Source organism: Tenebrio molitor, chromosome 1 (assembly GCF_963966145.1).
Source record: "Tenebrio molitor chromosome 1, icTenMoli1.1, whole genome shotgun sequence".
Taxonomy (NCBI): domain Eukaryota; kingdom Metazoa; phylum Arthropoda; class Insecta; order Coleoptera; family Tenebrionidae; genus Tenebrio; species Tenebrio molitor.
The window spans coordinates 33,932,253-34,212,307 of NC_091046.1; the positions used below are offsets into that span (position 1 = coordinate 33,932,253).

At 33.7% G+C, this 280,055-nt stretch overlaps 8 protein-coding genes and 3 long non-coding RNA genes across 17 annotated transcripts; 4 read left to right on the forward strand and 7 right to left on the reverse strand.

The window, feature by feature from the left end:
• Nucleotides 1-229: 229 nt before the first annotated feature.
• LOC138126073 (medium-chain specific acyl-CoA dehydrogenase, mitochondrial-like) lies at nt 230-3,433 on the reverse strand. The gene is made up of 8 exons (XM_069041744.1): nt 3,132-3,433; nt 2,995-3,076; nt 2,774-2,941; nt 2,602-2,702; nt 1,355-1,435; nt 1,153-1,283; nt 993-1,101; nt 230-921 (listed from the first exon to the last, which is right to left on the reverse strand). The coding sequence occupies exons 1-8, from the start codon at nt 3,147-3,149 to the stop codon at nt 358-360; spliced, it is 1,254 nt and encodes a 417-aa protein (XP_068897845.1). The 5' UTR covers nt 3,150-3,433; the 3' UTR covers nt 230-357.
• Nucleotides 3,434-3,847: 414 nt separating this feature from the next.
• On the forward strand, nt 3,848-4,727 carry LOC138126092 (transmembrane protein 208). Its single transcript, XM_069041774.1, has 4 exons — nt 3,848-4,007; nt 4,064-4,213; nt 4,265-4,401; nt 4,453-4,727. The coding sequence occupies exons 1-4, from the start codon at nt 4,002-4,004 to the stop codon at nt 4,676-4,678; spliced, it is 519 nt and encodes a 172-aa protein (XP_068897875.1). The 5' UTR covers nt 3,848-4,001; the 3' UTR covers nt 4,679-4,727.
• Nucleotides 4,728-10,908: 6,181 nt separating this feature from the next.
• On the reverse strand, nt 10,909-11,642 carry LOC138126102 (uncharacterized). Its single transcript, XR_011157629.1, has 3 exons — nt 11,422-11,642; nt 11,218-11,358; nt 10,909-11,157 (listed from the first exon to the last, which is right to left on the reverse strand). It is a non-coding gene; the product is annotated as an uncharacterized lncRNA (long non-coding RNA).
• A 5,255-nt stretch (nt 11,643-16,897) lies between these two features.
• On the forward strand, nt 16,898-21,706 carry Cralbp (Cellular retinaldehyde binding protein). Of its 2 annotated transcripts, none has more exons than XM_069041752.1 (6): nt 16,898-17,057; nt 19,929-20,146; nt 20,565-20,715; nt 20,769-21,024; nt 21,078-21,197; nt 21,258-21,706. In XM_069041752.1, the coding sequence occupies exons 2-6, from the start codon at nt 19,930-19,932 to the stop codon at nt 21,516-21,518; spliced, it is 1,005 nt and encodes a 334-aa protein (XP_068897853.1). In that variant the 5' UTR covers nt 16,898-17,057; nt 19,929; the 3' UTR covers nt 21,519-21,706. The 2 variants fall into 2 exon arrangements, with proteins under 2 accessions (XP_068897853.1, XP_068897861.1); XM_069041760.1 differs by having other exon boundaries at nt 16,958-17,057; nt 19,917-20,146.
• A 15,801-nt stretch (nt 21,707-37,507) lies between these two features.
• LOC138125941 (probable 3',5'-cyclic phosphodiesterase pde-5) lies at nt 37,508-216,655 on the reverse strand. Of its 3 annotated transcripts, XM_069041517.1 has the most exons (11): nt 107,405-107,545; nt 107,090-107,201; nt 93,500-93,643; nt 56,134-56,208; nt 51,081-51,390; nt 50,200-50,401; nt 46,022-46,248; nt 45,617-45,960; nt 41,685-42,226; nt 39,474-39,632; nt 37,508-38,642 (listed from the first exon to the last, which is right to left on the reverse strand). In XM_069041517.1, exons 1-11 carry the CDS (start codon nt 107,504-107,506, stop codon nt 38,127-38,129), a joined length of 2,733 nt encoding a protein of 910 aa, XP_068897618.1. In that variant the 5' UTR covers nt 107,507-107,545; the 3' UTR covers nt 37,508-38,126. The 3 variants fall into 3 exon arrangements, with proteins under 3 accessions (XP_068897618.1, XP_068897628.1, XP_068897637.1); XM_069041527.1 differs by lacking the exons at nt 107,090-107,201; nt 107,405-107,545 and adding an exon at nt 216,489-216,655; XM_069041536.1 differs by lacking the exons at nt 93,500-93,643; nt 107,090-107,201; nt 107,405-107,545 and adding an exon at nt 65,788-65,960.
• On the forward strand, nt 133,271-230,060 carry Mgat4a (alpha-1,3-mannosyl-glycoprotein 4-beta-N-acetylglucosaminyltransferase a). 2 transcript variants are annotated; one of them, XM_069041663.1, is made up of 11 exons: nt 133,271-133,556; nt 179,952-180,439; nt 188,021-188,067; nt 199,975-200,147; nt 200,202-200,339; nt 200,565-200,695; nt 204,378-204,482; nt 204,766-204,959; nt 205,022-205,155; nt 219,154-219,269; nt 220,658-220,817. In XM_069041663.1, exons 1-11 carry the CDS (start codon nt 133,445-133,447, stop codon nt 220,739-220,741), a joined length of 1,722 nt encoding a protein of 573 aa, XP_068897764.1. In that variant the 5' UTR covers nt 133,271-133,444; the 3' UTR covers nt 220,742-220,817. The 2 variants fall into 2 exon arrangements, with proteins under 2 accessions (XP_068897764.1, XP_068897773.1); XM_069041672.1 differs by lacking the exon at nt 220,658-220,817 and adding an exon at nt 228,758-230,060 and having other exon boundaries at nt 133,273-133,556.
• Nucleotides 174,423-175,214, forward strand: LOC138126097 (uncharacterized). Its single transcript, XR_011157619.1, has 2 exons — nt 174,423-174,710; nt 174,776-175,214. It is a non-coding gene; the product is annotated as an uncharacterized lncRNA (long non-coding RNA).
• Nucleotides 230,061-230,671: 611 nt separating the features above from the next.
• On the reverse strand, nt 230,672-234,218 carry Cyp303a1 (Probable cytochrome P450 303a1). 2 transcript variants are annotated; one of them, XM_069041717.1, is made up of 6 exons: nt 234,111-234,129; nt 233,331-233,490; nt 232,201-232,540; nt 231,436-232,144; nt 231,263-231,380; nt 230,672-231,208 (listed from the first exon to the last, which is right to left on the reverse strand). In XM_069041717.1, the coding sequence occupies exons 3-6, from the start codon at nt 232,535-232,537 to the stop codon at nt 230,888-230,890; spliced, it is 1,485 nt and encodes a 494-aa protein (XP_068897818.1). In that variant the 5' UTR covers nt 232,538-232,540; nt 233,331-233,490; nt 234,111-234,129; the 3' UTR covers nt 230,672-230,887. The 2 variants fall into 2 exon arrangements, with proteins under 2 accessions (XP_068897818.1, XP_068897808.1); XM_069041707.1 differs by lacking the exon at nt 233,331-233,490 and having other exon boundaries at nt 234,111-234,218.
• A 9,291-nt stretch (nt 234,219-243,509) lies between these two features.
• On the reverse strand, nt 243,510-246,004 carry HDAC1 (histone deacetylase 1). The gene is made up of 4 exons (XM_069041100.1): nt 245,786-246,004; nt 245,333-245,445; nt 244,005-245,247; nt 243,510-243,952 (listed from the first exon to the last, which is right to left on the reverse strand). Exons 1-4 carry the CDS (start codon nt 245,832-245,834, stop codon nt 243,885-243,887), a joined length of 1,473 nt encoding a protein of 490 aa, XP_068897201.1. The 5' UTR covers nt 245,835-246,004; the 3' UTR covers nt 243,510-243,884.
• A 5,116-nt stretch (nt 246,005-251,120) lies between these two features.
• On the reverse strand, nt 251,121-255,136 carry ncd (non-claret disjunctional). Of its 2 annotated transcripts, none has more exons than XM_069041091.1 (4): nt 254,907-255,136; nt 254,059-254,525; nt 253,234-253,962; nt 251,121-251,932 (listed from the first exon to the last, which is right to left on the reverse strand). In XM_069041091.1, the coding sequence occupies exons 2-4, from the start codon at nt 254,510-254,512 to the stop codon at nt 251,211-251,213; spliced, it is 1,905 nt and encodes a 634-aa protein (XP_068897192.1). In that variant the 5' UTR covers nt 254,513-254,525; nt 254,907-255,136; the 3' UTR covers nt 251,121-251,210. The 2 variants fall into 2 exon arrangements, with proteins under 2 accessions (XP_068897192.1, XP_068897185.1); XM_069041084.1 differs by lacking the exon at nt 254,907-255,136 and adding an exon at nt 254,595-254,734.
• Nucleotides 255,137-259,340: 4,204 nt separating this feature from the next.
• On the reverse strand, nt 259,341-259,946 carry LOC138128997 (uncharacterized). Its single transcript, XR_011158998.1, has 2 exons — nt 259,609-259,946; nt 259,341-259,547 (listed from the first exon to the last, which is right to left on the reverse strand). It is a non-coding gene; the product is annotated as an uncharacterized lncRNA (long non-coding RNA).
• Nucleotides 259,947-280,055: the final 20,109 nt, after the last annotated feature.

Genomic DNA, 280,055 nt, shown 5'->3' on the forward strand with positions numbered 1-280,055 from the left:
TATTGAATATAACCCAACTTTTGACTCGATAATGCCATTTCCCTGCTTTTTTGATGTCAGGCGAAAAACTTCAGTGACTTTTAATAATTGTCACTTAAATGAATGACACTAAGGATTGGTTTACATCATTTTTTTTAGAAATGTCTAAAAAATGTTGGCCAAGATTCCGTGTCCGGAATAGTACACACATATTTGGGACAAAAATAATTACATCCACAAATATCCCTCATAGGTAGTAAATATATATAATTTATTGATTTTTGTATAAAATGATTTCTTTACAATTAATAACATATTAGATAACAATAATGTAAATCCATCATATAAGAGAAGTGAATGCAAAAGCTTCCTGTAGATCTAACTGAGTTGCTTTGATCTGTCAATAACATCTCTCGAGATCACAATTCTCTGAATTTGAGAAGTGCCTTCATAAATCTGATAAATCTTGGCATCTCTCATGAGTTTCTCCACAGGATATTCAGTATTAAATCCGTTACCTCCAAATATTTGTACAGCATCAGTAGCGCACTTATTTGCAACGTCAGCAGCGTAACATTTAGCAATTGACGCAGCGTAACTATTACGTTCGCCCCTATCAACTTGCCACGCAGATTTCATCCAAGCCAGTCGAGATGTTTCCACTCCTATTGCCATATCCGCCAACATAAAAGCTACAGCTTGGTGGTGTGAAATGGGAACACCGAACGTTTTTCTTTCATTGGCATATTTCGATGCTTCATCAAGACACCTCTGTGCAAGACCTACTGAGCCAGCAGCGACGGGTGGCCTAGTTTTGTCAAAAGTTCCCATCGCAATCTTGAAACCGGCGCCTTCGCCTAATAAAACGTTTTCTTTGGGAACTCGGACGTCTTCGAAAGTGATGCCCCGGGTGTCTGAGGCTCTCTGTCCCATGTTGAGTTCCTGCACAATACATTAAAATGAAATTTTATTTTCATAAAATCAATAAACTGTCGTTATTAAAATGCACTGACCTTTCTTCCAGGAGTAAGACCTGGGGTTTCTCTTTCTACAATAAATCCAGTAAAAGCCTTACCAGCCGGACATTTTGGATCTAGGTTAGTGCGAGCCAATACAAAGTACCTATTACAATTACCTTTATTAATTTTAAAATTACCCATCAGATTAACATACCAATTAGCGACGCCTCCATTTGTTATCCACATTTTTTGACCATTAAGAATCCATTCATCGCCTTTCTTTTCTGCTTTAGTTTTAATGCCACTAACATCAGACCCAGCTCCAGGTTCAGTGACACCATATGCCTTAATTTCAAAAATAATTGTTTTTACTTATACATAAATACATACAAGTTTACACATTAAAAAATACTTACAGCTACTAAAGGTTCTTCCAATAAACGTCCTAAGTACTTTTTCTGTTGCTCCTTATTGCCTGCTATTAAAACGGGCGTTTGCTAAATCAAAAGAAAATTGTTATAAACAAAAATATTTTAGTAAAAAAAAAAAACGGAGAAAAAGTAACCAATATTTTATTTTACATGTATTTTATAACAATAAATAATATTGGTAACTGGATCATTTTCACCATCAGAAACATTGCACTTATCCATGCAATTTAATCATTCCAAAAAATTTAACATTTTATGTGCTTTTTATTTTAAATCAAACCTAAGTAATATAATTTTATTTTATTGCTTATCTACGATAAAGGCGTTGTTATATCTTTAACTTACGATACGAACATCGTACAACGTTTTATCTACTCTCACTTACTTATTCTCGTAACGAATAACACGTAAGTAAGAAATAACGTATTTAATCGAAAATTTTAAGGTGGAGACATTTTTATTTATTTTGTCACGATTCTGTTAACATTGCAAAAATAGGTGATACAGAAAAAGAAATGTATCCTCTTGACATCGAGAATGCAACAATGCAGCTACTGCAATTTTGGTACCAGGAAATCATGATATAAGTACAATACAAAAATTATATTGGCAGTTCTTTTTATTACGTTAGTGCAGTAAAGTCATGTCATGTCATTATGATTATCATATTTACATTAAACAAATCTCCCACATAATTATACAACCTATAATAATCACTGAGAAACTGAGTTATTTGAGTACACTTTTTCTGTTATTTATGTAGATGCCTAAATTATTGAATTTTATTTTGTGTAAGATTTAGTCAGTCAAGGAAACATAAACCTATTTCAGTTGAAAGAAGTTATAATTAAGAAATTTATTTCATTAATTCTAAACAAATGTAGTGATAAACTTTTCTTTAATGATTAGTCTTTACCAAAGAGGTAACCAGTAAAAAACATGTATTGCAAATTATTACACTGTAATTACAAAGAAAGTTTACAAGTGTCATCATAATTATTTTAAGTTATTATGGGCCGGTTTCACCAACATGAGTTAAATTTAACTACAGACTAAAATATGTAGATGAAAACATTGCTACAAAAATAGGTAACTAAAGTAACGAAGCATTTTAACCTACAGTTAACGTTAACTGGTGTTGGTGAAATCAGCCCATAATATTAATCTGATTTTCTAATTTCACTAATAAATAACCCCTAAATAAGTAAAAGGCAATAGTGATAAGTGCTTACCCCTAGTCCACTTGCTTCTAAAGCAGTCATAATACCAGTACAACCATATGCAAGTTCTTCAGCTATAAGGCAACCATCAAAAACACTATTTCCCATGCCACCTGAAAATATTATTAATATTTTAACAATTACATAATCAAAACAACATATTACAAAAAAGTAAAATGTTTACCAAGGTCTTCAGGAATGTGACCATTCATAAGTCCAAGTGACCAGGCCTTTTTAATAATGTCCCACGGATATTTTCCTGATTTGTCATATTCTCCAGCTACAGGAATAATTTCCTCTCGAGCAAATTTTCTCGCAAGTTCTTGAAATTCCCTTTGGGTATCGGTTAAGGCTGAAATTTAAAATGGTAGCTAATACAACATATGATAACTATGTTTTATTTACCAAAATTATAGCCATTTGGTGACGATGATGAACTGCAAGCTTGAACTGCCCTATAAGCAGGTCGTAAAAGTGTCCTCTGGATCTACAATACAGTACATCATTTTTGTTACTTAACTAAAATAAAAAAATACTTTTACCTTTTGTAGACAGGCCATTATGATATATTTCTTTAAAATATGTTATGATCTATGAGAAGTGTGTAAATTCCAATTTGATGTGAACCTTGGAACCTCAGTGGTTAGTTAACCTTGTAATTTGGACTGTACTAACTTAAATTATGTGTGATACTTAAAGTTATAAAAGGTGTAAAAACGAAAACTTTATCAGTGCTTATCAATCATATAAACATAAATAAAATGGAAATAAACACTAATGACAAATCAAGCCACATGTAATGATTTGCACCAACCACGACCTTGCACATTTGCAGGTATCTGGAATCTGACAACACGGTCTGACAATCTGTGTCGTGATCTGTGTGAATAACTTTATATTTTAGGTTTAAAACTAATAGATGGCGCTAAAAATTATCAAAATAAAAGAGAACTGTAACTAACTAGACGTTTTTTAAGTGATATTTTTTTACTTTTTAATGATAATAACAGAAAATAAGAACTTAATTCAATTAAAAATTACGAATTTTGCCATGTTCTTTTTTGCCAATCAACTAAAAATAATTTATTTATAACTTAAGCCTATGAGATATTTATAAAAACGAAACTTTTTTGATGTGTAATATGTACAATTTTTCTAAATATCTCTTAAAATAAAGCGGAATGCTGTTTTATTTCTTTTTATTCGACTGTTTGGTTACCTATAAAATTGTAAATTGATGAAATATGATTGGATAATGAAATGTCAAAATACTCAATAACTATTGGATAAAGTTAGTAGGTTACAAAGTGTTCCAACGTGTATAGTTTTGCTCATCCGATTTTGTGCCAGATAATGAATTAAAACTTTTTTTAACTCGCTTAATTTTATAGCTGCTTTTATAACCCCAAAACATGGCTGTGAGTATATTAAAAATGTATAATTAAATATACAACTTTACAAAATCACATTTTAGCCTCAACAGAAAGGTAAACAAGGTACTAAAGGGGCTAAACAGATTATTGAAGAAAATGTATCCACGTTAAATTTTTACAGAAATATGGCAATTGGTTCTAATGCTTTGTCATTGATTATTTTGGTATTTTACAATTCTACAATTAGCATTGTATGGTAATAAGAAATTATTTAAATATTTAATATATCACACTTATTTTAGATCTTATACTTATTTTCATGTGCTGTATACATAGGAACTTATCAATTTATGGTTTACATGGCTAAACCTAAATATAATGAATCAGGTCAGTTGTTAGACAGTGGTGTTGATTTAAACATGGAGGGAGGAATAGCTGAGTAAATAATTTTGTGTGTACAATACAGTTTCCTTAAACTAAACATTTTCAGACATGTGAAAGATGTAATTATTCTTACAGCTGGTTGTCAGATATTGTCGTCAATAATTTCTAATTACTTTTGGTTGTTATGGTTGTTAGCACCAGCAAGAGGGGGTTGGATTTTATGGAAGAACATTCTAGCTCCATATTTCTTCCCAGATGTTCCATTTGAACCAGAAGTTGATGAAAAGAAACAAAAAAAAATGGAAAGAAAAATGAAACGAATGCAACGTTAATAAAACATTGTGACTCAGTTATTGTAAATAAATTGTAATTGTTTTATAATTGATTTATACTTTATTTAACATATGGCTATCATTATCTATCAATCTGTTTTAGATATATTACCAACTAGATGAACAAAGTAGTTACAACTTGCTATAGTATGTATATTAATGTTAATCGTTAATCTTAAAGGAAAAAAAAGATAAATGTTTGCCTTAAGTAATTATTTTCTTTAGTGAAAATAGTTATTTATTTAACGAGTTCGTGTGTAAATTGGGCTTTTTTTGGTATCAGTGGGCCAGATTAAAACGCGAGTGAAACGAGCGTTTTAAAGGCCCACGAGTGCCAAAAAAGGCCCGATATACACAAGAACGAGTTGAATACAACGTTTTTTGTTCGACGACCCTCTTAAAGGCTCCAAATCTTTAAAGTTAACTTGACGTTTCGTTTTGACAAGTTGTCACATTTATCAAAATCCGTTCACATAGGAGAAAATTCTCAAATTCTGACAGTGTCGAACAAAAAAAATATTAAATTGTTCCTTAATCTCTAATTACTTTGAATAAGTAAAAAAAAGACAAAAGTAGGGAATTTCACATTTGTTATGCTAATATGTATATTATTTTTATTTTCTAAAACATAACGGTTGATAAAATAACAAGGAATGTTAAATTTAATTCAACGATTTTGACAAAATGGGAATAACTAGTTAGTACATACAATTCGAGACACGGAATTTCGAGCATCACTGTCAATATTCTTCTTCTAATTGGGCGTCAAGCCTGTTAGCCGTCAACAATAATAATAATAATATACCGTTAAAAAATGTAAAATAGGCTTTACATTATTAACCTCAATTTTACCGTTTGCGACGATTTTGATCGACATGCGACTGACGTGTACAGAAAATAAATTTCAAAATTTGACTTGAATGTCACGTTGACAATAAAGAGTGATTTACATGGCAATTTTTTGAAGTGACAGAAAAATGATGCCCGAAATTCCGTGTCCCTAACTGTACATGTACAGTCATGTTCAAATAAATTTGGGACAACTCATTTTTGGGTTTTAAATATGACTTCCAAGTACAGTTGGTTGCAAAAAAAAACGGGAAATGAAGATCTTCCTAATGTAATTTTGGTTTGTCCATTTGTCAATTAATTGTCTAAATAATTTTTTAAAATGTCACTGAATTTTGACAATAATTTAGTGATGGATAAATGACCGGTCATTTATTTTTGGTCAAAGTTGACCAGTCCTTGATCGGTCAATTACCAGTCATTATTGGTCAAAAAGTAGGAACTAGTTAAACATCACAAAATGATTCTTTCAATGTCAAGGATTGATTTAATACCAAATAATGGTTCTTAATTCCATTTTTTATAAGATTTATTGATCGATAAATTATTGTTCTAAAATTGTGTAAGTGAGGTTAAGTTTGAATTGTTTGAAGTTATACTTTGTTTTTTCTTTAACATATTTGCTTGAATTTGAACTTTTTGTTAATTTAAAACCCTTTAAAACTTTCAACACAACTGTGTGTGTGTATTTTCAGTTTTTTTGTTTCTTTTAAAATACTTAAACATTCGTTTAGAATTTAAAAAAGTAGATAACTATTTTATGAAAATATTGTAAACGATTGTAAAACAAAAACCACTTCTTCCTAATAGATAAAAAGCTTAACAATCGTTTTCCACAATGATCTTTATTAAAGTTTTAGATGTTTCATTGTCATAATTTACTTATTTATTGTTATAATCGATTTCTTCATTGTCAGCAGCTACGTAAATGAAATCAGACAACCCAACATAACCTCATTTCATCAGTCAAACAGTCATCATAATCCTATAATCTTCAACATTATAAGCGGGAAATTTAAATTTTAAAAATGACTGGTCAAATTCGTCAAGTCATTGACAATTATTGACTGGTCAAATGGGTCATTGACTAAGTCAATTACCAGACCTCACAACACTACAATAATTCTAACTTATCTCTCTTAAGAAGGTTTCACACTAAGTATGTAAAAATTGTAAAAATGTGTCAATTTTATTCTGACAGTTCCCGTTTTTTTTTTGCAACCAACTGTTGTTAATTAATTAACATTTTATAAAAAAAAATATTTTGGTAAAAATTAACAATTCAATAGCTATTACATATTTTTATCATTAGGCATTTTGCGGTAAATAAAATTGCTTTGAAAAGTATAATCATATGTCAACTTTGACAAATAAATGAAATCTGCTATTTTTTCTGGCAGCAAAAAATCCATGGAAATATTGTTCAATGTTCAGCCCCCATTACCTTCGAAAAATAAAATTGTCGCAGATCTATCTGAACATGACTGTTGCGGACTCGGAATTTTAGACGTCAAATTTATGTCAATTGAAAAAATGTCAATGTACTAGTAGTAGTAAGCCATGCTTTATTGTCATTATGACTAACGTTTGAAACTACATATTTGACATTTGAAAGTTTATTTTTGGCATGTCAGTATGATAAAAATTACAAAAATCGAAAGTGTGGTTAGTTGAACCCGTAGAGGGTTGCACCTAAAGCCAGTTTTACATTTTTATGTCAATCGAATGACAAATCGTCCAAGATTCCGTGTCCGCAACGGTGCACACGAGTTCCCGTCAGCATAATATTTTATACCTGGGCTTGGACATAGGCCCTTTAATCCTGCACACGAATTCCCGTCAAGGTAAAAATACACCCCAAATTCTAGACTCGAATTCCCGTCAGAAAAAAAATCTTGGTCATTGAAAGCACTGTTACGAAAGTAAGATTCAATAATGAATCTTCTATGTTCTAAAGTAAAAACCATTTTTGCCTTAAAATTTGGTTAATAGTGACAGTTGTTTGACGTTTATTAGCTATTAGATACGAAAAATCTGACACTATCACAGTCACAGCCGCCCCTTATCTAAGTATTTAATTGTTGATTACACGGTATTTGTAACTTTTTAAAATTTTAAACATTTTTTTTGGTCCATGTAATGGTAAACAACAATGGTACCTGGCAACGGCTAGAGGGGTAGGTAAGTAAGGGATTGAAGCGCTCTTCTACCCTTGACGGGAACTCGAGTTATGGATTATATCAGTTGATAATTACCTGACGGGAATTCTTGCATTACTTTATGACAAGAAATAAGTCAGACGGGAATTCGAGTGCGCCCGTCCGCGGGCGAATAGTAGGTAGTAAAAGGCCTAATAAATTCACGTACTATTCCGGACACGGAATCTTGGCCAACATTTTTTTGACATTTCTAAAAAAAAATGATGTAAACCAATCATTAGTGTCATTAATAAATGACAATTATTAAAAATCATATTGAAGTTTTTCTTGTGACATCAAAAAAGCATGGAAATGGCATTATCGAGTCAAAAGTTGGGTTATATTCAATAAAGACCAGTTTACACATATTTGTCACTTAAATGTCAGTTGTGGCCAAGATTCCATGTCCGGAATAGTACTATGGCGGACAAAAAATTTTGAACGACTTGTTATTCCTTTGACATATAAATGTAAAACTGGCTTTATGGTCAACTAACCTCATTTTTTATTTTTGCCTTTTTTGTCATGTCACCAGTGACAGATTAGTCAATCATAGATTAACACAAAAATTTTGGTGTGCCTATGTCGGCTCACGAATGGTGAACGTGGATGAATCATAATCGTTTCGTCTTTGCCGTCGAAATTGCGAAAGTCGCTGCAGCCCCTAGGCTATCGAGTGGTGTAGAATGTAGATACGTACCTATCTACGAGTAGTTCTTAGAGGTTTAGCATCAACACAAAATCAGGAATGTCTTCATCATAGATGAAACCAAATTTAGTTCTATTTACGTCAAGACAGAAAGACCCAACAGGTTGTATTTTGGTACGCAAATATCAAAAAATTCAAAGTACAGATCAATCCACAATACTAACAAATTATAACATGTATTTATTAAACATAAAATTAAAAGTTTAAAATAAAAAAATTTTACAACTAAAATCTATTCCTCATGGACAGGCACAGATTTCGATGATAGTTCGGGGGTGCCGCGTTCTCTTCCACGGAAGACACCCGCCGTCTTCCAGAACCTGGACGCCGAACCACCGTCCCAGTGTGTTCCCACTTCCGCATAATGGCATGGATAGTGCCCTTCGATAATCCTAAATTCGTCGAAATTTGCCCATACGACATACCCCTTTGGTGAAGGGTTACTATTTTGGCTTTAGTAAATTCAGATACGGCTGGCATTGTATCACTAAATTATTATTATAAACTTGAGAGACGTTTACTTCAAACTGTCAATTTTTCGACTTAATTTATAAACGTCATAATAACAGTAAAGGGCAGCTTACATTGACATTTTTTGATATGCCAAAATTTGATCGTTCAAAATTTTTTGTCCGCCATAGTACCTAAAAATCCGCAAGGGAACTGTATGACGAACCGTCAATAAGTATTGTAGCAAGGGTGCAAAGGATGAGGTGGTTAGGTCATGTTGCAAGATTAAACGATCACATACCTACGGATCAAACAAGCTTTAATGAGGGGAATTAATTAATGGAAGGAGAAAAAGAGGCAGAACCAGATCACAGTGGATACAAATGGTGGAAGGAGACCTGAATGAAGTGGGAATGGTGAATTGGAGAGGACAAACAGGAAATAGAGCAGAGTGGAGAAGAAAATGCAACCAAGCCATGAGCCTACTTGGCTCGCAGAGCTAAATATATATACAGAGTGATTCACGTAGCCCGTTCGTTAGAAACTTTCTGATTTCCCAAAATCATATTAATATGAAAATTGGTAGCCGACTATAATCGACTGCTCCAAGTTCAAATAAAATATTTTCAAAATGGTGACACTTCCGGAAATACCGGAAATCGACGCCATCTTTGTTTTTTTTTTTAAATAGAAAGGCCCTATTTTGATTTCAAATTTCGATTCTACGTTAAATTTTAAGCTTAGAAGGTCTTTTGTCAACACTTATCTGTCATCGTTTTTGCGGGGTTGCAGGGCTTCTATATAAGATCTATAACTTATGAACCATTGGAAACAAATAGGTAATTGATTTTTTTTGTTGAATTCGTAAAGGTTTCGCCGATGTTTTAAGCTGCTAGTGACATTTTTGTCATGTTTCATACGCCTACTGCAATTTTTCAAAATTGATAATAAAAAAATGTCAAAAATTTCACTGACACTAGATATAAATGTAAAATTTAATTTTAAGGCCACTTTTATTAACATTGTGTATGCCTATTTCTAGCCGTTTTGACGTAATTTCAATTTTTTGAATAAAATATTCTTTTTCCTTTTTGAGAGGATTTCCCTTGCCATTCAACGAGGAAACGCTGCAAGCATTCGGGGTACTTTTTCAGATTCCGCATTATTATTGGAAATTTTTGCATTGTAAATCAAAAATATTATGTAATTATGTTATCAATACAATTTATCCGTCTTTTTCCTTATCCAGCAATTGTTTTATTTAAATTTTTATTCAAAAATCGCATTGCAACAATTAGTAGATATGTAACAACAAAATAATAAAAAATAAGCAAATTAGCAAAAAATATTTTAACGAAAATGCTCAATGTATTTTTTTGTTCTTTTACTTGTTTTTTATTATTTTTTTGTTACATTTATCGCAATGTGATTTTTGAATAAAAATTAAAACGGCCTACACACGATACGATCTGTCGTACTACAGATCGTTCAACAACGTTTGAAGCTACGGTTGGAACGATGGTTGGATCGTGTGTAGGCCTGTCGTACGACCTGTAGAACGACGGGGTTGGATTGGATGGTAGTTTGGCTTGCAATAAAATCTGTCGTACTACAGGTTGGACGACTGACAAGTTGGAACGTGTGTAGGCGGGCTTCAAACGCGTCGTACGATGTTCAAGACGATAATACAAAAAAGTCAGTGAATTAATCGGTAAAACTCGTCTGTAATGGATTGTAAGAGGTTTTTAGAAGAATTTATCGAAATCTATCGCGAGCAGCTGTCTTTGTGATAAGTCAAATTCAAAGATTATGCAAACAAACACAAAAGACCCGCGAGCTAGGAATTATTGTTAAACAAATTACGCGAAATTCAACCAGAAGTACTCAAATAGTTATTTATGTAACAAGTGAGTAAAGTAATACTTTTTTTACGAGAACGAAATTGCCATTCGAGCGAAGCGACTGCGCAAATCCGCTGAGTAAAAAAAAAAGAAACTTTACTAACGAGTTGCATACAAATTTTTTTTTTGCGCGATTGTACTCTGTTTGGTTGTTTACCACGTCTGTTTCCAAGATGGTAAGCTCTGTTTACTCGTTGCTAACGATAAACTCGATGGTAAGTAATTTTTGGTGTTCTAGAACGGTAAGTAAAGTTTATTCAAAATTAATCGATTATTATAATAATTTTTATGTAGACGGAAGTTGAAGACAAGATGTGGGGGGGGGCACTTTCTAGAAACTCATAAAGCTCTTGTAGTCGGCTTTCCTTGGCGCTGCAATGAAATAGCATTAGCAAACTTGCCGCGAAATTGGCATTGTCAAAATTTTCATACCCCGCATTTTCCTTGTCTTCTTGATTACACACTGAGATCGTTGGTTTCGAAAATTCTGCATTTATGTAGACGGAAGTTGAAGACAAGATGTTAGCACTTTCTGGAAACTCACACGGCTCTTGTAGTCGGCCTACCTTGCCGCTGCAATGAAACAATTTTAGTAACAGACTTGCCGCTACATTAGAATTGTCAAAATGTTCATACCCCGGATTTTCCTTGTCTTCTTGATTTCATATTGAGTTCGCTGGTTTCGAAAATTCTTGATTTATGTAGACAGAAGTTGAAGACAAGATGTTAGCACTTTCTGGAAACTCACACGGCTCTTGTGGTCGGCATTCCTTGCCGCTGCAATGAAATAATATTAGCGAACTTGCCGCGACATTAGTATTATCAAAATTTTCATACCACACATTTTTCTTGTCTTCTTAATTACACGTTGAGGTCGTTAGATTCAAAAATTCTTTATTTGTGACGCACCCCACATTCAAAGTTTCTTCTACAATATCCACTTCGTTTTCGGAATCACTAATATCACTCATTTTACTGCTTGTTTTTCAACACAACTGGCGATATTTGCGCACAAAAACTGCAATGGCGGTAGTTGTTTGCAGATTGCCTTAGAAACGCGATACAAAAATCGACATTGTGGCAACACGATGTGAAGGGCGTCGTATCGCATTGCATTCTAGTTAGGAATGTTTTGTAATAAATATTCAATCGCGCAAAAAATCTCATAAGCATGACGAACGTTAATGACAATGTACGGATCTCAGACAATATTGGAGTCGTCGCAAGCTCCTCCTCCAAACAATTGTCTTCGATCCGTCCATTGTCATTACCGTTCTTTATACTTAATATACTATTGGCGCCCGTAAGTTTAAATAACTTTTTTTTTTGACACTGTCAAAATTTGAGAATTTTCTCCTGTGTGAACTCGTGGGCCTTTAAACTGGCCCACTCATAAGCTTAACTTATTAAAAAAATAAATAAATTGGGATTTATACAGGGTGTCCCAGCCAAGATTTTCGAGACTAATATCTTGGTTATTTTCCAACGGATTTTTGTGAAATTTAAAATGCAGATATTTTAGACGGTGAAGAGTAAAATCCCATTAATGCAATAACCCAAGTCTTAAGAACGTAATTTTTACAAGCCTTTTTAAAACGTTGAATCACTTAAGATTTATATCAAAAAATTGATCGTCAATTAAAAATCCTGTAAGGAGAAACTCGTTCTTGAAAGACGTCCTTGAAAGATCTTTCAAGCACTCAATTTCAAATTCGTGCTTGAAAAGATGCCTTCTGCAACTTATATGTATTTTAATATACTATTTTGCACCGTTTTTTCTTCTTTACGTTTTCCTGTTTTTCCTTATTGCCTAATATTAATAAGGCCACAAGTGAGGCAACAATCTTCTTCGGAGGTGTCATGTTCTTCGTAAAATGCTGGATGGTAAACTAAAATCTGAACGATTTCACCGGCACGTGTGGAGACAAAACAGCCAGACGACTGTTGGAACGATAATCTGACAGATGTGTCGTACGATCTGTAGTACGACAGATCGTAACGTGTGTAGGCCGTTTAAAATGAGTTTCTCTGGTAACCAGATATCCATACTTTTGGCACAGCATAACGGTGACGGATGTCAATTTGAAAAATAGTTTTTATGTTATCTCCTAGGAGATGATTTTTCAGGTGATTTAATATTTAATTCCGATTTACAATAGAAAAAATTGCTGCCCAGTTTTATTTGGCCGCAACTGTACTGTCGCGAGCAAAAAATTCTGGTCGTCAATGTCATTTCAAAATTTGGTTAGATTGTCACAAATTTAAAAAATTTCTCTGCCTGATTATGCCCATGTCAACAAAGTGTCAAACAAATTTTAGTTTTAGTTTAACCTTGAAGTCCATGGGGCTATACGTGATTTTATTAGGCCACTTTGTAGCCTATTCACAACCATTTAATTTGGTGTATAGACAATTAAATCCTTCGTTAAATAAGGGTGCTATGGACTCGTCTTTTTTTTTTGGGGACGCCAGTCACTTCGTGAAGAGACATGAGGTAGGGATGTGTAGCAACGCTATTTCGTTCGACCTGGTCCATTATTAGTAAATAAAAGTGGTTGCTATTGGTTGGATATTTGGACCGCGCAAGTTTCCCCCACCAAATGTCCCTTCAGCCGCTAGAACTCTACATGTGTTCGCTATAGACTCAAAAACTAATCGACTGATTTTGTTGACAATTTAATTCATACACTAAAAATTCCATAAGCAGCGGTGTTTTTGTCATTATGACAGCGAAAAAAAGTTTGCCCTAACTTTTCTAGCGACAAAACGCGGTGCACACGAGTTCCCGTCAGCATAAAATTTTATACCTGTGCTTCAATATAGGCCCTTTAATCCTGCACACGAATTCCCGTCAAGGTAAAAATGCACCCGAAACTCTACTCGAATTCTCGTCAGAAAAAAACCTTGGTTATTGAAAGCACTGTTACGAAAGTAAGATTCAATGATGAATCTTCTGTTCTGAAATAAAAACCATTTTTGCGTTAAAATTCGGTTAATAGTGACAGTTGTTTGACGTTTATTAGCTGACTTAGCAAAGATACGAAAAATCTGACACTGTCAAAGTCACAGCTCCCCCTTATCTAAGTATATAATTGTTGATCACATGGTATTTGTAACTGTTTAAAATTTTAAACATTTTTTTTTGTCCACGTAATGGTAAATAAACAACAATGGTACCTCGCAACGGCTAGAGGGGTAGGTAAGTAAGGGATTGAAGCGCTCTTTTACCCTTGACGGGAACTCGAGTTATGGATTATATCAGTTGATAATTACCTGACGGGAATTCTTGCATTACTTTATGACAAGAAATAAGTCAGACGGGAATTCGAGTGCGCCCACAAAACGGAACCTAACTTTTGAAAGCGTCTGATTCTAGTAGGTCTGCATCATAGTGATTTAGGTATTCATTAAATTGTCTTACCGAATTACACTCAAGCTTTTTTTTTGGGTCGAAGTAAACTTGACATTTATAATTCGAGTTTTATTGTCTGGCAATTAAACTCAAAAAACTGCCAGAAAAAATTACTTGTCCTACGGACTCGTAATTTTTTCAGAGGTCAAGTTTACTTCGACAAAAAAAAGCCCTCGTGTAATTATAAGTGATAATTTAATTCATGTATAAAAAATCCCATAATCCGCGATGTATTTGTCACTTTGACATCGGATAAAGTTAGCCCTAACTTTGCATCTGGATACCTAAATGTGTTTAATTAAACTTCCATGGCAAACTTTTTCGAACCTGATTATTGTTTGTTGTTATGATAACGAATCAACAATCTTAAACATTGACACAGCTTATAATAAATTGAAGTGCAAAATGGCCAATTCAATTTTTCATAATTACCTACCTATTATTTTTTATTATTCATTAAATTATCTCATCGAATTACGCTCGAGGTTTTTTTCGTCCAGGATGAAATTTCATTTTTTAAACTCTGGTTTGGTTTCTTTTTGGTAAATTGACTCTACAAACCACCAGATAAAAAAACTCGTCCTTCGGACTCGTTTTTTTATCGTAGGTGGTTTGTGTCGTCAATTTACCAAACAACCAAATTATCGTAAAAAAAATCAATTTTATCCGGACAAAAAAAAGACTTTTTTTGTTCGACACTGTCAGAATTTGAGAATTTTCTCCTATGTGAACGGATTTTGATAAATTTGACAACTTGTCAAAACGAAACGTCAAGCTAATTTTAAAGATTTTCAGCGATTTCGAGCCTTTGGGGGACTCGTCGAACAAAAAAACGTTGTATTCAACTCGTTCTTGTGTAATTTGGGCCTTTTTTGGCACTCGTGGACCTTTAAAACTCTCGTTTCACTCGAGTTTTAAACTGGCCCACTCATGCCAAAAAAAGCCCAAATTACACGCGAACTCGTTAAATAAACTACTATTCCTCTCAAGGTCAAATAATTAAATTTTTTGGCTCTGTAACTATGTTTTGTAAATAGTGACATGCAGGTAAACACCGTACAGGTTGGATTGAGCATTGCTAAATCGCATTATGTTGGTTAGCTTCATGTCACTATTTACAAAACATAATTACAGGGCCAAAAAATTAAATTATTTGACCTTGAGAGGAAAATCCAACGTGAATGGACTTTACTAGTACTTGAAGTGAAAAACTGAAACAAAATTGAGGAATTTTTGCGGTGATGTTACTCATGTCAACGGCACTTCCGAATTCGACTCGTGCTAACGCACTCGTCAAGTTCATATCCCAGCGCCGCGCCGTTGGCATTCGTAACACCACCACAAAAATAATCGGCATAACATTGACTAATCGTCCTATTACAACCGATAATTTACTAAATATTCTGATTTACATATCTTATTGATATAAAATTTACATACTTGTTGATCAAGTCAATGAACTTTTTATCATAATTCTGTTAGAAAAAGTAGATTAATTTTCAAACAGTTTGTAAATTGTTGATTCATTGGTTGTGCATTACTAAAATAAAAAAGGAGATATTCTTTTACCATGCAAGCAAATCACCTTTTCGTAACCTCATTTTCTCTTAATATTATTTTCATTATTTTTTTTAGAGATGCTCATTTTTGTTTGAAGGTTTGAATTCAGAGTTATATCCTTGTAATTTTTTATACTACAGTTAATTATTTCCACGCATTAGAATTTTATGTTCGGCCCTGTATTGGAAGTAGAGGGCATAGTGCCTACGCATTTTACCTTGGTATTTTCTAGAATGACCAAAGAAATAAATAATAATATATGCTAATAAATTAGGTCACTACGACCATTATGAAATACAGTTAATCCGATGTACTTTTTTAATTCACTCTACCATATAAGTATCGTACGCAATTTCGCAAAATGTGTTTGAATGATTGTGTTTTACCGGAAGATGTTTTAAATGAAGCAGAACAAGCTTCAAATAGCTTAATACCGGAAAAATAAAAAGGCAGGTATCTGAAATCAAACGAGACACTCAAACAATAGGAAGATCTAAATAAGGTTACAACTGAAAATAAAAGTGTTATGTTGGCGTATTTTCATGAATTGGTAAGTGATCATAGTGTTAGTTTCTTATCGTATTGATCTTTTTAGTCTTTAGTAGTCTACAGTAAAGTTTTAATTATTCTTCGTAAAAAGACAAACTTCATATTGAAATTACTGCGTTTACATATACATGAAAGTAGAAACATAATTTTAAAACATTCTGAAATTTGCGGGCAAAGCCGCGGGTAAAAGCTAGTTTTTAATAAAATAAATTAATTTTAATAAAATAATAAATAAATAGGTTATGAGGTTTTGTCTGTTTTTGTTTTGTTTCTTTATGAATATAATACACAGTGTCCATTTGGGGTTAAAAAGTTGTTAAAGAATATTGTTAGGTACACCATAGCAGTGAAGACAATTTTGTCTTCATTTAATCACAAATAATATTTTGTAACAGAACACAGCTATATTTACAATAGAGTGAGTAATAATGTTTTATAAATAGTTTTTAAAGTTTTAACAATAAGTATGTCACACATCGAAAAATATAACTAGTGCATTAAGGAAGTTAATTAAACGAATACAATGACATATAAACTGTTGTAGATATTGCAAAATTACATAAACACTTTTCTACGGTAGTACTTCCTATTTCACGACCTTGAGTTGGTCACCTCCTCCGGAAAAAGTAACTTACCCCACTCAGTTTTTCATATTCAGTTCTGTTCTTAACCAACAGTTTTACTTGTCTTTGAAGGCAAGTTGTGGTTCCGCTTTAGTCAAGTTTCCACACTACAATACAATTTTATTAAAGTAAGTAATTTACCACTTGGCTTTGATTAAGTAGACTTAACATATTTTGCACGTATTATTGCTCTGATGATAATATTTCTTACATTATTTAATTTATTAATTATGGTAAGATGTTAATCAGTTAATTATAACTTTCTATTTATCTATGCAGATTAAGTCTAATATGATTTTTCCTTTTGTTTAGGTAGCCTTTTTAAAATTACTTTAGATACATTTTAAAATTTAAAAATATGTAATATTATTTTAAATAAATACGAAGTTGTAAGGACATGTAAAAATTGATGTTTTTTTTGTAATAAAAATTAATCGACAAATAAGTGTATAATATTCAAATTGAAAAATATTGGTTCAAAGTACTTTTTCAGATTTTTCGTTACATCTGAATATTTTTATATAAATTTAGAATTTAAATTTATTTTTAAAAAATGCATGGTGCTTTTACAGTCCTAAAAATTCTTGACTACGGTTATAAATTAAGACAAAAGAGTGATTTGTTTGTTAACTAAAAAAACATTTTAAAACTTTCGTGCTTTTATTGTTTTCTGCAATTTGATAAAACAAAATTCTTGGCAGATAAATGGTTGTATATGAGATTAACTTAGGCGATTGTCATTTTTTTTGTTTAAATTATATTTTAAATGAAAATAGGAAGTTATTGTATGTAATTTGAAATTCATTTTCCCGTTTTCTTCTGCAAATATTTATACTCTAATGAGAATCTATACTAGTTTAAAGTTTAAGGTTAAAGTAACAACAAAACGTGCCATTAACATATTTTTGGTAGGCATAAAATCATAATTTTGCGCCATCAATAAACAGGGTGTATTAAAAATGGCGCATAATTATGTCACGCGAATCTACGTTGAATACCAACCAAAAAATTCGAATTCGAATTTGGTCTTAGACGAATATGTTTTAAATTAGGATTATTATCAAAAATGACATTAATGATAATCCTTGTTACTTTCTGACTTTACTCAAGTTCGAAAAATTACTCTAGCTTAGTTGCGATGTTGCAATAGATTCAAAGCGTCTTTAAAAATTAAATTATAAATAAACCAATAATCAAAATTGTAAAATTAGTGCTTGAATATTTATTTTACTTGTTGAGTTATGTGTTATTGATACTATTTTGGAGGGTTGACAGTAAATTGGTACTAGAGTTTTTTGCTTCTATTTCATCATAAAATCATGTGATGTAAATATTATGCGCCATTTTTAATACACCTTGTATATTAAAAATTGGATAAAAGCTGCTTTAATAAATATATTATTGTGGTATGTATTTTGCTACATAAATTATTTTTTTCAAGACATATTTATTTTGAATTTCAAAGATATGTTACATTAAAAGTTTCAGTGAACCTTTGGTTAGTTTGTAGAGTAAAGTTTGTTGTGTATTAATTTGTAATATATGTCTCTTTGTTCACAAAGACATTGAATATATAACATAATAAAAATCGACTTGAACTTGACAATTAATAATAACTTTGTTTAGGTTTCACTTTCGCTTGTTGATAATTGCATCACACTACGAGACATGCATAACATTGTTTAATCGTGAGAAAGTATATAACGTACTTTTTATTTAAACAATATTATCATTAAACACTTATTTCCATAATGGGTATTAACACGATATGTAAATATGACCTTTTATCAGAGGTACTACCTACTACGGTGTGAATCTGTTGGTAACAATGAAATTTGGCAAATTTGAAATTTACCATCAAAGGTTCATTTTTGTGATAGCATAAACATAACCGGCATAACCAAAAATGTTTTTAATATCGTCTCAAGTTAAAAAATCCGGTCAGTGCCAATTACAAGATAAAAAACACCAGTACTTTTCAGTTGTTTCATTGCCAAAAGACAGTCATTGTTGATTACGCTGTAGGTTATTATATTTGAATTTTTCCCATTCGAGCGTCGATTCTGACTAAACTCACAAACTGAAAAATATGTTTTATTTTATTGCAAAGAAGTATTACTTTAATTGCAGATTAAAAACAGACAGACAGTTTGATTCAAATTTTCGTTTTTAGTCTATTCTTGCATATAAGAATGTACGTAACAGCTTTGTTTTACTTATCAATCTTCTGATTTGTTGAGTCAGTTCCGAAATTAATTTTCTTAGATGGTTGGCTTTTTGTTACGGAGAATGAAATAAAATTCTTAGCAAATGAGGACATTAGTATTTTATAACAATCTTTGTAAAGTAACTGTTCTTACAGTTGAGTAAGTTGAAGTAGTCTTTTATTTGAAGCAAATTGTTTTTAATATAGTACAAATTAAAAATTAACAGAACTTATTAACTAATAACTTGAATTTTCAGATAGGGTAACAATAAATTAAAGAAATCTGAGATCGAACCTATTTTTTTTTAATTGACTATACCTAAGTTGTCAACAGTAACTGCTGCTCTTTCTACTATAAATAAATAAAAAGATTTGCAGTGATCGCGGTACTTATTACTAGGAACAAATAGCATTAAGATAAGTTGACTAAACGCTAGGTATATTATTTTCGATTAGGTAACATCTTAACCATCATTCGATTTAAAGACATGTAATTTGAAATTTACCGTGATCAAGGAAAAACAATTTCACTGCGTAATTTTATTTGTTATTGTTTTAATGAGAATAATTTCGCAAACTTACCAGAAGTACATAAACATATTAGACAATTACTGTAACGGACTAACGGAAATTTGTGGGAAAGTGTCCCATTTTTATTGACTTCATTGCTAGTTTACGTTCTTCTACAGAGTTTTTTCGTGTACCTAAGTATAAACTATTATTCTTGAGCATTAGCTTTATGTAATGATAAGTACATTAATTAATTTAAAGAACATGCTAGTAATTTTTTTAGAATGTCAAGTACTCATCTTTTAATATCAAATCCTTGGAGAGACAATAATAATACATTGATCGACAAAAAATTAATATGTAAAGAACAGGACATTTCCGACAAACTTGCTAAAGTTGCAAAAAATGAACTTCGAGAAGATGAAAGAACCCGGCAACAGTGTCTACAACAGTTCAGAGACTGGATAAAGAAAAACCAAGACATTGAAAATTGTTTTATGGGTGAGTTTTTCTAATTTTTAATAAATGATCATTAGATGGAAAAAATTGTTGTGTATTTATATTTGAGTATAATTTATTACTCTAAGGCCCGGTTTATTCATCTTCAAATAACTTGATTTGAACGGTAATTACCATGGATCTATCAATAGCAGATTCTAAATCATAGCAACTACTGGCCAGATAAATGTATGTACTTGAAGGTGAATAAACCGGGTCTAAACGTCTTTATAACAAATAGGTACTGTTTCCGTATATTAGTTATTTAGTACGTAAAAAACGTAATTGTAAGTGACAACCATTATTATATCATACTTTTGCAATAATTGCGCTCAAGCAACGAACCCACGGTAGTTCTTCCGGTTAGTGTTGCACATGTTCGTATGTGATATAATTTTTTAACGTGTGTTTTCTATTTTAGATGACAATTTCCTTTTACGATTTTTGCGGGTTAAAAAATTTAGCATACCAATGGCTGAGCAAACTCTTCTAAAATATTTAAATTTTAGAAAGAGATTTAAAGATTTCATGTATGGCTTGGATTATCTTCAGAGTTCTCTGATCCAGAACGGGTAAATCAAAATGAATTGCTTGTAATGCATTTTGTCAAAATTTTGTTTTTTAGTTATATATTTGCAAGTCCATTCAGGGATTCCCATGGCAGACGAGTAATTATTTACAACCTTAGAAGAGTCAATCCTCATGAATACACTGGCAGAGACATATGTCTGGCTCACGCAATTACTTATGAGACCCTTTTAGCAGACGAGGAAAATCAGATTCTCGGCATTAACCACATTGCTGATTTAGATGGCCTAAGTGCTGCCTTCCTTACTCTGTGGTCTATCAGTGAATTTGCAACAATTATCCGTTGGGGAGAAGTAAATACTTATTTGAAATCCAAATTTGAAATAATTTTGGTTTGGGGTTTCAGCAATCCATCCCTATGAGGCACAAAGAAATAAATATTATGAATTTTCCAGCAGGTCTTAAATATGTTTACGATTTCGTTCAATCTAATATTAAAAGTGAAAAATTGAAAAACAGAATTTTGGTAAGTGATAGGGGATTATTTTCTAATGGTAGATTAGCTACATTTACTATTTTTTTTAAGATCCATAAGTCTTGGACGGAACTGCAAAATAAAGTAAATAAAAAATGTCTTCCTCTAGAGTTCGGAGGTATCATGCCTATGAGAGATATGATAGAGCTCTGGAAAAAAGAACTGGCTTCTAAACGGGAGCTTTTGTTATCCTACGACATTATGAATTTGCTCAGTGATAGAGGCATAATATGCAGACGGAACGCACCTGCCCAGGACGACACAGGAGTAGGAAGTTTGCCGGGCAGCTTTCGAAAGCTTGAAGTCGATTAATCATTACTTTGTAATTAGTAAGTTCCTTAGATTGTATCATGTAAGTTACCATTAATGTTAAACTTTGTATGCGACCACTAGCAGTCATCACAAAAGTGTAGATCATTAGAAATACTTATTATTACTTCTAAGTATGTACTTATTTTTTTATATTAAATAAACGAAAAAAATTGATATGAAGTAAAAAATCCAGTTATAAATCTATAAAATGTAGTAGGAGTGCTGTGCAAATGTAGCTGATTACATAGTCTTAGAAGCTTTGTCTCTAACTGTATTCCACTGATAAGACTATAGATTAATTTAGTGTCTTTTTTTAAGATTGTTCAATAAACATGTAGTACATTATATAATGTTTAACTTGAAGTTTCCAACACTCCAGTATACATACATACAGGGTGAAATTGAAATTCATCATAATATGTAAACCACAGTATTTTCAATAAGTGAATAAACCGAAAATGTTGTTAAACATAAGTCCAATTTAATTTAACGCTTCTGCAAGCTTTAAAATAAATCGAAACATGAATAGTTACAAAAATTCCATTGCTCACTGTAAATTTTAAAAAATTATCTTATCTAAGATGAGTTTTGGAGAAACTCTGTCGTAGTGTCAAATATCAAAAACGTCAAATGAGATCTCTCCATACAGGTTAGTGTTACATTGAAAAAATAATCTTAATTTTACAATTTTACAATTATTATGTAGATACCTATTGTTCGCTTAATTGTTAAAGAATGTAAGTGTATAATAATCATTCGCAACAAGATTAGTTGTAGAAGTTTATTAATTATTTTTACTGAGTTACAGAAATAGCTAAGACAAGCGAAAGTAATTACAAAACAGCACGATGATCAAAACTTGAGTTGAAAACAAAATAATTCTTGTCGGCAATAAAATATTAAGTTACTCCCCTGCAATCTGACAAATTCTCTTGAATATTTCGGGCGATATCAATAAAACCTCGATTTTCTCGCCCAACGAAGATGTTAAAACAGTGTTCCAGCTTTTCTTCCTTAATAGCCGTATCGACAAATATTTTAGCTGATTCAACTTGCTGAAGATTCGGGGAATTTATATCAAACTTCCCTGCAAATAGCTTAGTAATGAACTAAATACTAAACCAAATAATAGTTAATTACCCACAAAAGCTAAGGTGATCGAATTATTGAAGGAATAGTCAGGAAAGGAGCTCTGAAAATTCCAACCCCGACCCTCGAATATACTACCATCACCGCTAACTACAAAATTATAAAAAATGTCGGGTTCATTCCATTTAAACATATGCTTTAACTGAAGTTCTTGTAGAAGATGGACGCATTGGAATTTGTTGCTACAAGTACTGCTGTCCGTATGAAAAAATACAATTTTTCTTGCAGGAAGTTTTAATTTCCGCATTGTTGATGAAGGTACATGCGCTTGCCATAATTCTCGGGAAGTAAGATTGTACACAATGGGTGTTTTCCATTCATGTCCTGTAAGTGATTAATACAAAAATTGTCTCTCCTAATCTTTTGTATTAATATATGTATTGACGAATAGAGTAAGTGCTTATTCACAATGGACATAAGACATAAGAAATACATAAGTGCTTATTCACAATGGACATAAGACATAAGAAATACATAAGAGATACCTAAGAATAATTTGTAAATTTGGGCAATTGGAAAATAATTTATGTGTCCATATAACTCGAATATGATTCTTCATGCCTTTTTGTACACAACAATAATGTTCACTGAGGTCACTTCTCATAAGTTACGTAAAAATTAATAGTATATCCACTGCATGTATCATGAATTTCTTATGCCTTATGTTAAGCTTATGTCCATTGTGAATAAGCACTTAGGTGCACTATTTTAAATTAAACAATTTTTTTGTCCGACATTGTCAGAATTTGAGAATTTTCATCTGTGTTAAAGATTTTAAGGGATTTGGAGCCTTTAAGGGGCTCGTCGAACAAAAAAACGTCGTATTCAACTCGTTCTTGTGTAAATTGGGCTCGTGGAAACTGGCCCACTCACGCCAAAACAAAAACCAATTTATACACGAACTCGTTAAATACACTACTATTTTATTAGGTAGGTATACCTGAATCATAATCTGTGTTTTTGACACTAAAATGCGTGCAAAATCGGCCCTTTAAAGCACTGAAAGCTTTTAAAGTCGCTTAGGTAACAATAAATTCACCTACATTTTGAACAATGATAAATATACATTTATGCACAATTTATAATAAATATACATGGCAACGAAACAACAACAATTGACCATTTCTGTATCAACGATTAATGATGCAGATTACAAATTGTTATAATTTTCAGATTGTAGTGCAGGTATAATAAAAAATAGTGTGTGATACATGATTGTGTATAAGGACCTTTAAAGCACTTGCTACGTTAAAAGCACTCCGCTACGGGTCGTGCTATTAAACTCGTGGCGCGTGCTTTAATAAAGGCTTCTTTATAAATTTGTATCATAATATAGGTAGTATTAATTAATGTATTAAAATATTTTAAATATTTTTGCCTACCTTCAGTTGCTAGTAAATATAATCCAATTATTACTCCACACAGGAGTATCAAAAATAAAACCGTTAAGAAAATTTTATCATGAGTTTGAAGTAATGCTCTTCGGCCAAGTACTGGTAGAATAGCCAATTCTTCATCATCTTGAATAAATTAAGTGTTATTTTCACGTATAATGAAAACATTGTGTTAAATTAATTCTCAGTTAAAATAATAAACTTACTAACTGGTCTTTGATACTCGTTGTCAGACATTCTAACGTGACCTTTGCGGTTGTTACATTATGATTATCTTTTTGGTAGTTTATTCATTAGTAAATATACAGAGGCAACGCTGCTGATAACAAGACCACTGATAAGATGCTAAATACTCATTATTCAATTCTATGTTGTACATTTAGTACTTTGTTTATACGTTTTCTAATACCTATTGGTTCTATAGCAGTGGCGGTGCGTGGAATTTTGACATCACGGTTCTGTAGGGGGAGGTTATGGACCGAAGCGAGTATTTTTCAGTACCTACATAAAGTACACTTGTGACTTGAAAGCATATTTAGAGAATTAAAAAAAAATTCACAACAGTAATCAATACTATTTTAACAAATTTTTAATATTTTCATCTATCGAAGATTTTTTTATTGGTAAAATTGTTTGTCACTTTTTCCTGCAAATTTGTAATCATATCAGCAAATTCATTTTCAACGAATAAATGTATAGCAATAGCTGTGGGACGTATTTTGCAGAAATGTTTTGGGTCTTTTCAATGTAGAAAATATATTGAAGAACGGCTCACCAATCTAATATATCTTTTGGTTTTAGAAGAGGTAATGATACCGTCTGTACGTGAAGTTTCTCCTGCAAACGATTTCGTTTTTCAACAAAACAATTGTTCTGTTCATACCGCTCGTATGGTAACAGAATGGTTCCAAAATCAGAACATACATTTTCTCGACTGGCCTAGCTTGAGTCCTGATCTTAACTCAATAGAGAACATGTGGGGGTTCATGGTAAAGACAATGATGAAGCGCTATAGTGGATTTCAGAATAAGAACGATCTTTTACCTGGCATACCTACATGCTGTTTGGAATGAACTTTCACGAGAATACTTTTCTAAATTATGTGTTCTTATGCCCAGTCGTTTACGTAAAGTTATTGAGGTTAATGGAGAGATGATGAAATATTAAAAATACATTAAAGCAAGGTACAGCTACATTCGCTGAAATATAAATAAACTAATTCTCTACTAGTCATTATACAGGGTTATTCTAAATGATTGTAGTCGAAGTAGGCCATGCCCATGTTATTACATTTTTGCCGCTTTCATGTGAACTGTCAGTTTTGTCGCTGTCACTGTCATTTTTAGATGAAAAGTGCGGTGATGAGGTTTTTATTTATTTTTGTTAAATTAACAATTAAATGCAGAAATATTGAGTTGTTTTGCACCCAATTTAACTCTCGTGTGTAGGTAGGGTTGCCAGGTTCATTATGAGTTAATATAGGGTAGCCTGTACTAAAATATATGAAATTCAGTGAAAAATATGATTTTCTTATTTATTAAAATTCACGTAAAAATAAAACATAACATAAAAAATAAATGAAATTCATAAACAGACAAATGAAAACAACATACTCAAGGATACTATTATATAAATAAAGAAAAAACAATTTAAATAAAAATCTACACTTAACGCTAAAGGTATTTTTTTTCGTTTTGCGATTCAGACAACAGTTTCTGATCACCTAAGGCATAATTATAAAATTCTAAGCATGACATATCAAAATTAAGACTAATGCATAGTTCACTTTTAATCAATTCTGTAGACGCCCTGTTCCTAGTGTCAGTCCATTTATTTGTCATTATAGAAAATATGCGTTCAACATAAGCTGTAGTGCATGGTATACTCAGGATAAAACTAATCAAATTTGTTATATTGGGAAGCTCTTTTGTCTGAGCTAATATATAAAGCCACTTTTTACTTTCTGCTAAGGACGTAAAATTTTCATCTTTTCCACATAAATTATATATTTTATGTAATGTAAGTACTCATTTCGTCAAACATTGCATCCATGTTAATATTAAGGATTTTAGGCAACTTTTCCACTAATGCTGATAAATCATGAAAGGAGATTTCATGATCTAACTTTAATTTTGAGAAAAGGAACAGTAAGCTGTTTTCATTAAAGTCAAACCATTTTACAAGATACTGTTTAGCTAACTTGTATGCATTTAAAAAATCATTTTTTAAAACATCTGCTTTATAGTTATCCAAGTTTTTTAATTTTTGCATTACAAGAAATCCAAAAAAAACCTGTTCAATTCGTTTATTAATTTTGTCCAGTAAACCATTTAGAATTGAATAAATCTCCAAAACGCTAACATTATTGCACTCAAGGGAAAAAATAGCATCTTCAAAAATTTTTAAAAACCCGTTTAAAAACATTAAATAAATCTCAGGAATTTCATTATCAGGAGTATCTTGGTATTCGTCATCTTTAATGTACATTAACTTTTGTATCTGCTTGGGGCAGTCTTTTAAACTGCGAAAGTATGATAACAATGGTTTCCATAATTTCAAAATTTTTTCAATACTGGGATTTAAAGATAGCCATCTTGTGACAACATGACGTGATAACTCAGAATACTCGACGTTGTTAAATTCCGAAAACTCCTGTAAAGATTCACGCCTTTTAGCAGAAAGAGAAAAATGAGCATAAATTTTAAGAACCAAGTTTTCTGCGTCAAATTCGAGTCGTTCAACCATGTGTCGGACAGTATTATGTATAACATGAGCATGACAATTAGCTTTGATGATATTGGAATTTTTTTCCAATAATTCAGTGAAAAGAGAATGGTTTCTTCCAAAATTCGCGTTACAATTATCTGCGCTTAAACAACTGACATTTTCAAAAGATAAATTTAAATTGAGTAAAGTTTTTTCAATAGACTTAAACATACCAGTCGGTGTCTCATCTGGGTTTTCAATAAAATTAATAATTTTATTCAGTATCCCTTTTGCTGTATCAAAATATTGCACAGTGATTGGAAAAAAATTTCGATTTTTTACGTTGGATGCATCAATTTGAATACCAAAAAAAATATTTCCGTTTTTTAATTGTTCTTTGACTTTTTGCACAGCCTGAACACCCAACACATTTCTAACCAACGCTTCTGCTTTCGTTCTACCCAGACTCATCGTTTTTGTCGCATCAGGCAGCATATACTTGAGGAGTTTAACATTACAGTCTAAACTATTATACGATAAATTGTGTTTAACGTTGTGGTAAACCATGGCGACTTCTTGGGCTGTTACTTTATTACCCTCTGTAGATGATTTAGGTTTTTTGCAGAATGCTTCAATTAAAGTGTTATTATATTATTTAGCATGTGTTGTCGCTTTAATTTTATGACAATCAGCAGTGGCGGCTCGTCAGGGTAGGCAAGGTAGGCACCGCCTACCCAGACTTTGCCAAAGATAAATTTATTCAAGTTAAAATTTATTAATAAATATAATTTAATAACTCTGAAATGTAATTTTTAATTTTTTTTTGTCTACATTGTCGAATGTTTTATCCATTAGCAGCGCGCAATGAATCTCCGCCAATAACTTTGCACTGTCTACCAATACTTTGGCTTGAATCATGTGTGCTACGCTATCGTTAGCGAGGGCAGGCGACTGCACGCCTAAGCTAAATTTCATCTGAATTTTGCGAACGTGAGAGATTACCCTCTCTCTCTCTTTTCTCTTTACACTGTGTTAGAGTGAAATTGACGTGAGGGCAAAATATGTCAATATAGCGTTTAGAAGGCAACTGGATCGGTTGCCTTTGCGGCTTTCCCACCGATTCGTTTTCTACCTAGTCTGGGGCACATGAGTTGTTGCTTCATTTTCTTCAAAATTCAGATGATTTTACAGATGTTATAATAAGTACATTTTCATTTATAAAGGATAGACATTTACAAAAAGTAGGTAACTTGGTATTGTTAACTTGTATAAACCTCGTGACAAATTAATCAAGGAAAGAAATAAAATCAACTTACTTTTCATTAATAAGCAAACTTGTAACTTGTAACTATTAGTATTATTATAAGTTACTGAATAGTAGTTTTGTAAACATATAATTTTTGTGACCAAAAACATTAATTAATATATCTACTGGTGTCAAATTATGTACATAGCCCGGTCGTTAGAAACTTTCTGATTTCCCAAAATCGTATTAATATGAAAATTGGTGGCCGACTATAATCGACTGCTCCAAGTTCAAATAAAATATTTTCAAAATGGCGACACTTCCGGAAATACCGGAAATCGACGTCATCTTTGTTTTTTTAAATAGAAAGGCCCCATTTTAATTATAAATTTGGATTCTACGTTAAATTTTGAGTTTAGAACGTCCTTTTGTTAACACTTATCTGTCATCGTTTTTGACCCACGTCATCTTCTTCTCTAAAAAGCAGGGTTACATGGCTTCATTAAAAAAATATATCTCCTGAACCATTGCAAATAAATATTTGTTTTTTTGTTTATCGAATTCCTGAAGGTTTGGTCGATCTTTTGCGCTATTAGTGACGTTTTTTTAATGTTTCATTCGCCGACTGCAATTTTCAAATGTATGTATTGCCGCCTACCCACACGAAGAGGGTACAAGCCGCCACTGACAATCAGTCCCCCGCATGTTGTTTGACCTAATAAATAGAAAAGCATAATTAAAGGACCGACGCACGCTATTAACACATGCTCGTTCTAACCTACCTGATGTACGCCTTGATTTGCAACAGAAAAGTCTTTCTTACAAAATTTGCATCTTGCTTTTTGCGACTCGTTTACTACCGCTTGAAGCCATGGATAATTACTTTCCCATTCGGTTTTGTACACACAACTGTACCGCATTTGTTTTGCTTTGGCACTCATTGCAGAATATTGCACTTACACAAGGTTTACGTTAAAATGGACCAGTGAATAAACAGAAAAAGAAGGAAAACTCTTCGCAGTGGTTTCGCGTGCACGTGCACTGTGCTCTGCCCTCTGCTATTGTGTAGATTTTATTTAAGTTCTGCGAATTTTCAACTAGCATTAGCATTTAGCTGAAACTGAAAACGAGTCGTCTAGTCTAGTCAACCGTTCTCGTCTCATTATGACATACCATAAAATATATTTTTCCCAGAAATCTTCTAATATTTGAAATATATGAGATTTGATCTCATATTGGATACCTTAATATGAAATAGGAGATCATATCCAAATATATGAAACTCATATTAAATATAGAACACCTGGCAACCCTATGTGTAGGTACTCACGTATTCATATCATTTTGATGTTTTTTTTTTTATGTGGAGCGGCAACCATAAATTTTACAATCAGTTTCACGCCTACTTCGACTACAATCATTTAGATATTTAGAATAACCCTGTATTACTTACCTTCAGTGTTGCCATACCTGAGTTAAAAAACTTGTCTCCTGCTGTATAGTTGTCCGTTTTCTCTAAGGTTATATTGGGGCCGTAAAATTATCCCATTGTGTAAAAGTTGATTTGTCTACAATAGGAAACATTTTGTGGTTGTGAACATCAAACAAACCCGGCTGGTTGTTTCGTTTAGAGTTTTTTGATTTATTGCAGGGGCGCGTAGCTTCTGAAACCCACACAAAAGGGCAGCTTATTAGGAGGTAACTACAAAGGGCATAGCAAAGGGGGGGCCCACCCCAGAATCCTTCTGTCCCACCCCAGAATAAAAGTAAAACACATTAAAAACAAGATACATCTGCAATATCTACCTATCATCTGTCTCTGGTTTAAAATCTGGCCCACCCCAGCAAAAAATCATTGTTACGCCCTTGGTTTTTAACTACTTTTACGGCCCCAATATAACCTTAGAGAAAACGAACAACTATACAATCTATCTTCTCTCAAATTTTCGAACGAACCATTACCATATTATGATCCGCGCCAGGATAACAGTTTAACAGTTTAATAGCATCATGAGCCTTTATTAATGAGCCTGACATCGCCGCGCCAATGTCACAATTAACGTCAAATTAATAATGCAAAGGTTAAGATCGATTTACAATTGAGTATTTCAAAGTTTGTCAAAAAATGACATTGACGACCAAAATATTTTGCATTTGACTGTACTTGCTTCTTTTAAATTTCTTATTTACGAGTACCTACGTGTACCATGCCGGCCAAAAAATGTTTGCCGTCATTGGGGCGTATTCTGTAATTTTTAAAGGGGCGTTAAAATTTTAGCGTCTTTTAAAATTTAAAATTTCAAGCCCTGATTGGTCATTGCTATGACAACTTAATTTAACTGCTTTTAAAATTTAGCGGAGCAGTTACAGAATACACCCGAAAATTTGTAATCCATACTTTATTCTCATTATGATTAATGATTACCGTCTTGATTATGATTGGTATTTTTTAGGTGGTAAATTTCAAAGTCGAAATTATTTTGTCATTTTCTACTACACAGAACGTTTACCTCAAGTTATCTATGTACTATTGGGAGCACGGAATTTCGGGCAGACTTGAAATTTGATTTATATAAGATGTGAAATAGGCTTTAGGTTCTAGACGTATTAATAACCTCATTTTATTATCTACTATTATCACATATCATTTTGACAAATTGCATTCATCAATCCTGAAAAGTTGCGCAAGTGCTTTGATGTGATTTTCCGAAAACTAAACAGTCTTCGATTAAACTTTGGAAATCAATAACTAAAATGTAAAATAATTGTGACAGTTTATTTTGAAGTTCAGTCAAAATTATTATGACATTTATGACAATAAAGCTTAGACTACAACAGGTTTTTTTAAATGACAAATAAATTGCTGCCCGAAATTCCATGCTCCCAATAGTACTATCGCGGCCACGGAATTTTGGCCGTCACTTTCATGTCAATTCAAAAAAAAATGGATGTAGTCCATGCTTTATTGTCATTATGATTGACTTTTTGAATTGACATCCAAAAATTTGTCACTGTCATACTTCATTCAAATAGTTGCGAACATGGCACCAATACCCTATTTTAATAAAGTGCAGATAATATCCCTGTTCCAAGATGGTCTATCACATTCTAAAATTTCGGAAAGTTTGGGTATAGGAAGAAGCACGATAAGTGCAATTATTAAAAAATGGAGGCAAGATCAAACAGTGCAACGACGTCCAGGTTCCGGGGGACGTCGAATTTCTACACGTAATGAAAACGAACAACTTTTAACTGTGATACGAAACAGTCCTTTTACTACTGCTACTGCAGCAGTGAATGTCAGTAATTTCCCGGGTTCCGTCAGAACCTCACGTCGTCGTCTGAGGAATAGTGAACTATGAAACCACGCAGCTGCTAGAAAAATACGTCTTACCCCTCAGCATAAGGAGGCAAGAGTTGGATTTGCTTTAGAGCACTTAGCAAGAGATAATGCTTTTTGGAGCCGAGTTGTGTTCTCAGACGAAAAGGTCTTCCAGTCGTCGCACAATGGTCGTGTTAGGGTGTATAGACCACGAAACAGCCGATATGATGAACGCTACGTTGAACCGACCGAACGATCCGGTCGCTTTTCTGTTAACGTATGGGGGTGGATTTCTGCTGTTAGTCCTGGGGTAATGCTCCATGTGGAAGAGCGGCTGAACTCTGGCGTTTATATTAGGATCCTGGAAAATGTGATGCGCCCTTCAGTGACTAGGGTTTATCCCAATCAAAACTTTATCTTTCAGCAGGACAACTGCTCCGTGCATACGTCTCATAGGGTAGCAACATGGTTCCAGGATCAAAATATAAACGTCCTCGACTGGCCCAGTCGTAGTCCAGATGTGAACCCGAAAGTGAATATGTGGGGTTTTTTGGTAAGGCATTTGCAAAAAGAGGGACAAATTTATCGTAATAGACAGGAACTCCTTACTGCGATCACTGATGCATGGCACGCGTTACCTCAGGACTACATCAGAAATCTATGCCTTTCCATGCCGAATAGACTAAGAAAAGTTTTAGACGCAAATGGGGCAGTTACAAAATACTAGTTTCTTTGCATGTTTCTAATACCTACCTATTTATTATGTTTTTATTTTATTTTTATATTTATCATCCCTACCTACTTATTTATGCTTTCTTTCTCTTTGTCAACATTAGGATAATAAAATATCATTGTTTGATCGTCACTTAAAGTAGCTTTACAAGATATCGCATTATGTGCAGGAAGGCATGTTTGTGATTATTTAATGAAAGGCGTTATGCAGCACATGCGCACCTGCGCTAGGGTGCACAGATCTTACCGAGACTACCGAGAGCTAAGATTCAAGAAGATCCAAGAAAGTCTTGTTGGGATTTTCTAAGAAGGCCGACTGTTTTGATTTAAAAGCTAAAACTGTTTATTCAAACGTGAACGTGTTTTACAATCTACAAGTTTCAAGTTAGTGTCTATGGCGTATACCAGGTTTTTCCTTAGTTACATCTACTCGTTGGTTTTAGTACCAACCTAAACAAAATAAACGTACTGTTATTAAATAATTATAAAATGAGAAATACATCAACACTCTCCCTTATTTAATAACTTACAGATTCCCATGTCGTTACACAAATCTCTAAATCGGGTTGAAAACAATGGTTTTGTTAATATGTCCGCGAGCTGTTTTTCAGAATCTACTTTTGAAACCATAATCTCTCCAGCAGTTACTAATTCGCGAACAAAAAAATGTCTGATACGAATATGCTTCGTTCTTCGATGGAACTCGGGATTCTGGGCAAGTCGAATAGCAGCTTCATTGTCGATTTGTAATGTAGGTGTTGCTTTCAATTGGTCCAGTTCAGTTAAAATCCTCTTGATCCAGATGATCTCCCTGGCAGCTTCGCTGGCAGCTACAACTTCAGCTTCAGTTGTGGATATGGCAACGGAAGATTGTCTTTGGCTCATCCAGGAAATAGGGGCCCCAGAGTGGAGGCACAGTACACCAGAGGTCGAGCGCCCCGTGCTAAGGTCACCACCATGATCTGCATCGCTGTAGCATTCAAAAACCCCCTTTGCTTGGTTGTTCTTGTAAAGAAGCCCACAGTTCGTTGTACCTCTCAGGTACCGCAAAATCCTCTTGACCCTAACTACGTCTCGATCTGTTGGATTCTCAAGATTTCTGGATACCACGCTGAGTGCGTACGCAATATCCGGACGTGTCCCACACATGAGGAACATCAATGCTCCCACGGCTTGTCTGTATGGAAACTCGGAGTTTCGAGAGCTTTCTTCTGTGTCGTTGTCCTTGACGATTGGAGTAGTCACTGCCTTGCAGTTACTCATGTTGAATCGTTCTAACAGTTTTTCGGTGTAGTGGGTTTGACTCACCCTCACCGAGCCGTCTTCTTCTCGATTGATTTCCAGTCCCAGGAAAAACGACGCAGGTTTAGCAGTTATTTTGAACTTTCGTCCTAAGTCATCGATAAATTGTTGAAGTTCCTGTTCGTCATTGGCTGCAATTAAACCATCATCAACATAAAGGACGAAGAACATTTTTGTGGAGCCTGTTTGCCTAACAAAAAGACAAGGATCCGCTTCGCTCCTTCGAAAACCCAATTTAATGATGTAATTGCTAAACTTCTCATTCCAGCAACGAGGGGCTTGTTTCAGCCCATACAAGCTTTTCTTTAGTCGACATACTCTCCCAGATCCATCACAGTGTCCTTCAGGTTGTTGCATGTATATGGTTTCCTTCAAGTCACCATAGAGAAAAGCCGTTGAAACGTCAATCTGTGCAAGTTTCATACCTTCATTTGCGGCAACACTGAGTAACGTTCGAATAGTAGACTTCCTGGCTACTGGACTGAAAGTTTCGTCATAGTCAATTCCTCTTTGCTGTGAATAGCCCTTGATGACCAGTCTCGCCTTGAACTTATCGATTGATCCATCGGCGTTGGTTTTCACTTTGTAGACCCATTTGTTTGAAATAGCCCTTTTTCCTTGAGGTAAGTCCACTAGCTCCCAAGTCTCGTTTTCTTGAAGAGCCTTCATTTCACGGTCCATGGCTTCTTTCCAGTAATCCTTTTGATCCGACTTCATGGCCTCGCCGTAAGTTTCTGGTTCCTCAAGTGACGTTGCAAGATGCATCACGTAGTCTTGCAGTTTCTCTGGCGCTTTCAGAGTCGATCTGTTCCGTAGACATCGTGTGGTCCTGTCGGCGTTGTGCTCGCAATCTGACTCGGAAGTTCCAGAAATTGACGTATCTTCGGTTTCCTGCTCCTCTTCATCGTCATCGGTGAGTTCATCATCGCGATCAGCTTGAATTTCCTGTTTAGACGTTGAATCATCTTCTGGAATAATCACACTTTTCGTGTGCTCAAGCGTTTTCTCTTCAAATACGACATCTCGTGATCTAATGAGTTTGCATTCCTCTTTGTCGAAGATCCTGTATCCGTCATCATGATCGTAGCCAATGAGAATACCTTTAGTGGCTTTTGGGTCCATCTTTTTTCTGGTTTGCTTCGGAACATGAACATAGCAAGTGGAGCCTATTACACGTAAGTGTTTCAGTCCCGGTTTCTTACCGTACCACAGTTCATATGGAGATGTTCCTGGCACGTTTGAAGGTCCCGTGCGATTCAAGATGTAGTTCGCTGAACGAACTATTTCAGCCCAGAGTGTCTGCGGAATGTTTCCGTGGGCATGCATAATTGCCCTTGCTGTTTCGACGATTGTGCGATTCTCTCTTTCGCTACAGCCGTTTTGTTGTGGGGTGTATGGCATCGTTAGACGTTGAATAATACCTTCCTTTTGAAGCATACTTCTAACGTCCTTGTTGTCAAACTCCTTCCCATTGTCACTCAGAAGTTCTTTGATCACATGTCCAACAGTTTTTGTTTCAGCTAAAAACTGACTCAGCTTCTCTGCAACTTCTGATTTTTCTTTCAAGAAATAAATCGTCCTGAATTTTGTGTAATCGTCCTTGAAGAGCACAAAATATTTAAATCCGGACATCGATTCCTGAAATGGTCCGCATACATCTGTGTGAACTCGCTCTCCTGCTTTTGTTGTCTTCGTTCTAGTGCCAAATGGTAGGCGATGAGCTTTTCCGTACATACAGCCTTCACACAGTTCACTGTCCATTTCCACTTTGATGTTCAGCTCCTTGCTCAGTAGCGACTTCACATGGCGCTTATTCTGATGTCCGAATCTCTCATGATATAGCTGCAAGAGATTATTTGTACCTGTGACATTGACTTCATCGAGTGAGCTGGTTTTCGTACTTCTCACGGCCAACTTATAAAGTCCTCCAAATCGATCACGAACTCCTATCAGCTGGACTAATCCGTCGACTTTGAAATTGCAAGTTTCTGTGGTTGAGATGAACTCGCTATTTTGACGTTTATCTTGTGCTGCAAGAACGGAGAACAAATTCTTCTGAATACTTGGAACGCACCAAACATCTGTCAGAGTGATTTTGTTCCATCTTCCTCCAACTGCTGCTTCAATCTCCACTGTACCTTTTCCAATGGCTTCAATTTTCTCACCATTCGCTGTGGTTACTGAATGTGTTGTTGAAAATGGTTCAAGTGTTCTGAACGAATTTTTGTCATTTGTGATATGACTTGTCGCGCCATTATCTACATACCAGTCTTTATTACTGCTTTCAGAATTCATCACAGTTGATGTAATAGAAACGAGTGTCATGTTCGTACCTGGTTCCGGATTGCTCGATTTCGGTGGCCTGCCATCAGCTATCCACTTTCTACACACCTTCACGGTGTGATTTGGCTTCTTACAATAATGACAAATCAGCTTCTTTTTCTTCTTGGAATCGACTACATTCGCTTGCTGCGATGCCTGCTTCGACGAGTTTACAACCAGAGCTTTCTGATCAGAAGATTCGTCCTCCTTGGTCCCTAAGGCTCGTTCATATGCACACAATTGATTTGTCAGATTATCGACTGTTCTGTCACTTTTTGACATTAACATCCAGCTAGACTTGAATGAAAAATAGTCATCTGGTAGTGTTCCCAGAATTTTACAGATCAGAAATAAGTCTGGTAGTTCCAGGTTCGCTTCATCTTTCATCATCTCCTGCTTCAACTCGCTCCATAGTGTTTTCAATTTTGAAATATGTGATGCGATGTCAACTTCAGGATTCCTCTTAAATCCAAAGAATTGTAAGCAGAGGTTGTAGACTTTGTCCTCAGAAACGCCGTCAAACAACTTGTGAAGTTCCAGCCATACTTCTCGCGACGTCGTGAATCGCATTATCTTCTGCAACGTTTCATCTGACATGTTCGTGGTTAAGATAATCAAGGCATTGCTGTCTGCTTTATTGAATACTTCTAATGCACTTTTGTACGTCGCTGTTTGGGCAGCGGTAGCATCTTCTTGTAGTGTATTAGGTGCCACTAACCTGCCTTGGACAACATCCATTGCTCCGGAGACTCCTCGTAGACAGACGGAAATTTTGTATTTCCACGTAGTCCAATTTGCTTTCCCTTCCAATAGTCCAACGTTAATTATTCTTGACGAATCCATTGTTTCTTCTTTGGTTCACCTCGTGGATTCCTTAACCTCAAAATTGGACTTGCGGAGATTACTTCAACCAGTACGCCAAATTATATTTTCCCGTTAGTGCACTTTCTTTTTAATACGCACTGTAGCCCATAACCTGTTGGGATTTTCTAATAAGGCCGACTGTTTTGATTTAAAAGCTAAAACTGTTTATTCAAACGTGAACGTGTTGTTTTACAATCTACAAGTTTCAAGTTAGTGTCTATGGCGTATACCAGGTTTTTCCTTAGTTACATCTACTCGTTGGTTTTAGTACCAACCTAAACAAAATAAAAGTACTGTTATTAAATAATTATAAAATGAGAAATACATCAACAAGTCTTGTCTTGAATCCGAGGGGAATGAATCTCTTTGCGTTATTCCTGCATATACATGTATAATATGTGTGTGGTTGACTTGTTGCAGGCAATGAGGAAGCGCGTTTTCATGCAAGTCAGTCAGCGTCAAAATGACAAATAGCAGAAAGTGAGGTTACGAATACGTAAGGGCCGCTTTACACCTCATGTCAATGGAATGACAAGTGACGGCCAAAATTCCGTGGCCGCAATTGTACCTCAACTTATCTATGTACCTCAAGTTATCTATGTACCTACGACTGCTCTAATTTTGTTCATTCATGTCGGATTTTTGAAATATCTGAGCTTTAAACAGTTTAAATTGATTGGCAGAATAACAATATGTAGGTACCTATGTCAAAATGACAAGAATCGAAAGTGGGGTTACGGATCCTAAAGGTTTATTTAGACTTTACGTGAATGTTAAGCTAGTGACGGCTAAGATTTTTTGGCCGCCATAGTAACGTGCGATCAATTAAAAAAAAACGAGTTACCTGGATTATGCTATTCTGATGCTTTGATTGATTCAAACCACCATTTTCGCCTACTCTGATTTTTTTTTATTTGATCGCATGGTACTTACACTACATGTATAGTCAACAGATCTTTTACTTTTTATTAACTTTATTAATAGGATAAAACATACATTTTTTTTCAAAATAAATATAGCGATTTACATTACGAATTAATCTCTATTTTATAAGAAAAAAAAATATTTCGTATACCAATCTGCACATAATTAAAACAGTTAATAATTAAAAGTTACAGCACATGTAAGGACTAGAAAAGATATTAATAAATAAATGTTGACTATTGGTATGTTATACAGATTCATCTAGTTTTACCTTATATATATAAAATAGACAGTTATTTGATGAGCTCTTATAGGTATGCGAAGACACTTTTAAGAGTACAAACTCGATTAAAAATTATATACAATATTGGTCAGCGATAACTGTTTGTTACTTTTTCTTACGAAAACAGAAAAGTGTTAAATACTGCAACGGTCGTGCATATTCGAAGGAATTGATTACACTACATCTAGGTAAAGGTGAGTGTACAAAAATATAATTATTTTAAAAAGTGAAAAACGGTAATAGGATTAAGTAATCAGTATGGAAACCCTCACAGCTATAACAGCAGAGACGGAAAACAGATAGTTATACTAAATATGAATACAATAAACAACGTGGTACGCTGAGACATTATTGATTGAAACTTTTAGTTCCGCTTTTGCTTTTCTTTTATTTCATCGTCGATTTTGCGCCAACGCTCCAAGTTCTTCTGGCACATGTCTAGTAAAGGTTTGGTTTCGGGAATAAGAGTATACAGCAAAGTGTAACACGGAACACAAATCCCAGTCAAGAAACCGACTTGGGAAGCCGCCTGTTGATCGGGCTGATTCCTGTCCATCATCGGAATCGGCATCCGACCGGAAGATCTTTCGGCGTCACCTTGCTCATAAAACTCCTCGAATATGACTTTTACAGTTTCCACTTGGATATCCCATGGTTTAGCACTCGCACTTAGGTCACTTCCGGTCATCGATATTGCTTGCAAAAGGAGCCTGTGTTCTGGGTTGCTCCACGAGAATGATTTGTCTTGGACCAATTGGCTTAGTTTGGCCCTATTGGGGAAGAACAATGCTAAATCGGTGGCGAGAATGCAGTGTTTAAGTAAACTTAGGACTTGTTTGTATTCGGCACTTGAGAGTTTGGCGAAGATATTATGGCCCTCCTGCAAAGTTTAAGGGGTGATTTAGACAGTCTTATTTAGCGAAATGATTGTTTTCGTAAATATTCAAGCCTTGTTACAAGTTTAGATGTCTGTATAATATCTTCGATATTAAAAATATAAATGCGAAACGTCTTTAGTTAAAATACAAAACTAATGGTCTTTGTTGACTAACTTAGCATTTTAAGTTGATCTTATTTTAAGAGTGTAAGAGTGTAAGGCAGTCAAAACTGTTAAAACACTTTTTGTAAGTTCTCTTCTACATTAAGAGCCATATGAATTATTTGTTATTTAAACATATGTATTTGGAATTTAGATTTTAGTGTTCTTTAAAAATTAAAACTTACAAACTTTATATTTTTTTGTTCGTGTCTGCAACCAATGATACACAAAAGTGTAAGCGTTCTTTTCGAGATCCAATTTTTTATTACTATAATACGTAAAGTGTACTGCAGATACAAAAATTAACATAATGAACAAGTTTAGTACATTCCATTACTAGCATAGTGTTTATACTAAAAATATTTAGTGGGCGGATGTCTTTATTTTTGTTGATCTTCCTTATTTGCGATGTAATTTATTTAAATCCTTAAAGCGAATAAAAAATTCTGAATTATTTATGAAGCTGTTGATGTAAGTGAGCCATTAAATTTTCATTGCCATAGCGAGGAAGTTTATTAAATGTTAATTTATCGTAACTCGGCAATTACTTTGTTGGAAAAGCAGTTTAAATATTTTCTTACGAAATTCTTCAGAAGTTTGTTAGTTTGTATTACTTTTGGCATTTATAATTCTCAGGCAAAATAAGGAAATATAAATTATTCAAAAATTAACCTGTTGCAAGATGGTGACTGTTTGATTAAAGTGATGATGTTCCATAGTGGAGGTGGAGTAGATAGCGGCCAAAGGAGATTCTGTGTCCAACATGAACTTGTTGTTTTTCCCGCGATGGTCGAGATCGTGACACAGTGCCCCTATGTACAATGCCAAGCACTGCAATACAATAGAACTGTTAGATAAAGTAAACAAACCGACATGACTGTACAGGAAGTCATTAAAGTGGACGAATAAGGAAGATGGAAAAAATCGATAGCAACATTCGCCATCATGACTGATTACGACGATCATTAAGAAAATTATGTTTTGGATTAATGTTCTTCAACATTTAATGGACAATAATTTCATTGTTTGTACAAGTTATTGATTTCTAAGGGGTTAAAAAGAGAAAATTAATCTAGATTTCCTTACAGTGTAGAAGCATCACCGACTAATTACCTTTGTGTAACATTCAATTAGTTTTAATGGAAATTCTCCTATGTTTTATTCAGGATTTACTTTATAAACTTCGAACACACACATAGTGGAAAATTAAATGCCTAAATGCACTATTTATAAAAACGCATTTACTTTAGTTATTTATAGAAAAAGATAAGTTCACTTAAATGCGAAATTCTAAATATAGCTTATTTATGCTGCATATTTTATCGAACACAAACCTGAATGGAAGTTTATAGGAATTTCGTATGTAAATGTAAATTTTTATGGGTGTAATTGAATGTTGAGAAAAAAATGCTGGGACAGTCGTATAAAAGCTTTTTATAAATTTCACGTCGGAAGCTCCTAATTCCTGATCGGTAGTAACTGGATAAAAGCATCAAAATTTTAGATATCAATTAGCAAATCCATTTCTAACGCGTTATTCTTTTTCTTCTAAGTAGGTATATTTAAATCTTGTTGCTTGTTGCTCTGTTTTCGAAAAATGTTACATTGTAAAGTAAATATGTAATCAACAAAACCTGATGACAAGCACACGATAAACGATAAGACTTTATGTCACTTTAATCAACAACATTTTATGAATTCTTAATAAATTGAAATCATCGCGGTATCGTGTCATTAACGTTACAAATAAGACCCTCATATCTTAAATTAAAATGTATTTTTGTAGATTGGCAACAAAATAAAATTTACTGTTTTTATATTACAGAAACATGTTGGAAAGTTGAATCATCTTAAATATTAAATGTCTCAGGGTACATAAAATAAAGTAATACTGGTTTTTTGTTTTTTCATAATTTGCAATCTGGAATTTGTATTTTGTAGGCGGTGAAAAATTTTACGTCGCCTCAATTAAAAAATATTAGTGTTTACCGTTACGTTAAATATCTTTTTGGGTTGTGTGAAAGCTCTTCGTGCGAATTTAGTCAATTGATTTATTCGATTTATTGATCACAACTTTTTTGTGAATTGATATATTCTATAACATTAATAAACAAACTTTTACACATAGCCATATAAGAGAAAAAAAAAATTCTTCAAGAACTAAATTATGACATCTTTGGTATTTGTAAACCACAGAAAAATGTAATACAAAGTCATATAACATCGGAGGTTCTTCTACCAGATAGGATTTAATTGCTCAAATATACAGAAAAAAGAGCTGAAACAGGTTATTTCGACTGACTCAAGATATAACATATATTGCACATTTTATGGTTTATTTTTAACAAATATTATTATTTATTAGTTAAAAATACATAACTGTAACGTGTTTGTAACTTTAAGAATTAGAATTCAATCAAAAGCTGAGAAATACTTAAATATTAATACTTTTAGTTTTTATAGTGTTTAACAAATACATTTTATGTATGTGTTTTTTTTTTTGTAAATAAAAATGTGGAAAGTAAATTAGATGTGTTAGCGTGATTACATTTTTAGAGACCATCGTACAGCAATGTTTAATTTAATTATAGAAAATAATACCTTCAAAAAGATATAATCAAATTTTGATTCACGCAAGCTAATTGGCAAAGAACCCAATTAACTCAAATTTACCAACTCGGATACATTTTCATCAAGACACGATTGTATAGCAATATTTCGTAATAAATAGATTAATGTCTACAAATAGGCTTAAAGGAAATTGAGATCAATTCAATAGGACGAATTTCTATATTATGTACTTGCTTTATGTTTTTATACACATCAAAGTCGGAGTTTACATTAAATTAGCTTTTGGTAGAACTGCTAAAAAGAAATACTTACTTCGTTAGGACGAAAAACGTTCCCTGAATGCTTTATGAGGCTATACATCGAGTTGGCAACAGAAAAGCCGTGGGTCCAATTATGATAAGGAACTCTTCTGTAATTTTTCTTAATGGTTAATGAGAACTTCATTAAACAGTTTTTATCAAATCTGCCAAGTCCAAACAGGTCAATAAACATGTACATTGCATACATCGATTTGTGGAAATCTTCGATCGCGAATGGATTGAAGTAATAGTCGTCCACTCCGATCAAATTTGACGGTATTCCTTCGCCCAGTGCAACGTGATATTCTTCCTCAGTGCAGCTGTTGTGATAACTCAATACTTCCAGAGCTACTCTATATTTTTGTTCGGATTTCCGAATTTTATCGTACAGTTTAGCGTGATGTAAGGCTAATCCACAATAAACAGCAAACATTTCGAATGCTTCTTCGTCTTCGCTGGTAAACAGTCCGGAGTGTTTGTTGACCATCTGAACTACTCCAATGACGAAGCCTCTTATAAAGATCGGCATGCAGAGAATAGTGTTGGTGCGATAACCTAAAGTAAATTCCTCCTTATTTAAATTACTTCATGTTAAAATGTGCTGATGGAATTTGATTTATCATCCTATAGTGTACCGCAGAAGATAAAAATATTTAATAATTGAAAAGATAATTTTGACATGAGTTTAAAAGAATATCTGCAACATATTTTGCTATTAGTAAACAAATAACATAAATAAAGTGAAAAAGAGAATCATTGGTATAAAAAAAAGATGTCCAGTATAATTAGGGCAACAAATCAAAGAAACTGACAAATAAAATAAAAATGCTCAGAGTAAAGAGAAACAGTTCTACAAAGAAGCCCAGTTGTCAGGGAGGTTTAAGGCAGTTTATTCTTCAAAGTGCGGTGGAGAAATGATATTTAAACATTTAAATATCATTTCTCCGCCGCAGTTAACATAGCTTAACATAAACATATCCATTTTACATACTTATTCCAGTTGGGTCGGTGAAAGAAGAGTATTCTTGACAAGAATACATTTAAAATTGTTCCTACGGTAAAAACTGTTCAAACCGATTTTGTAGCTTATTAAATCTCTTCCATAAAAATTTATCTATGATCAATAATTTCAGAGATTCGGTCGTAAATATGCCGGTCTGTTTACGACGTAAGGCGTAAATTCACCAATTATTTACCAATTTTTAATTGTTTGATTGATTTTGCTAAAAGATTTTCCTGCACGTCCAAAAATAACATGTTATATGCAGGGTATTTCAAGAGTGATAATGAGCCCGGCGGAACTGAAACTGCAACCCACAACACATTTCCAAAGTTAACGTGGTTATTTTAAATATCGTAGATATTGTTTTAACATGAAATTATGAATCCACTATGGCTTTGCTTCCAATAATTTTATTTGTCACGACTGCCATTTACGAAAAAGTTAAAATACGACAATTAAAATGTATTCGAAAGATGAGAAAAGAGACATGATCTTGATCTATGGTGAATGTAAATTCTTGTGCCGTTACATGTTTATGCAGACTAAACATTTTCCCAAAAACTCTTCCTTTGTTCACAATTTCATTTAACCAAGCGAATAACGTTTATGTTAAAATTTACAAAACTGCACAGCTAACTACATAATATGTTTATCTACGATCGTGTAAAAAGTAGCCACTTTTTGCATTGAAAATCGTTGTCAAAGTTGCCGTTTAGTAAATTGACTGAATAATCGTAGATAAAATGTTGTAAGACATATGTGTAGAAAGTTCCTTTATTGCACTCATATCCTTTAAAATACCCGCTCATACCTCGCTCGTATTTTAAACCGGTTCGTGCAATAAAGGATAACTTTTTACACTTATATCTTAATAGTAGATATATTATTATACGAGTTTTATAAGATGTTTGATTGCCCAACACGAGTTGGTTGGGGCACGACGAACGCAGTGAGGAGTGACGAGTGACGAGTGTCACAGTGCGTCTTATAAAACGAGTGTAATATACTATTTTTTCTACTTTGGTGGCATTAATTTGATAAAAACTCAAAAATCTAATTATGAAATAATCTCGGAACTTTTGTGTTGCATGAGTTATGGTGGCATTTCTGAGAAATTTATCTTAAATTTCAAATGTTTTAATTGTTAACAGGAGCTCACTAGAGATGCCGAACCCGGTCAGCGTTCTATTACAGCAATACCAACGTAAGATCTACGTATAAAAAAATCCAAAGAGAGTTTCACAAAAACTTTCTTTGTGACACTACTTTTAATTTCACAAAAACTAACTTATGATAGGAGAAAAATAACAAAGTACATATACAGGTCTCCCAGAACTGGCGGACCAAAATAATACGGTGAATTCATCATCTTCTGGGAATAATAGGAAAAATGTTCAAAAAAATCTTTAATAGTGATTAGGAAAGAAGCAATTTAAACTGACCAATGCTGTTGTTGATGTTAAGTTACTTATTAATTAGTTTTCCTGCTTTATTTGTAACTATGGATACATTTCAAATGATGCATATTCATTGTTGGGTATCCGCATTGTTTGTGCAATGACGGACGTTTTTAGGTTATAGTATTTTTCAGGTTATAGTATTTCTGCTAGGATGTTCCCTATTGGGAAAACGAACTGCGTACTCCTGAGGAGCAACTGTGGCACTCTCATCACACTGCCCATATAAGACAAGCATATCAAAATATTCTGAAGCGGTAAACATTACGCGTTTTTAATAACTTGTCAGAATTGTCAGAAATAATTTATTATGACATAATATTCAACTATAATGTCTTTGCAACAATCAAATTTGTTTCGATAGTTACCAATATAATTTTTTAAGGTAATTTTATATCTACACGCGATTGGTCAATTAAAAACGTTCTTATTTTAAAATCCAATGAGGATGGATTTTTTAAAATATTTTTCCTATTATTGCCAGAAGATAATGATTTCACTGTGTTATTTTGGTCCGCCAGTTCTGGGAGACCCTGTATATGTTATTTAAATAAAAAACAAATATCCACGTTAACTTTGCAAATGTATTGTGGGTTGCAATTCCGTCGGACTCATTATTACTCGTGAAATACTCTGTATTTGCTCTGAGAGATTTATGTTTAGTTACTGATATCGCGGGAAATAGTTGAGACAGACCAAATGTGAATGTACACCTTACCTCGTAAACAGACCAGCATATTAACGGCTATCTCAGAATCACAGAAACTATCTACCATGCCGAAACTTTACTAGAAAAAAAATAGTATATTATGATACAAGTTTATAAGGAAGCCTTTAAAGCACGCGAGACGAGTTTAAGAGCACGACGCGTAGCGGAGTGCTTTTAACGTCGCAAGTGCTTTAAAGGCCCTTATAAACGTGTATCATACGCTATTTTTTATTATACCTGCACTACAATCTGAAAATTATAACAAAAAAATTAAATTGAAATACCTTTTCCGAAGTTTTAAGGGCCCTTTTTCGCACGCATTTTAGTGTCAAAAACCGGGATTATCATTCAGGTATAATAAAAAAGATGTTCTTCAAACTTCAATAATCTACAAAGTTAGTCTAAACACTTTTTACCGCAGGAACAATCGTAAATGTGTCATTGTCAAAAATACTTCTCTTTGCACCTTGCATGAAATCGTCGGCGCAACCGGGATAGGTGCTCAAAATGGATGTGCTTGTGGACACAATGTGAAAATTTACGCAAAATAAGTATAAGTATAATTAGTGCTGTTAATTTTAGTTAACTTTTGTTATGGTATTTACGTGAAATATTTTCAATGATTTTTAGCAATGTAGGATACTTCTTGCGGCAAATTAATTGACCTCATTAGATATTTGTTTTTGATGAAATCAATTTCCCCTACCACGAGCTGATCTATTAGCATGTTCAGCCGCATGCTAATGACGTTAATACATATATTCAATAAAACTTACCCGTCAGTTGATCGACCGTGCGGTTGAACCTCGAATCAGAATAAGCATCTTTGATGTTGAGAACTTCCCCGGTCATAGCTACCTGTCCTGCGATTCCCGTCCCCAGAGGAAAACGAATCTCCTTTGACGTGTCAACCTTTACGAACTCCTCGTTGTCACCGCTTCCGTTCGAACACTCGTCCGGGTTCTTCTCAACTCCCACGTCGAATATAGTGGCGTACAGTTCTTTACTCTTATTGTCAACCAAAAACAACGAAGCTCTGTCTGCATCTACCAGCCTCTGGGCGAAATTCATTATCTTCATTACGAGCATGTCCATGCTGACCATGTCTTGGAAAATCGATCTGAAGAATTTAATAAATACTTAAATCTCCGTCGCGTGTGGAAATGGACGACGTCACATACTTGACGACCGCTAGAAGAAAGTCGTTCAATTTTTTTTGTTTGTTCATGTTGAGGTAGAGATGGGCGTAGTGAAGGGCTATCCCTCCCCAGACTAGATAACTGGATGCAATTTCCTCATCTTCCTCGTAAAATGGACCCTCACACTCGCGCCTCCATAGTTCCAGGACCGCTGCTAATTGCCCGTCGGGTTGCATTAACGCCTGACATAATACGTGAGCGATGTCTCCCTGAACAAAAAAATACATTTCACAGATAACGAGTGTAAAATAATCAAGTTTGTTTGCTTCTAGATTAGTTAGGTAGGTGTGAGGCTCAAAATCATTTGCTGAAAATCGCTACGTAACCCACTGCTATTACGTTCAAATTTAAAAGTCTTAGGGCCGGTTGCACCAACGTGAGTTAAACTTAACTACAGATTAAAATATACGAAAACATTGTTATAACAATAAGTAACTAAAGTAACGAAGCATTTTAACTTACACTACCTACACTCCTACAGTTAACTTTAACTGGCGTTGGTGCAACCGTCCCTTAATGTGTTTAAATTAGCATTTTTTCCCTAACAAGACCGTAATATGGCTAATGCAACACTTATGTTTCCAGAGATTTAGCGAGACCTAGTCAGGCTAATGAGTTTACTAACTTTAATGTGTTAAAAATCGTTGATTTTTAAAATTAAAATTAAATTTTTTAAAAATTTGTCAGTTAGTGAACTTTGTGAAATCATTGATTAAATGGCCTCACAGCATTTAGTGACGCAATAATTATACATATACCTTACTACTTTTTCAATAATGAACCACAGGAAATACAAGTATTATCAAGATTTATTTTTGATGTTGTTGATTTAACGTACTAAGGAAGTTTCTTCATGTTTTAACCGAAACTTTTTGCTTGTAAAAGAAATTCTTATTGGATTAATAGTTTATTCGATAATTGAAAGAACGAATTTACTTGAAAAAAATCTGTCTGGTCTTGTCTTGTAACTCATTTAAGAATTTAAATTAAAACTTAGTTTGCAGGAATCGATGCGCGCTGCAAGAATTTTTGTCTTGAGGTGTCAGATTGGTGAAGTCTATTCAGTAATTTACAGAGACATTAAAATCAGCAGAGACTAATCATTTATAAAATATTTGAACAGACAAGGATTTGTGGTAGTAACGACATTTATTTTTATTAATATAGGTACACTGCAAATGGGTTTTGCTAATGAAAAAAATTAAAAAATTGACAATTGGTTTCAAAACAATTTATTTCAAAACCTTCAAATTCTGTATCTACCTGATAAACATTAACATTGTTACTTTACCAATGTTAATACCCTTAAAATTGGTTTGTTGTCTCTATAAATTATTTAATTCAAATTAGCTACCGATTAAAACGGTCGTAAATTAAAACGTCACCGTAGGCTTTATATTTATTAGTTATAGTCGAGCAATAAATTTTAATTATGTTGTTAATTGGACATAATTTAATTTGTGGTGCGTCTGAAAATTCATAAAACAATTTTTTATATTGATTAGGATGCTATTAAAAATTTAGCTTCCATCATTCAAGGTAATTACCATTGCCAACAAAACAAGCTGTACCCTTGGGATTACCTCAATAAAATTTATTGTTTCTGGATACGTAAGTACCTACTAAACTCGATGCACAATTTAATAAAGCATATAAAGAAGAATGTGATTCAATTATGAATAGTGAATACATATCATATAACATTTTATCGTTTAGAAGAAATAATATAAAATAAATAATTGGGTTAGTTTAGTCGCTACGTAGATCTGGAAACTAAAAAAATGCCAAGTTTTTGTTTTTTTAACTTTTGAAACTTAACTTGGTTTTTTAGACATCTACTGTTGGCATACATTTATGGCTAAACTTTAATTTTTTTATTTTTGAAAAGAACACTGGTCTGGAAATTTTGAATATGTATGTATTGCTTTATGATACACATAACAGGCCTTCAAATAAATTTATATTTAGAGCAACCTATGAAAATTGCTTGCAACATTTCTCCAGCGTAGAAAATGACACAAGAAACGTCTGACATTTTAGCGAAATAAAATTAGGTTAGAAAATATTTTTAATTTTTTAGTGCATTCTCTCTATTCCCCCTCCACGAAATATGACACTATAAAATTGGGAAAAAGCTTACTATGTAACCTGTGTAACTCCGGAGAATAATTGATTACCTACAAAAATTACTTTACACTGCTAACAGAATTAGAATGTCGCCTACGTCTACTCTAAATATACATATACATATTTATTTGAAGGCTCGATAGATGTCTCACTTATACAGAAAAATAAATTTTCCATAAAACTTTACTTAATCTACTTACTTATTGTTGTTAAATTTGGACGACAATTTTCTTTTTGTGTTTTAATTTTGAGGTTTTTTTTTTAAACTAATTATTAACTTTGTGTAATATTAGTCGTAATTTAGTGTATATTTTCATTGTGAAGACCGAATAGATTTAGTTTGTTTGATTTATTCACTATTATATGTTCACTGTTGTATGTTCCAATAAATGTTGATAATTTTGTTTCCTTGCTTTAATTCAATTGAATTCAATTTAATGCATTTGATAATTAATTGTAAGGTATTAAAAATTTTAGACTTTTGTTCTGAAATTACTGTACAAAAATGAATTCGCTATTTAATGTAGCTATCATTGTAATCTAAGATTTTTTGTTACTCGTGAAAATTTTCGGTTTAAATAAAAGCTGAAGATTGATGTTCATCATTGAAAACGAATGAATAATTACTAGGTATTGTTAAAAGGAATATTTTTTGTTGTGTTAAAAGAGGATTTATATAGACGCCTACTAAATAAATTTATTTAAGTAAATAAGTATGTTTAATCATAAAAAAATAAATCCTATTATTATCTTTCGTATCCCACCTCCACCCGGCGGCATGGCAATTTTGCCGGAGTATATACACTATTACGGATAATACTATCAAGTAATAGTGCAGTGCTTATCAACATAATTACCGGCGTCTCGCCTCCACATTTTGACTTTTTTGTGTTTTATGTTCTATGTCAATGTTAAGGAATTTCCTCACGATGTGATATGAGTACTATTCGGTACTATTCCTGTTGCTGAAATTATAAATGGTAAAATCGAAATTTTTTCTAAACACCAAAGATTTCTCATAGCAACGGAGAGTTCTAAATATTTATTAATTTTTGTATTAAATGTCTGTGTTATATTGTGTGAATTTGGAACAGCTAATAATGATTATTATTATTATTATTTATTATCTATATATACCTAATCAAATTTTGCTTTTGTGTTCATAAATCATATGGTTTGACACACTATTATTTTTTGCATTTATCATATCAGGGTAATCAACAACAAATGAAATAAAATACATTCTATTGTTAACGATAAAAGGTTTATTATGCTTATAAATGCTTTTAATTTTTGGAAAGAAATTGAAAATAGCAGGAAAATTCTTGGAAGAAAAAATATATGTATTGAAAATGTACTTCACCAACTTTGAAATAGGTTTTAATACGGTGTGATCAAGAATGATTGAATCTGTTGGTAATACATAATGGAATTTGGTAAATTTGAAATTTACCATGAAAGGTTCATTTTGTAATCGCATAAAAATATAACCAACATAACCAAAAATGTTTTTAATGTCCTCTCAAGTTAAAAAAAATCCTGTCAGTGCCAATTACGAAACAAAAAACACCAGTACTTTTCAATTGTTTCATTGCCAACAGACTCAGTCATTGTTGATTACGCTGTACTTATATCCTGTAAGAACGTGTGTTTAAAAAATTTGTGGTGAATTACCCTAGTAGTTGTTTTGTTTCTGTTAAGGTATGGCCTAGTTTCATCAGTTGCCGAGTATTTCGAGAAATAGAAGTGTACAACGAAAGAGTGAAAGTGGACGACCACCATTAATACCAATTTCAGAAACCGTCGAAAGAGTTAGGGAAATAATATCAAATGAATCTAAAACTTCAAACCTTTATCCTTAATCACAACAAATGAAGCTATGATCAAAATGAGATTATGCATCTTAAGGATTTATAAAAAAAAAAGACTATCTACGTTTAGAAAGGATTTACTGACGTGAAATATTTATTTTTGCTATGTAATAATTTTACTATGGGGAGCTGTTATAATACTTGAAAGTTAAGGTCACTTACTTCGTTTGGTATTCCATCCGGAAAACGAGGATCAATGTCGCCCCTAGAAAGTCTAATAGGTTCAAGAGTTTTAGCTACGTACGAAGGTACGCTGACCCCGCTTTTTATTTTCTGCAACTTCGGCTCTCCATTTTCATTCTTGCAATCCATCCCTAGCAATAGTGCTAGATTCTGAGGATCCTCTTTGTCCATCATATATAATCTTTAAAAAATAGTCTTGTATAAAAAATGCTACTACATATTACATTATATATATAAAAAATTAAACTAATTTTGTAAATTTTCATTTGTTCAAATAAAATATTCCAAAATTTGTTTGGTCAAATCTTTAGTTGCAATAATAACAGTAATAGCTACTAACGGTGTTTCAGTGTACTCTAACAATAAGATATTTAAATTCTACTACAGTCACAGTTAAGATGAGACTTGGCTGTGCTGTCGTACTACATTAGATTTAACTGACAAAATTGTCATATAATTGCTTTTGAAGTTAATATTCTCTACCAAGGAAATTCCTAGTTGAAATAATGTATGGGGTGTATTTGATTGCGAGCGTTACATGTAATTAATAATTATGTTTTTTTTTTATTAATTCGACATTTCTGTGTGATGTGAGTGTAGAGTGAGTTGTAGACCTTTCATAAAAAAAAAAATAATTTTCAAACTTCAATATACCCTTAGGTACAATATTCATATAATACATAATATGTAATTGAAAAACTATGGAGTCCTCCTAATTTTACAGTAAATTGAAAATTTTACGTAACATTATTTAATTATTCTATGGCTAAACTAACCTTCTATTTTAAAATGGACGAAAACTAATGAAACAGTTACGACAGTACGGGCACACAGAAAGGGTTTAATAGAAACTATTTTACCTAAAACCATCTGCACTAACAGCAGAACAAATGCAGTTGGCCAATTCCCACAACACATGATCTTTGGTTGGTCTAAGTTGTAAACTGTGGGTGAGATCCTGGAGCATTTGACGTTTGTCGGCGTGGACACAAAACTTCCATCTGGAAAGACTGGTTTTCCTACCGTTTCTAGAAGCTGTTTCCGGCTTCTTTTTTAAACGTTGAGATTTACGTATGATCCACCTTTCCAACTGCTCCACTTCAACCTCTTCCATAATGTAGCGCTCCAGGAAATCCGGGTGGCTGATGAGGTAATCAGAAATTTGATCGCCTGTAAAAGGTAAAATTCGTATTTCTTTTCTTTCAGTTTTCCGAAGAAAACCGCAGTGTTACTGTTAATTATCGGCCGACGTTAGTCAACAAATTGCTGTAGTAACTTGCAACGTCGGTTTGCCAATAACGTATTAGCTCGTTCAAGTTTTTCGTTGTTGAAAAATTCTTTTCTGAATAAAGCAGACTTCAATAGTGAAGTTCCTTTTAAAAGCAATCTATTTTTTTAAATAAATTATTTTTGATTTTTCTTTCCTCAACTAACTAAGTTTCTAACGTAAGCACAAGCCGTATTCTAGTTAAACTAAATTATTCAATCACACATCACATTACGTTTTAATACATTCTTCGGCGACCTTTTATATATTTATTTATTGCCTGTATCTTGGGATCAATAAAATGTACTTTTTTATTACCGAAAGTCGTTAATGTCGCAATAACTACGCACAGTGATTATAAAAAAATAATAAATTTAAAACTTTAGTTACGATAAATTATGGAAAACTAACTGTCACAACTGAAGTTTATTTAAGACAAATAATAAATATGAATATAACATAAACCGATAGTATTAAATATTGAAACGTGATGAGAAAGGAAGAAAGGAGGCGAAGGGATAACGCCTTCCTCTGAGGACCACAAACATGTCGGACTATTGCAATGAATAACTGAGGATCTAACTAAGATAAATTGTTTTTATAGCAGCACTTGCCTTGTTTAAGACCGATGTGTTAGACAAGTACAAGTAAAATTAAGTATTATTCATAATTTGATTTGTTTGTCTCAAGTATTGTTAATATCTCTCCTATTTGCAAATTAATTGTCATTAAATTTGAATAGTGCATTAAAGTAAGACGGTAGTTTCGTAAAGTTTTATACTTTTTAAAATTTGAAAGGGTATATAACGGTAATAAATTATTATTATACGTAGAGGTGGTCGAACTAAAAGTATCCACGTGTTTTTCTTGAAATTCTGTAGTTTTCCAGACCCTGTGCATACAAACTTTAGTTTAAACCAGAATATTGCTACGCATACAGTGTGTCCACAAAGTCTGGAAACATCCAAATGAAAACGTAACGCATAATTTTTGAAAAAAAATTTAAAGTCGGGTCATTTAGTGTTTTAAAAAAAGCTTTCTGTCTGTTCGGTCTCTTCGATGACCTTGAAAAAGTTATTATGCCATAAAAAAAATTAAGTTTTTTTTTCAGGAAATTTCTTATGTAAATTGGAAATTTTTTTTAACCGTCGGGTAGACAATTAAAAGATCTATTAAAAACGGTAGCAAAAATGCGACGTTGCCATTTAAAAAAACTTTTGATGACATCATAACTCTTTCAAGGTCATCAAAAACAGCAAACAGTTACCATCAACAGAAAGCTTTTTGAAAATGCTAGTTCACCTATTTTTGCGTTTTTCTCGAAAATCAGTCGTTTCTATTTTATTCGGGTGTTTCCAGACTTTTTGGACAATATCCCAAATTGTCGAAAATGTTATGAAAAACATTTTTTTTGTAAAAGTGTTTTCTTGCCACTATCATTTTTAGCAGGCTGAAATGTTAGTTGACTTTTGTCACTTTCATTTAAAAAATAAATAGCAAAACCCCATCGAGGTTATTATTAAAATAAATAATAAATTAAATTACATATAAAACCTAATGTTTGTTCCCATTTCGCCTACTACATTTTTTGTCAAATTATTTACGTTCATTAATTTCAACTTTCAAGAGTAAATTAGTCAAATAAAACTGCTTGTCTTTGTTCAAACAGCATGCATTACGTAGTCTTATTAATGGTTTATTAATAAAATAAAAATTAGCACCGAATCTGCAGTGGATCATAAGTTAACAGGGGGTATAATTTTTACCATGCAATTAAAAAAAAAACGCGCTATATATTCATCAACTTCGTTGTCTTAATGCATTGTTGAAAATATAAATTTATCTTTAAGCGGTCGAAAATCGCGCCGTTCTGTTGAAACGGTTGAGGTGGTTTTTTTTTTTGTAACCGGAATTGAAATAATCCGAATCCTAGGAGTTGAAATGTCCACATGCGGCTCCACGGAGTCAAATGTAAGGTCATTTGAAGTATGTATTTATCACGATGTATTTATCAATAATTATATGAAATATTTCATAATTAAGTCAGTCCTATTAAAAAAAAGCTTCTAGAAAAGAGAAATGACGAAATTATTACCCAATATTTAACCGGTGCCACTGTGGTGTAACACGAGTCGCCTATTTGGATGGACGACAGATGTCAAAATTAAAAATAGCAAAGCAAGATGGCCGTTCAACGTAAAAAGTAAAGTTTAGACTTTAGTAGACTTTACTAATATTGTTGAACCTTCAAGTACTAAAAATATTGCAACAAGAGAACTAGTAATTACTGGTGCCTTAAAATTTGAAAATAGTCACTTTACTGTAACTGCAGCAAAAGAAAATAAATGAGCTCATGTCCGATTCTTTTTTTTGTGATCCGCTGGAAGATAAAATCGTAGATATTAGTACGTACTCGTATGTCATTCCGAGTAGGTTTTTTGTGCTTCGCCCAGTTGCCGACCTCGACTTCGTCTAGGTTTTCAATCTCTCGGCTTAGCACAAAAAGACTCACTTCTATGATAATGATATAATCTACAATTATTTTAAACCTAGAAATTAATTTAAATTTTCACGCTTCATAAAAGCTCATGTTTAACGTGCAGTAACCTAGTTATTATTCTGTCAATGAAAGTAATCAGTAAAATACTATAGCACAATAAATTAACTAATGGATCAATAAATTCATTTTAATACATTCTTCTACTTTGCGTCTGTATGAAAGCTATTACAAAGCCCATTTTGAGTGCTGATATGAAATTAGCGTTTTGAAACAAACTAGTGCAATTTACTTTTGCAAGGTTCTTGAAACTAAAATGTCATAATAAACGCCAAAACAAAACGAATTTTAATTTAAGCTGTTTCTATAGAATATAAATTGTTGTAAATATTAATCGTTACATTAGACGTGTTTTGGGCAGTTAGACTAATCTTAATCTCGTATTTCTGGCAGGGTACACACAAAATTGTTTTCGCTCATTTTTAATTCGTTAATAACAATACAGGGTTATTCACGAGAGGGGTATTTCTGAATTTCTTTTTACCGCAACCCATTATACACATTGCAACAATATCTTGATTTCAAATTTTGAAAATAATTATAACTGAATCCACGATGGCTCTTAGTTCTGTCTCTTGACGTTAAAGCAAAAAAATTTTGTTAATTCGAAAAATGTGTTTTTACAATAACGACGAAAAGACTGACATGCTCCTCATTTATGAAGAGTGTGGAAAGAATTCTGTCGCCGCTGCGGATATTTAGAAGCCGATGGTGTAGACACTTCGAACACCTTTTACATTAACTTAATTTGTTAATTTATATTGTTGAATTTTGATTAAATACAGGTTATCTGCCAATCTGACATTTCTCACAAATCTATCCAGCTTACTTTGATTTCTAATTTAAAAGAAATAACACATTTGATTTAGTAGTTACTGCCATTGGTATTGTTGGTTGCGCCAAAATAAAAATTCAGAAGTACCCCTCTCGTGAATAACCCTGTATTAATTTATTAATCTTCCAAACCGTTTGACATTTTTTGTTGCCAACCACGACAAAATTCCCCGAATTTGAAAATTGTTATTTTTTTATAAATAAATTTAATAATAAGGAGAAAACAGACGTCTTCTCTTATAAAAAAAGAAACGTTTACTTGTTAAGCTGATACATTTTCTCCTTGATCGCCGTCATTGGACATTTGACAATATTTAAAAAATATATATGTATGTAATTTCGATTTGAAAACATCAGCGAATTGAAATACACGTTTTATGAGTTTCGATCGATTTTTAAAAACAATTTATATACGTTCTTGCAAGTTGTTTTTCTGAGTATGCAAATGTAATTGCGAGTTTATGTGGTCTAATTTTATAAAACAAGGTGGTTTTATTGTTTATTCAAAAACGAAAATGATATTTAATATGCAATGAAAGACCCACGCTAGTCATTTGAAATGTTTGTTCTGTAATTCTGTTCCAGATTCGTTTTTCAATATTTCCAACTAAGTATAACAAACTCGCTGTTCACTAAAAAATTGTGCAGGATTTTTTAATAAATATGTAAAAAGATCAAACGGCGCAAATTATAATTATAACAATATTTTACCTCATTTGTGATAACATCTCGAGTGATCATTGTGACAAAACCCATTACACGAGCAGGTTGTTATCGATGGTGGATGCCTGCTTATTCACGTAACATAATACATTAATTTATATTGTTGACGGAAATTTCGCACACATTATCAGTCTGTCGTGCTTTATTGTTTATTGAAAACTACGTCGGTGTTAGTGGATAAAAATAAACTGTTAATTAACCCGAAAATCTATACCGGATAATTTCTTTGACATCAACTAGTGCAAGCTTTCCGTCAACATATGCAAACATAAAAAAATAAATCTTGTACTAGTCTTACAGAATCAAGACATTCTTGCATCAATATAGTTTGCATACCAAATTGAAACCCTGCTCACCGTACATATATCACGACAGTAACGATATCATCCGGTTTCATAAATAACTCGTAAATTAAGTCAAAACTGAATAAAGGTATGTAAGTAAGATAAATGAGATTTTATGTCAAAAGCTAACTTATAAAGCAACTTTCGTAAGTGAAATTTATTATTGATAAATAATGCCGATCTCTCACCTGTAACTTGAGCTGGCGGCATGGTTTGAAGAGATGTCGGAGAGTTCGTAGCGTCATTCTTCAATATTGGAGATCCTGCAATAAAAACGGCATTTTTAAAATACCAATAAAGCCGTGAGGGGGCGATCGCCGGAATTCAATTAAACACCTGTTGAAAATAATTGAGTCTTTACCCTTTTAATAAACTGTGTTTACCTTGTACCGTTATAATGATTAGCCTGTTAAAGATATAGGGTCCTTGTTTGCATCATCTGTTTGGTTGCAATATCGGCTGTTTACCTAAATGCGCTACCGGAAAGTGTCAACATAAACATAAATTCATAATCGAAATTCTCTTGGAAGCTTCCACATACTCCTTAGAGACCAATTAACACAAATGTGGCATTTTGCAATCACTTTCACATCTTACTGTACAATCACAAAGCAAAAATTACAAATTTAGCTATATTTTTTTTATTCTAAGGTTATCCAAAAGTGAAAAAGTTCCAGAGAATTCATAAGATTAAAAACTACATATTTATGGTCATTATTTAACACAAGCACGTACTCTTATGAATTCTTTGACACACTTACACGTGTATTTTAATACATATTTATATATTCTAATAAGTAGATGCTTTAGAGCTATTCAATACTCCTACAATGCTCCTACAAACAACATTAATTAATTATTAAGGATATTTGACTAACGATTTTATGATAATTCCTTTAACTATTAACTAATTATCTAACTATTAATTTTATCTGATATCATTTTAGTTATTCATTAAGTGGCCAAACATTAGAATTTTTACATAGCTGTACATTATTTATCCTTTGCTTTCTAATATTTTGAAAATTATCTGTACGCCTGAATTAACCTGATTAATTTGACGCATTGTTAATTTCACTACTAAAATCTCCAGATCGAACTTCCCCGAACAAGAATCTAGAACATTGCAAATATTGAGAATATAATATAATTTTTATTGACTCAGAATAAAACGAAGTTCGCAGTAAACTCCTAAAAGCCATCAGAATTCAATTGGTTAAATTCAGCTTATTCTGTCATTTTCCCATACTTACTGGCCCAGTCGTTCGCCAATAAAATTCATTTCTCGTGTTCAGTCAACCCGAAAATAATTTCGCTAATGTTTCTATGTGTGCAAAAAAAGGATCAGAAAACCCGTGATGACAAGGTTTGACCAACTTACGGAATAATCGGACACGATTTTTCCTGAATTTTTGCTACGTCTGACAAAGTTTTATGATTTGATTATTCTACTAAGACGTTAGTATTCTTTTTTATTTTTTATGCTATGTTAGTTCATAATCATTAAATCGTTCACAAACAAGTTTAAGTCAAGCATGGATTAAATAGAACTATCTAAGTCTAAAATGGTTTTGTTAAGCGCCTAATATTGTACTCGTAGCATCTTTAGTGCATTAAATAGAATAAAAGCCCCATTGGAATTAAACTAATTAAGGTAAAATTAGCCAGATTCGAGCAGTTATCAAAGTTAATTTATTTTTAACGAAATTGTGAGAACTGGTTCGGCTCCTTTACATATGGCCATAATTTTGGTAGATCTGCCTTCACATGCCAGACTAGGAGATTAATCAAACTAATTAGCTCTTAATGGTATGTATTGGCAAACGATATTGTATTGAAATACACTTAAACTGTGAAGATTGATTTGCATTTCTTTATGTAAATTTCAAAATTGGTCAGACATCCAGATTAGAACCAATTAAAATTCATTCATACTGAAGAATCCTGTTATTAATTTAGTAAAATTCGCTTATTCAGATTTGCTCCTTTTAAGCTCCGATGACGTTTTGCTCGAGCCCAAATTTTATTCACATTTAATAACTGTTCTAACGTAGGAGACAAAGTATTATAATTATTTACATACAACAAGCTACTTCTAATTCTTTCTTTGTCGCTATTATAATTTACTGATGTTGATAAGGTAGCACATTCGTTTGTTCGTTTGCACAAGTTTCCTTTATTTGTGCTGACGTACGTACAATTATTAATATTTGCCGCTAGTAAAAACTGTTATTTTTACGTATTACGAGGCGTTGGATCAGAATATTAGCTAACAAAATAAAATCAGACAAATACCGGTTAATATCAATATGTATAATAACAACAGACATTTAGAATCTTAACGGCATCACAATAATCTTTTTATCACTAATCACACAGATATTATCAATATTTAGCTGTGCTGTACGTCACAACGCAATGTTAGCTAAAATAATGTTTTCATCTTGTTCGATAATTTCTTAAAAATTTGGAAAAAATCGATGTGTTCCTGTATTGACACAGAAGTACCTATGTACCTTAAATATTTTAACAAACACTGGGTTAGTTACTTTATGAAATGTTTTTATGCTTCAAAATAAATATCACGGGTCAATATGTATTATGAAGGTATACAATGTGTGTTTTAAAACCATTAAAGGTATACATATTACGCATAATAATAATTACAATTTATGTAAGAATTCTAGGAATCAATAAAAGCGAATAATAGTGCTATTAAGAGAATTGAGACACCTGGCGTTTAATAACAATATTTACCTTAGGTTTCTAGTTATAAATGTATAACTAACAATAGTAAATAAATAGTAAAGGATAACAAATTCATGTGGGTAAAAACATATGTTGATTAAAATAATACATATATGCTTGCTATGTTTAGATATTCACATGTTATTTTTTGTTTGTAATATCTATCATTATTAATTGTTTGCCTCATTTAAAAGTTGTTTTAAGACAATTTCTGCAACGTAATAATATTTTTGTTTTATAGATTTTTTTGTTCGACACTGTCAGAATTTGAGAATTTTCTCCTGTGTGAACGGATTTTGATAAATGTCACAACTTGTCAAAATTGATGGATTTGGACCTTTAAGGGGCTCGTCGAACAATAAAAAGGTTGTATTCAACTCGTTCGTTTGTAAATTGGGCCTTGTTTGGCACGCGTGGGCCATTTTAAAACGCGAGTGAAACGAGTGTCGCATTTAAGGGTTTGATATGCTCGTTATTCTTATGAGTAAAGATTCAATTTGTTTACACAGTCGTAGAACGTCATGATGAGGCACTATCGCGGTCAAAGAAAAGTGCGACTTCCAAAACTCAATCAAAATGTGGAGTCTTGGAAGTGTCGATAGTAACATACTGTCGTACTTTTCTTTAACCACGATGGTACCTCTTTTGAGATATTTTTAACTCAGCTGTAGGTCACACTTTAATGGATTTACAACATGATAGTTAAGTTGAGTACCTCAAAAAATGCACCCCCTGAAATTCTACGACTGTGCAAAACTTCCAATTTTTATTCTTATAAATAACAAATAGGTATATCAGGCTGACTTCATTTTAAATGCGACACATTGTATTTTTTTGTGTTCAGATATTTCGTGTTCACAATTTTGTAAATGTTGTACTGAATTTGTACTTCTTGAGGTGTTATGGATGTAATATAAACTATTTAAAATAATTAGAATTTAAAATAATTAGAAGCAACATTATATAAAACGAAATTAAGACGAAAGATTAAAATCTGAATTAGATTACCATATTCAGTTCGTGAGCTTGTGAAATAGTGTTAATGGGTGTCAATTATTAGTTAACAAATAACGTGTAAACTTTAATAGTGTTAGTACTCGCAGCGGTAGTTTGTTTAGTTGGTGTATATTTATTATTATACAGTGTGGAAACTACTTATGGAATAAATTCAATAATTTCAAAACTAATGACACTTGTCGAAAACATTGAAACAGGTCAATTTTTATTTCTCATAATGCTTATTTTAAGTAGCTTCCCTTGCTCATGACGTTATCCATTTTTGAGCTATTACGTCACACTAATTTTTTTTTAAATGACAACTCCTACTTTTTTCTTCTCTTTCTGATAGACCTTCATACTAGCTAAACGATGAATGAAAAAAGTTGGTACCTTACATTTCAATTTTTTTGAGAAAATGAAAAATTTTAATTCAAAAATTTAATTTAATTTTTAATTTAAAAATTCTTTCATAGGGGTTTATTTAAATTAGAAGATTTATTTGAATAGACCAAACAATTTAGAAGATTTACGGCAGAGAATTTGCGCTGAAATAGCACAAATCAGCCCTAACATTATTGAGCGCAGTGTCGGTGAGTGCCAAATAGTTGGCGGGGGACAAATTCAACATTTGCGTTACATTTTACTGTTAACCTTAAATGTTTGTTTGTTTTTGTTTGAGGTCAGTTAAAAGTTTTACATCAAAATTTAAATCAAATTTTTGAAGTAAAATGTCATTTTCTCAAAAAAATTGTTATGTAAGGTACCAAATTTTCTCATTCATCGTTTAGGTAGTAGGAAGGTCTATCAGAAAGAGAAGAAAAAAGTAGGGGTTTCCATTTAAAAAAATTGGGGATGAGGTCATAACTCAAAAATCGATGACGTCATGAACAAGTGACGCAACTCAAAATAAACACTATGAGAAATAAAAATTGACCTGTTTCAGCGTTTTCTACAAATATCATTTGTTTCGACATTACTGAATTTATTCCATAAGTAGTTTCCACACTGTATATATAGGGTGTTCGCGTGAAGATTTCGGATAGGTTTATTTCTGGCGTCTTTAACGTTATAAATTTGACATTTTACAATGTGAGTCAGCTTACAAAGAGACGTAACTTAATACAGTTGTCACGTCATTATCCCAGCCTCTGCCACCCCAACCACCCCAACTTTAAAAGTTTAAATAACACCCAATATTTTTAATCAAGAATTATTATTATGAAATCAATCAATTAACACTAATCGATTAAATTGTTCACTTTTTAAAACTTCAATGACCAATATCTTAAAAACTTTCCTTGGTAGTGTATCATTTTTTCAACAGAAATATATAGGGTGTTTTTTGAAGAGTCGATTGTGAATGCACCACTCGTGTAAAACGTAAGATTTAAACAGCTAATCCGTGATCCGAAACCTGTATAGTGCGTTCACAAATGCCTACTATGAGGTGAAATTTAAAAAAACACCCGATACTAAACCTTGAAGTGAGCGTGACAGTGGGTGAAGTAGTGAAGGAAACACTAAGTTACCACCCTCTAAGTGCTGACTCAGATTCTAGCATTTCAAATTTGTAACGTTAAAGACATCAGAGATAAACCTATCCACACTTTTAGCGCGGACACTCCGTATATCTAAATACAGTAAATAGTTACATATCTACCGGTTCTATATATTCACACAGAAAATTAAGTAAGTAAGATATGTAAAATCAAATTATTTGATGCTCATTTCGAACATTTTGCTTAAATATTGCTCTCGAGTTTTACGTTTTATCGTGAGAAGCAACGTACTTTAAAATTTTTGTTATACACTGATGTTCAGTTCATTCAATTACAGAACATGGGTTTGGAATGTTGCTACATTGAAATATTTAGGCGTAACATGGGGAGCTGGAATGTACCCGACCAATAATAACAGGTTGTTCAAAATATGGAAATTTCATTTGATTAGGCGTAACGGGAACCATGCGCTTGTGTGGCTACCAGGCGCCTTTATTGAAACCCCTTTATGTTATTATCCATCAATTCGCAATCTGTTAACCCGATAAAAATGTGATAAAAACCTTAACTACTCTCAGGAAATGAAATTCTTGCTATAAAATATCGATTCAAATAAATGAAGAGGTTATCAAAAATACTTCCAGATTGTGAAGTTATAAAATCTATTAAAAAGATATTTGATTGGGTTAGCTATTTTAATGTTATAACTGTGCATAATTGCGTACTATTTTTGGAATAATTACGATTAGAATAGCTCACTGGGAATAAATAAGGAATTAATTATTGATTAAAAGTCATTTCACATTTACCAATTGTCACGGATAATTTAATGGTGCGATTCTTTCTGTTCTAGTTATAAGTGAATGAAAACCATGGAAAAAAGTCAAACTAATATTTTTTACATGTCTGCAACTTGTTGTTTATAAGAAGGCTAAGCTTTATTGCCATTATGAAATACTAATACTCCATGCTCTTCATTAACTTTCCATTATACATAATCTGAAATTCTTATTAAAGCACATTCTGAATTATTTTAAAAAGTCCCATTTACGTCTAAACTAAAACACTTAATTCAGTTGATTTTGATTAATAATTAGATTGTATTTTAAACAAAAATTTGTAGAAGATCACCTACATTTAGAAAACACATAATTTTTTTGTTTTTGATGAAATACATATTAGTCAGGTGACTGTTTTAAAGTTAGCAAATGTTATCGAAACGACAGCTCTAGAAGAAACAAATTCGTTCATTATAGGTGTTCAGGGGAAATCATATTGGGGTAAAAGCTTTCAGTAATGCCTAAAATTAGATTTTCAATTTTTGTTCAGAGCTGTGCCTGGGTTTCGCATTAGTAATCATTGTATACAGAGTATTTCACGATTGATAATAAGTCCGATGGAATTTAAAATGCAACCAACCCACAATACATTTCCAAAGTTAACGTGAATATTTTTTTTATTTAAAAAATATAAAACAGGTATCTGTGCAGTTTCGTAAATTTTGACATAAACGTTATTCGCTTGATTAAATGAAATTCTGAAAAAATGAAGAGCTTTTGGGAAAACGTTTATTATCTGCATAAAGGCGCAACAGCAGAAACATTTTTTATACCTTCGCCATAAATCAGGACCTTCGAATACATTTTAATCGTCGTATTTTCACTTTGTCAGTTGTGACAAATAAAATTATAAGGAAGTCATCATGGATTCAAAATTTCTTTTTAAAACAATATGCTACTTAAAATAGCCACGTTAACTTTGGAAATGTATTGTGCGTTGCATTTTCACTTTCATTTTCATTTCATTTTCGATTCCGTCGGGCTCATTATCGCTCATGAAATACCCCGTATACCCGATAAAGATCGTCTTTCAAAAAAAATTCACGGAACTGTATCCAATTAGCAATTTGTTGGTTTTAGTTGCCAACATTTTATCTGATACAGTATACAACACATCAATTAAAGGTTATTAACAAACGTTCAGTCTAGATGAGCTTTTAATTTCCTTTGCAAACGTATTGTAAATTGTGTCACCATAGTGCTCCAAAAATACACGATTGATATTTCATCAGTAACTATAAAATATGTTTGAGAGCTTTCACTAAAACTTTAATGTTTTGGAAAATGTGATCTCACGCAACTTCTATCTTTAGAGTTCCAATTATGTAGAAGGTTCAGAATTAGAGGTCTCCCTTGCCATCTCGTCTCTTATAAATGACAGGCGGTCGCTAAAATATGGGTAATATTGTAGAATGAAATGGTTCAGGTTGTAAGACAGCGATTACTAAATTATTTCATCACATGTCAGATAATCATAAAATTAGAAGATAAATTGAAGCTTATACTTAAACTTCTAGAATCTTGATAATAATGAAACAATGAAATCTTATGTATAACTCTAAATTGAAATGGAACTTTTGAAAAAATATACCTGTCTAATTAAGATGTTGACGAATATTTTATATTTACAATTATAAATAGCAGTTTTGATCAGAGTTGTTCTAAGAATGATCAATAATTTAACTTTAATACTCTTTAACTTTCTGTCGGACTTTCTAAACCTCGCATTAATATCGCAAAGAGCTACAATAGCCTTTTGTAATTAGCATGCATTGATGTCAGTAATAAATAATTGGCAACAGCTAACAAACATCTTAATAATGTTTAAAATGACATCATTTATGATAGGTAGAGTTTAAAGTTTATGTATTTTATTCTTCAACACAACAGCCTTCAATTAGATAATGGTGAGGTACTTGCGTGCACTTCCAGGAAGCTTTTACACTGAACGAAGTGTTATTGTTATGCATTTTGGTAAATTTTCTGAAGTCAGGTCAGGTCAAAGACGCCTTATCTATTCACAAAAAATACGTAGAAACTGAAATATTATTAAATGTTTTTGCATATGAAAAACATATGTTTTAAACCAAATTTAAGACAAACGCAGATTTTTTTTGAATAAGAATTCCACATAGAGTGAGTGAAAGTCACTCTTCACTGAGCCATTGCTGCTTTATGCGTCTCAAAATCATTTACTTATCTTCAGACTTACATGGAACCTAGCCTATTCAATTATAATATACACCATCATGCTGATTATCAGTATCCTCTCCGAGTTTGGTCTGACAAGCCCCCTGACACAGAGATCAAGAAGTTGGGAGCGGCCAACTCGATAAAAATTCAGAATAATACCCACTAATGTGATGATTTGATTAGTTTTTATAATACGACACAAAACTTTTTAAGAAGCTGAAAACTTTCACAATATATTTCATTTATGGGTGAGCATTCAACAAGCGTTACTCACACTAACAGATCCTTCCTGTACACATGGCCAAGTAAAGGCATAAATTGACGTTTGTGTATCTATACAACACTAATTACTACCATAAATACTAAATATTGTTTATTGAATGTGTTATAACAAAAACGAGAACAGAATATTCTAGTACTTTTGAATGTACAGTTTGAAATATTATTTTTGGGACAGGTATAAACTTATAAGCCATGATGTAATCGGGATTATTAAGAGCTTAACCTTCATCAAAGTGTTAGGGAATTAATGGTGTTTGTCAAATCGTGACATCATTAGCACTTAAAAAGAGACATTTTCGGCAACAGTATTGATAAATGCATATATTTAAAAAAAATGTTTTCGCATTCGTATGGAAATGATGTACAGGATTAATCATTAATAATGCAGAACTGCGTTCCTATATCTTTCGCATTCCACTTGACGGAATAAATCTTACACGTTGTTGTTTGAAAATATTTTAAATCTCAAAAAATCTCCGGCTTACTAGATGTTATTAAAAATCATAAAGCCTGTTTCTTGACAATTATATACCTATTTTTTTTTTTACTGGTGGACACAACTGACAGCTTGTGAGGATTTTCATCGCACAAAAAAGTAGCTAATGATAAACCTTGTGTTCTTTATATATTGTGGCAGTAAAAACAACATTAAAAGTACAAACATTGATAGATGTTGCGACGGTTAGGATATAAATTGCTGCACGTTAAACAAAAGAAAATTTGAAAAACGAGAGATATCCGAGAGTTTGCTTTCTCTGAATGGGAGTTAAGAGTTATTATTATCCGTTGGCAAGTTTCCACGTTCTTTGATACTCGTCACTTGATAATTTCTCTACTTAAAAAAAAAATACGCAGTAATAAGCGTGCAGTTAAGTTAGGTCTTTAAAACTTCTCACTCGGAAGTCTTACAAAAAGTCCCGACGAACAAATTTCTGTTTTAGTGTGGGGTCGAGAGATGCTAGTACAGTTGAGCAACCTTTGTTCAATTCTCAGTTGGATTATTTTATGATATTTACTTGATCATAAGTAATAAATGAATATCTGATAAAAATTATTCCTATCTATGATAATACATTTAATAATGGAGTTAATTCATCCCTTCGTATGTGAGTAAACACGTGAAAGTGTATTCATATTAAATTTAAATGAAGTGTTTAATGCACAGTTTGGGATATTAGGGAATGCAACAATTACTGATACAACAAAAGCGAAATGAAATTTGTAAAGTTGTTGATGCCAGTAAGTGTACAATGGGACGAACTTTTGCGCTATAAAAACTTACGTTTTTGTTGTCGTCCTCTGCAAAGAGTAATAATAGTTCGCGAAAGAGCACTCCACATGTCATCGCGGTTTGTTTGGAGCACGACGCGTTCGGATCATGGCACTTTGAGATACTGACGTTGCCGAAAGCGTCGCCTGCTATCTTGATAAGCGGGAGATTAACTAAAACATGCGTGTGCGCTTCTGCTCTCAAAAATTTCAAATCGACGTTTTTGTTCTAACCACCTCCGTTCCTTCTCCACCAGGAAACGTAAGAAATGTCGTTTGAATCGATCATTAAGTCTCGAAGCAAAAATAGTGGGCTATTAATTAGTGACGTCAACTTGAACGTTCTGCCGTTATTATCAACAATTCCCTTTTATGAGGAAATATATGAATTTGTTTTGTTGTTTCGTCTAAGCACTCTAGATTAGTCGAAAAGCCTATAAGCGCAACATAAAATACCGAGGGTTTTAACGGTCGGTGATGTAGGGAAGTGTACCGATAGGGAATTCATTACTTGAGATATCGAAATCCTTGCCTCGCAGGGGTGTCAGCGATCGGTTGCTGCCTTAACTGTAGAAAAATGGGGAGGTTTACTTTTCATGATAAGATTGATAAGTATTTAAGAAGGGGTTATTTTAGTTACTTTTTGCGACCTTAATTTTCGATGCTAGCGACTTAAAAGATCAGCGATTCATAGTAACCATTTAAATACATATACAATATGACCAATTAAAAAAGAGATAAGAGATGGCTGTGGAAAACAAAATTTCCGAAAACGCACGACGTAACTTGATAAACTGTTACTAGTCAATTATTATGTCAATTGTTTGAAGCTTTTACCGGAATTTTATTTTAACAAAATATTTCGAGAACATCAATTATTTAATTCAGAATTTTATTTTCGAAATGGGAACGAAGAAAATGGGGGCTGAGTTTGTCACACATAATCTTGTAGTATTTGTCAACTTTTATGTTGCTTTGATTTTTTTTTAATAGATAAATGACGGCAGGGTGTATGTATATTACACATTATAACACGTACATTATAATGTTATCTTGTCTTACGACCAAATATCTTCAGACCTGAACATAGGATAATTGTTTGGAAGTCAGTTACGTAATCGTTTCTGGTTGTGTGTAAAGCAAAACAATAGACTATTTGCCAGTACATACTCGTTTATTTTCTTCCGCCTCTATGTTCACATAAAAAATACATATTTCAATGCGACACATAAACCGTTTTATGAACGATACCTACCGCTACTGGGAAACTTATAGATGCAGAGATTTTATTAACAAGTCAACAATCCGATGTTATTTTACATAAAACTTGCGAAACTTGTAATAAATCTCTTTCATATCTTGTAAAGTAAATTCTACAGGTTGCAAATGAAACGGTATGGAGATGTTTGTTCCATTTTTCACGAGTCGAGAAGTAAGTTTGAAAAATAAATGAATTAATTAATGAAGACGCCAACAAAATTTAGAACCACTCATATTTAACAATAATTAATTTTACAATTTTACAAAAAGAGAGTACCTAAAATTACGACCGCCGCGCCGTAGTTAAAGGGTAAATATAAATACATAATATTAATTTGACGATACACTGTAAATCTTTTAGAAAGAAAATAATGTTACGGATCAGAATTGACAGTGTTTTCGGAAATTATTATTTCAAGGCAGATAATTAATTCCACAACCTCATTTATCCATTTTAGTCTAAAATTTCAACCTTATTCTCTCGCCTCTTCCTTTTGGCTTTTGCTTTTCAGCATGACATAAATGCTCTATTCGTTTTAGCTTATTCCACGTAATGCGTTCATAATAGTAGATTACATACCGAGGTGGGAAGTGTTTCATTCCTGTCGAGAGCTAAGATAGTTTACCAAGGCGTAGCCGAGGTGAACTAATGTTCGAGACAGGAATGAAACACACATTCCCACCGAGGTTTGTACATTGTACACTATTTTATTCGAAATCATTACATTTTTAGCAAATAATCAATTGATTTGATCCAGTTTCATTTCTACTGTTTTCGACTTTCAGTAAGTACGCCACTGGAAAAACCTTATAAAAAGGGCGGAAAGTGGGCTATTACTGACCAATAGAGGGAAGTAAAGGTAAACAGGAATGGTTAACTTTCCGCCCTCGTATAAGGTTAGGAATGTGCATATTACAATAAGATTCCGAATAAAAACATTTTGCTTAAGTTTATCGGTATAAACTTTATGGAATAACTTTCTGAATTCTCAGATTATAAGCTGCCGTTTATAATTAATTAAATTATAATTTATAATCAAATGTTTTCTTTTGTTAAATAATTATATCACAAAAACTCATTTCAAGATGAGTTTCTACGTTTATAAAATTAATACACGTATCTTTTAATTATTAGTTCAGAAAGTTAGCCAAAAATTTGGAATAATTTAATTATGTATTTTTCTAAAAATATGCATTATGGACGTCTTTCTAATTTGTTGTTTTAATTGGGTTCATATCAAGATACTGAATATTGGAATGTCGCTGTCACCTTGTTTTTACTTTTACAATTAAGTTTCTCAGGAACCATTGGTCGAAAAGTTATATACACGTGTCCCCAAAAAAGACGAGTATATCACTCCCTTATTTATCCGACGATTTTAATGATTTATACACCAAATTAAATGGTTGCGAGTAGGCTACAAAAAGACCTAATAGATTCACGTATAGCCCTAAACGCTTCAAGGCTAAACTGTCAAAATATTTTTTTTCAAATATGTAGGTATATATGTTACGGACAAAGACGATAAATGGACATTGACGACAATGGCCGGACAATGACGTGAATGTCCATTTTTCCTGGCGATTATTGATAATGACCGGACGTTGACGTTATGGCCCGTGGTGGTTGGGCAATGTTATTAAAAATGTCATTTTTATTCTAACGCCAACACCATTGCCCGGTCATTAATGATAATGGTCAAAAACGGCTGGCTAATGCTGATATACTCGTAGGTTACATGATTATTATTCAAACTAGACAATATGTATATTGTTTTCTTTTAGTATTTTTATTTATCAAATGTATTGAAGTAGGTACTATGTGAAAAAATATTATTCACACTTATCAAATTTTACTTGGTAAACGTAAGTAAATAATAAAAAGTATGCACCACGGGCATTACTCGATGTTTATGCTCTCGGCACCTTAAAAACTCTCGGGCCTGGCGCCCCTCGACTTTTTAAACTGGTTGCCCTCGAACATAAACATCTTCATAATGCCCTTGATACATAAATAACTATTAGAACAAAGTGAAAAATACAAATTTTTCAAATAATATTGAGAGTACTCAAAATTATTCATTTTTGTTGTGGCATGAGAGTGATCCATGGTACTTCGAATTGCAAATTTTTTTATGCACCGCGCTGGTATTATTTTATGTTATGAATGAATTATCAACATTGCCCAAATTACATGGACATTAACGTTATTGGCCGGTCATTATGGTTAATGTCCAACTTGACTAGCCGTTATCGTCATTGACCGGCCAATAACGTTATTGGCCGAATGATCGTCTTTGTTCGTAACATATAGACTTTTTTTAGTAATTCTGATAGAGATTTTCATTCTGAAAACAACAATGTATCACAAGTATACACTTACATACCAAAAATACAAAAAAAAAAAAAAAATGTAAAAAACCGCTATTATCGTCTACGCTCAAACGGCGCTCCATTTTGCGGCATCTCTGTGCAATCCCATTTGTTAAGATTTGTCATTTGTTTTTCCAGTTAACTTAATTTGGTTATTACACTGTAACGCAATGCATTTTGATAGCTTCTCGCTTAGTGCTCGTTATTGAAGTTAGTGTTATTTTTTTAATGTGAGATTTTACTTGTGAATCATTGTTGTTTTCAGAATGAAAATCAGAATTAGTAAAAAAAGTATGTGTTCCCATTTGAAAAAAAATATTTTGACATTTTAGCCTTGAAGCCCTTAGGGCTATACGTTAATTTAGTGGGCCATCTTGTAGTCTATTCACAACCATTTCATTTGGTGTATAGATAATTAAAAACCTTTGGATTAATAATGGAGCTGTGGACTCGTCTTCTTTTTTTGGGGACACCTATATAATCTGTTTTTTTTTAATCAAAGAACCACCAACACCGCAATTTACACCTAAAATAGAGCTGGCAACATTGTAGACTTTTGACCTAGGATGAAAATGTCATAATATAAAAATTGAGGTTTTGTAGAAATATTACAACTAATAACAACTAATTTGAGAGTTTTAAATGTTTTTAGTATGTGTTATAATTTTCTAGTAATCATTTTTTCAATTTGAAGAACTACTGTGTGAGATCCACCGGATTTCTAAATTATAAAGGCGGCAGCTAAGGCATTTTCCTTTACAAATCTTTATTAGCTTGGTATAGTCTGTCCAGCGAGAGATTGATTGACATAAATATCACTAAATTCTACGTAGAGAAAGTAGTATGTATCTAGCGCAGGTAAAATTTAAAATATGTCCTTCAAGCAGTAACATTTTTGCCCTGAAATTATTATCTAATTTATATTCTAGCGCATTTTGTAGTGTTGGGTTAACTTAATAGAATTTAAAATCTCCCAATCTCTCGCTGGACGAAGTATACATATTAATAATTACAAACAGTAGAAACAGAGTTTAGTCCGTTTAGTTCAGCATAATAAAAAAAGCAAATTGAAAAAAATGTCAGTAAGAAAAGTTGTTCATTTAACCTAGCTATGCATCTCAGAAAAGTTTGTTACCTTAAACACCAAATACCCTGTATTGCACCAGTTAAAAAAGAAATACCTGTTGAAATATTTGTTGTGATGTGTGTTTCTAATTTTTTTATTATTATTTTATCGTAACAGAACCATGAATTTCTTTACAACTGGAAAAAATTATAATTACAAACTGACCGTCAATTAACAATTTAAATTTGAAATATTTGACGGTGTGATGAATCTTAAATTAAAATTTTTCCATTTATTTCGGATATGAATTAACAGACGGCATGCTGTTCCTTCACATCAGTAAACAAGTAAATTCTGATGCCATAAACTCGTATTTCGCGAAATTATCAAGTCGTTTTAGTTTAATTAAATTTCTTGTATGAAGATCGTCATTTAAAGAGTGCACAAAGTAATAAAGAGCATCTTATAGTAAAATGGTATTTTCCAACTACGCTCGGATCGATATAAAATAAAATACGATGAAAGCAATGTAATAAAATTTACACTAGAGGCTTGCCAGAGAAGCCTCAAAAGAATTTGATTCTTTCAATTCGAAACGCACTCGATGTTTTGTTTGTCCATTTCATGTAATAAGAACGAGAACGAACAATGGTCAAGTAAAAACAATTGTAGCAGTGGCTTTTAACTTAAAAAAAAACGGGGCGTTTGGAAACATTCAAGAAACGTAATAGATCTAGTAGGTAATCGGTAGTTAATTGAACATAATATTAATGTCATGTGATTAAAAAAAAAAAAAAACAAAAAGGTATCTAAAGAAAAAAAATCAAGAGCATGAGTCAGCTAAAATAAGTCAGTCGTATAAAACAGAAACTAACCAATAATTTCACATTTTTTGTGGTAAATTTTATGTGGGGTGCCCTCTCATTGTATGCACGTTTTTTAGGATTCTGTGATAACCCTGTTAGGAAATATTAATTAAAGCAAGACAACAAAAAGAAATTTTTTTGAACAAATTTGTACCTTTTTATATTCAGTTGAAGAAGGATTTTTTTAAATAATGTGCAAATAGTGATCCTGTTGTCTTTTGTTTTGAATAAATGAGCAACATTGCTGAAATAATTCTTGAGAATTAGGGATTGCTTTGAGCAAATTTGTTTAATTTTCACCAAAACAAATGCACTAACGTAATTAAAAGAAAATCTTTTTTTAACTGAATGTAAAAAGGTATAAATTTGCACAAAAATTTTTTTTTGACGTCTTGTTTTAATTATACCTTCTAACAGGGTTAGGATCCTAAAAAAATGTTCATACAATGCGAGTGTATTAAATTTATTTTATCTTACAGATGGGGTTTTTGAGCCACCTTAAACCATTGTTTTCGGTGACAGAAGTCAAATTTTAATCACAAGTGAGATAAAGTACTCACTAGTGAGTAAATTTGACAGCTGCCATTTAACTTGACATAAAGTACTCACAAGTGACTAAATTTGACAGCTGTCATTTTACTTGAATGAAACTTCATTTCTTGGATTTTTTGCAATAGTTGCACCTGTAAGATAAAACGTCGTATATCACACGTGATCGAAATGCCATTATGAAATTCGTGAGAAGTATCCCACTCGTGCGCAAGCGCACTCGTCGGTCAAAATTCTCACTCTTGTATAATGATGCATTTCTATCACTTATAATATAATATACTACAATGTGATCAAGAATGACTGAATCTGTTGGTAACAATGAAAATTTGAATGATTTTGGTATAGTTTTCCCATTTATAATTTGGTTTTATGGCAGTGCAATTGTAATTATTAGGGGCTGGGCTTGTGGTTTTGGCGATAGTGAAGATATTGTAACCTGGTCAGACAACAGACCTTCTTTTACAGTCCTAGGATTTATGGCGGTAGTTGCCTATTGTCGGGGTATTTAACACCCTTACAACAGGGCTGGTAGTAAAACCAAATTATAAATGGGAAAACTATACCACTGTAATCTAAACGCACTTCCGGTTGTCAGCTTTGATTGAGTTGACAGGCGAATTTGACGTTTACCATCAAAGGGTCATTTTTGTAACAGCATAAACATAACCGACATAACCTAATTTTTTTTTAATGTCGTGTCAAGTTGAAACATCCGGTCAGTGCCAATTACGAAACAAAAAACACCAATATTTTTCAGTTGTTTCATTGCCAACAGACTCAGTCATTATTGATCACGCTGTATTATTTACCGCAAAAAAATTTCAAATTATTGTTTAGTTTCTGTTTCATACGACTGACCTGTTTTAGGTAACTGAGGCATAAAAAGTGAGGTTCGCTTTAATGATTTGTAATCTGTGGTGCGTTCACAATCGACTCTTCAACGCCTACTTTGCGGTGAAATTAAAAAAAAAACACGATACAAAATACATACCGAGTGACCAAAAAGAAAATAAGTCAAGAGTCATCTTTTGTTTATCGAAATGTCTATCTTAACTTGATCGTACACCTATGTATACTTGCTATACACAGTCGTTTTATTGGTTGCCTATCTCTTGAAAATGTATTATTAGTTAATTAATTAATACCTAATAATAATTAATGATTTATCTTCAATGGTAAAACGTATTTTACCAATCATTCTGAGATAATTGTTGCTTACAATTACAGGGAACATACGTAAACTTTGCCGAATTCGAAAACGGCGTTGCTTTAAAATTAACGTTTCTTTGACATTTGGCAAAAAAGCTGGTAAATTACCCATTCTTACTTAAATTTAATAATTTAACTAGTATAATTCCAACATCTAAAATTCATGGGTATGATTTATTATAAAGGAGCGTTTGAGCATTGAACGCTTATTTGCGTAGGTCCGCTACAACATGACCGATATTAATTAATTACAACTCCTGCTCTGATTTGTTTTCTTTTCGATCAGTGATCACATATTAGTATATTACATACTTTATTTTACAATACATATTTATTTCATCACTCCTTGAAACAAATGGTGTTGCTATAGTAAATAACACATGTCAACAATGAAAAACCTGTCTCAAAATCAAAAAGTAAAAAATATGATGGACTTTTGGATGCTGATATTGACAAAATATTTTAAAAATTTCAGCACGTCCAGTTTTCAAAGAAAAAAATGTTTTGTTTGACGTTTATTTGAATCTGGTACAAGGACAGAGTAGACTTTTTGGATGTTAAAACTGAGCTAGAACAAAAATTTTGCATCTATCCTTACTACTCAAGTTTTTTGACTAAAAAATGTTTGCTGCAATTTTAAATTCATTTTTATAGTTTTATTGTCGATGGTATTTGTACAAAGAAACCTTGTCGAAATAAATACATATTTACAAAAAGTTTTTAATGTCGACAAAAGACCGTATCAATTTTATCTCAATGTTTAAGAAACAACAAAGAAATATAACGGAGTTTGTGCAAAGGTATACCTTATTCATTTTCTTACGATTATTACCGATTTTAAATCAAAATTTATTTAGGTGCATGTCGTATTTTAACATTTTTTTCCAAAATACTCTTACGTGATAAAGAAAAATTAAGTTCATGTCAGTTTGACATCGATGAAAACGTTCCTTCATTTTTGTGTATAGAGGAATAAGAAAAGGCAGGGCTTCTAATTGGGCGTCTAGCCTGTTAGCCGTCAACATTTAAAAAAAATTGCACGAGGTGATTTCACCCCTTAAATAAAAGCTTCATTTTTTGTGAGGGTTTATATTTTGGACCGGACTACCGGACTACAAAATATAAAAAATTGATCTACGTTTTGGGGGTACAGTAAAGTAACCTTCCTACTAAATAAAGTCTTTCATACGCACTGCCTTTATTGACATTAAACGTATTCATAAAAGATATTAATTTAATGCATGGCGTAGTATAATTTTTATTGTTATTACACATTATATAAGTTCCATACGATGTAATTTGAACAAATATTGCTTTATTTAGAGATTCTTCTTTATAAATAAGGTCAGTAGTTAAAGCGTCCAAAATTATTACCACAGCTAATTTTACGTTGGACATCGAATTATTATAAATACATATTTTAAGACATTTTTCTCTGTAATGTGAATTTTAATACAAATTGTTGTTAACTCTGATAGGTGATTTTTTTAGCGTTTTCATATAATAGTAGTTTATTTGACGAGTTTGTGTGTAAATTGGGCCTTTTTTGGCACGCGTGGGCCATTTTAAAACGCGAGTGAAACGAGTTGAATACAACGTTTTTTTGTTCGACGAGCCGCTTAAAGGCTCCAAATCGCTTAAAACCTTTAAAATTAGCTTGACGTTTCGTTTTGACAAGTTGTGACATTTATCAAAATCCGTTCACATAGGAGAAAATTCTCAAATTCTGACAGTGTCGAACAAAAAAAGTTATTTGCTCCTAGTTATGCCTCTGGAGTTATTAATTTTTTGTCTATTAAAGCAAAAAAATCAATATTATTATTTGATCAAATATGTATTTATTGAACTTTTTATTTCTCCATTATTGATGCATTTTCTTATTGTTACACAATACCTATTTTTTGTAATTTGCCTCCATTTTGATTCTCTAATAGACATATTAACGAACGCGACGTCATCATCTGGGATGTCCTTATAGCCATTATTTCACGGAACATTTTACGAAAATTTTTAGGTTGGCAAAGCTTGATCCGTCATACGTGTCAGTTTAAATTACAAAATGTGCAAAGAATTATTTATCAGGATTTATCAGGCAACAAATTCGCGACCGTATTTTTGGCAATTTCACGTATTTCAGCGGGCGCACATGAAAGCCATTCCATATTCGTGTTTTGTGACAGAATTTGGATAAAACAAAAGGCGACTTTGAAGACTTGATCAAATTTTCACTTTTAATATTACCAACCGCCACAAAAATCCCTAAATCGAGGAAAGTGAACATTTTTGTTTAAAAACGACTTAAAAAGGGCAAATTACAAAAAATTGTATAAAAAACTCGTTTCATAAGACCCTGAAACACTCATTCTTTAAAATAACTCGTGGCTACGCCACTCGTTTTTTAATCTTAAATTCGTGCTTCAAGACTGGTCTTATGAAACTTGTCTTTTAATATACTATAATCAAACTCGTGCATTCCGAATTTACGGAGAGGTTTTCATAAGTTTATTTATACATAGAGGTAAAGTCAAAACGAAACATGACATCACGTGGTTTGCGCAGAAGACGAATGTGGGATTTGCAGATCAGTTGAATCCAGCTTACGTACGAGTATATGATAGTGGCGGAGTCTAAAATTTTCTTTTGTTTACGTTTAGGGGAATGTTCTGAAGATAAAGATAGATTTCATTATTCTATTAGAGGTTTTATCAACAAAAGTCGATGACCTCGGTGTAGAATGTCTTTCATCAGATGAAGAAAATTGTGTTTTGGCTAATTTTTTATTTTAAAAAAATCACATTTTGTTTATAAATAAAATGTATGTAAAGTTATGCTTACTAATGTACGCAAGGTATAGTACTCCCAGAACTCTAACGTTTTATGATAGGCAATATCGTTATGAAGTTATAATCTATTCCATCTTTAAAAAAACAATAGGTTGCCATGCTTTAATTTTGTTAAATTGGCAGTACTGAGGAAAGTAGTACATATTTTAGTTATATTTCATTTTGTTTTGGTTGTAAATCTTTTTTAACTAAATTTGAAATGCTATGTTGCAAGATTCTAAAACAAAAAGTAAATAAAGTTATCAATAAATGTCATTTTGACGTTTTTCTAATTTATTTTAAATTAGACAACACAAAGTAATAATTTAAAGGGTTTATGTGTTCCCATTTCTAATTTGGTTTTACTACCAGCCCTGTTGTCAGGGAGTTAAATACCCTGACAATAGGCAACTACCGCCATAAATCCTAGGACTGTAAAAGAAGGTCTGTTGTCTGACCAGGTTACAATATCTTCACTATTGCCAAAACCACAACCCCAGCCCCTAATAATTACAATTGGACTGCCATAAAACCAAATTATAAATGGGAAAACTATACTACAAGTGCATAATGCCAAAAGTTGTGTCTTTTGAGACAAAACATAGTATGTTGAAGTGCTACACACATTTTAAACGAGATAGGCCCGATCTAAAGGCGGCCTTACATTACTAAAAAATGTTGTAAGCAACATATTGCCAATTGTTGCCTTGGTGTAAGGCCGACTTAAGAATGATGCGGTTCTTAACAGATTGATGGATATCTTCAATGTGAGAACAGTGCATTTATATTCGATTAAATCCTAAACTGTTTAATTAATTTATAGGTGGGAAGATCTGTTATACCTACATATATTGCATAATTACAAAAAAGACTCTGGAGGATACTAGGACTACAAAAAGAGGAAAATCAGAAAAGTGGAATCTTTTTTTTTAAAGAAATCGAAATTATTCGTTGCCCTAAGTAGCAAAAACGAATTTTTTACTTTAGACACTCTACTGGAAACAGCGAAGAATTTATTAGAATTTAGAGGAGGCCGAACTACTTTATACAGAATATTAAAATCAATGGGGTTTAAATACAAAATTGTTAATGATATAAAAAATCTTTGTGAACAAAAACCCGTCAAAATTTTGATTCGGAATATAATGATGAAGATGATTCTGAAGATGAAATAATGGAGGAGCTTAAAGTTTAAATGTCTTTTAAAAAAAATTGATTTCATTTTGGATAAGAACTTATCCGTTTTCTGCTTGTTAAATTAAAGAAAGCCTACTTGAAACTCATTCAACGACTAAAGGCTCCACCAGGATGTGTACTTCTTGATTTTTTGATTTGTCTTTTTTCTTCAGTTGCTATTTTTAATAAAAAAATGCTTGGTTCTCTGTTCATTCCTTTTAATACAGTTTCAATCGATTCGCAAAAAAGCGGAACATAAGTATGGCAATATTGTGAATTTAAAATTTTCAAAATTCCTAATCAAACTTTTCTTCAGAAATACAGGATGGAATCTGTCAGATTGTCATGGCCAAGCATCGTTTTTTTAAAGTTGGAATACATTTATAAACAGCTTAACAAAGAATTAGGAAATGCCCGTAAATAAACAGACCTTTAAGGGTGGGTCTTTACCCTGGAAGCTTTGGATTTAGAACGAGGGCAGACGGTACCAGGTAGTCTCTCTTGGACGAAGTGCTCCTCTTCTCACTAGGAGGTGTCAAATACTAATCCCCTCGTTATTAATATTGCCTATCATAAAAAGTTAGAGTTTTGGGAGTACTATAAATGTTTTTGCCCCTAAATTGATGATTGTATGATACGCCTCTGCCAGCGGTAAATTAGAGAGCGCGCATTCTAAGTTCCGCCCTGTCATGTTTCGTTTTGATTTTACCTTTACTTATTTTATTTACTTTAGTTTATACGGTGTCCCTAAAAAAAGACGAGTCCATAGCTCTGTTATTTATCAGATTTTAATTATCTATACACCAAATTAAATGGTTGAATAGGCTACAAAATGGCCTAATAAATCCACGTATAGCCCCAAGGGCTTCAAGGCTAAACTGTAAAAATATTTTTTTTCAAATTCGAACACATACTTTTTTTTAGTAATTCTGATAGAGATTTTTATTTTGAAAACAACAATGTATTACAAGTAGGTAGACACTTACTCGTACATACCAAAAATACAAAAAAAGTAAAAAACAAAGCGGCGGCATCTCTACGCAATCACATATTATGTTATTATTTGTCATTTATTTTTCCAGATAACTTAATTTAGTTCTGTTATTACATTGTAACGCAATGCATTTTGGTATCGTGTGTTCCACAAAAAACTCACTCGCAGCAAGCCATGACAAAAATGAAGTATGTCTTAGTACCAGATATGAAATGAACTACTAAAGTAAATTTATAGGTTATCTGTCACAACTCACAATATGATGAAAATTTATAAGTAACAAATGAACTACTTCCAATGATCCTAAAATCGACACGACCAGTCTATTTATCTCTATAGTCATGGCATACTGCGAGTGAGTTTTTATTGGAACACACGATAGCTTCTCGCTTGGTGGTCGTCATTTGTTCCAAAAGCTACTGTTATTTTTTTACACAAGGCTAAATATTGTTTTATCAAGGCGATCTGTATTTAACAGGCAATGACACTGACCAGAGATAGTGTGCTATGGAATGACCTACCACAGTCTGGCAACATTGTTTCACCGACATTTAGTGAAAAAATTCGAAATCCACTAAACCTGTTATTGTATTTGCATTTGTCAAATATCAGTGATCTAATTTTACGACAATTCAAAAATGCGTTATCGCATTGTAATAAATAATAATTTTTTATATACAGTGAGCAGCGAAAGTATGGAATAAATTCATTAAAAATTAAACAAAATTTTTTTCAAAAAAAATCTTTGGACGGGTCAATTTTAGATTATAAAAATCCATATTTTAATAACAAATAAAATTCCAAGCAGTCATTTGTTTTCGAGTGATGACGTCATCGATATTTTTTTTTTAATGGAAACCTCCCTTTTTTTAATTCTTACATAAGGAAATTTTTGAGAAAAAAATAATAAAGCTGTAAAAAATAAATTTTTTCCACTACTAGTCTCAGAAGGCTTCATTATTGACTCTCGAACCGACCCCAGAAGTAAAATTTCTCTCCATAGGTTAATAATAATTTTCATTATTCACCAAGGTCAATAATGAACAGCCGTCACTTAGCAACGAAAGATTTTCGTTGATTTCATTGGTTAACGTAGACGATAAAATAATTTGATTAATAATTATTATCAGAAATGGTTTAAAAATAGTTTAAAATTAAAAATTAAATTTTTAATTTTATCAGAAATGGTTTTAACGTATCTAGTAGTGAAAAAAACAGTATATAAACCACGGTGAAAAAGTCCCTTATCCTCCGCGCCTTGGCGCTCTGGCTATAATCTTGAACTTCTTCACCTTGGTGTATAATATACTATTTTGTAAGTACGACCTGTATATAATGAGCAACTTTACTCCCTGATTGTATGGAGTAAACCGGGTCTTTTTCCCCTTGGGCAAAAAACCATAGCCAACTCAAGCTTTTAGTCATCTTTTTTCCCCTTGGGCACGATACACTTACAACGGTATGCCAGCGCGCATCCGAACGTCCTGTCTGACGTCATATGCGAGGCAAGAGCCCATGAGTTCTTTTAACTGGTTATTGCATTGATGGAAAACACCTACTTCTAATTGATTTAAAATTCTCAAAAAATTCAGGAATGATTATGTATCGCTGTAGAACATTTTGTAAAAATTTCAAATTTTTTACTGAAACAGGTAAATATTTCGGTTTAATTCAATAACAGCTATGTAAGTACATTAATTTACACAATTTTTCACTGAAAGTCCTTTCAAACATGTAGGAAAAATTTAGTGTCATTGAGATCATGAAAACATTACCGGTTTTTGAAATAAATGGAATTTGATGTTAAAGTGCAGAATTCTGCCATGATTTATTATTAAATTGGGCGATCCACAAAAGAGGTTGATATGGACTGTTTATGGTACCATTTATGTAGTAATATATATATATATGCCCTTTATGGACTTAAGAATTACTAGAAAAGTTCCTAACTGTATTCGTAGTAAATCTCGGTAATTTTTCGCTGTTAAAATTGGAATAATTCAAAAAGTAATAATTTACTTTTAATAAAATTTAGGTAATTATATTTGTGCTTATTTTTTTTTTATAATACATAGTTAAATTGGGATATTTTCAATGATGGGGAGTGCTATGGTCACCATGGCAACCGAATTGTTTTGTTTAAATAAATTATTGAAAAGTTTGCGCTACTTCCATGTTGTGTTTTTGTCGGTTGTTTTACCTGTTAAAATTTTTAATTTGACAATACAAGATACTAATTCAAAATACTGTTAAAATTTTGACAATTTTTTATAACGTACATTTTTTTTTTCTAAAAAATAACATCATTTTTCATTAAAATCTTATTTCCTATGTTTAATGTTTTGTTTGTCGGATATTCTTTGGCAAAGAATAATTTAAATAGCACCTACCAATACAACATGATACCAAAAAAAAATTCAAAGACAAATAACAACAATAAAAAATTCAAAGTGAGTCGCGAGGTGAGTCGTTTTTTGTGCCGGTCAGTGTATTTATAATAGTACATACATACAATTTAATATGTATAAAAGTCTATTAATCTTATTTTTACTACCAATTTTCATGAAATACAATGATACCAGCCATAAGCTCCTTTATAAGTGCCTCGCACATGACGTCATGCGCAGTGCTGGCCAGTTCTCGCACAGCTACTTGTCATACCGTTGTAAGTGTATCGTGCCCTTGGGTAAAAAACCATAGCCAATTCAACCTTTTATGATACATATTTATTTCGAATTATGTAATTTGTTTTTTTGCGCGAAGTGCAGTTTGGACCCCGAAGGCGAAGCCCGAGGGTCCCACAAAGCACCGACGGTAACAATTACTATTATTTGCACGATTACGGATAGTACTATCAAGTAATAGTGCAGTGCTAATCAACATAATTACCGGCGTTTCGCCTCCACATTTTGACTTTGTTGTGTTTTTATATTATGTTCTATGTGAATGTTAAGGAACTTCCTCGCGATATGACATGAGTATAATAATATGTTCAGTTTTAAAAAACACAGGTCAATGCATGTATGTAATCACGTAACGAAGGTAACGAAAATAAGTACTTGACAGTTCAATAAAATGGTCAAGTTGTTTGAAGAAGAAATACACATAATGCAATTATTCTATGCCAATCAGAGCATTAGAAATGTGCGTGACATTTCCAATGCAACATATGATAGACCAATTTCATCAATCGGTGCAATTTTTAACATTATTTCAAAATCTCAGGTGTTCGGTATAGTTGGTTGCATAGCAACTCACAATGCATTGATCTGTGTTTTTTAAAATTGAACATAGGGAATAAGTATGGACTATGTTCAGAGTTAAAAAAATGTCCCGGTATGTATTATGTGAATTTGGAACAACTATATCTAAAAGATATGCTTGTTTTTGTTGTTTATTTAAAATAGTAATGTCTGGTCTGTTATGCTTAATATGAATTTCAGTTAAAATATTCAATTATCCCACCTCCACCCGGCGGCACGGCAATTTTGCCGGAGTAGGTACATACACTATTACGGATATTACTATCAAGTAATAGTGCAGTGCTTATCAACATAATTACCGGCGTCTCGCCTCCGCATTATGACTTTGTTGTGTATTATGTTCTGTGTCAATGTTAAGGAACTTCCTCACGATGTGACATGAGTATAATAATATACCTTTTTGAATTTCAACTAGCAATGTGTTATCTAAATCCAGAATTTTTAAATTTTTAAAAAGAGATTGCGGTACTATTCCCGTTGCTGAAATTACAAGTGGTAAAATCGAAATTTTTTCTAAACACCAAAGATTTCTCATAGCAACGGACAGCTCTAAATATTTATTAATTTTTGTGTTATATGTCTGTGTTATATTATGTGAATTTGGAACAGCTATATCTAAAAGATATGCTTGCTTTTGTTGTTTATTTAAAATTATAATGTCTGGTCTGTTATGCTTAATATGAATGTCAGTTAAAATTGTTCTATCAAAATATAACTTGTAACTGTCATTTTCCAAACAACTTTCTGGTGTATAACTATAATGTGGTTGTGTATTCTTTAATAAATTGAATTTAACAGCTAAATTCATGTGTATAATTTTAGCGAATATATCGTGTCGTTTTTTATATTCGCTTTGAGCCAAAACGGTGCAAGAAGAAATAATGTGTTCAATTGTTTCCCCTTCAGTTCCGCAAATCCTACATTTATCAATTATCGATTGTAAACCGCATATGTGTTTTTTATAATTTCTTGTATTTATAACACGATCTTGTATTGCAAATATAAAACCCTCCGTCTCAGGGTGAATATTTGATTTCTTAAGCCATGCATGAGAGGCCTGAATATTAACTTCTGGTTGTTCCAGTTCTTTAAAGTATCTCCCATGTAAAGACTTCTGTTTTATATTTGCTATTGTGTCAGGTATATTTGGCTTAACAATGTCTGAAATTATATTATCACTTAAATTTAAAGGTGTGTAGCCTTTATCGGCTGAAACCAAAGCATTGAAAAAGGTGTTATCACGAGCTCTATTGAGGAAATAATTTTTTAGTGAAGCAATTTGATTTTTTAGCAGTATTTCTAGATTTGAAAAACCCCTACCACCGTTTTCGCGTGGTAAATTAAATCTTTCAATAGCAGATTTAGGATGGTGTTTACTAAATTTAGTAAAAAGAACTCTAGTTTTAATGTTTATGTTCTGTAAATTAGTTTTGGACCATTTTATAACACCGAAAGAATAGGTCAGTAATGGAACAGCATATGTATTAACTGCTTTAATTAAATTATTACCGTTTAATTTTCATTTTAAAATAGATTTAATTCTTAAATAAAATTGCTTTTCTAAATTTTCTTTTATAATTGAGTGTTGAATATGATTTGATTGATTAATACCTAAATATTTATAAAATTCTCCTTTATTTAAATTTTTAATGATTTGTATTATTGTATTATCTTTTAAGTAAGTTTCAGTTTTCATAATAAACTTAAAGTCGACTTTATCTTAACGTGACTTTAATGGATTGTTGCAACAATATGTTTCTATGGTAAAAGGATGAACTTTAATGTTACAGTAACTTTAGGCTGATTATGAAATTGGAGGTTAATCCCATAATGCAAATGTTAACATTATTTTCGGAAATGTTTAGAAAAGAAGTAAATATCATATGCGCTGAGTATACAAAATTTTACTATACGCTTTAGGTGATTTACTTATGCACCTTATTGATTATTTTTTTCAATAATGCACTCAGTTTGAACAGTAACATTTAAATTTGTATATTGGCACTTGTCACGCAATAAAATTCGAATTGTAAATACGTTATTTAAAATACCGGGTGATCAAGAAGGACTGTTTAAGTTGGCAGTACAATTAAGAAAACTTTTTAATTCGGTTATTTATAACACTGCAACTGGATATGTTTTGTTGGTTTATTTGACAAATATCTGATATAGGTATAGCATTAACAACGACAAGCCACCAACAACCGGAAGTTACTCCTGTTATACGATTTAAAATACGATCCAGTGTTACCAACTTAAACAGTCCTTCTTGATCACCCCGTATTATCTCTAGATATTTGCTCTTATTCGTGTGGAGATTGTAATTACGTTTGTACAATCTCTCTCCCGTTTTTCTTTTGTGCTATATGTTATATTTATTGTAAATGAAATGCCACTGACCGTGACAATTTGTTCACTGCTGTTCCTGAAATGGTGTTTAGAGGTTCCCAACCACACGACTTTGTGTTGAATACAGTTGAAATTGTTTGTTCAGATATCGTAGTTGAACTGTTGAGGACAAAGAAATTCAAATCTACTTTTGTAAACGGAATACAAATATTATACAGGATGATTTTTAGAAGTCCCAAAACCCTGTAGCACCTTTATTTATTGTCCAATTTCATAAATAAAGTATTAAATAACATGGCTTCTAAAAGACTATAAATTATATACAGGGTTATTCTAAATGATTGCCTATTGATTGCCTATGTTATTACATGTTTGCCGCTTTCATGTGAACTGTCATTTTGTCGCTGTCACTGTCATTTTTTAGGTGAAAAGTGGGGTGATAAGGTTTTTATTTATTTTTGTTAAATTAACGATTGAATCCAGAAATATTGAGTTGTTTTGCAATCAATTTTAAAGATATTGAGTTGTTTTGCACCCAATTTAACTCCCGTGTGTGAACGGTGTGTAGGTACTCACTTATTCACATCATTTTGATGTATTTTTTATGTGGAGCGGCAACCATAAATTTTACATTCAGTTTTCCCGCCTACTTCGACTACAATCATTTAGAATAACCCTGTACATCAGTTGAATGACCAGAGTACCTAACAAAAATCTGCAAATAGCGTACCTATTACCTACTCTAATATATTTTTGCAATAAATGGCATTTAGAACAACACTATTTTGTCAACCTTACCCATACTAACATCGACCGTAATAGGGTACACGTTAATTGCCCTGTTTTGCAATAAGTCTCTAATATTTTTCTAAACATTGCTGTATAAAATAATTATTTACGTGACAAGTCCGGAAAGTTAGATTTTACTGGATGAGTAAGCAAATACCAGGACGAGTCGTAGACGAGTCCTGGTAGCTTACGAGGCCAGTAAAAGCACTTTCTGGACGTGGTGCGTACAACTTTTTTTTTGCAATCGTGAATTTTTCACTTTTATCTAAAGAATGTATCGTTAAAACTGCGGTGGCTTTGAAGTAATAATATTGCCCGTGTGTTACCTTAGCAACCAGTCAACAAACATTTTTCAATTTGTAAAAACGAATCTACGACATTTGAGCGCGCGACAAATGAGCGCGCGACAAAAGAGAGCCGCAATATGAGCGCAGCGACAAAAGAGTGCAGCGACAAAAGAGCGCCACGACAAAAGAGCGCCGCGACAAAATAGCGTGAGACAAATAAACACTGTGACAAGACAGGATTTTGAAAAAGCAGCAGTCAATGTATTTACGGAGGAATTTCCAAATTCGAGGTTGCAAGGTTGCTTTTTCCATTTTTCGCAGGCAATTTATCGGCATGTCCAATCTGCAGGACTCCAAGCATCTTATGCTGCAAATCCTGAATTTGCACTCATGTCACCTGCCAGCATTGACATTTGTGCCAATACAAAATGTACAGGATTATTTGGTAATTGTTCACTTTAACTACTTCTGGAATTTTCGCGTTTTTTCTGGCTAGACAGCCTCAGGGCGTCCTCCTAGATCGTGTCCCACCATTCAAACCTTGTGCAAATGCCTTTTTTTTCTCTCTTGTTGTGTTTCAAGGTCGCGTCAAGGTCGCGCCAAGTCTTAGTATAACTAAAGGGTAAGGAAAATTTTCATTTGCACAAGGTTTGACTTCTTCAAAACCTTCAATATGGAAATTAATTATTGCCTTAAGAAAGGCAAAGGCAAAGGCAACCTGTATTTACCTTCTTTTGTGGTCACGCTCTTTTGTCGCCGCGCTCTTATGTCGTCGCGCTCTTATGTCGCCGCGCTCTTATGTCGCCGCGCTCTTATGTCGCACGCTCTTTTGTCGCGCGCTCTTTTTGCGGCGCGCTTTTGTCGCGATACCTGTAAAAACAACGTTCGTGTTTGCAATTTTTCGTGAATTTCGGATTGAAAATGAGTGATGATAGTAATTTTGACTGTGAAAATAAGATTAACGAGGCCGCTAGAGCGTATTGTGACAATTTGCTACCTTCTGTGTCGCGGAAAAGGTATGAAAAAGATTTCCGGGAATTTGAAGCACGGTGTAACAGGAAAAAAGTGAAACAGATAACTGAAGAAGTAGTGCTAGTGTACATCGGAGGGTGGAAGTCTACATCAGTGGCGGAGGGATACATAGAAAATTCCATTCAGAATAAAATTAACATCGCGAAAAAAATACAGAACCAGGAAGAGAATACTACTACGTCCGGAAGCAGGAAACTCGTTCACCTAGAAGAAGCGACTCATGTAATTAATGTTGAAAATAATGTAATACCTAAATGTTCACTGATAACGGCATATAATTGTACACTTAATGTATATCATAAATAAATCTAAAACTCCAAGTTCAATTTCTTGTTCTACAGGACTAGTCCGGTAAAAACACACCCAGTGGACTAGTCCGGTAAAATGGAGCTTTCCAGGTGGAAAATTATTAAAGTAAAGTGTTCATTACAGTACGATTGCAAAAAAATATATTTTTTTGAATAGTAGAAGTAGAAGTAATAATTTTCAACATACCTAATACTTGAGGGAAACATTCTAATGAGAAAACAACTAAAATCTAAAGCTGGAGCAGTTGTTGCGCAAGTAATCTGACAAGTGGTTAGACTAAAAAATTGCATTTGTCATAACTCATAACATTGAGTAAAAATGGACATTTTTGGTTAAATGACCGACATGCTAGAAGCTTATTTTGAGAGTGGTAAGAATACACAGGCAGCTATTCGCCTTGTTGTTGTTCTGTTGTTTTTTTAATTTAATACATATATACAATAATTTTCTAAATAACTTTATTTTGGCTCTCTTTGCGAACGGTTTCTCATGGACGTTGGCCCCGCGTATACCAGTGAGGCGCTTCGTAAAAACGAAAAGCCCTAACTAGGGCTATGTGGCCCACTGTAAGCAAGCTCTCTTACAAATTCGCAAATAATTGGGCACAGTGTATATACTTTTTGCTGAAAAATAAGCACCATGCGTGAACTCAAATTTATTCAACTTTATTTGCGTACAACCTAGAGAATTATTTGTAGATTGGGACCATCCGTTATTTTATGTATTCTCGTATCGTCGCCGTCGGTGTATTCACTTAAAATCCGCTTAATTGGAATGTAGACAAAACCATTTAATAGCAATGAACAAAACTCCTTTAGTTGACAGTGACATTTGAAGCCACTTGATTTTTTGCTACAATGTATCGTTACGTTACGAATAGTCGGATTTTTTTCTAAAATTAAAAAAATTAAAGTAAAAAATAATTATTATACAGCAAGATTTAAAAAAATAATGTATGTATTTAAAAATAAATTAAAAAAAACATATCACAATTTAAAATAAGAAAATTAAACATCACCTCACTTACATTACTTCTTAAAAAAAAAAATGTATGTCATTTTACGGTCTCAGACACCCTTTCATTTGATATATCATTATTGAAATTAGACAAGAAATAAAGTTGTTAGATCATTTTGGAATTTTTAAAGATCACCTGTATATACAATTGTGGATCTGATGCCTTAAAAACCCGTGTGTAGTTAATCTAAAAGTTTGGTAGGCGTTTGGAGTAACGTTATAAATGCTAACGTTGAGTAAAAAAAAATAAAGCAGTCTCAGGCCTGATAATGTGATTGTTGCAGTAACTATCTATACAAGATGAATCAACTGAAAACGTGAATCTACGATTGAATAATGTATTTTACAATATTAAGGCCCGGTTTATTCACCTTCAAGTAAATTTATCTGGCCAGTAGTTGCTATGATTTAGAGTCTGCTATTGGTAGATCCATGGTAATTACCGTTCAAATAAAGTTACTTGAAGGTGAATAAACCGGGCCTTAGTAAATTATGAAAATATGCAAAAAGAATGTCTTGCAAGGAGTAACGGTACGTTTTTAGTTTAGTGATACATTATATTTCCTTATCTAATTTAAAAATTTACAGAATGTAAATTACGGCGCTGTTCAGCCTACGCTTGATAAACAAATAAATATTTCATTTCTAAGACTAGAACTAGTTATGGTTAGTTACCTTGCTATTATCGAGATAATTCTTGAAACTTATTATATGAATTACTGACAACGACCTATTCACATTCTAGTTCTAGTTATTTTAAATTAGAGATTAAGAGTAAGAACGAGACCACAATTTCGACATGTACATATTCCCGTATACATTCTTTGCCACTTTGATAGATTATAATAGTAGTTTATTTGACGAGTTCTTGTGTAAATTGGGGTTTTTTCTCACGAGTAGGCCAGTTTACAACGCGAGTGAAAAGAACGTTTTAAAGGCCCACGAGTGCCAAAAAAGCCCAATTGACACAAGAATGAGTTGAATACAACGTTTTTTTGTTCGACAAGCCCCTTAAAGGCTCCAAATTGCTTAAAATCTTTGAAATTAGCTTGACGTTTCATTTTGACAAGTGGTGACATTTATCAAAATCCGTTCACATAGGAGAAAATTCTCAAATTCCTGACAGTGTCGAACAAAAAAACAAATCTTCAGACGAGACTGTATAACTGCAAATCTTTTTTTCGAAATCTTTCCAAGCAAATATCATTTATTTAACAATCTACTACCTACTTATTAATATAAAAATTTAAAACACTGTTATTTGCATTAATTGAAACTCCAGATCCGGAATATTAAAAAAATAGGGGAGTAAAATAATTATAAAGAAATTTAAAATTGAGATTCATTTTCATAAGCGATGTTGGAAAAAATAGTATACACAATTCGTGATCAAAGTGCGATTTTTCAACTCGCAATACTGTCCTCACTCGCTGGCGCTCGAGGGTATATCATGTTATTTTGCTCGTTGAAAAATCAGGCACTTTCATCACTTATAGTGTAATATACTATTGTCGATTTGTATTTCTATCTTGTCTCTATTGTCATATTTTTGCATAGATGACACTGTTCCATTCCATTCATTGGCGGCGCAAAGAGAAGTAACACAAAGATTTTAAATTTCATATTTTTAAAAGGATTTTTTTAATTGTACGCTACGCATTTTTCGGGGATATGCCAGAGAAGATCACGCAATCACCTCACCATGGAAGGGCGACACCCGGTGGAGGAATCTCAAGTGGTCGGAGTCTGGGACTGACGATAACGAATCTGGAGATTAGAGAGAACTATTGACGAGAGCGTGTGTTAGCTGTATTTGTCTGATTGTCTCGTATTTACGAATACATACTTTATTTAACTGTTGTTAATTATTATCCGTACATATTCGTACAAGTCAGGAGTGGGATATTACAGTGTTTAGTGGCACTAAGTGTTGCCGAAAAAAAGTTAACAATGGTGAAAACAAAGCTTGCAGGTTCATCGAAAACAAAGAGATCACGGCATAAACCGAAACGAAGATCACGTCAACGCAGCAGTTCGTCGTCTTTTTCGACTTCAACGACGTCTGTAACTTCTTCGGCTACATCGTCTCCTTTGACGAAAGCTTGAAACGACAACTAAAGCGATTTCGTTGCACAATTCCGTAAGTCCGTTCCTTTTTCTAAATTGTTAAAAGAAGCCGCCAATTACGAGACCACAGAGGGGCAAACCCTGGTCTTTTGTCATCTTTACAGGATAGCCGAGTCTCAGAAAATTATTTTACGAGATATAATCACCGAATTATTAGATAAGTATCAAGTATTTGTTCGTCCCGGTGGATGTGTTTATGAAATTTTGTATAATTGAACCTGTTCGTAACCTCAGTACCAAGCATATTCTTAAAACTCTGCTCAATGTCGTATTCTCCCCCGTCAAGCAAACTCATAGTGCCTTAAACACTACCCACGATAAAGATATCGGTACGACACAAACTGAAGCTTTCTTGGCCCATAAGTCTAAGTCACTAGCGGAAGCTTGGCTTCTGAACACTCTTCGAATAGAAGTTGAAATCTTACGACACGGACGTACGAGGCAGCTCAGACAGTAGTCGCAGCTAACCACACCAAACGATGGATAACGATCCAAAATGACGAAAGGTAAAGCTGCCTGACATCTTATAATTTTAAGATTCCGAGACCAACGGATCTCATGACCCTAAGATTCCGAGATCAACGGATCTCATGACTTTACGATTGCGAGATCGACGGATCTCATGATTGCACGAAGTACGAGACCCACTACAATGGATAAGTAGCCCCGATACTATGATAGCTTGAAAATCTAATGTTTTGTTACCAGAAGCGAGACGCTAGGCACCGATCAAGTAGCATGCGGTTGCTGACAAGTTGACTTTCCAATTTTGTATTAACTGTTTTGTGGTTGACTTGAATAAAAAAAACTTCATTTTTCTTCGTGTGTGCTGAATTTTCTCAAAGCAATTTTGGCCCAACGTGGGGCTCCCAAGTGTTTTTCTGGATAAAAAAAAGAACCGACGCGTATCATCATGGTCGCGACTTCTCTTCAACAGGAACAGGACCTGAAAGCCTGGGCTTCGACCCTCCCCAAGAAGGATGTCGACGTGCTCAGGGCCTTCATGGCCTTCCTCGTCACCACACCGGCGGAGACGCTCCAGCTCCCAGAATTTTCCGGCCTCGACCACCCCGCGTGGTGGCGGGACAAAATCGCAACACGACTCCGAGGTTCAGCAGGAGCCATAAGTCCATAACCCACCATTCGCGCTACATACGAAGACTTGAAGAGGGCCGTAGTGAACAAGTACGGAGTCCCTAAGATCGTGATGGAGCTCCACGCGCAGTACTACGGAGCCAGGCAAGCCGTCGGTTAGTCAACCGACAGCTTTTTTTCAAGAAAAGGACGCATCGCAAAACGAATCTTCCCCAACATCACGGAGGAGAAGTTCATTGCCACGTGCCGTTTCCTGGTAATCGGTCCAAATCATCTTCAAGAACCACCGCACCACGCCACCCCGCTGACGTGGTGCCACACGTGTCGTTCGTCGGTGGACCGAACCAGGACCACCCCCAGCGACCACAACATCCACCAGATCCAGTCCCAAAAAGAGCCCAAGGACCAGCTGATCGCCAACCTCCAGGTAGCTCACCTTGACGACAAGGATGCTGCCCGTGATACGCAGCAGAGGAATTTCCTCCTCAAAAGACTGGCGACCTGCACCACTCTCAAGAACCCATCTACGACCGAGAACCCGATCTTCAAACTGTTCAAGACCACGAACACGCTGGCCAAGTTGACATCAAACCCATCGGCGACCGGGAATCTTATCAACGTGCACAACCTCCACTCGAGCGTGAACGTGGAGAAATGACAAAACTGCAGCTCCGCTACCAGGAGATGCACCTGCAGTTTCACCTGAACGATGATCTTCAACCTTCAGCCGCCGAAACGACCGCTGAGAAACACCCGCAACGGCAAGGGAAACTCACGGTTTCGGACGCTCTCCCATCAGAACCAGGTCGCGTTCCGAGCCAACTACCGAAAGTCCAACTGCGATCTCACCGAGCAGACCCGTTAACAGCAGCCTCGACCACCACAACCACAACACGATCCAGCACCTTAACGGTGTCAACCACGACTCCCAACACTCGGTACACAACACGCGCAAGAAAAGCCACCACGAGAACAAGCTCCTGATGCAGAACGTCGATATCAGCTCCGACTGCCGCTGCCACAACAGGACCCAGTCGTTCAACAACGTCAACCACGAGCCGCAGGACCTGGTGCTCATCACAACCAAAAACACCGGTCCAGCGTCAACTGTGGCGTTCGCCGCAACCACAACATGATGCAGCCCCTCAAATATGTCAACGACGACCGCGAGAACCTGGTGCTCGTCAAGCTCCAGAACACCAGGTCGTCTTCCGCGTCGGTTACGCCTACCTGGTGGAGACCGAGGACGGACGGTCGAAGCCATTACGACCGCCTGAGGTCGGATAATCACCACTGACCACCAACAACGCCTTCTGGAGGAGGATAAACCTTCAGTGGCGCCCAACAGACAAAAAAACTGTAGACAGTGCGGTTGTGAAGATTTCCAGGGCGGAGAGTGTGGGTCCCTCGCCAAAAACAATTACCGCAACCTAGCTGTCTATTCTTATAATATAGAGAGATGGCGAGCAACATTAGGTGTCTAGCGCCTTTGCGGGTAGGGGAGATTGTTACCAGTAAGCGAGACACTAGGCACCGATCAAGCAGCACGCGGTCGCTGTCAAGTTAACTTTTCAATTTTGTATTAATTTGTTGTTGACTTGGATAAAAAAACTTAATTTTTCTTCGTGTCTATAGGTTTCTTGAAGCCTGAGGACAGGCTTCCTGTTCCTATCACTCCTGTCAGGCTGGCCGTGTACGCTACGCATTTTTCGGGGGATACGCCAGAGAAGATTACGCAATCACCCAATCATCGAAAGGCGACACCCGGTGGAGCAATCTCAAGTGGTCGCTGGTCGGAGCGTGTGTTAGCTGTATTTGTCTTCTATTTAATATACAGGGTTATTCTAAATGATTGTAGTCGAAGCAGGCCGTGTCCATGTTATGAAATTTTTGCCGCTTTCAGTGAACTGGCAATTTTTGTCGCTGTCACCGTCATTTTTTAGGTGATTATTTCCTTTATATGTTTAGCAACCAATTGCGTGACAAATATTGACCAATCAAAATGAGAAAACAAAAAATAACCCGATAAAATTTCTCTAAAATGCACACTGTGCAATAATCGGATAAAAAATGTCAGTACCTGATTTTTTTTTTAAATAAATTATTTTGAATAAAAAGGATTGGAAATAATGCGTTTGTTTTCATTCTATTCAGGAAATAATCAGCTGTATACCCCTCGTGCAAAATTTTAATATCGGCAAATTTTTTGCTAATGAACTCAAACATCCATAAATTATTCGGTCAAAAGAACAATTATTATCAAATAAAAGCCCTCGACTTCGTCTCGTGCTCTTATTTGCTAATAATTGGTCTTCTGCCCTCATTTATGGATGTTTTCGTTCATCTTATTATACAGTATGAGTCAATTGTGGCTTATTTCTGAAATTTCTTAGATGCAACCAAAAATACCAATTTCACTTGACACTTGATACTGCGTTAAATTTAAATAATAAATTGAATCAAAATTGCGTTTTTGGTTACACACGTCAAAATGACAATGTTGGGAATTTAATGAGCAAAATTAGAACGTAAAAAGAAAACTAACGTAAAAATTGCCACATACCACATACGTTGCCTTGTTCATGTATTCAGATCCTACTCTTCCAACAATAAGGCCTAACTCATTTTGTAAAAAATTGAAATAAATAAAAAATAAAAATATGCCTGTGATTTGGATTGGATATGGATAGGTACCTCTGTAGATACAGATCCGCGGCGACCATGGGATTTTTACGACATAGGTACCCCATACATGAGAACCATGTCCACTTTCTCATCGTTTGAGTCAATACATGTAGTTCATAACCAAGTTTTAGCAAAACTGTCAAGACAAGGTTGACAATTCTCAGAGCAATGGAATCGTAGATTACTGTTTTAATTTTTTTAAATCACAGATCTAGTGAATGCTGGAATTAGTATTTTTAGTTGCATCAAAGATCATTTCAGAAATAAGTGACAATTGACTCAACTGTAGATACGAGTATGTTTAATGTATAGCATTTCATAATTATCACGTTTAAAACGCCTGTACTTCTGCAACCAGTAATTCAGGCATCAATCAATATTATATAGATGAAAGTTTTCTACAACCTAATAAAATAAGTCTCGCATAAAAACTTCACACTAATATATTACTTACTGTTGTCTAACTTTCGACCCACGTTGCGATAAGTGCCACATTTAGATCCTTTGTAGTCAGAAAAACGACTATTTCTTGAATCGAAATTGTTCGAGTGTTGACTAGATGGAGACTCCAGCGTATTGGTGTCTTTTCTTGTATTATCTGCAACGTATAAAGATATTTTAAATAATAATTAATACTGTTTATCTATTTATTCTAAAACCGTAATGCATTATATTCAATGATAGCGGTTTAGGTATATTTTAAGTACAGTGACCGGCAAAAAAAGTTAGCCATCATTTAAATGTCAGTGTCATTAAAGCATTAATTACACATTTGGATTTTGATATGACAGAAAAGTGATGGCTAGTTTTTATTGCCGGCCATTGTACAATATATTTTTTATCAAAAAATTTTAAGTAGTCAATAAAAATAGTAGTTAGGATTCAGAGATCACTAGAGAAGATAGTACCTACGTTTAACAGTAGTGTTCACTTTAGTTTTTAATTTCTTTTAAAATTGCATAACAAAGATTACAGAAAGGAATCTTGTTTGTCGACATTACTGGTTCAAAATTACTTATTATGTTTAGTATAATAATATACAGGTGTCCCAAAAATGACGTACAAACCACTACCTTATCGAGGATGTTTAAATGTACATGAAAAAAATATGGAAAAAATGTTTCCGACAAAAAAATCAATTATTTTTATTATTATTATCCCACCGCCACCCGGCGGCACGGCAATTTTGCCGGAGAACATACACTATTACGGATAATACTATCAAGTAATAGTGCAGTGCTTATCAACATAATTACCGGCGTCTCGCCTCCACATTTTGACTTTTTTGTGTTTTATGTTCTGTGTCAATGTTAAGGAATTTCCTCACGATGTGACATGAGTATAATAATATACCTTTTTGAATTTCAACCACCAATGTGTTCTCTAAGTCCAAAATTTTTAAATTTTTAAAAAGAGATTGCGGTACTATTCCCGTTGCTGAAATTACAAGTGGTAAAATCGAAATTTTTTCTAAACACCAAAGATTTCTCATAGCAACGGACAGCTCTAAATATTTATTAATTTTTGTGTTATATGTCTGTGTTATATTATGTGAATTTGGAACAGCTATATCTAAAAGATATGCTTGCTTTTGTTGTTTATTTAAAATAATAATGTCTGGTCTGTTATGCTTAATATGAATGTCAGTTAATACAATGTAAACAAATATATATTCATACATCATTACCTTGCAATGTTACCGTAGAGGGTTTAATAGTATATTATGTTATGAGGAGCAAAAATGAAGTTTTATGTGCTGCGGCTGGTAGATTGGCTGCCGAACGCAGGGAGGCAGACAAACCTAGCCAAAGCACATAAAACCATTTTTGCTCCGAATAACATATACTACTATTTTTTCTTCAAACCTTCATAACAAATTATTTAAGACATGTTAAAAAACCAGGTAGGAATTTCAAATGATTTAGCTAGTTTACTTTACAGCCGCTCATCAGAGGAGATAATAACTTCACGGACGCCTCAGCGGAGATAATAACTTCACGGACGCTCCTCAGCGGAGATAATAACTTCACGGACGCTGGTCAGCTCGTTAGATGCCATGACAATGAAGTGACACTTTAGCATCATCAATGCAACAGTGTAATGTCATATTTTACGGACGTTTGAAGGAAAAATTATTTTTTTTGATTTCCAAATCTTCTAAATTCTCTATTATGCAGGATTAGATATTGGTAGTGAGTGATTTTGTACTTTGTGATAATATGTACTATTGCGGGCAAAAAAGTGGGACATAAAATTTCTGTCAGTTTTGAAAAATTCGATGTAGTTCAAGCTTTATTGTCATTTTTTTTGACACTATTCCAGCTGACAGTTTAAAAATTTATTTTTTCTAATTTTGACATATAAAGTGACACTTTTCAAAATTAATTGACGTTTGGAAACGTCACACTTTTCGTAACTGGTTACGAAAAGTAAAATCTTTCCTAACTGGTTAGGAAAAATTTATTGTATCACCAGTTGACACTGTCATATTTTTTGTTTACCTACTTGATGTTTTAACACAATAATAATTTATTATTAATGAAATTCATTACTTCGTTTAACGTTTGAAGAAACTTTTTTTTTGTCAAAATTAGAAAAAATCTTGTATGTAACACGTTAGGAAATGCAATTTTGTGTAACTCGTGTGATTTTGCGGGATCTCGCTGCGCTCGTCCCGCAAATATTCCACTCGTTACACAAAATAACGCATTACCTCACTGGTTACATAAATAGCTATTATACTCCTATTTTCCTTTTCCAAATGCCCTCTTCTTTTGATAAAGGTAGATTTTGATTGGAACTTCGCATTAAATAAATATTCACTACGTGCTTACAATTATTCCCTACAACCTACAATACTTAATGACAACAACGTCAATCAATTCAAAGTAGGGTTAGAATCAGGTAAGGGTTATTTCACATTAAAAGTCAAGACAATGACGTTGATGTCCCACTTTTTTTTGCCCGCAATAGTACTACGCCGGCCAAAAATTTTGGCCGTCATTGAATGTCAATTCAAAAAAAAAAAATGTAATCCGTACTATATTGTCATCATGATTACCGTCTTGATTATGAACGTTATTTTTTGGGTGGTAAATTTCAAAACTCAAAATTATTTTGTCATTTCTACTACACAGAACGTTTACCTCAGGTTATCTATGTACGATTGCTCTAATTTTGTTTATTCATGTCGGATTTTTGGAATATCTGAGCTTCAAACAGTTTAAATTGATTGTCAAAATGACACGAATCGAAAGTGGGGTAACGATTCCTAAAGGTTTATTTACGCTTTACTTGAATGTCAAGAAGCCAAAATTTTTTGGCCGCCATAGTACGATTAGACGTCTGTCATGACAATTTCATACATATAGAATTTCAAAATAATTGACCTGCTAAGTGTCACTTTCAAGGACCGCCAAATCAGCAGATAAGTCCATTTGAATTTTTTTAACATTTTTCTGGCGTTTACGGTAATCTCTTCTACACCGTAGTGCACCGTTAGTACGCCATTTTTGGGACACCTGTATGTACCATCGTGATCATAAAAAACGACAACACTAGAAATTTGTGCTGTGTAAATTTCATAACGTCATTGTGACAATTAAAAAATCCGCAATTAACAGATTTTCCAAAAAACCATTCTGCAAATCCGAATATATGATGATGATACCATTAGAAACATTGCTGCCGAACTGGGTGTTAGCACTAGCACTGTGTTGCGGATACGATGGTACGTAGGTATTATCGGTAGACATAAAAAACTGGGACAAACATCAAATTTGTAAAAAGTCAAAAATCACTAATATAGGTACTATTCCGGACACGGAATCTTGGCCACAACTGACATTTAACTGACAAATATGTGTGAACTGGCCTTTATTGAATATAACCCAACTTTTGACTCGATATAATGCCATTTCCCTGCTTTTTTGATGTCACACGAAAAACTTCAAAGTGACTTTTAATTATTGTCACTTAGATGACACTAAGGATTGGTTTACATCATTTTTTTTTAGAAATGTCTAAAAAATGTTGGCCAAGATTCCGTGGCCGGAATAGTACATCGTGTAAATTTGACTTTTGACAAATAAGGTTATAAAAATTATGACATACCAATGACACTGTCAGAAACATCAAGTTAAAGTTCAATTCTTTAATTACGATTTGTATTTTGAGTGACAATTCAAAAGTCTAATACACAATGAGCAAATTTTGGATGTCCCAGCTTTTAATGTCCACCAATAGTACTTTTAAAATTTGTTCCTTGGTTACATATGTTGCATAAAAAAATTATGGCAAGGTATGAAACTTTTTAAATACTTAAGGTTAAAATAAGATATACAGGGTGTTGTGCAAGTCCACGTAATAAATTTAATCACCAATGGAACTCTTTAAAACAAACATTTTTTACATATTGATATTTTTTTAATCGATTTTTTTTTATTTTTTAACCTCTAATTTGACACTTCGTTCATGAAATAATCATCAATTGAAACGAAAGAATGACTAGTACATTCTTTAACGAGCGGATAATGATGGCTATTAGCCATTATACGCCAGTTGAAGACTATACTTTCTCCACGACTGTAACAAGAAAAAAACAATCTTTGAAAATTGAATTTCAATTTACAATTTACAAACGCATCCGATTGACGATCTGCCGTTGATATAATGTAAATTCGAGGGATAAATTGGCCGACAGCCGTGGGTTTAGTATTTTCTATCACTGAGTGTGGAATTGATATCATTCTTTCATTGAATATTCAACAAGAATGCCATTCATTCTTCAATAATCGTGGAGAAAACGTTTTTGTGCCGTAAAAACTTTACGGTTTTTTTTGAAGAAAGAATGACTGCTGTTCTAATACTGCTTTTATTGGAGTATTTTAATTAAGTTTTTTTTTGTGCTTCGTTATTAATGGATGTGTAAATACCAGTACATGAGCGGGTATGAATTTTACGGTTCAAATTATATTGAAGAATTGTAGAAAAATGATAAATAAAAAGAATGTGTATTTTTAGGAGTCCTATTTGTGGTCAAATTTATTATGTGGACTTCCATAACAGCATAACACCCGGTATAGTTGCTATAAAGAAGACATTTTTAATGCATATCATTTATCATTCAACCAAACATCAAATTATTGTTTAAGAATTGGATACATTAGTTTGTACATAAATGTAAGTGAACGGGAATTAACTATTATCATAAATTCGTTCATATTCGTGTTGCTGAAGATAAATTACTTCCAATACTTCCATTAACACGCAAAGGTTGCATCATATGGTATTATTCCTAAGAAGAGTAGGTGTTCTTGTGCCTACCTACAGATATACTAAAACTGTTTCAATGAGACAATTTAGATTATATCTAACATGTCAGCTACCTTAACACAATAATAATAATAATAATAAGCTTATTCGTGCGAAGATACAACGTATTTGCACACGTCAAACAACTAGACTTAGGTAACTAAAAGAAAATTCAGCTAAAAAAATTCAACTAAGCATAATATAATACAGGTGTCCCAAAATTGGCGTACAAACTACTTACTACCTTATCAAGGATGGTTAAATGTACCTACATGAAAAAAATATGGAAAAAATGTTTCCGTCAAAAAAATCAATTATTTTTATTACTATTATTAACGGTAATACAATGTAAACAAAGATATATATTCGTACATTATTATCTTGCAATGTTACCGTAATGGATTTAAAATAATTTTTTCGATTTCCAAAGCTTCTAAATTATCTGTTAAGCAGGATTAGATATTGGTGAGTGATCTTGTACTTTGTGATAATATGTACGATCAGAGGTAGCTGTCATGACAATTTCATACACGTATTTCAAAATAATTGATCTCTTAAGTGCCACTTTCAAACAACCCCAAATCAGCAAATAAGTCCAACAGAATTTTTTTAACATTTTTCTGACGTTTACGGTAATCTATTCTACACCGTAGTGCACCGTTAGTAGGCCATTTTTGGGACACCCTGTATGAACATACAAATTATAATTAATAAAGAGTAAAAGAGCAGGAAAGAAAGCAAAGAAAAATAATTGATTAATTACAAGACTTTGTGCACCCATATCATGTAAAATCAGTGAATTTATGCTCTAAAAACGAATAAAATGATTTTTCTATAAGATATGATTTGATTTTACTCAACAGCATTTTTTTATTGATGGTTTTTGTTATTTTTGTCGGAAGTTTCTTAAAAATGTTTATACAAAAATAGTTTATACCATCCTTGAATTTAGATTGTCTTATTGTTTTAAAGCTAATGGTTTCGGCTCGGGTGTGGTAGTCATGAAATGCACCAAGAGTACAGTAGGAATCAAGATTTTTTATAATATGTTCTAGACACTTGTAGATGTATAGACAGGGTAGAGTAAGAATATTGAGCTTCTGAAAATATTCGTGACAGTCGTCCTTGTACCCTAATTTTGCAATTATTCTAATGGCTCTTCTCTGCAACCTAAACAGTCTATGCCGCGAAGGTGAATGACCCCATGTCAAAATGGCATACTGTAGATGACTCTGAATTAATGCGTAATAAGCAATTTTTAAATACTATTGGGAATAGAGATCGCTCAAGTTACGTAAGAGATACAAATTTTTAGATATCTTTGTGGCCACCTCATCACCATGCTTATTCCAATTTAGCTGTTTATCTATAAATACCCCCAAAAATTTTGTAAAATTAGAAAAAGTTTCTGCAGTGGCATAGTTTTTTAAGGTGAAAATTATAGAGATCGTTTTTTCTTTATTTAGAGTTAATTTATTTGATATGAACCAGTTTTCAGCTAGTGTAAGAAGATTCTTTTGATTAGTGAACATCAGTTCGGACTGTTCGGTTAAAGATTTGGCCTTACTACTAACAGTCGTATCGTCGGCATACGTTGTGACATTTTTATTTGATAAATATCCTGGGAGGTCATTAATAAAAATTAAAAAGAGAATAGGGCCAAGTACCTATAGATCCCTGAAGTACACCGTGGATAATCTTCTTTTCAACTGAGTAAGACCCATTTATGCCAACAATTTGAGTACGATTACTTAAAAAAAATTTCCAACATCGATTATGAAAATGATACTTTCATCACTCAATTTAGTGAGGAAAATAGACGTTTGCATCACTAGTGAGGAAAATGGAGAAAGTAAACTCAGTAGTGAAGAAAATTTATTTTATTTTTCACTTTAGTATAATTGCATGATAACTCCTAGGATACGAAATACGTAAACATGTCCATAACAACCGAGGAATAATAACAGAGCGTAATAAGAATAAGCGGGCGTAATGAATTCATAACGCCCTCATCAATTCATAATAGCAAAGATGCCGATTTTTTTTTTTTTAAAGAACACGTATAGTGAAAAATAAAATCTTGTATGCACCACGCCGTCACCGAATGATTACGCCCATCGAACGATATCCATCTCTCGGGCTAATGCCCTCGAGCTGGATTCATCGTTCTCCGGGCGTAATCATCGTTGTAACGCCCTTGGTGCATAAATAGCTATTTTTCACTACTAGTAATAAAGTCTAGTGTTATCGGTTGTCATAGAACGTTGAGAAGTTTCGTTTTTCTACGTTGGCCCAGTGACAGGTAAATAATTTTTCATTATTAACCAGTGGTGAATAATGGAATAACCGTCACCTAGCAACGAAAGATTGTCGTCTATTTCATTGGTTAACGTAGACGATTTTCATACCAACTGTCAAGAAATGACAACTCGGACCCGTCGCATCCGAGAAAATAATTTGATTAATAATTATTACCAGAAAGGGTTTTAACGTATCTAGTAGTGAAAAAAATAGTATATAAACCACGGTGGAGAATTCCCTTATAGCCTTCGCGCCTTACAACCCTCGGCGCGCCTCGGGCTCTAATCTTGGCGCTCTGGCTATAATCATGAACTTCTCCACCGTGGTATATAATATACTATTATGTTTCACTGAATCATTATTTGTTTTTTATACCTTGACAACGAGATATATTAAGTAGGCTATAATGCCCTAGGGCGTATAAATCATAATGCCCGCTTATTACGCCCGCTCAAACAAGTCGTCATAGATACGAGCCACCGCAAACTAGGAAATTTAGTAAAATCAAGTTCACAATTTATAATTTTTTTAAATGTTCACAAATTCAAATGCAGTGAAACATGAAACGTTGTATACACCACGGGCATTACTCGATGTTTATGGTCGCGGCCCTCGACCTTTTAAACTGGTTGCCCTCGAACATAAACATCTTCATAATGCCCTTGATACATAAATAACTATATTAATAATCTACTACCTACTTATTAATATAAAAATTTAAAACACTGTTATTTGCATTAATTGAAACTCCAGATCCGGAAGATTCAAAAAATAGGGGAGTAAAATAATTATAAAGAAATTTAAAATTGAGACTCATTTTCATAAGTGATGTTGGAAAAAATGAAATACACAAGTCGTGATCAAAGTGCGATTTTTCAACTCGCAATACTATCCTCATTCGCTGGCGCTCGAGAGTATATCATGTATTGCTCGTTGAAAAATCACGCACTTTCATCACTTACATACTCTTGTACTTGTAGGGTGGAAATTATAGAATAAAAGTTTTTTGATTAACTAATAATTCATGCGATACACAATCAAACGCTTTGGTTAAATCAAGAAAATATGTGTGATAAAATTCATTTTGTTCGAAGCTGTTTAAAATGTTGCACGTAAGAAGAATTGCTGAAGTCGTTGAGTAGTTCTTTCTGAAACCAAACTGGTAGGGTGTAAGTAGTTTATTATTATCCAAGAACTTGATGATTTGAGATAACATAAGTCTTTCAAAAATTTTAGAAAAGATATAATTATATTTACATCCTCAGCGTCGCCTTTCTTAAAAATCGGTGCTACTGCTGCTTTTTTAAGCGGGTCGGGAAATAACCCTTGTCTAACAGCACAGTTGAATAATTTAGTTATAGGCGAGATCAAACAGTTCTGCACCGTTTTTACAAGAGACGTCGAAAATCCAAAAATGTCTTTGGTGTTATTATTTTTTAATTGTTTAATTACATCTCTGACTTCTACTTCCGAAACTTTGTGAAAATTAAAAAAAAAACCATTGCACTTGACATCAGTAACATTCGTGGAACTCATTATATTTATGGGACTATACTATCTGTGGCTGTCGGCAAACTGGAGATAATTTTATCGGCTATAGATGAGAAATAATCATTAAACTCGTTTGCTGTTATGGTACACTGAAAGTCTTTTTTAGGTTTATGTTGATTTCTGATGCTCCAAAGGGCTTTGGGATTACCTTTGTTATGTCTTACAAAACATTCATTTGTTTTCGTTTTTGCCTCCTTTATGGCGCCAAGATATCTTTAAACTTTTCGCTGATTGTTGCGATATCAATAATTATTTTTGCTGTCTAGCAACCTGTCCGATTTTTAGTAATACCTGAGGACGAGCTTCTGGGATTGGTGAAATTGTAAACTTTATAATTCGGTTATGTGAGATACAGGAAAATTTACTTTAGTCATCTTGGAGTTTCTTTTGCTCTCGGCACATGCCTGTTTTTTATGGGGAGGCAGTTCTGGGACAGGCTGAAATGTGTTGCCAGAACTCAAATACATAGCAGAATTATGACTGGTAACTGATTAAAAAAACTTCATCATATTGTTTATATTACATTAAAAAGTATCGTAATTAATCAGGTGATATAATGGTTCGGTTTACCTACCTATAAATTCGATTATAATAATGTATCACTTATTTTACCAATGTTAGGTCTGGTTGTAAAAACATTTACTTTTATAAAAGTTTCTGTTCGAGAGAAATATCGAGCGATCAAAATAACTTGTAATCGTTATCCATGAATTTGAATCCGGGATGGATGAGTCGAGATCTAACCTGTGTTTCAAGCTGTGTTTTTATTGGAGCGTGGAGTTCAAATTCATGGATAACTCGATTACAAATTAATTTGATCGCTCTTTATCTATTGCTAATGAGTAATGACACATGTATTTATAGTACTTAATGAATAGATTCCTTTTTTATGGCAAAATACAAACATATGACTCTCTCTGTATGTATGTATTTTCTCCTCCAAAGTAAATAAAAAATACTAGAATACTAAGCGCACCATAAAATAGTTTCATGAACCAGTGTTTGCAACTCTTTACCTAAAATTATTTTTGTTATATGCTTACCTTATCTTGCAGTGAATGCTAGGAAGTGAAGTGAAGTTTACAGTCGAGACATTGTAAACTAATTTAAAACTTAAAACAACAATTGTACTTACTAGATTCCGGAAAAACGTTAAAACTTTTATACGGATACAGCATTGAAATTCATAAGAACAATAGAGTTGAAATACACATACTAATAAAACGTGCAGTGCTAATACCTTTTTACACACAGAATGTGTATGAATAACAATAAAAACATTATTTGCTTTAAAAATAATGTTTTGCATTTTTATAAAATATGTATATACGAATTTTGAAAAGCCGTTTAATATGAACATTATGTTGGTATTTTATGTTGAAATTTAATAGTTATTTTTATATTAAGTGCGTGAAGTGACTGTTTTTTGTGCATGAAAATGTCTTTTTTCTATTTTGCATCTTAAATTTTTAATATTGGTAGCGACTCACAGTGAGTAGTAGCCACGATACTTTAAATTCAAAACTTGCAATTGTTCGTCTAGTTACCAGTGTTACCAACCCTTTATATGTATTTGCCAAATATAATTTTCCTAGCATTGTGTCTTGAACTGTTTTTAATTTAAAATAGGGGCAAAATAGAAAAAATATTGTATTAGGTACACTCGTTTTATAAGCCAGAATAGCAGAGAATACCCAGAGTCAATTTGCTGCCGGCAATGTGTGTTACAAACTGAAAATAGTTCCTAGATTTCGGATGTGTTAATAGCTTATAAACGCATTCAAAACGAATGCGTTAACAGCTTTGTTAAAACAGCAAATTAGAAAAATTACTATTACGCCGAGACGCAGGTCGAGGCAAGCCTTTGATTGCACAAAAGACATCTTCACGCACGAAATATAAACAATATTTTTTCCATAATAGTTTTCAGAACTTTGAAGTGACCATGTTGGTAACTAATAGAAAACAGTGCGTTAAGTGAAAAACAGAAAAGCTTTTAAATCTGTGAAATCGCATTTCACGCACAGTATGGTTTCTATAGTTTCAATCTTACAACAGTGTAAAAAAAAATTATATGTAAGAAAATGACTCAATTCACGCATAGATAACTGTGTGTGAACATCAATTTTTTGAAGCAATTATAGAAAAAATCATTTTTTTTATACCTGAATCATAATCCTTGTGTTTTGTTCGACACTGTCAGAATTTGAGAATTTTCTCCTGTGTGGACGGATTTTGATAAATCTCACAACTTGTCAAAACGAAACGTCAAGCTAATTTTAAAGATTCTAAGGGATTTGGAGCCTTTAAGGGGCTCGTCGAATAAAAAAACGTTGATTCAACTCGTTCGTGTGTAAATTGGGCTTTTTTGACACTCGTAGTAGCAGCAGAAGTAGAATTTCTCTCCTACTGGTTAATAATTTTTCATTATTAACCCAGGGTTAATAATGAACAACCGTCGCCTATTTCGCTTATTTCATTGGTTAACGTAGACGATTTTCATAGCAACCGTTTAGAAATGACAACTCAGATCTGTCGCATCCGACAAAATGAGAGTAGAAATAAACGGCAAAAAGAAATCAAAGTTGGAATTCGGAATAATAATCTAAAAATTAACTAAAGGAAATTCTCGAAGTGCTCCCCATTTTGCTGTAAACATAAATTAACTCTTCTCTCGAACCATTCACCATCATGTTTAATTTAATTTGAAATGTCAAATTTGACTTATCACTGATGCGCCTGTCAGTGTGAAGCCGTCAACAACCGGAAGTTACTCCAGTTGTACCATTTAAAAATAAAATTCAGCATTACCAGCTTAAGCAGTCCTTCTTGATCACCCCGTAGTAGTGAAAAAAATAGTATATAAACCACGGTAGAGAAGTCCCTTATAGGCTTCGCGCCTTGCATCCCTCGGCGCGCCTAGGGATGTAATCTAGGCGCTCTGGCTATAATCATGAACTTCTCCACCTTGGTGACTTGGTGTATAATATACTATAATAGACTGCAAGTAGTAGGTATAAGTACAGGGTTATTCTAAATGATTGTAGTCGAAGCAAGCCATGGCCACGTTATGAAATTTTTGCCGCCTCACTGTGAACTGTCAATTTTTGTCACTGTCATTGTCATTTTTTAGGTGAAAAGTGAAAAGAATTTTATTTATTTCTTTTTAAATTAAAGATTGAATCTAACAATACTGAGTTGTTTAACTCCTATGTGTGAACGGTGTGTATTCACTTATTCACATTATTTAAAAAAAAATTATATGGAGCGGCAACCATAAATTTTACATTCAGTTTGTACGCCAACTTGTACGGTGCGATCAATTAAAAAATAAATCGAGTCGGCGTGTTAACTATGGCAACCCATGCTATAGCATAGGCTCCAAAGCAAACTCGATTTATTTTTTAAATGATCGCTCGGTACTACAATAATTTAGAATAACCCTGTAGGTATAATAAATTAACGGACATGGTTATGTCATAGTAAGTAAAATATTGTACATATTACAATAAAATATTTAGCTGATAACAAATGAAAAATTTCTTCAGATATTTTTTAACAAGTTACAATTAAATTAACGAGTGTTATCTTATCGAAAACAATTTACCCAGAAATTCGTTAATGAATAATTCTGTTTGAAGTAGAATGTGTTTGTGTTTAAGTAACCCATTGTTTAAACATAAAAATCACTAATTTGATAATTAACTTCCTCCATTTGCAGAAAGAAACATCTGTACGATAACAAAACAACATTCCTTTGACAAACCGGTACATGCATCATCTTACTTCTTATTTTCGAATTTACCAAGAGTTGGTAGGTAGTTAAAAAGAGGATAAGAAAAAAACAAACCGGTATACGCAAGAGCTTACGTAATAAAAATTACGGTATATCCACGGTATTCTTCTCACAGGCTAAAATTGAGTATTTACAAGTGACTGATTAGTGTAAAATTGTATCTATAACCGTTGAACTTAAAGTAGTGTACCTACGCATACCACAGAGAAACGATTGATTGAGCCACCTGTTGTGATTAGGTCACTTGTTGCATAAAATGTAACACCGTTTGCTACATATTTCTAGCATTCCAAATACAAAATTAAATATACAGCAATGCAGTTGTCGATTTTTTTTTTGTTATTACTTCTATCTCTAAATATGTACTATTATTTTAAACAACTCCATTGAGTTGATTGGTAACCGTGTACAGAAGAAGAAAATAATTTAATAGATTAGATATTTATTTATGTAAACAGAATTAGGATTAAATTGATTATAATTAGCATGTTCCAGAAAACATGTTAGACAAATAAAACTAAACTTACAGCAATACGATTGATTTAGGTAATGTGACCTTTCTGTAAAGCCAAGACGAAAAATTGTATTCAACTCGTTCGTGTGTAAATTGGGCTTTTTTTTGCACTCGTGGGCCTTTAAAACGCTCGTTTCACTCGCGTTTAAAAATGACCCACTTGTGAAAAAAAAGACCCAATTTACACACGAACTCATTGAACAAACTACTATTAATTTCTCATTATATTAACGGATATTTACTCACAATAGCTTCAAAAGCAATAGATTGTTCTGCAATCACATGCTAATGAACTGTGAATGTATTTACGTTAAATTAAAACAATAATAATAATAATAATGATTTATTAATCATTAAGTGTACTAAACGTAAATTGAAATAAGAGCAAAGTCAAATATATTTCGCAGTACAGCTACCTTGAGCCAACAAACTAGTTGAGAAGTAGTCTAGATATGAAATAAACTTAAAAAATGTAAATGCAAATAATACAGGATTTAATTAATCATATAATTTAGTTAGGTCAGTACTGCAATGTACAGTGTGTAATTACATAAACTGTGTGTACTTGCCGTGCGTGTGTATCGGAGGTAGCTTTCTAGTTTTGCCTCTCGGTGTGCCCCCCATGACCCGTATCTCGGCGCCCCCATCGCATCCTTGTATGGGCGTTACGATAATCTGCACCTGAACAAGGTCATTAATTATTGCATTATCTAAAAGTAAATACACTGCACAACTCGACACATCAAGATAGAAACACCTTGAGGCAATTGAAATTTGATGCTCTGTTGTGTGTGCTTGGAAAAGTCTTCAATGACACTTTGACGAATACGTCACATAATCACATAAAATATCAGTTATCGTCCGTCAGTCCAAAAATTTCTTACTTGAAATTGCGACTGTTGACTGTGGTCAGTGGTGCAGGATACAGCATCTTCGTCGTCTTCTTCTTGGACTTCTGGAAGCGCGAGCGTCCGCTTAGAACACATGATAGCACTTCGAACGTGAAGGCGAAACTGTCGTTTTTAACTTCAATTACCTATTTTACGAGAATTGTTCGTGATACTACTACTATTTACTTAAGGGTGGGACGTCAATAATCAAACATTGGTCGGATTTTGATGCACGCAAAAAATTATCTACTTGAAGTATACTGAAGTATGTATTGAATTTATTTGAAGTCACCACTGCTCCATTAAATCTAAATATGTATTTTATGGATTTGGAATAATTTTGTGATTACGTGAGTTGCTGCTCTAACCTGTTTGTTTTTTAAATTAGTGCTAGAGTAAAAACAGTTTTTTAACAACTTGTGTGACTTTGAAATCATTGCGTAAGTCAACACATTAATCCTAATACCAGTAAATTAATTAGAACTGAGTTGCATGTAAATCCGGTATCCGAAAGTCTTAATACTTTGCAACTTAATTAAGAGCACTGGGTTAACATTGATTGAATATTTAATATTATTATTGTTTTATCAGTTAATTTTATGGTGGGTTTATCAGTCGTTCTGTATTTCACTAAACAAAAAAACCGATAAACTTATGAACAGTGTTCGGTTACAAAGTTATGCGGAAGTAGAGTTTTCATTTTTATTATACAGGGTGACCAACAAGAACGAATGTTTACTTCGAAATGGTATGGCTTGATATCCCTTACCATTTAGAATTTTAAGGGTGAAGTGCACCCACATTTTCGGGTGTAAGGTGCATTAACGAAAACAGCCATATTATACGAGTATATCTCCTAAAATGTATAATTCCCCCCTAAATTGATTTATCCGTCTTTTTCGAAAAAGTGAGATTTACAGTGACATAACAGCCCTGTATGATTTTCGGTGGATCACACTGTAGGTACACGTATGAATTTCCCAAATTTAAAGATTTCTATAATTCGTGACATGATTTCCACGTGAGTTCTCAGTTCTACCATTAAAATCAGAAACAATTTTATATACAGGGTCATTATAAATGATTGTCCCATCGCAGTAGGCCTTGGTGATGTAGTTGACTGTGCAAGCCTCATAACATGAGTGAGACTAGTATTGCCGATAGGTGGCGCTACTGGGGGTAGTGGAAATCTGTCTACTAATTTCTCTAACGTTGCGAGGCTGGCGGCACATCCAAAATTTGTGTGGGTTTTCAACGCCAACTACGATGGGACAATCATTTATAATGACCCTGTATCAATTAGGTATTACCGATTTACCGATAAATTAAATTTTACCGGATATTGGGAAAACTGTTAACTTTGGCATCAATTTCACAAACACTTCACATGTATTGAACGAAGGGGGAGATATTTTGGCGTATTTGGGTTTGATGTAACTTTCACCCCCCCCTAGAGTCCGCTATCAATTTTTTCAAATAAGAACATACCATCTTTTAAAAGGTAATTTAATTAGAAATAGAGAAATTGGGTAATTTTTGAAATTTCCCCAAAAAGTAGGCTATAACTTCCAGATTTTCACTCCTCATTGTCCTCATTAACCTCTAGAATTTATGTATCTTATCAAGAATAAAACCTATTTCAGAAAATGTTTGTTATGATTCAGTTATAGCATTTATGGTTTAAATACCCTTCAGGATTAATTTAATTAAAAGTGTGGGCCAGCTAGCACGGTTATTGTTTCTAATGAATCTAATGTAAAGAACGATTATTTCGTTGTTTTCAAATTGAATGGAATAAACGTTGAGCATTTAGGTTTTAGCATAATTTCACTTTCCTTCCCTAGATATTTGGGCAATTTTTTCCAGATAACTCGCCTATTTCTTGGCAAAATTTAAAAAATGGCCCTATCTCTGTATCTCATTAAATTACCTTTCAAATGATGGCCACATGAAAGTTAGGCTAAACCTCCACAGGCCAAAATATTTTTTCTCCTTTTAAAAATATAAATAATTCACAAGTCATTTAGGGAGGCTCGATTCCGTTGGGACACCCCTATGATAACAATAATGTGCTTAAATTGTTGTGAGTAATACAGATTTAATACTTTTATTTGGTCTGACCTACAGCAAAAGATATTTCCAAATAATATGTACCTCATGTAAACCTATTTCTATAGTAGAAAATTACTTCCAGCATATTTTCCCCATTTTAAGGGTTTACTCGTCTTTATTTGTCTCTCCAACTTTTCAGATATCTTGGTTCACACTCGTGCATTATCTTACCAATTTAACACGGTTAAACACTTGTTTTATTCAAAATTTGCTTTAAGTATACAGGGTGGCTTTGAAAGTTGTACATATATTTTTTAACCTGTGATAGGACCCCACAAAAGGTAACGGTTGAGCCAATAATGCCTTATAAATAGAAATGTTGATATTTTTTGAGAAAAAGGGGCTAACAGTTTTTCAGAAAAGTTTGGGAACCCCCTGAATTTTATAAAAAAATGGGACAAAAAAATCCTGGTAGACTTTTTTTGTTGTAATTTAATTCAAAATTAAGTCACTTTAACAAGAACATCAATCTTAACCTCAATTTAAATCACAAATGTCTTTCGCCAACTTGAAGAAAACCGATATGGTTTTTGATCTACGAGTATGACGAAGCCCGTGGACATTCAGAGCTAGCACGACAAATCTACGGTGAAAGGTTGCTTCAAAGGATACTTCCAAATGTACGAACCTTTGTAAACGTTGTGCAGCATTTTCGCGATTTCGGGCGTTTCGAAAGGAATAAGATCGCATTTTAGTTGCAGAAAAAGACATTCCTCACGCTATCCAAGAGCGTCACTTCCAGCAGTCATTTTAATTAACGTGTGGGTTGGGATTGTTGAAAATCACCTCATAGGTCCCTATGTTTTACTTCGCCGTTTGAATGTAGACGATCATCTTCAATTTTTAAACAAATTTCGTCCGAATTAGTCGAGGAAATTCCTCTAGCACTTCGACGGAAAATGTGGTACTATGGCGGCCAAAAAATTTTAGCCGTCACTATCTTGACATTCGCGTAAAGTGTAAATAAACCTTTAGGAACTGTAACCCCACTTTCGATTCTTGTCATTTTGACATGCATATTGTTATTCTGCCAATCAATTTATAGATATTAATGCATTAAGGGAGATATGAAGATCATTTTTGACGTAAGTCAACCGAGGGAAAAACATGAATATCTCCCGTGGTGCATACAATATTTTATTTTTTAGTGTCTGTACTTAAAAGTTAAAACTTTCTTAAAAATATTTTGCAGGGAAGATTGCGTGAATATATCGTTGCTATAGTTTGGTTCTCATGAGTTTGTTGTAAACAATGGGGAGGGCGAAAAATTTGAAATATCCCAAGGGAGTTATGAGTTGTTTTTCATAATGTGTATCTATGATGAAAAGAAACAATATCGTGTTACTAAAAAATAAAACTGTTTAATGCTCATATATTCCAAAAATCCGACATAAATAAACACAATTAGAGCAATCGTACACGTAAACGTTCTGTGTGGTAGAAAATAATAAAATAATTTCGAGTTTTGAAATTTAACACCCAAAAAATGCAAATCATAATCAAGACGATAGTCAAAACGACAATAAAGTATGGATTACAATTTTTTTTTGAAATGAAAGAAAATGACGGCTAAAATTTTTTGGCCGGCATGGTAGCTTCAGGATGGTGAATTCAAAATGTCGCTCAGTTCGGTTTTCTTGGATACGTCGTGCTGAAACTTGCATTGCAAACGAGTGCAGATTTTTCGAGCAACTTCTTAGATGTCTAATTTTATGCTTTTACTCACAAAGTATTTTTACTTTGCTGTTTAAGCCTTTGCTTTTGTTGTTTTTTGAATAAGTTGCAGGCACTATTTTATCAAAAATTCATGATGAAACTCAAAAAACTTTAACGATAAAAGTCAAACATAACCTCAATGACATACATAAAAACTTGACTTTTTAAGTTGGTCGTACGTCAAAACTGCCCGCCAAATTTGAAAATTCTCAGCGTTTCCTAAACAAACTGATTCTATTGTAAACCATTAACATTTGTATAAGGCAAGTTGCGTTATTTTGCCTTTTTTTAACACGTACTACCTCAGGTTAAAATATCTGCGCAACTTTCAAAATCAGACTGTATCAAACATCTTTTAAAATGTTTAAATGTGAAAGTTTATTCCTAAAGGAAGATTAATTTTACTTTGGGGTGTCTTTTGTCACATTTTAGTTCTAACAATAATATAGGATGAAAAGTTTAAAACGTTATTTCGCTACGGGTATGTCCTTACTCCAAGACAAATTGTAAATGTTTCACTAAATAAGTTGAAGTCATCGATTTTATATTAATTCAAGGTCCTTGTGAAATTTTTCATTGATCTAAATTTACCTCGTTAAATAGTAATTTGTTCATTTTCTCGATGTTTAATGTCTCATTAGGGACCAATTATGTTTTTGTTGGCAAATGTATACATATAATAAAAACTTTAATGTTCACAGACAGTTACATCTAAGAATATGTATTTCCCACAAATGGAAATTGACAGTAAGTCTGATAACTTAATTTTATGGTAAATGATTGTTTTTCTACCATGACATAATTAAAGGTTTCACGAAAAATATTTCATGTACTATTAATACATTATGGTGACATAAATGACATTCATTTATATGTCATAATTACTAATCATTTATTACGATGTTAATTAAGAGTAGATAAAACGTTGTTCTATATTCGTATCAAACTTCATATTGGGATACACGGATTACTGGGTGGGTTATTCAATTCGTATTATAATATTAAATGTTAAGATACCTACTTATCCTAAGTAACTATTTTTAAATGTAAATATGAATAAGGAAATGAAAGATTATACCGGGTGATTAGTTAGCAGATTTGATGGCTTTAAGAGTTGAATAGACTTGAATAAACTTTCAAAATACAAATCTGTTGCTAGATATATTATAATTCATATTTCAATTGTACTGGCCTAAATTTTCAAGTATATGTGGTTGTCAGATACCGTTTTATTTTGTTTTGTAGGTTATTTATTTTAATATGCCGCCGGAATATCCAGTAAGAATTAAACCTAAATAAATCGATTGAATCTCCATATATGTTACAAACGCGAAATAAGCTATTTAAATAGGAATACAACATATAATTATTTCTGCAATATTGAAGTTTGAAAGTGGGAACATTTCTAGCAGGGAATGTGGTACATATATAAAAGTTTAGTAACTCAGTCAGATCTATATCATCAATTAGATTATTAATAATTTTAAACATAAAACACAGTGCAAAATATTTTCGTCTTACACCTAGTGTGGCTAGACCGAGATAACACAGACTTAAACTACCTATACGAAATTTGTGAAGGGAGCTTCTATCTTATAAATTTAAAAAACCTGTATTGTACTTTTTCCAGTCTGTCAACATGTGTTTTATCATATTCTAAAGTAGATCTCACTAGTGACATAAATAATGTTGTTAAGGTAGATAATTTGTAAAAATATTTGGCATAACGTTTCATACAACCTAATGTTCTCTTCGCTTGGCTACTACATACTATAATTATGTAGAAATTCTTCAGAAACTGACTAGAGTTTTGGATGTTCTTATTAGATGTTCCATACACGACATAAAATAAGTCAGTTTACCTATTAACCAAAACAGCAATGTTTTGCTGAACTGTTGGAAAGTTTTAATGGTGTAGGTGTAATAGAACTTTCTAATAGTTTAAAGTTTTATGAAATTACGAGAATAAATTTCCTTTACCTGCAACGCTTGTAGTTTAAACAGCATATACCTACATCATTGTTGTTTTTAATCTGAATTACTTTTCGCTAGTTTCCTGGCAGATGATATTATTTTATTGACCACGTTAAATTTACTAATCACATTAGTTATTATCAATTTATTTTATTAATTCAATTGATTATTAATAACTTAATTTGATTTTTAGGTCCAAAATAAAGGGTGTTTTTTAAAATTTGACGTCGAAGTAGGCGTTGGAGAGTCGATTAAGATCGCACCACTCGTGTAAAAGCGTAAGATTTAAACAGCTGATCCGTGATCCGTAACCTGTATAGTGCGTTCACAATCGACACTTCAACGCCTACTTCGACGTCAAATTTAAAAAAACACCCGTTACATATAAAGTTAAAAATATCAATATATTTTGAGCTGTTCTAGCTCCTTGTAAATACCAGTTCTAACTATTGAAATTTCAATAACTTTCAAGAACTACTTATAATTGAAATTTTTTAATGAAAAATTGTTAAAACATTGTCATGTTGGTATAAACCAAACAGAGATTTTCATGATAAGCAAATGTTTGAAATTACCTCCATTCTCTCTAAGGCACATTCGACACCTTCCACTGACGCTCATTGCGGCGTTTAGTAAAAATTCTGGTGGTATTTGTTCACACACTGCTACGATTCTTTTTATTAAATCATCTGTGTTATCGGCCGGAGTCAAATAGACATTGTCTTGAATGTCCATAGCTGTCTTAGTCACTTTGCAAAATTAATAATGAAAACTTTACTGTAGGCTACTTTTTTCTTCACTATATAAACAAAAAGATCAATATGATAAGAAACTAACACTATGATCACTTACCAATTCATGAAAATACGCCAACATAACACTTTTATTTTCAGTTGTAACCTTATTTAGATCTTCTTATTGTTTGATTGTCTCGTTTGATTTCAGATACCTGCCTTTTGATTTTTCCGATATTTGAAGCTTGTTCTGCTTCATTTAAGACATCTTCCGGTAAAACACAATCATTCAAACACATTTTGCGAAATTGCTACTTTTATAAACAACCAAATTTAACTATGACACCTGAAAATATCATGCAAACGCGATTTCCAACTCGAAAAAACTTTTTTTGTGCTTAACAGGCTTAAAAATTATAATAGGGGTTGCTTTTTGTGGGTGTCAAGCGGCGAAAGTGACGATATACTCAGAGGATGAAATAGGGGTGAAGCGGCGAAGGTGAGGGTATTTCCAACTCAAAAAAACTGTCTTTTTTTCTTAACAGGGTTGAAAATGGTAGTAGTGGTTGGTTTTTGTAAAATTAAAGTAGACAGTTATTTTCTTATTGTTTTGAAGATCAAGTGTACAAAATTTCATCAAGATCTGAGTAAAACTGTAGATTTGCATACAAAATATACAAACAGAATCAGAATATTTCAGCGGAAATACCTACTTGCAGAAACTGAAAAAGCGACTTCAGGGTCATTACCGAGAAAATCGAAGGAAGCCTACGAAAATTTGCAAACTTTATAAATTGGAAAGAAGGTAAGGAGTGTAACATCAGTGATAATTGATAACCGAAGAGCTCCTATCGGCGTAATTCTTCAATGTCAATAAAAAGTATGTATGTTGTGAATAATTAGTTTCTGATTTTAAGAAGGTATTACATACATAGATTTGGTCCAAATAAAATAATATGTAGTAGTCATCGTTGCGATTTTAGAAAAAATCTTGTATGTTGCGAGCGCAAATGTACATTGTCGATTTCGAAAAAAAAGAATGAGTCAAAATGTTTTTCCCGACGACCACTATAAAATATGGCACATTTCATACTGTTTTCCCTTAGTGAAAATTTTAAATTGCAAACAATTTCAACACGAAGACGAACGAAGGGCATACCCGTGTGTAATGAAAAATTTGAGAAATCTGATTGGGCGACAGCTGTGTGTTTTTATTTTGCACACAGATCGATGATTATCGATGTCTACATTTCCGCGCAACGGCATAATTATTTTGTCCGCAGCTAGAGTGCTCTGCCGAATGACATTTTAAGTTTTAACTTGTCATTTGCACCGTTAGCAAGTGGAAGAGCGAATTGGAGAGAATTATTGGATTTTCTGTAAGTTAAAATATACAATGTAATTTATATATTGAATTACTATACCAGCAGATCCAGAAAATAATTGTGAGTCTGGTACGCATAAAATTCAAAACTTCGAATCAACTAAAGAACATAAAATGGTCAACAACCGTCTTCAAGGACAAATTTATTTTCAAAATTGCAGTAACCTTACCATAAACTTTAATTAAAAAAATAAATACTAACTGCGTTTTTTATGGTCGTCGGAAAAATATCGTGTACAACACGTGTTGAAAATTCGATTTCACACTCGTTCGCAAACTCGTGTGAAATCTTTCATATTCAACACTTATTATACAATATACTATTGTGCGATAAAAACGTTACCGTTTTTTTTAAAGAAAGGACGATCGCCATTCTAATACAGTTTTTGTTTTTCGTTCGAGTAGGTACTTTATCGAGTACATTTTTTTCGTGCTTCGTTATAAATGAATGTGTAAACACATGAGCGGGTATAAATTTGAGGCTTTAAATTATATTTAATTTTAACTCTGTTTCGAAGAATTTGCGGCAAAAATGATAAATAAAAAAGTGTTTATTTGGAATCGTATTGTAATATGCACATTCCTAACCTCATACGAGGGGGGAAAGTTAACTATTCCTTTTTATCTTTACTTCCCTCTCTTGGTCAATAATAGGCCACTTTCCGCTCTGTTATAAGGTTTTTCCAGTGGCGTACTTACTGAAAGTCGAAAAACAGTAGAAATGAAACTGCATCAAATTAATTGTTTATTTGCTAAAAATGTAATGATTTCATTCCTCACTTCCCACCTCGGTATGTAATCTACTATTATTCTAAGGAGTCCTATTGGTGGTTAAATTTATTACTTTCGTAACACCCGCTGTAGTTGAATCACAAAGAATTGCAAATAGGTATGAATATTCTAGATGAAAAGGTTTACTTAGAAATGAAGTAGAGAGTTTTATTAAATAAATGACTGGCAAAGCCAGTCCAGAGTCAAAGACGATGAATGATTATTATAGAGTATATTAATCACCTAATCAAATAAAGAAACTTCAAGTTGTAAAGAAAAAAGAATAGATCGTAATATAAGATTCGATAACAAAAATTCCTAATAAAACTGTTAAATTAAGAGAAAAACAGATTGATAAAATTAAAGTATCAGAGCTGAATATGTACATATAAAACCGATAGAATCGGTAATCGAAAGACAACTGAGTTGGTTAGGTCACATACAAAGGATGAAGGAAGAAAAACTTACCAAAGCGCAGGGAAAGAATAAAATAGGACCCTCACGACTAAGATGGGAGGACCAAGTGCGGAAATGATTTAAAAAAAAATAGTGATGACAAATTTTCTCCAACGCAGATAGGTGGATTTTTACCTGTTTTAATTTCAGCAGCAAAAGTGCTGGATATGAATAAGGTACTAAATTAGCGCAAACAGCCTGAGGAGATGGCATAAAAAAGAATTTAAAAAGACTCGCAAGACATATGGACAAGGAATAAAATTGATAGGAAAAAGGGGTTAAGTAATGTAGAAATATCTGATATAATGGAAAATAAAAAGAATTCGCTGAACTTTCGAGGTGTTTTTGCAATTGACATGTTACCAAGAAAAATTAGAAAAGATGAATCAGGTATAATTAATTTTCAACCATCTAACAGTTATGGTTCATTCACACTGAGTGTCTTACATAAATAAACCATACATATTTAAGACATATTTTATATTTTGACAGTTTTGGAATTTCTCCACTAGAAAAAAGGAAAAGTTATTTATTATATCGAGTCAGGTTAACAACAACACCGTTGCTTTAAAAGTGACGTTTCTTTGTCATTTCACCAAAAAATTAGCAAATAGCACTGGTAAGCATACCAGTGGCGTCGCGTTTGGCAATAAAGCTAGTAAATTGCCCATTCTTACGAATGTAAAATATTGCTCTTGTTTATTTTATCAATTTTCTCCATTATCAGATAGTAATAACAAAATGCACAATTATAATTCCAGTTCATGAGGTATGATTTATTATAAAGTGGCGTGGTGTGGTTTTGAGACCACAAATTGTCTACGCCTATGCATTGAACGCTTATTTGCATAGAATTCCGCTACGATATGACCGATAATTTGCAACGCCTGCTCTGATTTGTTTTCTTTTTGACCACTTTGTATACATACTGAAATCAAATATGATAATCCTATTGCTTTGCAATATCTCTAAAATTAATTTGGTGCTTGCAGGTTTCAGGAATTTCAAATCTTTAATTAAGAGATTATTAGTTTAGATTTCAATTTTTTGCTCTATAAATAATGGGTTCGAGAAAAATTAAATGTCTGGACTGGATTTACTGGCAAATTTAGAATATGGATGTTGGATGGAATAAGTCTACGTGACGACACTAATAAAATAAGCTAAGTTTATACTTATCAGAAAAAGATTCGAATTTGTCTTCAATTTGTGTTTTGGATTTGTTCAATACTATTTCGTAAGTAATTGAAAAAGATATACTTAACTTACAAAAAGGTATATTATTATACTCATGTCACATCGTGAGGAAGTTCCTTAACATTGACACAGAACATAATACACAACAAAGTCAAAATGTGGAGGCAAGACGCCGGTAATTATGTTGATAAGCACTGCACTATTACTTGATAGTAATATCCGTAATAGTGTATGTACTCCGGCAAAATTGCCGTGCCGCCGGGTGGAGGTGGGATAGAGAAACATTAAATGTCTGAAAGGACTCGAAAAATTATGTAAATTAATGTACCGGTTATTGAATTAAAACGAAATAGTTAGCTGTTTCATTAAAAAATTTGAAATTTTTACAGAATGTTCTACATACAGCAATACACAATCATTCGTGAATTTTTTGAGAATTTTAAATCGATTAGACGAGGCGGTAAAACTTACTCACCCGGTACACAGAAAAACTTACACATATTTTTATAAAATTGGAATTGGATTATCTTCAAGTAAATTATTATCTACTCCATCTGGATTATCTTCTTTAACTCCATCTCCACTGGTTTGTTCATCTCTTGGTGTTGGGGTAATAGAAATCTTTAAAAATTGAAGAATATAATTTAATGTATAAATTTTATACACAGTTATTGCATTTATTAATTATTATTAATTCATTGCCAATTTCAACTATTTGCCCAGAGAAAAATATTTACAACGAGTTCACTTATTCTGATAAATTCTAATAAATGAGATGTATTATATTTTTATTATTTCTCTATTTCTTTTTCATCGTTAACACGTCAAATCCTAAAAATGATGAATCTTCGATTCAAAATTATGTAGAACAATTTGAATACTTAGAGAGTAATGATGTATTATCAATTACAACTCGATCATCAAATCAACAGACAACGATGAAAATTGACACTTCTAAATTATTAATAAAATGGGTGCTAAGACGATTTGTAGTGAATATGAGTTATATCAGTATCAGTAGATTATGGCTAAAACAATAGGCTCCTTTTTTCAAGTTTCTTTATGAGAAAGAATGATGATCAAGTTTAGACATGTGACCATAAGGATTTAAGTTTTATACGAAAATTAGTTGAAACAGCAAAACTTCTCCTAACTTTCGGAAGGATCGTTAATTATATGAGCAATGACAAGAGACAAGACAAAATCAATAAAATTCCGAGCAGTTTGGGATTTAGTTTTTATATGGTTTCTGTGAGAAAATAAATCACATTTGAAGTTTTCCGTACAACAGTTTTCCACTATTTATCTTATTAGTGATAGCACACTTTAAAAAACCAGTAGGTAGGTATTTAATATTTATTACCAAAACTTAGATCAAATTATGTAATTTGTAATCGAGTTATCCATGAATCGGAAATCGTATGTCGTTACTTGAACTCCACGCTCAAATAAACAGCTTGAAACACAGGTTAAAAAACTTATTGTATTTAGACTTTTACCGGTAACCGAGAACGAAAACAAGTACAGGGTCATTATAAATGATTGTTCCATCGCAGTAGACGTTGGTGACGTAGTTGAATGTGCCGTAAGCCTCATAGTCATAACATGAGTGAGACTAGTATCGCCGATAGGTGGCGCTACCGGCGGTAGTCAAAATCTGTCTACTTAGTTTGTCTAACGTTGTGAGGCTAGCGGCACATCCAAAATTTGTGTGGTTTTCAACGCCAACTGCGATGGGACAATCTTTTATAATGACCCTGTATATCTAACTTTACAAGACGATCTCACAAAATTTTCCTATGCATATCCGATCAAAAATTTATTATTTAAATCATTTAAAACAACCACCAGGCAACATTTCTTAACAAACTGTGCTTTTGAAAATTGGAACACTCTTCCTAGTTTTATTGTCAATGCTGAAAATGTTAGCCAGTTTAAAAAGCGATATGATCAACGCAAGGGGAATCATGACTAAAATTTGAATATACCTAGCCTCCATCTTAGTTCAACCGACTGTATTAGGTAATTAAATTTTACAAAATTGCGTAAAATGTTTGCCTTCGCAATTTAGCTTAATTTAATAATAGTAATAATAATAATAAAAAAATCATGAAGCAGAGACTATAGGTAACGAATTTTGCACATGTATCTTGAAATTTGGTTTTCCGAAAATTATCGTAACTGATAATGGTGCCGCGTTTATGTCAAAATTACTCCAAGAAGTTAAGCGATTATATTATTATAAAATCAAACACATTGCCACTTCACCATACCACCCACAGAGTAAGGGCGCTTTAGAAAGATGACACGCAACATTCAAGGATTATCTGAAACATTTTATAAACAAATTCCAAAACAATTAGGATGAATTTATTCCAACAATAATGATCTCATACAATACTCAGATTCATTTCTCGATCCATTTCACACCTTACGAACTGAATCGCTGATTGCAGAAAGGATACACGTCATGTTTTCTAGCATTTTGTGATTATTACTTGAAAAATCAATAAGTTTTAAGCGAGTAAAGCAAATATTTTAAAATACTGCTGAAAAGGATAGTGTTTCAATATGTATTTGATTTTTGATTGAAGTTCCATCAATTTATCATTACGCAAGTCCCAAAAAAAAACAATTTTTTGCGTGTCTCTCAAAATTTCTGTTCACTGACTTGTACCCTTTCTGCAATCAGCGATTCAACTACTTTTTGGAAAAACAGCTCTCTTGCCAAACAAAGTTACACTACCAGAATTCTTATACACTTATGATGATTATCACATACAGTTGCAATTAAAATTAAATAAGTCATTTGAAATAGCAAAGAAACATATAAACACCTCGAAAAAACATTATGATAAAAAAATGAATGACCACAATTTTAAAATAGGTGATTTTGCTTACGTTATCTTTCAAAACAAGGAATTGCAAAAACATTGTCACCCAACTTCATTGGTCTTTACGAAATAATACGTGTTAATCCAAACGGTTCTATCACACTTCACACTGAAAATTAAGAACAGGGTTAAAAAAATGATTTTCATCTAGTTACCCTTGCATTACCCTTGTAAAAATACGAATTGTCGCTCTACAAAAAAAAAGAAGGCAGTACCCTAACCTCAAAATATACACCAAAATTCCAAATGTGATTTATTGTGAAGGGTGATACGAATTCAAAGTTAAGATTGAAATTGAAAAGGAAGCCAACAAAAGCATGTCACAGCAAGTGGCCACCATTTTGCTGCATACATAAAACTACACGACCTTTCATATTATTGCAATATATCCGGTGTTATCTCGTTGCATTTCAATGTGATCTCTGCCATTAGTTGTTACAAATTGTTGATCCTTTCTTTGAAGACATCAGTTTTAAGAAAACCAAAGAAGTCTAACGAGGTGAGGTCTGGTGATTTTGCTAATCAAGTTACCATGCTTACAACTCCACGAAGAAATCCCAAATTTTCCCGACTAGTATGAGCTGTTGCTCCGTCTTGCTGAAAGTCACGATTTTCAAGTTCATCGGGATGCACCTGATTAAAAATGTGGCCAAGAATTGTTCCTTATAAAATGAATAACGATTAATATAATGAATTTTTTAACAGCAGTAAAAATTTATCCTTATAAGTAGTTATTAAAAATTTATATCTTTGTGGACGAAGTTCAACACCAGGGTGTATTTTTCTGAATAAAATTATTATTATTAACGTTGACCATTGATTGTATCGTGGAAGAATATTGCCTTTATGATTCTACGGCAGGATGCAGCTAACCATATTCACAGACCATTTTCGATTCTTTTGTTTGTTGACATAACCACTTAAATGGAACCTAGATGGGTCCGTAAAGATACATAGATCGAGAACGTCGTCGTTGTTTAACAGTTTTGTTGAAAAAAGTTGCTCGGCAAGATTTCTTGGACTACAGACTCTTTCTGTGGATGCATGTGTAAACGACGGCTCAGAATCCTTCTAACGTTGGTGTGGGACACATTTGTTTGAGCAGACATATGACGTGTCGAGGAATGAGGATTTTCTACAACGAGCTCTTCCACTTGATCGACGACATTTTGATCAGTTTGCGGCCTTCCAGTGGATTTCCTCTTCATCACATTTCCCGTTGTGCGAAATCTCTCGACAATTTGGCGAATGTGGTGGTGCAATGCAGTTTCTTCAACAATTTTGTTCGGAGACTTAAGTCAAAACGGTGCTTTGCATTTGGACATAGAATATTGCCATTCCCCATTTACTACGCGTCTAGATCGGAAATACGCCTCAATAGTGAAAGTGTTTTCTTACATCGAATACATTTTAATTGTTTGTTAATTCAATTTAGTAAATTGTAACAATTTGAAAATTTGATTGATAATATTTATTCACAGAACTACATAGCTAGGTACTTTAAAAACGGGAGAGCGGTGCAGGAAAATTTACATGTGAAAATGTTGTTAAACATTTTAAATTCATCAACTCCAATTTATTTTCATTCCATCCCGAACAAGACACTTCTGAAAACTCTAAGAAATCGAGACATGAATAGCCGGAAAAACGCTTTAGAAACAGAGAGTCATAAACCCTACTATGAACGAAATAGCCCAAAAGCACTAAACGCAAAACCGCAAAAACGTGTAAGAATACACGAAGAATAATGAAAATCAAAAACTGTTTGCACCGTTTTTGCTTTGCACTCGAAAACTTTTTAATCTTACTACATATTCTTCCTAACGTGATATCAGTGGCGTACAAAACTTTTGTGCATTTCTGTCCTCATGCAGAGGTATCTAAAGGGTGGACCATCGTATAGCATATTTGCGAAAAACCCTTTTTTATTTGTCAAAAAAATTTAATTTAGAAGGCATAATCTTCAATTTCCAATGTACGAAATGGCCCAATCATTTTTTATAAAATAAAATAAATGTGAAATTTGACTTTGAGAGCGTTTTATTATCAAAGTAATAAAGCATTCCGGACTTTTTTATTACGATCTCACCCACAGGACAATGTCGATTTTGATTATACAAAAGTTGGTATTTAAATCAGGATAATAACTGAATAAATCGACATTTAACATCTATGAACAAAGTGGTAGCATATTTATGGTAGTATGTATTTTAAAATGACGGAAATTATCAAACGGTGGTAAAGTTTGGTTTACAAGGGTCTCCAATACCATACAAATCCAGAACCGTACCGCCAGTTATGATTTACAGCTGGTTGTTTGAGGTAAGGCGACTGTACAAAATAATGTAATTTTGAACGTTATTGTTAGAAAGAGGTACTGTAGCAGGTAGTCCTGCCTACTTTCTTTGTGAGAGGGGTGAAATCACCCACCCTTATTTAAGTCGAGATATAGCGGTAAAAACCAGAGTCTACCACTATCCTTGGTACTTAACACTTGTACATCAACATTTTGTCATACAATAAAGTTTTTAAGTAGTTATACAAAGACGACTATATCATTTGAACGGCTAATATCACCACCCAACAGTGATTAATCGTTCATAATTTTGGTCCTTCGAGCCGGATGATTAAATCCATATCACACGACGGTCGTCTAGTGTAATAACAAGTGTAATACAACAACAATTCAAGAAACAGTTTCGACACCCAGAGGGCAGCAACGATTTCGTCACCTTCAGCAAGGGCAAAAGGGCAGCACGAATAGTCACCGAATTGGGTAGCAGCGAAGCGATCATCACTCAAGACATCAACAAAGGTTAGTGGCTCTCAATCCTTTCAATTTCCCTTCCAAACTACATTACTACGTACGACTTTTTCTATTGTTCTTAATTTCGCAAATTTTCATCTCGACCACGTAAATCAAATCAATCATTATGCCCGAGACATCCTTATTAGATGAATCAATTGCCAAATTAGAGGCTTTAAAAAAGAAAAGAACCTCATTAAAAACAAAAATTACGCGAATTCAAAACTTTGTTGCTAACTTTCAATCAAATGATAACGATGTAAATCCACTAAAATTTAGAAAAACATTCATCGAACAGACATTCAAAGATTATGAAGAGGTACAAACTGAAATTGAATTACTTGATTCTTCAACGACAGCTGTTGAAACGCAGACTCAGGACCGCGTCGAAATTGAGTCAAAATATTTCGATGTATTATCATCAATTCAAACAAAAATTGAACAAATGACGCCTCCACCGCACACTGCGGCCACAACGAACGGTAACGGTAGTTGTTCCAGCGCTAATTCACATTGTTCTAATCGTGATCAATCAATCAAATTGAATCTGCCAACTCTAAATTTAAAATCTTTCACTGGTTGCTATAAGGAATGGTTGTCATTTCAAAATTCATTTAAATCCATTATTGAAGACGAAAACAACATGCTAAACAACTGTCAACGTTTCCAATATTTGCGATCATGTTTATCTGGTGAAGCTTTGCGAGCAGTCGAGTCATTAACGGTGTCATCAGAAAATTATAATGTAGCGTGGGATATCTTAAAGAAACGGTTCTGCAACAAACGGCTGATCGTCCACGATCACATAATAGCCATCACAAAGGCACCCCAAGTAATTAAAGCCTCGCATTCGTCACTTAGGTGTTTTTTAGACACGTTGAATTCAAATGTTGCCGCGTTAAGACAGCTAGAAGTACCGATTGATACTTGGCACGCTCTTCTAGTCGTAATAATTGTGGACAAATTAGACGACAATCTTGCAAGAGAATGGCAGGCTACATTAACCGACGAGGTTCCAACTTACGGTCAAACGATCGAATTTTTAGAAAGGAAATGTCAGTTGTTGGAATCCTTAAATCTATTGCACCCCAAATCGAACGTCAATCCGAATCACAATAATGCAAAAAACAATATGTCACAAAAACGAAGCACTACATCTTATGTTGCCACAAACAAACTACATTGTACATTTTGTAAAAATGACGATCATACAATCTTTCAGTGCAATGAATTTACAAAATTAAATGTAGAGGAAAGAAACGCTCAAGCTCGAAACCTGAAGTTATGTCTTAATTGTCTAAGAACCAATCATTTTGTTAACAACTGTCAGTCCAAATTCAAATGCCGTAAATGCAATCAAAGCCACAATACGCTGCTTCACAAAGAAAGACAAATCACGCAAACCAATGAAACACCAGCACAGGTAGAAAGTTTAAACGCTCATTCTATGAGGTCCCAATCATCAATTATTTTGTTATCAACCGCGATCGTTCTCATAGAAGATCGTAATAATAAGTCACATAAATGTAGAGCTCTCCTGGATGCAGGGTCCATGAACAGTTATATTACGTCATCATTTTCCAAAAAATTACGTCTACAGCAGAAAGCCGTAAATATAACCGTTGGCGGAATTGGTCAAATTTCGACGAACATCAAACAGGCCGTCCAGGTAAACATCAAGTCTCAGTACAATAAATTTTCGGCGAACTTAAGTTGTTTTGTTCTGGAAAAAATAACCGAAAATCTTCCCCTGGTGACCATAAACATGTCTGCAATAAATATTCCAAAGGAATTACAGCTAGCCGATCCGAAATTCTTAGAAACTGCACCAGTAGACTTACTTATCGGGGCTGATTTGTTTTGGAACCTTTTATGTCAAGACCGCAAGGAAATAACACTGAAGAACCATAACAAACTAATGCTGCAAAATACCCATTTAGGTTTCATTGCGGGTGGGTCACTAAATATGAACAATAACAATAGCTCAAGCACCTGCTCGCTTTCTCTAACGTCGGTAAGCGACATTTTAGAGAACCAGATGCAAAAATTCTTCGAACTAGAACAATGCAGCAACCCTTCCGAACAAAAATGCTTTTCAAATGAAGAGATTATGTGCGAGCAACATTTTATTCAAAATACGTGCAGACAAACAAACGGAAAGTTTCTTGTTAAACTGCCATTAAAAAATGATCCTCCAATTCTCAAGTCAAACCGCGATAGTGCTGTAAAGTTTTTTAACAATCTGGAACGAAACCTAAACAAAAGGCCTACACTAAAATCAGATTATGTGCAATTCATGCGGGATTACATCTCTTTGGGTCACATGGAGGAAGTTCCGGGTTGCGAATTAAATAAACCGAACTGTACATATTTGCCCCATCACGCGGTACTCAAGGATTCTACATCGACCAAGTTAAGAGTTGTTTTTAACGCGTCATTTCGCTCAGCTGATGCATTAAGTCTAAATGACAATCTTATGGCAGGACCTACAATCCAGCCAGAGCTTTTTGCAATTTTGTTGAGATTCAGAACTTTTAAATACGTCGTAAACGGGGACATAGCTAAAATGTACCGTATGATAGAAATACATCCCGATCACAGTGACTATCAACGAATTGTTTGGCGCGAGAACACCGAAGATCCGCTAAAAACGTATAGATTAACCACTCTAACCTACGGTACAAAACCGGCCAGTTTTCTAGCAACAAGATGTCTTAAAGAACTAGCTCTTCAAAACGTAAATCAGTACCCGGAAGCCGCTAAAGCAATTCAACAGGATTTTTACGTAGACGATCTTCTGACGGGAGGAGACTCACTTGAAAACCTAATCACTTTACGAGATCAAATAATTCAAATTTTAGCTCATGGTGGTTTCTTATTACGTAAATGGGCCGCCAATCATCCTGCATTAATTCCAGATAGTCACGAGCCTAATCTCAACGTCAGTTTCGATAAGGATGCTTACACTAAAACGTTAGGGCTTTTTTGGAATCCTAATCACGATTCGTTACGCTATCAGGTAAAACAGTGCGACATTCCGAAAAGACTAACAAAACGCGAAATCCTGTCTAAAACTGCCCAGGTATTCGATCCATTGGGTCTTGTGGCGCCAGTAGTAGTAAAAGCAAAAATAATCCTTCAACAGTGCTGGAGTTTGAAAATTGGATGGGACGATCTATTACCTGAAACTATTTATTGTGCATGGGTTAAGATCTTGCAAGAACTCGCTCACTTAAACGAAATCGAAATTCCCAGAAACATAATAAAATCAAGCCCCGTACAGGTGCAACTACATGGTTTTGGTGACGCATCACAAATCGCATATGGCGCTGCTGTCTATCTAAGAACAACTGATCATAGTGGCAATCATCAAGTTCACTTAATTTGCGCTAAATCTCGTGTGGCTCCTCTTCGCGCTGTTACGTTACCACGCTTGGAGCTGTGTGCCGCCTTAACGTTGTCGCGATTATTTAATACAGTTTTACGAACGATAAATGTCAAAATTGATCAGCAATTTCTCTGGACAGATTCCACAGTCGTTCTGGCATGGATAAACGCTACATCTTCAAACTTACAAACATTTGTAGGAAATCGAGTTTCCGAAATTCAAACGCTAACGGATGCGAAAGATTGGTATCATGTCAAAAGCGAAAGTAACCCTGCGGATGTACTAAGCCGAGGTGCTTTACCTGGTCAACTCAAAACTAATAAACTGTGGTGGAACGGTCCTGATTGGCTGTCAGAAAACAACGACACTTGGCCCGTATCTAACGTAAATCTTTCGGATATTGAAATTCCAGAACGGCGAACTGTCACTCTGACCAATATTCATTCTCGCGAAAGACAACTACCGCTTCTTACAAAATTTTCAAATTACAAAAAAACTGAACGCGTAATGTCATGGGTATTACGGTTCATCAACAATTGTAGGAAGCCAAACCAAAGGCAAATCTCTAGTTCTTTAACATGTGAAGAATTAAAAGATTCCATGAAGGCCATCATGCGTTTAATTCAAGAAGTTGCATTCAACGATGAATTAGCTTGCCTTAAACAAAACAAACCGATTAACAAGAAATCACGTTTACTGTGCTTAAATATTTTTCTCGACAAGAATGATAATTTAATTCGCGCGGGAGGTAGGTTGCAAAACTCATCCTTAACTTACGATGTCAAACATCCCATCGTGCTACCAAACGATCACCATTTGATTAAGGCATTAGTCAAACACGTGCACATTGAGCAACTGCACGCTGGTGGTCAGGGAACTTTAGCCGCGTTACGTCAAAATTTTTGGATAATTTCTCCACGCAGTGTGGTACGCAAGATTTTGCACCAGTGTTTGCAATGTTTTAAAGTCAAACCAAGCGTTATGTATCCTATTATGGGTAATTTGCCCAAATCCCGTGTCGAACCAACCAGACCATTTTCAATCAGTGGCGTAGATTATGCCGGGCCTATTTACATCAAGGAATGTCGTGGTCGCAGTAAGCGTACTGTGAAGGCATATATTTGCGTCTTTGTCTGTTTTTCAACTAAAGCCGTTCATTTAGAACTAGTTGGTGACTTAACGACTCAAACCTTTTTGAATGCGCTAAAACGCTTCATATCAAGACGTGGTCATGTGTACCATCTTTATTCGGACAATGCTACAAATTTCGTTGGCGCCAATAGAGAATTACTGGAACTAAGAACATTTCTAAAGTCAGCTTCATTTAGTCAAATTACAGAAAATCTGGCTAATAAGGGTATCTCGTGGCATTTCATTCCCCCCAGATCCCCGCACATGGGCGGTATTTGGGAAATAAACGTAAAATCCATTAAAGGTCATTTAAAGAGAACAATTGGAGAAGTCGTGCTTTCCTACGAAGAATTGTATACCCTGTTAACAAGAATTGAAGCAGTCCTAAACTCCAGACCTTTGTGTCCCTTGAGTAACGATCCTAATGACCTTAATCCCATAACCCCTGGTCACTTCCTCATCGGAGAGCCATTAACTTCTATAAGCGAAAGAGATCTTAGGACGACGAGGATCAACCGATTGACGCAATGGCAAAGAGTGGAACAGATGAGGCAGCACTTTTGGCACCGCTGGCAAAGGGAGTACCTTGTTCAAAACATCAATCGTTCCAAGCAGCTCCGTGGTTCCGGTTCCAGACCGTCCACCCCCGCCTTGGAAGTTGGTTCCATGGTGATTCTAGTTGAGGACAACACGCCGCCACTACAATGGAAATTGGGACGCATCGTAGAACTTCATCCCGGAAGTGACGGTGTTGTGCGCGTAGTGTCCGTAAAGACTGTCAATGGCATCTTCAAAAGAGCCACGCGAAAGGTGTGCGTTCTGCCAGCGAATGAATAGACTATGTTTGTATCGTGTAAATATTTGTTATAATTATGCATTAACCCTTTTTTTTACAATTGACTTCAATGTTTGTATTTTTTAATGTTTTTTGTCATGTTTATTATGTAACAATCCTTTTTCTAATAACCATGTTCGATCTTTGCTAATTCCAATATTTTTGAAGTCCGTGCCTTCAAGGGGGGCGGTATATGTACAAAATAATGTAATTTTGAACGTTATTGTTAGAAAGAGGTACTGTAGCAGGTAGTCCTGCCTACTTTCTTTGTGAGAGGGGTGAAATCACCCACCCTTATTTAAGTCGAGATATAGCGGTAAAAACCAGAGTCTACCACTATCCTTGGTACTTAACACTTGTACATCAACATTTTGTCATACAATAAAGTTTTTAAGTAGTTATACAAAGACGACTATATCATTTGAACGGCTAATATCACCACCCAACAGTGATTAATCGTTCAGCGACCTTTGTCAATCAAGAATTATGACCCATCGAGGGTCGTCGTCATAAATTACTCACATTTTGGTACCAAAAATTATTATGTCAATTAATTTGAAATCAATGACTCCTTCATAATTTTTAATATCAGAAACGAGTTCTCTGTGGTATTTTCAATCCAGGGAGTCGATAAAAAAAATAAGTAATTTTAGTTTTTTCATTTTTTAGGTTCCTGACGCCATTTGGAGCGTCTGTTTAAAAAAACAAAAAAATTAATGTGGTAGTACTTTCAGTCTAGATTTATTGACCGTAAAATTATTCAAATTTATAGATTAGAAATATGGTTTATTGAGAATATGTTATACCTGTATAGGGCAAAATTGAATGCACGTGATTTTCATAAATGGTCTGAAGATTTAATATATTGATATATATTTTATTTATACTGATGTACAGTTAATTTCAAAATTATAGAGTACACCTCAAAAATCTAGAAGTCGATTTTTTTCCACATGTAAAGATGCTTTTTTGAAATTTGAACGTCATATTTTTTATACAGGCTAGGTAAGTTTGACAACATAAAACGTCGCTGATGTTTTAGAACACCATAAGATTGTTGTTATAATACTGGGGCTACCTTGTTCTAACTTGGAAAGAATGAGCACTTTCGCATTTTCTTCAGTTAGATTAGGCATTTTGTTTGTCAAAATTGACGCTTATCATTGACAAAAAATGTAAGTGCATTTTACACTGTAGAAAATTAAATGTACATACTCTATAATTTTGAAATTAACTGTACTTACATATATCAATTTCACCCTGTATACAGGGTGGTCCAACACTTACCATTTTTGCGATTACGCGGTTTCTAATTATCGAAAAAAATTTACGCTTGGCGAGGAAGAGACACACATTATGGAGCTATAAGCCTGTCCCATTATTTTATTTATTATCAATTGGGTTTCGCGTCAAGAGGCGATAAAGTGAAATTAATCAAAATTCAAAAAAAAAATTTAAATCTAAATAGGTTCAAACTAATACAGAAAACAGAAATCTGAAAATAAAAAAAATTAAAACGCATCACATTGCCGATTTATTTGCAATTAAAGAAGGTGCCGCACAACTGACAGGAATTTATGACGCAGTTACACTAAGTGCCTAATCACAAACCAAACCAGAAGTAAGATTTACAATACCCCATCGCCAAACTGCAGGTACTTACCCTGTCAGGGCCGAACTCGACTATTTTACGCCTAGCAATTTCGGCAAACATTCTGAAGAAATTTTCAAATAAATTACGTAATGAAGTTGAAATTATTCAATATTCAGTTTTCTAAAATATCTATTTTTCATTTAAAGAAAAATCCTTTACTTGCTGCAAATCGTTTCTATCATAAACTGGAATTTCACCAGTACTGACCTGAAAAATGGTTTCGGGGGAGCCGACAGCCCTGCGTCAAAAAGATTTATTGGGGGGCCATCACATTAGGAGCTGTCCTAATCAGCTCTACCATAAACGGTCTTGGATTCCAGCTTTCTTTAACTTGATATTTGATCGCAATTTTCACTATTACCTAATTATAATTCAAAGTCGGAAGTGGATCAATCAAAAAGGTGAGGAGTTCTGTAACTAGTAGAGCAAAAAAAAGCTTTCAATATTTGGACCAATTTGATATTAAATCGCTATAAAGTTAGCTCCATCACAAAAATTTAATTGAAAAAAATTGATCATGCTCAATCATAGAATATTAATTGTAGATTGTGCCTACCGAGTTTCAGAATTTTTGGACAATTATTAAACGTGTAATCGCAAAAATGGTAAGTGTTGGACCACCTGTATTAGGCACACTAAAATTATATAATAAGGTTCACAGAATACCTACTGTGTGTCTCCAGGGCACTTATATCAACCGATTGTTGATTATAAGCCTACCTAAGCGAAGAGCTGTGTTACGGGATTCGCGATTCAATAAATTCAAAAACGACTTACCGTTGGGGCTGGACGTCTGTATTTCGCTCGTGTCTCTGTGCGCGGTGGAACTCACTTCGTGGTCGAGATGTTTGAGTTTTGCTAGTTACCGACGAACGAACTGAGACTGACTAACTTTCTTCTTTTTTGGCCTCCCCGAGAGGGAGGGTGGTTTTATGGTCATTTTCGAACAGACGAATCGTGAATCGAAAAACGCGCCAATGACACACGATGGTAGAGTGCAACCACTTTCAATGAAACTAAATGCTAAGATCTAATAGATAAAGAGCTAAACTAACTAGAATGTAATGAAACAACAAAGGAAAAAAAAGTAAAGAAGGAAAAGGAAAAAAGATTAACTATGTACAAATTCAAACACCTACAACAATTTTCAGTTGCGGAATTTACGCGCAGGAAATGTTAAATCCAATGCCGGATTGCGGGATTTGCGGTACGTAATTAATTAATTACAAAACATATCGAAATGGTTGACATGTTTAAATTTAAATGTTAATCTCTCTCTAAAAGCAGTACAGAGATGTGTACCCCGAACTTGCTATAAGTACTCAAATCGAAACGGGATATTTGTACCGCAAATTTTCTTAATGCCGTGGGATTCCCACATGCGGGATATCCCGCTTCGAATTCTAGTTAAATAGTAAATGGCTTCATTAATCATTTTAACCATCACTTGTAGGAAATATATTTTTCAACATTTTGGTTAATAGTCGTATCCCACCTCCACCCGGCGGCACGGCAATTTTGCCGGAGTACATACACTATTACGGATATTACTATCAAGTAATAGTGCAGTGCTTATCAACATTATTTTTTTTAATTTTGGTTAATTATTAAGTAAAGTCCATTCAAAAATCAAAAAACCACCACCTATTGCTTTAGGTTGGTAAAATTTAAAAAATCCTAGGTAGATATTTTTTCATACTATGTTGGTAACTATAAATTATGACATTTATTTGATTTAAAATAAAATTCACTTGCTTTGAATTTCGTTCATATTGTTTTATTAGCAGCACGTTTCATTTATTTATTGATTCTTATTATTTTTACTTAAACATGCCCAGAAAAACAAGACACTTCATAAACATTTAACCTCAAAATACAAGTCTCACCAAATTTTACACTAGACAGCGTTGCCGATAGTAATTATCGAGGAAAATACGACGTTGGTGGTTTTTTGATTTTTGAATGGACTTTACATATTATTATACGACACGTGAATTTATTAATGAGGCTTCAATTTTTACATCGAAAATAGTGACATATTGTGAAACAGTGGTATTATTCTCGCTAGGAAAACTAGAGTAGTACTCTCATTTATTAATATGTATATCGATAATAGTTATTTATGTAACCAGTTAGGAAATGCGTTATTTTGTGTAACGAGTGGAATATTTGCGGGACGAGCGCAGCGAGATCCCGCAAAATCACACGAGTTACACAAAATTGCATTTCCTAACGTGTTACATACAAGATTTTTTCTAATTTTGACAAAAAAAAGTTTTTTCAAACGTTAAACGAAGTAATGAATTTCATTAATAATAAATTATTATTGTGTTAAAATATCAAGTGGGTAAGTAGGCACGGTTATTTTGCTTAAAACCAAAAAATATGACAGTGTCAACTTGATACAATAAATTTTTCCTAACCAGTTAGGAAAGATTTTACTTTTCGTAACCAGTTACGAAAAGTGTAACGTTTCCAAACGTCAATTAATTTTGAAAAGTGTCACTTTATATGTCAAAATTAGAAAAAATAATTTTCCTGTACTGAATTTTTTTTAATGAAATAAAAGAAGAGTATACTTTCGAAGAGTCATACATTTCGAGCACTTGACCCTAATTGAAGAACAATCTGTTAGAAAATCGCCAATTAATTCATGAACCTGTGTCCGCGAGCTCGACACCATGACAGCGGCCCATCTTCGTGGTGGCAACCCCAGCAGATCAATATGTGCGCGCGACGAGAAGGCGCGGTTCGGAGTAGCTCGCCAACATTCGCGACCGCGTGTTCTTGTAGACGGCCTTACATAAGTACGATCCGCTATGCCGTATAAATTTAGTCACTGTGCAGACCGTTGTAGATGCTAAGCGGCTACCAGATCAGCCGGTGTGTCTTCACGTTGGTCCTGTTCTGCGCGATTGAAAACGATTGCTGTCGAGAGCTTCTCTGGGAATGAGAGGGCCGCTGTGTGTGTGACAGTGGGACATGGCAGTGGTTAACTTCGCCATGTCCCCCCTACGACGTCGCAACTGCTTCTTGGTGCTCGCTTTTGTCGTCTTCATACCCTTCTGCGCCTTTGTGCTCTTCTCCGTGCCAGGTATTTAACCTCATAACCCACTCTTACTGTTGCTCTCGGACACGTGATTCTGAATCCACGCATACACTCTCGCAAAGATTGTTTGTTTACTCTGATTTCCAACTATAAACAAAATGCAGACGCTATCTTCACTCATTCATTTCTCAGGTGTGGAATTGCTCCATTCAAGAAAATTGTACGTGCACCTTGTTTTTTAGACGACGACCGTTGTTTTTTTTTTTACCTGGTTTATAAATAAACAGGAATAATTGTGGGACACTCAATTGTACAAAATTACTTTGAACTAGGTGTGCGAAATTATTATTTTTAACGAGCAGAAAGAAACAAAGGATATTGTACCGACGAGTATTTTTTTCGTGTCGTGTAACACTTCTTACCCATATACACAACACATAAACAAATTGTAACACGCAGCATAAATAATTCACTAATTTTAATACAACCTAGGGTCTTTGAAGTAGGTTGTAAGATTGTTGTTAACCTTTGAAAATATACTTTGTTGCGCGTAAATATTAATGCCATGCTAATTTGAACATACCATTTCGAAGTGCTCTTGAAATCAAGATCACAAAAGACTGACATGACAATCATGTACATATGTATTTATTTATTGATATTATTATCCAAATCCAGTAATTTCTTTCAGTTTTATCGATGTTACTCCAACATTATCTTTACTTACTTTTTCCGTAAACAGTGGCAATGGCAATGACTTTCAAACATATGTATTGGATAATATGTACGTAGAAAACGGTTTTTTCGGCCGAAGAATTAAATATGGATGAGTAGAATAGAAACTTTTTTATGTATTTTAATCAAGGAAGAAATGGGGAATTTAAAATGTGTAACCATTTTATTTTCTAAAACATTAACACACAATATTCCACAGATAAACACGTTGCAAATATTTTTTTTTCAGATTTTTTTTTTAATACTGTCGTTTAGTTTAATGCAAGTACTATTTTCGTAATAATAAATAAATTAAATTCATTAACGGCCGGTTTCACCAACGCCAGTTAAAGTTAAATGTAGGTTAAAATGTTTCGTTACCTTAGTTACTTATTGTTATAACAATGTTTTCGCATATTTTATTAATCTGTAGATAGTTAAATTTAACTCACGTTGGTGAAACCGGCCCTAAATGATACTGTAATCTAGAAAACTTTTTTCAAAAACAAATCAACCGCAAAATGAACAAAAAAAGTAATGGCATAAATAGTTATTGTGTATCAAGACCAAAAAGTGCATCTTTTTCGTTCGAGTCTGAGTTTTCTGGCAGAGGCGCAGCCGAGCTTGAAAAGTACACATTACATTTTTTAGGCGACCGCAAGCAAAAGACATCATTTGAAAAATTACAAATTTATGTATACCTACCTTTTTCAAATAGATAAATTTATTAATATGTACATATGAACGATTTTTTTATAGTACATATTTGTTATTAGGTTGCCAACAAAACTAGAAATTTACTATGTATTTGCAAATAAAATTACTCATTTTACATAATTTATGGTGACAGGACAATTATCGGTTTTGTCAGTTTCATTGTTAACTTTAAACAGACCAACAGATGGCGCCACGGTCAGCGTCCGAAAAAGTGCATCCGAAAGAGTTACTTTTCGTTTGCTTGTGAGTACGTAAAATTACCGTTTTCATTAAGGGCGCCTAAAAATGTTTTTCTACTCTTAAACAACTTAAACTAATGATTTATTCAATTGTTATTTTATTCATTGGGGCTTTGCCCCTATAAAAGTTATTTTGTTTTGCTTTACACAAAAAAAAATGCATCGGAAAATAATATTACTATTTTTTTTTATTAATGTAAAAATTTGTTCAGATGTTTAATTGTGTTTTTTCAAATGTTAGAATATCTACATCTGCCATCGACAGTTTTAGTAACAAATTTTTAGTCTCACTTTATAAAGTCTACAATATTTTTCTTTTGAATTATGTATGATATTTGTACACACAAAATGCTTGTTTTAACTAAAAATATCTTCGTATGTTGTGCTTTTGATGAATGGAAGTTGTTAGAAGATTAAAGAGTAACGTCGTCCCCAACCAAAATAACAAAATCCCCACCAGCTTCCATTTACAAATTGGTTTTAGTTTTGACAAGGCCCACTGTTGGTATTTTACCTCCATTGGCCCCGTAAAATATTCACCAATGCTAAATTAATGAAAATGAGTTGTCGAAAATTGGTGATATTTTGTAATGTTATATTCAGTGCTCAACGTGTTCTGCTCCATTGATCCACGTACAAGCTGCGCCTGAAACTAACTTATTCTGTTATAAAAAAAAATATATATATTTTGCGGTTCTCATTCGCCGCAACTGTGTGCTACGAGAAAAATGAACGCAGACAATTGAAGTGAATAATGGGAAATATTTATTAGTAAAACCTTGAACACCTAGACCATGAAGCGATCGTCAGTCATTATTTAAGTTTAAAAACTACATTATGGAAAAGTGCGCTTTAATTAACTCACAGATTTGAATATTTAATTATGATAAATAAGACGAACAATATTTACTGTATCATAGAGAACCGTTATGTACTTTTCCATGAAATGAATTAGATCTATTTAAATGTATAGAGTTTTTGTCATTGGCAGTTTCCTTTTTGCATAAGTAAATCTCATAATAGTATATTAAAGAACAAGTTTTATAAGGGTTGATTTGGCCCACGAGTCCCATCAGGTGTAGAACACGAGCCGTAGGGGAGTTTTCTATGGGACGATTGCGCCAATGCCCTTATTAAACGAGTTTTTTATGTTATTTTTTCGAATTTGCACCTTTTTTTAATTTCTAAATAAAAAAATTAAATTAAACCACGACTGCTTTAATAGATAGCCATAAACGACTCCAACTTGAATACAATAATAGACAAATTCTAAAAAAAGTGTTTATTTAATACACATCAATTTCTGAATGTTCGGCGGCATTGAAGTTGAAATTTAATTCTTTTCGAAGTGAGATAATACCGTAAAAACCCAAAACTTTTTCAATATTTTAATGGAAATACAAAACCTCGTTTATTGTTAGCGGTATAATGAATTCTTTTTTATGTACGACCTCGCTCATTTTTGGTAGATTTAAAACTGTCTTACGATAAAACAAAAACAAAAATTGTGCGACTTTACGAATATCACAAGTATAAGAAGGGTTGGTAGTTACATAAATGATGATTAAAGGTCAGGGATATAGTCCTGTCCAGAGTTCTGTTAGGCTAACCCTCGGTAAACATGCCATAAAATAAATTATATACCGCAATAAATTCGAAAAGCGTCTTCTGGACTCAACTTTATTTTGTTGGTTCGTCGATTCTTTCAGCACCACGGCAAATAATCCAAATAATCATTTATAATGAAAATCTTTCAACTGTGATAACTGATAAAACATCTGGATTTTAGACCAAAGTAGAAGTTACGTTACGTTTACAAAACGCAGTCATAACCACTAATGGTGGAATAACATCAGTAAACGTGATGGCTTTTTTTTAAGTTGTGTAACAATTACTAAAATTCTCTAATTTTACTTTAATTTAAATGTATGTAGTATGTACTTTTTCCTGTATAATATACCATTACAGTGAGCGCCAAAGTTTGGGATAATGAAAATATGTATTTCTGTTCCCTTGAATTAACAGGTTAATTTTATTCTTTGAAAAAAACATGTTTTTATCATTTTCATTTTTCGTCCGCTCTCCGTTTCCGAATAAAGACTTCACCGCATTTTTTTTAATGTCACCTCCCAATTTTTTCGTATATTTGGTAAACAAGACAATAAATTCTGATCAATGCCCATCTGCCATCTATGGCCTTGGGACTAATGGTTTCTGAGAAGATGAAAACGAGATCTCTTCAAAAAATAAAATCTTTAATAAGAAAATCGACACAACATGTTAACAAAAACGTCCATGATGAACATTTTTGAAATAAAAAAACCTCCTAAATTAGTGCCTAATTAAGGATTGGAAGAAGAGGATTTGTTGAGTGGCCTACGCGATCTCCAGATCTGACTCCATTACATTTTTTGGGGTTATATTAAAAACAAGGTTTACATATTTCAATCGGCCAGCTACAACTAAACAACTGAAAGAAAAGATTCAGGATGAAATGAAGGCAACTCATCCAGAAACTTAAAAAATGTTCGTGGGGAGTTCTAAAAACGGTTAACGTACAGCCAATAAAAAAATGGTAATCAGTTTGAAAATTTACATTGACAATTTGTTTTTGTTGGAAAATGTTTTATAGTTATTTAAATAAACTAGTTTGTTAATGAAGGCGATTAATAATCGAAACTGTTTAAAGCACGAACGAGTGTAGCGAGTGAGTAGCTTTAATAGTTGAGATTATTAATCGCCCATTAACAAAAGAGTTGATTACAAAATTTTTTCGTTGATCGCAAACTTTTTTTTTTGGTGAAAATTTTTTAAATTAAAGCCAAATCAAAACCAATTTCATCTTTTTCCATAAAGATGACATCTTATAAATACCTTCATCCTTTTTTTGTCCTCAGGGTAGGCCATTTTGAAATTTTTGAACACTTTCCATTCACTTTTCCACAAAGAATGTCAGAAGACGTCAACTCCATTCACATTCAATTTCACGTAAAAATCACGGTTGCTAAGGAAAGCTAGTTACCTTTGAAAAATATGACATGCGAAATATAATCAAAAATGTCGGCTTTTGAAAAAGTGAAATCGTAATTGTGCAGTTATGGAGCTATAAAATATAGAAAACCCTGCTGCACTACCTGCTGCAGTGTTGGTAAGTGCAAAAATGCATGTTCGAGGTTGTTTATACATCAAAATACATATCATCAAAATGTCAAAATCGCAAAAATCGTTGATTAATGAAAAATAGTGTATTAATGAGGTCCATTAATACACTATAATTTAGACAAAAGAATTCATTAATATTGAAATTAACAAGCGGTCAACGGAAAATTAAATTAAAATGATTTAAATTAAAGAATTTACTTTCTGTGGAAATTCTATGCAAAACTGGAATTTCAGTACCACCTTTAAAAATAGGTATCTCAAGAACCATTTATTAGTTCATGAGTATAAATCAGAATTCAATAATTTATCCAAATTTGTCAATGCTCGGAAACGGAAAGAGATGGAAAAATGAAAATCATCAGAAAAATACAGTTAGCATTCCAGTAAAGAAACTCCCAAATAATAGTTGAACTTTCGACGACAGTTTTTTAAATACGTCTTCGTAAATGTAACATTACAAGAATAGAAATAGCATATGTGTGTACCGCATTGAAAAACTGAATTAAATCAGATGTTAAAAATAGTTTCGATGTAGGAGGAAATCTTAAATTATTATTAATGTGGCGATCAAGTTGAGTTTTGATGGTCCGATTTGTATGTACTAAATCCGGGCAATTGTAATATGATCGAGGAACTCTTTGTATCTTTACCTGTATCATGATCCGCATCAAATTTCTTGTTTTCTTTTGGTAGCAATTTGGTCGAAAGCTACAGCTTGCGTGCTTCGATGATCTTGTAATAGATGCCGGCTTTAATATAATCCACGCCTTTTATTTACGGAAGTGCGCAGCGTATTAATCTTATCTTCGTTTGCTTCACTACTGACAATTTCCAACAGCGTTTATCACCACCGCTTATACATAGCTTACAATCGAAAGCAATCGACACGTTGCCGGTCATTTTCGACAGCTGAAGGTGAAGTTTTCTTAGCAGAATATACTTGTAATTCTGCAATTTATTATTATAAAAAGACGTAAGTACATTGAAATAAATTGAAGGCTAATGTACTTCACTCATAATCACCATGATTTTCTCTCCCATGACGGGTTGTTACTTACTATACCTATATGAAATTCGAAATAACTTCCCATCTTAGCATCTAAGCCGAGAATTATTACAGAAATTACGTTTATTAATGCTAATGCCAGTGTTAAATCGTTAGCCAAGTTGGTGTATTATTATGATAAATGTGGTTCAATTTCTAATTAAAAACGAAACGGGACTTTGTTTTTTACTTCTAATTAATTCGAATCTGGTAAAGATGAGGTATGCTCGTCAGCAAGTTTTACCCTAACGAAATTAAGGTGTACTAACGTAAAATTTGGCTTTCCTCAGCTTCCAAAATTGGACTGTTCGCCAATTTTTTACCTGCATTACATTTCCGCCTCGAGCCAATTTCCGTAAATTTGTATTAAAGTTGTCTATTGAGTTTTCCAAGATCCTACTCAGACATTGCCCCGGCTTTGTCATGCCTCATGCATCACTTTGTTTCAATTATTCCTACCTCCTCAAGGTAACTTAATTCATTCACTCCTGGATTCCACGCTTGCCGCCTTCTTCCGCCGCATCGCAAAAAAGGGAAACAGCTAACTCATCTTCCACGTCATATATGCCAATAGCGTGAAATAGAATGATTACGCTGTAGCCACATAAATAATTACATTAGTTCAATTGCATGCTGAAAAACTGAAATTAGTTAGTTGTTCTGACCCCAGGCCAGTCCTCGAGTTACACAACAGTTGATTATCGTCAACACTGAGGTAGTACTTTGAAGTTTTTTTTAAGTTACAGCGGAGTGAAATTCTAACGGATAAAGTGAAATTTCAGATGCATTGCGGTCGATGGAGTGTCTCCACACTGATTTAATGTTGACGAGATCAGGTTTTCTTGTTTTCTCGGTGAAGTTATCTCGTTACAAAATTTTTGCAGTTTGATGTCACAATGCATGATATGGGGAAACCAACTGTTTGTCATAATTCCGGAATTACTTAGTTGGCCCGAATGAGTAAAATATGTGTCTTAGATTAAAACTTAAAATGTGAATAATCTTGTAAAATTAAAACACTGAATAATTTAATGAATTGTGTATCATGTTTGAATATTTTTTGGTCTTATTGAGCAACGCGACAATGAAATAAGTACGTGGTTTAAGCAATTTTTCCGGTAAAACAACAGAGTTAAGATTAAATCAACTGCTTTCAACAAATTCAGTTTTTACAGTCCCTGGATTTTTTGTCGGGCACTGAGGGCTCCCGCCATTCATAATTCACCTTTTTGCTACGTCAATAGGATCATCATTTTCGTTTTTGATTTAAAATTAGGTAGCAACGTTCCCGTGCCATAAAACTTTTTTACCACTTATCAGTTTCTTATCCCGAGCTAGAGTTGAAGTGTCACACGCCCATAGATAACTTCTTTCGCGCTTAATAAGCCATCAAATAAAAAAGGGCATCAATCTTTTTTTTCCTCGAAGGTCTTACCATTCCTGACAAAGTTTAATGTAATTTCAACTTCTCGAAGCAGACAAAAAGCTTGTTTCTACGGACGACAAAAAGCGCGGAACGTAAATGAACAGTCTTGAAGCTTTGTCGATGATGGCCATGTGTAAATTTCGTTCTTATTTAATTAAACCGGCTCCCTCCGCTGCGTCGAAACGCGGTAAATATAAGGATCTTTTGTGGAATTACGACCTTGTGTGTGTTAAATATTACCGGAAACAGAAACCAACTGCAGAAAATGGCGTATTTGAAACCGTAATATTGTAATTCGAGAGATGTTGGGATCGCTACCGCATTGAAAGTACAGTTTTGATACAAATGAAATTCATTTTGCATGACAAAAACCGATAATTAGCCGATGCTGTTTAACATCATTGACTTTCGAACAGAAATTATTAATTTAGTTTCCAGTGGCTACGGACCAGTCGATTGTCCTTCTGTGCCAGTGGTGATCGAATGGATTTAGCTCACTAATAATAAAGGCAATTAGCACTGAAGCGAAAATATTACACAATTAAGCGATTTTCAATTGCAAGGACGTACTGACTGCAGTGGAGTAATTAGTAATCGTGCATTGCGAGAATTTAACCACAAGCTGCAAAATTTCATATGATTGCTAGTGGCACAAATAAATATCAATTAATTGCCTGCAAATATTATTCTACCATGAAATACATATTTGTAAAGAAGTCGATATTACTACACTCTACAATAATTTGATGCTTTCATAAGTATAAAATTTATAAACACAGTGGGTTAACAAGTGGAGCACAAACTTTTTGTTTAGTAACATTAATTTTAATGGGAGGATAAAAATGTTTTTGCTTCGCATCTGCGCTCATTATGTCTTGGAACAAGTTCTTCGAGATGAATTAGGCCAGGAGATGAGTTTCAAACTTTTCTTGGTAATTATTCCTAACCACATTCTTAAGCAGAATAGTTCCATTATTTTGTAAAATTTAGAGCGTTCTTTAAAAACTCCAGTAATTTACACTTTCAAGCGTAACAAGACTAGAAAGTTGTTGTAATTGAAACTGATTCAAAACATCAAATTTACCGTCTTCGGAGCAGTTGTAAAGACAAGATGTTATAGTCCGACCTGTTTATTTAAGTTGTTACGACAGCGAGTGACTCTTGTCGCAAACATTACCTTACATCAAGTAGGTAGGTAGTAGTATATTAAAACATGAGTTTTATAAAACTTATTATTAAGACACGAGTCAGATTTGCGTCGCACGACTGCCGCAGACAGAAGTGCCTGTAAATGACGAGTGCTCTTAAGTTTCATAAAATGGGTTTTTTATGCTATTTTTTCTAATTTGCTTATTAAATACATGTTTTTTTACAAATAAAATCAATTCTGGTAATTTAGGGAATTTTGCAGTTTGCAGAATTTTTAGTTGGTGACAGTTTTATTTCAATGTTAAAATTGAAGTTAAATTTTAAATTTTAATCTAGACTCCACAAAATTGTAATTTTTCGCAAGTGAAATTGCACTTAAAGATGAATTATCCAGAAATAGGCCAAATACCACAGCAAATTTGTTGCTGGCAATGTGTGTTACCAATTGAAAAAGTTTCTAGATTTCGGATATGTTAATGGCTTATTAACTTATCAACAACAAATTAGAAAAAGTAAAATTTGTGTTAGAAATGTTACATTTTTACAAGCAGAATATAAGTTATACGTAAGGTGGCCCCACTAGTATGAAACCACTATCATCATTCGATCAGTGGAATGGGTGACCGCTGCGGGAAACCTCGTTCTGCAGCAGCTTCGATCTTTCATAGTTTACCTAAAGTAACGCTTAAGGTATAAGATTATATGGCCCTTTAAAAGTATTTGACCGGAGATAAACGTCCCTTTTGTCGCAATTGCAGTAGGCGGTCAGCCCAACCATAAATCATGCTTCAAGCAATTCTCTGTTGTGAATTCCAGAGCCGGCCTCAAAACAAATGCGTACCGATGAAATTATATTTATTTATTAAATATTACAATACTATTACAAATCATCTTTACTGTTTTCAAGACACAAAGTACTAAAGGGAATTTCGTTACCATCGCAAAATTTACAATAAACATCAAAAACATGTTCTATCACAAATTTTTAATCCCTGCCCTGAACCAAGGAAAAGGGATGCAGCTGCACGAGCCGAGACAACCATCTCAATGCCAATATTGGTTTCCATTATTCGGATAATTTTAGTGCTGCCATATAATCTTATACCTTAAGCGTTACTTTACATATTTGTATTTGTCTGTAATTCGTAATGTCGTATCAACAAATTTCGACGTGGATATCGTGCAAAAAGTGGGCGCATAGTAAAAATATATGACAATATGTATTGTAATAATGATGTGCCGAGGGAATACAGGATATGGTGTTTGTAGGTATTTATTAGAAAATTTAATACAAAAGTACTTGAATGCGATGTTTTCATTGTCGTATGGTAACTGTGGAAACAGCTTAGTTTGGGGTGTTCCTGAATTTCTTTTGTAACATGAAATCAGTTCAGACACTATTGACTAAATGTATGCTTTTATTAATATTTTTGTGTAGGTATCGGGTGTTCATTGAAGTTTCCGGTCAAAGTTGGCGTTGAAGTCGATCGTGAACGCACCACGTTTTACGGATCACGGATTAACTGTTTAAATCTTACGTTTTTACACTAGTGGTGCGTTCACAAACGACTTTTCAATGTCAACTTTAACCTGAAATTTAAATAAACACCCGAAATATACTATATTGTACCTATATCTTACAAAAAATTCAATATGTTGGATTAAACAATTTCGTGTTTCTTGATATTTTGTCGAATTTTTCGTTAGATTTTTTGTTGTAAATTTTTGAACTGAAATAATAAGGAAAAGTAATGTGACCATAATGGCACTAATATACGAGTATTGTAAGCATCTCTAGACTTTGTTCTCTTTATTATGAATTTATAACGAGCTTAATTGGCATATAATGTGGGTCTTACGCATTATTAATGTATTTGCCTAAACTTTCGTTTTGTCCTTGGGCCCTAATGGTTCTAATGCGATTACTACTTATTACAAATAACAGTAAATTTTGAAAGTTATAATACATTTCATCCTACTTCATTTTACCAAGCGAAACACAGCACAAAAGTACATTAACGAGATATTCTTTTTGTCACTTATCCTTATATCTTAAATTTTACCAAGCCATATTGTACATTCCATATAATAAAAAAGTACAATCAAAGTTAGTTATGAACAATACAACTCTGCGTCTTAGCGTAATTCATGTAATTTAATGTAAATGCCTGTCATTAGATAACTGTCAATTGTCCATCACAAAGTAGGATTTAAGCATGAATTTAAAGTGAAATGTAAACAACTACAAACCTACTTCTGTGACATCTATTCTTATAAAATTATTGAGAGACTATTTTTTAAACAGCTTGTTGAATAGTTGTTAAGAAATGCATCTTGAATCAGCAAAAATTTGTTTTACAAAATGACAAGAGTACAACTATGGCTATAACGAATAGTACATTTTTCAACGAGCGTATAATGATGGCTATTATTCAAGAGGACGAAAATTCCAACACGAGCCGTAGGCGGGTGGTGGAATCCTCCTATTGAATAATAGCCATTATACGCGAGTTCAAGACTATACTTTCTCCCCGACTATATCTAGAAAAAACAATCTTTGAAAATTTAATTTAATTTGACAGTTAAAATTGTGTCTTGTTTAGCGGTCGCAGCCGTGGATTTGAGTATTTTCTATCACTGGGTGTGGAATTGATATCATTCTTTCGCTGAATATCCAACAAAAATGAATTCATTCTTTAATAGTCATGGAGAAACGATATTACATGTTATATACATAGTAAAGAATCAGATATTCCATCTCTTCTGCGCGGGATGGAACGAAACCTGCATGATGCTACTGAAAGATTAACGCAAATACAAAAAATATATTTTCCTTTTACAAAATCCCTGGAGTTAGGTTTCTTGGTATGACTTTGGACCAGAAATGTGTGTAATAAATGGTCAAAAACAACTTTCCTTGTAACAGAATTAAAAGATGAAGTTGCTGATCAAGTACTCAATGATGGCATATTATTGTTTATTTCAGTTATGCTCTTATAACCTGGGGCCACCTTAAATCTATATTCAAGTTACAGCATCGTGTTGTCAGAATTATAGGAGGATTAGTGTATGTACAGAGCTGATGTAAGGCATTATTATGTCAACAAAAGCATTCTCACGGTTCCTTCACTTTATATTTTCCATTGCTTAGTATCGGGTGTTCATTTAAATTTATTCTCAAAGCGGGCGTTGAAGAGTCGATTGTGAATGCACCACCGATTACAAATCACGGATCAGCTCTTTAAATCTAATTTCACGTTTTGCGTTGTTTGTGTTTTGTGTGCAGACTAACACATTCGACTCTTCAACGCCAATTTTGAGGATAAATTTAAATGAACACCCGTTGTATGTCCAAAGTAATATTTACACATATAGGACTCATGTCAATTGTACACATAACGTTAGGTCTAAAAATGCTATTCTCGATTTTTATTGACTAAAAAGAAGAGGAAATCCTGTGACTCATTATGTACAGTTAATTTCAAAATTATAGAGTACACCTAATTTTCTAAAGTGTAAAATGCACTTACATTTTTTGTCAAAGATCAATGTCAATTTTGACAAACAAAATGCCTAATCTAATCGAATACGCGAAAGTGGTCATTCTTTCCAAATTAGAAGAAGGGTGGTCGATCCGGAGGATAGCCCAATATTATAGCATCGCGAAGAGCACCGTGTAGAGAGAATAAAACAAACAATATTATGGTGCTCTAAAATATATGTTGCAAAACTTACCTAACCTATATAAAAATATGACGTGTACATTTCAAAAAGGCATCTTCACATCTGGAAGAAACTCTAATAAATCGACTTCTTGATTTCTGAGGTGTACTTGATAATTTTGAAATTAACTGTACTTAAACTCTTTAATAAATAACCAATGAACCGTTTGCCTTCATACAATAATAAAATCTTTAAAACCTTTGGAAAATTGAACTCATGTTACGCACTTGGTCAATTTTCATAGGTTTTAACTCGTGGTATCACCGATGATAATCATAACACTAGTTATACAGCGTGATCAACAATGACTGAGTCTGTTGGCAATGAAACAATTGAAAATACTGGTGATTTTTGTCTAGTAATTGGAACTGACCACGCATTGACTGGATTTTTTAACTTGAGATGACATTAAAAACATTCTTGGTAATGCAGGTTATGTTTATACTATTACAAAAATTAACCTTCGTTGGTAAATTTTAAATTTGCCAAATTTCATTGTTACCAACAGACTCAGTCAATCTTGATCACTCCCAATATATTGCTTCCAAGCGATTATAGTACCGAGCGATCCAAAAGTCTTTCTATCAAGTGAGCCATGACATTAATTATAATTACACCATAAAATAAAAAAATGTGAAATTAAAAATATGAAAGGCAGACTAATAAAACATATTTTTAATTTTGATTTAAATATGCGCCAAATATGCTGCGGCCCAACGGCATTCGTTTCCACTGTCATGACCCACTTGATAGAAAGACTTTTGAATCGCACGGTATATTGGATATAAGGTTAGTAAGTGCATTATAACAGAATCGAGAAAGAGTTTCGAGATTCTGTTATGGCGCTTACTAACCATAGGTATATTCCACGTTTTTCGCACAATCGTTTATACGAAAAAAAAAATGGCTTCGAAGTAATTTTTTTGACAGGAATATTTTGTAGACATTAATGTCATTAATGACTTACCTCAGTAGGTATCAGTGTCGTTATTTACTTACAGCATGAGGGTTGTTAAGTTCAACTTTCAGATTGTGTAAGTAGCTATAACAACACGATTGCGCGAAAATGTCTTTATTTTGACAGATTTTTAAACTTCACTGTGGAAATTGAAAATTTATCAAGGCAGTATAGAAATATGTGAAGTTGAAATTTCTTCACATAGAGAACATTTGTAAGAAAAAAACATAATTCAAAAACCGAAACATTTAACAAAAATGTAATTTATTGTTGGAATTGAACTAACTCAATTGGATAATATAGGTACTCGTAAAATGATTGTGTGGTTGTCCGAGTGCTCTTAAAATCAGAACCAAGAAAAAATATGACAAGATAGTTTGCGGTGTGACTTGCAACAAAGTGGTTAGTTTATTATTGTATTGTTGTAAAAATGAGATAACCATGTTTTGTAAACCAGATAATATTTCCTTGATAATCTACATGGTGGCATCCACACTACTGAGCACTTGAACTAGAAACAATAAAATTTCTGGGAATTCACGCTACGTTTTATGTTGTCAATGACAAGAAAAGAAATAATCACTTTTTCTTCCACGGACATAATAGTTTAATGGTTTTTATGATAATAATTACAAGTAAATGCGGTCGAGATAATTGTATTCTCAAGGTAAGAAAATATAATGAATAAATGAATGATTTATAAAAAAATTAATACTTTTTAATTATAAGACCTTTCATGAGTCCGCGCGAAAATTGGTTCATGACTAACTTTTCCAGGCGGTTCATTGCAAAAATCTAAATGAATAATAAATGAAATGCTTTAACACAACCCTGTGAAAATTTGTAGCAAGGGTGGCTAAAAACTTGGTATTTTTTAATTACGAGAAAGATGTAGTTTGCGGCTACCAGATCCTATCTTTAAAAAATCATTTACGATTCATATAAAACAAAAATGGAACGAAAAATTATGGGTTTATCCAAATGTGTCCCCGTGAAATATACATGTATATCGTAGTCTCCACGTGGGTCTTGTGATCAAGTTCGTTATATAATTTATTCAAACCCCAGCAGATGTTTTTACACATGTTCCGAACATTCCCAAGAGAGCACTTTAACCTGCCCTGTGAGAATTTTTATCTTCTTATTTGGATGCAGTGGGAACTTAAAATTTGTACACTAGATCCAAGCGTAAACTTTTAACATTGACCTTATGGAGTCCACGACCTCTAGTTTTAAAATTATTACAAGGTATTTCGCAGCGCACTAGCGTGATTGAAACACCGTTCGTCATTAGTGAATCTACATTTATAAGGTGAACCGTGGCATAATGCTCTCCTGACACCAAATGGCACCGTTAGATTTAGGAAAACTGGAAACTTGCACAATATCCTACAAAAGTATGTCCGTACTCAATTTGAAAGGATCAGTTGACTAACATTTAGGTGTGCGTAATACGTACGTACCTCCTCAGTTTGCCAATAGCGTTACTTGTTGCACTAATTTGCAAGACTTCAGTAGCCTACAGGAAGGGGTATTATCTAATTTACCTTCGCCCAGGAGAGACCACCTGTATATAGTTTTCACATTGCTTATTACGCCACTTAATGTACAGTCGTGAGCAATACATTTTAATCATTTGTCATTTAAAAATTTAGTTATACTCGTATTGTCACAAATTTAAAAAAAAAACCTGCCTGGTCATGCCCATGTCAACGAAGTGTCAAAAAAAAAAGAAAAAAATGAGAATTGTTGTCATACAACATCATGATAGGTTATGATATTTACGATTGTTTTACAATGGGACATTTTCTCCATTGCAGCAAAAAATGACATTGACGACCAAAATTTATTGCTGGCGACTGTATTTTTTGGACTCACTACATTCAAAATGACATTTCGCGACCGCAACAGTCAACCGCCAACATATTGGGTGATTCAAAATGATTGTGGATGGCAACTATGTACGAAAATTTATGAGGCAACTGTGTGTTTAGGATAGAGTTGACATTTCTTTTTGACAGTTCATAGTCGCGCAATTTTGAAAATTGTCAAATGCGATGGTATAAAAAATATGAAATGTCATACAAATGTCAACTCTACCCCACCCACACAGTTACCGCATAAATTCTCGTACATAGTTACCATATTTATCCACAATCATTTTGAATTACCCAATAGATTTCGCGCACTAGTGCTGCAAAACCAGCATGGTAAAAATAATTTGACTTGATAATAATGAAATCTGGTTTACAAAACTCCATTTCTCTAATTTGGATGTTGAAAATTTCGAAAGAGTGAAAATAAATCACCATTAATTCGACTGACACTTTCGCAAGCGCATGGACAAGCGTCATTTATTCACAAAGGGTACACGATAATCTTCGTTTAAAAAAATATGGTACCAACTTTGATGCGCGAAGACGTGTTCGGCACATTCGTGTAAATGAAGCACTCGCTCCTTCGTCGCTCGTGCCTCAAATAATGCGCTCATACTATTAATGTCGTAATGACAAACTTTACTGCACTAGTGCGGTAAATGAAAGTACAATGTAATTTTTTTCATACTTTTGGGATTTCGGTGGTACCAAGGCAATAGCTGCATTTCTTCAATCTCGATGACCAATTCGACAGTTTTCCCATCTTATCGTAATATGACACGTTACAATCCTTATATCGTACATATTTTTAATAACTGAGAGAGTCGTCACTATGAAAAAAAAAACATAATAAAGTTATCCTAACGTTAGGTATTATGCAAACCAAAACAAAAATCTTGGTCGGACGATTACCCAGTACTCCAAGTTTTAATTAAACTTTGTTTTATCTCATCAGAACTAATTGCAGACGTGCATTATACAGTAGTTCATAGAATATCATAAATAACTATGCTTCAAGTCTGGATTTCTCTTTGGATTGTCTGACTTTGCAGTTACTGCCTTTGTAGTCGAGAATTATGGGATATCATATTATCCTGTAGCTAGTTAGTCGTAGATATTTTTTTGGACTCCATTTTGGAAATTTTAAATTACAGAGAAAATACTCGTGTAATGGAAGACCGTTAGTACTGAGTTTCTTTTATGAAATGCTCTATTTTATTGGAATTTTATTATACGTTTTTAATAAAGTAATTAAATGAATAATACAGTTTTTTATCGACTTCTTACCGAACAAAGAGAAAGAACCTCATACATAAGTAGTACATTTACCTGGCCTAATGCGGCAAAAAGATAAAAAGATAGCTATTAACTATGCCATTTTCATACATAAATTATGTATCAGTGAGCATTAATGAATATTTTAAACGCGATATCACAACCCCAACTTGAGGTGACATTAAATTATTGATTTGTTTTCGCCCCTCACACGCCTAATATAGGTGTGTAAAATATTTACATACATAAATTAAGTCCTCTCAACTTTTTCGAGTAAGGTCCAATAACAAAATGTATGATAAAATCGAAAATTTGAAATGAAACTGATATGTTCCAGTGAAATGCATTTTAATTCGCCGGTATATAATGCAAGATAATTATCAGTAAAAAGAAACAAATAATTTATTCACCCACTTTCATCTCACCATGTAAAAATAAAACTGTCATATTATCTCATGTCTCGCAACGGGTAATTTAAAAGAGTATTAAACATGATCAAATTATTCACGCTGTTGCCTTCTTAAATTACCAAGTTGACTAAATTAACTATCGTGTGAATCATGAAATTTATTTAACATAAGCTCGACATGAACACGCTCTTTTCCCAAATGTACTAAATTAATTATATGTATTTAGATGTACAGAAATAACAATACGCATTTTAAGAGACACTGGTGGCAATGAAAAAATGATAGAAGTGGCTGAATTTTGATGTTTCAGAATCAGCAACGTGATTTTGATATCGACAAATTAAAAAACATCATTAATCCACATTTTTGAAATTATTATAAAAAACCTAAAATAGTAGTTTATTTAACGAGTTCGTGTGTAAACTGGGCTTTTTTTTTTGAGTGGACCAGTTTAAAACGCTCGTACGAACGAGTTGAAACGTTTTTTTGTTCGACGAGTCTCTTAAAGGCTCCAAATCGCTTAAAATCTTTGGCGTTTCGTTTTGACAAGTTGCGATATTTATCAGAATTGGTTCACGTAGGAAAAAATTCTCAAGTTCTGACAGTGTCGAACAAAAAAGTGACATTTCACTTGCATCCAGTTTTTACCAGAAACGAAAAGATGAAAAAAAAATCGAAAAATGATTCTTCTAATAATAAATTTGACATGTCCGAGTTCTTGTCTAAAAGCTCAACGGAAAAGAAAATATTTCCATTATTCTAAAGTCTGGCGCTCACTGTAAAGTTGTTGATGTAAACGTACTCGTATGTAAGTCGGGAAAATATCCTCCTCGAGCATTTAACTAAGAGGTTTATTTAATTTAATTTGAAATCAACGTTTGCTCATCGACAAATTGCGTTTAAAGAAATTAAAATTGTGCTCAGAAGAAGCAAATTTTGGAATTATTTGATTTTTTATCAAAAGTACAGCTAGTTGTACAGCCCAGATTTTAATTTTCCCCTAATGATGGTTCTGGAAATTTGCCTTATGAAATTAGAAATTTATTTCATAATTTATGTTCCATTTCGGTTCAGCTAAGGCATTTTAGAATTCTGTGCAAATAAAAAACACGGTTAAGTATGCAAGTTCCCGACAAATCGTCAAGCTTGAAATGTTAATGGCTTTAATAGAGAAACACTTCTTCAGAAACTCAGGATATTATTCTGTAATCAAGTTCGTTGGAACGGTTGGAAACCATTTAATCCCTAAGCAAGTTTCGCGTTTCTCTTTAGAAACTTTTAATGCCGTCCAATTCTTAGTTTAGCTTAAGCTTCTGAAAACAACAAAAATCCCAAGATCAAACGAAATCGAAAATCCTTTGAAGTAGTAAATTTTTTTCTTTAATGCCTACCTTCATTATGTTAATGGTGCTCAAAGCAAATTTCCACTTGTGAGATGTGAATTGCGCTTTTGGAATTATTTCAAATTCAACTTTGTTGGGGGTTTCTAGTTAGCCGAAAATAGAATAATTTATGGCATAAGAATGAAGTACATATTAACAAAAACGCACTAGTAAAATTCAAGACGTTTCAGATGAGGAAATGTTTTTTCACGAATGTAAAATTTATTAAATATCCATAAGATATGGAACAACATAACAACATAATACCCAGTCGTTTACAATATATCTAATAATCAGATATTCTCCAGCTAATTATCTTGAGGAAGTCAAAGTTTACTTTTTCGACTTCACACACAAGTGGGCAGAAATAATTGTATCGGATACTGTATAATTTAATTACAAGAAATTAAATGCAGACGTATGCATAACGGCATTGTAAATAATAATACCGCTGCTGTTAATATCTTGATCTGTCCAGGTTTCATACAATAATTTTCGTCAGTTTTTAAAACCGACAGCGTGAAAAATGTACTTCTGCTGAATACTGCTCGAATTTAAATTTTTTATTGCTGTAAATGTTGTAGCAGCGGCATTAATGCAAGTGAAAATATAAAGCTGTAACAACCGGGGAGATACGCAATATTAATGGGCCAGAACCTAGACTTTTTGTTATACAGATGTACACCATTTCCTTCTCCGTAGTAAATATGCTGAACATAATTTAAATGTGACCAGTTCTCATTAACATTTATTTATAGTTACGTTTGCTTTAATTAATTGATATTATTTATTTGCAATGTTAATAAATGTTTGTTACTGCATGTTCTATAACAACTATTTATACTACTTAGTAAGGATATATTTTACGCATTTGTGGAGTTTATCTGTTCACAGTTATACGATGTTACTCGATACAGTGTGATTGAAAAAGAATGAGGACAATTTGAATTTGGCGCCTAGTGAATAATCTGTCATGTTGGTAACAAGTATTGACAGCAGAAATAAAGCTTGATATGTTCATGGGCGTATCTACTGGGGAATTGCAAATTGGTGACAATTGACAAACGAAATCAAAACAATGGGTTTGACCCTGGTTTGGCAGAAACCTATGGATAAATCTTGACAGGGATGTTCTTCTTAAGCAAAACTGCCACACACAAAACATGAAACGCACTATAATTTATGGCGCCAAATTCAACTTGTCCTCATCCTTTTCCAATCACACTGTAATAGTTGGCTGTATTTTTTGTAACAGTAACTAAGCGAAAAAATAAGGCTTTTTGGCCTCCTGTGATGGAAACTTTGCAAATACGCACTGTTCACGTCACATAAAACTTTGTTTTTACGGCGACTGTGCGACGGTGAAGTTTTCCCACATACTATGCGGCAAAGTAAATAATCCTTGTTTTTAAACTTTAGAAACGTAGAAGAAATACACAATTTTAAATTAATGAAGCTGAGTTTCAGGAGAACAATATGTACACATTTTGAATTCAATTAGGTTTAGAAAATAAAATCTAAAAGAAATCAAAATAGGAGCGCACCTGTCGGTTCTACCTTACATTTGACAATTCGTGGGTGCATTCCACTAAAATTGGAAAAGTAGTAATTGTTTTTAACATTTTAAATTAAAAAACGTCGGCCAAAAAGCATTATACATACCTTGTGTGTGACACATTTTGCAACGTTCAGTTTATGAAACACTCCGCTGCGCGTCGTGTTTCAAATTAAAGTTTGCGCTGCAAAATGTAACTTCCCACACTCGATTGTAAATAGTTATTAACGAATACTTGAAATATTGAAATATTAAAAAAGCAAAATGCGAATTTTGCGTTGAAACATGGCGCAGGAGGTCACCATAGGGTTTTAAACAATTTTTTTCTAATAACTTTTTTAATATTTCCACCGAGATTTGGCTCTACTTGGGAGGTCGCGGGCAACTGGATTTGAAAAAACACTTGAGGTAAGTACATACCTCAAAAATGGTATAATTGTTTGGTCTATTAAAATAACCCCATAGAAAAAAGAAAAGTACATTAAACATTAAACCAAATTTTTGAAGTAATAGGTAATAGGTTGTTTAGGTAGTAGGAAGGTCTATCAGAAAGAGAAGAAAAACGTGGGGGTTGTCATTTAAACAAATGGGTAATGACGTCATTTAAACAAATTGCATGTCACAGGATGGCACTTTTCAAAATAAAATGTTTAAAACATCACATAACCCTATTATGAATTTTGTTCCAAACTTTATTAGATATACCGTATATTTTAAGTCTGCCACGCATTCTTGGTAATAATACATGATTTGGACACACATTGATAAGCTATCTTCAAAAAACTCACTTTACCGAAAAGAATAATTCACTAATTTGCATTAAAAACAAATTTATAGCACGAAACGAGCTCTCGACGCTACCTGATACCATTGATAAAGTGCTTCACATGCGTTGTGTTCAAGACACCGAATAAAAAGAAACTGCAAGAGCTGAACTAATATTTAACATTTCTAGAAGTAATTAAGAAATATTTTTTAAATTAACAAATATTTTAATGAAGGGGAAAATGGCCTGGTTTTACGGTAATTAAATTCGCATAAATCTTTATTGTCAGTTTGAAAGGTCCAACGGAGGACGCTTTTTTCAGGTTGTAACAATACGACATGTGTAATTGTCATTGTTATGTGGGTAATCAACGATAACCTTTGGAAGTGTAAGTCATAAAATGCGGGCGTTTCATGCAGGTGTGTGATGAATTAGAAGGATCCATATATCCAGATAAAAAACATTTTTCATTACTATGAGTGAATTATCTTCGGTTAAGGAACAAACCAACTATTATACAGCGAAATTTAAAGTCTTCTTTACGGTTGAGATAATGGAATAACAAATGAATCTTCTGCTAAATCTCGCAGATAAAAAGATATCAACGTAAAATGTGTGTTCTCGGAACCCCTCATTTGAAAGGATCTGAAAAATGGTTAGCTCTTTCAAAAACTGACACAAACGTCGACTATAAATCACCATTTTAATGCCTAAATCTGTTTTGCGTCATTTAAATCGTTTCGATAATGAATTTTCGAGTTAAATTTTTAGTCGACTCGAGAACAATTTGCAAAGTTTCTGCCAGAAGCAAATTGAATTTACGACAGTTATGCGATTTTGCAGCATGTAAAATAATCATCTCTCGTGATGTATTTGGGTTTTGCAAAATGGAGTGGCAGTCAGTTCCATTTGATAAATTAGAATGCCATCTTTCACTGTATAACACCGTCTCCACAATGCTCCTACAAAATGAATGTTTGCACGTTATTCATATGAAGGAAATGGAATTTCATATCGCGTTCACTGTCGAATGTGTCAAACGTACTATAAAATGGATACTATTGTTCTTCGTCGGCTTTTGTTCATTATGAAACACCTAGATCGACCTCAAATATGTAAGTCTTGTAGTAATAATGGGAAAGGACACCATCGATTTCCTGTTGTGGTTTTGTATTTTTCTGTTGTTTTTCATAGTATTATGTTTGCGACATTGTTCAAATCTGAAACCTTGGATTATGTTTATTTATCACGCACAAGTTTCATCCAAATCTGTGCCCATTCAAATGTTGAAAGAAAAAAATCGACAATTTTTACAATAGTAGGTACATTCTTCAATAAGCGTATAATGATGGCTATTGTTCAAGAAGATGAAAATTGCAACACGAGCCGTAGGTGAGTCGTGGAATCATCCGAGTGAATAATAGCGATTATACGCGAATTGAAGACTATACTTTCCCCACGATATACATACCTAGAAAAAACAATCTTTGAAAATTGAATTTAATTTGATTTTTATAATTTGACAATTAAATGTGTGGCTTGTTTAGCGATTGCCACGCGATGCGTGACCTATTGTTTACAAACGCATCCGATTGGCGATCTGCTGGAAAATGAAAATACGAGGGATGTGATTGGCCGACAGCCATGGATTTTAGTATATTCTAACAGGGGATATCATTCTTTCATTGAATATCCAACAAGAATGCATTCATCCTTTAATAGTCTTGGAGAAAGAATTTCATTCACATAAAATTAGGTATGTGAATGAACAATTGAAAACAATTTTATTACATTTTTAAAGAAAGTCACAAAAGTCTGAAACCTATAGGTGATCATTAAAATTTAAAAGTGATGTAACACTTCTTTCCTACATTTTAGTAAAAATATTTTTTTTATTATACCTGGATCATAATCCCTGTTTTTGACACTAAAATGCGTGCGAAAAAGGGCCTTTAAAACACTAAAGCTTTAAGGGTTGCTTAGGTAACAACAAATTCACCTACATTTTGAACAATGATAAATAGTCATTGATGCACAATTTATAATAGCAACGAAATAACAACAAATGACCATTCCTATATCAACAATTAATGACACACAGGCACACACAGATTACTTCGGAAAAGGTATTTCAATTTACTTTTTTTGTTATAATTTTCAGATTGTAGTGCAGGTATAATAAAAAATAGCGTATGATACACGTTTATAAGGGCCTTTAAAGCACTTGCGACGTTAAAAGCACTCCGCTACGCGTCGTGCTCTTAAACTCGTGGCGCGTGCCTTAAAGGCTTTCTTATAAACTTGTATCATAATATACTATTTTTATATATACGAATTCTTCAAAAGTCAAGAAGATTCTTTATGACAGATCTAGTATTATTGCTAATGTTTGGAGCGTCCAACATTTTTTAAAAATACATTTTAAATACAAACACCTGTTATAGCAACAGGTAAAAAGTATATAGTATACTTTCGACCTTTATGTTTTTCGTATGTTTAGATCTTTATAAATTAAATGTTCGGAAAATCTTTATTATATAATATGTATGTATTATTAGGTATAATATTTTGTGTTTGCGTCAAAACAATTATCTTTCACCTATGGACAAATTACCGTAGCCATAAATATTTCCTATTACTCAATATGGATTAACTATGTATTGATTAATTCATGGTCGTATGTATTATTGAAACTGGCATTTCGTGTATTAAACATCTCAGAACATAAATTCACAATGTAATTACATACATACATATAATATTATGTAAGAGTAGGTACGGTTCAATAAATATCACATCTCGGTATTTGTTTATTTTGTTGTGACGTTCTTCAGGAAATGTTCTACTTTACAGTAAGTAGAGAATATAGGTACTAAAGTAATTTTTCTTTGTTGCTCTACATATTGAAAAAAGATCATGAGATTTTAGATGGCTGTTTCTTAGCCATAAAATATATCGTCCCAAGACACGTGTAGGACCCATTTCATTTTATCAAAAAATATTGTCCAGGTGTTTCACAGCTTGGAAAGCGTTGCGTGTTCTATTTTTTTTTATCTCCCGGCTTTTACGATATGGCGGTTAATAAATGATCCGTGTAATAGAAACTGAAATTGTAAAATGGTGAAACAAACCATTTAGCCCTTTTGAAATTCTGAAAACTAGCATTACTATCACATCCTCCATTTTCCGAACGGTAAATATAGCCATATTACACTTTTATTGCATTCTGAGTAATACTGCTCTTTTCCCTTTTTATCGCACATTTCTCACTCATACGTTACGATAATGTACAAATTTGCATTCTACATGAAATCTAGAATCAAACCTTCCGTACACTAGATTTTTCTTAATTTGTTTCCCAAAGTAGACAAATTCAGCGACTCTCTACTCGTAAATGTACCATGCAGTCGAATCAATTTTAATTACATTTCATAGTGGGAATGATAACGAAAATGTGGAGTGTATGCTTTCAATTGACCAACCTTATACATAAAAACCCAATTAGATTCATTCTATAGGTGCTACAGTTAGTGGCTTTAGTTTGTACAGTTAGAGGAACAGTGTATGAAATGATGAAAATTAATAAAAGAAAAAGAACCAAACGCAATTTGAAACTGTTTATTCAGTTCGTGACAAGTTGGAAATAAAAACAATGGTAACGTTATTTCAATATAGACAGTTTAAGTGTATCTTCTTTAGCCATGTCCGTCGTGAAGAATAACTGTAAATATTTCATACCAACGTATAAATCTCGCTCGGCAAATTACATGTTCTGCTAAATAATTGATGGGATTGCTAGGTTCTGCGTCTGAACAATGAGTGTTGTTTAACTATTAAAAGTGGTCGTACCCGGTATTAAAGCACTCATTTACATACAGTGAGTTTTTTTTAAGACTGGCCATAGGGTTTTACATGCTAATTTTTCAACCCCCTGTTAACTTTTGTTCTGATGAAAATATTCAAACCATTTTTGGAACAAAGTCAGAAGATTTTTCAAACTATCGGATAGATTACAATTCAATATCCCAAACTGTCGAAAAAGTTGTGGAAAAAATATTTTTTAGCGCGCCGAAAGCGTCCAAAAGTGGAGATCGTCAGGTGCTGGTTGAGCCGACAATGGCGCTACTCTGGCGGCCGCTCGACGTACTATTATTTCGGCGCCCTAAAAATATATTTTTTTCACGATCGGGAGTAGAAATCAACTTTTCGGATGTCAACATCGTGACAGAAGTAGAGCATTTTCTAGCAAATATTTGCTCCCTACGGAGTTTTCATTTTTTTGACAGTTGTGACAAAAATCTAATGGAAGTTTTCATTTTTTTTGACTGTTGTGACAAAAATCTAATTGTGTTGTCAAGGCAACTACTAATTCCATTAAATTCATCGAAAGATGACAACTCATTTGTCATCATTTTTGTGCTATTTCTACTCCCTACCGTGAAAAAAATAGTATATATACTTCTGGAGAGAATGCTAATTTTTCGCTCGGTGCTTTGTAGTCCTCGGGCTTCGCCCTCTGGCTACAAACTACACCTTAGGAAAAATCATGCATTTCTCTCCCTCAATATATAATATACTATTTCACAACTTTTTCGACGGTTTGTAATATTGAATTGTAATCTATCCGATAGTTTAAAAAATCTTCCAACTTTATTCCAAAAATGGTTTGAATATTTTCATCGGAACAAAAGTTAACAGGGGGTTGAAAAATTAGCATGTAAAACCCTATGGCCAGTCTTAAAAAAAACTCACTGTATATGCAACATATGTTTATATACGAGTATAGATTTTAAAAAGTGCATATTCGCCAGTACCTTACGTACGTTGACAGCTTTTAATCTCCTAATTATGACGTCATCAATATTTTTTTTAAATGACAACTCCCACTTTTTTCTTCTCTTTCTGATAGACCTTCGTACTACCTAAATGATTGGTGAAAAAAATTACCTTACATAACAATTTTTTTGAGAAAATTATATAGGTTTAATTAAAATCGAAGGTTTATTTTAATAGACCAAACAATTTAGAAGATTTGCGCCAGAGAATTCGCGCTGAAACGGAAGAAATAAGCCCTGACATTATTGAGCGCAGTGTACAAAGTGTCGGTGAGTGCTAAATGGTTGGCGGGAGGCAATTTCAACATTTGCGTTGAATTTTATTGTTAACCTTAGATGTTTGTTCGTTTTTGTTTAAGGTCAATTAAAATTAGAAATAGCGAGTCAGTGATCGACACAATAGTAATAGTGTGCGACGAGAAAACAATTTGTTATTAATTTTATATTTTTGTATGTGTCAAGTTAATTTGTACCTCCGTTAATAAAGCAGTTTATTAATAAAACATACTTCGTTGACCATACTTTGCTAACATTTACTATAAAAATTAAATTACATTTTTGAAGTAAAATTTTCATTTTCTGAAAAAAATTGTTATGTAAGGTATCAATTGTTTTCATTCATCGTTTAGCTAGTAACAAGGCCTATCAGAAAAAGAAGAAAAAAAGTGAGTGCTGTCATTTAAAAAAAGATTGATGACGTTATATTAGGAGATGACAAGCTGTCAACATAAGTGAAGTACTGAAGAATATGCACTTTTTAAAAACAAAGTTGACCTCTTCCAGGATTTTGCTCAAAAATTAATACTTACAGTTTTATCGGATTTATTCCGAAGTTTACGAACGTACTGTATATTGCGAATGCTATTTACAGTTCTATTTGCTGTCTTTCGTATTCTAGATGCCATTTTTTTTTAAATCTCGTCAGTCCTCTTCTTCTCTTATACTTCTCCTACTCATATCTTGTTGTACCTGTTTTATCCACGTTTGTTCTAGTCGTCATCTTTTTCTTCTTCCTTGTGACCTCCATTCGAATATTCTTACTGTCATAACATGTGTTCAATTGAAAAGTTCATCGAATTGGCTTTGATCTTTGTCGCTATCTTTGTCTAACCAACTTAATTTACGATGTTGTTGTCTTTTAAAAAGTAAAGTCAAAGCTAACTTGCTGACCTTTTCAATTGAACACCTGTTACTTCGTACGTGGCTGTACCATATTAGTCTTTTTTTTCATTTTGTATGATGCTTTCTCAAAGCGATTCATTCGTCTTCTGATTTATGTATTCCTTATATATTCTATTCTGGATACCCTGCATCCTCGTCTTAAATAATCTATTTCGACTCCGTCTAGTCTTTCTCTGTCGCGTTTAGTAACGTCTCTCTTTATATACTGCGCCGAAAAATTGTCGCAAACACGTTTTTTACATTACTTAAAAATGGCATAAATAATTGAAGCAAAAATGATATATGTATTATGACTTTACTTCCCTCCACCACCCTGCGGCACGGCAATTTTGCCGCAGAACATACACTATTACGGATAATACTATCAAATAATAGTGCAGTGCTAATCAACATAATTACCGGCGCGGCGTCTCGCCTCCACATTTTGACTTTGTTGTGTTTTTATATTATGTTCTGTGTCAATGTTAAGGAACTTCATCACGATATGACATGACATATGAGTATAATAATATATATATCTTTTTGAATTTCAACTACCAATGTGTTCCCTAAATCCAGAATTTTTAAATTTTTAAAAAGAGATTGCGGTACTATTCCCGTTGCTGAAATTATAAGTGGTAAAATCGAAATTTTTTCTAAACACCAAAGATTTCTCATAGCAACGGAGAGCTCTAAATATTTATTAATTTTTGTGTTGTGTTGTGTTATATGTCTGTGTTATTTTGTGTGAATTTGGAACAGCTATGTCTAAAAGATATGCTTGCTTTTGTTGTTTATTTAAAATAATAATGTCTGGTCTGTTATGCTGAATATGAATGTCAGTTAAAACTATGCGATCAACTAATTTATTAATCAACTTATTATTATATTAATATTATATTAATAAAGACGTTTACATTTATGTAGATATGTTTTTTCATAATGAAAAAAAATTATTTTCGAAATTCGATGTGCTGCGACAATTTTTTGGCGCAGTGTAGTAATATACTCATAATGATAGGCTCTAAAATTTGTACATTAGTCTTATTCCTAATTTCTTTCGACCATAGGAGCGCATTCAGTCTCTGGGTGGCTTATTTTGCCTGTACTATTTTTTTAAAATTAAACTTTCTGTTAATGTTGTCCTCTCTAGATATTTTTATCCCTAAGTACTTATATTCATCGCACGTTTTTATCACATGACCATTTACATTTCTACTTGATCGTCTGTGAATGAAAGTGTATGTAGATATTCGTCATCAATTTTTATACCCACTTAGTGGCATTTCTTTTTCCAGCCCTTTAGAATTTCTTCTAGGGAGCTTTTGAACAGCGTTGGCGTGAAATAGCTGTAACATTTTTAAGGCTACTTCTTAATATTTCAAATAATCTTTGAAGTGGTCCAGTATCGTAAGCTTACATCATCTGACGACTGATTGTGCAACTCTGACAGTTTCAAAGTTTCATAGAATTTGAAATTAATATTTTTTGATAAATGAGACATTTGTGATTTTTTTTTACAATAAAGACGTCGAGTTTTCATTCGACTTTTTCAATTTCAGCAAGTTATCGAGATCAGTGTAATTGTGTCCACCTAATTATAAAATGTCAAAGATCATACTATGTACATATCTGTTCAGCAAGAAGTTGCACGGTCTTTGGACACGTTTGAATAGTTGGTCGCGACTACAGTTAACCTTTAACCTTTGATCTTGAGGAACATCGGAGAAATCCGTATTGCATTTCAATAAATCAATCGCAAATGCCGGTAGGGCAAAGACAAACTCTCCAAGATCCGATTGCGGCTCTGCGTGATTTGAATCCTGATCGTGTGTATATTTACCTACCTGACCCACTAAACAAGCTGCGAAAAGAGTCGGCCCCTGAATCTTGCACGTAAGCATCTGAAAATTGCTGAAACAATGCGGTATCGGCTATCTTAGAAATTTCACCAATTTTAGGATGGAAGTTGAGTGTTCGAAAGCGATTCCTTTGAAAACATTCAGGAATATTCTGAATCTTAGCTTAAATCGGATCAAACGACGAACATCATTTTAAACGAATACATATGTGTTTTATCGATCAGCTTTTTTAGTTTAAGTGAAATTAGCACCTTATCCAGAAACATTGATTCTAAAATTCTCTCAGTACGTTTAGTTTTGGTTTAACTGTCTTTTGACAATGATTCGAGCGATCAAATTAATTTGTAATCGAGTCATCCATGGATTTGATCCGTCTTTTACGATTGGTATGTCGAGATCTAACCTGTGTTTCAAACTGTGTTTATTGGAGCGTGGAGTTCAAGTAACGACATACGATTTCGGATTCATGGATAACTCGATTACAAATTAATTTGATCGCTCTTTATCTAATCTAATCACCTGAAGTTTTATAAAATTATAGTTTGTAGTTGATACAAACATGTATGATCTCAATTTGTATGACATAAAACTAAATTAAATTACACAACATATTGTAAGCAGAGTTACACAACCATTAGTTCCGGAAACTACAAAATTCGTGAAAATAAATTTCTTTATATGCAATTTCCGTTGTCGGTTGAAAAATTACAAATTTTTTTGCCGTTCCCAACAAAATAAAATGATTTGCACTAATGTGAATCAGATTGCGAAACGTGTTAGTCTAAATAAGCTCTCAAATTTATGAGAATATAATTTTTTATATTGTTATAATCAACAGATGATTACACCGATATAACACCGAACACTAATATCTCGTAACTATGGTTATTGACTTATTGATAATTAAATATATGTACTTAGCTACATAATGCTTCTGGCATATACATTAATAAAGGGACTTGATGAGATGAAACTCCTCCAAAACCTAGACTTAGACTAAACTTTATCACTAATTTATTAGGATATCTTAACTTTTCAGATAGTTTTTTTACTTAATTATTTGTTGAAATTGTTGCAAAAAAGAGTGTGCCCAAACCATTTGTCATATCTAATGTGCGTAATTGCCAGATTACACCCTGGTACCTGTTTTTTCGTTAAAACTTTAAAATGCCATAGCTAAAGTAAGCAGCAACATATTTCGAAATAGCTATCTAATTGTGGTTTTGTAATAGGTAGTACTTTTTATTCGTTTACAGTGAAATTGTTTTGGAAATCATGGTGGAGGGGAGTTGGAGCGAGTGATTTGTTTTTTTTTTATTAGAAAAATTGGAAAATCAAATTTCATAACACACTGCGATACATTTTCCATCTTACTGATTATTTATTGTTACTCTCGAATTGCACAAACTCGTTTGTTGTCGACAACACAACAGTGATGATGAATCATCACTAAAGGCCGGATTTATATGCATTTGCATATTTTTTTGCTAAACAGCTTCGGATTACTTTAAAGTTTTCTTGGCGTTTCAGATGATTCTAAATAAAATAACATCATTCTTATTATGCATATTATTGCATATTTAGCAATAAAAGCATATTTTACAATAAATGCATATTTATTTGCATATAACCTAGGAAAACGCACATCTGGTCTAGCCGCTTCAAGGAAATGCCGCCTTTGATATGCAAGTTGCAAAAATGTGCCGACACTGCCGATATAGACTGGTCAGGTTTATATGGTTTGGTGAGAGAGGAGCACTTGCCACCGTGGTGCCGAGAAAATTCTGCAATAAAATAATATCGGGTGTTTTTTTAAATTTCACCTCGTAGAAGGCGTTGAAGAGTCGATTGTGAACGCACTACTCGTGTAAAACGTAAGATTTAAACAGCTGATCAATGATCCGCAACCAAACTAGTGCGTTCACAATCGATACTTCAACGCCTACTATGATTTGAAATTTAAAAAAACACCCGATATAATTTATGCATTGGCATGGGGTCGAAATAATAATATAATATGACAGTTTCTCTCATAATCACAGCGTCTTTCATATGTTCAACAGCTTACTGGAGATAATTATATTCTTGTTAAATAAGATTTAGTAGCCAGTGGTGGTTATATTTTACCATTGATTTTCAGTGCATTAAAATTGTTATTTTCAGAATGTCTAAAGTAAAAGTGTACAGAAGTCAACAAATCCGTGAATGGATTTTACTGCTGACCGGAAAGTTATTTTTTGTCAAATATGTTCCAAACACAAAAACTATTTTATCTGACAGAAGACAAAATTTTACTCCAGAAAATTTAGAAAGGTATCTTGTTTGTTATTTTAATGGTAATTAAATCAACATTGTATTGTAATTGTATTATTTTTTAATTCATATAAGTTTTAAATTAAAAAAGCGTGCCTTTTTTGATTTTTTAAAGCATATTTAGCTGCATATTTTGCATACTAAAGTGCATATTTTGTAATCTCGGAAGCATATCTTGCATGCATATTTCGACTTTTTTAGTGCATATAAATCCGGCCCTTAATCATCACTGTTAACATGATTGAAGCTGATGATGAAGAGATATTTTTTAAATTACGCCGTACATTTTCAAAAAAAAAAATCCATAGCCGCCTTTTGTCCTTTTTTTTTGTAGATCATATTGTAGATTAGTTGCGGTTAAAGAACAGCATGCAATACATTACACTTACTCAACTCAAGACTTTCTAATTTTTACCTTTGTACAGTTTTTTTTACCAATATACTCGCACATACTCGTATCTTTGCAACAGCACCAGAAAGAACATTTTTTATTTGAAATAAAAAATTAATACTAACCTGCCTGATTCTTAAATATGCATACAAAAATTATGGACGATGTACTCGTATGTTACGAGTAGGTATTAAAGCAAATGAAGAGCGTATAATTTTTTCAGTGATTTTTTTCAAGGCGTACAATTGCCTTACGATCAAAGTTCACTTGTCAGCTTACAAATCTTTAAAGTCCATACGGTATAAACAAAGGGTTTAATAAATTCCAGTTTTTTTGGTACCGTCATCCGGGATGATTATGATGGCCAAACTGATGGTTCTCTTAACACGACCTCTAAACAATTGGAATGACCAATGACCCATTAAGCAATGGTGTTGTATTATGTCCTTATTTATTACTCCTCGAATTTTCAAAATTTTAAGTAATACAGTTTCTGTAACAACAGTACTTTTGTCGGTGACCACAGTCACCCCGTATTGAAAGTGACTATGGCCACGTCTTGCTTTCTTATTATTAAATCGAACTGTTTGGATCCGAGATGAGATGGCCAAAAAGTGCACATTTCGAATCACATGAAAATCCCAATTTAATGGGTTACATCTTATTGTGAAAATGAAGGACGGAAATTACAGCGCCAAATTCAAATTTTTACCACCTTATAGCCATAGTCACCCCAGATGATGGTACGACCTATATATTTTTTTTCTGGTTCATTTCATATACAATTACAGAATAGTATATTAAAGAACGAGTTTTATAAGGGTTGATTTGGCGCACGAGTTCCAGGTGTAAAAAACGACCCGTAGGGGACTTTTCTAAGGGACGAGTGCGCCAAAGCCCGTATAAAACGAGTTTTTTATGTTATTTTTTAGAATTGGCACCCTTGTTTTAATTTTTAAATAAAAAAATTAAATTGTCAAATTCTAGGGAATTTTGTATCTATTAATTGGTAATTCAAGGTAACGGATGCAACTACATCTGCAACAGATGTTAAAAAGTAGAGTTTGAACATTAATATTGGAAGTTTTTTGGTGTAAATGACAATAATACTCTGAAATATTGATAAAAATTTTCTTAGAGATCTTATTAAACCACGAGTGCTTTAATAGATAGCCATAAACCGCATAAACGACTCCAAATAATAGACCTATTAAACGCAAATTCTAAAAATTATTTTATCGTACGGAAAACGTTAATCCTGATATTTCAATAAGTTAAATTCTGAAAGTCGCTAATTAAATGCAAACAATCAAAGCCCGAAAAGATATAATTTCTTGCCCGTCAGGAATTATTTTATTGCTTACTGTTAAATATTGAGACTCAAGCGCAGAAGCTTTTCCTACAGAATCAATAGATTTCATAATGTCTGTAATCTAGGAAATTTAATTACACTTAAACCGAAGTGATACGACACGAACTTTATAAAATTTGACGACACTGTCTTGCTTCATAACTAATATCAAGCTTTTCGCTAACAGGCTAAGTTCTGAAAAGTTTTAAGCAGTAGTTTGCGAAACAAGTCGATTTCTGTTTTGAATGATTTAATGAAAATTGAAATTTTACTCCGACCAACTCATTATTTTAATGGTTTCTGCTTCCGGTGGATGGTGTTCGTTTCACTCTCACAATTAATTGATTATTTTAATAATAGTCTGCACGTCTAAAACGATTTATCACAGCTAGTATTTGGTGCAGCGTGCTGTCGTATCACCTCGCTTCTTATGTTTGTGCACATGGCAATTCTAATTGTCAGAAGTAAGTTTTATTTTAATAACTTTATGGTTTAAGGCAGTGATTCTTAACCTGTGGTTCGCGGACTCGCGGGGGTCGTGATACCCTCAAAAAGGATCCACTAAAGCCTGAAAAATAAATAGAAAGATTCTGTGGGGTTTAGATACCCCCTCTCACGTAGGAACCATTCTTTTTTGTGTAACCGTACGCGAAACGAGCACTTCGCGTACCTAAAACACCGCAAAATCAATTTCGCGGCCGTAGTTTTTAACGACGGCCATTAAAGTAAACATCATTTTAACATTTGATACAAATCAGAGTATCCATGTTTTACCTATTTATATCATTTCCATTGTGACATGTAAGCCGAATTTATACAGTGTGAAAACATTAACTGGAATAAAATTCATAACTTGGGCATAGGTAAATTTTGAAAAAAATCCCGAAATAGGTCGATTTTTGTTTTTCCTTGCCCACATTTTGGCGTATATGGTTATTTGCGTATCTGCTTCCGGAAGTTCTCAACCACCCCTAACTTTTTTTTCTTCAAATGGGTATGCAAAGTGATACCTTGTTTGAAAGGTTACTTAGCAAGGAATACAACGCACTATTTGTTTCCTGAATATTTTCAAAGCCTACGTGCCAAAAATATAGACCCATTTTATAAGTTGAAGACTATTTAATGCAACAAATGTTCAAAATGGACACCGTTTCTTTCTTAGCAAATTGCAAGTCGGTAGTAACATGCATTCCTTACGTTTGAGAAATTTTGTTCTACAGGTAAGATAATTCGCATGGTTTCTTCTAATTTCCAAATTCTGACTTAGTTCCATACTTAATTTGTTATGTTAAATAAGTTGATTTTTCAAACGGATGTAAAGTAAAGAGTTTGACGAACCTTCGGAAAAACTTTCCCCTGAAAACTCAAGTTTATATTGACGTTGTCATATCTTTTAATACATATAAGCGAGCAAAGTCACAGGCAAAAGCTCGTTTCAAATAAGAATTTAGCTAGACACTAAATTATGTTTTTCACAGGTATGGTATAACAGAAACGAAAAAAAGTGACACCAGCGTACCATGTATATAAATCGCAGTAACATTCATAAACATACGTATTATAACAGCAATATAATTAAAAAACTTGTGATCTTTACCTGTTGTGTTCACTAAGACAAACAATTCTGCGTACACACATAAAAGTGTTAAACATAGTAGGCTAATACATATTGTGAATTATTAATTTTGTAAAAGTTTTCCTCAAACCGGTAGAAACTGCATACATAAAATGGCATTCACGTTGTTTTGGCATAATGGGAGACCATGGAAATTTTGCATTTAATTTGGTTGTAAACCTGTCTGTTGAATTAGGTTATGTTTTTCTAAGTTTAAGGTTATAAATAGCGTCATTGTCTAGTGCATTGTCAGTTTTACTAGTTTGCAATAGACATCGCGGGAAATTGAGCAACATATTATGTTCATTTTGATAGGGCGTCCCATTATGCTAAAACAACGTGAAGGGTGTTCACGTTAGAATAATTTTGTCCCTAGTACTTTCCTTAATATCTCAACCATAACTATGACAATAACGGTATTTATCACAATAACAAAATTTTAGAATAGCAACCTACATAGATCATGTGATCAAATAGATTTCAAATCAAGAGTACTCTGGAATGTTATTTGTTCCATTTAAATAGGTGTGTTGAACGACAGTTCAAAGCACTCTTGATCTAAACTTGATCACGAAAAAGTGTCGTAATCATCGTCAAGCCACTTTGGTGGATGCGCAGGGTAATTCGATGGCAATTTTTTAAATTATGGTTGGTGGTTTTAAGGTAAATGTGTGAATATACCAAATTTATGTTAGTAAAAATCAATAACAATCTTGTTATTATTTGTCTATAATAACGACTTGTGAATTTTTACAATATTAGATGCAAATAATTGGTTAAACATTTTAAACAAGTGCCAGTTTACCGATGGTAAATGTTGGAATGCTTGGAGAATTCTTCAGCGTTTATTTACACCTCCGTAAACCACATGTTGAAACAGGTGCTAAATGATATTTTGCACTTACGAACTTCTTCGTTACCTTCAACTGAGATGATGTAATGAAGTATTAATAACAGTTTCTGGGAATCTTAAAGGTCGTTTCGTATTTGTACAAACTGTAGAAAAACTGTACATTTTATTATTATTATATCGGAGGAACATTACGCAATTATCGTCATAAATGAATGGGAAATCTCCTATATAATCAACCGACAATGGCGGAGTGAGATTTGAGTAGTCACCTGCGGATACATTCCTTCGGCATGATTCGCCGCGTAAGACGAGGATGGTGTTCCATTTCCAGCATACCGATCACATGACCCAACACGTTGGTAAATATATCAACGAATATTGTTCGTGTTTGATCACTTCGACGACGGAAACGGGGCCATTGTTGGTAAAATGAATGATTTAAGTTCTCCCCGATCAAATGTAATGACGGTTTATAAACGTGACCGAATTACCGTAAATGGTCATGCAATGAACTTCATGAGTAATGTTTTGTCGGTCACTGTTGTAACTGGCCATTGGCTACCGGAATGCCATTTGTCTGGCACGATTGGTCCCATCCCGCACTCATAAAATTAATTGGTGCTAACATTAGGTAAGCCGCGATTAACCTCGCAGCAGCAAACCTCCGAGTTCAATTAACGGACCCGTGGAAGAGGTCTTTGAGGTTTTTCTTGGAGGCAAATACAATTCCGGCATCCCTCGTAAGCTGAAGTCAATTTAACTTTAATCTAGCACGCAATTTGCTCAAAATTGTGCACCACTTTAAGAGATATGCTCTCTCAAGTCAAGTAGGAACCGCCTCAATTGAAACTAACGAACATTTTTCTTTAGGCTTGATGAAAAACGAATATGTAACGTTTTAGGAAATAAACCCATTCAGGGATACACTTTCAGTTAACTGTATGCAAAGGTTTCATTAAATTACGAACAAAGCGCTGATTCATTGCAGCTGTAAAGTAATGTATTAACGGTGCTAGTGGTAAGGATTTTACACCACAAAATGGAAATTATGGAGATGACGAGCCAAAAAAAAAATGTTATCCATAATGATGCTCTTAGTTTCCGATATGAAATTTGAATATTAGGTGTTCGAACAAAGAAGCACGAAATTTGCATTCTTTTGTCAGGTAATGAAACTGTAGGCAAAGTACGAGGAGGCTTAAATTAAATAGGGACGTTTCCTGGAATTCATCCCAACGGAGATTCTCATGTCCTAATAATCACCAGAAAATAGAATTTAGAACGGTACGCTAATAGCTGAGGAAATCTCGTCTTCTTGAGACTGATCTTAATTCTTAACAAGGATCAAGGTATTACATTATTACCTCTCTGTTGACAAAAGTATGTAATTACTTTCACCCAGACATGCAATATGTATTTGGATCTGTAAAATTTGTTGTAACTTGGTCGGAAAAGACATTATGAAAGCATGTCCCTTTTTTTTCGTTTACCATTTATCATTATACAAAATATGTTAATGAACCAATTTGACTTACTGTTAGACTGATTGGTGACATCGGCGCAAATGAACGTTAAAATGAAAGTCCAAATATTTCGATTAATTAGTTAATTAATCTCTGACGGTCCCGAAAAACGAGCAAATTATACAAATTTGTTTAAGAACATTAATCACCAGTGTCCGGACGAAATAGTACCCGACAAGTCGACCAGTACAACTTTGCGTAATACCCCACTCACATATAAACACGATTCAGCTGGTTCGCTTTCAATAACAGGGAACCAGCTGAATCGTGTTTATGTGCGAGCGAGGGACTACGCAAAGTTGTACTGGTCGACTTGGCCGGTACTATTTCGTCCGGACACTGTTAATCACACATGTACTATGGCGACCAAAAAATTTTGGCCGTCACTTTCTTGACATTTAAGTAAAGTGTAAATAAACCTTTAGGAATCGTAACCCCACTTTCGATTCTTGTCATTTTGACAATCAATTTAAACAATCAAATAAACAAAATTAGAGCAATCATGGAGCAATCGTACATAGATAACCTGAGGTAAACGTTCTGTGTAGTAGAATTGACAAAATAATTTTCAGTTTTGAAATTTACCACCCAAAAAATAACGTTCATAATCAAGACGGTAATCATGATGACAATAAAGTACGGATTACATTTTTTTTTTTTTGAATTGACAGACAATGACGGCCAAAATTTTTTGGCCGGCATAGTACCTATGTAAATAAATAAGTATGTATATGTACTTATTTTTACATATGTATTTACATCGGTTTTACAATTTGTGTAAGTAGTTCAATCAAAATGCACGTATGAAAAGGACTTCTATGTACCTGTGAAAATAAGTCGCCCTTTGTTCGTTATCTATTGCTGCAAAAGTCTCTTACAAAAGTTATTTATATGTAGAAACGAGTATAAATTCAAAGTTACCAATCTTAAAAAAATCAAGCATGACAATCTAAAGAAAACTTCATAAGTTGAATAAAAATAATAAGTTCTGGACAAACGTATACTGCATTAAATTGTCTAATCACATGTGGCCTACCTGCAGACGATAAATTAACATTATAACGTTATTTTGTAAATTTTATATCAAGTACATTTTTATCGTGCGAAAGCTTTTTCGTTTCTTAAATGCGGAATTACTAATAGGTATACATTAGCGACTTCCGGATTAGCATCTTAACAAGAAATACGTAGGCTCTAAATATATGCAACGAACGGTATCTGCTATAACAAAAACATTTTCAGTGTTTAAAACTTGTAACTCAGTATAAGTTGTAATTATAACTGACTTATAATAAAAGCTATCTCAAATCAAATTAGCATCTACGGTTAACGAACCAAAAACGTAGCAGTAAGTGTGTAGATTGACAGCAATATCAGCATGAAACCATGGTTCTTGCTGTGTTGTGTGTACTCCTGATCAGTTTAATGCTGTATAATGGGTTTATAATGTAATCCTTCGTGATAAAATATTTGCATTAAAATTTACGTTATGCACTATGAAGCAAATGTTACTCAGCATTTGACGCCTTTTAAAATTTTTGCGTTGGTGTATCCATCTTAATGTGTAATTTAAAGTACTGTTTCCTTTTAAAAACATTGCACTTTTTTACACTACAGGCTTATTACTTTTTTAAATCAGTTTTAATCATTTTATTTCTGTGGCTTGATGCTAAAAGGGCCAATGTCAAAATTGTCACATTGAGAAAATTGCAATTGGCATTGGTCTTTTAGCGTTAGCTGATGCGGTTGAGTTCATAGTGACGTTGGCTACCATTACATTTATATCTCTGCTATTGTTTGAATTTGACACTGGCCTTTTAGCATCAAGCCACAGATTTATTTTTAAATATTTGAATTTATGCAACTATACTTTCACGATGGTGCAGTATAAAGAATTAATTTAATATTAACATTTTTGTCCCAATTCATTAATCAATTAATATTGCGAATTTCAATATAAAACTTAGTATCAATAAGTTATTTGCTATATTTTGAAATACATAATTCTAGACATCAAAATGATTTTTTTGATTAAATTATAACTGTATTGATAACATAATTACATAACATAATTAATCAACTTAAGTATATAACATTTTTGGTTTACAATACAAAAATTTCCGATAATAATGCAGAATCTGGAAAAGTGCCCCGAATGCTTGCAGCGTTTCCACGTTGAATAGCAAGGGAAATCCTCTCGAAAAGGAATTTCTTTGATTTTGAATCGCCTGATCCCGCAATAAATCGGTTTCCGATGACATTAATGAAATCGATGGCGTCTTTGCACCAAGGGCTTAAAGTTTCAAAGGCTAAACCTTTAAATATGTAATTTGACAAAATAATTGATTTTTTAAATATGAAAAAAAATTGCCTTTATTAAATTAACATGCATCTTAGTTTTTTTTTATCAATATTTTCGGCTCTCTGTACATTAAACTGTTATCATTAAGAATGTTCCAAATTGAAAAAGTTTTGACAAAGTAACGTAATTGGCACGACTAAAAACCAACAGTTGAAAATGTGAGAATTATCTACACTAGAAGACCATTTCACGCGTGTAGCAAAGCCACAAGAGCGATTCTTTATTTTACAATATAAAGTCACAATTATGAGTTGAAAGAACTTCCGCAATAGCCTTACAGTTGGAACGCAAAAGCAGCAAATTATACAGGCTGTCCCAGAACTCGCGGATCAAATTGAAACTGTACATTCCTTGATGGTAATGAAGGTAAAAAACGTTTAGAAAAATATTCAGGGTGCAACAGCTTTTTAGTTATGAATTAATCAAATTGACCAATAGAGCTCGATCTAATTTTCCCTTTATGAGAAAATTGAGTACCTTCCCTCAATTGCCAAGCAACGTATAATTCGATGAATAATAAAATTATTTTCAATATTTATCTGGTCAACTTGTCGAAACAGACGTCAAAAGTGACAGCTACTTTTGAAATAACCAAAAATGGGATAATTTCGCCAAAGGCAGGCGAACAAATGTAACAAATGTATAGAATTTTCATCAGGGAACGCAAGAAGTTTGTTCTTCCGGCAATGAATGAAATATGGTTTGTTGTGAGTGAAAATTTGCAGAGCAATTGTAACCTTGAGGGGTATGGGAAATTGACGGGAGGGATATGATGAATTGAACCTTTGTTGATGGAAGGTAAAATGGCGACGTAGCGTCAAGTGAGTAATACATATTACTACCTTAAAAATCTTAGTAAACAGTGAAATATGCAGGGCCTGTGAAGTGAATCGGAATCACAAGAAATTTATCCTGACTCCTGTGCATACACTCTGCATCTGCAACGTATTAGCGCAGCTACACGAGCGGGACGAGTCATCGTCGAAATGAAAGAAAAGACTTTTAGGAACATTCTTGACATTGCAAAAAAAGCTGGAGTTACACGTAGGTTTTGAGCAACAGATCAAGCCTAGTGGCAGTTCTGAAAGAAGACAAAACTGGATTGAACTAACCTATTTATTTTAGCATCATTATTAGTAAAAATTTAAGATCAAATTTTATAACTAAACCATGTAGAATGCAACAAATAAAATAAGAAACATGCAAAATAAAAAGAATAATTTATAACAAGTGTTCAAAATTACCACCTTTCATCTGAAGGAATAGGCGAGCTCGTTTTATTAAATTTTCCCTTGCCAGTCTAAGCACATTAGGAATAACAGTATCCAGTGTTTCGTGAATTTGGTCATTTAGTTCTTCTAAAATATTGATAGGTTCGTGGTAAATATAGTTCTTCAAATATACTTCTTCTACCGTCTTCATCAAAGTACTGAAGAACAGCATCTTCAGTCTCTGGCGTTCTAACTTCTCGCGGGGGACCACCAATTTCTTGTCAGGTAGGCACCAAGGACCCAGTGTCTCGAGCACGGTACACCAACCGTAGAAATACGTTATAATTTGGATGTGGCAAACGTCGTGGAAAACGTATTGCATATTCCCTTTCATCCTCACGTGCATTGCACCGGCACTCTCCATAAATTATGAGCATTTCGGCATACTCTGCAGCTGTATACATGATTTCAATACGAAGTTTGAGAATTTCGAATCAAATTATAACTTGACGTTGTCAAAATCTTCACAGTTGCCCAAACATTTACTTGAAATTCCATACCATTCTTACTAGAATTATGTTGCTAGGCAATTCAAACCTTTGGTTAAATTTACGTGAAATTCAAATTAACAGCGTCCTTCTGATTGGTCAACTTTAATTATTCATTACAAAAAATCGATTATACCCTGACCTTTTTTTCAAACGCTATTGCTTTCAGTTATCACCAAGGAAAACGCACTGTAAATTTGATCCGCGAGTTCTGGGACACCCTGTATAAAAGCTTTTTCGGCCTCCCAATCTGGGAAATATAGCGTTACCTTACACTTTAGGTCAAGGGAGGTGCGATTTCCCGTACAATGTCAAAAATTTCTAGTGGAATGTGGGAAAAATCTGGTGGAGTACGGGAAAAATGTGCGGACACCGTTGATTTATTCTTTTCACAGTTAATTTAAAATTAAAGTGTCCATACGTTACTTTAATTTGGTGTAAAAAACACGTTTCCCTGAATAATTTTTCCGATAAATGTGTTTAATTTATATCGATCGAAAAAGAAAATAATCGTAACAGGGAAAATGCAACCTATTGGGTTGGCAGCTGTATATGTCAAAAAGTTTGACAATTGTCAGGTATTTCATAAATATCTGCAAAATTGCACAATAAAACTAAACCACAGAAGTTGATATATGGTTTTGTGTACCTACTTTATCCAGTACTAGCTGTTAGTGCTAAAGTGCAACTGGAAAATAAAAATATACAAAACATTCTAACCCCAAAATCTTGTATTCACCTGAAGAAAGATGATTCGTTTTCACCAGGAAGTAGTGGTTAAGTACAAGACATTTTAATAATTTGCAACATTATTAACATAATTTATTTTGTAAAATTACAGTTGTAAACATTATTGTTACAATTCTCCCCTTTAGAGAACAATGCAGAAACAATTTGGTAACTGTCAGCTTTATTACTTCTGGGTTGAATGTCAATATGTTGTACTGGTGCTTCTCTTACGGTACTGGTGATGGAATTGTCTGCTGGTACATAGTTATATTGGAAGCAAGTGCTAAAAATTCAAGTAGATTAAAGCACTGTATCGAAGTTTGTGACACAACTCACCATTGTTTGAGCTGTAGCTGCAACACAGTACATTTTGTTTTTGATGTTGAAGGAAGGTCATCAGTCATCACGAATCATTTTAGGAACTTCAATCTTGTGTCCATAGGGCAATCAAGGTTCAAATATTTGTCAATTTTATTAATACCAATTTAACCTGACTTCCATATATTTCTTCACAGTTTCAACCCAGTTTGGATTGGTAATGGCAAATGATCTACAAATATTGGTTTTTGTGCCAGTTATCAATATAATATCTTCTCTTGACATTTTTCATTTTCAGAGTATATAACTCCTTTCGGAGACAGACACCACAAACACCTATTAATAAAACTGTCTGTAATAAAATATGGTTTATTAAAAATTTGTGAATTAAAGAATAGTTATTACATACTTTCGTGAGAAGAAATTGTCCTATGTAACGTTGTTTCGATTTTTGTGGTAATAATTCAGAATTTAGTCCTGCCACTAGTTGTACTGCCTCTGGTGTCACATTTAACTCGCTCTATATTATATACTAGAAATTTTTTTCACTCGATTAATACACCAAAATCAAATTTTGAAGCACGACCGTGAAAATTTAGCCGGCAAATAATTTGTTAGGAAAAAAACAAATGAGCGGTCACGGTCGTCAAGGAATTGATTCCACAGCATTCGATTCTTTATTGACGATGTCAAATTCTACAATAAAATTAGTCTTGATTTTTAAAAGATTTAATATTTTGGTCAGCCGAAAAGTCTAATACAAATGTCGTACGGGACGTATTTTCCGGCCCTCCAACTAATAAGGCACTCGGCTGCGCCATCGTGCCCGAAACCAGTTGTCGTGCCGGAAAATTCACATCCCGTACTCTAATGTAAATAACTATTACATTATAGGAACGTAGAGAAACGTAGGAAGTGTTTGAAGTTAAAATATCTACGCATATTAAATTCACTTATAATTATTGGTATATTTTTATTAAAATATGGTTGAAATAGAATCTAGAATTGTACCACATGTTTCAAAAAATATCTAGGTATATGATAAAGAATGGCTGTGAAAAACAAAAGATTTAAAACCTTATGGCTTAACTTGAATAATCCAACCGTAACTGTCACTATTACGATAATTGTTATGAACGAAGCTTAAAAATGGTTTTAATTTTAAAACGGTTCGAAAATGAATAAGTCACGGTTACATTTGACTGAGCCTCCTTCGTCCCATAGATGTTATCCGTTATTCACATATTTAAAGTTAGGTTATGTGAATCCTAGTCTATAGTTCTGTGTAATAATGTAAACTTGCGCCACAAATTTCCGATGGTTTTGTTTTCCACAGATCCTTTTGATCATACATTTTCTCATTTTCATAAACATACAGTGCATGAAAGGTGTCTTTAAGCTCAAGGCAAACTAGTACTATCGCGGCCAAAATACTTTGGTCGTCACTTTTTGACACTTCAAATGTAAATCAAGTATTAATGTCAATATACATGACAATTTCAAATTATTCTTGTCAAAAATATGGCACCTTCAGTTTTTGATAAATATAGAATCGTCTTACTTACTTCTGAAGGTTGTCTAAACCGCGACCACGTTGATCTTTTGCTTCTGAACCCTGCCTCCGCAGCTGGGATTTACCCCATCCGTATGACACTGATAGATTAAAATAATTTTGACAGTAGTAAAAAATAAGGTTAAACATCCTAAAGTTTGCTTTACAATTGAATGTCATTCATGTCACATTGACGACCAAAGTATTTTGGCCGCGATAGTACTAGTACTAGAAAATATCATAATTGATACTTGTGTCATTTCAATCTCATTAAGCGCCTAATTGTGATTAAACTTAATTTTATTCGGTAAAAGGAATATCTATTGCGCGATCAAAAAGAAAATTGTCGAAAGTAGGCCATAAACAAAAATAATTCAATAGATTCGCTTACAATGACAACAACGGGATAATGTTCTTCAAATTCTTGACAACAGGCAACAAAATTAAATTTAAGTAAAGACATGCGAACTTTGGTCCATAGTTGACTTTGACTAATGTTCTTTTATTTTTTATCGCACGTTATATTCTGTTTACTATCCACGTAATTAAAACGTTAGGTCAGGTCAGGTCAGGAACGATCAGGAAGCGCCATATTAACATTAATAACTGGTTAATATCCGCAGTAAAAGATGAATTTGAGTAAATATCAATGTAGTCATAAACGTATCATTAAAATTAAAATTTATACTTGACAAGAATCCGGTAACTCTGTATTCGATTACCACGGGAAAGCTTCACTCAATCTTCTCACACTCAGACGTTGAAGTATACCTTCCAATAATTTAAAACAACGGTGCGGGTGAGCAAGTTCAACTGCAGATTTAAAATTCACCAACAAGATTAATGGACTTGTAAATTTGAGACGTGTATTGTGTCTCTAATTTTTCTATTTATTAGTAAATCAAAAGAATACCGATTGCTCGAAGAGTTACGAGTAGGTACGTCAAGTAATCTTATCAATTATCAATTTCGTTGGTCATGAGTATGTAATTAGCAACTTAATTCTTCGATACATTAAACGGAACACAACAATGATAATACATAATAAATATAAAACCTAGACTTGCAAATTTATTTCTATTTATTATTCCATGATTGATGCCTTATATTGATTCAGAAACTTATATTTCTTGCTAAAATGCATCACCATGCAAGCGTACACCTTTTTAGGCTTTTTTGTTTACGATTTTTACTTAATCAAAAACTCGTCAAGTACGAAAACAGCTCAATTAATAACCGATTAAAGTGTCTAACCCATATCAAGTGATCACGAGTCGCTGCTGATTAAAAATCAATCACGAACCACACTTTCATACGTTGGACAAATTTACCGTGAAATAAATTATTTATGATTCATTGCATCAATCAACACGTATCACTGTTGTTTCTGTAGAGCGATTTCATCCTTCAAAATTGCAAATGTCACTTGCTTTACAGTTCGTGAAATAATTATTAGCACTTGTTTCAGTTTTCACCGTTTCTTGTTTCATCTTTTTCTAACAAAAAGACACTGTATTCTGGATTTTAAAGCACTTTGCTCACGCGATTCTTGTACAACTGAACGGGACAAGGACAATTTCAAAATAGATAACATTCAGTAATACATAATCGATTTATGAAGCGGTACTCGGATACTGCTCAATTGGGCATATGCAAAACATTAAATGCGGATCAGCTGATCTGGATACCATAAATTATTTTAATTTAAACATTGGCATAACATTAGTACATTTCATTATTTAGAACACGCAAATAGACAAAATAATGATATTTTTGTGCAACCGTACGCGAAATGAGCACTTTGCGTACCTAAAACAGGCCGCGAAATCCAATTTCATCATTTTAATATTTGATACAAATCAAGAGTTTTCATGTAAGACTGATGGCGTTTAGATGAAATTAGAAACTGCCGAATTTATAATACGTATTTTTTAACCCTGGAGGAGTACCCACACGAAACTGAAACATCACTTTCACTACAATTGTCTTCTTACGATTATTTACAAAATGAATTGTTTTATTTATGTCATTTCCTCAATTCCATAGCGACATGTAAGTGAAATTTATATGTACATATTTATTGACACATAGTAAATTTTACTTGTTCATTTTATATTCAATTAAAAACTTTCGGTTACACAAAAAATGTTGTGTGTTGTATTATGATTTCAAACTGCAACCGTCGTTTACATTCTCATTAAAGTTTGTTCACAAACTTTGCCATTACTTAACAAACTCGTATTATATTTGTTAACAACCATTAACACAGAATCCCCGAAAACTAAATTTTATTCTATTTGGAATTACAACGCGTTATATTTGACATAATTAGTAATAACGACATCTAAATCCCGTAGAATATTATTTGATAAAGTACCTCGGGAAGTCGTCTGCGAGTCGTTACTCAATGGGCATCAACAAAATGTAATGTAGTGACATAACGTTCGCATGCAAGTGAAATGACATTAATCAAAAAAGAGAATAAATTTCGGAATCAGTTTCATGTCATTGCCATTAGTTGTAAAACACCCTTTACATATTAATAACTCTGTTTTCCACAGTTGTCAGTTTGACACAATTCACATGTTCAGATTCAGTTAATCTGACGTTACTTTGAAGTATTGAGAAAATAATTTTAATATGTCAGAAATTGTGACAATAAAGCCAAGACTACATTTCCTTTTTCCAAATGACGGCAAATTTGGTGTCCGAAATTTATTCGCTGGCATAGTACGTTTTATCGATGTATTTAGTAATTTAATAAAAGCAGCATCTCCACCCATTGTTAAATAATTTAATTAACTAGACAGTGTTGCAGGATAGTTCTGGTTTTAGTGTTAATCATATTTTCGGGATGATACGGTAATTTCGAGAAACGTATTTCACATTGACGGTAATGAACGCCACTGGGCGATTTGATAAATCAGAACATATCAATCCGGAAATATAATTAAATAAAATAATCGTCGAATGTGTAAATAGTTATTCACTGGCAGATATTTTGGTAGGGTCAATGGCACAATAACTCGGCGAGCTGTCCGCAACACACAATTTTTGAGCAACGGTGGAGAATACAACGTCGGATACGTATCACTAGATTTAAGTTTAGTTTTCGAAAAATTATCAAAATTCAGTTTCCCACAGGCTACGAATAACATAACTGAAGAACTTAAAGTGTGTCACAGTTCACTATAATTGAATGTTTAATTGATCCTTTAGCTGTGTGTTTATTGGTCATGTGAAGGATAAATTTAGTTCGATAAACGTTAGTTATTGCAGTACGAACATCACTTATTTAACGGTCCATAAATTCCGGATACGGCTGGCAATTTATAAGTTGCCGACGGCATCGTTTAGTATCATGATCGACAAATGAATTTTTCCAAGAACAGCACTGAATTTCACAATTTTATTGCAGACATAACATCCGAGCAAATGTTGATCCAGCGTCTGGCCGAGCTGCAAGTGAAACTGCAGTACCTGGACTCGATGTACCGGGCTAGACAGGAGGACTTGCAGCAGCTGACCCAGCATATTGACCAGATAGGCATTCCCGGCGACAATACCACCGCCACTTTTAGTTTTCCAACGGCAGAACTTCGGCCTGAAATCAAGCAGTTAATAAAGAACATGTCCGGAATGCACGCAGCCACAGGAGTAAATCCGCCTATTATGCTGCGGTTGCCTTCTTCCTATCACTTCCTTCCGCATTTGCTCGATGATCCTTCGAGTTTAAGACTGGCTTACTTGATGTCCAAGGGCAGGAATGGAGTGTCTGTGGTTATGGGCGTTCCCACCGTCAGGAGGGAAAAACAGAGCTACTTGATGGACACCTTGCAAAACCTCATCGACGGAATGACAAGCGCAGAGGCCAACGATTCCTTGATCGTTGTCTTTGTCGCAGAGGTGAGTGTCAACCGTACGGCGGAAACTCCACTGACGCAACAATATTTTTCCCAAAACTCCTTTTTTCCTCGGGATTTATCTCGTAAATCAGCCGTTTGCGAGGGTTCCTGCGACGTCGATATCCTTGCATGCGAGAGGAAATGAGCTGCGATGCGTTTTCCTATAGGAAATCGTGTCAAAATGATATTTTCCACTTGATGAAATTACATTGTTTTTCGCATAGAAAGAGGCGAAGGTAAAATTTATTCCAATAGACGCAAACGAGCTTCAACACGAAATTTGCATTTCAAACACAGACGTACAGACGTACGTTTTCGCTTGCACGTCTTTTATTTGCTTTATATTGGATTTTCCTGTTATCGTGACACATACGTTAAACGCAGCAACAAATTTATTCATATTTTATTCACCCTTCAGTGGTTTGTTACCTTTCAGCTGTGGGAAAAGTGGCCCGGTTCAGTTGATATTTCTCAAACCACTTGGCAGTAATTGATATTAAAATCACTGACATTTTATTGCCCTGATTACACCGATAGTCTCAAGACTTAACAGTGCTAACATTGGTCAAGGTTGCGGCTTTATTAGATCCATTTCTTTAATTTACTTTGCGCTTAGCAAGTTGTTTTGTCATGCTGACACGAATTAACATTCATTACGAAACTTCAACAACAATAGCAGGAAAAACACCAACCGCCAATTTAATTTTCACAGATTATCTTGACACCTCACCCATTAAGGATTTCGGGTGCTCTGTCAATGACAGGAAACTTCGTCATTATTTTTCATTGCTTCAGCATGGAGTACAGTTACAGGTAATCTATAGAACTAATGAATAGGCACAGTTAACAACTGAATGGCTCTGTACCACAATATAACATTAGTAAATAAAAACTCCCAGGGCCAGTTTACAGAAGCGAAATTAAGTTAATCGTAATCAAATGCGAGATTAACTGAACACGTGATCAGATTGAACCAATCGAAGTTTCGGCTTGATGGGTTAATCGCGCATTAAAATTTAATTCGAAATAAATATTTAATTCTCTTTCTATAAACTGGCCTCCAGTGTTGATCTTTTATACTTACGAATAAAAAAAAAAGTTATACTTTCATTGTTAAATTGCTCTTTCGTTTTAGTTTTTTTGCCAATAGATGAATGTGGCCTGTTTGAGTATATTATCATTATAAGGTGACCTTGACTAGTAATTTTTATTACTTTCAAAAATGTGTGCATCGCAGTAAAAGCTTTTATAATATTTTTCCACAAACATTATTAGAAAATAAACTACACAATATTTTCTCCGTTAATTATAAAAAAATAATGAAACCAACAATGTAACATTTGAAAACTTTAAATCGAAAGGTTGCTTTTTTTACATTTTTACTCATAAATATAAATCGTTATTTGGATATCAAGGCCGCGAAATCATTTTTTAACGTCCAAGAGAAAAATTGTCGCCGAGACCGCCTGCGGCCGAGGCAGACAATCTCAAGGATGTTAAAACATTTCGCGGCCAAGGTGTTAGGTACACAATATTTTTGGTGCAACCGAAAATTTGTAATTATTATAAAATGAACAAACAAAATTTGCTTCACTGTCAATAAATACATATAAATTCGGTTTACATGTCGGTATGGAAATGACGTAAATAAAGCAATTCATTTTGTAAATATGAAATCGTAAAAATATCGGAAGAGAATTGTTGTAGTCAGAGTTAAATAGTTATTTGTATATCAAGGATACGAAATCGTACTTTGACGAACCGAGAGAAAAATTGTCGCCAAGGCCGCTTTGCGGCCGAGGTAAGACAATCTCGACATCGTCAAAGGATTTCGTAGCCAAGAGGTACACAACATTTTGTGTGCAACCCGAAAATTTGTAATTATAAATTGAACAAGTAAAATTTCCTTCATTGTCAATAAAAATAAAGTCAGCCTACATGTCGCCATGTCGCTATGGAAACGACATAAATAAAACAATTCACTTTGAGAAAAATTGCAAAAATGTCCGAAGAAAATTACGATGTTTCAGTTCCGTGTACTCATCCAGAGTTAAAAAAAATATTTATTATAACTTGTGCTCTGTCGCATTTGAAACCTGAAAAATCGAAACGGCAATATGAAAAATGTTACAGTGACTATGAGACTGATGTAACAAGAAGAATGTGAAAACCGTGTCGGATAATGTTGTACTGGCTTACCTATTTATTGGAATTTATTTATTGTGGAAGGTAAATGTTAAGTTCTGTTATGCTAGGTTGTATCATCTGCTCTTTTTAGGTTATTTTAATCGTGGAAATATGAAGAGCCGTGCAAAGACACAAATAAACCAAAATGTCTGTTGATAACATTCAGGAAATGTTACGAGATATTTCTCTTTTTGATCGGTGAAAAATTAACCAAAATTAACCTAATTCACATGTGTATGTTTTATATACGGTGTGATCAAGAATGACTGAGTCTGTTGGTAACAATGAAATTTGGCAAATTTGAAATTTACCATCAAAGATTCATTTTTGTAATAGCATAAACATAACCGGCATAGCCAAAAATGTTTTTAATGTCGTCTCAAGTTAAAAAATTCAGTCACCGCAAATTACGAGACAAAAAACCCCAGCACTTTTCAACTGTTTCATTGCCAACAGACTCAGTCATTGTTGATCACCCCGTAGATGATAGATCGATAATGGGGATCTTTCTTATCGACTCCTTCTCATGCGGCTGTCTCATTGAGTTTTCAAATCCATGGCAATCGTTGAGCATAATTATGGAATATTCATTCAGTTAATTGTTATGGAATGAAAATACATGCAAAACACATAAGAAGCAAGTGTTTCAGAATAAATATTCTAATCCCAGTAGTGAGAATTTTTATTTTCTATTATTAAAAATGATTTCGGAATTACTACATTCACTAACGGTCGTGGAGAAAAGATTTACTGAAATCGATGAATTTCTGAATTGTAGGTTGTAAACATTGCCACCTAAAAACGTGAACAAATGAAGATTTACTTTATTAAAAATGTATTTTTACTTTATAATTTTATCCCAAAAATAATAATTAGCGAAAATATGTCTACATAATCCATAAATTCCGACCGATGAAATATGTAGATATTATTAACAGTACTAATGGTTTTATGATTAAAAGCTTCACTGTTGTCATAATTTTCAGCTACAAGCGCATTTACAAAATAAAATGGAGTGCCTATATTAGTAAAAAATATACAGTGTGGAAATTACTTATTAGCTAATGACATTTGTCGTAAACCCCGAAACAGGTCAATTTTTATTGCTTCATAATGTTTATTTTAAGTTGCTTCACTTGTTCATGACGTCATCCATTTTTGAGCTAAGACGTCATCACCAATTTTTTTAAACAACCTCCACTTTTTTATTCTTTTTCTGATAGACCTTCCTACTCCTTAAACGATGAATGAAAAAAATTGGTACCTTAATAACAATTTTTTCAGAAAATGACAAATTTTTCTTCAAAAATTTAATTAAATTTTTAATGTACTTAATTTTTTTTCAATGTGGTTATTTAAAATCAAGGGTTTACTTTAATAGACAAAATAATTTAGAAGATTTACGACAAAGAATTCGCCCTGAAATGGAACAAATCACCCCTGGCATTATTGAACGCGGTGTACAGTGTTTAGGTACACACAAACAGTTGGCGAGGGCAATTTCAACATTTGCGTTAAATTTTATTGTTAACCTTAGATGTTTATTTGTTCTTGTTTGAGCTCAATTAAAATTTTTACAGTAAAAATTACATTAATTATTTGAAGCAAAATTTTCCATTTTCTCAAAAAAATTGTTATGTAAGATTAAGGAAGATTAAGAGAATTGAGCACAAACAACTGACGTTATTGAAATAAATTGCATGTCACATGATTGCATTTGTCGAAATAAAATCGACCTCTCCGAGCAATTTTCTTAAAAATATCAGATAACGCTATTATGAATTTTGTTCCTTGCTTTACCACCACATTGTATATGTATACAGTGCAGTTTTTAACTGTTGCCATAGGAAATTGCATGGTAAAACTTATACCCCCTGTTTTGTTTTGTTCTGATGAAAATATTCAAACCATTTTTGGAACAAGTTGGAAAAAATTTTAAACTATCGGATAGATTACAATTCGATATTCTAAACTGGCGAAAAAATTGTGAAAAAAATATTTTAGTAAAAGTGTAAAGTATACTTAATCAACTTAAGTATGTATATAACATTTTTGGTTTACAATACAAAAATTTCCGATAATAATGTGGAATCTGGAAAAGTGCCCCGAATGCTTGCAGCCTTTCCACGTTAATAGCAAGGGAAATCCTCTCGAAAAGGAATTTCTTTGATTTTGAATCGCCTGATTCCGCAGTAAGTCGGTGGCTTCTTTGCACCAAGGGCCTAAGGTTTCAAAGGCTAAACCTTCAAATATGTAATTTGACGAAATAATTTTAGTAAAAGTGTTTTCTTGCCACTATCATGTTTAGCAAGCTGAAATGTTAGTTGACTTTTGTCACTTTTATTTAAAAAATAAATAGCGAGACCTGCTCGAGGCTATGATTAAAATAAATCATAAATAAATAATATATTAAAATTTAAATCCTAATTTTTGTTTCCATTACGCCTACTAGGTTTTTTGTCAAATTATTTACATTCATTAATTTCAACTTTGAAGAGTAAAATTAGTCAAATAAAACTGCTTGTCCTTGTTCAAACAGTATGCGTTACGTGGTATTATTAATGATTTATTGCTAAAATAAAAATTAGCACCAAATCTGAAGTGGATCATAAGTTAACAGGGGGTATAAAGTTTTACCATGCAATTCCCTATGGCAACAGTTAAAAAAACACACTGTGTATGAATAGGTAGGTATATGTTGAAAACAAAAGAAAATGAAATTGATATTTAGATTTTTCATGCAGATATACGAGCATGTTCTCAGAGAAAAGGGCGGGACGCACGCGTATAAAACTCATTTAATTTTTATCAAAAAATATATCCCAGGTGGTTCACGAGCCGAAAGGCGCCGTGTGTGCCCCTTTTACTATACTGCGGTTAATAAATAGTCCACATATTGTAAACGGAAATAGTGCAACATTGAGAGCGACAATTTCGCTTTTTTCAAATTCTGTAAACTTGCATTAACATCACGAAACGTTGCCGTCATTTCCGCCATTGCCTGAACGGTAAACAGCTATATTCAAGTTTTATTGTGCTTTTATTAAAATCGCCCTTGCCATTTTCATATTTGCCACCCGAGTGAAACGTGATTCACAATAATAACGAAACAAAATTGCTTCTAGTTTATAAAATACGGTGAATTTCAACGGCACAGCGAAGGAACGCAAGTTGATTTACAATGTACCTACAAATGGCACTTGCTCGCATCTTTAATTTGAAACAACTTATAAATTATGGACGCAGGGGAGAAAGCGACAACAGTGGACCCCTAAATTCTACAGTATTTTCATAACTGCCAAATGCAAGATTTTGTTGGAAGATATGCAGCCGATACCACACGTGTATCTCATTGGTGCACGTTCCGATCGACTTTCCTTAACATTTCGATAAGATTTTCTGCAGATGACAGTTACATAGTCGTGCGTCATTAATTGTGCAGACTTATTCTTCACCATAGTGGATCGCGAACTGCTTCAAATGAATTTGAGAGTTAATTGGTTTTATCTAAATATTTGAAAGAGCTCGGCAAAGTCAATAATCTGATAGTCTGCTCATAATGGAATTGTGAAGGGGCCATTGACGATTGGAGAGTAAATCCATTGTGAAAGTGGTGGCGAGACAGTTCATTTATTTCAACTTATTCGCGCATCACCACCATTGTGCAGAACGCACCACTAAAACCCGACCACGGATGCTATAGAAAATAGAATTGCGTTAATGTCATATAAAAATTCTAGGACCGCTCGGTTCAATTAACAGTGGATATCCGCCAACACTTGAAATTTTCACAAATGAACTCTGTGCCAAAGTTTAATTTATTTATGCGATTAAATTTTTAAGGAGGGTTGGATTAAAATTGCTGGGGAATAACGTCAAACATGTGATAAAACCAGAGGCTTGGGTCTTCACGGAATTCGGACACGGAAAGCCATTAAATCTCTGGAGCCTGTTGATTAAAATTTTATTTCATTAATCATCGAAACCCGTTCGAACTTTATAAATAGAAGTCGAGTGCTTTGGTGAATGGGTGAAAAAGGATATTTGTCCCCGAGCACGCAAGCTTGATGTCGTCCTGATTAAAAAAGCGAGATAATTGAATGCTCTAATTAAATGAGCTCGACGGCCAATCGAAAATTTTAAATCGTACATGGTTGACTGTTTCGGGACGCTAACCCGTAGAACCTTATTGAACCGTGAAATTAGACCCATTAATTTTCTTTTGTTTCTGCACAGCTAGATTAATGAGACGCTCTTTAGACGCCATGGATCACAAATTAGAATTCTTCCCATTCTTATTAATTTTTGTTAGATAAGATAAGCTCTGATCTAAACCAACCGAGACGGGCACTAATTAGAGTTTTTAAATTAGGTAATTTGTAACGTATAAGTCCTAATAAACTTCACTCTTCAGTAAAGCACAGATTTTTGTGTGTCACGTTAATTTTCCAACTTTTTTTACGCTCTGTTGAAAAAATCAATCAATGGAAATGACTGTTCTTAACCACTGAGACACAAACTTTTATCCCTTACTAAATTTATTATGATAACAATGGTTGTGAAACAAACCGGCTGTAGATGCAATGTAAGTCCGTTTAGTTGCGTGATTTGCGAATAATACCCAAAACCGGAAGATATTGTCTCCGACGAGAAATTTTCTTAAGATTTATGGCTTCCTTGCCGTATATAATGTAAGAATAATATTGCTGAATTTATTTTTAAAGTTAACGAAAATATCAAAATGATTAATTTTTCTTTGGTCGACATCAAAATAAGATTTGTTTTTATGAATTATGTAATTATCATACATACTACATTTGATAAATGTGTTTATCTTACAGGTGGAGTTTTTGTGCTACCTTAGACCATTGTTTTCGGTGACAGGAGTCAAATTTTAATCACAAGTGAGATAAAGTACTCACTAGTGAGTAAATTTGACAGCTGCCATTTAACTTGACATAAATAACTCACAAGTGACTAAATTTGACAGCTGTCATTTTACTTGAATGAAACTTCATTTCTTGGATTTTTTGCAATAGTTCCACCTGTAAGATAAAACGTCGTATATCACACGTGATCGAAATGCCATTATGAAACTCGTGAGAAGTGTCCCACTCGTGCGCAAGTGCACTCGTCGGTCAAAATTCTCACTCTTGTATAATGATGCATTTCTATCACTTATAATATACTATTTTATAGAATATTTTGATTTTGCATCATTTCCTGTTCATTCTAAATTTACGCCAAGCTAATAATACGTACACCTCTTTTATCTTTCTATTTATGTGACAATATTTTTATTTTTATTCCTACACATACATATTTTTAGAATTTAATATGTATACTTAAATGTGTTCATTATTAATGTATCTCATTAATTTCCCTTTTTTTACAGACCGACCTAGAGTACGTTCTTCAAGTGGCAAAAGAAATTGAAATGAGGTAAGAAAATACATACTTTAAGGTAACATTTATCTCACATTACATACAGGCTGTTACTTAAAAAACGCCGCAAACCGTAGCTCCGTTATTTATTGTCCGATTTTAATAAACAAAAGAAGCGATACAATGGGTAAAAAACACTACAAAACGGCTTGATTTTTTAATTTTTTCAACATTAACTGTTATGTCAAATAAGTGTCACTTTATTTTTTTAAATGGAAACATATACAGCATGAGTCAACTTAAAACAGGTCAGTCGTATAAAACAGAAACTAAAGAATAATTTGAAATTTTTTTTTGGTAGATTTAATGTGTGGTACGCTCATTGTATGCACATTTTTTTAGGATTCTATGATAACCCTGTTAGGAGATATTAATTAAAACAGGACGACAAGAAAAAATGTTTTGTACAAATTTGTACCTTTTTATATTCACTTGAAGAAGGATTTTTTTTAAACAATGTTAGTGCATTTGTTTTGGTGAAAATTAAATAGATTGCTTAAAATAATCCCTTATTCTCAAAAATAATTATTCTAGCCATGTTGTCGTTTGCATTCAAAACAGAGTCAAGTAGTGATCCTGTTGTCTTTTGTTTTTAATATGTAAATGAGCAACATTGCTGAAATAATTCTTGAGAATAAGGGATTATTTTGAGCAAATCTGTTTAATTTTTACCAAAACAAATGCACTAACGTTATTAAAAGAAAATCTTCTTTTAACTGAATATAAAGAGGTATAAATTTGCACAAAAAATTTTTTCTTGTCTTTATTTAATTAATATCTCCTAACAGGGTTATCATAAAATCCTAAAAAAATGTGCATACGATGAGAGTGTACCACAATTAAATCTACTACAAAAAAATTTCAAATTATTCTTTAGTTTCTGTTTTATACGACTGACCTGTTTTAGCTTACTCAGGCTGTATGTACATAATTATGTATGTATTTATTTTTATTCAGGTAGAGAATTTTCTTGTCTAACACGTTGACTTTTGTGCAATAAAAATTTATAATTAAAAAAAATTATAAAAAGTTTTATTACATTATGTTTTATTAATAAATTTGAAAAAAAAAATGAAGCACGCTGTGGAAAACAATGACAATGTCAATTCATTCGTATTTTGACAAACTGGTTTTAATGTTTATTAATTGATTGTGCAATGGATAAAAATCAACTGACCGACATGCTGCAAGTGTTTTTCGAATGTAATGTTATTGTTTTCCACGGCGCGCTTGATTTTTTTTTTTTTTTTCAAATTCATTACTAATAATACATCGTAACGTAATAAACAATTTATTTATTTTCTTGAATTTGATTGCACAAAAGTTAACCTGTTAGACATCATTGAAATCAGAAAAAAATTCTCTACCAGAATAAAAATAAATAAATATGTATATGTTTCCATTTAAAAAACAACGTGACACTTATTTAACAGTTGATGTTGAAAAAAATTAAAAATTAAACTGTTTTGTAGTGTTTTTTGACCATTATATTGCTTCTTTTGTTTATTAAAATTGGACGATGAATAACGAAGATACAGCTTTCGGCGTTATTTAGGAAATACCCTGTATAAGTTAAGATTCAGTTAAATTGATAATAATGGGATAATACGAACTTGTTTCTATCATCTTCAACTTAGAGGGGGATTATAAATATATAAATTAACGAGAATTAAATTTTATTTTGAGTTACTCGATTATTTTCAAACTAAAAAGCGACTTATAAGTAATTTTTTAAACAATTTACTATGCTACGTTACGTTTACTACGATAAAGTTCATATTGCTTTAAAGTTTGTAACAAGGTTTTTGTTACACCGAGTGACCCAGAAGTGTTTGAAAAGAATCTTCCCTAATTCAAAAAAGTTGTATAAATCTGGCAATGTAAGGATTTAATTTAGGTATCAAGATATCAGCCTTTGGCAATATTTTTGAAATGATTAGTAATAGATGACATGACTCATGAGACCGGAGCAGCACATTCAATGAGCCCATAGGACGATCTGCAGCTCGGTTTCATCGATGATAATAATTATACCACTGATTATTATTAGTCATATCACAAATTCATATTTGATGAGAGCATATAATGAATAAATAAATAAATGAGGAACATTTAAAACCACAAACAGACTCCAATAGCTTTGTTTTTTGATAAGTCTGTTTTTTTTGGGACAGACTTACTGACTTGTTTATGTCAGCGACGTCTCATCAACGATTAGGGGGACTCCTTTTTTCAATGTATAATCGCACACTTTGAAGAGGCATTTTAGCTGTCAAATTTGAAGAATGTCGTTACCAAACCAAACTAAGGTTAGGTTTTTTGTATTATGTTATTGCTATGATATACCTGAACCAATTAAAATCGTTGAAAAGGGATCATGTGACACGAATCATATTCTCAAACCAATATATCCATTATTTTTTTTACATGTTTTGTAATTTTGGACATAAGACATTGACACGTCACACGTGCCAATCTAAAATTATCATTATAAAATACCGACATATATCTTGCAAAATTAGTAATGTTGTACATGTTATTAATTATTATACAGGATGTAATCACAACATGCGGAAATATTTTAAGCCGTAAACCGTAAATCGTTTGAAGACGATGTGCACTGGCTGAAATTGGGAATTTAAAAATTCAAAATTCACCTCATTCCGGTCGTGGTCGACGCTAATGAAGAGCAAATTGAAAGTGAAATGAGAAGAAAGCCACAACGAAAACGATTACCACATAAGAAATTTGACACAGACAATGAATTGTGTAGAAAAAACATACAAAGCACTTTTACTTTTACCCTACCTTATTCACAGTAAAGCCTGAAAATGTTGTCCTTGATGCGTGATACATGCCTGTGCCGTCCCCGCCATTGGTGCACGGACCCTTGAAAAAACATCACGATCTTCCGGAATTTGGGCATGACTCGCTCTCGACCCGGGTTATGTTTGTGCATTGTTTTTTAAAATAAGTTGTTGGTTTTACGTGAAATTGCGGTTTTTGTGATGAATTTTTTAAGGTTACACAAAATTTTAGCTTGTTTAGAGAGAGCAGAAAGCATTTGTGGCGTGGCAGACGAAAAAGTGTTGTCTGCAAAGTTGTTAATTTTATGTGGTGTTACTAAAGTGATGAAAACAAGGTATTGATCCTGGTTGTATAAATGTTTTGTTATGAGTGGCAAATCATCATGGCCCAGCAATTTTTTATAAATCAATAAATCATTTCACAATATAACCTTAAATACGGGGCCAACTTACACACGAACGAGTTGAATACAACGTTTTTTTGTTCGACGAGCCCCTTAATGGCTCCAAATCGCCTAAAATCACTAAAATCAGCTTGACGTTTCGTTTTGACAAGTTGTGACATTTATCAAAATCCGTTCACACAGGGGAAAATTCTCAAATTTTGACAGTGTCGAACAAAAAATACTTACTATTTAACCTACAAATTAATGTAGTCCTCTTTTTTAAAGGGTTTTCCCATACTTTCCTTCTCTCTATCCGGTCTTTAGAACCAAGAACATTTTAGATGAAAACATATTTTGGCTTCACGCAACAACGTGGAAATAAATGGAAACATGGTTCTTGTTCGTTTTTTCGGCACGTGTTACAGCTAAAAACAATTTGTCGTTTTGTTTTAAAAACACAATAGTCACCGGCTTGAGTATGTCTTATAATTAGTTTATACAATTCTCACCAGATGTCTCACTGTTAACTGGAGTCCCCAATAGACCAGCTGTTTTAAATGCCCCCGTAAAAAAATCACAAGGATTTAAATCCGGAGATCTTGGCGGCCAAACTGCCTCATCGGTAAATAAAATAACCCGTAAAATTTCTGGTTGTTCTACACATTTTCCCGGCAGTAGTTCACAGCACTGTTGGGTCGTCGTAGGTTTTGAACTTTTTGTACGTGGTAAGGATGAAGGCCTTGTTTTTTAAGGTGCGCCATACTACATGGTGTGAGTGTAACTCCTAGCTGGAGTGCTAGCCTTCGCGTAGTTGTTCCAGGATTTGCTTTGACTGCTTCTAAAATCTGAAAACAATTTCTGCCACGATTTTCTGTAAGTTCTTGGATGGAACTTTTCTGTGTCTCGCAACCGTTGCACCGTGGAAGAAAACGTTTTTGATTTAGGTACAACCCTGTCTGGAAACTGTTCCCGGTACAGTATTTACGCTTGGACCGTGTTGCCACCCGCCGCATCTTATATCCGTTTTTCTAACACTAATATCTTATACTGTTTCCATGGTGCATTTGAGCTCACACCTTATGTTTCCCATAAAATACGCTTGTCTCTATAAGACACGTCGTCAATAGCAACGTATCTTATAGAGTCATAAAATACGCTCACACACATCATTCAAGTAACATTTTATTCATCATTTTTACAGTAATTATCACAAAAGTGAAAAGTACAATTATTGAATTGGAATTGCCATATTAGCTTCGTGCTCTTGTTCATAACATCTTCTTCTTTAACTTCTGCTGTTTCATCCAATGCAAGTGCCCGGCCATCGAAAATGGCAATCTTTACATTTTCTTCAAATGATTCTTGCCGTAGTGTGAATTAACTTTTAATGAAGTTCTACACGCTTACCCCATATCAAGAAAAGCCAAAATGACATCTTCCGTTACCTCCGTGATGCTTTTTTTTATTGTTCCGGCCTTGAAACGAAACATACACCTTTTCGTATGCACTTTTAGACTTCATTGGTAACAAATTGCCCCTTTTTTCTTATTTCTTCTGGAACGTTTTGGCACATTTCAACGATGAAAATTGTTTTTTTCCAAATTTGTTGATATTATTACCATAGTACCCACGGCAACCTCCGCATTTTGTGTATTGTGACGCGCCTCGAATAATTTCTGAATTTATTAAAATTTCTGATAAGATGTTAGTGTTAGAAAAAATCTTGAAGACAACGCGTGTTTTATAGTTTAAAAATCTCGATCTATTAAATCCTCGCTCCCTGCGGTCGCTCTGATTTAAACTACGATCTCGATTTTTAAAACGTCTATAAAACCCTTGTTGTCTTAATAGCTATAATTACACGTTCGTAAAATTTGGCATTTTAAACGATTTAGTAACAAATAAACGATTATTAATACACTGCTACACTGCACCGTTTGTCGAGCTGCAACTAAACCGATTTACGCCAACCCAACCTCCGATAAGAAGATTCTTTTTTGTCATACACGAAGGTATGAAGTTCTTTACTAATCCTTTTTTGATTTCTACTATGAAACCAAGACAGTGGCGTGTCTACAATTTGTTGTCTAAATTGCCATGCCATTTGTTCACTTATTCGTACGTTTTTCAAAAAACACATATTATTCCATTGGCGCAGGAGTATTCAGTGCTTACGGGTTTAAATATAATTAAATTGTAAATATTAGCTTCAATAATAAATTAATGTCTTGTTTACTACCCCAACATGCGTTTTAATTAATTAACTACAAAATAGATCATTCTGAATATCGTGTTCTACAAAAGCAGTTCTTGACATGTTTTTTACAAGTGCTTCAAATCGATGATCGATTCATATTATATTTGATATGCGTCGGACGTGGCTTCATTTATTTATTTAGCATCACGTCAAAAGATAATCGGTAGCAGCAGACGTCTGTAAACACACGACACGAATGTTTATTGTATTCAAAACATATTATGAATAAATCTATTAACATGCATTATGAAAAAGCAACTCATTATGATGACATTAACAACGCCACACGTCTTCAAATTATTTAAAATAAATAGTATGCCGAAACCTGTCCTTCGTAGATTTATAAACCAATGCTCATTACTAATTCAGCAGCACGATAACAAAAAGGCTACCGTAGCCCATTACTCGTTGTATAATTTTGCCAATGGTTTTTTTCATTACGATACCTTAAAAATGAACCGATTACCACCAAATTTAGAATGTTATAGCTCCAATCACCTTGAAAATGTGTCTTAGTTTGATGTGCACGTACAGACTTAATATCAAAGGAAAGAAAAATTCCCACAATTTGTAATCCGTTTCTGTTATTGACAATATCCTTCAACTCTTTTTTCCACTCCATATACGGCAAACATTTTGGACAGTAATTTCCTTCAGCCTTCGGTTCCTAGTTCAGTGATCTAACCCTCAAGGAAAATTGTGAAAATAAACTGACTGAATAGTAATAAATAATAGTACATAATAAGTTTTTTTTTTTTAATTTAAATGTGTATTTGTTTGTGAATTAAAAAATAGTATATTATATTATAAGTGATAGAAATGCATCATTATACAAGAGTGAGAATTTTGACCGTCGAGTGCGCTTGCGCACGATTAGGACACTTGTCACGAGTTTCATAATGGCATTTCGATCACGTGTGATATACGACGTTTTATCTTACAGGTGCAACTATTGCAAAAATCCAAGAAATGCAGTTTCATTCAAGTAAAATGACAGCTGTCAAATTTAGTCACTTGTGAGTGATTTATGTCAAGTTAAATGGCAACTGTCAAATTAACTCACTAGTGAGTACTTTATCTCACTTGTGATTAAAATTTGACTTCTGTCACCGAAAACAATGGTCTAAGGTAGCTCAAAAACTCCACCTGTAAGATAAAAAACATTAAAATATTTATTTCGACGTTATACTTACATCACCGAATTTAAAAAAGTGAGTTTCTTTTTTGATATTCTAAAAATTATTTTCTTATTATTTTTTTAATACTAAGGGTAATTGAAGTCTTGCTATTGCAATCATGCATAACTCTTCAAAAATATTACCTCGATTATCTTATTGTTATTATTTACAATAATTACAACAGAAGTAAACATAGGTACAGAATAATTCATAAGTTCATTACCCTTGATAAAACTTATTTCTACTGCAATTTCCTAATGCATTTGAATTTCTGCTATCTCCTGTTGTCACTGCACTAATTAATAGTCCGAGAGCTGATGACGAATTTGGAGAAGGTATTTTAGGCAATCAGAAATTAAAAAAAATGTACTATTTGAATGTTAGTGAATCTGGAATCGACAGTCGCTAAGGGCGTTTGCGGTTATTTTACTACTGCGCAGCATATGAAACTTGCAAAAAATTTATCCCAAAAAACATACTTTAGGCAACTTGAAATTATACTGATTTTTTAGTTTAGCATTTATAGATTACAGAGATAAAAATGCCAGATTATTTGGACGGTTTTAAAGTACAACCCGACTGCCCCAAAGTCATTTTTTTAGTATACGCAAAAAATATACTTTAGACAGTCTGAAATTTTTATGGCAGATTCATTAATTGATATTAAAAATATGTGCAAAAGAGCCAGACTAATACGAGGGTTTTAAATAATAACCCGACGCGAATAAACATTTTAAATAAGTGCGACAAAAAAGTCTTATGCGTATACATAGGTACGAGAGAGATAGTTTATCGATGTCTGCCAGCAGTAGCTAAGGAAGCCCTCGGCTCCGATAAAACTGTAACTATTAATATCTGAGAAAAATCATCGAAAAGGTCAACTTTGTTTGTAAAAAATGCATATTGTTCAGTACTTTACTTATGTTGACAGCTTTTCATCTCCTAATAATGACGTTATCAATATTTTTTTTCAATGACAAGTCCCACTTTTTTCTCCTTTTTCTAATAGATCTTCTCACTACCTATAAAGGCATTCACCGTCTTTTTGGGACCGAGTTGGCTATGACCATCTAGTGATTTTGTTGGCAGTACCTCGGTGATAACTACATTCCCTAAAGGAAATTGACACTTTTTGTGTTAGGTTAGGTTGTTTTCAAATTAAGGTTATATTTTCTGAATAGGTACATTGTTGCCGGATCTCTTAAATCTGGTTTGTCCTTTTTAAATTAAATTAAATCTTTTAATAGAAATTTTTTATCGTAATAAAATTATTTTGGCAATTTTGTTGACTGTTCCTTTGACGGAAATTTAAATTATTTTTACACACTTAATAGTTTTTTAGTTTCTTACGAATATTAAAATAATAAATCTGGCAATGCGGTGGCAAGAAAATGTCGAATAGACACTGACAGGAAAAAAAGTTGTATCCGTTGCATCACTGAGTCAGTTAGTCCAACATGAAAAGAAAAAATCATGGCCAACTCGGTCCCAAAAAGATCGTGAATGCCTAATAAACACCTAAACTACAGTTCTATCGAATTTATTCCGAACTTTACGAACTAAACTAATTTTAATATAAAAGCCGTAAATTTATTAATGAAAATTCGAAAACTATTATTTCTAAACATAGCAATTTGTTTCTGTTAATCTGAAATTATTGATTTTTTTTCATATGTAACTTTAATTCAGACAATATTCATTCGCATATTGAAGCAAATTTTTAATATTAGGTAATTAACATCACATTTATTTAGATAGAATATCTAAGCAGACATATGTATAAGCTCTATAGTAAAGAAAGGCGTTGCTGAAGAAAAGATTTGTTTAACAATCTATTAAAAGAAACGAGCCGGGGCCGCCCTTAGCTACTGCTGGCAGACGATAAACTATCTCTCTCGTACCTATGTATACGCACTTATTTAAAATGTTTATTCGCGTCGGGTTATTATTTAAAACCCCCGTATTAGTCTGGCTCTTTTGCACATATTTTTAATATCAATTAATAAATCTGCCATAAAAATTTTAGACTGCCTAAAGTATATTTTTTGCGTATACTAAAAAAATGACTTTGGGGCAGTCGGGTTGTACTTTAAAACCGTCCAAATAATCTGGAATTTTCATTTCTGTAATCTATAAATGCTAAACTAAAAAATCAGTATAATTTCAAGTTGCCTAAAGTATGTTTTTTGGGATAAATTTTTTGCAAGTTTCATATGCTGCGCAGTAGTAAAATAACCGCAAACGCCCTTAGCGACTCTCGAATCCAGATTCACTAACATTCAAATAGTATAATTTTTTTAATTTCTGATTGCCTAAAATACCTTCTTCAAATTCGTCATCAGCTCTCCGACTATAAGGTCATACTAAACACTCATGATGCCATGTATGAATTTATATTTTATAATTTGACGGTGTGTTAAAGATATAGACACCGGCATTTAGTAGGTTTGGTGGTTTGGATAAGTTGTAAATAAATTCTTATGTGATTCCAAACTTTAACGTAGGTATAATTTAATTAGTCGGTGTACAATCGATACTTGGGTAACTCCAAGCAAACATTATTTACACTAAATATTTAATGCATTGACGACGTATCCTTTAGGACAGTCCATAGTGGGCGATTGGTAAATTTATGTGGAAAATACTACCTATATTATTCAACGAGTGAGTAACAGCTATTAGTCGCGATTAGAATACTACGACTATGAAGAGATTGATAAATAAATAAAATAAAATAAAATAAGTTTCATTATTAGACAAACTGAAAGTCAAAATATGGAGGCGAGACGCCGGTAATTATATTGATCAGCACTGCCCTATTACTTAATAGTAATATCCGTAATAGTGTATGTACTCCGGCAAAATTGCCGTGCCGCCAGGTGGTGGAGGGAAATAACCTACAGTGTTGTACAGTAGGAGTAGAAACACTTCTTTTTCATTCTTTTTTAATTCTAAATAATTGAGATTACAATGATAAGACAATTTGAGTTTAAAAATAACTACATATATTGATTTAAGTAATTTTAATTTATTGAATTACAATAAGTAATACTGAATTTAGAGTAAACTCGGGACTTCTTTGGAGTTCAACTCTATTTCGCTAAAAGTCGAATACAAGATATTAAAGGATCTGTTGAAACAAATAAACGATAAAGCAAATCCTCGGGAACATTATCTCGTATGAAATTGTCGGAAGTACCGGTAATCCTGATGCCTCGCTTCTTGCACATCTTTAGAGAGCTGACCTATTGGCAAAATTAGATTTTCCATCACTTCAGCTCGTGCATGACATTCACTAATAAAGTTCTAGGTACATTTGAAGTATCATATCATAATGATGGAACGCCCACAGTATTCACAAAATATTACTTGAAGGATAGGCTTAAATACTTCTATAAGATTTTCATTTGTTCTTGTAACTTATCAAACTAACTCTGGTTTACTAAAAGATCTACGCGCAATGTGTCGATCATTGGTGGATTCATTACAGCTAACAATATGCCCAGTCTGAAAAGTACATTTTGTTTTTTATTTTCACTGTATGAAGCTAAATTTTCATTTTGTATCATTTTTGCAACATATCTTCTCTCGTTCGAATAGTTACTCCAACGTGCTGCTTATTCTAATTTTTCAGTTGAATAAGATTGTAACAAGTTTTCTAGAATTCTCCTTTTTTTTAGCGCTTGCCAAGTTTAATAATTTTTTTGTGTGAATGTGAATGTTATCCTGTGACACGTTCCAGCGACATGAAGAGTTACCAAAAAAAAATCATTTGCTGGCAACACTCACGGTTGTTAAGGAAGTTTTAACACCCCGCATTTTTTCAAAATTATTATGGGTGAAACGTCACTTTGACAACGGAATGAAAATTTTTACGACTATTCAATTCACCTGTTATTTTTCAAATATTAACCAATAAAATAGCAGACATGTACTTTCGTAGCCTAGCAACAGAAAATTCCAGCGAATATTCCACTCGTGAAAATATAACTGACTATTCCACTAGTGGTCGAGGTGAATATTTTAAACAAACCTTGATTATTATTTTTATTCAAAGAAATTATTACTTTCTGACGAAGTTAACTGAACAATGAAGTCATGTGTAACGCAGATTTGCGAACTAGCTTTGAAATTTTTTATTTTAATCATTGATTTGGTTCATTGAATAGTCTGTCGAATACAACTCGTAGTCAAAGATAGTAGAATATTTTTCCGATGGTATCACTTATGGTCATTACGCTTTTGAACACCATTCGTGCTACGCACTCATGGTGTTCATAAAGCGAATGACCATTCGTGATACCACCACAAAAATATTCGACAATCTTTGACTACTCGTGGTATTATAACTGAGTATTTTTATTGCAATCGACTAAAAAATAATGCATTGATACATGGAGGAAAACAATATTTTAAACACATTGCTGTTGCTGGACTCGGCTTTGCCGCGTCCAGCTACATATTTCCAGCAAATCGTCCGAAATATTTTCTTTTACCTAAATAACTGTTTAACGTTAACACACACATACATACTATTGGAGACACGGAAAACTGGGCAGATGTGTCATTCAGTTGTCAAAATTTCTAAACCATACCTTAACTACTCATAACCAAGCTTAAGTTAATTTGACAGTTTTTTTGAAAATATCAATTATAATGACAGTAAAGGTGCATTAACATTGACACTTTTTGAAAAGACAATAGCAGACTGCCCAGGATTCCATGTCTCTCATTGTATTTTGGTAAGTTGCAAATGACAACTAGAACTGTTATTGTACCAAGTGATGATGATGATTTTTTACATGGTTTAGTAGCTGCCGTTTGTGTGATCTAGAAATTAGAATTAATAATAAATTTTGCTTAATATTGACCGAAAAGTCGTTTTCACAAAACAGTAAATTAAAATTAGACCTTGGTAAAAAAAACATTGTGTACAACAAACTTATCATATGAGACAATGGCTCTTGTCGCGTATAGGGCGTTAACTACACTTTGTTTTCATATAGTTATTCTATCTAATCAAAGACTTCAAATTTTTATTTTTATCCACCTAAAATTTACGAATGACCCCGTGTGCGGTCTAGTTATGTAAAATAAAATTCATGAAAATGGACTTTTAGCGGAAGCTGTTCTTTTGATAAATAAAAACAATCAAACAACTGTGGAACTCGGAATTTTCAATTCAATTCGACCAGAAACGACGCCATTCCAAATCCCATTACGTATATTGGAGACCGATATTGGTTTGTGTTCTAATTCTAAATTCACCTTTGCAGGTTCCCGATGCAGGTGGATTCAGGTTTAATAGAAGTGCTCTCACCGTCTCCGGCCTACTATCCGAATTTAGATAAGCTGAGGATCACGCTGGGAGATCCCCCGGAAAGAGTTAGGTGGAGATCTAAACAGAACTTAGATTTCGCATTTCTCATGTCTTACTCGCAGCCTAAAGGTCAGTTACGACGTGCTTTGACACTGAAAGAAAAATCATCGATCATGTTCACAGGAACGTTTTATTTGCAACTTGAAGACGATATTTTAGCCAAACCCAATTACGTTACCGAGATGAAAAAATTCGCTATAGAAAAAATTGCAAGGAAAGAGCCGTGGTTTGTTTTGGATTTTTGCCAGCTCGGTTTCATCGGTGAGTTTTTGTAAAGAATTATAAATGAAGCAGGGGAAGTTTACTGTCCACTTTATTGCACTTTCTGGGGTCAATTTTCTTTTCTCCTTTTTTATTCATTCATAAAAGATGTATGTGGTCGTAAAAAAAAACTTTTAGGTTTTCTTCGCTCACGTAAAACAATACAAGGGCTTAGCTCAAATGATTTATTTATCGGTTGACTATTAATTTGGGTTTCTCTTACAGGAAAGATGTTCAAAAGTGCGGAACTTCCGTGGCTCATACAGTTTTTCCAGATGTTCTACAACGACAAGCCGGTTGACTGGCTTTTGGACCATCTTATCTTCACTAAAGTTTGTAATTGGGACAAGAATAGCGTGAGTATTGCCGCTTGGATTAAAGTGCCTTTTTATTTTTGTCTTTACGTTTGAAAAAATATATAAATTTATAATAACGTCTACATTTAACCTATGTGGTCAGTCTGAATTACATAAATTGACTAAAACCAGCCAACGTGACGCTAACAGTAAACAACATAATGCTTCCGTTGGTGCCATTAATTTACTGATGTGTTCGCATAGTTGCTGGCAGATAACAGCGGTACTCAAACAAAACAAAAACCACAAAATCTCTTCGTAATGATTTTGTAACAATAAACTGCCATCAGTAGAGAAAATGAGATTATATTGTGTTTGGGTCACATTTAATTATCCACTACCATACTCACAAAAACACTTTTAACAGATATAATTTCCTTTTTTGTCTTTAGTTTTTACTATAAAGGAACTCGGATTGCAAAAGATTAAAATGCAAGAAATATAATCCATATCTGTAAAATAATAAATGTATGCTGTATAATATATAGATTTTTTTACTAATAGCTTCATCAAGTCATCAATTAATACAACACAATTAAAAACATAATTTTTAATGGAATTCAAAGTTTATTAAATAGTAATTATGTGATTATTAAATTATGGATTCAGTCTGGAAAGTTTCCGTGTAGAATTTTCCACTGATTAAACATGATGTCAGAAGTACCTGAAGTGAAAGTGTATTCGTAACCGTATCCAAATTAATCTTGTAATAAAAACAACTGCAATAAAGTGAATCTGGCTTATTGCAATTTGTACGTTTGTCTCAGAAATAACTTTTTTAAATCTACAAAAATTAAAATCTTGAGATCACGCATATAAATATAATCTACAAAAAGAGATGAGAGGTAGCTGTGGAAAACAAAACTAGTGAAAACGTGCTCTAACAGTTACGATGAAGCGAGATTTTGCCGAAACTCAACAAAGATTCTGTGTAGTAAACCTAGTCCTATTTCAAAAATAGGTCAAAATTGACAAGTGCCAGTTTTTTAGGTTACACCGCACGATTGCAAAAATTTTGTTTTCTACTGTCGCTCCTTATCTCTTTTTTTGTTTATTTAATTGTATAGGTACAGGGCGTGAAATACCAGTGATAATAAGCCCGTCGGAATTGAAAATGCAACCCACAATACATTTTCAAAATTAACGTGAATATTTTAATATCGTATTGTTTTAAAATGAAATTATGAATCCAAGATAGCTTTGCTTTCAATCATTTTATTTGTCACAACTGACATTTATGAAAGTTAAAATACAAGGATAAAAATGTATTCGAACATTGAAAAAACAGACATGATGAATGTGATCAAAATGCCTCTACTGTTGCGCATTTATGCAGACTATGACCATTTTTCCAAAAACTCTTTTTTTTCACAAATATCTACGTTAGCTTTGCAAATGTATTGTGGGTTGCATTGTCAATTCCGTCATTCGGGCTCATTATTATCACTCGTGAAATACTCTATGTACCTACTGTCGCGAGCAAAACATTATGGTCGTCAATGTCATTTAAAAATTTGGTTAAATTGTCACAAATTAAAACATTTCCCTGCCCACGTCAACAAAGTGTCAAAAAATTAATTAATCATTGGCAATTATTGTCATACAACATGATGATAGGTTATGATATTTATGACCGTTTTACAATAGAGCATTTTCAATTGTGTCAAAGCATGATTTTGACGACCGGTTTTTTTGCTCGCGACAGTATATAATGATATTTTAAAATATTTGATAAACATTCCACCAAGAGTTTGACGAAACTTCATTTATTTGGATCGATAAGTAATTTAAAAAATGCATTTAAATGGTTTTACGGAAAACCACAAACACAAAATACCCGATGTTTCATAAAAAAATACCAATTCTGTGTCATTTCCGGGAAAATTAAACGTGATAAATTTAATTCTACTGATGATATTACATATTACATATTTGCATTATTATCATCAAAATTGTTTGTGAAGTTTCTTTACTTAATGGAAAATTGAAGTAATGTGTGAAATAAAAAACCATTAGGAGTATTAGTTTATATTTAATGATAACGCCGCAGCAGCAGAGCAATTTTACAATTGTTGTAACTTAAAGCTCATTCATCATCCAGGTGTAGTAACTACCGTTAGCTAATTATTATTAATTATGAAAGCGATAAAAATACAGTTAGTTTGATTCTTTTTATTATGAGTAAATGAACAAATGCGCGACACAATACAATTTTCCTAAAAGAATTCTAGAAACATTGGATTCCTTTTATTCGGCTTCCAGGAACAAAACAAAAAATTGCACAAATTAGTTCTGATTGTCAGAAGTTTTTTTTCAATTTAACTTGTTTCGAAACTTTTTTAATAAAATCAATTATTTTTCTTTGCCACACGACTCCCTCGTTCGTGGCTGCTGGTGACTTCGAACGTGTGAATGTGAACAAATGATTCTAGTTTATTGTTATTTTTTCCGAAATAAAAATAAATGTGTTGCCACAAATTCACACCGCGTTTAAATTAAATTAATTTGTTTTTATCTGTGCTATAAAACACGGCACTTGCATAGTAAATGTAACTCATATTTTTTCAATATCTTGCTGAATTAAAAGAAGTCAAACAAAAATTTTAATCTATCATTTACACCGCAACGTGTTGAAATCTTAAATAGTATGAATTGATCAATAAAAATTCTGTTTAGAACAGGCAATTTACAACGACGTATTGAAGTGGGCATTCTTGACTACCTTGATCGATCACCTTTAGACAACTAATAATTTTAATGTGTAATACGTTTTAGTCGGATTCTTTTTTTTTGTAAATAAAAAGATTTGGGTAACTTCATGTGCATGTAGTTGAACGTTTTTGATTACCTAACTTAATATTCTCCAGTAGGTATGCATAACTAACCGAAAATGACATAACTGTAGTAACGTGTGTTCAAAAAAGAAAATGTAGTCAAGTGGCCTGGTGCTTGCGTATGTTTCCGTTAACGTATTGCGTCGCTTCATTAATTGTTAAATATTTGGTGGACAAAAAGTGTACAACGAAAAATTGGAAGGTGGACGACCATCAATGCCAATTTCAACAACCGTTAAAAAAGTTAGGGAATAGGGAAATAATGCAAAATGAACCGAAGACTTTAATTTGTCATTTATCACAACAAATAAAAATATGATCAAAATGAGGTTGTGCATTTGAAGGAGATTTGTCAACTAAAAAGCGAGAAAAAGAGAGAAAATCACTGCCTGCTTGACCACAAATTGATTTGAGCACTCGTTACATCGTTAAACAAAATTCCACTTATTGCGCTGTTCATAATTATTTCCGATTTAAAGCAAATCATAATTAAAGATTTCAGCATGTCAAAAACAGAAGTAATTACATCGTTATATCCTTTTATGTAGCATGAAAATGTTCATTTGAGCGCACACGGTTCGTGAGTGATCCAATTAAAAAGATATGCTCTCTTATTTTGTCGTGCAATAACAATTCATCAGTTTTATTAGTTGAGAGTCAAGGAATTTTTTTGTTAAGCCCTGTGTGGACCAAATAAATAAAACATGAAAGCTTTTGCCGAGCAAAGTGGAAGCGGCATGTGTCGCAAAAGCAATTATTTCGAGACTTCACAAGTAAATAAAAGAAAATTGCTTGTAATATCTCAGCGTGCATTGTCATCCATAAAGTTTGTTCATGGTTGGTTGCAGAATTGTAAGAGGGATAAGGCCAAAATGTGGGTACACTACAAGCCTTCGCTTTTCCAGCATATTGGAACACATTCCTCCCTCAAGGGAAAAGTTCAGAAGCTCAAGGTAGGTGCCTCAATATACTTCACTGAACGTGTTTTACATTCATAAAATTATTGCGAAAATATTTACTGAAACAAGATTTAAAATTGTTATTCTACCTGTTAGCATCTGGTAGCGTTTTTCATACAGATAAGAATTTTTGAGACGCCAACAAGGCAACGAAAGCTGCTTATTTTTTTTATTTTCGTCGCTCTACCGCAATTTAACGTACCGTTTTACAACGGATGAATTAAATTAAATTTGAAATTCCTTCTTTTATCTTTAAGCCATCTCATTTTTGCTTTAGGACAAGCAGTTCGGTAAAGTGGCACTGTTTTTTCCCCACGGCAACCCCGACGCGGAAGTCGTCTCAGGAATCAAGCATTACAAACAGTACACCTTGGAACGGGCGTATTTAGGAGAGACATTTTTTTGGGGACTGCTTCCTTCCCCAGGCGACCAACTCATTTTTAAATTCACCACACCGATTTGGGTAAAAAGGTAAGAGAGAAGCTTGTCTCGAGAATTGAAAGTTATTATACTGTAACAAACAACCGTTTCAGGTTCTTCTTCAGGAGCGGCAACGCAGAACATCCTTCAGATAAGTTCTATAATACCACAGTGGAGGTGTTGCCTGCTGAAGCGAATCAATACGGCAATTCCTTGAACGTGACAAGTGATGGCTATATTGTTGTGGGTGAGTCACGTAATGCACAACTCAAATCCCTTTTATTTCTCTAGCCACTGCAGATGCAATTCCAAAGATTTCTTATTACTAGTTTCACGTTCTGCATCGTTTTCACTAGATTACATGGTTACAAGAACTTGTACTACCATTTTTTAAGCCGTGACGAAGAGTTGCACCTAAAGTTCCGCCAAGCACAATTTTATATTACATAAGTACCAATTTTTTCTCTTCATGACTTGTTTCTCCCATACATCTTGAACAACATTGGAATATATTTTTCTCAGATTAAATGATCGATTTCATTTTTGCGCAAAATTTTATAAATGACATGATTAATTTTGACATTCATGTACATTTAAATATCGAGTATTAATTATTATTACACAAAGAAAATAAGAACACCATTTTTTCAATTAACAATTGCTGGTAGACAGATAATGCAGAAATGTCACTAGAAATAAAAATCTTGTTTACTTTTTTTGTTGTTTGTTATTGTGAATCGCATAATTAATCGTTCTGTCCTATGTACGCTGTCAATGCTTTATTCATTTGTTTTCATTGCTCTGACAAGGCAAACTTGATTTTTCGAATTGATAAACAAATTCAATTTTTAAAATTCCAAAGTCAAATAGCTCAGACACTTTCGTCTGTAACTTATCACTTTTTTTACATAGACGTACCAAAAAAGATGTCCTCTATGTGGTTCAAATGCTAAAATTTAAAATTTGTCATGTTAAAGACATCATTAATAAAGCCATCTGAACTTTTGGCGCAAGCACCCGGTATATTTGCATATTTGTAGCAAAATTGTATGACTCATAATTAATTACGTTACATGAAAGTTGGTGTCAATTCTCCAATGTCATTTATTGCCATAAAGATAACATCCGAAGTTCGGAAGTCATCTAAAAGCAACACACGTTCTCAGATTCAACCCTAAGCTTCGTACGCAGTAGCAAAGTTGACCTTAATTCCGTGGTGGTCCACGGTCAACGCTGCTCTTTTGAGCAAGTTGTTTTTGATACAAATTGTTTTCACAAAGGACACAACCTCAAAAGCGATTGTGTAACGGTAACAGTCTGAAATCTTTCTGTTGGGTTCTCTAGTTTGATCTTTTTGTCAAATTGCACTACGAAAAATGCTTCATTTTAAAATAACACAATATACAGGTGTCTCAGCTAAGACTTTCGAGCTTAATAACTCAGTTATTTTCCAGCGGATTTTTGTGAAATTTAAAATGCAGATATTTTAGACGGTGAAGAATAAAATCCCATTAATGCAATCACACAAGTCTTAAAAACGTAATTTTTACATGCCTTTTTAAAATGTTGAATCAATTAAGATTTACATAAAAAATTGATCGTCAATAAAAAATGCTGTAGGGAAAATCTCGTCCGTGAAAGACGTCTGGTTTGCAAGAAAAAAGCAAAAAACTGTGTTAAACGTGGCTGCAAATGCGAAAACGTAGACGCGTATGAAACAAACGCGCAATTTTGCAGAATTTTGGTCACCCCTTTTTTTAGAGTATTTTCAATAAATTTTCACAATTTGACGTTTCTAATAAATCGCGCCCAATTTTGACAGACTTTAAAAGGTGTACAAAATGTTGCTTGGCTATTATACTTGGGCCAACCGGGCCAACCAACAGATATAGTAATAAAACCGCCCCCTAATCCCCGCGTATTTTAAATAGCAGCTTCCAATTGGCTTATTCAAAACGTGCGCCGATTTTCGAAAGCCTGATGTAAGTGATGTACGGTCGGTGGACAAATAAAACTGGGACACTTAAAATTTAATCTATGTAAATCAGACCATTGAATTGTCAATATATTTGTCAGTATCTATAGAATATGTCATACGAAAGTTAACCTATTTGTGACAAAGCCGTATTTAAACGATGCAAATTTGTAAAGTTTGACTTATGTGATTATGTCATTTTTGTCCCAGTTTTATTTGTCCATCGACTGTACATCCACAAAAATTACTTGACGGCATCCGGCATCTCATTCGTTTTAACCTCGCTTCGGGAGTTTGACCACGTGTTTATGTTTATGTTTGTTTGTTTTCCTTGGCATTTTTCGATTTGTATGTATTACAAAATAGTTTTTTTTAAGACTTATAAGAATGACAAATGGCAAAGAACCTGCTTCATTGTGAAACAGGCTTCGGTGTATATCGTTCTACGCAACTAGGCCACATCCCCTTTTTTTTATTACTATATCTGTTGGTTGGCCCAATCATCAATTGTTTCAAAAGGTAACTGCTCAAATACCTTCAAATTTTACATTAAATTTTTAACTACAAAATCTAATCTTTTCGTTGAATCGTTGTTTTTGTTCGTTATAAAATTTATTTTTTCCAACTTTATTTTTTTTTTCTCAAACATTTCCTTATGTAAGATAACAAAATTTTTATACTGTCATTTAGACAATTAAAAGGCCTATCAGAATCAAGAAAAAAAATAGGGGGTTTCTATTTAAAAAAAGTATCGATGACGTCATCACTGGAAAACAAATGACTGCTTGGAATTTTCTTTGATACTAAAACATGTATTTTTATAAACTAAAATTGATCTGTCCAAAGATTTTTTTGAAAAAAAAATTGTTTAATTTTTAAAGCTTGTTTGACACGATGCTAAATTTTGTAGAAAATTTGTTAGAAAATGAGAGAGACCCTCGACAGGACCAATGAACGATCAGGATCATAGTCTGTCTTTGTCAGATCCTGACCGTTCATTGGTCCTCTCTCATTTTCTAACAAATTTTCTACAAAATTTAGCATCGTGTCATACAGCCTTAAGGAATTTATTCCATACTTTTGCCGCTCACTGTATAATGGCAACAAAAGCGTTTCGATTTTTGATTGCTCATATCAAATAAATCAGTGCAAGATTTATACAAAATCGGAGCTGGCTGACATATCAATGTCATAATAAAATTTCAAATTTAATATGTACATAAAATGAAAATCCGCAAAATTATTGGTGGATCAATTTTCTTTTAATAAATGTAGAATTTAAAACACTCGAGGATTTGCAGCAAAGACTCGTGAACTAACGATTTTTTTAACGTGAACAACTCTCAGAAAAGCTGAAAAGTAACATTATGAAATGGCAATTAAGTTTTCAGTGGCGGCGTTAATCTCCTAATTACCAAGACATGCCGACAAAACGAGCGTGAGATTTGTGAACAAGTTACAAGAATTTATTTTCAATGGTTTACTGCCTACTTAATTGTTTGTGTCTTTAAATCAAATCTTTACAAATTATATTCCTAAACGAAGATGATTATAGAAATTTTGGTAATTGTTCACTTTAACTACTTCTGGAATTTTCGCGTTTTTTCTGGCTAGACACCTCAGGACGTCCTCCTACATCGTTTCCCACCAGTCAAACCTTGTGCAAATGAAAATTTTCCTTATCCTTTAGTTATACTCAGACTTGGCGCGACCTTGACACGACCTTGAAACACAACAAGAGAGAAAAAAAAAAGCATTTGCACAAGGTTTGAATGGTGGGACACGATCTAGGAGGACGCCCTGAGGCTGTCAAGCCAGAAAAAACGCGAAAATTCCAAAAGTAGTTAAAGTGAACAATTACCGAAATTTTAAAATTTACTAAATGTTAAACGATAGTGTAGAATGAAGAAATCAATAACGAAAATCTACCAGGAATTCCTTCTCAATAATACATGTAACTACGTTAAGCAAGTAAACAACATCATTTTTAGTAACTAATCTTCTGGATAATCAGTAACATGAACAGTCTGTTTACTGTTTACACACGCATCTGACAGGAAATTATTATCACGCAACATGTACCTACTTGTAAGCTACAAATAATCAAGATCACTTCTGATGTTTTTTAAAATAAAGGTATTCATTTACAACGCGTTGAAATAGTAAATAAAGTACCCAACCATAGATATTATACAGAGTGTCTATAAAAGAACATATATCAAGAGTCCTGTGGAACTCGAATATAATTGATTTTTTCCGCTTTGTTGCATATTGTGGTACCAAATAGAAAAACAGAGGTTATGTAACTTCATTAATGACAGGTTCTTTGATTTTTACAATAAAAGCAATTAAACGCCTTCGTGAGGCAGCAATCCATACTCCAACCTTTAGAGGATGCAATTGGGTTTCTACAAATGCATGTAGATTTTCTGAACTCCATATTCTATAGTTTTGTGCTTCGTCAAAAAAAAACTGATGTCTAATAATAACACTAGTTTACAAATAATTATTTTTTTTATATACCTTTTATCAAAACCTTGTTTTCATGTTTAGTTGCCTTCTATAAAACACAAATGATAGTCAAAATCTTTTTATCACCTCACAGTTTTTTGCTAAAAAATATATTTCTGCTTCTCTGCACGAATGCCTGCGATTTAAAGTTCATTGTTTTAAGACATCTGGTATCAGAAAGTGTCCTAAATTGTACAAAATGTATAATAGTAGATCGTGTAAATTACCTTCTGATCGTTTTTGTTGCGTTTGTGGACAATTTATATTTGCAAAAAAAGGAAGACCTATATCAGAAGCACTGAAATCAGGATATCTGCATTAATTTGGTTTTGCAATAACAAATCAAGAGAAGAAATGGGTTTCACACGTTTTTGTGAAAGCTGCAGGATAACTCTAATACGATGGGTATCTGGAAAAAAAATGCTTCGATTTGGAGTGCCAGTATTTTGGCGAGAGCCCGTGAATCACGAAAACGACTGTTATTTATGCATGACACGGACATTAGGTATAAATTCCAAAAACAAACATAAAATTCTTTGTCCTGATGTTCCATCTGTCACAAAGTCGATTCTACATTCAGAAATCCTACCCCATCCTGTTTGTCTTTGAAAGAAAAAAATGCTTGGATATCTTTTAAAAATTTTGACAAAGGATTTTTAAGAAATAAAAAAAATGACTAATATGGGGAAATTGTCCCGCAATTATTGCACCCATCACTAGATGGGAGTAAATATGTCTCTTAAAATACATTTCCTTCACTCGCATTGGGACTTCTTTCGTGAAAACTTAGGTAGCACTAGTGACGAGCAGGGCGAGCGGTCTCATCACGATTTGAATTTTTTTGGAGATCAGCACAAAGGCTTTTGGGATGAAAGTATGTTAGGGGATTACTGTTGGTCTGTTATAAGGGAAACTGATGCAGAAAATTATAAGAAACAAAGTAAAATAGGTCATTTTTGATTTCGTTGATTTAGGAATTACTCTTGTATTATTATTGTTAAAAATTAAATAGTTTTTTAACCTGACGTGATAGAATTTTTTGAATATTTTTTCTGAACTCAGTGCCCCAAAATCTACAAGAAATTACAATTTTCAGCTAAGGTATATAAACCGTGTAAACCAGTGTAATCTGCAAGCAAAGTTAAAAAATTAAATTGTTTAATTCAAGTGTTGTGTTTTGTGTGAATAGAAGTTCAGGTTTTTCTAAAGGTACATCAGCGTGAAGTGATAACTTCCTGAGGGATTTTTTTGAGCTTTGTTCCATTCATTGGAGTAAATCTTCAACAATTTCTTCATTCACTGGCGCTCTTCCTACACTTTTACCTTTTTCAATAGTTGCCACAAATCTATCCACAATCCTTCTGTGTGGAATTAATTTGCTTCCACGATGTTGTCATTTGGAAATTTTGCGAAAAATTGTTCCTTGCAAGCGTCTATAGAATAAACCCACTCTCCATTCTGCAGGATACCATTTCGGTAATACGACATCACAATGAAGGTGTTTTGCTCTAGCGATAAAACCATTGCGGTTTACCAAAAAGGTTGCTTATTACTTACTGTAAACATACGAAAATAAATGTCTTACCTTCGCTACTTCCTAACTTGTTTTTGGTATTCACAGTTCACACTAAGGGTATGTTGGAGCTACGATGAGCGATAAAAGCGGCGACAAGAGCGAAATGCCATGCTTTTCAAATGGCAATTCGCTCTTATCGCCGCTTTTCTTTTATAGACACTTTGTAGTATGTATGTTTAAAAATATTCACATTCAGAAATTATTTTGTTATTGTATATACAGGTGTTTTTTAAATGCTAGTACAAAAAAAAACTGTGTCATATGGAGAATCTAAAGAGTCCAGAAAACCAGAAAACGGTAGGGGTAAACTAACTCTGTCCATGCACATCCTACGCCACAGACACAATAATAGTAAACAATAAATTAAACCATAGCAACCTGACAATGCTATGAATAAAAATGCAATAAAATTATTATTGTTGCTTAACAACCCCAATTACCTTTTTAATTACCTTTAATTCAGCAGCGTACTGACAATTTTAACCAAAATTTAATTACATAAACATTTTTGTTTTATAATACAAAAATTTCCGATAATATTGCGGAATCTGGAAAAGTGCCCCGAATGCTTGCAGCGTTTCCACGTTGAATGGCAAGGGAAATCCTCTCGAAAAGGAATTTCTTTGATTTTGAATCGCCTGATTCCGCGATAAGTCGGTTTCCGATGACATTAATGAAATCGATGGCTTCTTTGCACCAAGGGCCTAAGGTTTCAAATGCTAAACCTTTAAACACGTAGTTTGACGAAATGATTGAACTATATTTGCTATGTTTATTTAATATATTTAATTTATTTTTATCTCGAAAACGAAGACTTTTGTTAAATATTTTTTTTTGTATGTGAGTTCTATGTACTCATCCTCACCTATTTCCAATCTTTTTTTACTAGCATTTAAAAAACACCATGTAAAGTAATTTCTGAATGTGTGTTTGATCTTCTCCACACATTATAGAAAGGGTTAATAGGTGAAGCTCTCTGTGATGTATACTTAGGTAACGGGAGCTGAAGTTATTAAATTTGTTGAAATGATGAAACGAAATTATCCGTACCCTAAAATTTAGTGTACCTCTACCTATACCCTACATATTTCGTTTCGTTCTTAGGCAAAGAGTTTTATAATCTACGTACAAATCTTCATATAGACGTTTTTAGAAAATGTTTGATTTTCCTAAATTTTTAGAAGTACAATGAGCGCGAGAAGTTTGGAATAATGGAAATATGTATATTTTCTTTCTCGTTGAGGTTTTAGAAAAGAAGTCGCACAAATGGACTTTTTCAGATTGTAGTGCAGGAATAATAAAAAATAGCGTATGATACACGTGTATAAGGGCCTTTAAAGCACTTGCGATACTCGTCGCCCGTGAAGCTTCCTTAATATAAACTTGTATCATAATATACTATTAATGTCAACAAACTTAAACAACTAATTAAAAATGAGTCCACAATGCAAAAAACTACTTAAATCAGTAAATAATTAAGGATTGGTAGAAAGAGATTTATTGAGTTGCCTAGGCGCCCGATTAGATTTTTTATTATTTTACCGAAAAAAGGACCCGGGATTAAATAAGGACAATCTGCAAAATGTTTGTTGCGTTTTCAAAACTGATTAGCGTACTAAGAAGAAAATGACAGTCAGTTCAAATATTTACTTTGATTGTTTATTTTTGTTGAAAGAAGATTTTTTTGTTTAAAAATTGTGTATTTGGAGATTCGTAGTTTGTTGATATTATCAAAAGAACTTTGCTGATATTGAAATATTGAAATTCAGTCATATAATGTAAGTATGTATCATTTTCTTTTTAAATAGTTATTATTTGGATCACTAGTCCAGAAAATGATATTTTGCGAGTGTAAATGATATTCCGTAGCCAAGGCACCTTAGCCGAGGCATCGCAACACGAGCAGTCGCAAAACATTTTCTGGACGTGTAATCCACAAAAATTTTCATGCCGACAAATTTAAATCATTTTTAAAAAGTAAAAAATGTTGTTTCACAGTCTAGGACTGGTTTACAAATCTATGAGGGGCATGATGACCAACTCAATAGTCCGGGACCAATGGCTTATCGTGACTTCCGAATCACTGTATTCTATTACAGCTTTTTTTTAAATTTCGCCCTGGGTCGGAATCGAAACCGCGACCCTCGCGTCCCTGAGCCGAAACGGATTCCCTTAGGCTATATTCTAAAAAGTAAAAAATTATTATTATGTAATTAATTCAACCAAAGTAACTTCTATGTCAAACTTTGTTGACATTTAAGAATCAATGCTACCAGCCCATTCTCTAGTGAATTTTTAACCAAAGTCACTAGGTTAAAGTACTAGGCCGGAATTTAACGTTACCGGCGGATTTTGAATCATACAAAACCGTCGATAACGTCCGGCGGCATGAAAAAAGTTTCGGTTTAAAATTGAAATTTCACTCCCACTTTGTTATCTTCAAAAATTAGTATTACCATATCAATTGATGTGATGCATCTTACATTGCGTTTATACACAGCACTTTGATAATTTCTTCAATAATCTGAAACTGCTCTACGCTACAAGAGGAATAACAATATAGTAGTTTATTTGACGAGTTTGTGTGTAAATTGGGCCTTTTTTGGCACGAGTGGGTCATTGTAAAACACGAGTGAAACGTTCACATACGAGAAAATTCTCAAATTCTGACAGTGTCGAAAAAAAATCTATTTTTTTTTTTTATTTAAAATATCGCAGTGCTATCCATCTGGTATTTTGTTATTTGATTTACTTACTCCTTTCCCAATTAAATAATTGAAGCCTGAAACTCTTTTACTTTATGATTATTATTTATGATCAATTGATCATCATAATATACCGGGACATTTTTTTAACATTGAACATAGGGAATAAGTATGGGCTATGTTTTAAAAAACACAGGTCAATGCATGTATGTAATCACGCAATCAAGGTAACGAAAATAAGTACTTGACAGATTAACAAAATGGTCAAGTTGTTTGAAGAAGAAATACACATAATGCAGTTATTCTATGCCAATCAGAGCATTAGAAATGTGCGTGACATTTCCAATGCAACACATGATAGACCAATTCCATCAATTGGAACAATTTTTAACATTATTTCAAAATCTCTGGTGTTCGGTATAGTTGGTTGCGTAGCAACTCACAATGCATTGATCTGTGTTTTTTTAAATTGAACATAGGGAATAAGTATGGACTATGTTCAGAGTTAAAAAAATGTCCCGGTATGTATTTATAAAAATGAAAGATAAAGAAATACGATAATGCCACTACATAAATTGAATATAATAAGAGTTATTGATTTTCGTTGATGCAGTCAAAAATAAAGTCAAAAACAAGAAATAAATAAGGACTGGAATAAATTTGCGATACTACATTACAATCTACAGTACATTTTTGTAGTGATTCAAACTTTTATTATTAGACAAGGTGACAAGGATGGCATAGTCAAAATCTATCGTAAAGTACCTAAGGTTATATTAACATTGCAAAAGCTTTTCAACACTCACTGATAGTTTTTGTCCATATTTCTCAGTGAGTAAATATCATAAATGTCAAATTGACTGAGGTTTTCAAAATTTGATATGGTCACCAATATAAAAAAAAGATATCAAGAACACGGTCAAAAAAACGAACTATTCAAACATACGAGTAAACACCGCCCACGTTGTTTTGGCATAATGGGGAGGCTATTATTTATTTTTTAACGTTGGACACACTGTTTGATTTTCGTCACTAAAGTGCCTGACATGCGAGCCTATCAAAATGAATACATATAACATGCTGAATTTCCCGCGATGTCTGAGTATTCTTCTGTTGCAAACTAGTAAAACTGACAACAATTCACTAGACATTAACGCTATTTATAACCTCAAACTTAGAAAAACATTACCTAATTGAACAGACACCTTTACTACCAAATTAAATGCAACATTTCCATGGCATCCCATAATGCCAAAACAACGTGGATGCATTTTACGTTAGAATAATTTTGTCCTTACTACTTTCTTTAATATTTCAACGATAACTATGACTACAATGAAATAAATACATAATAACTATAAATAATTAAAAACAAATTTTGTGGGTTAGCATCCCAGAGCAATTGGTAAGCCTCGTCATTGTCAACATGCCATTTTTTTATTCTTTTTTTTTACTAGGGTTTTGGAAGTTTGGTGTTACTGTTTCCTATTTGTTGATAAACGATAAACGTAACAATTGGATTTGCGTTTTCCCACATTATCAATATTTAGCAATTCTAAATCAATTATCCTACCACGATGTGAGGAAACACGGCATTCAATTTGTTCTTCTGGACAGGTTTCAATAAACTGATCATCCGATTGCTGCGAATATATCCAATCACCATTTTCATCGTGCAATCCGCTTCCAAACAAGCCATTACAATAAATATACAGGGTGTTTCTGAAATAGGTGCATTAATTTTAACTGGTAATAGAACTCGTCAAAAGGAACAACTTTTCTATCTACCATTTTGCCGAAAAACGATGTTTAATTCCAAAAAAAAATTGGAGAGATTTTTCACTAAAATAGCCCTACGCCACTAAATACTGCAATGGCTAATTGAGATCAGCGCTAATATGAAAAAAACATCCATTTTCATCAAGAAAACCTGTTTTAACGCCGAAATCGAAATTCAAATAAATCTACCCGTATAGCAAAAAATTCACTTCGTAAGAATCTGGTTGTTTCACGTTCTTAGGTAGCCTAGTTTTGGAGATATGAACGGTTTTAGGAAAATCTTCCTAGTTTTTTAAGCCATTACGTAACGTTTTTCGCCAAAATGGCAGAGAGAAAAGTTGTTCCTTTTGATGAGTTCTATTACTGGTTAAAATTAATGCACCTATTTCAGAAACACCCTCTATTGTACTCAGTAGCAAAAACCATTTTTAACAGTAAAGCGTGATAATGACAATTTTGTTTTTTTGACATTTAGTTTGACATATTTGAATTTGAAATCGGATATGCCAACAAAATTTAATTTAAGATATGTTGCCAAAAATTCAAACATAAAATAGTCACTTGCTGTAAAATATAACGGAGCCTATACTAGACACATTTATCCATGCCAGAGTAGAACTTTTTTTATTTAATGACGTTTCTTATTTTATAAGGAATACAGTTAACATATTTTTTTTAATAATTAAATTGTCATTAAGTATATTTCAACAGGTTAACATAATGTATTTGTTGATTTTGAAATAAAATATCGTAAATATCTCTTAATGGCACTTGAATTCTACATGCTGCAGTATGGGTAAAAATTATCGCTTTATCGAACAGTTAATCATTTTGGCAACACCTGCCTTTGTGAAAGTCCTATATCCTAGTTATAATCCCATCATTTGATGCAGATTTGTTGCGGGACGTCCATTTTTATAATACCGATCACCTCTACATTATCGCTGTTTCCCGATAATCACACTGTTAATCCAATTCTATTGTTAAATTTTGAAGCAAAAATTCGCTATGCGATAACAATTCAAACAACTCACCAAATTTCCTCGTTGCAAAATGATGCATAATGTTTATGAAATATCATTTCTCTTTGGTAAATTTCACTTCACTTACATCAGTCTGGGACATTTCACACTGACATCACCTGATTTACGTGACGAACGAGTACCTAGATTCGATTATTAACGTTTTGTTCATATTCGTCCGAGCAATAAACTGTTCAATCGCACTAACAAACACTAACATAATTACGGCTACTGACCTACAGAAATATTTATGCAAAATGTGTCTTCGAAAAACTGCTGTTGCATAATCTTAAATACTGCTCGTCAGCTACAGCAGGAAAACTGATAACCAGCATGTTAACACTTTCATTGTGTTAACTGAACCGTTCAATTTTATTATTACTGTATAATTTTTAACTGTTTTATTAATTCGATTATGTGACCTTGTTCATAAATAAGTGAAGTGTATAATCTGGAAAATGATTTATTATTATTATACATAGGACACCCCACTCGAAAAGGTGGCACACAAATATGAATGTAACAAAATGACACAATAAACATAAATCCTGTAATTTTTTAAAAATATCACGCTGTAAATATTTTTCAAAAATGTCACTCACAAAAATTTCATTATCAAATTAATCATTTTAACCAAAAAGTTGAATCGTTTTAGATATCTTACTCAAAATTTGATATTTATTTTTCTTCAAGATCTAACCAATTTTAGGTAACAGTACTTGAACTCAAGACCTTTACTGAATACACATTTTTTAGAAAATATCAGAACTAAAGATTTTTATGTTGAAATCGGCTAAATAAACTTGGGCAAATTTATTATTCACCACCTGTGGTTATACATCATATCAGTTATAGATCTAGTATACTGTCGTGAATATGAAATACAATTGCCAGGAAAAATTGTTTACTGAGCTAAGTTTGCAAACACAACTTAACCAAACAGAAACTCTATGAAACTACCGTGTTTGGAAATAGTAGTTGATTTAACGAGTTCCTGTGTAAATTGGGCTCTTTTTAGCACTCATCGGCTTTTAATCTTTAAACTGGCCCACTCAGGAATACTTTTTTTTTGTTCGATGAGCCCCTTAAAGGCTCCAAATCCAATAATTAGCTTGACGTTTCTTTTTGACAAGTTGTGACATTTATCAAAATCCGTTCACACAGGAGAAAATTCTCAAATTCTGCAGTGTCGAACAAAAAACTATATTTTGGCTAAAATTCAAAGTAGATTCAGACTTTTTTTTAAATACATAGCTGCTGTGTTCTTTAACACATTTTATCGTGTCAACACGAAGTGAAAGTATCACTTACAGACCCTTCCAAGCCAACATGCTTGGTTAAATATTTGTTTTTATTATGGGAATATTACAGTTTCATTTTCAGTGAAGATACAAAGAAGTAGCAAACTGTTTACATAACGCACATGTCCTCGCATGAGTGCATGTAAATTTGCGTGCAAGAATAATTGTACTAGAATTACATTAAGAAACAGCCAACGGAAAAGCACTTATTTGTTCAGGTTCGAGCTTTAAGAAATTCCAACTTGATGTTAAAATACAAAGCTTTGTAAAACGGTTCGCAAGAAAATTGCACCGTCGCACGTTACGTTTCAGTTTAGATAATTAAAACTCAGAAACTCACACATGCATTAAACCGTTTAAGTTGTCATGCAGAACGGAAAAAAATTACCTGTTTACGTTGCTGTAATTAATGAGAGCAACTGAGTGCAATGTTGGAGTTAAATTTTTATCCGTACACCTCTTCCATATCCGGGTTTATATGTGAAGAAATCCAATCGGTTAGATGCGTTTTCATAAAAAGTAAGTGCTGATAAAATTACGAAATAGAATAAGAAGTTTGAGAAAAACATGACATGCACAAAATGAAATGACAGATTCAGGATAGCGTGAGTTGATGAAACTTTTTCGCTTTTAACAAAAACAGTGTAGGACAATAGGGCGCTAAGAAATCGAAGACGTTTCCTCTTTTCTACACAATCCGCAACTTGTATTTTATAGTTTTTATAGACATTATCGAGAGAGAGCTCCCAGATTGCCTCGATCTATCGGTGTTTATTCGTCTGCAAACAAATAACGTGATGCTCTATCCGGTTTATACTTTCAAACGCAATTTTTTATAAATACCACAGACTACTCTCGGTTTGATGTGGTAAGAATATCTTATTTAAAAACTCACTCTCTTATTTATTACCTGATAAAGTATTAATCCTCCCAACTTATTTTTTATTTTCTTTTTCCGCTTCAGAAGCGTAACTAGCTTCATTCATAAAATGAATAATTTAAATAGATATATTGTACTACATTTTTGTGCTATACGTTAAGAATACAAACAGATTTTACACTCTCTGAACGATAGAAAATTTAAATTGAACAATATCCTGTTGTTTTTAAAATACATATGTAAATAATATTGTTCTATCTACCGATCAAATTCTAACAATGAAAATTTACTATAGGAACTTACAAATCAATATTAATTGGCAGTACAATTTCAGATATTGAACTTAAGATGTATTCAGAGGAGATAGTTAGATAGTCACCAAAGATTTAGATCTTTTTGTTGTAATTGTAATTTGTAATTCTGAAAACTTGTGATTCTAATTTCATATGAATTTGTTGTTTTCACTTTTTTAAGTTGTGGTTGTATTTTGTTGCAGGAAAATTTGACAGCGTCGGAATAGCCACGGGCGTTCCAGATGAAAGCATTGGAAAAATACAAGCTCTTCGCCTTCATGTACACAGTGAAAGCGATAACTGGGCCATCCTGAGTGAAGTAAGTGAAAAGCGTCCGCGATTTTCTCGCCTTGATTTTAATTAAGATCTAAAATTAATTAGTTGACATTACCAAGAGACAAACCTCTTCAGAACCTGTTATAAAGGAAGTTTCAGGAATTTGCAGTGCACACGCATCAGAGATCACTTTAATCTCAATTGGTTTGATCTGCCTTGCGGAAGATGTTATAATATTGCATGTTCTAGTTTAGTTTGTTTTATCGGATTTTGAATTATTGCCTTTGCTAGTTGTTACGTCATTTACGATTAAATTACATGCTGCACATGTTTGATGTAATCAAACTGTCAGACCATTCAATTTTCACTGAAGTACGCATATTAAGAGTGCCGAAAACAATAATCACATTTAGGTGTTTAAATAAATTTCGGTCGTTCCAATAAGGTTGTTTCATAGAACCACTATTCGTTTACTCTGAGTGACAAATTCGTAACTACAGCAATCGTTTGCGATTTTATAAAGAGATATTTCCTGAAGACAACAATCGGAAAAGATTTATTAGCTTAAAATTGTCTTGAGTAGAATCTACTCTCGTAGAAATACACTTTTCGTGTTTCCGTCAGAAAACATTCTAACGGCTCCCTAAGGGTAATATAAACAATGGTCCTTCCGACCGCCATGTATTTTAGCTACATTATCTTTAGAAGGCAGTCGATGTGGACCTGAACTTTTTCACCTGTTTAAAAGTGAAAAAATCAGTTTCTTCTTTTGTATCGGCTCGTAACTGTATCCAATGTTATTGTTATGGCAAATAAAAATGTTTAGCTAAAATAAAGATTTTCGGTAACGTTAAGGCTTCCATTGAGATCGATAAGTTTGTCTGCAGTTAACTGTACAGATATAGCATATAAATTTACTGTGATATAACCTGCTCAAAGAAACTATAAGATAATGTGAAATATTAATAAAAGACCTCTTTGCAAGTAACGTAATGACAAAATTTAAATTTATTTCGAATATACAATCCTCATTTAAAGAAAAATCAACGGATAAAAATGCGTTTTAACCTGTGGATACTTGAGTTTTCTCTTTTGTTCAAAATATACCTACAATAAACGCAAGCAGTAAAAATGACAGAGTAACACGATCTTCTTGAATCTATGCCTTGGAGAGTCAGTGTAATATTAAAAGCTGATCAAGTAAGTTATGGCCCGAGCATGAAGAGTTTCACAAAATGTGATTTCTTTACTTTGGCATCACTTTTCTAAAACTGAAAATATTCGGCAAGACAAAACCGAGGTCGACGATCAACAACAACTCCGCAAATAAACAATTGACCATGCTTCTAAGACTAGAGCTACATATGTATAATAGCCGAACGATTATTCATGTATTACCTCATAATACATAATACGTAACTTTTTTTACAGAGAATGATATTCAAAAAACACACTACATCCCGAGGTGCATACAATATTTTTTCTAGAACCGGCTCTCAAAATAGTAAAAGCTAATTTCAATGATTTCAACATTTTTATCCGTTCCCTATGACAACAAGTGCATACACCGTGAGTGGTAGTTACGGATTTGAAATCGGAATAAAAATAGCTTAGCTGGTGGTAGAAGAAAATATCTTTTTTGTCAAGTAAGTACAGCGTTATTATCAAGGGCGTAGCAAAGAGGGGGGCCAGGTGGGCCTGGCCCACCCCAGAATCCTTCTGGCCCACCCCAGAATAAAAGTAAAACAAGATACATCTGCAATATCTCTCTATTATCGGTCTGTGGTTTAAAATCTGGCCCACCCCAGCATAAAATCATTGTTACGCCCTTGGTTATTATAAATGTTTCTAACATCGTGGTGGCTGTGCGCTTTGGTGTAGGTGCGCCGTTACGCCATGCCAACTAGATGTTAGAAACATTTATAATAACCCTGTATATCTTGTCATGTACTGTCGCGAGCAATAAATTTTGGTCGTCAATGTCATTTAAAAATTTGGTTAGATTGTCACAAATTTAAAAAATTTCCCCGCCTGATTATGCCCATGTCAACAAAGTGTCAAAAAAATTAGAACAAAATGACAATTAATGTCATACAACATGATGTTAGGTTATGACATTTACGACTGTTTTACAATGGAGCATTTTCGATTGCGTCACAGAATGACCTTGACGACCAAAATTTATTGCTCGCGACTGTATGTTCTTGTTTCTACCGTGTGAGCAACAATTACTGTTTGAGTTGGCAATAAATTCTGGTGCTTTTGATGACTTTTATGTCATGTTCCAAAGATAAAACCATTTTATTAATAAAAGATTACAAAAACAAGACGTTTGTTTAAATTTGTAATGTATGTCAGCTGTCCATAATGTCAATAAAACAAACCGAAATAGGTACAATTCAGTGTTGAAGATTTCATGTAAAAATTTTTATTGCCAACTGAAACAGTTATTGTTGCTCAGCTGTATTTCGCTTATGACTATTTTGTGGTGATATTTTTGTGTAAGGTTGGCAGTAATAAATTTGGCTGTTAGCTGTCAATACCAGTCAGTACTCATGATCAAATCCATTCACATTAAATTCTTTTATCGTCAGATTATTGATAATAAAAATATCAATAATAAACTCCATTCACTGGTAGGTTTTACATGTTTTGACAGACAGTGAGACACGCTACACGAAAAAATTAGAACGGCTCATGAAAATTTATAATTAATAAAATTTATAATTTATTCATGTCATATCTTAGAAGAATCAATAATTAATTCCAACAACAGTTTCTAACAATTGAAACACTTGTAACGAAAATCCGTCAGATAAACAGCTGTCAATCCACCAACTAAATATGCGCGTAGAATTACAAGTAGCGCGATTTGTTATGCAGGGCTACCAATAGTATAGAGAACAACTTGTAACAATTAAAATGGCGCATTTAGTATTTTTCACTGCATTATGTTTTCGAACTAGAATTTAAAATTATCAAATATACAGGTGACTTTAAAAGTTGTGAAGATATTTTAACCAGTGATAGAACTCCACAATAGGTAACGATTGAATCAATAATACCTTATACAAATGTTGATATTTTTCGAGGAAAGGGGGTTAAAAGTTTTTCAAAAAAAATGTTTGGGAGTCACTGAATTTTATGAAAAAATACGTTAAAAAAATCAAAACCAAAAATTTCTCAAAGAATACTTCCCAATGCACGAACTTTTGTAAACGTTGTACAGCATCTTCGCGATTTCAAGCATTTCGAAATGAATTAAGCGTTATCTTGGCCGCCAACGAGAAGATCGCATTTTGATTGCAGAAGAAAAAATTCCTCACGAAATCCAAGAACGTCACTTCCAGCAGTATTTTAATTAACGTGTGGGTTGACATTGTTGAAAATCACCTCGTAGGTCCGTATGTCTTACCTCGCCGTTTGAATTGTGTCGGTTAACTTCAATTTTTAAACGAAGTTTTGCCAGAATTACTGGAGCAAATGTCTCTAGCAATTTGACGAGAAATGTGATACCTTTGCGATGATGCACAGACTTATTACATTCAAAATGCCGCTCAAGAAATTCCTGAAAACAGAGCCATTCTGAATCGAGTTCGGGTTTCTTGGACACGTCGTGCTGAACCTTGCATTGTAAACGATGGCAGGCATTTTGAAACAACTTCTTTGATATTTCATTTTTATGCTTTCACTTATAACTAGTCTTTTTATTTTGTTGTTTACGCCTTTATTGTTTTCTGAATAAGTTTGAGGCACCATTTTATCATCACTTTACAAATTTTATCGAAAATTAATGATGAAACTCAAAAAACTTTAACGATAAAACTCAAACATAACCTCGAAAACTTGATATTTTAGGTTAGCCGTACGTACACTGACGGACAAAAAAAACTGTCGTCACTCATTTGACGGCACTGTCATTTTATTTAATGTTTCGTTTTTCGTTAATGTAAATCATGCTTCTAACTTTGAGGTTAACCAATGTCTGTCAAATTGCGTGGCATTTTAAAATTATTTAAAATATTTGTCACTTATGACATATTATTGTGAAGACTCGCAAGCATGTTTTACATAATAAAAAAAATGACAGATATTTTGGCGACAATTTTTTTGTCCGTCAGTGTACAAAACTGTCCGTCAAATTTGAAATTTTTCTGCGGTTCCCAAACAAAGTGATATCTGTGATTCTCTTGTACACCATTAACATTTGTATGTATAAGGCATGTTGGGTTATTTTACCTTCTTTTAACATGTACTATTGCGGGCAAAAAAGTGGGACATCAAATTTCTGTTAGTTTTGAAAAATTCGATGTAGTTCAAGCTTTATTGTCATTTTTTTGACACTATTTTAGCTGACAGTTTAAAAATTTATTTTATACTCCTATTTTCCTATTTCAAATGCCCTCTTCTTTTGATAAAGGTAGATTTTGATTGGGACTTTGCATTAAATAAATATTCACTACGTGCTTACTTACAATCATTCCCTACAACCTACAATACCTAGTGACAAAGTTAATCAATTCAAAGTAGGGTTAGAATCAGATAAGGGTTATTTCACATTAAAAGTCAAGACAATGACGTTGATGTCCCACTTTTTTTACCCGCAATAGTACTAAACTCAGTACAGGTTGCAAAGACACACTTGTCATTTGCAACAGCACTTTTATGGCATTAGTCATTTGAAATTACTTTAAAACTGTACTTATATGGAAAATATTCAACCCAAACTATGATTTTCTGGTCCCTTTGTGCCTTTATTTGGTTCAGAAATATAAAAAAATGCTGTTGCAAATGACAAGTGTGTCTTTGCAACGTGTACCGAGTTTACTTCAGGTTAAAATATCTGCACAACTTTCAAAATCAGACTGTATCATCGAATGGAGTATACCAAAAACCAAAGTGAGCTCTTGTACGACTCTATTTTATTAATACGTAGGTACAGTGACCGGCAAAAAAGTTTGCAATCATTTAAATGTCAGTGTCTCTCTATTGATTTTACATGTGAAATGAAATGAAATGAAATGCAGAGAAAGGAAGGAGTAACCATGAAGTAACCGCACTTTTATTTACACTCAATGACATTTCAAATTGACGTAACCACAAGATGCATCAAAAGGTATTTATTATCTTTGAGAAGTTTCATACTGTTGGAAACAACGCAAATGTTATAGGTGTCAACATGTCATGTCGTGGGCTGACATTAAAGGCCCATTCACAATGGCGTTAACGTTACGTCGATGTTAAAACGTTAATCTAGAAATTCAAAATTAAAAATACATGTATTTCAGTGTAGACCGTTCACAATGGCGTTATGATGAAAGTTAATGTTACTATTGGGGACAAATTACTTTGGTCGTCAAAAGTCATTTGAGTGGCATAAAGTTGTAAATCAAGCATTATCTTTTACTGTCAACCATTGTCACTGACTGTCACTGTCAGACTCGTCATTGCAAAATATTAAATATCGAAAAATGGGCCACTGAATGAGAAATTCCAAGGAGGAAAACTTGAAAAGGTTTCCACAAGGCAATTTGATTCATGGACATCCCTCAGAAGCGAGGGAGACAATTCTAAATTTTTGAACGGTGGAAGGTACATAATTTTTTTTTTTGAAGTGACGGAAAAATGATGACCAAAGTATTTTGTCCCCAATAGTACATGATATTGTTAGCGTTAACGTTAGACCCAGAAATGTTCTGGATTCTTAACGTTACATTCTGACATTAGCCAACGGAAATAATTAAAAAAAGATACTAAAAGACATGTAATTAGATCTAACGTTAACATTAACGTTTTAATTTCGACGTAACCCTAACGTCATTGTGAAAGGGCTGTAAAGCATTAATTACACATTTGGATTTTTGTTTTTGACTTTACTATAATTGAATGATAACTCCTAGGATACGAAATACGTAAACATGTCCATAACAACCGGGGCGTAATAAGAGGGCATAATGAATTCATTACGCCCTCAAAAAAGTTGATTTCAAAAGTGATATTTAGTCCATAGCGATGTAGGAGTGTATTTTCCAGACTAAATACAAAATTAGACAATAATTTTACTGTGAAACTTACGGTTCTTGAAAGTACGCCAATAGTACAGTCGCTATTTCATATTTTGATTGCCATATCCTAAAGGTTTCGTACTCTTTTTCATATTTCAATTCAATTAAAAATTAAAAATTCAATACAAAGTATGAAACTGCGAGTTAACAGTTGTATCAAACACCCAGCTTGGATACTGTTAACTCGCCGTTTCATAGTTTGTATTGAATTTTTAAGCGTCATTTTGACAATTCAAATCAAGGTGTCAACGGTGTTGCCAATCTAATTTTAAAGTCATAGCCTGTTTTAATTATAAATTTAAATGGTATACTCCGTACGCTGATAGATTGCACGTTTTTTGACAGAACACAAACACAGAGGCAAGCGTGGCGGGAATTAATCTGCAAGTCTAGAACGGTTTTCTACATAACGTGAAACAACTGAGATGGAGAGTTTAGTATTTTTCACTGTGTTATGTTTTGGAACTAGAATTTAAAAACGTGCAATCTATCAGCGTACGGACTATAGCAACATAACCGACAAAGGGGCGTATTCTGTAACTGCTCCGCTAAATTTTAAAGGCAGTTAAATTAAGTTGTCATAGCAAAGACCAATCAGGGCTTGAAATTTTAAATTTTAAACGACGCTAAAATTTTAACTCCCCTTTAAAAATTACAGAATACGCCCCTAAAATATAAAATTTCAAGCCCTGATTGGTCATTGCTATGACAACTTAATTGAACTGCCTTTAAAATTTAGCGGAGCAGTTACAGAATACGCCCCATAAACCAATTTTTTTTAATGTAGTGTCAAGTTAAAACATCCGGTCAGTACCAATTACATGACAAAAAAACACAAATATTTTAGTGCCAACAGACTCAGTCATTGTTGACCACCCGGTAGGTATTCGATGATACGGTATTGTTGTCTCTTTTTATTTAATTATTTTAGTGATCTCTGTATTAAAATTACGTACCTAGATATTTTAAATTAATTTTTATCACATCTTAATTGATATGCTATTTGAATGTTTACAAAAATTTCGTAACAATAGTTATTTAAAATATAAGTGTAAAAAGTTACGGCCGGTTTCATAATCCGACCCTAAAGTCTCCTTTAATAAAATGCGCCTTTAAGGTAAATGCGCCTTTAAATCTAAAATAAAGGAGACTGCATTTCATAAACACGGACTATCGAAACATTAGTTAAAATTTGCATTAGTTCGAAAACGAATCATTCACCGTGTGTACGTAGTCATTTTCCTAGGGAATTCTAGGGAATTTTACTGTAAACGTTTGAAAGTTTTGGTAACTCGCAACTGTTTCCCTCGGACTTTGAATTGTATTTCGAGTAGGTATTTTAATTTTTGTTTACATTCTGCATTTTACATTTTGCTAGTGGAGCAGCGCCAAATTAAAACATCCGATTAATAAAAGATTGCGACCAAAAATGCCAAATCCAACCTTTCAAGTGAAGGAGGAATTTTATAAATCTAAAACAAAACTTGTATAAAATAAGATCTTACACTTAAAGAGAAGAGAGGAAAGAGAAGAACATGAAAGTAAAAAACTGTTACCTATTAGACTTAGATTGAATTAGCAAGAAAACAATTGAGCAATAAAAACTAATGAATTCATGGAATATCTTTATTTTCTGAATACCTATAAGTTTCCGAAATGTTGATTTAATTATTCGGTAAGTACCTAATAATTCACAAAAAAAAGCAGCAATTTGTGGCAATGCACTAGCCTAGCGAAATGTCACTTGTCATGTAATTGAGGTTATGTTCCCCATTTAAATCCACCTTTAACGAGATAAAAGGCCGACAACGAGCTTTTAAAGTTAAAGGGGGTTTTAAGGATTTAAAGACGCCTTTAATGAATATGAAACACAATTTTTAGTTAAAGGTGGTTTTAAATTTAAAACCGCTTTTAAAATACATTATGAAACCGGCCGTTATCCTTTATTGCACGAACGGCGGGTTTAAAGTACGACCGAGGTATAGTTTTCCCATTTATAATTTGGTTTTACTACCAGCCCTGTTGTAAGGGTGTTAAATACCCCGACAATAGGCAACTACCGCCATAAATCCTAGGACTGTAAAAGAAGGTCTGTTGTCTGAGCAGGTTACAATATCTTCACTATCGCCAAAACCACAACCCCAGCCCCTAATAATTACAATTGCACTGCCATAAAACCAAATTATAAATGGGAAAACTATACGAGGGAGTATTTTAAAGGATGTGAGTACAACAAAGGAATTTTTTACACGTATGTCTTACAACAGCACCGGTTTCAAATTTGTATAAAATAATTATTATTGATTCAATATTTTTTTGTTCGACACTGACAGAATTTGAGAATTTTCTCCTATGTGACGGATTTTGATAAATGTCACAACTTGTCAAAACGAAACGTCAAGCTAATTTTAAAGGTTTTAAGCGATTTGGAGCCTTTAAGGGGCTCGTCGTACAAAAAAACGTTGTATTCAACTCGTTCGTGTGTAAATTGGACCTTTTTTGGCACTCGTGGGCCTTTAAAACGCTCCTTTCACTCGCGTTTTAAAATGGCTCACGCGTACTATTGGGGACAAAATACTTTGGTCGTCATTTTTCTGTGACTTCAAAACAAATTAATGTAAACCAAGCATTAACGTCAAGTCAATATTGATGACAATTTCAAATTATTGACTTTTCTCTTGTCAAAAATATGGGACCTTCAACCATTCAAAAATTTAGAATCGTCTCCCTTGCTTCTGAGGGATTGTCCATGGGCCAAATTGCCTTGTGGAAACCTTTTCAATTTTTCTTCCTTGAAATTTCTCATTCAGTGGTCCATTTTTCGGTATTTAACATTTCGCAATGATGAGTTGGACAGTGACAGTGGTTGACACTGTTGACAGTAGTAAAAAATAAGGTTAACCGTCCTAATGCTTGATTTACAACTTTATGTCAAATTACTTTGACGACCAAAGAAATTTGTCCCCAATAGTACCAAAAAAGGCCCAATTTACACACAAACTCGTCAAATAAACTACTATTATGAATAACCACAGTCGTTTGAGAACCACGTCGTTTAGCAACCTACTTTTAAACAATGTTTCCAACAAATTGTATTGTTGTATTCTGACAGTTCTGTGCCATTAAAGCGTGCACTAAAAGTTTTATGGCACGATTCCGTCAGTTCACTAAACGTCAAGTTTGACAACGATTTTTAGTGCAAAAAGTGCCTACTTTTTACACAACCGTAGATAAAGTACATTATGTAATACATACCATTCTCTGTGGCTCACAGAAGCATTCGTAAAGGGTGTATTTTTTTAATTTGGCGTTGGAGAGTCAATTATGATGAATAATCCGGTGGTGCGTTCACAATCGACTCTTCAACGCCAACTTTGACGCCAAATTTAAAAAGACATCCCTTATTAGTATAATTCGTTCGTTCGCATATAAGAAAATTTATATAGGTATTTATTATTTGTTGCAGATACACATCCAGGATGAGTTAGCTAGCAGGTGACCTGAGACGGGCGGCCGGGCAGCCCTTTTTTATCCACACATCCGTCATCGCTACATGCTCGACCGCTCACCGTCGCACCCTCTGTGATATCCGAGTCGACAACTCCCCAATACTCCACATTCACAACTACCCGTGCAATATCTGCTTATCGCAACCATGGCAACCCTATCACGCCAATTACCCAAAATGGATTGTTCCGCATTGTTCCCACTATGACTTAACTAAAGCCGTATTCAGCAGATCATAAGCGCATTGTAATTGCTTATTGTCCGGTTTGAGCTTCAAGCATCCTCTTGTCCCCATCACGTGACCACGTCGCATTCCATTTGCCCCTAGTGGCCTAATTGGTTTTCATTCGACAATCAATTACAGACCCCAAAAATTCCTTCGACTCCAAATCTGCTGAATACAAAATCAAACGACATTCTTCTGGCTGCAACGAAACTTTCCACACGCCGAACGTACCACATTTTTCCATTAATGTTGACTGTTTAGAAGTTTGTTTAAATGCAATTATGAACAAATTGCGACCGCTCCCAGAAGAGGATTTGTTTATCCAAAACTAATTAATTTTCCGTGATTTTTGTTCAGTAATTGCGATTCACGAACGCTGTGAGAATATAAATGAGGATGAGGAACAGAAGCTGCTTTTAAGATAACCGAAAACCGGCAAAAAGTAAATGGTTTTCTTTTAGCGAATCATAAGATATATGATCTAGAAAACAGAAAACCCCTCTACTTGTCTTCCTCGACGAAAACTTACAGCGTGCGTGGTTGGGCTAACAAGAATCTCAGTTCATATTCTCAAGTTATTCTACAATACATGTAAACAGTGTTGATGTGTGATGAAATATCTAAATGTTAATAATTGTATTTTCAAGTGCGTGATATTAATTTGACCAAATTTTGTGAACACTCAGTTGCGAAGTACATAAATAAGTTAACGTTTTAGATAGAGCCAGTCTCTCGTAAATTAGTTCCTTGTTGTGTGTTTTAGTTTGTTATTTATTTTATGAACTTATTGTAATATTTTTATCGTACCTACTGTTACTTGTAAATAATATTTTAGTTTTTTTTTTTGTTAATATGTGATGTTTTTATAACTTCGGGGTTTTATCTTTTCAACTGTTTTATGCATTTTAACATTAATAATTGTTGTTTTATGACAAATAACTGCACTAATAAACGAATAACATCATTGTTAAAAATGTTAAATGTGAAATTGAGACTGATTGTAAATCAAATATTTAAATATAAATCACTAAACATACGCATGTTATTATTATTTTTTTCATAGAGGTGTTATACAGGGACCATTAAAATAACTAAAATATGTATGTTATCAGAAATATCAAAATTATTCCCTAAAGTGAGTTACGATAATACAGTTGTATTCTTAAATACAAAATGGCTATGTGGCAATGCTCACATAATTGAACTGATACAATTTTATTATCATGACGATTTGGTTGAACAAACGACAATATTTTTAGTCGACAAAAACTCTTTTTCTCAATTTTAATGCGTAATTATGACTGAATGGGTAAATAAAGGAATTGTTGTAATGTATAACCATCCAACATATTTTATATAAGCCTTGTCAAAAAGTCGAAAATCATACCTCAAATCTATACTTGTGCTAATTTTATTAAATGTGTAAATCTCTAACTGATTTCAGTGGAATTTCAGTTATGTCTGAATTAAACTGGAATCAGTTTTAAGTATTTCATTTCTACACCTGAATTCATTTCATCTACACTGGTAATAAATAATTGTCTCTGAATCTAAGAATATTTTTTAACCATTAAATGTTTCATATTTGTTTGCATACTGACATTTTTACATTTAGGTTTCGACATTTTGTCATCGTTGACGCAACGATCTCAACTGAAAGTTTTATTCAAGTATCTGCATTGTTTTTGATATTTGGCACATCTTTTACAGTAGAATAACATACAAAACATAACCTCACCGCATAACAACAACACAAATCAAAGACTAGTTTCTTGTGATTCGCTCGGTAAACCAAGCAACTAACTTCCACGATACTCTTTCATAAATGTTAATACAATAATGAAGTTAAAACAATTGTTATGACTATGTTCGGGGAGTAATAAGCGCCTTAAAGGGCAGCGGTCCAGGAGTCACTCCGTCGATACACTCTGTCGATGGTGGACATCCAGGCGAGATTGAAAAATTAAAGTGTTGTAAAAGAGCAGATGTGAATAGGAAAATATTGGCCCTGGCAAGCGATTCGCCTAGACATCTATGCTTTCCGAATCCAAAGGGAATGTATGTGTCTGCCAAAGTAATTTTACCATTCTTCATATGTCGTTCTGGTCGAAAGATTTCAGGATCTTCCACGCCGCTGTCAGGACCCATCATAGCTCCATGCAAATTCGCAATTACCATGGCATCCTAAAATAACACTGAAAATGAAACAACCAAATGACACATAAACGCTCTGCTTACCTTAGGGATAAAATATCCACTTAAATGGGTGTCTCTGAGAGCACGATGTGGGACCGTGAAAGCTCGTCCCGCGAACACCCGCAAAGTCTCTAAAACTACACACTCCATGTAGGGCATTCTGAAAAATACACACGATTTACACACGATGAAAGTGGAATGACCGAAAAACTCACTGAGGTCTGTCTGTCAGACCCGGAAGTCGGTCCCGACCCACCACTCTGTCAATTTCCTGCTGCGCTTTCTTCTGCACGTCGGGATACAGTATCAAGTTTAGGAAACAGAAGCCGAGACTCTTACTTGTCGTTTCAGAACCAGCCATAAACATGTCCATGCAAATTGCCAACAACTGCTTTTCACAAAAACTGCTTTTCCGATCAGGTGAATTTAAAATTTTCAGATACACGTCCATGAAGCCTCGAGGATTGTTTTCGTCCCAAGTCGCTTTGTGCCGTTTAAGTTCCTCATTCAAGAATTCCCAAAGCTGCTGGTGTGTCTCTACGTAAAGTTTGTAGCCTGAGACTTCGGGAGCGATAAATTTCAAAATGGGAAACTGACTGAAAGGAGCACCGACCATGTCGACGTTTGCGAATAATCTTCCCAAAATATCCTGCAAACTTTTCAGGTTTTTATCTTCGGGACTGTAACGTATTCCAGCCAACATCATCCAGAGCGTGTTCAAAATGTGAATGTTGAATGCACATTCCATGTTAATTGTCATCGATCCGTTCAGTTCTAACATATTGTAGAAACTCTTCACCATAATGCCAGTTTCGTCTTCGATCATTGAGGACATGTTTTTTCTACCAAACCCGAATTCCCTCAACTGGCGTAGAATAAATCTCCGTTGTTCTTGCCAGAATTCGCTGTCAGTCAGTAGAACTCCTGTATTAGCAATATGCTATTAAAGTGAACAAGAAAACGTTGACAATTACGTATACCTAGTCGCTCTCCCCAAGTTCTCATTTCAAAAAAGAGTCCCTTTGGTCTCCCAGCTAGATCTTCGGATGACAAAAATTCTCGAATTTCGTGTTTTCCATATACCACAACTACTAAGTCTTTTCCTACCTTCAAACCAATCACGGGTCCATACTCTCGGGCCATTTCGGCTGTTGCTTGATAAAGATAACGGCATTTCTTTCGTTTGTCTGCCACTTCAAGAGCGCTTCCAACAATTGGTAACCATTTTGGACCTGGAGGATAATTTTTTGGTTTTTTGGTATCCAGGTAAGCTAGTAATCCTAGAACTACTAGAAAGAATACCACAGCTGCCAACATCTTCTAAAAAAGAACAACAAATCACAAAATACAAGACTGCATTACAACAAAGAAATGGATCGTAAGATTTACACAATTAAAAGGGCTATCAGAATCAAGAAAAGAAATTGGGGGTTTAAGAAAACTATCGATGACGTCATAACTCGAGAACAAATGACTGCTTGGAATTTTCTTTGGTACTAAAACATGTATTTTTATAAACTAAAATTGACCTGTCCAAAGATTTTTTTGAAAAAAATTTTGTTTCATTTTTAAGGAATTTATTCCATACTTTTGCCGCTCACTGTATAGAAGAAGAAAATGTGGAACATTACAAAATACCCTGTATGATGAAACAAAAAAAAAAAAGAAAAACCCAACTGCATAATGTCGTAAGCATATGACATAATAATATACTTATTGCAAACAAACTGATTTCTGTGCAAGGACAAAAAATGTTTGTACAAGAAACTTCTGACTTTCTTTTATGAATCTAGAGTAGTAAGAAACTTCGTTGTTCTGACATTAATTTGTTGTACTGCCTCAAGCTAATTGTAATAAGTTTTTTACTGATTAAGGCAATGAAAATTAATGAATACTGAATAGTATGTATTTTCAAATAAATAAATACAGTCTCACAACACAAGTGACGTAAGAAAAATTCCACTTTCTTTCAAATCTATGACACAATATCCAAGTGATGTGAAAACATCATTATTAACCGATAAAATTGTAACGAAGAAAGTTGTTTTTATAATCCTGGAATAAATTGGCCCATATAATAAACGTTTTGGTAAAGTTTTTACATACATACATTTTATAAGATGCAATAAAAGTAACCAGTTGTATCTGCATTACTGTTGTGTAATGTGGAAAAGGAAAGTGTTTAAATACCGAACGTAGCAGTGTTCCGCGTGTATGAATGAGACCACCGCGAGGATTTGATCTTCGGAACGGGAGAAAGTTGTCGGATGCTGAACAGAATTGCATAATAATTATCCGGGAAGTATATTGCACAAAAAGGCGAATCTACGTGACTGATAGATAAAAATGAGAATGGAGTTTAATAAACTTTATTACATTTTCTAAAATGATCGATCTCTAAAGTTAAACTGGTTTGTTAAGTTTAACTTTATTATTATTGTTACAGAAGAAATTTTTGAACAAATTCGAAATTACATTTATTTTTTCACTTTCATCAATTCATTTTCCACATACAATATTTAATTATGTTTTTATAATAGTAGTTTATTTGACGAGTTTGTGTGTAAGTTGGGCCTTTAAAACGCTCGTTTCACTCGCGTTTTACAATGGCCCACTCGTGCCAAAAAAGGCCCAATTTACACACGAACGAGTTGAATACAACGTTTTTTTGTTCGACGAGCCCCTTAAAGGCTCCAAATCGCTTAAAACCTTTAAAATTAGCTTGACGTTTCGTTTTGACAAGTTGTGACATTTATCAAAATCCGTTCACATAGGAGAAAATTCTCAAATTCTGACAGTGTCGAACAAAAAAAATAATTGTGTTGACCGTGTGGATTTCTCCTGATAGTCAAATTTATTTCAAAATAAATAAATAAACTGAATTACTTACTTCGTGCTAAATCACAACACTGAAACTCTTCACGTTGGATATACGATGCGATCTCTCCTTACTATCAGCTTCTTCATATAGTGTTTCCCCCACTAGAAGGTACAACACTTAATTTTCGTGCATTTCATGAGAAAACTAATAATAATGTAGGTGAAATTTTGTTCTTCTTTTGTAAAGATTAGATTATCATATTTTATAGAAAATGACAATCTTGTAGGTACTAAGTATTTCAGAATGAAAATATGGGTCGTTATCAGTCCATTTTATACTGCATATGCAGGGTGACTGACGAAAAACCTTTGACGCTGTATCTTACTTATTCTGTATCCGATTTGAATAAATGATACATCAAATGAAATAGTTCTAAAAACGCTTCATTATTATCCTATTCGATATTTTTTTCGACATCTATTTTTTGACAGACGATAGCCAACTTTTTTTCACTTTTCAATGTCAGCTTTGATGGATAAAAATAAAACAATCCGGTAGGTGTTGCTTAGTGACACTTTACGGCTCTGATACTGCTATAACTCACCTACCGGTCTCAAATTGATGATGCAATCGAACATCTACCGGACAGTATGAAATCAATGTCATTTAAGTGTTGCGTACCAAATTGCAACTCAAATTATGCGTCTTCTTCTTCAAATTACGTAGGTAGCTAAATACTTTTATTTAAGTTTCCATCAAATGAGGAAACGAAGCCCATTTGGAAAGAGATTTTAAAAATCGAAGAGTGATGAATTCGGAAAAGTAGATAGCCATGTTTGTGCTAAAGATTTTAGCGGAACAGTTATCAATGGGGACAAAATGAAGCGACTTGTGCCAAACGCGGTGCCAATAACTTCTAATCACGAAGAAATTACACTTTGGGAAGAAATAATCAAAATTAGTAATGACGACACAATTACTGGAGAAAATCTTTTGGTTTTAAAAACGAATGGGGAGAACAAATTGTTATATTTAAGTTGGAAATGCCCACCTCGCGTTAGTTTATAACCAAACAGTTTCAATAGTCCGGAACACAGCAGAGCATCTGAAATATTATCAGTAATGAGCCTTTGGTCAGTGTCATGGCCTGGTACTATTACGATCATAAAATTTTGGACATCAAACTTCTGTCACATTAAAAAAATTACTCTAAGGTCCGGTTGTATAAAGCTTAGTTAACATCGTGTCAGCTAACAACGCGTCAAGTCGGAAATCCGCCCATTTGATTGGCTGATTCAAATAAAATGTTAAATAACCTCCAATCGGATCGCTTGATATCATGTTAACTTTAACAACGACTTGACATCGTTTTATACAACCGGGCCTAAATCATGCTTTATTGAAACTGTCACATGAAAGATGAAATTGTTGTCAATTTGACACCAGTTTAAAATATAATTTTTTTAATATGCGAGTACATTTGGGTATTTGTTTTATATTTTTTATTAATTAAAACCTCGTTCTATTCCATTTGTCTGATTTTTACAACTTTTTGAATATTTTCTCGGTAAATCTAACATTCACATTTTCAAAATTGACACAATCAAAATTGAGGTTATTAATACATAAGGGTCGTTTTAGAATGTATGACAGCACGATGACATTAGTGTCCAAAATTTTTTGATCGCAGTAGTAAATGTAGATCGCCTTGGTGATATTAATAAAAATAAGCAAATGCTTCCAAGCATTTGCTACCTAGCATTAGCATTTGTTTTAAAGTAAAAGTTTTTGCTTCTAGCAATTGCTTGTTTTGGTATTAATAAAGAAATGCTCTTGACGAAAGCATATGCAAGTGACTTGATAAGTAATTGCTTGCCGTTCAACGCAAGGCGCCAGGAAAATGTATCCAAAGTGGTGCCTTGTCTATAATTTTTCCCGTGACAAATTTTACAACATTCGATACAATTAGTTGACTTACTTCCATGAGTTCTGCTACCCCAATCTGAAATCCTATAAATAGTTTTTTATTATACCTTATTCATAATCCCTGTTTTTGAAACTAAAATGCGTGCGAAAAAGGGCCTTTAAAACACTAAAGCTTTAAGGGTTGCTTAGGTAACAACAAATTCACCTACATTTTGAACAATGATAAATAGACATTTATACACAATTTATGATAGCAACGAAACAACAACAATTGACCATTTCTATATCAACGATTTATGACACAGATTACTTCGGAAAAGGTATTTCAATTTACTTTTTTTGTTATAATTTTCAGATTGTAGTGCAGGTGCTACGCGTCGTGCTCTTAAACTCGTCGCGCGTGCTTTAAAGGCTTCCTTATAAACTTGTATCATAATATACTATTTTGTAATACCTAGTTGTTAAAGGTGGCTTTCCGGATTGTTTGTCACCATGTAAACAACCTCATAACGGCCGGAGTCCGTTAAGGGTGTCCGTTATGAGCGGGAGCGGCCGTTATGAATGAGTAAATAACTATAGCAACGTAGAACTAAACTTTATTTTTCAACTTTTTTACAATTGGTACAATAATTAATGTTTAATGTTATGGGACACACCTTGAATTAATCGAAATCCGTATGCCACTAGCAGCTGTAGACGAGATCGAAGATTATGCTTCAGAATTTTAACACCAACACGATTTTGCAGGGAATAACGATGACCTCACTTGCTCTGCGGCCATCCGGACATCGGGAATATCTTGATCGCGGTTTTTTTATTGATTTCAGTCGTTTATTTTCAACGGAAAGTTAATAGTTGAACAAATCTGACAAACAGCAGCAAATGTAGACAAGATCGAAGATGATGCTTCACAATTTTAAGACTAACACAAGCGCGATTTTGCAGGCAATAACGATACCTCACTTCCGGACATCGGGCATATCTTGATTGCGATTTTTTATTGATTTCATTCATGTATTTTCAACGGAAAGTTAAGCGTTGAACAAATCTGACAAACATTGAAACATTTTTTTTTCACAAACAACGGTTGACATGACGACGTCCTCCGCACACTTATTAATCATTCGGTTTTTTCGATGGCGTCGAAAAAAATGTATTTCAAAAAGATAATTGTGAACGAATCGTCGAGATATTACAAAAACTATTGTACAATACACGTCCGTTAGGGCCTTTACAGCCTCGCCAGTATTATTCGACTCGCTCTGCGAGCTCGTCTCACAAAATCTCTGGCTCGGCAGTAAAGGCTATCCTAACGGACTTCTACTGTAAAATACATACTATAACACTATGAATACAGTGCATTCACTTTTGTTTTAGACCAGAGTAGGCTATGGAAATTTGGCGAGTTGTATGGTAAGACTGTGGCTGACTGACAATATACATCATGTATAATATTTGAGGTTACACTTTCTTGTCAAAATTCATGACCATATAGCCAAGCCAAGCATTATCATTTTCCAATTAACTACATAGTTTCGAGGACTCAGTAATGTGTGTATTTAGCGATAAATGTAAATATTGCATAAATTTAAAACTACAGTGCAGTTCGAACAATTTTGATTTTGTTATTTTGACATAGCCCCGATACCAACATTTAAAAAAATTAAAATAGTCTACTCTGGTCTAAAACAAAAATGAATGTATTATATTTTTATTTTTTATACCTGGATCAGCCACATATCGCAACAATATTTTTATTTTCATCACCGAAGATAAAAAAGCACCACCACGCGTTTCTTCATCGTCATTCTCAAGAAAATCAGCAATCCACTGAACACTTTCATTTCGGAAATGAAACAATTTTACATCATCTTTTCTTGTAATGGTATTGTCTTTCCTTTCTTTGCAAAATTTACGGTTTCTTGGCACTTGGAACATACTTTTATGGTGCTTTAACCGATTTATAACTACTAGTACGACACGAAGAATGTCATTTATCCTAGCAATTGCTTATTATTTCAAGTAAATACTAAACTTTATTAATAGTAAAAGAAGCAAATCCTAATATCGTCAAGCAAATGCTTTCTAAATCGAGCAAAAGCAGGTCTCACTAGCATTTACTAGGTACACTTTTATTAATATCACTTTAAGCAATTGCTTATAAAATAGCTAGCAAAAGCATTTGCTACCTTTTATTAATACTGCCCAATGGCTGTGTGTGGTACTTGGCGGGATCCAATTTGGTGATGCCGTTGCCACTTGTGGGGTTTGATTTTGTGGACTGTATTTTTAGGTTTTTTAATTGAAACTATAGCTTATAACACACTGCTATATTAATTTAAATTTTAACAACTTACATTGAATACTGAAACAACACTTAAACTAACATCGAACTTGGGCAAAAACAAAACGGCAAAGAGGCCGAGGCCTGAGTTGAGGTCCTATTTATAGCGTTGAGGGCGCATTTTGAAAAATAGTTTTTGCGCATCGGCGACTTCGAGAAACTGTAGGGTGGTGCTGACATCTGATAAGGGAGGCTACAGTTGCTCGAAGCCGCCAAGATTTAAACGAGACGCTACAGGCTGTTAATAAAGAGGTAGCATTTTCTTTTGTTAGCAATTTTTCTAGCCTTTGCTCGTATACGCTATGCTTTTGTTTATGTGTGCTAGCAAAGGCTAGAAAAATTGCTAGCAAAAGCAAATGCTACCTCTTTATTAATATGGACCAATGTTAACGCAACGCTACCAACTCTTGAACGCAAGTAAAGTCAAAACAAGATCCGATTAAAAATTTCAACTTATATGTTTTTTAACGTCCGTCAAAAAAAGTGCAAGTTTTTTCATTCGTTTGCGTCCATAAAATATGTGATTTTTGAATCGGTCAAGAACCCTTAAAAAAGTGCCATAGCGTGTCATTTTTTAACGCAATTATAACATTTTTCATTGATAATTAGTAGTTTTTTTAACGAGTTCGTATGTAAATTGGGATTTTTTTGGCATGAGTGGGCCAATTTAAAACGCGAGTAGAACGAGCGTTTTGAAGGTCCACTGCTTCACACAGGAGAAAATTTTCAAATTTTGAGTGTCGAAAAAATTGTTATCTAAACTTACGGGCGCCAAAAAATTTTTGTATGCAACTCATTAGTAAAGTAGGTATCTTTTTTTTTACTCGGCGGATTTGCGCACTCGCTTCGCTCGAGCGGCAAATTTTCCTTCTCGTAAAAAAAGTATTACTTTACTCACTTGTTGAATAAATAACTTGCCACGGTAATTTCAACACTTTGTTTGGGTTGGGTCGGCTGTTGGCAATTGTCGCCGGTAGTTCACTCTTGGGGCGGGGTAAGGGAACGAATCAACCTGACCCAAAAGACGAGACGGTAAGGGCGCCAGGATCCTCCGTGTCCCACTTGTGTGTCCCAGTTGACCAATTTTATTAAAAGAAATTCCCTGGTAGTGATGTATGTATCGGGCCTTCAAATAAATATATATTTAGAGTAGGCGTAGGGCGACATTCTAATTCTGTTAACAGTGTAAAGTAATTTTTGTGGGTAACCAATTATCGTCCGGAGTTACACAAGTTATAGTCCTACAGAAACTCTAGTGGAATTCGGCTTTGGTTGTAAATTTAACAACAACAACCGAAGAATAAGATTTTATTATCAAGTAATAACCGTTGTCATAAATACAACCACCACTACCTGTAACATCCCTGCCTGAAGCTAACATTTTGAACCCCAAACTGACAACCCTCATTAGCATTTATCAGTAGGATTATTGCTGCAGCATAAAATTCTATTTTTCAAGTGACAAACATAAATTTACAACCAAAGTCGAATTCCACTAGAGTTTCTGTAGGACTATACATAGTAAGCTTTTTTCCAATTTCGTTGGGGGGGGGGGTGGCTTAATAGGGAGAATCCACTACAAAAATTAAAAATATTTTCTAACCTAATTTTATTTCGTTAAAATGTCGGACGTTTCTTGTGTCATTTTCTACGCTGGAAAAATGTTGCAAACAATTGAATTTCCATAGGTTGCTCTAAATATAAATTTATTTGAAGGCCCGTTGCTATGCCGGCCAAAAAATTTTGGCCGTCATTGTCAATTCAAAAAAAAAATTGTAATCCGTACTTTATTGTCATCATGATTACCTTCTTGATTATGAACGTTATTTTTTGGGTGGTAAATTTCGAAACTCAAAATTATTTTATCATTTCTACTACACAGAACGTTTACCTCAGGTTATCTATGTACCTACGATTGCTCTAATTTTGTTTATTCATGTCGGATTTTTGGAATATCTGAGCACTGAGCTTCAAACAGAGTAAATTTATTGTCAAAATAACAAGAATCGGAAGTGGGGTTACGATTCCTAAAGCTTTATTTACACTTTACTTGAATGTCAAGAAAGTGACGGCCAAAATTTTTTGGTCGCCATAGTACAATAACGAATGATGTAAAATTAACAATTGATTTTAAAATGCAAAATAAATTATTGTTTGATGTTTCCCCCGAAAACAATTAACTTAAAATACAAAGGGGTGGTAATGTAGTGATGTTGGCGGTAAAGCCAAAATACAAATGCGACAATAAACAATAAAAAAAATGCAGAAACGCAACTTAACGCAACTCGGAAGTTACCGGGGTCGGATTTACAAATAAAAAATTTTTCCAAATAAAATTACACAAATAGGAAAGAGACAGTGAGACAAAAAAAGGAACGTTATCTCTCTGCTAAAGAATTGGGGCCTCAACGCGAACAAAATGGAGGCTCTGTTCCGGAAGGTTCGAAATTCAGACGGAACGATCTGACCTGAGCCTCTCGGCGTCCTCCTTTGACGTTCTGAGGAGGTTTACTCGGCGGTTCTGCTGCCGTTGAGGCCGCTGCTGGCTCCGGTAGAGGCGAAGGGTCCGCACGTGTCCTCTCCGGACCCTGGTCCGGTTCGGCAGGACGAAAAAAAGACGCGACAGGAAACAGAAGACTCCCAAGAGCGTTTGTCGCAGATGAATCCTCCCAGTAAAAAAAAAGAGAAACTCAAAAGAGATCCCAAAAGAAATCCGGAAATTCCGACAGAGTTGGGGTTCCAAAAGGTACGCTATTTAGCACGAAACGGAGAACCACACAACTCTTCTGACGGGCACAGGAGACTTCGTGAGAATCCCGAAAATCAGTGCAATGCACAAGAAAACGCTGCCACGAAGTTCACCCAGTCACGGTGCTTTAACGAAAAAGGGAAGAGCGGCATCGAAACAAGAATTTATCACCTACCCCAAAAAAGTCTAGCCAGTCTCGGTTCACCAGACAGACCTTAACGGCTGTCGACAGAAGGAAAATCGAGAACTGACAGGTGCGTGCGTTCTAGAGTTTTCGACGCGCCGAGAGAGGTTAGGAAAATCAAAACAAAAGGACCAAAGTGCCTACGCCGTCGATCGTCGACGAGAACCGTCGATCGAGACCATCTCCAGGTGTTTCGGAAGACGAAGAGAGCCGTCAGTGGGGGCAGTAAGTAGAACTGAGAGGTCTACGAAGAAAGAAAAGAAAAAAAATGGCTAGAGACGAGAGAAGGTGGAGGAAATTTATAGAATTGGAGTCCAAAGAAAATGGAAAGGTAAGTTAACGGTACATTCAGACGACTTACCCAACTCCGATAAACTCTAGGCCGTGAAGAGAGAAGAAAATAGGAAAGAGCAAAATTTTTCTGGCGCAGAGCCAAGGTTCGCAGCCTGACAAACCCGCCGGTATGTAGCTACCGTCCCGCTGAAATTTGACAGACGTCAAAAAATAAATCTCGCAGAGAACAATAGATATTTATGCATTTAGGGCCGGTTTCACCAACGCCAGTTAAAGTTAACTGTAGGTTAAAATGCTTCGTTACCGTAGTTACCTATTGTTATAACAAAATTCCGTGGCCGCAATTGTACTATGCCGGCCAAAAAATTTTGGCCGTCATTGTGTCATTTCAAAAAAAAACATTGTATCCGTACTTTATTGTCATCATGATTACCGTCTTGATTATGAACGTTATTTTTTGAGTGGTAAATTTCAAAACTCAAAATTATTTTGTCATTTCTACTACACAGAACGTTTACCTTAGGTTATCTATGTACGATTGCTCTAATTTTGTTCATTCATGTCGGATTTTTGAAATATTTGAGCTTCAAACAGTTTAAATTGATTGTCAAACTGACAAGAATCGAAAGTGGGGTTACGATTCCTGAAGATTTATTTACACTTTACTTGAATGTCAAGAAAGTGACGACCAAAATTTTTTGGCCGCCATAGTACATATTATAATAGGAAATGTCATGAAAAATATGTATTATTTGCACCACAATGGTTTTTTGACTTTTGAAATCCTGAACTGAGTAAGCGTTGGAAAAAGTAAACAGTTTAGAACAGTATGAAGTTTGAATTTCCCGCCCTTTGACACGAATGACATTTGTTTATGTTTAATCGGGACATAATTGAACATGTTTGTTTTCAGCAAAGGGTGCCCTTAGATATTTGCTTCGAAAATAAGAATCATTAAGTTATTCTATTTTTAATGTAAAGTATTGCAAAGAAAGATAAAAAGAAAGATTTTTTGGCTCTAAATTTTAGGTTAGCTGTCAACATGCTCGAATTAATTTACTTTTTAAAAAAGCACAACAATTGACGGTTTTCAACGCCTCCCCACTTCCCCAGCCCAGAATTTCATTTCAACGCGATATTATATTGGGTGATTCAAAATGATTGTGGATAAGTACGGCAACTATGTACGAAAATTTATGTGACAACTCTGTAGGTAGGATAGATCTGACATTTCTTTGACAATTCATAGTCGCGCAATTTTGAAAATTATCAAGTTAATGTGCAATGATGTAAAAAAATCAAATGCACGCTACAGTGACTCTATTCAAGAGTCAAGGTAATGCACGCTAATGAAATGTCATACAAATGTTAACTATACCCCACCCACATAAATTTTCGTACATAGTTGCCATACCTATCCACAACCATTTTGGATCACCCAATACATTTTGGAATAATTTCTGAATTCATTGAAAGATGTTGGTGTTAGAACAAAATCTTGACATGTTTTATAGTCTAGAAATCACGGGGCTAGTTTATAGAAGCGAAGTTAAGTTAATCGTAATCAAATGCGGGATTAACTGAACACGTGATCAGATTAACTAATCGAAGTTAAACGGAATTAAATATCTAATTCTCTTTCTATAAACTGCCCCTTGGTCTATTAAATCCCCAATTTTTAAACTGTCCATTTGTATTTTGAATATTAATAAAAACATAATTTACACATTACAAATTTTTATATTGTCAGAAGCATACGTCCTACTTTTCAAGGACCACAACTGTACATTCTTTTCGCACACACTCTTATTTTAAACTATTTCCCTTGTTTATATGCAATCCAGCATTTGCTACCAACCATAATGTCAAATCTAATTTTTAATAAGTACTAGTGTTTTTATTTATTTATACATTGATTCTAACTTAATACAAAAGTTTAAATGCATCCACAGATAAAATTCTAACACAAAATAAAGAAAATCATAAAGACTTTATTTACAAGAAATGAAATCTTACAGATGTGTATATTTTGATATGACATAAATAGTTAATGGAATGAATATTTACAAAATAATATACTGACTAAAATTAAACAAGGTACAATATGACAAACACATATTATTGCATTCAAATATTTACGAATTATGTTGAAAAAGTTAATGCTGTAATGTATAAAATATTTCATCATTTACTTTAAAACTTAAAACAACCTTTACATTATTGATTGTTCCATATTTTTAATGCTGTCTATAAAAATGTCGGTTTTATCACAAAATAAACCTATTAACTTGTAGAAAGAAATTAAACTATTGACCTCATTTTAGAATATTGGGAAGTAGAGCTGTGTCACGGAGTTGGTCCCGTATCTTTTTTCATGTCGTCAATTGTGTTGGCCTTGTTATCTTCTTTTTCATCTAAAATGAATCAATCAGTAACTTGGTTAACATGTCAAATCATAAATATTACCTTTTTCAGACTTGAGTTCTTCTTTAATTTTCTCATCAGTCGTAGAATCTTTGCCGTCGATTCCCTTTTCCAATCGCGGCCTCTTTCTGCCCTTGTATGTGCGGTTGTCTCTTCTGCCACCTTCACCTTCATCTTCACTATCAGAAAACTCATTTTCTGGTACGATTCTCTTATCGATATCCTTTGAAGGCAATCTTTCATCCTTATCAACTTTATCCTCCCCATCAGACTCCTCATTTATCGCGTCCTCTGGAATAGCTTGAACCTGAACACCTGGGGCGTGAGGCAACATCCTCAAATTTTCAAAAAGTCGGGTTTTGATTTTATCCAAATATTCTGGAGTATTTTGATTGGCCATATTGCTTGGACTGATATGTAACTTAAAGTCTGGACCAAAATATTCGAAATAATCGTTGTAAGGGAGCTCATTTGCGATCTCTACTCCCAATGCGACTGACGTCTCGTAGGTCCATGCCCTGGAGACATTTCTGATTGTGTACCCGCCACCGCCGACCATCATAAATGGTAAATTATATTTTTTGACAAATTCCACGCATTTTCCGTGGCCTCTGACAGTAAGATTGAAACAGCCTAAGCGATCACCAGTTAACGAATCAGCACCGCATTGAAGAACAACCGCACTAGGCTGGAACGTTTCCATAACTTTACTGATAATTGGAACAAATATCTTCTCATAGGATTCATCATCCATCCCATCACGAAGAGGAATATTCACAGCATAGTATTTTCCTTTGCCTGCACCAATATCTCTGAGATCTCCAGTCCCAGGGAAATATTCCCCATACTTATGGAATGACACAGTCATTACTCTATCTGTTGTGTAAAATGCTTCTTCAACACCATCACCATGATGCACATCGATGTCAATATATAAGACACGTTGATGATACTTCAGCAACTCTAATATTCCCAAAACGATATCATTAACATAACAAAACCCTGAAGCTTCAGATTTTTTGGCGTGATGCAAACCACCTCCCCAATTAATGCATATTTCTGAAGCTTGTTTATTTAATTTTACAGCGGCTGCAACAGAGCCACCAGCTGAAAGCTGACAAAATTCATAGAGTCCGTCAAAAACCGGACAGTCTTCCCCAACGTTAAATCTTTGCATCTGTTTATTGTATTCTGACATATTATCTGGTCGAATTGATCTGAGAAATCTGATGTAGTCATCTGAATGAAATTTGGTCATTTCTTCGGCTGTTGCTTTATGAGGTCGCTGAGAAAACAAATTATATTGTAGTCAACACCGTTATCTTATCTCAGTTCGAGCAGTTTGAAGAACTGATATGGTTTGTACTCACATAAATTTCCATTTTTCTGTAAAGTCCATAATTTAAGAGTAAATTGTGGGTCATTCGAATGCGGTGTGGTTTCATTGGATGACCTTGTCCATAGTAGTAATTACCAATATCGCCTGCGAGACAAAAAAAATTTTGGATAAAATTATTTTCGAGTTTGGAGGGAAGCGATACTTGGTAAAAATTTACGGTAGACTCATTTTACGCTCTCCCAGTACCGTACAAAAAAGCGTCATCATTACATCATGGACACACACAGCCAATCACAATGGCGGAGAAATACATGTTCCGTAGTCTATCGTAAATTTTTGGAATTATAGTTTCGAAAATCGTATTCACATGAGGATAAGATATGACATGAAATTTTGCAAACTCGCACCACAATTTTAGCAAGGCAAACGATAAGCAGCCAGGAAGGCAAAATTAACAATTCTAAAAAATTAAATGTATACTTACTGTCGTAGTAATAACAGACTCTTTTTCTGCTGTGTGGTTGTGTCGCCATTTTAAATATTACAATAACTATAACTTTTTAATTGTTTTATGTAAATAATTATGTTTTTTTTTCAATTTTGTATCACTTTTATACAATATAATTACCGGTCATAATCTCACTTCACTACACAGCGTGTTTGCAAATGGCACCGCTGTTCCCGCAGCATTGATACCAACATCGATGTAATCACAAGAATACCCCAACCGGTTTTTAAAATAATTCCGTATTACCAATCGTAATATAAATAACGAAAAATTTCGGTTTTGTGGACGTAGGACGTGCAAACTTCGTCCAGTTAGAGATTGGGAGATTTTAAATTGTATTAAATTAACCCAACACTACAAAATGCACTAGAATACATTACAAAAAAATTTAATAAAATAAATTATTGTGGTGGTAACTATGGCGGACAATAAATTTAGGCCGGCCTGTCATTGGCTTGACATCAAAATGTGAAGCTGGCATTATGTTCAACTAACCCCATTTTCGATTTTTGTCATTCTTGTCATCGTGACAGCAACAATCAAAATTAAAATTGGGAAAAGAAGCGTGCACCAGAGAGAAGTGCTACTATAAATCAGTTATGCTAGTGGGTCATGATCTGTAAGTTACGAAAAGGGCGAACGAAACGCCAAACAACTTGAAAACCTTCAGTTTGACAAACTGACACATCAGTCATAATGACAATAAATGGTCGCTTACATTGACTTTTTGAAATGTCAATTGCCGGCCTAAATTTATTGTCCGCCATAGTACCTTTGAAATAATTTCGCGGGCATTGTAATCCTACGCCAATTTACTCTCGTGTCAAAAATAAATTACTCCCTAGGATTTAGGGATATTCCTTACTATAGATTGCCATAAATTTGGTCAGGTTGGAGGCTATGTGGTTTCTGGTGACAAACCAAAGATATCCCAAAAATGTAAGGCAATCTCGCGCGCTAGGCGCTTGGCCACGACCCTCGGTACAAAAAATGTAAGGCAGCAAGTTAATTGTAACAGTTGCAAATGACTAATTTCTCTATAAGTGATAGATGATTTTTCGTTTCACAATAAATTTTGGTTACTGGCGGCATATTTATTTGGATTTAATCTCTCAATTCCAAGTAACCAAACTTAGGCATTCAAAATTACTTTTGAAAATTCTAGTTACACACAACATGAAAAACGTTATTTCCCTAAAAGTTCGAATTCTAGGGAGTAATTTATTCTTTACACGAGAGTAACCAAAAAAAGCAAATACAATAGTTATTTACACTACGAGAGAGGAGGGTAAAGCAAAGCTTTTGTTCACGCGAATTGCATGTTCGGCCACGACGCGCAGCGGAGTGGTCGATGCAATTCAAGTGAACAAAAGCGGCCTTACTCTCGAGTGCTGTATTTGATTTTGTTCGATACCAGACATAACTCCTTAGAAAATGAGTCTGTAACTTTATATTCAAAATTTTAAATAAAATTAAAATAAAATAAATAAATCACATTTTCGGAGAGATCTGTTGCTATAGAAAAAAATAAAATACAAAATAAACAAATAAGTTTTGCAAAGTCAATAAAGTGATTGTGCACACCACGTTGTGGAAATGGATGACGAAGAATTCTGTGTTCCTGATGACGTCCTGGAAGAGGCAAGTGCCGCGAAGTACCAAATGGTGCCTACGAAATCAAAATTACGATACCAGAAAGAATTGGAAATATTTACACAATGGCAGACCGAGATCAAGGGAAAAGACGAAAGCAGCATCAGCGCGGTTATTCAGTGTTGAAGAGTACACTGTTTGTATTTCAAAACGTTTATATCTCCAGGTATCCAGGTAAGAGGTTTTTTTAATAAGCTATTAGTTGTTTTAATATAATAAATTGTACAGGTTGAGCAGTCTCACTCCTTTTTGAAAACAAAATGTAGAAACTATCAGCCGAAAAAAGCTACAACTTCTTCAAGAAACGATGTTTGCAAGTTTTTACTGGAAGCGGCGGACCAAGAGTGGATCCTTCAGAAAGTTGTACTGATGATGGGCATATTCGCTGGCCGTCGTGATTAATTATGTAAAGTGATGAATTGTTATACAGTGAGTTTTTTTTAAGACTGGCCATAGGGTTTTACAAGCTACATTTTTCAACCCCCTGTTAACTTTTGTCCTTATGAAAATATTCAACCCAGTTTTGTAGTAAAGTTGTGGGATATGATAATGTATTGAAACAATTTCAATTTAATAACCAGAATCAAGGAATAAATTATAGCAAAAAGATATTTTTTGAATTCCGTTTGCTCTAATTTTAAATTTTCAGTAGGCTAAAATTTCACCTTACATTTGTAATTTTGATATGTAATTGATTATGTGATTGCTTAACTGCCTCTGGAGGTCATTTTGAACATTTCATTTAATTATTAAAGTAAAGAAACTTGTTATAACATAAATAATGAATCTATCGTTATAAAATGTACAATATTAATGTTCACACTATTTTTTGCAAATAACATTTTATTTGTAAATTGTCTATTACAACCATTTAGGTATTACAAATACAAAGTTAACAGGAGGTTGAAAAATTAGCATGTAAAACCCTCTGGCCAGTCTTAAAAAAACGCACTGTATACGTTATTCACGTTGAATTGAACATTTCAAGGTCAAATAATTTAGCAAACAGTGACATGCAGGTAAATACCGTTCACGATGGATTGAGCATTGCTAAATTCGCATTATGTTGGTTAGCTGCATGTCACTATTTACAAAACATAATTACAGAGCCAAAAAATAAAATTATTTGACCTTGAAATGTTCAACTCCACGTGAATAACCTTTAGTTATTATTGGTATGTAATTATTTTCAATATACAAATTCTTTTTCATAAAATCGAATTTCAATTATGCGTGAGCGAAAGTGCGTGAGCGAAAGTGGAACCTTCACTCACTGGTAACCATGGATACAGACCCACTTTCTAGGGAGGTATCGAACAAAAACCTTTTCTCAAGTAATCTGTGTCATTAATCGTTGATATAGAAATGGTTAATTGTTGTTGTTTCGTTGCTATCATAAATTGTGTATAATATAAATGTCTATTTATCGTTGTTCAAAATGTATGTGAATTTGTTGTTCCCTAAGCGACCTTAAAGCTTTAGTATTTTAAGGGCCCATTTTCGCACGCATTTTAGTGTCAAAAACAGGGATTCTGATTAGTGATTTAGATTATTAATAAGAACACTATCCCACCTCCACCCGGCGGCACGGCAATTTTGCCGGAGTACATACACTATTACGGATATTACTATCAAGTAATAGTGCAGTGTTTATCAACATAATTACCGGCGTCTCGCCTCCGCATTATGACTTTGTTGTGTATTACGTTCTGTGTCAATGTTAAGGAACTTCCTCACGATGTGACATGAGTATAATAATATACCTTTTTGAATTTCAACTACCAATGTGTTATCTAAATCCAGAATTTTTAAATTTTTAAAAAGAGATTGCGGTACTATTCCCGTTGCTGAAATTACAAGTGGTAAAATCGAAATTTTTTCTAAACACCAAAGATTTCTCATAGCAACGGACAGCTCTAAATATTTATTAATTTTTGTGTTATATGTCTGTGTTATATTATGTGAATTTGGAACAGCTATATCTAAAAGATATGCTTGCTTTTGTTGTTTATTTAAAATTATAATGTCTGGTCTGTTATGCTTAATATGAATGTCAGTTAAAATTGTTCTATCAAAATATAACTTGTAACTGTCATTTTCCAAACAACTTTCTGGTGTGTAACTATAATGTGGTTGTGTATTCTTTAATAAATTGAATTTAACAGCTAAATTCATGTGTATAATTTTGGCGAATATATCGTGACGTTTTTTATATTCGCTTTGAGCCAAAACGGTGCAAGAAGAAATGATGAATTATATGAATTATATTAATAAATTATTTCGCTGAACTCTTTAATTTTGTAGTTTATGTAATTTGGGACACAAAATAGACAATTTTGCTATTTTATGTGTTTAATCACATAAAATGACACTTTTACCTTGTCATTTGAGTGACACAATTTGTCACTTTTATGACGTTTGAAGATAATAGCTATTTATGTAATAAGTACTATGGCGGACAATAAATTTAGGCCGGCAAATTTCTGACATTTCAAAAAAGTCAATGCAAGCGACCATTTATTGTCATTATGACTGATGTGTCAGTTTCTCAAACTGAAGGTAGTACATAATATAGGTCTTTGTGGACGAGCCCTATAGTTTATGGCAGAGCGAGCTTGCGAGCGAGGCTAATAAATAGGGCAAGTTCACAAAGCCTAATTATGTACGAATTACATACAAAGCTTTATGTTCGATTGTGAAGTTAAGTTTCTTTTAGATACAAAATTAATAGATTCTAAAAATTACGATAATTACGAAGTGTTCTGTTTTTGTTTCTGTGGTTACGAAATTATTTATTACTATTTATTTGAAAACGAACAGTGTGTTTGAAATACGAACTGAAATCGTCTTTATTTCTCATTTATTGCTCATTAATTGTAATAATGAGCAAAGTAAGTGAAATTGCGGCAAAAGCTAAAGAATCTTGACTGCAAAGTTTTCTATTAATTCTATTCATTTCTGATTTAAATAAAATTAGGAAAATTTTGACGTTTATTTTGAAGTAATACCCAAAATTGACAAGCGGCCGTTTTACTATCTTTATGGACTAGTCCATAAACAGATAGTTTGTGGACACTAAACGATATCATAAATCATGAATTATAATACAATCGAACATAAAAACTATTTTTGCGTTAAAATTTTATTCATAGTGACAGTTGTTTAACGTTTATTAGCCGAGCTGAAAAATCTGACACTGTTAAAGTCATAGCGGCCTCTTTAAGTAATTGTTGGTCGCGCGGTATTTTAAATGGCAACAGAGATTATTAAATAGTATTTTAACCCCTATCAGAATTTCAGTAAATTTTGGTATAAACAAAAATATAAAATTAAATTCTCACAATTCTTATCAACTCCTCGACAGAGAACAAACCGGGATACAAGTTCCTGCAGTTCAATTTGCAGAATTTCGTGCCCTTAAGTAATCGATATGTTTAGGACTCTACCTACGGTAAAAACTGATTAAATAGACCAATTTTGTAGCTCATTAAATCTTAATAGAATCCTTTCTATAATGTTTGTTTATGACTCGAGTAAATTTACCTTTATTAGGGCATCTGCTGAATTCACATTTATTCATCAATGACATACACAGGCTTAGCCCAAAGGTTAAATTAAAAATTAAATTAAATTTCACCGAAAATCTTATACAGAATAAAACGCTTTAATATATGTTTAATTAAAAATGTTATAATACAATTAAAATTTTACAACACAAATATCAACAACTTAGTTAGGACTATATTAATTAATGTTTGGTTTGCAGAGGTGTCATCATGCCATATGTCTTATTTCTTTTAGCGTTTATTTTAATATCTTTCACTTTGGCAGCAAACCGGAGTGAATTAATACTTTCGTAGAAGCATTCTTCAAAAGGAGAAATATTGACAAACATCAGAGTTTTTGAATTCCCTCCGAGACATGATTGCAACAAAAATGTGAGTTTTGAGTTTCGATAGGGAACGTGTGAATCTTTATTATGAAGAGCCAACATCACGCTTCCCAGCGTTGATAAGCTTTTGTTGATACTTTTGGTTTCATTTAATCTTTCAGCGGCGCTTGTTTTGGCGCTCTCAGAGCCAGCCAAATCAACCAAATTTACGGAACCCGCGTATTTGGTTTTGCTATTTTTGTGGTATCCTTCAAGATGAATTTTTGTTACAGCGTGAGACCTCGAACTGTGTTCGTTGAAATCTGTAGCAGCAACAGCTCTATTTTTGTGGGCCTCTTCCATTAAAGTTTTCAATTCGGCAGCTGAAGCAATATGAACTATCTGCAAGTTGGTCACTGTTACTCCTCGCCCTTCGTTATATCGCAACTCATAGTTGTGCGTACTGTTAGGGCTTAACAAGTCTTTTACATTTTCGTTGTATATTTCCAGAAAACTTGCCATAACAGTGTAAGTCCAGTCTCCAATTGCCAGTTTATCGATTTTGTCAAATATTAAATCTATCGTCCGTGGAATCATACCTGAAAGTGAACGTATGGTTATTTGATACACACAAATTAGAGGTTTACTATTTTAATTGTAAGGTGTAATTCTATCTTTAAAAAAAAGTAAAACCGTGTGGATAGTACGTAGAAAATTTTATTTCAGGATAATTTTAAGGAAGAGGACTCATTTATCGACGGCAAAAGTTTTATCAACCACAAATTTAAAAGAAATTCCTTTTTACATGTTAATTTTTTACGTGCGTTAAAGATCTAGATTCGAAGGAACAAAATGTGAGAATTAGAGAGCGAATTAAAATCGCAAATTTATTGCAAATTTTTGGGAATTTGAACAAAAACATTGAATAATTTTTAATTTTGAAAACTTAAGTTGCATATTGCATGTTCATTGACTAAAGATTTGGGATTAAAAAAAAGTTAAAATCCGTCAATTTCGCTGTCCTAGTATCGCGCGTTCAAATGAAATCCTGGGCTGGGAAGGCGTAGGAAACCGTCAATTGTTGTGCTTTTTTAAAGCGTGGATTAATTGGAGTATGTTGACAGCTAACCTAAAATTTAGAGCCAAAAATCTTTCTTTTTTTCTTTCTTTGCAATGTTTTACATTAAAAATAGAATAACGTAACGATTCCTATTCTCGAAGCAAATATCTAAGGGCACCCTTTGCTGAAAACAAACATGTTTAATTATGTCCCGATTAAACATAAACAAATGTCATTCGTGTCAAACGGCGGGAAATTCAAACTTTACACTGTTCTAAACGGTTTAATTTTTCCAACGCCTACTCAGCCCCCAGGATTTCATTTGAACGCGCGATATTTTATTTTTTGCGTAATTATTGAAGAAAATCAGAAATTTCGTTGCATTGAAAAATTTATAATCCTACAAACAATTATGTTAATAAGTGCCTAAATCTAACTGCAAGGCAAACAAATTTTCAGCTCACAAATTTCGTTTTATTTTTTAAAAGTCGAGTCTATTATCCAGCCATTAAAGTAAAGTTGGCGAAGTTACGAAGTACTTTTTAGATTACATTATTGGCAGCTTTGATCTTTGTCCGAAGAACATTCATCAAAGTTTTGCATATTTAAGAATAACTCCAATTACATTTATGTGCTCTAATTATGTAGTTATGGTTGCGTTCCATATAAAATACTCCTGATTATGTGTTTACACAGTTTTATGTATGTTTTTGAGAATTAATACTGACAAATTTACTATCAAACACAATTTACACCATACAAATTTGCAAAATTGACACTAAGGGTGGATGGATAGTAATCACCCCAAGTATAGTTGAAGTATTTTAAAAAATACATTACCATGGTCATGTGTTGATCCTTGCATAGTATAAGTTTTACCAGATCCTGTCTGTCCATATGCAAATACACAGACGTGGTATCCATCCAAGGCAGACTGTACCAACTGAGAGAGTTCTTCAAAAACTTCTGTTTGGTTAGCTTCTGGAGGAAATACCTTGTCAAAATTGAATTCCTGTTTAAGATCCATATTTTTGCCGCCGGTGACGCTGACGCTTTCCCGAGATTTTCTAATTTCCAGAGTCGTTTCGCTCGGGAAAAATATAGAACACTGTTGTTTTTCAATTTCTTCGTTGTCGATTGGCGGTCTAACTCTGCAAAAAACTCGAATATTTCCTTTCATATCTTGAATTGTATTGTGCAAAGATCTTCTTAAATTTTCATGTTCTTCTAAATCTCGCTTTAATTGTTGTGTCGCAAAATCTAAACTAGCACACTTCTCTTTTAAACACATGACAGCTAACTCTGATGCATTAAGGGCTTCTTGCAAAGATTTAAGTCTCGACAGATTTTCTTTGTTCTCATTTTCAATGGCTTCATGGAGGTTTTTCAACATATGATAATCCTTCACACTTTTGGACAATTCATTTTTGAGGGTGTTATTTTCTTGCAGGACTTCTATTTTTTCTTCAATCAACTTTTGTTCTTTTTTTATAAGCAATTCTAATTGATCCTGATTAATTTTGTTGCTTTCACGAAGAGCTTTCACTTCTTCCTCCAATATTGGTAAATCTGAAATAATTTGCTGTTTGATACTAACATAACCGAATCAATAAATATTTTAAACTTGATCAGGAATTGTTACAAACTATTGTTGAAATAACTTACTGGACACCTGAGTTTTAATCTGCTTATGTTCATCTTGTAATGTATGGTACTTCTTTTGCAATTCTTGAAAACGGGATTTATAATCCCAGTCTGGGATCTTAACTCGGGCAACTTTTGGTTTATTTGGCTCTTCATTTTTTTGAGTGATTGGTCGTTTTTGGCCGATTCTGAGAGGAGCGGATTTTTCTAGCGGCTTCACTGTTCGCTCAATTGTTAGTGTTGGTTTAATTGTACCAAGTAACCTCAAATCAGTTGCGGACTTCGATCTTCGCCGCGGAAAAACTTTATTGGTATTTTTTTGAGAAACGGCGGCATTTTTTGCTTGATCCTTAACATCGCACGACCCGGATGATTTATTTTCTATTATCACGGGTAATAACTTAGGAATACTTCCCGACTTCAAGATTTTAGATGGCGGTTTAAGATAAGATTTTGCAATTTTGGTGGGGTCCATCGTGTATGCCAATCTGTAACACGATAACAAAATACAACGTAACGTTTTCGTAATTAGTAGTTAAAAGTCGAAATCAACTTACTTCATTTATAAAAGTGGCTATAACTTATTTTAAAGAATCAGTTGAAGGTTGAAGATTTATAGAGAATACCAATTGTTAATAATTATACATTGAACCTACAGTCCATTAGCAAAGTTGTGTAAAAATTCATATGAAAAAATGTAAATGATGATCGATTTAAAGTCAACACAAATAAAGTAGGTAACTCTTGTAACAAATATGTAAGTAACTGAACTCTATAAACATTTTAACACAAATTAAAACACTTTTAAATTAAATGTTGGTAATTTCAAAAAACGTAGAAGAATACGAGGTAATTAAAAATGTACTTACATTCAACAAAAAAACGACACCTTTTGAAACACTTAACGTTAATAATAGACACTTATCAACACATATACAACAAAATTGACTTGATTACACGATAGGTAGTTCAAAATTGGAATCTTAAATATTAAAACTTGTCAGTGAAATAAAATTATGTTTGCCGTTTGACTTCGCGGCGCTCCAACTTGTTTCTTGTTTGTCTGTTTTCTGTTTGTCAGTTTGTCACATTTGTTCGTTACCGTTAATACAATCATTTGAAATACGAGCCCGTCATTGGTTTATTTATCTATCGAATCAAGCACATTGTAGACGCCCAATGTATTCCTGGTTGCAGAATTACCTAATATTTTAAATATTATAAACAGTTGTCATAAAATATAAAATGGTTTTAAAAAAATCTATTTTCATCGTAACGGTAATTTTATTAATAACGGTTCGTATCAAATAACACACTATTAGTTACCCAAATGGTTGTCGAATTTTTTAGAATTAAAATAATTGAGTTCTTAATTCCTTCAAATAAATTATCTTAAAAACAAAATTAACGAATTTTCCAGGCTCATTAATTTATTCTTTCTAAAACCGTCAAAAAAATGTGACATTTATGCATCGTTATCAAGTCGCAAAGTATGTCATTTTTGATAGTCGTTTCTATAGCAACGTGGCGACATGTAAGCCGACTTTATTTTTATTCACAGTGAAGGAAATTTTACGTGTTCATTTTATAATTACAAATTTTCGGTTGCACACAAAATGTTGTGTACACCGTGGCTGCGAAATCCTTTGACAACTTTGAGATTGTCTTGCCTCGGCCTAAGCGGCTTTGGCGACAATTTTTCTCTCGGTACGTCAAAGAACGATTTCGCATCGTTGATATACAAATAACTAATTTGGTCCCATTCTTCGAAGTGATTGGGCCTGAATTCCTGAAATGTATAGTTTTTGGCCTCCCTAGCTCTTCATCGCTACTATAAGCATTAATGTGATTCTGATTAATCCATAGAACATCGTACAATTAGGTTAATCAAGAATAAACATGAACTTTTTTGTTAATCATAGGTTCAAAAACGGTAACATTGTTTTAATTACAAATTAAACCTTAATCAAAAATTAATCAACAATTGAAAAACCGGGCCTTAGTCATTATAAGATTCATTTCGTTGATTACAGCAAACAAAACAAAACCGTTTCAACATTTTTAGTACGACGACAATTTATTTGTTAAAAATCTGGTAAGTAATTCCGAGAATCAAAATCTAATTGTTTCAGTTTTATAATTTTTTTCTAAATTATTAGAACATTAACCAACATTAACCAATGACATAACAAAAATTTTCATTTCGTTGTGTAGGTAATCATCTAGAGAAAACAGCACTTGCGTTAATCTAAGTTTTTCTTCAAACGTCCGTAAAATATGACATTACGCTGCACACTGCTGCATTGATAATGCTAAAGTGTCACTTCATTGTCATGGCATCTAACGAGCTGACCAGCGTCCGTGAACTTATTATCTCCGCTAAGAAGCGTCCGTGAAGTTATTATCTCCGCTGAGGGCGTTCGTGAAGCTATTATCTCCGCTGATGAGCGGCTGTAAAGTAAACTAGCTAAATCATTTGAAATTCCTACCTGGTTTCTTGACATGTCTTAAATAATTTGTTATGAAGGTTTGAAGAAAAAATAGTATATGTTATTCGGAGCAAAAATGGTTTTATGTGCTTTGGCTGGTTTGTCTTCCTCACTGCGTTCGGCAGCCAATCTACCAGCCGCAAAACTCCATTTTTGCTCCTCATAATTTTATACTATTTCGTTAATTTCTAACGGTCATAACGATAAGATTTCTAACGAGCTTAATAATAACTTAAGGTTTGTATTATAGGAAAATTGTATTCTTCTCAATGAAAACAAGTTAGTAGCAAGTTCGGAAGGGATAATTCAACTTTTCTGTAATTTTTTGTAGTCAATACATAACTGTGGGGTTTAATTATAATCGCTGTTTATTTAACAAAGAACTAAATACATGTCACAAAAGTAAGCAGTGTATCTAGGAGAGAGGTTAGAGAAGTTGAGTCCCGGCGGAAGCAAAACTTCTTGTGAATTCCGGCTGGGTGTCAATCTTTTATAGGCGTCGATTGGCGCCGTTTTGACGACGGTTGACGACTCTTTTCCGTCGTCGAACGGATCGGGACGTGGAGCTCTGGACTCGTCAGCCTAGATCTCGTCAGGACCCACGATACACTTACAACCACAGAACCAGTGTTGCCAACGATTCGAAATTGAATTCCACTAGTTCGTTCAAAGAAATCTACCAGAATTCTACCAACATTCCCAGAAATGAAGAAGCACTTGGTTTCGTAATTTCCGATTTAATTTTTTACACTTTGGGAAATAAAAAATAGTAAAAAAAAAAATCGTTTTTTTTTTGGAAATTAAGACGTTTATTAATTTTAAATTTTTGGTCATATTTCGCATAACCTCAACTTACACTTCATTTGCGATTATAAAGGCAGACATTGCGCACCAGATCTACCGTAAGAACAAACAGCCTACAGATGTGGCCTGTTTACAATTAACGTGTGTTAAAACTTGCAATATTATCGGTATCCCTTATTTTCGAGTTACAGAATACCTAAAGTTGACGCAAGTTGCAAAAAACCACTTTGCATTTGCAACAGCACTTTTATGGCATTGGTCATTTGAAATTACTTTAAAACTGTACTTATATGGAAAATATTCAACCCAAACTATGATTTTCTGGTCCCTTTGTGCCTCTATTTGGTTCAAAAATATGAAAAAAATGCTGTTGCAAATGACAAGTGGTTTTTTGCAACTTGAGTCAACTATACCAAGTTGGAGTCGTGCTTTTAACGACCTGGTAAAATTGAATATTTTAACGCAACTTTAAATTTAACGTTCACTTTACAGAATAGTCCTAGTCCCTATTAAAGTTCATTCACGTTGGATTTTCCTTGTCAAGGTCAAATTATTGATCTTTTTGGCAGTGTGATTTTTTATTTCAATAATATTTTACCTGTGTAGGTATGTCAAAAGTAACCATGTCAATCATGTCATGATGTTCTTGTTTTTCAGTTCTTGGGTACATTTAATTAACGCAATTTTCAAATTACCTTCCTGTTAGTAAAATATTCTTTTTTCTTTCCGCCATGGTAAAATTATGAAAAAATCTGTGACTTTATTTCACACGTCAAATTAACATTAAAATTAAAGACGTCAAATCGCTCTAACACGATAATGTGAAAATGACTATTACAATCTTGTCAAAAAAAAATTACTCCCTATGATTTAGGGATATTGGTTGCCATAAATTTGGTTAGGTTGGAGGCTATGTGGTTTCTGGTGACAAACAAAAGATACTTTGGAACAGTTGCATATGGCTCTATTTCTCACTAAGTGATGGATGTTTTTTCGTTTCACATTTCACAATCAATTTTAGTTTCTGGTGGCATATTTAATTGGACTTAATCTCTCAGTTCATTGTAACCAACCTTAAGCATTCAAAATTACTTTTCAAAATTCTAGTTACACACAACATGAAAAACGTTATTTTCCTAAAAGTTCGAATTCTAGGGAGTAATTTATTTTTGACACGAGAGTAGGAAAGGAGGCGCAGGTTTGCAACATGACAACAATTTGACAGGGAAAATCTAACGTGAACGAACTTTACGTTTTAAATCTCAAATGTTGCAATTGCGGGCATTTTCGTTTTATGTGTTTAAGCACTAAAAAACCACCAGAAAAAATTTTCAATCCACCAGATTTTCTACTATCCCACTAGACAGAAATTTTGTCCACTAAATGGGGGTCTCAATCTACCAGATTTAGTAGAAATTCTACCATATTGGCAACCCTGCACAGAACACCTAATATAAGAACTGAATTCCCTATGTTAAAGGTTGGCAACGGAAAATGCAGCGACCCTTGTGGTAGGCTGGCAAACTAAATGACCGCGGGTAAAATTTGAACGCAACCGTCTTTATACTGCTCCCTTTTTAAGGTATAAGTTTTGTTAGTTGTCAAGACATTAAAGTGAAAAAAGTAAATTTGGTTTAAAAACAAAACCAAATATACTTTTTCACTTTAAAATCTTAACAATTTTAATTTTAAAAGTAGGAAAATAAAATTAAATACAAATATACTTATGTTATATATTGAACGAAAAACTCGACACAAATAAGAAAAAAATATACCGGGTGATCAAGAAGGACTGTTTAAGTTGGCAGTACAATTGAGAAAATTTTTTCATTCGGTTATTTATAACACTGCAACTGGATATGTTTTGTTGGTTTATTTGACAAATATCTGATATAGGTATAGCATTAACAACGACAAGCCACCAACAACCGGAAGTTACTCCTGTTATACGATTTAAAATACGATCCAGTGTTACCAACTTAAACAGTCCTTCTTGATCACCCCGTATATAATATTCTATAATATTCTAAAAATTCAAGAAAACAGATAAAAAACAAAATAACATTCACTTGAAAAAAGTCAAAAAACAAATCAATTTACATTTCAGTCTTGATTTCCCTCGGACACTGCAGAATACTTCTTCTCGCGAATTTACGCTTGTTTGTCAAAACTTCACTTTCACCCGTTCCACAACAATTATGGTCTTGAAGCTGAAAACTGGAAATGCTGCCCATTATTTCACAATCTTGAGAATGTGAGGAAGGTTTTTGATCCAAACCTTTGCAAACCGCGGTCAATGTTGTAGACTGATGACATCAACAAGTACAAAATCTTCATTTGCAGAATGGTCGTAAGGTTTTGGTACACAACCGGTGTTTAAACGATCCTTTTTTTTATTCACAAAACTATTTGCGTGCTATTTGCCTCAAAATGATGCTCACATGCACCATTTGTTGCATTCTGGATATTTACAAGAGAGTCTTCTTTCGGCTAACAACTCACACGACTAAAAAATTTCAATGTATGATTAACCCATAAATCCGAAACTTCGATTGGTTCAATCTGATCATGAGTTCAGTTAATCTCGTATTTGATTACGATTAACCTAATTTCGCTTCAATAAACTGGCCCTAGGCTAGGTAAATTAAACTGAATCGAGAAACGATGGATGAGAGTGGTTTTGGCCCAGATGCTGGGTTTTAAACAATGTAATAAAAATGTAGTGCTTTTTAACCGTTTTATTACCTTTTTTAAAAAAACTTTTGAATACCTAGGTATATTACGAGTACTATCAATTATTAAAATGTTTGAAAAACATTCCAATTTGGATCAATCAGCTCAAGTATTTCAACAAGAAAACTGTCCTCTAGAAACATTTTTGAAAATAGGGTACGTGTCTTTTTAGCAATGTATAATGCTCCAAAATCAGAATATTGACAATTTTAGATACACGCAATTCATCAAATCAACAAGACTCAAGAAACCGATGCAGTTAGTTATCATCTCTTCCACCTACAAGTGCAGCAGCTCAATCATGTCTAGTACCAAATCCAAACTTGGTTAGGGAATAATTTAGAAGCCCAGGAATGGGGGTGGATATTGCAAAATGACATCCTGGAACCGACAACAACATTATTACCACCAGCACCAGAAGAACTGCAGGATAATTTGCAATTGCAAGAACGGCTGTGGTTCGAGTTGCGGATGTAGAAAATTAGGATTGCAATGCTCCTCAGTTTGTGGTCAGTGTAATAGACAAGCCTGCCTAAATGCTTCATCGTATCCAGATGATCTTAAAGAAGAAAGTGAATATGCCAGTATATAACAAACAACGAGGATGATGATAATGAATTGGAAATTGAATTTGAGCGACCAGAAGAGAAAGACGGTGACGAACAAGAGGAATATTAAGCTGCATGCTTGCTATTAATAATAAAATAACAGAAAAAATTCCCCTCACATTTAAACTTGAATCGTAATAGATTTACGCTAATCTGTTGGTAAATAAAAAAAACATATATATGCCGTTCACGATTATTTTAAACACGCAGGAGGCCGCGATATTTTGTTGGGTCTCGTCTTCCTCTCTGGACTCGTGTCAGGTGGTTCTGGAGAAGCTCAAAGGGGGTTGTCAGCAAACAAATACTGAAGTAATTGAATATGTGTATTTCACAATAAAGGTAGATAAAGATAACAGAAATCGAACTGGTCTCGTTGAGCGCTGCTTGAGGAAGAGGCCGCAGGCCGCGGTCCGGTATTGCACCGTCCAGCTGCGGTTCTCCCCCCTACAAGGGTAGGGGTGGTTCGCCCTGTGCCGCAAACACATACCACCCGCATTACTCCTACTAGCTAACACAGTTGCCTAACCTACGTTTCTTGAAGCTAACAATTTTTTTGTTAGATTGGCGTCAGGTCCTGTCATATGACGTTTCGTTTTTAAATATTCGCATTGTTGTCAATTCCGTCATTAATTTAGTTAATAAGAATTTACCCAGAACTGCCCTACAAATATGTATGTTTCATTTCAATTACAATTTTACGATTATTGTTCCTAATGCGTTCAATTATTTAAAAAATGTAACAACTTGGGAGCAGTGTTCGGTTGAATTATAACCTAAAATAGATTTATTAAGACAAATCACAATACTGCCAACTAAAATGTCAGATTTTCATAGATAGTACGAATTTGAAATAATCGTGAATGGTTTATAATTAAAATGTAGTTAAACTATTTCATTGTAATATCTTATTATTAATCTAAATGAAGTCAATATTACTAAGCAGATTTATGAATAATATCATTAATATCTCTAAATATGATATATTATTTAGTAAATAACTAAGGTTTCTTCATAATTATAATATTTTTAGTAAATAATTAGCTTTACAAATCGTAGTATCTAATATGTAATGAAGCCTAGCGTTATCACTAAGGGCCGGATTTATATGCACTAAAAAAGTCGAAATATGCATGCAAGATATGCTTCCGAAATTACAAAATATGCACTTTAGTATGCAAAATATGCAGCTAAATATGCTTTAAAAAATCAAAAGAGGCACGCTTTTTTAATTTAAAACTTATATGAATTAAAAAATAATACAATTATAATACAATGTTGATTTAATTACCATTAAAATGGCAAACATGGAGTAAAATTTTGTCTTGTGTCAGATAATACGGGGTGATCAAGAAGGACTGTTTAAGTTGGTAACACTGAATTGTATTTTAAATCGTATAACAGGAGTAACTTTCGGTTGTTGATGGCTTCTCGTTGTTAATGCTATACCTACATCAGATATTTGTCAAATAAACCAACAAAACATATCCGGTTGCAGTGTTATAAATAACCGAATTAAAAAAATTTCTTAATTGTATTGCCAACTTAAACAGTCCTTCTTGATCACCCGGTAGTATATTATGTTATGAAGAGCAAAAATGAAGTTTTATGTGCTACGGCTGGTAGATTGACTGCCGAACGCAGTGAGGCAGACAAACCAGCCAAAGCACATAAAACCATTTTTGCTCCGAATAACTTATACTATTTTTTCTTCAAACCTTCATAACAAATTATTTAAGACATGTTAAGAGACCAGGTAGGAAATTCAAATGATTTAGCTAGTTTACTTTACAGCCGCTCGTCAGCGGAGATAATAACTTCACGGACGCTCCTCAGCGGGGATAATAACTTCACGGACGCAGGTCAGCTCGTTAGATACCATGACAATGAAGTGACACTTTAGCATTATCAATGCAGCAGTGCAATGTCATATTTTACGGACGTTTGAAGAAAAAATATTTTTTCCAGATGTGCGTTTTCCTGGGTTATATGCAAATAAATATGCATTTATTGTAAAATATGCTTTTATTGCTAAATATGCAATAATATGCATAATAAGAATGATCTTATTTTATTTAGAATCATCTGAAATGCCAAGAAAACTTTAAAGTAATCCGAAGCTGTTTAGCAAAAAAATATGCAAATGCATATAAATCCGGCCTTTAGTTATCACACATACGGGTAAACGCTCCCCACTCTTCGCGCTCTATCTCAAGAACGGTTAAATGTATAAAATATTGCTTAAGACCAAATTTGTAGGGAATTTCATGCTCTACAACTTTTCTAATAACTCTAAATGTCATTTAGAGCGAAGGAAACGAGATATTTACAAAAAACTGATTTTTGGGACCAAGGTTTATACAAATTTGCAGCTTATTATCTTTCATTCCGAGGTTGAATCCCTATTTGACTCGACTATTACTTGAAATTCCATACCATTCTTACTAGAATTATGTTGCTAGGCAATTCAAACTGTTGGTTAAATTTACGTGAAATTCAAATTAACTGCGTCCTTCTGATTGGTCAACTTTAATTATTCATTACAAAAAATCGATTATACCTATTAGGCATTCACGATCTTTTTGGACCGAGTTGGCTATGATTTTTTCTTTTCATGTTGGACTATTATAACTGACTCAGTGATGCACTGGATGCATTTTTTTTTCTGTCAGTGTCTGTTCGACATTTTCTTGCCACCGCATTGCCAGATTTATTATTTTAATATTGGTAAGAGACTACATAAATGATTTATTAAGTGTGTAAAAATAATTTAAATCTCCGTCAAAGGAGCAGTCAAAATTGCCAAAATAATTTCATTACGATAAACAATTTCTATTAAACGATTTAATTTAATTTAAAAAGGACAGACCAGATTTAAGAGATCAGGCAACCATGTACCATGTACAGTCGGTGGACAAATAAAACTGGGACAAAAATGACAATCACATAAGTCAAAATTTACAAATTTGCATCGTTTAATTACGGCTTTATCACAAATAGGTTAACTTTGGTATGACATGTTATATAGACACTGACAAATATATTGACAATTGAATGGTCTGATTTACACAGATTAAATTTTAAGTGTCCCAGTTTTATTTGTCCACCGACCGTACCTATTCAGAAAATATAACCCTAAACTGAAAGCAACCTAACCTAACACGAAAAGTGTCAATTTCCTTTAGGGAATTTGGTTATCACCGATGTACTGCCAACAAAATCACTAGATGGTCATAGCCAACTCGGTCCCAAAAAGATCGTGAATGCCTTATACCCTGTCCCTTTTTTTAAACGCTATTGCTTTCAGTTATCACCAAGGAAAACGCACTGTAGGTTTGATCCGCGGGTTCTGGACAGCCTGTATATGTATTAAATTGTCATGACAGCTACCTCTAATCGTACATATTATCACAAGGTACAAGATCACTCACTACCAATATCTAATCCTGCATAAGAGAGAATTTAGAAGCTTTGGAAATCGAAAAAATTATTTTAAATCCACTACGGTAACATTGCAAGGTAATGATGTACGAATATATCATGTGTGCATGTCGTGCGTGTGTGCTCCGTTGTTTTCGCTTTTTGTCGAGTGTTCCCTGGGATTTTTGGGAGCGAATTCAGCATAGCTGCATAGGGCCTGTGTCCTCTCGTCTCCATTTTTTGTTTTTTTCTTCTCACTCTGGTTGCTGGGTGAGTTTGTTCCATTTTATACTTTTTTCTTATTGTTGATGGTGGAGATGTGATTTCGTGGCGGCAAAAACCACCTTTTTTGCGCTACTGATAGTATTGTGCTATCAGTACTATCACACTCTACTGAATATACTGCTAATTTTGTTTCTCGTCTCTCTTGCTTATTGCTTGTATCTGCATAATGCCTGCTTGCAAATTATATAGCACAATTTTGAAACATTTCGATAAATGCATCGAATGTTACGTGTGCAAATCTAGATTTCACATAAAATGTTTGAAATTTGATGATAATGATGTAAAGGTCTTTAATAAATATAACAATTTTCAATTTGTTTGTGATGAATGTCTTGCAATTGAGGGCTCATCTAAGCTTGATCTGTTGACTGAATCCGTAAATAAATGTGTGTCAATTGTTGAAGAACAGAGTAAAATTATTACAGCTCAAAATACTTTGATAAAAGACTTAAAGAATACCAACACGGTTGAGCTCGGAGCAGTTACCAATGATCTACCTCTTTCTTACTCGGAAGTCACTAAAAAGTCATCAGTCATTCTAAGACCGAAAAATGAAAATCAGACTGTTTCCGATATCAAGAAAGATTTATTTACTAATATTGACCCCATAGCTTCCAAGATAGCGATTTCTAACATTAAGGGGAACCGAAGTGGTGGAGTAATTATTACTTGTAGGTAATAGTCTGGAAGATTCCACCAGGATTAAGGGCGTGATATCTGACAGATTGTCAGGTTATAACGTGAAGGACCTGCCTCTGCTGCATCCGAGAGTTAGAAATTTCGCACATTGATTCCTCTGTATCCCAAGATAAATTGCTAGAGTATATATTGAGTCAGAACAAATCCCTCTTCAGTAAAAACTTTAACTGTGTTCTGAAAAAGTTTTCTCCGCTGCGCAACAATACCACCCTTAATCAGGCGTTGTTGGAGGTGGATGTTGCGTCTTATCGTAACATTTTGGCTGCGGGTAAACTTCTCATTGGGTACGATTACTGTAGAGTGTGGGATGCTGTTGATCTTCGGCGTTGCTTTAATTGCTCGGGCTTTCATCACCTTTCGCGACAATGTCGTCAGACTGAACCGATTTGTCCCAGGTGTGCCGGTCATCATTGTGTTAAGGACTGTACATCCACAACTTTAAAGTGTATTAACTGCTCGGCGCTTCGAGATGAACATCCGGACATTGACTGTACCCATGCGGCATGGGATAATTCCGAGTGTACAACTTACAAATCACAACTTGCTACTTTCAAAAGCAGGGTCCTTAGTCTTGAATAGCAACCACTGCATTCGTATCATCGGGGGAGAGATGTTTCAGTTTCCCACAACCCATCTGAAACTCATACAGTCAGTTCTCTAGTTTGCTATTATCAAAATGTTAGGGGGCTGGGAACCAAAACTCACAATTTTTATCTCTCTACGATTGCTGCTTCGCATTATAACATCATAGCTCTTACCGAAACATGGCTCCATGAGGGCATCAGCGATAGTGAATTGTTTGATTTGTCAACCTTCACAGTTTTTAGACATGATCGCATTACTGTTCCGGAGGGGCCTAGGCGGGGAGGTGGAGTGTTGCTGGCAGTCCGGAATGAATTTAATGCGGAGAGGTGCGAAGTGGTCTGTGATGTTCTGTCCAGAATCGATCTCTTGCTAGTCAAGATTAATTTTAATTATCGTGCTGTGTACGTCCTGGTGCTTTACATTCCCCCGAACTCTCATGGTCTTACGTACAAGGTCTTCTGTGATCTTCTGATGTCTTTGCATTTCTTATATGACAGCAATCTATTAATTGTGGGAGATTTTAATGTTCCGGATTACGTCAGCGGAGTATGTGGTCACTCCAAAGCTTCTACCTCCTGTCAACTGCTTAACAATTTGATTTGTTTTTACGACTTGAAACAATGCAATAATGTTCGAAACTCTAACAATAGGCTCTTGGATCTGGTGTTTGTCAATCGGTGTCTAAGTTGTTCCGTGATCGACTCAGGTGATCCGTTGGTTGGAGTCGACGATCATCATCCATCTCTTGAGGTGGGCGTCACCATAGGTGATGTGTTCAAGAGATTTCCAATCGGTCGAAGCAGTTCGTTCAATTTTAGGAAATGTAACTTTGTTGCTCTATGATGCTTTGAACGGTGTGGATTGATCGTTTCTCTCTGCTTGTGCGACTGTTGAGTGTGCTGTGTCCGATTTTTATTCAGTGTTGAATGAGGTGTTTCGCTGTCATGTGCCGTTGAGGGGTAGGTGTTCTGGAAGTTATCCGGTATGGTTCAACAAGAACTTGATTACTCTGTTGAAAAAGAAGAATAGGGCATGGAGACGTTATAAGACAACCGGATCTGTCTACGACTTTGAAACTTTTAAATCCTTAAGGCGGTGCTTTAAGGCGGATGTTGCCGCGGTGTACAGAGAATATGTCAGGCGAGTTAACAATGACATCAAAACAGATCCAAAAAAATTCTGGTCATTCCTGAATTCCAAGGATAACTCCAGCTCTATTCCTGCTTCCATGGTTTATAAGAATGCTACTATAGCGGATCCTCAAATCATAGTTGATAGCTTTGCTGATCATTTCTCAAAATCTTTTACGAGGGTTGCCGCCAGCACTCTCCCATCTGCTTCTCTTCCGTATGATAATCTTACTCTGACGAGAGTTTTAGACGATGATGTACTTAAAGCCGTAAAATGCCTTAAACCTAAGATGACTAGTGGACCTGATGAGATACCAAGCCTTGTGATAAGGGATTGTGCGGCGGTCTTCGCCGATCCTTTGTGTTTCCTATTCAACCTAATATTAAATACTAGTTGTTATCCTATGAGATGGAAGACTTCGGCGGTGCGCCCCATTCACAAAAAGGATGACAGATCGGAGATTACCAACTACAGGCCTATTGCCTTAATCAGTAACTTTGCGAAGGTCTTTGAATATGTCCTGTATAATTCCTCACTCCATTATGTCTCTCACAAGCTATCTCCGAATCAGCATGGCTTCACAAAGTGTCGGTCCACCGAGACGAACTTGGTGTCGATCAGTCAGTATCTATCTGATGCATTAGATAACCATTCCCAATAAGTGGATGTAGTTTACACGGATCTCTCGAAAGCCTTCGACAGGATTGATCATGGTCTTTTGTTGATCAAATTGGAGTCATTCGGTTTTTCGGATAGTCTTGTGGAGCTAATAAGGTCTTATTTAAGCGATCGATTTATGTACGTGGGAGTGAATGGGTATGCGTCTAAGTCCTTTAAGCAGGAGTCTGGCGTTCCGCAGGGTTCGGTTTTGGGTCCGCTGTTTTTTAATATCTTCATAAACGATCTGGTGGACGATCTGGACGTACCGCACCTCTTGTTTGCTGATGACATGAAGATTTACCTTACGATAGACTCGATTGATGATGCTCTTCGACTTCAGGGCTGTATTGAGGAGATCTCTAAAAGGTGTAAGTTAAATAACCTTGTTCTCAACCATCTTAAGTGTAGCATAGTCTCATTCACAAGGAAGACCAAGCCTCTCTTATTTGACTATAAAATCAACGGCTCCATTCTTACAAGACGTGAGTCAATTAGAGATCTGGGTGTCATCTTCGATTCCAAACTATCCTTCGGCGAACACATTCGGACCATTGCGGGGACTGCCTTCAGTGCACTGGGTTTTGTTTTGCGTGCTGGCAGGGAATTCTCTGATGTCGCGACCCTGAAGCTTCTGTACATCACCTATGTGAGATCCCGGCTCGAGTATGCTTCCCTTGTGTGGTCACCGATATATGATGTTCACTCTTCTCTTCTGGAGCGAGTGCAACGCAGATTCCTGAAGAATGTAGTCTTCATGTTGAATGGTGCATATCCGCCTCGTGGGTGCCCACAAGGTCTTCTGCTCGGTGAGGTTGGTCTGCAGTCTCTGCTTGATAGACGCATGGAGCATTCGGTGATCTTTTTGTTCAAATTGTTCAGAGGGCTGCAGTAATGTCCTTACGTTCTAGAGAGGATCAGTTTGAGGGTTAGCCGGTCGGGATCTAGGGTAAGGAGTGTTTTCTACATCGGTAGCGCCACACGGACATCGGGCTCAAATCACCCGTCACTCGAATGCTACGAAATTACCAGAGTGTCGAGGCCCACATCGATATTTTTTGTTGCAGCATTTCGCAAATCAAAAAATTCTTCTCCATCTCCTCGTGAATCAGGGCGATCCTACTCAGATGAGTGCTCAGTAGTTGTAGCCTGGGTGTTGGGATGCTCTCTGTGTAATGGTTGTTGTGTTGTGATTGTGTTTTGTGTATCATTTTCTTTTTCGCAGGGCTTCTAATTGGGCGTCAAGCCTGTTAGCCGTCAACAATAATAATAATATAGGCAGAATATAGCCTAAGGGAGTCCGTTTCGGCTCAGGGACGCGAGGGTCGCGGGTTCGATTCCGACCCAGGGCGCAAAAAAAAAGGCTATATTCTATCTCGTGATTCGGAAGTCACGTTAAGCCATTGGTCCCGGTCTATTGAGTTGGTCATCATGCCCCTCATAGATTTGAAAGTCAGTTCTAGACTGTGCAACAAATTTTTATAATAATAATAATATCATTGTTTACAATGTATTACCGTTAATAATAATAATTGATTTTTTTTTTTGGCTGAAATTTTTTTTCCATATTTTTTTCATGTACAGTCGTTGACCAAAATAAAATAGGACAAAGTAAATTTCGATTGTGTAATTCGATATTTTTGCGAAATCCATCTCTTAGGAAACAAAAGTGTCAAAAATAAAAAAACAATTCTGATAAATGTCATCATTCGACAATTTTTCAAAAACTCAGAATCATTCAATTGAACAAAGTGACAGTGACGAGATGACAAGTGAAAAAACACAACCTAACTTTTTGTAAATCAATCGTCAAGTCAAATCAAGTTGTAATCTGAGACACATACGCCTCAGTTACACTACACAAATTTTTGAATTGTGAAACTGTCTAAGGTAACACTTTGTCCTATTTTATTTTGGTCAACGACTCTGTAGCTAATTGCTAATGTTAAAAAAAAAAAAACCTTCTTTAATTTTATTTGTTGCTTCTTCCTTATTCGACATATTTATAAATTCTGGACTTCGGCGCCGTCTTGCTATTGCATTAATAATTTTGGGAATCTTTCGGCTTACTGTAGTCTCCGATTAGTTGTCCCTTTGCTCCAGTGTTATAAACACCATGTCTGACGGTGAAAAGGCGTGATTTTTATCTGTTTCTGAGGAAATTTCATCATGAATTTCTTCAATGATAAATCTTACCACGTCTTTGGGTAATCTAAATCGATTTCTAAAATCGTAGTCATTCCATTTTTCAAAATTATTTGGGCGTTCCCTGAAAGTGTGAGCCCATCTTGGAATTCTAATCTAAAATGTTGATAGCAAATATGTCAAAATGATACTGATCCATCCTTGATCGATAGATATCAGTCGATCACTGAACAACCCTCGATCACCGTTCGTACAACAAAATAATCTATCTTTAATCTAGACTGGGAGATAAACGGAAGTTTGTAATGATTTGAATACATTACTCTTTCCGCCAAATATTTGAACTTGCGCAAAACGGTAACAAATGTGGTCGTGATCGTCATTGAATCGGAGGAGCCCTACGTTGTGATTTTCTTTTGGCGGAAAAGGTTCGGAATGCAAACGGTGAGGGTTCCAGTTGGGAGAGTGCCGCAAATAAAACACACGTGTGAGGGACGCAAAATACCTTTTATTAAAAATGCCTGTAATAACTTTGATGAAAAAGAAATTGGAACGAATACGAAGGACAGAAATTAAGTTTAACGAAGTACAAGAAATTAACTAGTTGGGTACATCACAAAGATAAACGACAAGATGAATGCGACAATATTTAAAATAACAGAAAAACGGGCACATGACAGACAAAATGACAGTTTAAAGCTTGCGAAACAAGTAAACAAATTATAAGGCAGTTATTACAGACAGGGACGGATGAAAAACCCTCTTCAAAAACCGTATCCCAGGTATTACTCATATTTTACAATTCGATTAATGACAAAAACAATGTTTAACTCGGAACTACGCGGTCAAGGTACGCCAACGGGAACTTTGAGCTGGAGGTAACAAACTTTCGGTCGCGAGGGGACTCAGAAGAATTATCTGAATTATCTTGAAATCAAGCGACGTTTATAGATATTCGGGGTATTAATGAACGTCGGACTATTTCACCGACCCAGCAAGAGTGACAGAGCGTTTCGGGGTCGTACGAGTAGCATTCCTAGACCGCAGCCGCAAAGACCTAGGTCCGCCGTCCCCAACCAACCGTTTCCGGACAAAACCCCAAAGTCCCTATAATCGTCGACGGAAGCTTCACGAAAACATCCCGACGCCGCTCCCGCAAAGACTAAGGTCCGTCCCCGCTAACGGCTCTAAATAACCGTAGCTTCCACAGAAATTTACTAAACAACCCCACGACTTCCTGATTGCCACCTAGCTCCCACAGGGCGCACTTACAACATTTTATTTTAACTTTTCCGAAATCTAGCAACAACACGAAGGAATAACCCGAGTTTAATTCTATCGAACAAAGCGTAACATTAAACGATGAGAAAATCCAGCAAAACAAAGCGCAACATTAAACAATGATAAAATACACAAAACAAAAACGCAACATTAAACAAGGATAACACAAGCAAAACAAAACGCAACATTAAACAATGAGACAATAAAAGAGGACAAAACGCGAGAAGTTGAATAACGATAAATAAAAAAACGCTTTAAAAAGGGATACAATACTCGCTGGCAATACTAAACAAAAATATGGCGGGTCGAGTGCCGTTAGAAAATGTTAGCGAAAAAAAAAACAAAATGGACGCACGCGGTCCGGACGACGGCTACTCATCTTCGAAATTTACAGATTGTCAAAAATGGACCTCCCGGGGGAAATTTAGGGATAACGCTTAAAATTAACAAATGGACGCCTCTTAAAGAAACAGCATACAACAAAATGAAATCTACGACATACCCTTACCACGTGGTCCTGGCCCCCAAAACAAAACACAAAAAAAAGGCAACGAAAGTGGGATAAATTACCCAGGTGAATTAAAAACGTTGAATTCTTCACGGGTACACAAAATACCTACTCGGAACGGTAGTGTAATCGGTTCAGATGTAACTTACAGATTTTTGGAATATTGGATCGCTCTTCGCAAGGTCTGTTCGTTTCGAAAACCCAAACAAAAGTGACCTACCCCCTTCAACCACCCGCGCGAGCCCGTTTCCCCCCCGCTATATTTCCGCTAGTGGTTCCCAGTCTAGCCGCTAGTACCTTCACATTTGGCGCGCTGTTGTGGCGGTACCGGAAACTTAAATTTAAATTTTAAACTGGGTCACTACAAGTTAAACTAATTTGGTACAACCGGCCCTAAGGGATTATCAAAATATTAATTACTACATACAGTGAGCGGCAAAAGTATGGAATAAATTCATTAAAAATTAAACAAAATTTTTTTCAAAAAAATCTTTGAACAGGTCAATTTTAGTTTACAAAAATACATGTTCTAGTACCAAAGAAAATTCCAAGCAGTCATTTGTTTTCGAGTTATGACGTCATCGATAGTTTTTTTAAATGGAAACCCCCAATTTTTTTTCTTGATTCTGATAGCCTCTTTAATTGTCTAAATGATAGTATAAAAATTTTGTTACCTTACATAAGGAAATTTTTGAGAAAAAAAGAAAATAAAGTTGGAAAAAATAAATTTTATAACGAACAAAAACAAGTCAAAAACTGTGTTAGCAAGTACTTAAAATTATGGAATTAAATGTTCGAATTGCCATCCTCCAGCTTGTTGACAATAAGCAAGTTTATGAAGAAATTCCCCCTGTTTTAGTTTTATCTAGTTTTATCCCCGCACCCAATCAAAATTAAAATATCTATACGTTGTGTTTCTGTTAAATGAGTCATTTTCGAAAACATTTTGTAAAACAAATAACACATACGAATGAAATTGACAGTAACATTTGACTATTTGATTTACCTACTTGATTTTTTGACTTGTTTTTGTTCGTTATAAAATTTATTTTTCCCAACTTTATTATTTTTTTTCTCAAAAATTTTCTGATATAAGGTAACAAAATTTTTCTACTGTCATTTAGACAATTAAAGGGGCTATCAGAATCAAGAAAAAAAATAGGGGGTTTCTATTTAAAAAAACTATCGATGACGTCATAATTCGAAAACAAACGACTGGTTGGAATTTTCTTTGGTACTAAAATATGTATTTTTATAAATTAAAATTGACCTGTTCAAAGATTTTTTTGAAAAAAATTTTGTTTAATTTTTAATGAATTTATTCCATACTTTTGCCGCTCACTGTATAAAATTCTCGTGTCACAGTTTTAGTTATCATATTCCTCCGAAACGGCTTGACCGATTTTGATGAAATTTTATATGTATATTCAGTAGGTCTGAGAATAGGTTGTTATCTATTTTTTATACCCCTAAGTGATAAGGGTGGTCCACCCCAAATTTTTTTTTTTATTTTTTGGACAAAATTGTTTATTTTTATTTTTTTGTGATGTAGCATTAAAAAATACATACAACCCTAAATTTTCACCCTTCTACCATCAACCCCTATTTTTTAATAGCGATATTAGTAATTCTAGTTATTTAGAAGTGCAACTTTTTTTCATAAGTGTGGAAGTTTATTAAACGAGTCGTAGACGAGTTTTTTAAAATTTCATAAATCAAAACTTATTTTAACTGTAATTTGTGCTTCCATTTTGGTCAAGTGCGGTGGCCGGTTGAGGTAACTACGGAAACATTATATGTTTATTGTTGTAAAATTAATTTGTCAGTTTTATGTCAGTCTCAATAAAAGTCAAAATGTGTGATTCAGATGAAGATCCTGAAATTACTAGTGGACTAAAGAAAGGTGGGTTTAATGTTACTAATTGTTCTAATCGATATTTCAATTTTCATTTTGATAAATTACTTCTCTGTAGAATACGTAGCTAAACTCCATCCATTTTCAATATACAATACTGTTAGGGAATTTTCTTTTTTTGTATTGCAATGAAAGTGTATTATTTTTTCTAATATTGCACATTCAAAGCGGGCGTTTTGAATTGGTCAAAAAATTTGACACTGTCAGATTATAATTATTGAAAAAAATATCTTTAAGTAGCGATATCATGGAGGCCACAGGCAGTGTTATAAAGAGAAAATGCCTCACTTTAGAGATAAAACAAAGTGTTCACCGGTGTTTTAAAAACATTTGGGAAGTAAATAGTCCAAATTTGGGGAGGATGCCAGTTTACCGAATGTTGGGGAAATTTTTGCCGTAAGTTGATAAATCCACTTTTGATTTAAATTGATTTATTTAATGTTTAATGTTGTTTAATTTAATGTTAGCTTGAATGGAAACGATGCACGAATAGTGAAGAAATATTTGCGCCGTTGTGCACTTTTTTTAATTACAACACCGCCGGCCTTCAGGCTTGACTTGAGAGGGTTTGCTCCTGAGCACTATTCATTTTGAATGTGTCCTGCTGTGAAATTTTTTCGTTAAAATCTGTTTATGTTTATTAAGGTACACTTACTTGCTGGTTTCAATGCCGGTATTTAATATTAACCTGTAGATACCATATTTTAAGTAAAATATTCAAAACTAGTTTACTTTGCTTGATTGCGGGACTCGATTAGAAAATTTTCAAAAATGACAATAATCGTACATTATAACCTCTTCAAAATACACATAACCTGAATTATTATCTGTGACATTGCATTTACAGTAGAAAAAAGTTGTATCCTACTACACCACAAAAGTTACTAAAATCACTAGATTTAGTAGTGTATATTGAAAATGGATGGAGCAATTTACCTAGAACCGGTTTTAGTGTTAGAAGTATCACTTTTTTTCACTTAGTGAATATGATGTCAGCAACTTTTTTTAACTGCTTGGTTTTAATCCATGAATGAACGATATAAACTCCATCCATTTTCAATATACACTACTAAATCTAGTGATTTTAGTAACTTTTGTGGTGTAGTAGGATACGGTTCTAGGTAAATTGCTCGAATTCAAATGCTCGAAAACGAATTGCTCGAAATCAGCTGCTCGAAAGTCAATTGCTCGAATATGACTTTGCTCGAAAAGCAAGTTCCTCGAACGGCAATTTCTCGAAAATGTTTTGCTCGAAGGTAATTATCATTAAAGTTCGGATTTTGAAGCACAAGAAATATTTCAAATATGCACATGAATATGTCAAGTTTTTCTAAGAAATATGTCAAATATATGCCCCTTTTCTACTATTTATGCAGTTTTTTGTCGTTTATAAATTTCAATAAATACATACTCTTATTAGTTGAACATTATAATTTAATAATAAATTGCTATTGGTTTTAAAAATTTATCAAAAATTTATGAATTATAAAATAAGTGTGTATTAAACAAAGTTTTATGTAATATTATGCAGTGTGGAACAAAATGGTGTTCATCTAGTTAGCTATGAAAATTTTTCACATGTAAATTTGCCTGCACCGCTCTACTATTTTTGAATTAGCGATATGGTTCTATCAGTAAATGTAATCAATCAAATTGACAATTACTACAATTTATTACAGAATTAAGGCATCGTGAACTGAGGAATAGTGTTACGGCTAGTCCGTAATTAAATTACACTTCAATGATAAACATTTTCCACCATATAAATTCGAGCAAAACATTTTCGAGAAATTGCCGTTCGAGGAACTTGTATTTCGAGAAAAGTTACATTCGAGCAATTTCATTTTCGAGCAATTGATTTCGAGCATTTGATTTCGAGCAACTGCATTCGAGGAATTTGCCGTAGACGCTAAAATCAATGAAAAATAGTCAACTTTTTTTAATGAAATTTAAAAAAATAATTTTAAACCTCGGTCGATAACTTGATCGTTCAGTTAATTCAGTGATTTCATATAACCTCAAAAGTACTCGACATGTGTCACGAGCTCACACCAATGATTTTTATTGTGTTACACATTGTTGGATTTGCCTCCGCCCCGATTAGCAGAATAACTATTAAAACATTGAATAACTAACGAAAAAAAAATTATGAAGAAAATTCATTTTGAAAGGTTATGTCATCTGTCATTGTGCGCGCATTGGCGCATTGACAATTTGAACTTAATTGAGATTTAACGTCAGCTGAGTTTTGACACCAAGTGGACCGTATGATTTCCCATTCGTTAAGCCTTTCATTAGCTAAATAATTGATTAGACAAAGTGAGAGTATGTGCCAAGCACTATGTTAGACAGAGACAAAACAATTTAACGACGTTGTTTAACTTTAATGAAAGGGAAATCATACGGCCCAGTGTGATCAATGGTGATCAACACGTATTACTCTTACCTATTTTTGCATTGTACAGGGTGCAACAACATAACTTCCTTTTTTGAAATGCACGCCATTCAGACTGTAATGGGGCGGGAGTGGTCTCATTCGGAAGCCGTGGTCCCGTGGTTTTAAAGATTTGTTCCCTATCTCTGTCAGCTACCATCATGCGTTGTCAGGAGGGAGCACTATTTGAAAAAAGCGGAAATGCCGCGTAAATGCGCACTGCCATAAAGTGGTACCAAATGCAGAGCGCATCATGTGGAAAGATACCAGCAGAGGGCCAGCAGTGTCACTAACGCTTGCCCGTAGTTTGAGAAGAGTCATAAAGTGGTATTTTTACCAGAGAGTGGCCGACTCATACCGCATCTAAAGCATTGACGGTAAAGGGCTATAGGGAATGCTCCCTCCTCCATGGTTGGAAGAGTGGAGATGGAGACCCTGCGTTTGCCGTCGAGGTCTACTTTTCAAACTGATATTCTGTGATCGCAACCCTTCCGAAATCGCTTCAATGTTGGGTCGTGTCCCGAACCAGAAATCAATTGTTACATGGGTCACTACGTTCAGACAAACCGGGAGTGCGACAAGACGAAGAACTGGAGTTTCACTTCAATAAGGGGCAATTTGTAGTAGAGAACTCGCTCGCCAGATTTGGCCCCTTGCGATTTTGTTTATGGGTTTTTTTGAAATCTCGCGTTTATATCAACCATCTAAGGACCCTACAAGACCTGAAGGCCAACATCCGTGCAGAAATTGCCCATAACGTGACGTGAATACGAATGAATAATCTCCGTCGGAGGGCGTAGTGCTTAGCATTAAATTATGGTACAGTTGGTTACAAAAAAAAAACGGGAACTGTCAGAATAAAATTGACACATTTTTACAATTTTTTCATAGTGTGAAACCTTCTTACGAGAGATAGGTTAGAATTAGAGTCAAAATTCAGACATTTTTAGAAATTATTTGATAGGTATTGTCGAGTAGATTTGTTTGTGTATGCATTAAATCATTAAATTTCAATTCATTTTAATTATTCATTTTATCTTAATAAAAAAACTTAATTTAATTCACCTAATAAGTTAACACAACATTTATTGATTCTGAGGCGGTACGAAGTTCGCCGGGTCAACTAGTTCTCTTATAAAATTTTCTGATAATTTATGATTCATTGATATCCAATCCCAATCAACTTTATTAACTTTTCTGTGAAATTTGACAACTTGGTGGTTTGTGATTTGTGACAATTTCAAATTTGTAATTTTGGTTCATCGTAATTTCCGCATGGTCCCATTTCAATTAGGAAATGTTTTGATTTTTCAGGTTTCAAATTCGGAACTGCACAATTTATAATATTTTTTAACTCTGGATGAGTACACGGAACTGAAACATCGTAATTTTCTTCCGACATTTCTACAATTTTTTTCAAAATGAATTGTTTTATTTATGTCGTTTCTATAGCAACATAGCGGCATGTAAGCCGACTTTATTTTTATTGACAATGAAGGAAATTTTACGTGTTCATTTTGTTCACTTGTGTCGAAGGACCAAAATTGATAGTCGCATATTGGATAAACTAACAATTTATTGAATAATATAAAACAAGTAACAAGAAAGTGTTTGCATTGAGACGAGTCTTGTCTCGAGTGTTAAGTTGATCTTGTCTATGTGTCGATCTGTCGTCGAGGGTTGATGTCCCCACCCCTTCGACAGAGGGGGTGTTCCAAAGGTGGTTGGACGAAGTTCCAACACATTTTATAATTACAAATTTTCGGTTGCACTCAAAATATTGTGTACACTGTGGCTGCGAAATCCGACGTGAAATCCTTTGACGACCTTGAGATTGTCTTGCCTCGGCCTAAGCGGCCTCGGCGACAATTTTTCTCTCGGTACGTCAAAGAACGATTTCGCACCCTTGATATATGAATAAAATAATTGATTTGGTCCCATTCTTCGAAGTGATTGGGCCTGAATTCCTGAAACGTATAGTTTTTGGCGTCCCTGGTTCTTCATCGCTACTATAAGCATTAATGTCATTCTGATTAATCCATAGAACATCGTACGATTAGGTTAATCAAGAATAAACATGAACTTTTTTGTTAATCATAGGTTGAAAAACGGTAACATTGTGTTAATTACAAATTAAACCTTAATCAAAAATTAATCAACAATTGACAAACCGGGCCTTAGTCGTTATAAGACTCATTTCGTTGATTACAACAAACAAAACAAAACCGTTTCAACATTTTTAGTACGACGACAAAATATTTGTTAAAAATCTGGTAATTCCGAGAATCAAAATCTAATTGTTTCAGAGTTTTATAATTTGTTTCTAAATTATTAATATTATCCAGTTCATTTTCATGTAACACTTGCAAATGGGTCGTAAAACGGTACAAATGTTTTTCAGCCTGTTTTGCAATATTCTTAATGCAAATTTCTTGAAATCGACATTTTTCATTCACTTTGTTTGATTTCGCAACTGCTGAATATGAGATTATTAGTAAAGTCCATTCACGTTGGATTTTCCCTGCCAAATTGTTGTTACGTTGCAAGCCTGCGCCTCCTTTCCTAGTAATTTTTACATTATCGTGTTTTATTCGTGATAGAGCGATTGAGAGCGATTTGACGTCTTTAATTTTGAATATTAGTTTGACGTGTGAAATAAAGTCACAGATTTTTTAATAAAATTCTATTCCTGGGTGATTTTACCATGGGGAAAAGAAAAAAGGTAAATTTTAAAATTGCGTTAACCTTCCACAACTGACGTAATGGTGGTAATGTGACGAAACCCGCAAGCTAATACGGACTCAAGAAAAAATAGCTTCAGTTCGAAAATTAATTAGTTAGCCTCCTTTAACATTTAATGTATTGTATGTATTAACATGATTACAATCTATTTACGACCTTTATTGAGCAGTTTTAACAATACAACGTTATTTTAAAGGTAATATGTACATCGAAAAAAAACTTAAATTAGAAAAAAATCATTAAAAATCAAAATACACCTTTCTTTTGTGGTATGCAATTGTAACAATACATTCTTGAAACGTCACAACCACAATCAAAACGTATAAGTGTCTCTGAATAACTGAAATTTTATTGCCAAATTTGTTCCATCATTTAGATGCATTCCTTACTTCCATCCAACGAAAGAAACTTCACACAATTTCCTATTGGGTTCATTTTTTATAACTTATTCTGGTTCCTCATCACTCATCAATCATCATGTTAGTCGCAGAAGGTTAAGTAAATGTAGTCATTAAGGGTTTTTTCACTTAATCAACAACGCAAGCAGAAAAAAACAACACCAGTAGGTAGGAGCATTGTATGTTCCTAATCCTATCATACCGATTAACAACTGACACTATTTTTAGTGCAAATGATAACAAAATGGATGTATTATTACCTATTGTTATCCTCTAAAAAGCTTAATAACAATATTTGAAAAATGACGTTTCTTTGCTGACAGCGAATAACATAACCTCTACAGTCTACGAATGACTTGGTTACTTTATCAGCCCGTATTGGTGACTAACGGCCGTATTCACCAACGCCAGTTAACGTTAACTGTAGGTTAAAATGTTTCGTTACCTTAGTTACCTATTGTTACAACAATATTTTCGTATATTTTAACCTACAGTTAACTTTAACTGGCGTTGGTGAATATGGGCCATACACAGCTAAAGCATTTTTGAACCAAAAATCACACTGCCACAATATTGAATTATTTGACCTTGACTAGGAAAATCCAAGGTGAATGGACTTTATTATAGTATTCGTGTAATGCGGAAATGACAGAATCGCTCCGAAGAACTTATCAGGTGGTACCTACAGTTAGCACATGTCACATGACCAACAAAACGTTAGCATTTTTCCATAGACGATTGCGGCATTAACCAACATTAACCAATGGCATAACAGAAATTTTAATTTCGTTGTGTAGGTAATCATCTAGAGAAAACAGCACTTGCGTTAATCTAAGTTTTTCTTCAAACGTCCGTAAAATATGACATTGCTGCATTGATAATGCTAAAGTGTCACTACATTGTCATGGCATCTAACGAGCTGACCAGCGTCCGTGAAGTTATTATCTCCGCTAAAGAGCGTCCGTGAAGTTATTATCTCCGCTGAGGGCGTCCGTGAAGTTATTATCTCCGCTGACGAGCGGCTGTAAAGTAAACTAGGTAAATCATTTGAAATTCCTACCTGGTTTCTTGACATGTCTTAAATAATTTGTTATGAAGGTTTGAAGAAAAAATAGTATATGTTATTCGGAGCAAAAATGGTTTTATGTGCTTAGGCTGGCAGCCAATCTACCAGCCGCAGCACATAA

Coding starts and splice junctions, on each gene's coding strand:
- Cyp303a1 (XM_069041707.1), bottom strand. CDS start 232,537: ATGTTGGCAGCTGTGGTATTCTTTCTAGTAGTTCTAGGATTACTAGCT. Junction 232,145..232,200: donor AACTTGGGGAGAGCGACTAG/GTATACGTAATT, acceptor TTGCTAATACAG/GAGTTCTACTGACTGACAGC. Junction 231,209..231,262: donor GTGGATATTTTATCCCTAAG/GTAAGCAGAGCG, acceptor GTGTTATTTTAG/GATGCCATGGTAATTGCGAA.
- Cralbp (XM_069041752.1), top strand. CDS start 19,930: ATGTCAAGTACTCATCTTTTAATATCAAATCCTTGGAGAGACAATAAT. Junction 21,025..21,077: donor CAATTATCCGTTGGGGAGAA/GTAAATACTTAT, acceptor TTGGGGTTTCAG/CAATCCATCCCTATGAGGCA. Junction 21,198..21,257: donor AATTGAAAAACAGAATTTTG/GTAAGTGATAGG, acceptor ATTTTTTTTAAG/ATCCATAAGTCTTGGACGGA.
- Mgat4a (XM_069041663.1), top strand. CDS start 133,445: ATGGCAGTGGTTAACTTCGCCATGTCCCCCCTACGACGTCGCAACTGC. Junction 205,156..219,153: donor TGATGGCTATATTGTTGTGG/GTGAGTCACGTA, acceptor ATTTTGTTGCAG/GAAAATTTGACAGCGTCGGA. Junction 219,270..220,657: donor ACTGGGCCATCCTGAGTGAA/GTAAGTGAAAAG, acceptor CTTTTTTTACAG/AGAATGATATTCAAAAAACA.
- ncd (XM_069041084.1), bottom strand. Junction 253,963..254,058: donor GATTAAAACTCAGGTGTCCA/GTAAGTTATTTC, acceptor AAATTATTTCAG/ATTTACCAATATTGGAGGAA. Junction 251,933..253,233: donor AGGATCAACACATGACCATG/GTAATGTATTTT, acceptor GTTCACTTTCAG/GTATGATTCCACGGACGATA.
- LOC138126092 (XM_069041774.1), top strand. Junction 4,214..4,264: donor ACAATTCTACAATTAGCATT/GTATGGTAATAA, acceptor CACTTATTTTAG/ATCTTATACTTATTTTCATG. Junction 4,402..4,452: donor ATGGAGGGAGGAATAGCTGA/GTAAATAATTTT, acceptor AAACATTTTCAG/ACATGTGAAAGATGTAATTA.
- LOC138126073 (XM_069041744.1), bottom strand. Junction 1,436..2,601: donor TAGAAGCAAGTGGACTAGGG/GTAAGCACTTAT, acceptor CTTTTGATTTAG/CAAACGCCCGTTTTAATAGC. Junction 1,284..1,354: donor TGGAAGAACCTTTAGTAGCT/GTAAGTATTTTT, acceptor TTTGAAATTAAG/GCATATGGTGTCACTGAACC.
- HDAC1 (XM_069041100.1), bottom strand. CDS start 245,834: ATGGCGACACAACCACACAGCAGAAAAAGAGTCTGTTATTACTACGAC. Junction 245,248..245,332: donor ACAGAAAAATGGAAATTTAT/GTGAGTACAAAC, acceptor TTGTTTTCTCAG/CGACCTCATAAAGCAACAGC. Junction 243,953..244,004: donor AGAACTCAAGTCTGAAAAAG/GTAATATTTATG, acceptor GATTCATTTTAG/ATGAAAAAGAAGATAACAAG.
- LOC138125941 (XM_069041517.1), bottom strand. CDS start 107,506: ATGTGTTCTAAGCGGACGCTCGCGCTTCCAGAAGTCCAAGAAGAAGAC. Junction 50,402..51,080: donor GTTAGTGCAGATGGTTTTAG/GTAAAATAGTTT, acceptor TATTTTTTAAAG/ATTATATATGATGGACAAAG. Junction 45,961..46,021: donor TTTCTTCTAGCGGTCGTCAA/GTATGTGACGTC, acceptor TAAATTCTTCAG/ATCGATTTTCCAAGACATGG.